The 243,793-nt window shown below is 40.1% G+C and overlaps 4 protein-coding genes and 1 non-coding gene across 7 annotated transcripts; 2 read left to right on the forward strand and 3 right to left on the reverse strand.

Moving 5' to 3' along the window:
• The first annotated feature begins 86,917 nt into the window (after positions 1-86,917).
• NDUFB4 (NADH:ubiquinone oxidoreductase subunit B4) lies at positions 86,918-93,098 on the forward strand. The gene is made up of 3 exons (XM_019987858.2): positions 86,918-87,142; positions 91,325-91,471; positions 92,955-93,098. The coding sequence occupies exons 1-3, from the start codon at positions 86,963-86,965 to the stop codon at positions 93,015-93,017; spliced, it is 390 nt and encodes a 129-aa protein (XP_019843417.1). The 5' UTR covers positions 86,918-86,962; the 3' UTR covers positions 93,018-93,098.
• Positions 93,099-106,526: 13,428 nt separating this feature from the next.
• HGD (homogentisate 1,2-dioxygenase) lies at positions 106,527-149,317 on the reverse strand. Its single transcript, XM_019987983.2, has 14 exons — positions 149,092-149,317; positions 142,741-142,812; positions 141,869-141,957; positions 137,972-138,077; positions 126,372-126,431; positions 124,651-124,742; positions 123,206-123,240; positions 122,285-122,364; positions 121,633-121,732; positions 119,269-119,393; positions 117,365-117,469; positions 114,936-115,062; positions 109,354-109,535; positions 106,527-106,876 (listed from the first exon to the last, which is right to left on the reverse strand). The coding sequence occupies exons 1-14, from the start codon at positions 149,104-149,106 to the stop codon at positions 106,727-106,729; spliced, it is 1,338 nt and encodes a 445-aa protein (XP_019843542.2). The 5' UTR covers positions 149,107-149,317; the 3' UTR covers positions 106,527-106,726.
• A 6,932-nt stretch (positions 149,318-156,249) lies between these two features.
• On the reverse strand, positions 156,250-202,671 carry RABL3 (RAB, member of RAS oncogene family like 3). The gene is made up of 8 exons (XM_019988103.2): positions 202,500-202,671; positions 196,139-196,230; positions 172,771-172,900; positions 168,450-168,564; positions 165,934-166,084; positions 161,403-161,474; positions 158,143-158,181; positions 156,250-157,544 (listed from the first exon to the last, which is right to left on the reverse strand). The coding sequence occupies exons 1-8, from the start codon at positions 202,543-202,545 to the stop codon at positions 157,479-157,481; spliced, it is 711 nt and encodes a 236-aa protein (XP_019843662.1). The 5' UTR covers positions 202,546-202,671; the 3' UTR covers positions 156,250-157,478.
• A 9-nt stretch (positions 202,672-202,680) lies between these two features.
• On the forward strand, positions 202,681-243,109 carry GTF2E1 (general transcription factor IIE subunit 1). 3 transcript variants are annotated; one of them, XM_070788600.1, is made up of 6 exons: positions 202,681-202,830; positions 207,444-207,921; positions 223,537-223,738; positions 229,721-229,962; positions 234,647-235,067; positions 242,892-243,109. In XM_070788600.1, the coding sequence occupies exons 2-6, from the start codon at positions 207,474-207,476 to the stop codon at positions 242,896-242,898; spliced, it is 1,320 nt and encodes a 439-aa protein (XP_070644701.1). In that variant the 5' UTR covers positions 202,681-202,830; positions 207,444-207,473; the 3' UTR covers positions 242,899-243,109. The 3 variants fall into 3 exon arrangements, with proteins under 3 accessions (XP_070644701.1, XP_070644721.1, XP_070644711.1); XM_070788610.1 differs by lacking the exon at positions 202,681-202,830 and adding an exon at positions 202,862-203,009; XM_070788620.1 differs by having other exon boundaries at positions 234,647-243,109.
• Positions 212,864-212,996, reverse strand: LOC139185323 (small nucleolar RNA SNORA70). The gene has a single exon (XR_011568947.1). It is a non-coding gene; the product is annotated as a small nucleolar RNA SNORA70 (small nucleolar RNA).
• Positions 243,110-243,793: the final 684 nt, after the last annotated feature.

Consider the following 243,793-nt stretch of genomic DNA (forward strand, 5'->3'; position numbering starts at 1 on the left):
GTCCCATCATATCTAGCTGACTCTCTCTCTCATGGGGCCCAGCCTGGCTCATCATCAGTGCAAAGTCCATCTTTACTGATTTCCAATCCTGTCATGTTTTCTGGGTTCTAATTCTCTAGTGATTCTGCTCTTCCTTTAGAATTCCTCTATGTCTCCTTTCAGTTCTATGTTTTCTGCAGCTCTGTTGTTTAGCACAAACATATTTAAGGCTTCCCAGGTGGCTCTGGGCTTCCCTTGTGGCTCTGCAGGTAAAGAATCCACCTGCAACGCAGAAGACCTGGGTTCAATCCCTGGGTTGGAAACATCCCCTGGAGAGGTAAAGGCTACCCACTCCAGTATTCTGGCCTAGAGAATTCCATGGACTGTATAGTCCACAGAGTCACAAGAGTCAGGCACGACTGAGCGATTTTTCACTTTCACTTTCTTTCAGGTGGCTTTACTGGTAAAGAACTTTCACCTGCCAATGCAAGAGACCTGGGTTCGATCCCTGAGTTGGGAAGATCCCCTGGAGGAGAAAGTGGTAACCCACTCCCGTATTCTTACCTGGGAAATCTCATGGACAGAGGAGCCTGGGGGGTCACCCATCATGGGGTCTCAAAAAGTTGGACACGACTTAGAGACTAAACAGTAACAGCTATCTTCCTGATGGATTGACTCATTATTATATAATATCCCTTTCTGTCTCTAGTAATTTTACTTTCTCTAATGTCTACTTTATTTGTTACTAACATTCCTTCTTTCCTTAATTAATGTTTGCATGGTATATCTTTTTCAATACTTTTACCTTCAACTTCAGGCACTCTGTCTATCATATCTAATCCCTTGAATCTATTTGTTACTTTCACTGTATAATCACAAGGGATTTGATTTAGGCCATACCTGAATGGTCTAGTGGTTTGTGACCTAAGTCAAATCCCTTACGATTATACAGTAGAAGTAACAAATAGATTAAAGCGATTAGATCTGATAGACATAGTGCCTGAAGAACTATGGACGGAGGTTCATGACATCGTACAGGAGGCATGATCAAGACCATCCCCAAGGAAAAAAAAATGCAAAAAGGCAAAATGGTTGTCTGAGGAGGCCTTACAAATAGCTGAGAAAAGAAGAGAAACAAAAGACAAAGGAGAAAAGGAAAGATAAACCTATCTGAATGCAGAGTTCCAAAGAATAGCAAGGAGAAATAAGCAAGCATTTCTAAAGTGAAATGCAAAGAAATAGAGGAAAACAATTGAATGGGAAAGACTAGCGATCTCTTCAAGAAAATTCAAGATACCAAGGGAACTTTTCATGCAAAGATGGTTACAATAAAGGACAGAAACAGTATGGACCTAACAGAAGCAGAAGATATTAAGAAGAGGTGGCAAAAATACACAGAACTGTGCAAAAAACATCTTCATGACCTAGATAACCATGATGGTGTGATCACTCACCTAGAGCCAGACATTCTGGAATGTGAAGTCAAGTGGGCCTTAGGAAGCATCACTATGACCAAAGCTAGTGGAGGTGATGGAATTCCAGTTGAGCTATTTCAAATCCTAAAAGATGATGCTCTTAAAGTGCAGCACTCAATATGCCAGAAAATCTGGAAAACTCAGCAATGATCACAGTACTGGAAAAGGTCAATTTTCATTCCAATCCCAAAGAAGGGCAATGTCAAAGAATGTTCAAACTACCATACAGTTGCATTCAACTCACATGCTAGCAAAGTAGTGCTCAAAATTCTCCAAGCCAGTTTTCAGCAATACATGAACCATGAACTTCCAGATGTTCAACATGGATTTAGAAAAGGCAGAGGAACCAGAGATCAAATTGCCAACATCTGTTGCATCATAGAAAAAGGAAGAGAATTCCAGAAAAACATCTACTTCTGTTTTATTGATTATGCCAAAGCTTTTGACTGTGTGGATCACAACAAACTGTGGAAAATTCTTTAAGAGATGGGAATACCAGACCACCTTACCTGCCTCCTGAGAAGTCTGTATGCAGGTCAAGAAGCAACAGTTAGAACCGGACATGGAATAACAGGCTGGTTCCAAATTGGGAAAGGAGTATGTCAAGGCTGTATACTGTCAACCTGCATATTAACTTATATGCAGAGTACATCATGTGAAATGCCAGGCTGGATGAAGCACAAGCTGGAATCAAGATTGCCAGGAGAAATATCAATAACCTCAGAGATGCAGATGACACCATGCTTATGGCAGAAAGTGAAGAGGAACTGAAGAGCCTCTTGATGAAAGTGAAAGAGGAGAGTGAAAAAGCTGTTTTAAAACTCAACATTCAAAAACTGAAGATCATGGCATCCAGTCCCATGACTTCATGGCAAATAGATGGGGAAACAGTGGCAACAGTGACACACTTTATTTTCTTAGGCTCTAAATCACTGCAGATGGTGATTGCAGCCATGAAATTAAAAGATGTTTGCTATTTGGAAGGAAAGTTATGACCAACCTAGACAGCATATTAAAAAGCAGAGACATTACTTTGCCAACAAAGGTCCGTCTAGTCAAAGCCATGGTTTTTCCAGTAGTCATGTATAGATGTGAGAGTTGGACTATAAAGAAAGCTGAGCACCAAAAAACTGATGCTTTTGAACTGTTGGAAGAGACTCTTGAGAGTCCCTTACGACTGCAAGGGTATCAAACCAGTCAATTCTAAAGGAAATCAGTCCTGAATATTCATTGGAAGGACTGATGCTGAAGCTGAAACTCCAATACTTTGGCCACCTGAAGTGAAGAACTGACTCATTGGAAAAGACCTTGATGCTGGGAAAGACTGAAGGCAGGAGGAGAAGGGGACAACAGAGGATGGGATGGTTGAATGGCATCACCAATGTGATGGACATGAGTTTGGCAAGCTCCATGAGTTGGTGATGGACAGGGAAGCCTGGCATGCTGCAGTCCATGGCGTTGCAAAGGGTCGGACATGACTGAGCGACTGAACTGAACTGAACCTTCAACTTGCGTATATCATCCAAATCGAAATCTCTTGTACATAGCATATACATTTTGTCATGTTCTAAAATCCAGTCTGCCTACCTCTGTCTTCTAATTGGTGTATTTAGACTGTCTGTATTTAATGTAATTATTAATATGTTAGGGCCTTAATCTTCCATTTAATTTATTTTAGTTTTTTGTTAATGAAAATAAGCTTTATTAAATAATAAATATGCACAAAGATGAAAGCAGTTTTAGTCCTTTTTTTACAGATGTTTTGATCAACTTACACAGTAAAAGCAGTACTTAAATCTACATACAGTCAGTATGAAAGTTGCTGTTGGATTGATTGCTCTTTTATCTGTATTTATAAACTGTGACTTTTAAAGCTGACTTCAAAGCACTAACAGTCATGCAAGTGCTTAAGCAAAAAAGTTCTGTTATGTAGCATTTATATTGTACAGCTGTCAGTAAAATAAAAATTTAAAAACAAAGTGATCTGTCAGGATTCATTACAAACAAAATCCTTAGGGTTGTGTTGGCTTACGAAAACGTACAAGGAAGAAGTTGGGCTACCTAACTGTTATCAAGAGAGATTAAAATGAGACACTGGTATCTGGGAGGCAAACTACAGTTTGCTGCAACAGTAGATAACTTTCATGTGCATCTTTTTAATCGATGCTTTAAAAACTAACCCAAATAGTTCCTAACTACTTAAGACGAAAATTCTAATTAAAAGCAAAATCTGTTCTTTAGGTTCAGAACCTAATGAACCGTGAGAGGGAAAAGGGGAGAAAAATTCAAACTGTTACCATTTTGGAAGCATGTTTCATTTAAACAGAAGAGAAGCTGTAATCTTCCATCTTATTTAAAAATATATATATGGAAAATCTTTCAGAACTAACAAAGTGACTAGGGTCTGGTATTGTGTTCTGTTTCAGCCAAGTACTCCTTATCCAGTCCTTTAGGGTGAATGATACCTCAGGGTAGGTGGGTCTGATCACTTTCCTCAACTCTATGACAGTCAGCAGCTCTGCATATTTGCTCCGAGGTACTTGGCTGTTCCCAGTTCCCTGGGTGTAGCTTAGGGATGGGGGCCTGCGGTCCCTCAGCAGCTGATAGTACCATGAGGACATGGCCCTGAAGATGAAAGAGGAGGGGATATTTCCAGCTTTGTTGAGCAAGACCATAAGCCTGTGCAGTCTAGTTTGGAAAACATGCTTCATCTCCCCACCCCATCAGTGATGGATGGCACTTGGTTGCAGCCAGGGGAAGGCCTGTGAGTGAGGCAGTGGTGAAGCTGGGCCTACAAGCAGGTAGTAGTGGGGGCTGAGCAACCCTGGCATTTGTGTGCTGTTCACGCACTTGTGCACCCACTGAGCTCCCGAGCACTATTTTATTATTTCCATTTTATTTTTTGTTTTCTGTTTTTTTTTTCCCTTCTGGTTTTGTTTGTTTGTTTCTTGCCCTCCTACAGATTACTCAAACATTTAAAAAAAAATTCCATTCTGATTTATCTGTGGTGTTTGTAAGTATATCTCTTTGCATAGCTTTTTAAATAGTTGCTCTAAATGTTACATCATATCTACTTAACTTATCGGTCTTTTGGTGCCATCATTTTACCAGTTTGAATAATGTCAGAGAAACCTCACCTCCTCTTTCTATGTACATTTACCCTCCTCCATCTATAATATAATTATCTTAAATAACTTACATTTAGAACCCCATCAGATAGTGTTATAATTCTTTTGCTTTGATACTCAAGCAGAATGTTGAAAACTCAAGAGGAGAAGAAAATTCTATTGTATTTACCATAATTTTGCTTATTGTGTTCATTTGCCCTGGTCTTCCAAACTTCCTTCTTTTACTGTTACCTTTCTGTGTAAGGAACTTCAGTTAGCTTTCTGACTGATACCTAGACGTTCTTTTGACATGGATCTGGTGACAAATTCTCTTAGTTTTCCTTCACTTGAGAAGGTCTTAATTTCCCCTTCTTTCCTGAAGGATATTTTCAGGACTTCTCAGGTGGTCCAGTGGTTAAGACTCTGTGCTCCCAATGCAGAGGGCATGGGTTTGATCCCTGGCTGGGGAACTAAGAGTCCACAAGATCCCACATGCCATGTGGTTGTAGGCAAAGATATTTTCACTGTGTGTAGGATTCTGGGTTAAACGTTCTTTTCTTTCAGGACTTGAAAAAATATTGTATCACTTCCCTTTGGCCTTCATGATTTCTAATGAGAAATCTGCTGACATATAAATCAGTCATCTGTAATAGATAAGGTGCCATTTTTCTCTGGCTTCTTTCAAGTTTTCCTTATCTTCAGTTTTCAGAAGATTAATTATAATGTGTCTTGGCATGAGTTTCTTAGGCTTATTCTGTTTGGGGTTTGCTCAGCTTCTTAAACCTGGAAATATACATCTCTTGACAAATTTGGGAAGTTTTCCATTATTATTTATCTCAAGAATTATTCAGCTCCCTCATCTTTCTTCTCTTCTGGGACTCTGATGAGGCAAATGTTAGATCATCTGTTATGATCCTACAGTCTGAGGTTCCACTCATTTCTTCAAGTATGTTTTTCTCTGTTGTTTAGACTGGGTAATTTTATGGTTCTATATTTTATTTCACGATTTCTTTCCTTTGTCCCCTCTATTCTGCAATTAAGCCCATCTACTGCTATTCTTATTTTGGTTTTTGTATTTTCAGTTCTCAAGTTTCTGTTTGATTCTTTTTTATATCATCTGTCCCTTTGCTGAAACTCTCTTGTTTTCACAGATCTTAAACATATTTATAATTGCTTGTTGAAGCATTTTTATCATGGCTGCTTTTAACTCATTATCAGATAACTCCAACCTCTCTGTTATATCAGTGTTGGCATCTGTTGATCGTCTCTTTTCATTCAATTTGAGATACTCCTAGCTCTTGTTATGATGAGTGATTTCTGACTGATACCTAGACATTTTCATATCAGGTTACGTGACTCTAAATCTTATTTAAACCTTCTCTTTTAGCTGGCCTTTTTCTGGACCTTGCTCTGGCAGGAGAAGGAGACTTCCACATTTTTACTGTCAGGTAAAGGTAGAAATCCAGATTCTTCACTAACTTCCACTGATACCCAAGGTGAGGAGCCACTCAGTATTGTGGGACAGGGTTGGGAGCTCTGATTCTCCTGGTGGTCTCTACTGGAACTGTGGTAGAGGTGGCCTAGTTTCCACAGGGTAATGATGAACGTTCTAACTCTTCACTAATCTTCCTCTGACAACACCCCAGCAGGAAGGCTGAAGGATGTCTCATTACTGCTGGGTGGGGACAGAATTCCAGGCTTCCTGTGTGGTCTCCCTTGCACCACTCTAGCAGAGGGGCTGGGGTGCCTCATTTCAGCCTCCCAAGGGTGGAAATCTAAGCTTCCCACCAGGGCTTTGCTGGTGTGAGAGAGGTTGAAGCATGGCTTTTCTTTGGTGTTTCACTGGAGGATAGTAGGTTTTGTTTAAAAGTTTTGTCTAGCTACAATGTTCAGTTAGAGAGAGCAGGTTTTTGTTCAAGGTTTTTCTTGCCTGCACCTGTTGGTGTTTCTGGGTTGTATGTTCTTCAGCTCCACATCTGGGATGTGTGAAGCAAAGAGAAAGCCCAGGGAATTACCATCATGTCATTCTTTGAGTTTAGAAGCCTTCCCTCCACCTTTCAGAGGCTTCTTGTGCTTGTTTTCAGTTGTGCTGAGCAGGAGCAATAGGGAAAGTATATTTCCTCCCACTTCCTGGAAGTAGAAGTCACTGAGTCCTTTTCAAGTCTTAGTAAACACTTGATGGCTATGTCAGGCACACCACCCTCCCCGCTTCCCACTCCTACTCTTTACAGAAATATAAAAGAGTAAATCATCAAGTTAGTAAAATAAGTTAATAGTATATATATAATTAATCAATAGGTGTTTATTTAAATTAAAAATTAAGCAAATAAAATAAAGATATAGATACATGTTTATCTACCCACGTAGATATTTTTATACATGTAGGTATATGAAGTTAACAGATTAAAAAATATATACATTTAGACTAATGCTGTGAACTGGAGAGTGGTGAGTATCCGCTAGAAGTCCTGAAGTTCAGGCCTCAGGGATAGAAGATGATTATTACCCTGGACACAGAACCTTGGGCAGAGTGGAGGGTAACACGCTCCCCATTCTGCCCACAAGCAGAGAACCAGGGCCCTTTTTCTTGTGGTTCCCTAATATACATATTCTCACCCATGCATCCTCAAGACAGATAGAGCAGAATAGTCGGCAGACAGACAAATATACATACACACTGTGACACACTGGACTAGGCTGATGGAAAAGTGAATAAAATGGCTTGAATACAGGAGAGTTTGTGAATAATTAATGAAAAGGCATGTTGCTCATCCACTATGTATCAGGTACTCTATAAACATTTAATTTTTAAAAGGTGATATTATTACTCAATTTTAACCAATAAGTAAATAACTGAGGCCAGGAGAGGTTCACTTGCCTAGCATCACATCTAATAATTGCAGAGTCCAAATTCAAACCCCAGTTTATCATATTTGGACACTGTCTTCTTTGCTATCTATTTCTCATGGAAGATGGGGACTGGGGGAAAGCAGGGCAGGGAGATAAGGTAATAGAGATCTTGGTAAACTCCATGAAGTGGTCATGGAGGATTGATAAATGTGACTTCACTGCCTTCCCCAGTCCCTTCTGTTCTCACAGTTGTGATGTGCATTGTCTCAGAGTCTGCAGCCTTCTTTTCCCATGATGAACTCTCATTTCAAAGAAAAGTCTGGGCTGGGTTCTACTCTCCTCCCAGTTGTGAAGGGAGTTGGCCAGCTCTCCTCTTCTGAGTGTACATGACTAAGAGAGATGGGAGGGGGCCCACAGCACAGAGACCCATTGCCAAGAACATCTCAGGGTGGAGAGACCTCTGGAACATTTTTTCCATTCTGCATCAGACAGGGTAAAATTGATTACCATTTAATTGGTTTCAGCTGTTCTTAACATGTTGCACAGAAAACGTCGATGTACTTTGCTAAACTCAATATTCCTTATGGTTAACAGATTGAAAGCCAAAAACACCCTTGAAGAAACACCAGAAATCAGTGCTTTGGATCACACTGAGTTCTTTGCTTTCGTTCATCCATTTGGAATGCTCTGGGAATGCTAAATACTTGGGATTAGGTATAAAGAAAAGAAAGAAATCTGTGTCTGGTAAGACTCTTGGGTAGATAGCTTCCTAGAAATCAAGATGTATAAACTGCAATTCCTGCCTTCCCTGTGCAACCAGGCAATTGTGATGAACCTCTTCACCTCCCTGGACTGCCATCAGGCTGCTAATGTAGAAAGCAAGGAGGCCGAGCTCAATGACCTCAATGACCTCTGAAGTTGCTTCCATCTCTCAGATCCTTTGATTTATTTTCATTATTCTGATGCTTTGGTACAATTCTGGAAAAAAAACAATGCTATAATACTCTCTAATTAAGAAGTATACAGAACAGCTATGGGAGACTGTGTCGTGGAACCCAGTGAAGAGAAAGGTTTCAAAGGACATAGTTAAAGCTTAATCAATAAGGCATTTTAATCTCCAGAGGTCAGAAGACAAATGAGGAACTGGGAAAATGTCTGATATTGTGTGTCCTTGAGCAAGAACTCTCTAGTCCTCACCCTTCATGACTCTATCTATGAAACACAAATAAGAACACCTACCTGTTAAGGCAAAAATCTTTGTTAAGACATCTGGCCAAAATGTGGGATGTAAACAGTATCAGATGCTAAGGGGGTGCAGCTACAGTAACTGCTTTTCAATCTCACCTCTGTTCTTTACTGAATTCCCTTCAATTGCTCATTCTCCAACTTCCTCTTTGCTTTATTTCTTCTCTGTCTCTGCTTCTCTCTTGCTGAATCACCCTTAGTGGGTCTTCTTTTTGTGAATGTTCATGTATGACCAAGGTGGTAGGTAGAACAGTGAAAAGCCCAGAGAAGTTCCATCCTATAACACAGCTGCTTACTAGGAACTGGGAGGGAGACTTTGAGCCCTGGTTGCCACCCATTAGAATTCATGGGGCCCCCAGGGGTTGTTGCTTCCTTGCCATCAAACTTTAGGTTATCAGTCTGTTGACTCACTTGCAGGGCTAATCCCAAGGCCTAGAGAACTCTAGAGCCATCTCCAGCAGCCACAGGGGCTTCTTCACTTACCCCCAGGATTGTAGGGCTGAATGAGGACTTACTAAGCTTGAGGAGGAAGAGATGCAAGATATAGCCACTTCCCTCATCCTCTGAAGATAAGAATTCCCCTATGCCCCCAAGATTCAGTGAATGCTTGAAACAGCTCAGACTGCTGTACCCATCCCTGGAGTTGCTGCCTGCATAGTCTAGGACCCTTTATGGTCATAGGCTTTCACAATGAGGGCAAGGCCAAGGCCAGCTGAAACATCTGGAGGCTTGCCATTAGTGGTAACCCTGAAGAGCTGTTGGCTTTGTCTGAAGTGGTTCTCCAGGATTTAATACCCCGTGTGGTAGCTCAGTGGCTCCCCAGGTGGCACTAGTGGTAAAGAACCTGCCTACCAATGCAGGAGACAAAAGAGACGTGGGTTCAATCCCTGGGTCAGGAAGATACTCTGGAAGAGGGCATGGCAACCCACTCCAGTATTCTTGCCTGGAGAATCCCAAGGACAGATGAGTCTGGCGGACTGTGGTCCATAGGGTTGCAAAGAGCTGAACACGACTGAAGTGACTTAGCATGCATGCAGGCATGGTGGCTCAGACGATAAAGAATCTGCCTGCAATGTGGGAGACTCGAGTTTGATCCCTGGGTCAGGAAGATCCCCTGGAAAAGGAAATGGCAACCCACTCCAGTATTCTTGCCTGGAAAATCCAATGGACAGAGGATCCTGGCAGGCTATAGTCCATGGGGTTGCAAAGACTAACACTTTCACTTTCATAGACAATGTAGATTTGTGTTAGCAAAACACAGAGCTATGATGCTGAAGGTAAAACTAGACACTGGAAGATGAAGCCTGCTTGTAAAACTTCATGAAGGTTATTGTGTCAATGTGGAACCTTCTTTCCCAGGGACATACCAGATTCCCATATGCAGAGAATCTGAAAAGAAAAAAAGTGAAGTTGCTCAGTTTGTCCAACTCTTTGCAACCCCATGGACTGTAGCCTATCAGGTTCCTCCATCCATGGGATTTTCCAGGCAAGAATACTGGAGTGGGTTGCCATTTCCTTCTCCAGATCTTCCTGAACCAGGGACTGAACCCAGGTCTCCCGCATTGTAGGCAGACGCTTTACCATGTGAGCCACAAGGGAAGTCCACTGAAAATCTGAAGTGCAGGAGAAAGTTCAATTTTTCTCCTGCCTCTGACTTACCCACTTGGAGATACCAGCCTCATTTGATCGGAAAGTGGATGAATAGTGTTTTCTGCCTCTGGGAATGTCATGTGACCATCTAGGAGGGAGTGAAGGCTTGTGGGCAAGATCTTCCCAGCCCCGTCTGGTATCTCTTTACCACAGTCTGAGCAGGACTGGCCTGCCCGTGCTCTTCTCCACAGTAGTTGAACATTCTATCTCTCTGAACACCCTGGAGGAGCAGAAGAAAACCGAGCCTGCTAAGTATGCCTACCAGTGCAGCCAGTCCAGAGTGCTACACGCTGTAGTATGCTGACTGCTCTGTCAGAACCTAGTTCTCTCATGCTTTTATTTGGAACATGTTACTGAATCTTTCCAACCTAGATGGCATATTCAAAAGCAGAGACATTACTTTGCCAACAAAGGTCCGTCTAGTAAGGCTACGGTTTTTCCAGTGGTCATGTATGGGTGTGAGAGTTGGACTGTGAAGAAAGCTGAGCACCGAAGAATTGATGCTTTTGAACTGTGGTGTTGGAGAAGACTCTTGAGAGTCCCTTGGACTGCAAGGAGATCCAACCAGTCCATTCTGAAGGAGATCAGCCCTGGGTGTTCTTCGGAAGGACTGATGCTGAAGCTGAAACTCCAGTACTTTGGCCACCTCATGCAAAGAGTTGACTCATTGGAAAAGTATCTGATGCTGGGAGGGATTGGGGGCAGGAGGAGAAGGGGATGACAGAGGATGAGATGGCTGGATGGCATCACTGACTCGATGGACGTGAGTCTGAGTGAACTCCGGGAGTTGGTGAGGGACAGGGAGGCCTAGCGTGCTGCGATTCATGGGGTCGCAAAGAGTTGGACACGACTGAGCGACTGAACTGAACTGAACTGAACTGAATCTTTCCCTGGTAACATGAAAATCACACACTATTTCAGGCATCATTTCTCTTAAGGGTTTACCCATTGACGGAAATGTGAGGAATAGATATGTGAAAAAGAAGGTGAAAGTGCTTTGTAAATTCTAGCGTGCTAGTGCTGTTTATTCTTATTGGTGTATGACACCCCGTGGAAACTTCCCCAGGGTTCCCTTCTCCTATGTACTGATTCAGGGAATGGGGCACTGTCACCTGGTGATGACAGATGTGCTCACACTCCTCGGGGAGAAGTCCAATCCCATCCTTGTAGCCTGACCAGCTTGGCAATAAGCCCAGGTTCATCTTACTGCATCCTGATTCTTTCTCCCCATGGTCTTAGCACATTGACCCTAAGCATTTTCGTTAACTTCCCAACTCTAATTCACCTTGGGTTATGAATGAATGATGGTAGGTCACATGGTTTCCTTCAGTTTGATTGTAAGGACAGAACATGAAGGAGTTTTTATTCTTACAGTCACTCTGTGCGCCTCACATGTTCCTCAGGTGTGGGGGTAGAGGGGTGACTGAAATCATGCCCCACTCTTGCTTTGCTGTGCAAAGCTCTCAGCACAGGCTATGTTTCTCCTCTGGTTTCCTCTCCCGGCTCTTCTGAGGCCTTGTCTCTCTCTCTCTCTCTCTCTCTCTCTCTCTCGCATCCTTTCAGCCTGAACTCATATAGACTATTAATGAGCCAAGCAGCATTACCCAATTTTTATAAACTAAAAGGATAGAGGTTTATAAGAAAACAAGGCATGATTATGGATGGTGCTGTGAACATTCAGCTCTACACTGCTGCTTTTGAACTGGCCTTTATTAAAAACTGATTATAATTCTTCTGGGGTCAGGACTGCTAAAAATATTAGGAATTAACTTGGAAATTCTATGCTTTCATTATGCCCACGTTCCCCAGTTATTTGTTTTCAGCCAGAAAATCTGACATGTCTTAAGATATGTTGCTTTTGCCATAGGCCATAAACTTAATCTTCAGCTGCTGCACTTTGGAAACCCAAGATACTCAGAATATTATTTATATTCAGAAAAAAATTTATTTTAATCTATCAGACTTAGTTTATAGTAATTAGGTCAGCTTGAAAAAACCTACATTTTCCCCTCTTTTTTTACGATGATGAAATTATGAGAACTATTGTATTCCATGATTATGTATTTAGATATCATGCTTTCAAAAAGCACCAAAAAAGGAGAAATAATCAAATGAAACAGATAAATAGGCAAAAATTCTATCCCCATTCCTCCCTCTCCTACCTTTTTGGCTATTTATAATAATAGTCATCCTAACAAGAAGTAGATTTAAACTTCCTGGACATTAGTGAAACTGTTTATGTTCAAACTCCTCCCTATGTGAAGATTTGTGTTCTGAAGTCATTGTGTTCTTAGGCTTTGTTCCAAAGTGACTTCATTTTCTGCCTGCTGGGATATAAGAGAGACTGCTAATGTAAGGGCGGCAATTTCATGAGCCAAAGATGCCTTTTTTCTGACTCATGTTAAATAGGACTGAACTGTGTGTTAAGATGCCCATTAAGTGTCTCCAAAATTTCAATTACGTTTTGCAGAATTCTATTTGGCTCAACTATGGAGTTAATTAAAATGTACATTATAGATCTGGTACACTTAACAATGAATTGGCACTGGGAAGGCATAGGAACAGCTATGAAAACTCTAAAAATAACAAATCTTAGAGAACAGTTTCCAAACTCATATTAAACACATCAAAATTAATTTCAGCTGCTTCAAAAAGTTGGCATGTGAGCTAGCTCAGGATTTTTGTTTTTTAATTGATTTGAATAGAATGGCAAAAAAAAATCTAGGGTTTCAAGATGGAAATGAAGAGTTTACTTCCCATGGACCTGTCGATTAAGAATGATGCACCATCTTACTACTAACACCAGGCCTTCTACTAACTGACACCACTGTGAACCAGAAGGTCAACACTTCTGGGACAGCCTGAGCTTGAAGAAAATTGGACTTAAAAGTAATCTCTCAAGTCACTTACTCCAGCCTTCAGGAAGGAAAAAAGATAATCCAAGATGTGCAAATACAAAACAAAACTTTGTAGAAGGTTGTTTGTTGCAACATTATTTATCATTGTGAGAAATTGGAAACAGCCAAATAGCCAAAAAGAGAATCCTCCTTTAAACAAATTACAATATATTTAGGGCTTCCCAGCTGGCACAACAGTAAAGAATCTGCCTGCAATGCAGGAGACATAGGATTGATCCCTGGGTCAGGAAGATCCCCTGGAGAAGGAAATGGCAACCTACTTCAGTATTCTTGCCTAGGAAATCCCATGGACAGAGGAGTCTAGTGGGCTACAGTCCATAGGTTTGCAAAGAGTCAGACACCACTGAGCAACTGAGCACACACATGATACAGTCACACAGTGGTATACTATACAACCATAAAATAATGTTATGTTATAATAATATTAAATTTCATAAGAAAATTTTGTGATATATTAAGCTAATTATTATATGTATTAAGAGAAAAAAAGCAGGTTAAAAAATAAGACTCCAAAAGTCAGTCGTGGCCATCACTAGGACAATGAAAGAAAAATCTGAATTTCTTCCCTCTGCCTTTTCCCATAATCAAAGAAAAGTGAAATAAATGCCACAAAGAGGCATTTCATTTGTAAAATATGCTGAGAAATGGTGTATATGTTAATCTCTTATTTTTAAATTAGAACTCTCACATTACTTGGCTTTTTAGAGGCATATGTATTTATATTTCTTATCAATAAAAAATACCTATCACTTCTTGTCATATTTGGAAGTTTTCTGCTCTTTACTTATGCGATGCTTTGGGGAAATTAAATTTGATTGTGCCAAAGTCAACAGAAATGGTCCTAATTCTATTTCTGTGAAGCCTCTTTAAAAGTTGTTAGGTGGTGTTAATAGGCCATTAAATTGGTCAAGAGGCCACCAGGCCTGAAATAAAACAGTCCTCTATTACTGCAAAAACCTCTAGGACAAACTCCACCCTCAAAGCAATATGCAAACCCTAGAAACTGAAAAGAAGGCATACATGCTAAGCCAGAATGCTCTTGCCTGCAGAAGACAAATCAAGCTGTTTGACTGAAGATGCAGAATTGACGTTTTGACCAGTAAGACTGGGCACTGGGGGAAGATCAGGCCTTAGGTCAATACACTCTTATGTGGAAGGATCCCTGTCCACGGCAATTTCACAGCACAAATGAGAATGACTCATGTTTACATGGGAAATTCCAGTAAACCCTATTATCCAAGATGGTCAGGAAACTAAAGCATTACTGTATTAGCTGCTCCTGAACTGAGACACATGTACTGTATTTAAAAACTGCAAAATCCCCAGTCTCAGTTGTCTTTGCCTCTGTCTCTCTCACACACACATGTGCACCCTCCAGTGCAAAGAGAGAGATATTTTAGGATCAGGATTTATAGCAATAGTTGGAATTCTCAGGGTTTCCTCCTGCTACATCTTTTGCTTTATGACCTGGTGTTCTTACTTTTCTCCCTGGCACTCATAATTCTTCCCTCCAATCTATGTCCTACACTAACCCAACTGCATACAAGATAATGAAGCAACCTTTCTGATGTTTCCAGGCTTAGGTTGCCCACATTGCATGCTCTAGGGAAGAAGATAGCAGAAAATCCATCAACTGATGTGTGGCTGGTTGCTTAGGCGGGCGGAGAGATGCAGGAGATGGCAGTTGCTTGGTGCCTGTACCATGGGGATAAGGAGAACCAGGGCAAAGGAGGGGGAGGGTAAACTGAGGAAGCGCAGAGAGAGACCAGAGGGAAAGGGTTAATTGTGTGTACACTATCAGGGCACCAAACATGGCAGAAACTGGGAGGAGAGTGAGGTAGGAGTGCTCTGAGGTGGAGAACTGCTGAAGAAGGGGTGGGCGAGAAGCCTGCTTGGCAAAGCAAAAGTCCTTTCAGTGGAGGTCTGTGGATTATAAATAGTTTTAGTTTTGTGTGTCTGAAAATATCTTTATTTTTCTTCATCACTCAAACTGTGGTTTGGCTGAATATAACAGTCTAAGTTGAAAGTTTTGTTCATTCAGCATTTTGAGGAATGTTTTCTCTATTGTTTTGTAGCATTTAATGTTGCTGCTGCTAAATCTGATAATCTGGGGTGTTTTTTTTAACAATCTGTATTTTTTTCTGGCACATTTAAGATTTACTTTTATTCTTTGTGTTCTAACTCTCATGACAACATTCCTAGATGGGGATTTATTTTTATTTACCCTTTAAGTGAACTTTCAGTCAGAGGATTTACGTCTTTCTTCTGCTCTGGAGAATTCTCAGCCGTTACTTTTATGTGAAACAACTTGTATTGCTTCTCTGTCATCCTTTTCATTCTCTTTTTCTGGGACTCATAGAATACGCATGTAACCACTCTTTTGTATATTCAAACTCTTTATCTCTTTGTGTTAAATTTAGGGTGAGTTCCTCAATGTGAACTTTCCAGTGACCAGCACTTTCTTCATTGATCTAGAGGTCATTCCGTCTATTAAGTAATTTAAAAATTTTGAGGGCTACTTGAAGAGTAGTTCTATTTGGTTATTTTGCATATCCATCTGTTCTTGCTTCATTTATGCCTGTTTTTGTTCAGTAATGGCTGCTTCTTTTTATGACTGTCATTCTCTTATTTATATCTTTGTGCTTCCTTGCTTTAACCATTTTGTTATACCCATTATGCATTCATTATAATAAATTTCCTTCTGGAGTGAATTCATGTTCTGATTTCATATTTTACTGACTTTATTTTTTTAGGATTAGATTTCATGGATCTTGGTATTTTGATTTGCAAGCTAATTTTGTGTTGTTTTTAATTGTTGTTTTCAGTCTGTTTTTTTTTCTTCTTTCCCTGTGTCTACTTTTCTAAATTCATTGGTTTTGTGATTGTCACTTCACTTGGCCCCCTGGAATTCCATTTCGGAACCAGATGCTATAAAGGCAGTTCAGGACTCTTGGCCATGGTGATGTCATAGGTACCACAGGTCCATTCACCAGGCCAACATGTGGCTTGGTTCCTTTCCTGCTCTCAAGGCCGGATCTGTGTCCTCCCATCTCCCTAGCTATATAGACTTTTCTAACTCACAGTTTAGGCAGCTTCTGCCTAAGGCAGTGATTCTAATCCAGGCCCCTTGTCTCAAGTGGAGCAGACTTCCAGTCACATAGCCTTCACCACCTAATTTTAGACATGGAGACTGACACGTTCATGGCTTTAGCCCAACTCACTCTTTGGCATTCTGTTGTTTTCTTTATCATCCATGGAGTCAGTCAGTCAGTTCAGTCACTCAGTCGTGTCCGACTTTTTGCGACCTCATGAACCTCAGCACGCCAGGCCTCCCTGTCCATCACCAACTCACGGAGCTCGCCCAAACCTATGTCCATTGAGTCCGTGATGCCATCCAGCCATCTCATACTCTGTCATCCCCTTCTATTCCTGCTCTCAATCTTTCCTAGCAGCAGGGCATTTTCCAATGAGTCAACTCTTCACATCAGGTGGCCAAACTATTGGAGTTTTAGCTTCAACATCAGTCCTTCCAATGAACACCCAGGACTGATCTCCTTTAGGATGGACTGGTTGGATCTCCTTGCAGTCCAAGGGACTCTCAAGAGTCTTCTCCAACACCACAGTTCAAAAGCATCAATTCTTTGGCACTCAGCTTTCTTTATAGTTTAACTCTCACATCCATACATGACCACTGGAAAAACCACAGCCTTGACTAGATGGACCTTTGCTGACAAAGTAATGTCTCTGCTTTTGAATATGCTATCTAGGTTGGTCATAACTTTCCTTCCAAGGAGTAAGCGTCTTTTAATTTCATGGCTGCAATCACCATCTGCAGTCATTTTGGAGCCCAGAAAAATAAAGTCAGCCACTGTTTCCCCATCTATTTGCCACGAAGTGATGGGACCAGATGTCATGATCTTAGTTTTCTGAATGTTGCGCTTTAAGCCAACTTTTTCACTCTCCTCTTTCACTTTCATCAAGAGGCTCTTTAGTTCTTCTTCACTTTCTGCCATAAGGGTGGTGTTATCTGCATATCTGAGCGACATCCATGAAGACAGCAATCTTTTTCCCCCCTTGAACTCTGCAACATCATTTTAATTTTCTTTTTCATAGTTTATAATCACCATGTATTTGAGGGAAGAACAGCAATGTCAGTGTGAATTTCCTGTCTCATCTTATTCAAGTCCAGCAGCTGTTTTATAAAAATCTTCCTTGGGAAGTTTTCAATTTTCTGTGACAAAGTGACCATTAATAACATACACCATGGGTTGTAATGTTTAAGGTATGAATGGGAATTTTTGTAATTAGCAAAGTTGGAATGACTTGCTGATTCTAAAAATATGTGATATTTGCTCAAGGTTACGTGGTATACTGACAGCAAAGCTAGAACTTAGTAATTGGGTTCTCTTAGATTTGTATTTCTTCAACAAAGCTGTCAGTAGCATATATCAGAAGTGATGGAACTAGGATACTTGATAAATGATTTCTATTGCAATGCATAACTATTTAAAAAGTGGAGGCATTTCACAGAACAAATCACATCCAGTTTTCATAAGGTCTCAGTTTCAATCTACTGCAAGTTTTTCAAATGCAAATATGTGTATATCAGCCTTTCTTGCTTCTGATAGAAAGCAGTTAGGAGGCTACTCCTTATTCTGTCTCTCATGTGGCCCTATTAAGTGTTTCAGTTCAGTTTAGTTCAGTTCAGTTGCTCAGTCATGTCCGACTCTTTGCAACCCCATGAATTGCAGCACGCCAGGCCTCCCTGTCCATCACCAACTCCCGGAGTTCACTCAGACTCATGTCCATCGAGTCAGTGATGCTATCCAGCCATCTCATCCTCTGTCGTCTCCTTCTCCTCCTGCCCCAATCCCTCCCAGCATCAGAGTCTTTTCCAATGAGTCAACTCTTCGCATGAGGTGGCTTAAGTACTGGAGTTTCAGCTTTAGCATCATTCCTTCCAAAGAAATCCCAGGGCTGATCTCCTTCAGAATGGACTGGTTGGATCTCTTTGCAGCCCAAGGGACTCTCAAGAGTCTTCTCCAACACCACAGTTCAAAACCATCAATTCTTCGGTGCTCAACTTTCTTTTTTTTTTTTATTTTTTATTTTTTTTTCCTAATTTTATTTTTAAACTTTACATAATTGTATTAGTTTTGCCAAATATCAAAATGAATCTGCCACAGGTATACATGTGTTCCCCATCCTGAACCCTCCTCCCTCCTCCCTCCCCATACCATCCCTCTGGGTCGTCCCAGTGCACTAGCCCCAAGCATCCAGTATCGTGCATCGAACCTGGACTGGCAACTTGTTTCTTACATGATATTTTACATGTTTCAATGCCATTCTCCCAAATCTTCCCACCCTCTCCCTCTCCCACAGAGTCCATAAGACTGTTCTATACATCAGTGTCTCTTTTGCTGTCTCGTACACCGGGTTATTGTTACCATCTTTTTAAATTCTCAACTTTCTTCACAGTCCAACTCTCACATCCATACATGACCACAGGAAAAACCATAGCCTTGACTAGATGAACCTTTGTTGGCAAAGTAATGTCTCTGCTTTTCAATATGCTATCTAGGCTGGTCATAACTTTCTTTCCAAGGAGTAAGAGTCTTTTAATTTCATGGCTGCAGTCACCATCTGCAGTGATTTAGTTTAGATAAATATGGGGCTTCCCTGGTGGCTCAGATGGTAAAGAATCTGCCTGCAATGCAGGAGACCCAGGTTCGATCCCTGGGTCAGGAAGATCCCTGGAGAAGGGACTGGCAACCCAGTATCCTTGCCTGAAGAACTCCATTGACAGAGGAGCCTAGTGGGCTACTGAGTGACTAACACTTTTACTTTAGATAAATATAAGAGAATAAAAAAATAAGAATAGAAATGCAAAGAGAAGTATTATACATTTCAGGGTCCACAGTTACAAGCATCAGAAACTGACTCTGGTTGATTGAGCAGAAAAAATTTATTACTAGGGTTTTGTGTAGCTCACCAAATTGTTGGGAAGGCTAAACAGGGCTCCAAACCTTAGAAGTAGCCTGCTGAGAAAGGCTACTGTTTCAAGCGGTGAGCACTGGATGCTATAGTAAACTAGATGCTTACAGAAACTTGGCTTTACTGAAACTATGACTGCCACTAGCATCAGTGCTATTTCTGTGTAGAACACACCTTGGTGTCAATGACATCTGCTGGAATTGTGCAGTGTGTTTGTACTTCTCTGGTTATGGGAGCTCAACTATAATCCTACTGATCCCGAAACCCAATCACCTCTCTTGCCATCCTGAGCAGCAAAACATGAAGTTTATCTTCAACCAGAATCTGCTGTGCTTTGGATATGTCTAATTGATGTACCCCGGCTCACGCCTGAAGCTTGCTGCAAATGAGGGGCTGGGGAAGCAAGTTTTTTGTTTTCTATCTTACAGAGCCAAAGCTCTGAACATGGGAACCTCCCCAACAATGATGAGGTACCAAGCAGCCAGAAAGTTTGCCAGTGTTTTATAGATTTAATAAGTTAAAATTGGTAAACAAATAAAGAAGCTGAAGTGTCCACGGTGGTACCTGGGGACCATCCCCTGTGCCAGATGTTCTCCATTTATCCTTCTAAATCCATTTTCCATTCTTCTCCTCCCTGCACTGTGCCACTCAAGGCTTACTTACATGGATTGCATTGACCAGCTCCCTTGCCCTCTGCTCCAAGTCAAGTCTGGCCAGTGGGAGAGGTGGGCAGAAGACAGGACGGTAGCAGAAGGGCAAGTTTGGGGCCTTTAGCGCCTCAGTTCCCTCCTGGCTGGGCTGCAGCTCGTTTCTCTCCTGAAGGCCCCTGTCGGGTGGCCCTCTCCTACAGCTGCAGTTCTGACCACCACTACTTTCTCCTGCCCCTCCAGGCCCAGTGGTTCCCACCATTGCTGGTGGGGGCACTTACCCATCCTTTGTGACTTCCCTTACCCCCTCGACACTTTGTAAATAGTTTCTTTAAACTCTCCCCAGTTATCCTATTCACATGTTCCATCAGTTCCCTGACAGGGTCCCAAATGACAAATATATCCATCCTTACTGTGACACATGCCTGACCTTATTTTCTCATCTCACCAATAAAATTCCCGAATATATTTCCTTTTGTTTTCTTCTCAAACCCAAATCACTGATTAACTGAATTATATGAAGACAGTATTGAAAATATGATAGGAGGAGAAACATATCACTAAGGTTTCAACATTTATTTTCTACAGCTATAGCCAAATTCATTTCATAACTGGCCATGTATCATGAAAACACTTAAAAAATCAGGAATTTGAGGCTCCATTTCAGACCAGGAGGAGGGAGCCCAGGCTATACATATCTTTTTTAAAAGTATATCAGCTGATTGTGCGGCAAACTACATATAGATGCTAGGGAAAAGGATTTACTGAAACAACACAAAGTGATAAACACAGCTCCCACTTTTCACATATTCCAATGGACTTATTTCCTCCTTCAAGAGTGTCACAACTCTGAAAAAGCTAAAATGAGTACCAAGTGGATTTTTTAACAGAAAAATCAAATGTGTCTGAATTCTCATAAAACTCTACAAAAGGCTTCCTTGCTTAAATAGCTATTTCTCCCAGTTGTTTCTGATTGATGGATAACTTGCTCTTATGTTCTTACAGATGTCTTAGCTATTTCTGTCACCAGTAACATAAAATCATCTGCATATAAAACCTTTAGCAATATGATGCAATAATGAATCCACTGCAATTTCTGCTGGACTGTGTTAAAAAAAAAAGCCTCAAGAAAACAAGGTCATATAAAGGTAACAAAACAATCAACTGACAGTATAGGTATAACCATGCCTACATCTACTCTTAGAATCATGTATGTTATTACTGATCTTCAGAATGACAGATGCAGAACTTACATTATCTTCAGTCTTTAAAAATCTTCCAGGGCACTAAGATCTCACATGCAGTGGGGCCAGGTCAAAAAGTTAAAAAAGAAAAACATAAAATCTGTTTTATTACATTCAGTATCTACTAAATGCCTCTTATATGCTCAGCTCTCCTCCAAGTTTTATGGGGAATGAAAAATACAATCTGTGGTGTGTGTTTTTAAGGTGTTTACAATGTAATGGGATCCTCTCAGTTGCTCAGTTGTGTCTGACTCTTTGTGACCTCATGGACCATATTGTAGCCCACCAGGCTACCCTATCCATGGGATTTTCCAGGAAAGAGAACTGGAGTGGGTTGCCATTTCCTTCTCCAGAGGATCTTCCCGACCCAGGGATTAACCCCGTGTTTCCTGCATTGGCAGGCAGATTCTTTATCACAGCGACACCTGGGAATCACAGGAAGAGATAATGGGAAAAACAGTGATAATTAATGAAATCATATTAAATGCTAAATGGTATGGCATTCAGTGGAGAGACGTTCAGAAAAATCTGTTATGTTCCTGAATGATACATATTTCTGTGTTTCTCATTGGTTAACAAGCTTAGACCAGTCAGTCCTGGTGGATGACCCCACCAACAACTGTGACCACATCTCTCTTCCCAAGGTTTCTCCTAATATGGCTTGAAATTGTTATATTTTTATCATCTACATCATAGAACTGCTTCTACAGTGATGATTCTAACATCTCAGTTCAGTTCAGTTCAGTCGCTCAGTCGTGTCCAACTCTTTGCGACCCCATGAATCGCAGCACGCCAGGCCTCCCTGTCCATCACCAACTCCCGGAGTTCACTCAGACTCACGTCCATCGAGTCAGTGATGCCATCCAGCCATCTCATCCTCTGTCGTCCCCTTCTCCTCTTGCCCCCAAATCCCTCCCAGCAACAGAGTCTTTTCCAATGAGTCAACTCTTAGCATGAGGTGGCCAAAGTACTGGAGTTTCAGCTTTAGCATCATTCCTTCCAAAGAAACCCCAGGGCTGATCTCCTTCGGAATGGACTGGTTGGATCTCCTTGTAGTCCAAGGGACTCTCGAGAGTCTTCTCCAACACCACAGTTCAAAAGCATCAATTCTTCGGCACTCAGCCTTCTTCACAGTCCAACTCCCACATCCATACATGACCACAGGGTTGGCAAGGTAATGTCTCTGCTTTTGAATATGCTGTCTAGGTTGGTCATAACTTTCCTTCCAAGGAGTAAGCGTCTTTTAATTTCATGGCTGCAGTCACCATCTGCAGTGATTTTGGAGCCCAAAAAAATAAAGTCTGACACTGTTTCCACTTCTAACATCTAGGTGTCTTATATCCTGCACTTACACAATTCATGTTCTGAACCTTTAAAAGTTTATACTCATCCCTAGTCCATTATTTCGGAGAAGGCAATGGCACCCCCCTCCAGTACTCTTGCCTGGAAAATCCCATGGATGGAGGAGCCTGGTGGGCTACAGTCCATTGGGTCACTAACAGTCGGACATGACTGAGCAACTTCACTTTCATTTTCACTTTCATGCATTGGAGAAGGAAATGGCAACCCACTCCAGTGTTCTTGCCTGGAGAATCCCAGGGATGGGGGAGCCTGGTGGGCTGCCGTCTATGGGGTCACACAGAGTCGGACATGACTGAAGCGACTTAGCAGCAGCAGCAGTCCATTATTCTGGTTGTGTGAGGCCTGTTGTTTCAATTCATTAGGATAATTTGGACCCTACTTCAATCAGTTAATTTATTAGCTTTCCCTTCCAACTCTGGCCACTTGAAACTGCAACATGGATATGAAATTTCAGTGCAGTGAAGTTTGTGTGAAACCTTGCTGTTTATATCTCGTTTTGTTACAGTGTTTCAAGGCAGTGCTCATTCCCTTTCTTTCAGTGGCCCTGGTACTCAGAGCAGCATGGTGACTTACTAGCAAATGCAAGGCCAGGACGAGGATACCTGTCTACAGGGTAGTGCCTTGGTGCCTTTTCTTTCTTTATTGTTTTTCAAAAGGGGTCTTTTCACTTATTTTTAATTTTACAAGTAACATGCTAAGTTTCTAACACTCAGTTCAGTTCAGTCGCTCAGTTGTGTCCGACTCTTTGTGACCCCCACGAATCGCAGTACGCCAGGCCTCCCTGTCCATCACCAACTCCCGGAGTTCACTCAGACTCACGTCCATCGAGTCAGTGATGCCATCCAGCCATCTCATTCTCTGTTGTCCCCTTTTCCTCCTGCCCCCAATCCCTCCCAGCAACAGAGTCTTTTCCAATGAGTCAACTCTTTGCATCAGGTGGCCTAAGTACTGGAGTTTCAGCTTTAGCATCATTCCTTCCAAAAAAATCCCAGGGCTGATCTCCTTCAGAATGGACTGGCTGGATCTCCTTGCAGTCCAAGGGACTCTCAAGAGTCTTCTCCAACACCACAGGTCAAAAGCATCAATTCTTTGGTGCTCAGCCTTCTTCACAGTCCAACTCTCACATCCATACATGACCACTGGAAAAACCATAGCCTTGACTAGACGAACCTTTGTTGGCAAAGTAATGTCTCTACTTTTCAAAATGCTATCTAGGTTGGTCATAACTTTCCTTCCAAGAAGTAAGAGTCTTTTAATTTCATGGCTGCAGTCACCATCTGTAGTGATTTTGGAGCCTCCCAAAAATAAAGTCTGACACTGTTTCCACTGTTTCCCCATCTATTTCCCATGAAGTGATGGGACCGGATGCCATGATCCTCGTTTTCTGAATGTTGAGCTTTAAGCCAACTTTTTCACTCTCCACTTTCACCTTCATCAAGAGGCTTTTTGGTTCCTCTTCACTTTCTGCCATAAGGGTGGTGTCATCTGCATATCTGAGGTTATTGATATTTCTCCCAGCAATCTTGATTCCAGCTTGTGCTTCTTCCAGCCCAGCGTTTCTCATGATGTACTCTGCATATAAGTTAAATAAACAGGGTGACAATATACAGCCTTGACGTACTCCTTTTCCTATTTCGAACCAGTCTGTTGTTCTATGTCCAGTTCTAACTGTTGCTTCCTGACCTGCATACAAATTTCTCAGGAGGCAGATCAGGTGGTCTGGTATTCCCATCTCTTTCAGAATTTTCCATAGCACTTTCACAGCATCATCTTTTAGGATTGGAATAGTTCAACTGGAATTCTATCACCTCCACTAGCTTTGTTCATAGTGATGCTTTCTAAGGCCCACTTGACTTCACATTCCAGGATGTCTGGCTCTAGGTCAGTGATCACACCATCATGATTATCTGGGTCATGAAGATCTTTTTTGTACAGTTCTTCTGTGTATTCTTGCCACCTCTTCTTAATATCTTCTGCTTCTGTTAGGTCCATACCATTTCTGTCCTTTATCGAGCCCATCTTTGCATGAAATTTTCCTTTGGTATCTCTGATTTTCTTGAAGAGATCTCTAGTCTTTCCCATTCTGTTGTTTTCCTCTATTTCTTTTTTTTTTTTGCATTGATCGCTGAAGAAGGCTTTCTTATCTCTTCTTGCTATTCTTTGGAACTCTGCATTCAGATGTTTATATCTTTCCTTTTCTCCTTTGCTTTTCGCTTCTCTTCTTTTCACAGCTATTTGTTAGGCCTCCCCAGACAGCCATTTTGCTTTTCTGCATTTCTTTTCCATGGGGATGGTCTTGATCCCCGTCTCCTGTACAATGTCACGAACCTCATTCCATAGCTCATCAGGCACTCTATCTATCAGATCTAGGCCCTTAAATCTATTTCTCACTTCCACTGTATAATCATAAGGGATTTGATTTAGGTCATACCTGAATGGTCTAGTGGTTTCCCCTACTTTCTTCAATTTAAGTCTGAATATCGCAATAAGGAGTTCATGGTCTGAGCCACAGTCAGCTCCTGGTCTTGTTTTTGCTGACTGTATACCCCTGACCTCCTTTTCTCCTTTAGAGAATCTGTATTTTTGCCTGCCTTAGATTTCTGGCACATGTCCTATTTTCTATTTCCCTGAGACCTATAATCTTTTGTTCAGACTGCAAATCCTGCATACCTGTTCTTTCTGACTCTCTCCTCACTTAGATTGTGTTTCAATTTATTCTTTGTGGTATCTGTTATACTCTTCTCAGTTTGAAGATCATGTTCCTTATTGGAGAAGAAAGAAGCAATTGAGTAGCTCTGCCTTTTCTCCATAATCATTTAACAGAATCTTCTCTAGTCAGTCAGTTTATGCATTCCTTCATCTTACTTCAAACTGTGTGTGTGTTTTTAAAGCCCCTTCTGTGGTCCTCGCCATTTAACACTCCTCAGCTCATTCTGAATTTTCACCTTTTGTCACTTTCTTACAGTGACACTTTCTTACACTTTTATAACTTCCTTATTCATCTTGGTGTGTCTTTTTTCATCTTTTATATGTGTCATTTCAAAATACAGACTCATTGGAGAACTCCATGTTGGGTCATATTGGCCTCTGCAGGTAATTATTATAGTACAAAGTTTAATTTTTCTGAGTTTCACCGTTAAGGAAAATGGATGTCCTTTTTACTGCCTCTGGCCCTGGGGTTATATTTATATTTCTGTGAACTTGTTGAAGTTTGTTTTCCTAAAGCCTCAATTACATGTCTATCAAGACAAAGGTTTCTTTTTTTTTTTTCCTATTACAGACTCTAGGATGACACAATTCCTTTCTTTTTCTTCAGGAAGGCAAGGACTGCATTTTATTTCATATGCTTGTTGAAAGATTTCTAGCATATAAACACCAACAAATCCTTCCTTGCTGATCAGACTGAGTCAAGTGTAGCAGTTCCCTTCATTCTTTCTTACACTTTTTGAAAGATCAAATTATTAGGAAGGCAAGCCAAGAATGTATTAAATTCTAAGATTGTTATAGAGATTTTGAACAGATGTCTAAGTAGTTGAAGTAACATAGCCATATTATATCTTGCCTCTGTGACATTTTTATCATTTGATTTAGGGAAGCATCCTCCGGTTTAGCCTGGCATTCTTAGCACGCTCCTATAAATAACAGTACTCTCTCACTCTCATCTAATCCTCTCCATATGCTGTATGCTGTACTTGTGGATTCCATACATTTGCAGTTTTGACATAGAGTGGTACTATATATCCATTTTTATCAGATCTGCTTACATTGAGAAACACATACCATTTCATTGCTTAAACCAGTTTCATTTCCCCAAGCCTGATTAAGATCTAAGAACTTGTATTGATCTGTGTGGTGGATGCTATGTTGTACCACCCATTCCCCTTTAGGAATAAAGGAAGTATCACTCAAGCTATTGGGAATGACTCTGAAGCTGATCTTCACCTGTCAGTCTCTTTGGGAACTGTCTCAGTTGAGGAGAGCTGAGTCATCTCCCAAGGCCATGCCCCTTCCAGAGTAGCCTGTAGTCATTCAGTGACTGACCGATGCGGGAATAAAGTCCACTCCCTCTTGCCTCCGTTCAGGTTAGCTCTGGAGGGTCATCCCAGCAAGGTTGGTGAGACATTCCGTTGAGGTGGCAATGAAACTCCACTTGTTCCTCTGCTCAATTCTGCTCCTTCCCTCCCAGTTCACAGGTATTAATCCTAAGAGCATTCCCTAGTCAGCATCCTGCAAGCTGAACTCCATCTCAGCATTTGTTTCCTGAGAAGTCCTATATTGTATTATCTCATACACTGAAACATGACAAAATGAGCCTTAAGTATTATTCTCAGCCCAGTTCTCTGTAATTTTCTTAGAATTACTGGGCTTCTTTTTCTCCCAGAGTGAATCTTCTTCTACACTACTCATATTTACGACCATTTCTGTAATTTAGAAGTTTCTTCTAAGTCTTTTTCTCCCTTCCCTTCAAACTTCATGTGGAGCCCTTTGGCTAGGAAGCTTTTTCCCTAATCTTCCTAACATGCATCACTTGTTTTGCCAGGAATCTGTCATTTTGGTATTATAAATCAGAGTTGAGAAGAAAAAGTATTGACACCATCTTCTGAGATACCTATTCACTTCCAGTAATCTTAACCTTTCAAAGGCACAGCTTTCAAGTGGAAGAGCTAAGACAGTTCTGGTACATTCAGCTCTCTGCCTGAAACCCTCCCCAACCAGCAGCTCGGGGTCCACTGTCTGAGGGGATTCAGAGTGAGGTGCCACCTCTCAGTGGGCTCTGTCTTCGGAGGTGTGCTTGGGGGTGATCCCAGTGTTAGTTTGGGTCCTCCAGGAAGCATGGTGGGTCAGAATCAAGAGTTCAAGAGTCAAGATAAAGGGGGTGGAAGCAAACTAGGGCAGGGAAAGACTTCACAGGTAGTTCTGACAGCTGTGAAAGGCAAGTAGAGAAGAAGCATAGTTGGGCAGAGAGAGCTGCGACTGTGCTGCAGACCTAATCACCTTGTATACACACAACAAGTAAACGGTAGCAATTCAGGCAAAGAGAGGAACAGGATTCATGCCAAATCTTACAATATCTTCCTCAGGAAGTATTCTCAGTCTTAAATTCTTCCTCATAAATAAATGATTTTATTAGTTGTAGTGGTTAATACTGATCACTGATGTTGTTCAGTAGCTAAGTAGTGTCCAACTCTTTGTGACCTCATGGGCTGCAGCACACCAGGCTCCTCTGTCCTCCACTCTCTCCCAAAGTTTGCTCAAATTCATGACAGTGATTACTATCCAGGGACTATTCTGCATATCTTAGAACCATACAAGAACCTGTTTGCTCTTCACAACAATAAACTCTATGAAGTGGGTACTATTGTTTCCTACATTTTGCAGACAGTAAAACTGAGGGAAAGAGAAAGTGTAATGACTTTTCCAAGGTCATATAACCTAGTGGTCCCCAATCTTTTTGGTGCCAGGGATCAGTTTTGTGGAAGATAAGTTTTCCATGGACCAGGGGCAGGGGAATGGTTTCAGGATGATTCAAGTGCATTACACTTATTGTGCACTTTGTTTCTATTATTATTACATTGTGATGTATCATGAAGTTCTACAACTCACCATAATGCAGAATCAGTGGGCAGCAGCTATAAATACAGAAGAAATGTCACTAGATCACCCACTGCTCACTTCCTGCTGTGAGGACCATTCCAATCAGGGTTGGGGACCCCTGATACAACCAACAAAAGGTGAGGCCAGGGTATAGATGATATCAGCTGGGTACAACCCAGCTAGGAACCTCTAGACTACAATGTCCAGTGAAAGATTCATCAAGCCTCCCTATGGTGCCTCGAGAAAACTTAAGAGTCAAGAATACATGGTTACTCGATAAAGAATACATGGTCACTTGGTATGCCACACCTTTTCACAAGGGCTGCAGACTCTGGGGCTTCTGAGAAGGCTCTTTTAAGACTGAAAACTGGTTTTCTTCTAAATTTTTACTTCCCCCTACTTTCTAAGCAGCCTTGGCCTATTAGCAAAGCAATTAACACCTGGAAAGGAGTTCACTTCCCCAGTGGCATTCTACAATAATTTATTTCTTTCCACCTGTTTGCTAAGCCTATTCAGTGAGTCTCTTGGTCTAGGTACCTGTGAGAATCCTCTTAAATTCACTTTGGTTTTTTGTAAATTGTTTTTTCAACCCTTAGGAAACAAGCAAAGCAATGAATGCTTAATAATAAATTAACATGAAAAGTGCACTAATTCATTTCAGAAAGATTTTTCTACTGGAAGCTTTTTCCAGTTAACCTTCCATCTCCCATTACAGAAAATTAAATTAACAAGAATGTCCAATTCCCCAAGCAAGATGGTCAATTCATATTTCAATGTAAAGCAAAGTTAATATTTACGGTCGTTAATCTAATTTTTCTCTAGAGAGTCTATTCATTTGATTAATGTTTCTCCTTGTAACTCTCTCACTTACCTTGTGAATCCCTCCAATCCAGTTTTTTCCTTGTCTGGGAATGATTTATGAATTTCTGCCCTGAGTATAAGAAAATGTTCATGCAAGTGGTCCATAGCATACATATCACAGAGGAGCTACTCATGGGACAAGGAAATCCACACCATTTTTCTCATCATCTAAAGCAGGGTAGTTAGACATCCATGAAATTTGGGTTTGTGTACCAGCACTGGATGGACAATACTGATTGGTCATAATATTGTATAATATATGGTATCAGTTGTTCGGTTTAACTGTGAACCCAATGCCATGTTCTTTCACCAAGTTTGTGGGTGTAATCAATTTCCTCAAAGCTTGTGGAGCATTCTCTAGGTTCCAGGGAAGCTAGGGACATGTTTCCCAAATCATAGTCCATGATGATCTTTGAGTTTAGACTGATGGGGTATAACAGCGGCAGCCTTTGGCCAAGTTCAGAGCAACTCTGCCAAACAACCCAATAATATGAGGGTGTGGTGTACACAGCACATAGCCCTCAGAGTCATCTGGACTGCATCCCCTTGATGGTTCACACTGTGGCATCACTGGGGATAAGAGACTAAAACTCATGTCTATCTGCCTGCTGCCTCTGGCTGGCCTTCCTGTGGTGCCAGACACCTGGGGATGGGGGGACTCATGAATGAGGGAGCCACGGCAGTCCTGCCCACTGCCTCAAACAAGAGCTGTCCTCTCAACTCCCGTACAAAGCAGCAGCAGCCACACCAGGGCTTGCTGCCCTCCTTGCCAACCTCCAGAAGTCAACAGTAGCTTTCTCCACAGCCATTTTCATTTGGTAAAGTGGCCCAGAGGTGAGACTGGGAAGAGGCCCAGGTGCTAAGGATTGCCTGACAAAATGGAATGAAGAGTTCAGGGAGAGGCACCGGGCTGTCTGAGTGAGAGACGGTCCCTGTGTAGGTAGGTGTGTGACTGGTGACTTGACCTCTTCTAGTCAGCACCAGCTTCTCTGAAATGGGCTGGGGAGCCTTGTGAGCCATTCACAAGACCAGGAACTGTATTACTGAGAAGCCCTGTGAGCTGTTGACAAGAAGAGGAAACAACCAATGCCTGACCTCTGCCCTCTTCTACTTACAAGGAGAAACTTGGGTGATTTTTCATTGACTGAGTTTCCACGGGCTCCCCTCCCCAGTGATCTGGTGAGTACCCTGTGAGAATCACTCATGTTGTTAGCTCTCACCTGATGGAAAGTCAGAAAACTTCCTTTTTGGCCAAAAGGGAGAAAAAGAAGACCCCTGCCTGAGACATTTGTGCCACCCTCTAATGGACCAGGTGGGTCAGGAACTAACATGGCTCAGCTGCCCTGGCCTGGAAGTAGTCCTGTCTGACTGCCTGTGGCATATTCTGACTAAGGAGGGGCTAACTGTCTCAAGCACAAGCCATTACAATTCAAGGGGGACCTCAGTTATATCAGAGTCCATGCCATCTGGACGTCTCCTCTTTTGGTCTTTAAAGGAATCCATTAATCTGGTAGTGGTTCCAAATTTCCTGAACTGGAAATCTTATCTGGGTCAAATCTTGTGCCATATCACTCCAACCACCCTCTCAGCTGTTGTTTAGTCACTAAGTCGTGTGCGACTCTTTTGTAACTCCATGGACCATAGCCTGCCAGGCTCCTCTGTCCATGGGATTTCCCATGCAAGAATATTGGAGTGGGTTGCCATTTCCTTCTCCAGGGGATCTTCCCGACCCAGGGATCGAATCCATGTCTCTGTGTCAGCTGCATTAGCAGGTGGATTTTTTTTTACCACTGAGCTTCTTGGTAAGTTCTTGCCCCCTCGGTAGTTGGAAACAAATCCAAAACAGAGCATCTAAGGTATTGGGAATCAAATGTCCACCATACCTAAGGACAACCTATTAGGGTGCATCCTGTAGAAACATTTAGTCTTCTAGGTAATACAGCCTAGACCCAAAACCAGCTGGGAGATGGGGAAAGTTGGCCCTTCCAATGGTCACAAACTAGAGTGACCTACCTAGGCTTCATTCTCACAGAAGGTCAGAGAAGTCTACCCCAGGAAAGGAAATAAGCCATTTTCAATTTTGCCCCTCCTAAACTGGAAGACAGCTTAGAGATTTCCTGGGCATGGTCAGGTTTTGCCATGTCTGAATCCCTAACTATGATCTAATAGCTTGGCCTCTATATGAAATGTTAAGAGGAAAAGACGATAATCCTTTTGAATGAAATTCAGAATGTGAAGGGGGCTTTCAAGAATTGGAAAAGCGATTATTTTAGGCCCCTGCCGTGGCCCTCCCAGATTTAGCTAAATCCTTTGACCTTCACATTCATGAGAGAAGGGGACTTGCCTTTGAGGATATTAGCTCAAAAACTGGGATGGCTTACTGAGGTGGTTGCTTATTTCTCTAAACAATTGAATCAAACTGGTAAGGGACGGCCTCTTTACCCATGGGCAATAGCAGCTACTACAACCCTGCCAAAGGGGGCTGAAAAGTTAATGTTCAGTCAGCCGATCATTATATGGACTCCACACCAGGTTCAGCTGTGGTAAGTTCTAAGGGAATGGAATGGCTATCACTCAGAAGGCCAAGTCCAGACAACCCAGTGGTTACCATAAAAACCCGACACATGCTAAATCCTGCCACCCTGCAGACTGCCATCCTACCCACAGAAATGGGGCTCCTGGAGCATAATTGTACAGAAACCCATACACACCACTCTATTCCAGTTGCCCCAACTTAGGAAGTGGTCCTCTCCCAAGTGCCGAAGAGGACTGGTTCACAGATGGAGCAGTTTTATGAGAGAGGTGAAAAGGCTAGCGGGATACGCATTAGCCTCCCTGACCCAAGTCATAGAGGCACTATCCCCAGGGACTTCAGCCCAAAAGGCCAACCTGATTTCCCTCACTCAGGCCTTAGAGCTCAGGTCAGGGGAGACCTTGAATATTTATATAGATTCTCAGCATGTGTATGCCATCCTACACACACCAGGGCTATTTGGGAAGAAAGAGGTATGCTCACTGTGGAGAATACAAAGGCAAAACAAGGCTTAAGTGTATTGATGCTCTTCAAAGCGGTAAAGCTTTCAAAAAGGTAGCAGTGATTCATTGTAGGGGTGCTAGAAGTGGGATATAGAGGTTATAAAGGGAAACACAAGGAAGATGCAACTGCCAAAAGGGGGGCCCAAGACCCAGTAACTTGGCAACTATCCCTCATACCTTGAAGGCCAGCTCCAACCAATTACTCCCCAATCTACACAAAGGAAGAATTAAGAGCCCAAAAATGGAGTTTCAGTAGAGATCTAGGAGGCCACGGGCAGCTAGTTAATGAACATGGGTGATACTTCTTTCCTCAAACTTCAGCTTGTCCAGCTGCCAGGGAGGCTTATCAAGGAACTCATTATGGGAGGGTAGCTCTATATAACTCATCAGCTGAGATAATGGTAACTCCAGGTGTGAAAAGTATAATCAGTCAGATGGTCAAGAGGTGCCCCATCTGCACAATGAACAACTCTAACACCAGACCCCACCCCCTCCCCCAGATAAGGCCCCTCAGACCAGTTAGACATATCCTGGGGAAGACTGGAAGGCTGATTTCACTGTCATGCCGAGAGCATCTGGCAGCTTCAGGTATCTCTTGGTGCTAGTGGATACATTTTCAGGGTGAGCAGAAGCATTCTCCACTAGACCTGAAACTGCAGCCAAAGTGGCTAAATAGTAAAGGAAAATAATGCCCAAGTTTTGGCTCCCAGGACCCCTACAAAGTAATAATGGTCCAGAATTTGTGTCTCAAGTGATGAAGAGATAAGGAGTCCATATAATGGACCTTGCACTCATCCTGGAGGCCCTGGTTGTTGGGGAAAGTAGAGAGATCCAATCAGAACTTGAAGCAGGCCTTTAGGCAAGTTGTGTCAAGAAACACAAGAAAATTGGGTTAAGTTGCTTCCATTTGCCCTGTTTCTTATTCAGTTAACTCCATGAGATAAAGTTAAGTGCTCACGAGAGAGGGGACATATGTATACTTATGGCTGATTCACCGGAGAAGGCAATGGCATCCCAATCTAGTGCTCTTGCCTGGAAAATCCCATGGATGGAGGACCCTGGTAGGCTGTAGTCCATGGGGTCGCTAAGAGTGGGACACGACTGAGCGACTTCACTTTCACTTTTCACTTTCATGCATTGGAGAAGGAAATGGCAACCCACTCCAGTGTTCTTGCCTGGAGAATCCCAGGGATGGGGGAGCCTGGTGGGCTGCCGTCTATGGGGTCGCACAGAGTCGGACACGACTGAAGTGACTTAGCAGCAGCAGCAGCAGAAATCAACACAACATTGTAAAGCAATTATCCTCCAATTAAAAATAAATTTTAAAAATATGAAGAAAAAAAAGTTAAGTGCATTTGAACTCATGTCCCAACTCCTGTCCCAAGCCTGAGGGAAGGGACAGAAACCTTAACTGCCTTGAAATGGAACAACTCAAGTGTGCCCTTCAGGTAGCAGAAACCATGAAAGCCCTCATGAAATTGCCTGCACCCACTGACCTGGCCCTACACTACTTCTGGCAGGAGACTGGATAACCTAAAATCTAGAAAAGTGGCAGTCTGCAAGTCCAATTCACCCCTAAGGAGAATGGACCCCATTTGGTGATCCTAACCATCCATTCCATCCTGAAGTTGCCAGAGTCACTCTGTGGTTACATCACATGAGTGAAGAGGCCCCCAAGCCCCAAACTCTGGAGAAACAACCTGGGACAATGAAACTCCTTGACTACTCATGAAAACCTCTCTGACCTGAGGCTTCTCTTGCAGAAAACAACAAAAGTGTGATAAGGGATATTCAGGCCTTGGCAGTGAGCCTCAACATTAGGGCACATGTAGCCTATAGGCAAAATACCTAGATGGGCTTCCCAGGTGGTGCTAGTGGTAAAGAACTCACCTGCCAATGCAGGAGATGTAAGAGACTCGGGTTCAGTTCCTTGGTTCGGAAAATCCCCTGCAGGAGGCATGACAACCCACTCCAGTATTCTTGCCTGAAGAATCCCCATGGGCAGAGGAGTCTGGTGGGATACAGTCTACGAGGTTGCAAAGAGTCAGACACAATTGAGTGTCCAACACAACACAAAAGACCTAAATAATGGCATTTTTAGGAGAACAATTTGAATGTGATCATATTCTCTTGTGATCACAATTTGAATGTGATCATATTCTTTTGGGCCGTGTATTTTGAATTAATTGATTAGTTAATTAATTTCTATTAACATATAGTTGATATTCAGTATTATATATTATAGGCATACAATACAGTGATTCATAATTTTTAAAGGTTGCATGTGCGCTAAGTCACTTCAATTCTGTCCAGCTCTTTGCAACCTCACCGACTGTAGCCTGCCAGGCTCCTCTGTTCATGGTTTTTTCCAGGCAAGAATACTGGAGTGGGTTACCATGCCCTCCTCCAGGGAATCTTCCTGACCCAGGGATCCAACCAGGGTCTCTTGAACTGCAGGTGAATTCTTTACAGTCTGAGCCACCAGTGATACTGCGAAAGTTGGACAAAAGATGGTGGCTCAGGCATACCAACAGTCAGGGCTGAGGTCTGGTGAGCCTCAAATGTACCTAAAGGCAGCTGAGAAGTTCTGCTCCTCTACCCAGGGGTATGATATTGCCCGAAATCAACAGAAAGCAGAAGATGGACCTGTGCCCCTCAATACCCCTCAAGAATGAGGAGCAGGACAAAAGACAGAACAGAGATTTGTCACAGGCAAAGCCCACGAACAATTCCCACCCCGTAAAAATAGAACGTGGTAGTAAAATAGAGTCTAACCTTTTTCTTTGTGCTTCATCCAGTTTCACTTGCTTAAAGGGTGCTGTGTGCAAAGGTCTTATTCCCAGCACTTCAAACCAGTTCCTAGGGTGAAATGGCTGCACCCGTACCTCAGCTCAGGGGTGTGTACAGAGACTCTGCTCATAACACTCAATTCAAGATGGCGGCAGAGTGCCGCGGTTAGAGTCGCTGCGCTCCTCATGGTGGTCTGGACCCGGAGGGGCAGAGCTGCGCATGCCTTGTGAGAACTCTGCCCCATCCCAGCTGATTAAATCCATATAAAGCAGCATCCTCCCTTCCCCCCACGGTTCGTCTTCTGGGGAGAGCAGGGGCTCGAGGAGTTGAGCTCACATCGTCATTCTTTGATCGAATAACAAAGCTTCCTTATGCTTCTGAACCAAACTGTAACTTGTTCTATCAGTGTTAGTGACACAGGAAAAGGACCTTTGTTGGGGACTGACTTGGGAGGGTTGGTTAACAAAGAAAATTTTGGAAAAAAGCAAGGTTGAAAGATCCATACTACCTGGTTTCACAACTTCCTAAAAGTCTTGTTAAATCAGCTTTGTGGTACTGATAAAAAGATAGGTTTATAGCAGTCAAAACTGCAGTATTCGTAAAAAGATAAGTAAGTAGATCAGTGAAGTAGAATAGAGAATCCAGAAATAAACCCACACAAATATGATCTACTGGGTTTTGACAAAAGGGTAAATGCAATTCAATGGAAGAACCGTCCTTTCAACAAAAGGTGCAGGAGGGGCTTACCTGGTGGTCCAGTGGCTAAAACTCCCAGCTCCCAGGGCAGGGGGCCTGGGTTCAATCCCTAGGCAGGGAACTAGATCTGGCATGCCACAGCTAAGATCCAGTGCAGTCACATAAATGAACAAATATATTCTTTAAAAAGGTGAAGGAACAACTGGATGCCCAAATGCCATGAAAGTGAATCTCCAACCATGCTCCAAACTTTATACAAAAGTTAACTCAAAATGGGTCATGGACCTAAATACAAAAGGTAAAACTATAAAACTTTGAAGAGAATACAGAGGAGAAAATCTCTGTGAGTTTGAGGTAGACATGGAGTTCTTAAAAAGGATAGCAAAAGCATGATTCCCAAAAGAAAAAAATTAATAGATGGAACTTGATAAAAATTTCAGTCAGTTTATTTCTGTTGCTCAGTCATGTCTGACTCGTTGCAACCCCATGGGCTGCAGCCCCATGTCAGGCTTCCCTGTCCATCACCAACTCTCAGAGCCTGCTCAAACTCATGTCCATTGAGTTGGTGATTCCTTCTAACCATCTCATCCTCTGTTATCCCCTTCTCCTCCTGCCTTCAATCTTTCTTCCAGTGAGTCAGTTATTCACATCAGGTGACCAAAGTATTGGAGCTTCAGCTTCAGAATCATTCCTTCCAATGTACATTCGGAACTGATTAACTTTAGGATTGACTAGTTTGATCTCATTGCAGTCTGAGGGACTCTCAAGAGTCAAAATTTAAAGCACTGCAAAGATAAGTCATAGATTGGGGGGGGGGGGGATATTTGCATATCGCAAATCTGACAAAGGACTTTTATCCAAAATATATAAGAAATTCTCTAAATTCAACACAACTGGAAAAAATGGACAAGATTTTAACAGATATCTCATTAAAGAAGTTAATACATGGGTGTCAAATAAACACATGGAAAGGTATTCAATATCATTATTTGTTACGGATATGCAGATTAACGAAAAAATTGTGGGTGTTTATGCTAAGTCACTTCAGTTGTATCTGATTCTTTGCTACCCTATGGACCGTAGCCCTCCAGGCAAGAATACTGGAGTGAGTTGCCATGCCCTCCTCGAGAGCATCTTTCCCACCCAGGGAAATCCATATCTCTTCCATCTCCTGCATTGGCAGGTGGGTTCTTTACCATTAGCACCACCTGGGAAGCCCATGGGAATGGGCTATTAGAATGTACCTGATGTGAAGAGCTGACTCATTGGAAAAGACTCTGATGCTGGGAGGGGTTGGGGGCAGGAGGAGAAGGGGACGACAGAGGATGAGATGGCTGGATGGCATCACCGACTCGATGGACATGAATTTGAGTGAACTCCAGGAGTTGGTGATGGACAGGGAGGTCTGGCGTGCTGCAATTCATGGGGTCGCAAAGAGTCGGACACGACTGAGCGACTGAACTGAACTGAACTGAAAACTAAACAAGCTGACAAGCCCTAGAGATGCTGAGGATGCAAAGCAATAGGAATCGTACATTGCTGATAAAAATACAAAGTGGTACAGCAACTTTGTGAGAAACTGCCAGTTTCTCATAAAGTTAAACAGATTTATTATACTGTGGCTGCTACTGCTAAGTCGCTTCAGTCGTGTCTGACTCTGTGCGACCCCATAGATGGCAGCCCGCCAGGCTCTCCCGTCCCTGGGATTCTCCAGGCAAGAACACTGGAGTGGGTTGCCATTTCCTTCTCCAATGCATGAAAGTGAAAAGAGAAAGTGAAGTCGCTCAGTTGTGTCTGACTCTAGCGACCCCATGGACTGCAGCCCACCAGGCTCCTCCGTCCATGGGATTTTCCAGGCAAAAGTCCTGCAGTGGGGTGCCATTGCCTTCTCCGAGATTTATCATACTACCCCACAATCCCACTTTTAGGTATTTATCCAAGAGAAATGGAAATTTATGTTCACCCCAAAGCCTCTATGCAAATATTTACAACCAGAAACAACCCAAAGGTCCTTCAACTAGTGAATGGATAAACAAACTGCAGAACATCCATATAGGGGAACAATACTCAGTAACAAAGAATGAACTATTGATAGACTCACCAAAATAGATGGCTTTCAAAAGCACTTTTCTAAGTGAAATAAGCCATATTCAAAGGCTACATTCTGTACCATTCTCTTTATATGACAATCAAAAAGGGGTAAAATTATAGGGATAGAGAATAGACTAGGGATCTCAGGAACTAAGGAAAAGGGAAGTTTTTGACTACAAACAGTAGCATGTATGATGGAGCTTTTTAAGGTTATGGAACTGTTCTATTATAATTGTGGTGGTGGTTACAGGGCTTTTCATGTTTGTCATGACTCAGAACTCTATGCCCAAAAGTATGAAGTTTACTTATGTGAATTAAAAGAATCTGATTAAAAACTGCCAACAAATTCAAACTGGTATTTATTAAGCACCTATTATAGTAGGGCCTGGACTAGTGGTATGAGGAAAACAAAGCCTTCTAGTAAGCTCCTTCTCTCCATAGGCACCAGTCCACTGCAAGACACAAACAGGTACACAAATAACTACTGTTTATTTAGAATATGTGCCTAACACAGGAACGATGACGGTGTAAATGGAGAAGTCTGGATTATTACAAGGAGAATTGTAAGCTTGGAGAACTGTAAGGCTGAATTGCAGCAGAAATAAATCAGATTGTATGCTCATCAAAAATCAGATGGGAAAAGGTTATGAAGGTGGAAAAATGTGATTATTGATCAGAGGGGGTAATGTAATAAAAGCAAACTCTAAAGGTAATGAGATTGAATCAATGCATGTAATGCTATTTTTTAAAAAGGCTAGTCAAATAATTCAGTACTGTCACCATGAAGGGAAATAAACAGATAAAGCTTGTGGTATGAAGTTGTGTTGACTTTAGATTCCACGAGCAATTCTTTATCTATTCTGCCCCCATAAAAAAGGCTCCCTACTGATAGAAGAAAAAGGCAGGTCTCCTGTAAGGGGAATATAAAGGTTATTATCAGGAGAGACCTCTGTCCCTTCTGAGTGTGAGGGAGTCATCTGGTAGCTAGATCCTAGAGAGGGTGTTGGTGACAAAGAGTTATAAAATGAAAACTCTCCCTTTATAGCATTATGTGTCTGGGATAGAGGTTCTCAAATCATGGCCCTAGGATAGCCACAAAACTTCATTTGGGAACTTGGGGATACAGGCTTTATGCCCAAACTACTGAATCAGAAACTCTGGGGTTAGGCCCAGCAATCTGTGCCTCAGCAAGCCCTCTGTGTAATTCCAGTGAATATTTGAGAATTTTGAGAGTTTGAGAAGATGTCAAAACTGAATGCTAGGGACTTTTCTGGTGGTCCAGTGGTTAAGACTTCTTCCATCACAGAGGGTGGTGGTTGGATCTCTAGTCAGGGAGATAAGATCCCATGAGCTGTCAGTCAAAAAACCAGAACAAAGAAACAAAACATAAGCAATATTGTAACAATTCAATAGACTTTAAAAATCGTCCACATCAAAAATCCTAAAAAAACAAACAAAAAAAACACCCATGGTGGATTCATGTTGATGTATGGCAAAACCAATACAATATTGTAAAGTAATTTTTTTTTTACAATACAATATTGTAAAGTAATTAGCCTCCAATTAAAATAAATAAATTTATATTGAAAAAAAAAACCTGAATGCTATACTTAACCATAGTAACTGGCTGAAGCTGAAAAAGGAACATCAAGTTCTGGTGAGCCCTCACTCAGACTCTCCAGACCAATGAACAATGGGGCTTGTTAAATCAATCACATAAGACCTAGGGTCTGGCTCCATTCTATCCAAAGAAGTAGTTTTCAATGCTTACTTGGCATAAGCACCTTGAATCTTTCTAAAGCACTTACAAAATTCTGACTTTTCCTTCTAAGTAAATAGTCACTGAATTTGTTTTTGTTTTTAACTGATTAGTGTTTTCTTGTCAAAGAAATAAACTTTGCTTTCTTCTTCTTCTTTTTACTATTTAAACTCTGGTGGTCTTTGTTTCATTTACAGAGAAAAGGCAGTCAATAGTGACTTAGCAATGTAAATTTTCTTTTTCATCCCTGAACAAGTTCTTTAGAATTGGAAGGCCTATATTCTAACCCTTGTGTCAACCCAAATTGCTGGAAGGCCTTGGGCAAACTAGTTAACATCCCTGGAAGTCAGTTTTCTCATCTGTAAAGAGCAAGGAAGTAATTATCCTACCCACCTCAACTGGCATAATGGCTGTGAAGTTGCTTAGTGATGGGAGAAGCAGATGCACATGCAATTATCATTTTGTGGGCCTTTCTCAACACTGCACTCAACACCCTCAGTTTTCCTCCCTGTCATTAGAGCAGCCCACGAGGAAAGCCTGTAGCCTGAGCATGGTCCAGTCTCCTCTAATGGTCCAGCCTGCAGGCAACCATCATTGTTTTAGAATTACACTGAGTGAATGAAACAGCAGAAAACATTTCAGCCTGAGGGATCATCGATAAAAACATTAGATGATTTTAGGAATACATTATAGACTTTGCATCAGAACTTGGAAACAACCTGGCAAGCTGCTGTGAGGTTTACAACAAAAAATATTCTTCAGATGCTTGGAATAAGCAATTGGCTCACAGCAAGTCTTCTGAGATTCACTCCACGGCGATCCAATTAAGTGTTCTCCATGCACAGTATCTCATTATCTGACACAAACGAATAGGGTACGGCTGATGCCAGTGTCCAGTGGTCCTAGGAAATAAAACTGCTGCTTCTGGTGTGGTGGTTTAGTCGCTAAGTGGTGTCTGTATCTTGTGACCCCATGGACTGTAGCCCGCCAGGCTCCTCTGTCCATGGGATTCTCCAGGCAAGAATACTGGAGTGAGTTGCTATTTCCTTCTCCAGTGGATCTTCCTGACCCAGGAATGGAACCCCCGTCTCCTGTATTACAAGCAGACTCTTTACCAACTGAGCTACGAGGGCAACATAAACTGCTGCTTTTGGTAAGTAGGTGGTAATTTATGTTGAATTATTTGCTAAAGTCCAAATTAGTCCTTGTAATTCTTTCTGAAGAATTAAATGTTTTTCTGCTTAAATAATATTTTGATCCAAAACAATTTTACTGCAATAATTTATCTGACATAGGAATGATCCTGACGCTTTCCCAGGGCCTTTATGAGTAAGAGGATCTTTCTAAAGCATGCTAATGTTGAAAAGAAAGTAGATTTCTAGGCTTGGCTTAAAAGAGGCAAGCAGAGAATAAGTTCAATGAAGAAGGGAAAATAATAGCATTTATCTAGCACTTACTGTGTGGGCAGGTACAGCACTAAATGATACACATTAACCTTATCCTGACAATAATCTGTGAGCTATTTACCTCGTTTTAAAAGACTAGGACACTATGGTTCAGAGCAGTTAAGTATCTTCCACAAAGTCACACAGCACACAGTTTATGGCAGAGTTGAGATTTAAATTCAGTAGGTGCTCTTGGGCTTCCCATGTGGCACTAGTGGTAAAGAACATGCCTACTAATGCAGGAGACACAAGAGACACGGGTTTGACCCCTTGGAGGAGGGCATGGCAATCCACTCCAGTATTCTTGCCTGGGAAATCCCATGGACAGAGGAGCCTGGCAGGTTACAGTCCGTAGGGTTGCAAAGAGTTGGACACAACCAAAGCGACTTAGCACGCACGCAGGTGGTCTCTTATCTAGACAGTTGCAACAGCCCCTGTGCCAGATGGCTTCCCTGGGCTCCTCCACATCCTCCCTATACACGTCTCCATTTTACTCTGTTCCCACAAAGGATGCACCAACTTGCTTGCTGGTTTCCAGCTGTGTTTGGCCAACTGAGATTATTGGCAGGAGGTGAGAAAGAGGGAGAGTAAGACAAAGGTTTTTATGCTCCCCTCCCCAGCTCTCTTCTGCTCCACCAACCAAAAGTCTTAGCTCCTCTCCACACAGGATGCTTCCTGCGCGTTTTGATAACCACTCACTCCTCTGAGGGCCCTACACCCTGGCCGCACCTCAACGCTCCCAGTTCGAGTGTGCCTACAGTTACAGTGAATTTTATCTCCACCGGCTTATAAGACATCAAAGCCTGGAGACGCCAGATTGTCCAGCTTGTTGTTTCGTTACTGGTTCTGCTTCAAATGAAGTCGCTGAACGATGGACACAGTCTGTGTGTCCTCCACAGTGTTCGGCCTGAATAGCTCCTGGTTCAATGTTTAAACAGTGTCTCTACTGCTGGCTCCAGCTCCCTGAGAGAAACCAAATGGTTTTATGAGCAAAAGCATCTCATTGGGCCATATGTAGTTTCTGAATTACGGCATTCTTAGTTTGGTGAAAAATAATAACAGAACCTGACATTTATATAAAGTTCTATAGCATTACATTTAGTACTTTCTATTTAAGGGTGCATTTGAAACTAGATGCATGCCCAGAAGAAAACAGCTGAATTCAAAGCTTAAGTTATTTTTTTTTAAGACAGGTAATGACTGAACTCTCATCAGGACATAATAGCTGATGAAGGTCTTTCCCCTGAACCATTTTCATGAAGCTAATGAAACTGGTCTATCTTGGCAGTGCTAACTCACTCCTGTTTTCTGAGTGAGTTCATTACCTGTAACTTCAGAAGAATAAAGAGGAAAGAGAAGCAGACTATTACATAGGACAGATGCGAAGAGTGGTTCTGCACATTAATGCTATATAGGCAGAAGTAAAATAAAATCTTTGGTGATCAGCAAATGTAATAGTCCTAACATTTTCACAGCTGTCACTCTTAAAAGTCTAATGGCATGCATGGATGAGCAATTAATTTTTTAAACTTGATTTTATCTTTTTTTTGTGCTTGAAATGACAAAGCATTTTGGAATCATCCTCTTACCTGAATACAGTTATTCTATTATTAGATAATTATAGCACTTAATGAAAGAAAGGAAGATAGAAATGAGTAATATTCTTAAATGCCTTTAATTATAAACTGTCCCCTTTAATCTCTAGCAATACTTCTAACCTCAGCATCTACTTTGTCTGATATTAATTTAACTATATCAGATTTACTTTGATTAGTATTTGAGTAGGATAGCTTTTCTTATCCTTTTATTTTTCAATCTTTATCTTTTCATCTAATGTGTGGCTCTGATTAATAATAGCATATAGCTGGTTTTTGTGTTTTTATTTGGTCTGGCAAACTGTCTTTTAATCGGCTCATAGACCACTGACATTAAAATAATTAATAGTTAATGATACAGTTTAAGTCTAATGCTTGCTATTTCTCTCCTATCTGTCCTCTTGTGTTTTTTCTTTTATTTCTCATTTTTTGCCTTCTTTTGGAGTATGGAAACATTTTTTTATTATTCCATTTTTCTTCTTTATTCCATTTTTAGTTATACATTCTTACATAGTTTTTTTTAAGTGGTTGCCCTAGAGATTTAGCAGGTAAAGAATCCACCTGCAATGCAGGAGACACAGGAGATGCAGGTTCAATCCCTGGGTCGGGAAGATCCCCTGGAAGAGGAAAACTACAACCCACTTCAGTACTCTTGCCTGAAAAATCCCACATACAGAGGAGCCTGGCGGGCTACAGTCCAAAGGGTGGCAAAGAGTCGGACACGACTGAGCGACTAAGCACACACACACAGGCTAGATATTACAATATGCCTTCTTAGTGTATTGTAGTCTACCTTAAATGAATACTTTTGATTTTACCACTTTCTAAATAAGGCAAGAAACTTTGCAACAGTTAAACTGCATTTGTCACACTCCCACAGTTTGTGCTATTGTTTCCATGTATTTTATCTCTACATATGTGATTATTATTGTTTTGATGTAAACAGTTAGCATTCTTATATTTTTAACCACACGTTTTCCCTTGTCAGTGCTCTTCCATCTGAGACCATTTTCTTTCAACCTGAAGAACTTCTTGGTGTTTCTTTTGGTTTACAGCTGCTGGCATTGAATTCTCTCAGGTTTTGTTTGTCTGGAAACAACTTTACTTAACCTTCATTTTTATTTTTACATCTGTATTGTGGCATGATTTACATGTAATAAAATTCACCCACTTTTGGATGTATAGTTTGATAAATTTTGGTAAATTTTATGTATGCATGTACAGAGTCACGCAGGCAGCCCCTCACAATCCAGTTTCAGTACACTCTGCTGCTGCTGCTGCTAAGTTGCTTCAGACGTGTCCAACTCTGTGCGACCCCATAGACGGCAGCCCACCAGGCCCCGCTGTCCCTGGGATTCTCTAGGCAAGAACACTGGAGTGGGTTGCCATTTCCTCCTCCAATGCATGAAAGTGAAAAGTGAAAGTGAAGTCGCTCAGTCGTGTCCGACTCTTAGCGACCCCATGGACTGCAGCTTACCAGGCTCCTCCGTCCATGGGATTTTCCAGGCAAGAGTACTGGAGTGGGGTGCCATTGCCTTCTCCCTCAATACACTCTATCACCCACCAAAAGCTCCCTTCTGCAGTCCATTCTTTCCCCTAGAAATGACTAATTTGCTTCAGGTTGTTATAGTTTTGCCTTTTCTAGAAGTTCATATAAATGGAATCATACAGTGTGATAATACTTTTGCAACTAGTTTCCTTCATTTAGCATGATGCTCTTGAAATTCATCCAGGCTGTTACATGTATCAGTAGTTCATTTCTCTTAATTGTTGAGTAATATTCTATTGCATGCATATGCTACATTTTGATTATTCATTCACTAGATGATGAACATTTGTATTGTTACCATTTGTGGTTATTATGAATGCTTATGCTATATTCATATACAAGTTTTGTTTAGCTTTACGTTTATTAGGTAAATATCTAGGAGTGAAAAGGCTGGACTATATGGTACTTACATGTAGTGCCAAACTGATTTTTGAAGTGACTGTGCCATTTTGCATTCTTGCTTATAATGTATGAAAACCAGTTTCTCCATATTCACCCAGGCCTAATATCATCAATCTTTTAAATTTCAGTTACCCCTCTGAGTAAACCATAGTTTTAATTTGCATTTTTCTTATGACTACAATTGGGGCATCTTCTCATGGGCTTGTGGACCATTAGCATATCTTCTTTGGTAAAATGTTTACTCAGATCTTTTGTGTTTTTGTGAAGTCTTGAGAGTTATATATTCTGAATACCAGTCCTTTATCATATACATATTTTGTTTTGCAAATATTTTCTTTATCTGCAGTTTACCTTTTCATTTTCTTAATACTGTCTTCTGATATTGGTATGGTGGGTTATACTGAATGATTTTGAAATATTGAACTAACATCACATTGCCAGGATAAGTGCTCTTGATTGTGGTATATTATTCTTTTTAAACATTACAGGATTCAATTTGCTAATATCTTGTGTGAATTTCTGTGTTTCTAAGTTATATTAGTCTCCAGTTTTCTTTCCAAGTATTGTCTTTATCTGATTTTAGTATCTGGGCAAAGCTGTCCTCATAAAGTAAGTTGGGAAGTGTTCCATCCTCTTATATTTTCTGGAAGAAATTGTGTAGAAATAATGTTATTTATTTTTTAACCATTTGGCAAATGAAACCAAGTGAAGCTGTGAAATCACGTGGGCTTGTAGCTTTCTTTTTTTGAAAGATTTTAAACCATTAATTCAATCTCTTTAATATCTATTTACTCTTTAGTACATATCATAGTAATTTTCAAGAAATTAGTCTATTTAATGAAAGTTGTTGATTTTTTGTGTGTAGAGTTGTTCTTTATAGTACCACCTTAATATTCTTTTAATGTCTGTAGGGTTTATAGTCATTTTCCTCTTTCTTTCCTGATACTGGCAGTCCCCGCCCACTGCTTCACACACGCCTCTGTCTCCCTCTCTTTCTGGCTAAAGATTTATCAGTTTTATTGAGTTTTTTGCTTTACTGATATTTTTCTACTGGGTTTCTGTTTTAAATTTCATTGCTTTTTGCTCTTCTCTTTATTTTTCCATCCTTCTGCTGTTTGGGGTTGATTTGGCTCATCTTTTTTAAAAGCTTCTCAAGGTGGAAGTTCAGATTATTGATTTGAGAACTTTCTTCTTTGCCAATATAAACATCTAATGCTATAAATCTCTCTCTAAGCAATGCTTTAACTGCATCAACAAATTTTGATGTGTTGTATTTTCGTTTTTGTTCAGTTCTAGATATTGTCTAATTTTTGCTTTAGAAAGTATTTTAAATAATTCAAAAAGAGAAGAGCATATTTACCTATGTATTTATTATTTTTGTTGCTCTCTCTTCATTTCTGATATCCCAAGTTTTCTTCTTCTGGTATTTTTTTTTTTTTTCCATTCTGAAAGGCTTCCTTTAGCAGTTATTTTGGGGCAGGTCTGTTGGCTCTTAGTTTTCTTTAACTGAGACTGTCTTTAATTCACCTTATTTCCCGAAGGCATTTTGCTGGATATAGAATTCTGATTTGACAGTGTTTTTTCTTCTTTTCACTTTAGGGATATTGTTTCACTTTCTTCTGTCCTCCATAGTATCTAATAAGAATTCCACAGTCATTTGAATTATTGTTTGCCTATAAATAATGTGTTATTTTTCTCTGGTCACTTTCCCATTAATTTATAAGTTTGTTTACAATGTGTCTGGGCATAGATTTATTTGGGTTTATCCTGTTGAGGTTTGCTGAGTTTCTTGAGCCTGGAGTCTCATGTTTTTCACAAAATTTGGGAACTGGTTAGCCATTATTTCTTCAAATATTTTTTTACACTGCACTTTCATCTTCTCTGGGACTCTGACAACATCAATGTTAGATCTTCTGGTGTCATTCCACAGATATTTGAAATTCTATTCATTAAAAACAAAAACAACTTGGGAATTCTTTGGCAGTCCAGTAGTTAGGACTCTGCACCGTCACTGCTCAAGACCTGGGTTCAATCCTTAGTCAGAGAACTAAGATCCCACAAGCTGTGCGGCATGGCACAAAAAAACCAGAGCAAAACAAACCCAACTTTCTTCTCTCTGTTGTTCACTTTGGGTAAATTCTTTTGATTGGTTTACAAGTTCATTTACAGTTTCCTCTGCTATTTCTGTTCTACTGTTGAGCCCATTCAGCTTTTTCTTTGTCTTATGCTTTTTAAATTTCCCTTTGTTTCTTCCTTATATCCTCAATTTCTTTGCTGAGACCTTCTAGTTTTTTATATTTTAAGAACATTTGCCCTTAATTATAATAGTTGCTCTTGAAAGTCTTTATCAGACAATTCTCACTTGCATGTCATCTTGGCATTGGCATCTCTTATTTGTTTCTTGCCATGCAAGGTTGAGATTTTCCTGGTTATTTGTATGCTGATTATTTTCAGATTGTATCCTGTACATTTTGAATATTATATTATGGGATTATGGGTATTTGTTTTAACAGATAATTGACCCAGTTGGGTTCAGGTACAAGTTCCGAACAACCTTCTGTGGTTTCAGTGTGATGGCTGATTTCAAAACCTGATTTCAGAACAGTGCTATTCAGATCTATCTTGCACGTGCACCACCCAGTGGCTAGTTTGAAACCTTAGTGATCTGTCCCGTAGTTCAGTTCTTAAACTTATATGCTCTTTAGGGTCAGCATGGGCATGGGCGTATGCACTTGGAAGTGAGCCCAAGAATTCATAGGCAACTTTATTGGCCTGCTTTCCCAATCCTCTCCCTGGGACAATCTCTTCAGCATTTTTTGGTTACCTGAAATTTTCCACCTAGAGAGTTGGAGCTATATTTATTCACTCTGTTGCATCTTTTTGCAGTTACACTGATGTCCAGGGTCATTCAGTAGGAGGATAGAGAGAAGACAAAAAGCAACAGGAGTCTGTCCCACACAGATGATCACAGCTCCTCTGATCAGAAAGGCAAGTTCCCCTCCCTCAGCATTTAGAATCCTGCAGGTCCAGCTGTCACTACAGACACTGCCATTGCCATCATGGGATTTCTCAGGGGCTGGGGTGTGAGAAAATGGAGAAAAGAAGAAAGAGGGCTCTCCTTGACTCTCTTGAGCATTAGGAGACCCTTCCCTGCTCTTTGAGCCAGAGCTAGAGGGTTTCTCCTGGAGATCCCTCTGTGCAGATGCCCACATTCAGGTTTTGTGCTGCTTATTGGAGGAAAAAGATGATAAACTGTCTACCAATTTGATGGTACTTCAAATTCTAGTCCTCTTCCCCAATTACCAACTACAATTTAATTTTCAGAGTCCTCAAAAATCTGCTCTGTACATTATGTTCAAGTTTTTTTTTTTTTTAATTTTTTAGCTGCATCCATTGTGGCATATGCGGAATACTCTATTGTACCTGGAATTGAAAAATCCTATCTTGTTTAAGCTACTGAATTACTACTGGGGCCCTGGTTTCAGCAGGTAGGCCTATCCTAACTTATTAAGCCAATTCCACCATTCCTTTGTTCTTACACTACACCTATTCTGTAATTCTTCAACCCTGGATCAATCCTAAAACCCACCTATCTGTTCCCTCCACCCAGAATGATGAGCTAGACTTATTCAACCATGTGGGCTGGTGGCCCTTTGCTTGTTAAATATCTCTGTACAGCTCTCTAGTTTTCACAGAAATTGCTATTTATATTTGTCTTGAACCTTTACAGCTATCCTTTCACTCTCTCAGCACATGTCTTTACCTCTTATGTTGTAGAGAAAACTAGGCAGCTTCTTACTGCTCACCTATAGATATGCTTTCCCTTCAGTTTTAAATGAAGAGACATCCCTCCTTACACCTTCTGCTGAAGGAACTAATGCTTCCTGTGCTCTGGATCCTATCTCCTTCTGCCTTCTTAATGTTATCCATAAACTATTATCCCCATTTCTTCCATCTTCCACTTATTTTCTCCACAGGATCCTATACTTCAGCATATAATATGGAAAGTCTCTATCTTTTCTTAAATATTGCCAACATCTCCTAATACTCCTCCTGTATTAGTCAGATTAGTTGGATGAGGGTAATCTAACAGTTTTAACAATATTTAGATCTCTTAGACTAAACACACACACAAATTACTTTTTTACTCATATAAAGTTCAGTGTGGGCTTCCCAGTTGGTGCTAGTTGTAAAGAACCCACCTACCAATGTAGGACCAACGTAGAACATGCCAGACGCGGGTTCAATCCCTGGGTCAGGAAAATCCCCTGGAGGAGGGCATGGCAGCCTACTCCAGTATTCTTACCTGGAGAATCCCATGGACAGAGGAGCCTGGTGGGCTATGGTTCACAGGGTCACAAAGAGCTGGACATGACTGAAGTGACTTAGCATGCAGGCAAAGTTCAGTGTTTGTGTTCTTGGTTGGGTGGCTCTCTTGGTAGCTCTCTCTTCTCTGACTCAGGGATCCAGGTTCCTTCCATCTTATGGCATAGCCATCTTCATGAGGTGTTCAGGGCTGCTATAGAAGGGAAGACAGTATGAGGTAGGTTCACTTAACTACTTTAGCTCAGAATGCCCTACACACTTTTACTCACATTCCTTTAGCCGCATGGTTCCACCTGGAGAGATCTAGGAAATGTTGACCTTTATGGACCAAATGCCTTCTAGCATCATGAATCGTCAGTAGTCAGCCAACTATTTCATCTATCTCTAGTAGCTCCTTACCTCTAGTCTTACCATATATCCATCCACATGGAATCGATCATAGTCTTCTTACCACAGATCTGATTGTACCACTTCCCCATTTAGCACCCAATTACTATCCACTGCCAAGTGAATGAAATCCAAACCCTTTATCAAGGTATTCAGTACCATTTAGGCTCTAGCCCTTCCATCCCTGTCTCATGAGGTCTTGTCTTAGGGATTGTCCCATCAAACTGCTTCCCGTTCCCAGTTACTGGTAACAAGTAACAGTTACTCTTACTTGGCTCTCTAGCACATGCTCTTCCATCTTTCTGAAACATCTCTCTTTGCTGTTATCTGGTGGGAAAATTTCTACCTCTCCTTCACAATTCATTATAAGCATCTTCCTCTGTGAACCTTGTAATCTTTTTTTATTTTTGAATTTAAGAAATTTTTATTTTATATTGGATTAAGTTGGTCAACAACATTGTGATAGTTTCAGGTGTACAGCAAAGTGGTTCAGTTATACATATACATGTTATCTACTCTTTTAAAAGTTCTTTTCTCATTTAGGCTGTTACAGAATATGAGTAGAGTTCCCTGTGCTATACAGTTGTTGATTATCCATTTTAAATATAGCACTGTGTACATATCCATCCCAAACTCCCTAACTATCCCTTCCCCCCACGCTTGGCTTCTGGTAACCATAAGTTTGTTCTCTAAACAGCACCTTTTTAAAAGTAGAGTTGATCATTTAGTCCTTTTATGCCACAACTGATCATCAGCAAACCTCCACAGTAGTACTTATTTCACTGAGTTAAAATCATGTTTTTACGTATCAGTCTCTCTTCTTTTAAACTATGAGCTCCTTGATAGCTAGGAGCATGACTTGCTATCTTAGTATCTCCAATGCCTAAAGCAGTGTCTGTCACATGATGGATATTTAATAAATGTTCACCTAATGAATAATTAAATGAATGAATAAATGATGTACACTTTAAAATATTTCTTACACTTAAATTTCAATTCAGTGTTTATTCAATATTTAAAAGTTCTTAGGGAAAGCTATGAGCTTGTGCTATATTTTCTGTATCTTCTGTTAATGAAGAAGGATGGACAATATTAAAGCCTTACAGAAATACAGTAACAGAAATTCTTGATTTGGTTAGGGGAGCTTCTTCACAAAAAAGTTAGTGAAAGTGATACAAGAATGAGCTGAAGCTACAAAGAGGTTAAAGTGACTGATTCTTACTGATGTGGAAATATTACTGAAAGATTCAACTTTCTCTTTCTTTGGGATGTCAAAGAGCACAGAGAACACTGATAAGGACTGAGAGGATTCAGGCGATTTAGATGAGAAGCTTGAGGAAACATCATTTCAGTCTGTAACGTAAAAATGAATGGTGTGGGGCTGGGGGGACAAGCATACTTCCTTGAGCTTTTCCCTTCTGACCCATGAAAAAACAACTCTACCACAATTAATATACATTTTGAATGAACTGTATTTCATTAATAATTCTTCAAAAATCATTGTTCATCTATGTTATATATACTATCTCTTAATTAACTAGACTGTTCCATTAATCAGTTCATCATTCCATCTATGACCAGTCTGTATGAGTAGAATCACTGTTATATTCAAAAACAATAAATAACAAACAAAATGTCCCCCAAACCAAATATCCTGATGCCCATGTTATCTTTTCTGATCCATAGTCAGTTATAATTTGGGTGGTCTCCTGCTTGATTTGTGCTGAAACTGCCACACAGGGCAAGTGGAAGGGAGTCACTGGGAAACTGGAGGGCGACAGGAATTTGTTGCTGTTGCTGTTTATTTGCTTAGTCATGTCTGACTCTTTGGAACTCCATGCACTGTAGCCTGCCAGGCACCTCTGTCCATGGAATTTTCCAGGCAAGAATACTGGAGTGGGTTGCCATTTCCTTCTCCAGGGGATCTTCCTGACCCAGGGATCAATCCTGTGTCTCCTGAATTGCAGGCAGATTCTTTACCACTGAGCCACCAGGGAATAGCCTCTATCAAACTGAGATAAGGATCAGGAGAACTGTGCCAACTATAGGGATTGGTGCAGAGCAGGAAAAGAGGTGGAGTCTTCATTTTGGACATCAGTTTTGGCCAGATATGGAAGCAACAGTGGGGTCTCCCTCTCCATGAATCTGGAGACCAGGGACACAAGGTCACCTTCAGAGTTGAACTATCAATAGTAAAATTCACAGACAATGGATGTGATTAGTCACCCGTGGGAGTAAATCAAGAGACTGAAATGCATGGACCTCATGAAACTCCAATCAAGGGAGGAAATTTGGATGTAATCAGAGGAAGGCAGGTCCAGAATGTGAATGCCATTGCATAGAAGATAATCAATTGAATTGCCCATCGCCTGGGGGAAGACTGGGTGAAGGTGGGTGAAGGTGCGGGCAGAATGTGGACAACAGGAAATAAAAACCCCAAGGCATCTTAACATGGCAGTGTACACCCAAGCCCTGTGCAGGGGAGAGATTCTGCCTTCTGTGGTTGCTGTGGAACAGGAGTGCCTCTTCTCATCTCCCTTCAGTACCCCGTGTGCCCTGTGCTCAGCATCTGTGTTCATTCTGATCCTGGGACTGGCTGCCCTGGGCAGTGGACATAAGCTTTCAGTCCTTGGGAAGAAATGTCTCCCATTATAAATTTCTACTTTGGCTATGAGTAACCTCTTGGATTTGAGTGATTCAAGTGACCTTGGATTCTGAAAACGTCTGGAAACCTGATGAGGATAAACACTGGAATTTGGAAAGTGGTCAGCTCCTCAAGGGGATGCTACAGCAAACCCTGGTGGGCAGCTACAGCCTCCTTCCAGGAATGCACTGACCTCATCTTCAGTCCTTTGCTGCCTTCCATAGACAGTACCACAGTATCCACTTAGGTCAAGGATTCTTAACCCCATCAGAGCCAATGACCTATTTTCAAGTGAATGTTTTGTTAGGTCCTATTTACTATCTGGAAAGAAATTCACAAATTATTAACCTCCTATACGTGCTTAGTTGCTCAGTAGTGTCTGACTCTTTGGGACACTTTGGACTATATATAGCCTGCCAGGCTCCTCGGTCTGTGGGATTTTTCAGCCAAGAATACTGGAGTGGGTTGTTACTTCCTTCCCTGGGGATCTTCCCAACCCAGAGACTGAACCCATGTCTCCCGTGACTCCTGCACAGCAGGCTGGTTCTTTATGCACTGAGCCATCAGGGAAATCTCCTACACACATCTTTCTAAAAGTCAACACAATGTCCTAATGATGAAGATAAATTATTGATAGAAGAGGAATAATTTATAACTAACTAATATGTATTGGAGTATATTAATATTTAGGGAAGACTAACTAGAAGGTAGAATGAAGCAGTTGCTTTGAAATCTGAGTGAATGTGACAGAGACAAATGTAATAGATAGAGACACATTTGCTGACAACTCAAATCACAATAGCGAAATTGCTGGCAGCCAAATGCTTTTCTGAAATTGTGAATACTGTTGGTAAATTTCTGAACAAACACAGTGCCATCTTCTCTTCCTTTAAAAAGGCTTAAGTGGCATTTACAGAAAAATCAGTGTATATAAAAATATACAAAAGTAACTTGTGTTTCCAAGTAAAATGGAATTGAATTTCACACCACATAATTACAAACAGATTTTCCCACACAAATATCCAGTGTGACTTCTGAAGTTTGCACAGGACACACGACACTTGTTGGTGCACAAGATCAAATAGGCAGCACCCTTGGTTCCACTCATTAAGTGATACTAGTGCCCCTCCTAATAACTGCGACAATCAAAAGTGCCCCCTAGAGTTTCCAATACATCTCCTAGAGGCTGGTACCTTTCTTACTGAGATACACTGGTTTATGCGAACAGAAAACAATGAAGTGAAGTTGTTAGTTGCTCAGTTGTGTCTGACTCTTTGGGACCCCATGGACTGTAACCTGCCAGGCTCCTCTGTCCACGGAATTCTGCAGGGAAGAATACAAGACTGAGCTGCCATTCCCTTCTCCAGGGGAACTTCCAGACCCAAGGATTGAACCTGGGTCTCCTGCATTTGCAGGCAGATTCTTTACCATGTGAGCTACCAGGGAAGCCCCGACTTAAGTGAACAGGAAACAATATGAGTGTCCAATAAGGCAAGTGTGCCTGTCCTATGACAGAATCATTCCGTGGCCTGGCACGGCAGGTAACTTCAGCTGGCAGAAAGAAGGGACAAGGATGGATGAAGCTGGGGAGAGTACCTAGTGCTAGAGGAAGAAGCAGAAATACAGGCAGGACAATAAGTCAGAACTTATGAGGGGAAACCAGGATAACAGTTCACCTCTGGGACTTGGACCAGCATTCACAGAAGAGTCAACACAGAAAGAACTGTGGCTCTGGAGCCACATGGGTGCCCAGGTTTGTTGTTGGTGCCAAATATTCCAGATCCGGCTGAAGGGGAAGAATTTATGTCAACAGAGGAGCCCAAAAGTAATGACTTGGTTCCTAGAATGTGGGTCTAGGAATGTGACATATGACAGCCTCATCCAGAAATGACTCAATGTAAGGCATGAGCTTTGGAGAAGGCAATGGCACCCCACTCCAGTACTCTTGCCTGGAAAATCCCATGGACGGAGGAGCCTGGAAGGCTGCAGTCCATGGGGTCGCTGAAGGTCGGACACGACTGAGTGACTTCACTTTCACTTTTCACTTTCATGCATTGGAGAAGGAAATGGCAACCCACTCCAGTGTTCTTGCCTGGAGAATCCCAGGGACGGGAGAGCCTGGTGGGCAGCTGTCTACGGGGTCGCACAGAGTTGGACACGACTGAAGTGACTTAGCAGCAGCAGCAGCAGCAGCAGCAGCAGCAGCAAGGCATCAGCTTAAGTCTTCTCAAAAGTAGCAGCTGAGGAGAAAGCAAATGTAGAAGAGACTAACAGCCGCGGTTTCTCAATGCCACTTGATTGAAGAGGGTATGCTACACAACATTTGATTTTCTTACGTAGAGTGTTTTTTTTGCCCTCACTTGATCATAAATGAATCAACTCATTCTTCAAACAAAAAATACATGTTCAAGAGAACAAGATTTGGGCATTCACAAACCATTCCTCAAACCACCCCCACACCATGTATGTGCTGCTTTCCTGTGGGTGGACATGAAACAGCTGCTTGGAACTCAGACTTGGAGCCCACTTCCAAAAGTGGGGTCATGAAGGCGTGGCCATAAATTGCAACAATGCTTATACTGAATACAAGGGTAAGTACATAACTTTGCCTGCAGCCCAGACCAAGGACAACTCTTCAACCTCTGCTTTGTGACTCAGGGGCCAAACAACACTCATACAAACCAGATATTCCCTAAAGACCATCTCAACAGGATGATGCCTTATCTCCCGTGACTGTTCCCAAAGTCCCATCCAAGATAATTATCTAATCTTTGCTCAGGATGAAAATTACCTAATGTTTTTACTTCATTGGATTGAGCAGGCTCCTTTGTACATCAGTTCCTGGAGGAAAAAAAGAAAAGATGCTTTCATTTCAATTCCCACCCTTTTAGAGGTCTTATTACTTCATCTGTCCCATGTTCATTATAGGGGATGGTCATGAGAGCAAGTTCAGCTTTACAGTCTTTGATAGAATATATTAGCAAAATTGAGTTTTAAAAAGAGAGAGAGAAATAGCATTTTGTGCATGAAAAGAATTTTCCATTTCAGCCTGTAAATTGAAGACAAAGACTGAAGAAATTATCTCCTATTATAAAATATTCAGGAAGATAGCTGGCAGTATTTTTTCTTCTTCCAGAAGCTTTGATCCAATCATGGTTAAGGTATTGCTGAATTATACACGTGTGGTCCCAGCTCATTCTGCTGACCTCTCACTTGTTCTCTGACCCAGATGCCTCCTATTTCCCTTTATACACCCTCCTCCAAGCATATCTCTGTCCCTAGCTTTTGAGCACATGCCTGGGTAGATTTGGGGGTCTCTTACCTTTTGGTTGTTCCCTTGGTGCCATCAATCATGGATTTGATTGTCTGGTAGTTCAAGATCTGAGAGGCCACCAGAAGTAACTCTGGACAACACACTCTATGAAATGGATAAGTTAATATTCATCTAAATGTATGAGTTAATATATTTCTCTGTGCTTTTTCCTATATGAATATGTCCTTAAGATTTTCTTCCTGTGTATGAAGGCGAAAGTGTTAGTGACCCAGTTGTGTCTGACTCTTTGCGATCCCATGGACTGTAGCTCACCAGGGTCCTCTGTCCATGGAATTCTCCAGGCAAGAATACTGGAGTGGGTTGCCATTCCCTTCTCCAGGGGATTTTCCTAACCCAGGGATCAAACTGGAGTCTCTTGCACTGCAGGCGGATTCTTGACCATCTGAGCCACCAGGGAAGCCCCTTCCTGTGCATATCTCAATTTAAAAACTTAAATCCAGATCCACGTCCCTATCTAGAAAGCTTTAATGGTTCCCTGCTCCCCACAAAATCAAGATCCTCTGTGTTTTTCCCCAACATACCTTTTCAACAAATCAACTCCTCTAGACATAATGAGAGCTGTACAAAGCAGTGGCTGGATATATAGCCTTTGGGCTGGAATGCCAGCTCAGTCACTTAGAGGTTGTATTCTCAGGTGAGTCACTTAAACCCCTCTATGCCCCAGTTTCCTCAACTGTAAAAATGGCTTAATAGTAGAAATAATTTGAATTGCAAGACAATATATGTTAGTTGCTGAGAAAAGAGTCTCATATGTGATAAGCATCATCTACTATTATGATTATTATTACTCACTACCCTCAGTACACTTGCGTTTTTCTATTTTTGTACTTTTTCTTACAGTTTCTGAAATGCTCATCCCTTCTCTCCAAATTCCTCTAAATTCTTCCCATCCTTTAAAGTCCTTACCAGATTGTTACTTTTCCATGAACTCCCCTGGCCTGTGTGGTTCACAGTGTTCTCTTCTCTTGTACACCAATACACAAAGTATCTCTTCCAATCATTTTGCGTATGGTCATTTGTTGCTTCATAGCACTTATATCGCTGCCTATGATATAATTCATATATAATTTCACCTAGTCACCTGAACTGGCCTGTGAGTCCTTTGAAGGTAGGGACTCAGGCTGGTTTTTGTATAGAGCTCGGCACCTGGTAGACTGCCTTCCCAATTGTAGCTCAATAAATATCTGTTTATTTGACTTGATTAATCTGCAGGTTGGACATAAGTCTGCTGGATGCTTTTGGAAGTGGGGAACTAAACGGAGTGCAGAAGAGTTGGAACCTTGGTTATTCGCCTGTAGAACATTTATGAAGTGTCTGTGCAAGGCTCTCTGCTTCCACCTTTCATCTGACAGGGTGTCACCCCCACCACCATGAGGCACCAGGACTGTCTGATTAGAGGATGAGATCAGGTGCTGTGTTTGGCCAGAAGGGGCAGCCTTGGCCACTAGAAAGGCTTTTAGAATGGCAGTTTTAGGGGGAGGCAGGGACAGGGTTCCCAGTCCTGGCTGTAACATAAGCAATCTCCTAAACTGACTGTTCTCTTGAAAAAGTGAAAGTCACTCAGTCGAGTCCGACTCTTTGCAACCCCATGGACAACCCCATGGAATTCTCCAGGCCAGAATACTGGAGTGGGTAGCCTTTCTCTTCTCCAGGGGATCTTCCCAACTCAGGGATCGAACCCAGGTCTCCTGCATTGCAGGCGAATTTTTTACCAGCTGAGCCACAAAGGAAGCCTTGAACTTTCTTGAACTCTTATGCAAAAAGACACCTGTCTTGGATCTTGTTGTGAAACTCAAAACTGATATGAATGCTGTGTATTAGGCCATCATACTGATTTTATTTACTTACTTTAATCCAAGTTACACATCTATTTAATAAAAATAGATTTCTATGGCTTGAAAGAAAAAAAAAAAAGTCTCCTAAAGAACAGGTGCTTCCACAAGGAAGTTTTGTAAATTCAGATCTTTCTTGCTTGGTTGCTCAGAGTTGCCCCTGGCTGGAGATTTTTGGCATCTCAAAGGGCCAGGGTCAGATAAGAAAGACCATCTAGGCTGGTATTGGGTCAAGACTTCCAGGTTCTAGTCCAGGCTCTTTTATTAACTTCCTGAGTGACTTGAACACTTATGTCATCACCATGCTCTTAAGTTCCCTCATCTGTAAGTGAGGGTGTTGGATGAATATGTAACCTCTAGGCTGCCTGTTATCTCTAACATTCTATCACCCTAGGAGTGTTCTCTTAGTGAAGTCCTAGGCAGCTACAAGGGGAGAGACAGAGACCTCCTTCATCTGGAGTTAAGATTCTTCTGGTGAGTGAGCTCAACTGAGTCGGTCCCTAAGGTATAGGATGATCTCATTTACTGGGAGCGGTCCTGCTTACAAATCTCAGAATCCTTCTCTTTCTCCACCAAATCTGGGAAAGTAAGGATTTGGCAAATAGGATAATGAAGAGATGTCAGGGTAATAATGAGGCAAAGGTCTTAAGTTGGGGCCATCTCTGTTTATCAAGTCAATTGTCCCCACCTCTGGATTCTCACTGAGTGTTCCCTCCTTGCAGTCCCATCACTGATGAGGGTGGACGTCTAGCGATGTGAAGCAAAATTGCACTGAGGCTTGGTGTAAAGTGTGCCCACGTGATCAGAGAACCCACACAGGCCGTGGGCTCAGCCCTACTGATTCATTCCCCTGGCCTTCCCATTCCCCTACACTGGCAGAAGGCACTCCTTCCTTTCAGCACCCAGATGTCCTTGGCAGCGTTCCTCAGATGCTCTGGCTACTTTTGCCTCATCACTCCTTTCACTCTCAGCTTTAGCTCAGAGAAGCCCCCATCCCCACCCACCCCACCCCACCGCCCAGTAATTCACCTCCATCCCCCACCTAAGGCAGCCAGTCTGCCGCTTTTACTTACATCATGTTCCTGGGGCATGAGATCACTGAGGCCGTGTCTCTGAATCTATGAGCCCATCCTGTGCCTGGAAAATCTGCTGAGGAGAAAGATATGGCTGCTGCTCTCAGGAGACACTGTTCTGTGTTACAGAACTCAAGGAATAATATGGCAATCACGACACTGTCTTGGGCAGAACTTGTATAAGGATAACAGTTCTTGTAGGACAAGTGGTCAAATGTGGAAACAGACATCTGTCCCACTTATGTATTTCATAGTCTTACTTTGCTTTCCCTCTCCTGGCAATGCAACAGCCCCTGCTAGGTGCTTGGCTCTGTGATGCTTACTGAAGGAATATAGGAGGGAAGAGAAAACACATGGCCTGAACCTCCAAGGAATATACAGTCTGGTCAGAGAAGCAAGGCATTCACACATTTGTGAGTTCATAGGGCGGTTGAGAGTAGGAGGACTTTACCTGGAGCCCATGTTGAGTTTAAGCATCTAAAAATCCCATTCATTTTTCTAGTAGATGATCCATAATTACCCGATTTTAAAAGCACATAGGACAACCCCCTCTCCCCTCCAAAAAATGAAGAATTAAGCTCAACTTGAAAGACCTGGGCTGGAGTCCTGGCTTTTCACCTACTGTTTGTGTGATAACAATTATCTAAGCTCCTTGATCCTCAGTTTCTCAGTCTCAAAAACAGGGAGAATCATTTCTGCCCTACTTATCCCATAGCATGGCTGTTAGGATCAAATGAGATAAGTATGTGAAAGTTCTTTATAAATCATAAAGCATCATACAGGTAAAAGGTATCATTAATGTTTAAAACCAAAACACAAGTCCATACGGAATGACAGAACATAGTTTATTGGAATCTTAGAGGTGCTTGCACAAATGTTTCCCTCTTGCAGATAATGAAATTGAGACCCAGAGAGGTTAAGTGGCCCAGGGACAACAGCTAATCTGGGGCAGAGCCAAGATCAGAGGACAGCCTCCTCAGGGCTCTGCCCTGGAACCGCTGGGGGAGCCAGGCAGCCAGAGTCCAGTGCTTCTCTCTGTGTCTGTGGTCCCTGGGGCCCAGTTTGCTGCAGGCTAGGGCTCTTACTTCCTTAGCTGCGTGGATGATACTATCTGGCTAACTGTGAATTTTTTTTACTTCTTTGCTCTACTCAGCTGCAACCCCTGTTTCCAACCACTACCACTCAGCCGACTCCTATGAAAATGGTTTCCAAGAGGAGTCTGTTGGAAACAGACTGAGCAGTTAACATCAGCACCAAATAACTGCCGCCTGTCTGGGAGAGACCCAGCAATAAGGTGGGGACAGCATGTGTGGAAACGTGAGAGCCCTGGTAGCCAGTCCAAACATTGCAGACAAGTTTTGTGAGCGAGGGTTCTCTGAACACCATTTGCCAAAATGGCCCACATTCTTGTAGGCACAGATCTAGGCTCAAGTTATGAAACAAATAATACAAGGGTGGCTTGCTAGAAGGGGCTCCAGGATATTGTGAGCGGGTGGGCCAGAGGGAACTGGGCCTTCTGGCTGTTCATTTCTTTCCAGCTGCTACTAACAGCCTCTAATGTTACATACATTCTTTTCTCTCCCAATCTAGAAGAGAACCTGGAGACCAGCTTCTGCAAGTCATGCCCACGTCTGTGCTAAATGTCAACCGCAGCACTGTGGGAAGCACAGGCTGCTGCTTTTGGTGAAGGCCTCCAGAGGACAGTGCCCAGACAATCTCTGTGACCCATTCTAGTTCAACCGTTGTCCAGTCTTTAGAAGTGGGCCTCACAATAACCTTAAGATACCACCTTAGCAATTTGTGTTTATTCCTTCTGGCTCCTACTGATTAGAGGTAGGGAATAGCCACTCACCAAGTTCTCCACTTAAAATCATGCTTTGAAATACTTGATAAATGCATCTCGTTAACCTATACTTATCTAGACCTAATAATTTAAAAAACATTTTATGTACTCACTTGATTATAATCTTCAACTCATGTAATCCCTGCTACCTGATCCCCAGCTCTTCAATCCAGTCCCCTAAAAAAATAAAAAAATAAACCACCCCTGCAGTGCTTTCTTCTCCTTTCTAGGCACCCACCACCCTTCCCTTCTTAAGAACCTTTCCATCTTCAATTCACTAACATCTGAACAGCTGCACAAGCACAAAGTGTTTAATTTGGGAGCAGTGTCTGTGGGAAGGAACGCTTTTTAAGTTTCCAAAGTAATGCAGAAGCTTAATTTAGAAAGTTATAGAACAGCCCTCTTGGTTCTGGAAGTCACAGAAATTACGGATTGCACTGCAGAGGCAACCTGCCTGATGATGTTAGCACTTTGCAGCACTGGGTTTTTCTGCAGCAGTTTCATTTTGATTTCTGTCCAGAAACATAGTGGGCCAGTCCAGTTGAAGCATTCACTCCCTGAGGAAGGAGCCTATGTCCTACTCAGCCTCTCTGTGTGGTTAGGGCCTACCAAGGGCAAGCAAGTGGTTAGTGCCTTTAAAAGCTGGATTGTATTGCCCGTCTGGCCCCTACTCCCTACTTCGGTCTTCAACTTGATCCAAACAGGTCTCGAACTAGGAGATAATAATGGTTACCAAATACTGAGCAGGAAGGGGGATGATTAGATCATACCACCACCACATTCCTTGGCTCCAGGAGGCTTAAAGAAAGTTAAAGTGCCAACATTAAAGAGTCTCACATCCTACCAGATCAAATGTTAGGATTTGCCTCTCAGGGACATATAAAATTAGGGTCTGAATAATAATGAGAACCTGGATAGAACAAGATAGACTTGGACATAGGATGGATCCTGGGAGATTCATCCTAATGAGGGTGTGAGCACGAAACGTAGAAATGGGGTGGACACTTTCCCACCTCCATCTCTACCAATCACAGTCACAGTATTTGGGCCTGGAACTGAGACAGTGCCTGCTGAGTGGCATTGCCCAGAGCCATCTGCATACTATACATGCTCAGGACCCTCACAGGGCCTCTGTGGAGTCCAGGCAAAGCATCCTTTTGTAAGATACTAGAGGTGCATCTTGACTGCCATGAGATGTTCTGGAAAGTTAAAACACACACTCAGTTGTATTGCTTGAGTCCCTAGGGCCCAAAAACCCAGAAAAAGAATGCACACTCTGTGTCCTAAAGAGGGTCAGATACATACAGACTGTGTGGTAAGCTTGAGGTCCCCAAGTGTCAGTCTAGAGAGAAAGACAAGAAACTCCCCAAAAGAAAGTCACTGTGAGCAAAAATACTCTGGCAGAGTAGACCAGGTCCAGGCAGAGCACCTGAAAATTAGAGGACAAAAGGTTTCAAACAGAGTACAAGCTGAGTCCTTCCCCACTTTCTCACCTGGAGTCCCTCAACTCCCAATTCTATGAGTTCCAGTGAATTCTGGGCTGGGTCTTACTTAGGAAAGAACAAACTGTGTCACTAGAGAGAAGTACAACTATTCTGGACCTGAAAGACCTTGTTAGGCTGCTCAGGGAGGGAGATGACCCCTGCAGGTCAATGGTTTGGGGCAGGTGGGTAGCAGCTTGGCAGCAGACAATGAATGACAGAGAACTGCAGGCTGGTGAGGGCAGCGGGTCTGCAGGACAGAGGCAGAATACACACAGAAGACGTGATTGAACTGTGAGTGGTGGCAGAAGTAGCCACTTTTCCTGTACAATATATTTTAATTTTTGAATACAATATATTCAAATTAATTTTTTGTGTGTGTGCCAAATATTGCAGTCTTCAGAGCTCAGTTATAATGGCTTCATCTCCATTTATTTTTTATTAACATTTACTAGGGGCTTCCCAGGCAGCACTAGTGATAAAGAATCCACCTGCAATGCAGGAGACATAAAAGATGTCGGTTCCATCCCTGGGATGGGGACAATCTCCTGGAGGAGGGCATGACAACCCACTTCAGTATTCTTGCCTGGAAAATCCCATTGACAGAGGATCCTGGCGGGCTACGATCCATAGGGTTGTGAAGAACTGGACATGGGCTGAAGGGACTTAGCACACAGGACACACAGAATTTACTAGTGGGCCTAAGATGATACAGAGAGATAAAAGGAAAGAAGCATAGGCAGAAAGATACCTTCAGAGAAAATGGAAATTGCAGAAGAAGATACACACAAAGAGATAGTGAAAGAGTTTGAGAAAAGGAATTAGAGGAAGAGAGAAAGCAAGGAGAAAAAGGGAGAGAGAGACTTTTTAAGACATCCAGGACCAGTTAGTGTTCCACTAGAAGCTAGCTGGGTCCCCTAGGATGAAAATCAGAAGGGCCCCGAATGAGCCTCCCAGGATTAAGAACCTAAGAGAAACTACAAAGGTTCATTGTTTTGTTTATCCGGAGGTTTTGGCTCCTGGCAACCCGGGAGCTGGTGTTTTGATACACTGCCCGAGCTCCCCCTACTGGCGGCTCTGCAGAATCCCACCATCTGGATCCAAAGTGGAATCAGATTACGTAAGTTTTCTCCAGCTTTACCCACCCTTTTCACTTTTTCCATTTTTTTTTTTTTAATTTCTCAAGTTCTTGATTCTCCGAAGCTAATACTAGGGCTTGAATTCCCTGACTGATTACAATCATCCTTACGCCTAATGAGGGCAGTCCTAGAAGACTCCTCCTAAGGAGTCTGCAAGCAGGAGGCTGAGCAAACATTTATTAAACACGTGCCACATACAAAGTGCTCTGCAAAGGCCTGAAGGGAACTCATTTGGCCTTGAGCCTTCTCGCTTCAAAAGTGACTGCTAGAATTAAAACTGGCCTTCTGGGGTTGGGCTGAGGGCACTCGCCTGTCCAGTTCTGTCCACCAGAACCAGCATTCCGAAGTATGTCCTAAGAAGAGCCCACCAGCGCAACAGTGATGACACCCCCTTCCTCTTTTTTTTCCTTTTCTTTCTCCCTGTCTGTCTTCTTCCCTGCATGAAGATGAGGAACTGCTATGTGCAAAGCCCCCGGGACGGGAAGGGACATGTCTCCCAGTGCCAAGCTGATCTTACTAAAAATAACCTTTATCTCTAGGAGGAAAGGCAGAAGACCTGGTTCTCTCTTTCTCTCCACCACCTCCCCCTCAGGTGGATTTTAAAGGGGCAGCACCACCCACTTATAAGAATATACTGAGCCCTGTCTTTCCTAAAGTGCTTAAGTTCTAAGTCACAACATCTGGAGAGGGGCAATGTGGGAGAAGAGAACTTGAGTTCAGAGGCCCCGGTGAGGAGGTGAGGGAGGAGGCAAGAAGGAAATGAAGGGCAAGAGAAAGAACAGGAGACAGGGATCTCTGTTACACCCCGAGCCTGGACTTCTGCAGTCCAGGGGCAGACTGACAGGGGCAGTCAGACCCTTGTGGGGAGGGTTTCCCTGGGGTGAGGAGTGGGGCCCCCACTATGGCTGTACTTGAGGATCACCTTGGAGGGTGGGACAGATTTCCAGACCGCTGGCCAGGATGTATGCTCACAATAAGGAGCCCTTGTTCCCCTCAGTCCCTCCAAACCATCTCTAAAAACTGTTAGAAATCCAAACCATCTCTAAAAATTGTTTTTCTTTCATAAAAGTGCTGCTTTTCTCTTAACGCAGAAAGTATAAATGTTCTAAAACAATAGGTCAGAAGCACAGCATTGTTTTCAAAGACTCTGGAATATCAGAAAGGATTCTCTTTGCTGACTAAAAACTGAACAGATTTTTACAGTGAACTGCACTGCAGAAAGCAGTGAACAGCCCTCAGAAAAACGGAGTCCCTTCTTTAATGCCCTGTTCTGCCCTTGCGCACTGTTTCTGTCTCTTACCCACCTCCCCTCCGCTAGCTTCTTCCTTTGCCATTATCACCAATTCAGACTTCTGCTCGCACTGTCTTGTGGTCTCTGGGCTCTGGCTTCCTTCCCTACTCACCTTTCATGTCCTCCTGCACGTGCTTGTCTGGGCCAGAGTGCCCGGGTGAAAGGAACAGGAAGAAAGGATTGCCATGTCTGCTTGGGATCCCTGATGCCCTGAAGCCTTCTAACAGGGCAAGTGGACACCCTACAGAACACGAGGAGAGTCAGTCTCTGGGTCTTTCTCTACTCACCACTCAGTCTACAAACCACCTCTGGAAAGTTACTGGACAGCTGACAGCCTGTAAATTGCAGTACCTCCTGTCTCGAACAGCTCTTGTCCACTCCTACCATAGGAAAGTATTTTAGTGACTCAGGAGTCAGTAGGAGCAGAAGGGCCTGGGCAGGCACTGCACAAATATGGTTATTTATCATAGATGAGAGTGGCTCATAAATATAACTGAAACTGGCTCAATCCTGCTACTATTGAATAAAGGAAAAAACCCACAAACATCAAAAAGTAAAAAATAAAAGAGGTATGCTCTGCAGATGTATGCTCTCCATATTGCTATAGCTAAATAAATTGTAGCAATTTCCAAAATGTTCCTGGAGAAGATATGATTTTGTAAGAAACCTGCCGAGCAGCTCTGTGGTGTGGGGCTGAGCTGCCTAAGACCAGAAGAGGGCAGACTTCAGTTATAAATGGGAACCTGCAGTGGGTGGATGGTAGGGAAAGGGCAATTTAGGATTCCAAGGTTGTAAACTGCTTATTCCATGCTACGCATACCATCAGAGATCATAGTCCAAGATCCTTGACAGGCTATGAAGGACTAGATTTCAAAGAATCAGTTATAAGCGGAGAATGACATAAGTGGAAATGTTCCTTTGTTTATAAGAAAAGGTTGTTTCTACATACCTCCTCTGGCAGCTGCAAGATGCTTTTAACTGTGAGTCACTGCAGTGACTTGTCCCAGTCCTGGTCTGCCACAGCCCTTCGGAGCCGCATATTGTTTACAGTGGAGGTGTTTGGGCTTTGTATCTGACTTGGAAAAGCAGGTGCTATTTCCAGGACTTGGTGAAGAAGGTCCTGCTGTTGGTCATTCCCTTTTGTTCAGTGAGCATGGAGAAACCTGCTCCCTGGGAAATAGATAAGAATGAAGACCATTAGAAATGTTTATTTAAGATTTGAGCCAGCCTAGCAACCCCACTTCTAGATATATCCAAGAGAATTGAAAACATATGTCCATACAAAAAATTGGGCAGGAATGTTCATAAGCAGCATTATTCATTATAGCCAAAAAAAGGAGAAACAACCCAAGTGTCCGTTGACTGATGACTGACTAAGCAAAATGTGGTTTATCCTTACAATTGATTATTCAGTCAAAAAAGGGGGGAAGCATTGACATATATTACAACATGGATAAACCTGGAAAACGTCATGCTAATTGACAGAAGCCAGTCACAAAGGACCGCACATTGTGTGAGTCCATTTGTATGAAATGTCTGAAATAGGCAAATTCATGGAAACAGAAAACAGATTAGTGGTTGCCAAGGGCTGGGGTAAGGGACGACTGGAGAACGACTGTTAATGAGTTTCTTTTGGGATAAAAATGTTCTGAAAATAGACAATGGGGATGTACAATTCTGCAAATAAACTAAAAACCACTGAACTATATACTTTAAAAGGGTGAATTATATCTCAATAAACTGTTATGTAAAAAAAGATTTTTGGGTGGACTTCCCTCATGGTACAGTGGTTAAGAAACCGCCTGTCAGTGTAGGGGACAGGGATCAAACCAGGTTTGATCCTTGGTTCGGGAATATTCCACTTGCCTCAGAGCAACTAAGCCCAAGCACCACAACTACTGAGCCCAAGCTCTAGAGCCCTCAAGCTGCAACTACTAAGCCCTTGCACCACAACTAGCCTGTGCTGAAGCCTGTGCACCTTTAGCCCATGTCCTACAAAACGAGGAACCACCGCAACGGGCTGCCTGCAAAGGTGGCCCTCTTGCCTTGAGTGAAATAGCACCCGTGACTGCATGATCAGAGAGGTGTCAGCCCTTTACACGTTAGTCAGCTGGAGAAGATGCAGGATTGGTTTACTTTGTGGATAATTCTCCTTGCTTCCTGCAGTGAGTTTGGCTACCTTTATTTTCAGTCTGCACTAAATCTCGGAGAAGGCAATGGCACCCGACTCCAGTACGCTTGCCTGGAAAATCCCATGGGCGGAGGAGCCTGGTAGGCTGCAGTCCATGGGGTCTCGAAGAGTCGGACACGACTGAGCGACTTCACTTTCACTTTTCACTTTCATGCATTGGAGAAGGAAATGGCAACCCACTCCAGTGTTCTTGCCTGGAGAATCCCAGGGACGGGGAAGCCTGGTGGGCTGCCGTCTATGGGGTCGCACAGAGTCGGACACGACTGAAGCGACTTAGCAGCAGCAGCAGCAGCACTAAATCTGCTGTTTTCATACAAAATATGTTTTAGCTTGAGGGGAAGACTGTCTTGAGGGGAAGAGAGTAGCCCCTGCTCTCCACAACTAGAGAAAGCCCATGTGCAGCAACAAAGACCCAGTGTAACTCAAATAAACAAATAACATTTTAAAATTAAAAGATGTGGGGGACTTCCCTGGTGGTCCAGTAGCTAAGACTCTGCATTCCCAATGCAGGGGGCCCAAGTTGGATCCCTGATCAGGGGACTAGAGCCCACACGCCACAGCTAAGAGTTCCCGTGACACAGTGAAGAGCAAAGATACTGCACGCCGCAACTAGGACCTGGCACAGCCAAACAAACAAATGAATTTCTTAGTTAAAAAAACTAAACAAGATTTTGAGCTGGGCAGAATTACTAGAGGGAAACTTAGAGCAGGAAATAGGGAGAATATAAAGAGAATATTTGATTTTAGGAGAGACAGTCTTCCCCTCAAGCTAAAACATATTTTGTATGAAAACAGCAGATTTAGTGCAGACTGAAAATAAAGGTAGCCAAACTCACTGCAGGAAGCAAGGAGAATTATCCACAAAGTAAACCAGTCCTGCATCTTCTCCAGCTGACTAATGTGTAAAGGGCTGACACCTCTCTGATCATGTAGTCATGGGTACTATTTCACTCAAGGCAAGAGGGCCACCTTTGTGTTGATGTCATGGTGACCCCTGTGCAGAGAGAAATAAGGGAGAATCACACTCTTCAGGCCACAGCAATAGGAAAGACTTCCCAAGCTCTCAGAAGCTGGTGAGGAAGGAAGGTGATAATAGTTAAGTCACCAGCTCAGTTTCTGGGGGCCTCACAGTCACTCCTGAGTCCTGGGTATATTATTAATAATGCCTGCAGAGTCTAGAAGCTTGTGCTCTGTTCTTCCTGTTGTCCCCACAGCACCTTGAAGAGGCTGAGCCTATAAGAATTCTTAGTAAATACTTGAAAAAAGTGGAGGAATGAAGAAATAGATGAGCACACAGGTGAAAAGCCCCAGTGAAATGCCCTGGGATGCCTGGGACCATGGTCAACAGTCTTGGTCAACACATGAGTAAGAAAGATAAAGAGAAATGACTTAATTCATCCACTCTTCATCAGAAGATAAAGATGATTCATAAATCTCTGGACCTGCCTTGTTGAGTCCTGAAAGCAAGGGCAAGTTTCCAGGCACACCTAAGCACATCCTTCTAGAACAGGATGCTTGACTTACCTTTCATTTATCACCTTTATCCAATTCCTGGACAGAAACTGTAATATGTTAATATCACTTTGTGATAGTGAGTCAAAATTTGTTTCACTTCTAAGATACACTGTGAAGAAACTCTATGAGAGTATATGCCTTTTAAAATTTGTGTTTACTAATGTAAAACAAAAACAAACAAACGAACGAAAAAGCACCTTCCTGTTCTGTAATTGGTTATGGTGACCAAGCAGAGCAATGATACTGGAATATAGCAAATATTTTCCAGCCCTGTGTTTTTCTCCAAGTCTGGTCCTCTGGGTGACTGTTAACGCATTTTAGGGAACCAGGGACTATGTCTAAGTATGTCTTATGAAACCTGCTTAATTATAGATTCAGTCAAGAGATGGGAACTCGGTAACTAATTATGTACCTAGAGCTTCAAACGGGGATTGGAACCAGAGCTCATAACACTTCCAGTTATGCAGTAAGTACGGGGTTAAAAAATCACAGGCCAAATACCGATTGTTTTTAATAAATTATGAGTTCAGAAGTAAAAAGAATTAGATTTGGGAGCTGGGCAGATCTGGATCTAACACTCGGCCATTTCCTTCTGCTGTTCCTTTAGGAATTGTGTATTGATCTCCTACTATGTACCAGGCACTGTTAGGCATTGAAGATATCAATAGAAACACAAATGAGAAAGTCAGTCTCTAACCTTGGAGAGCTTACAGTCCAATAGCTACATAAATACTTATCTTTAAAATGTTGATAAACTTCTCTGCATTCAAATCTGTAAGATGAAAAAAAAAAAGATACCTAATTTGAAAGTCTTTGGAAGGAATGACGCTAAGCTGAAACTCCAGTACTTTGGCCACCTCATGCGAAGAGTTGACTCATTGGAAAAGACTCTGATGCTGGGAGGGACTGGGGGCAGGAGGAGAAGGGGACGACAGAAGATGAGATGGCCGGATGGCATCACTGACTCAATGGATGTGAGTCTGAGTGAACTCCGGGAGTTGGTGATGGACAGGGAGGCCTGGTGTGCTGCAATTCATGGGCTCACAAAGAGTGGGACACAACTGAGTGACTGAACTGAACTGAGGAAGGACTAAGTTGAGTAACATAAAATTCCTAGAATATTGCATTTTAAAAAATGTTACTTCTTCTTTCCTTATATACACCCACTGGTAAACTTTATCATTTGCTACCACATGCTACTACTATCTTTAACTGAACATTCCTAGCTTAAAGTGACACCTAATGGGTCAGGGCTTTGGTTAGAAACCCCAAACAGTACGTGTTGTAGGGAGGAATCTTGGGGTTGACATCAGCGAGGTCTTCATTAGAAACCAACTCTGCTAGTTGCTGATTTGGGGCAAGTTATTTAACCTCTCCAAGCTTCACTTTTATCCTCTGTAAAATGAGGCTAAGAATCCTATCCTCATGGAGTTATTGGGAGGTTAAATGAGAAAGACCAGACTACATCACAAGTAACAATAATAAAGTGCTAGCTGGTGAAATCATTGTTACATGTCATATATGTGTGTTGATTTATGTATTCTGATGTCACAGTTTAAAATACACTTTTTACTGTGGGCCATGGTCCAAAAGAATTGAAAGTCACTGCTACTACTTTAAGACACTATCTAAGTTGCCTGCAATTCAAAAAAACAAACACTATTTTTCTTTTTTAATTGAGGTAAAATTGGTATATTAAAGTGAAAATTGCTCAGTCATGTCTGACTCTTTGCAACCCCATGGATTGTAAAGGCCATGGGCTTCTCCAGGCCAGAATACTAGAGTGGGTAGCTGTTCCCTTCTCCTAGGGATCTTCCCAACCCAGGGATCAAACCCAGGTCTCTTGCATTGCAGGTGGATTCTTTACCAATTGAGCCACCAGAGAAGCCCCAAATTTGGTATATAACATTATATAAATTTTAGGTGTACATTATAAATCAAAATTTGTATACATTACAAGGCAATCATTCTCATAAATCTAGTTACTATCCATCATCATACAACTGATTCACACCACCCATTTTACCCTCCCCCAATAACCCCCTTCCCCACTGGTAATCACCAGTCTGTTCTCTGTATCTATGAGTTTGTTTTTGTTTTGTTTGTTCTATTAGATTCCACATATAAGTGAAATCATATGGTATTTGTCTCTTTCTGTCTATTTCACCTAGCATAATACCTTCTAGGTCCATCCATGTTGCTGCAAATGGCAAAATTTCCTTCTTTCTAGGGCTGCATAGTATTCCATGGTGTGTGTGTATGACGGAGTCGGCTAAATGGTTATATGCAAGGTTCTAAGACACAATGTCTTTCTGAAGAGAAGCTGTGTATATACATACACACCACATCTTCTTTATCCATTCATCCATCCATAGACACAAGTTGTTTCCGTATCTTGGCAACTGTAAATAATGCTGCAATAAATATAGGGTGCAAATATCTTTTCAAAGTAGTGTTTTAATAGTCTTAATACCCAAAATTATAAGAATAACTGAATCATATGGTAGTGCCAATCTTTTTTTCTTCTTGAGGACTCTCCATACTGTTTTCTATCATGGCTGCACCAATTTCCAGTTCTACCAACAGTGTACAAGCGTTCCTTTTTCTCCACATCCTTTCCAACACTTATTGTTTCTTGTCTTTTTACTAATAGCCATTCTAACAGGTGTGATATTGCATTGTGGTTTTGATTTGCATTTCCCTGATGATTACTGATGTTGAGTATCTTCTCATATGTTTGGTGGCTATCTGTATGTCTTCTTTGGCAAAATGTATTCATGTCTTCTGCCCATTTTTAAATTGGGTTCTTTGTTTCTTGTTGATGAATTATGTGACTTCTTTAATACTTTGGATATTAACTCCTTATCAGATACATGATTTAATTTGCAAGCATCTTCTCCCATTCAGTAGGCTGACTTTTCATTTTGTTGTTGCTTTCCTTGGCCATGCCGAAGCTTTTTAGTTTGATATGGTACCGTTTGTTTATTTTCGCTTTTGTTTCCCTTGCCTTCGGAGTCAGATCTTTAAAAAACACACCTCTAAGACCAATGTCAAGGAAATTACATCCTATTTTTTTCCTCTGAGGAATTTTATGGTTTCAGTTAAGTCTTTAATCCATTTTGAGTTGATTTTTCTGAATGGTGTAAGACAGAGGTCTAGTTTCATTCTTTTGCTTGTGGCTGTCCAGTTTTTCTAACACCATTTATTGGAGAGACTGTTTTTTCCCCATTATATACTCTTGGCTCCTGTGTGGTAAATCAACTGTTCATATTTGCATGGATTTATTTCTGGGATCTCTATTTTGTTCCATTGATCTGTGTGTTTTTATATAATTTTTCAATTATACACTTATTAATTCACTCAGTAAATAGTTATTAAGCACCAAATGCCAGGCACTGTTCTAGGCACTGGAAATATAGCAGTGAACAAAATAGACAAAAATTCCTGCAGTCATCTGGTTTACCTTCTGGTTGAGGAGACACTAGTAATATATACAGATAAGGTACAAAATTTAGGAAATGCATAGGAGAAAAGAAGGAAGAAAAAACAAAAGTGGAGGGCATTCACGATCAGGCAACCCAGAAAAAAAACACTGTTAACATTTCAGTTTATGGTCTTACAGACCTTTCTTCGTCTGCGTATGCCATTTGTCTTGCCGTTTAGAGAACTTCAGGGTAATAGATATCACATAAATGTACAGGATGGATACTGACCCATATCTAGTTCCCTGAAGCATGAAAGGAGAACCTTTGCTTTCTTCCCCACCTGCTTTCCTCTTCCCTCTTTCCTTTTATCCCACAGTGGTCTCCACGTTGCTGCTTCTCTGTCTTCTATAGTAATTATACAGCCAGGTCCTCAGCCTTGAAGACAAAGATCTATATTGTATAAGAAACAGCCACGGTGCTGGCTGACGCAGAGCCCTGGGAAGTTCTAAGTCTGGGTTCTGTCGAATACTAACTTTTAGTGACTATGATGATTTAATTATTTTATGGATTAAAAAGAAATTGAGGTCCAGAGAGGTTATGACTTGTCCAAGGACTCACAAAAAGAAGAGGATCTTAAGTCTGACGTGCCTGTGCTCCCTGGTGTGAGCACCTCGATTTGGACATCTCCATCCACCCTGCATTTCAGATCCCCTTCTTATTGTGCCTATATATATATATATATATATATATATATATATATATAAATTAAAAAACACTAGGCTGTTGTAGTTGTTATTTTCTAGAAGGCACAAGTGATTATACTTATTCTGCCTTAAAAGACCATTAATTTAGAAATTCTCCTTGGATTTTGTGACCGCCATACCAAAGATCTTAAAATAAGTGTAATAAGAAATTGTACTTGGGTGCAACAGACAAGAAGATAGAGTGGAATCTCTTCCAAAGCCAGTGTTTATACTTGGATGCCTCTGACCTTCTCACTTACTTTAACAAGCTCTTTCATGAGGTAACTTTATCTTTAAAGACAACTTCTTTTTTTTTTTAAGGGGACGTGGTTTTTAGGAGAGCAAGAAATTTAAAATCAAGAGGTTTAGACTCTAGTCCCAATTCTGCTGGGTGACCTTAGATGAATCATGTCTCAGCTTTGAGCCTAAATTCCTCCTTTGTACAATATGAAGGGTGGACTAGACTAGAGATTTTCACAATGGAGTCAGTGGAGACTTAGGATTTCTAAGACATATTTCTGGGCCACACGGAGAAAGCTAAAGTGAGAGAGGCTGGGGCTCCAGAACCACACTGCCCTGTCTTCCTCCCCAGCCCTACTCAGAGGAGCAGCCCTTTTATTTGCCTTCCAAGGGGAGAGTCTGCATAAGATTTTATTTGAAGAAAAGGTTCTGTTATTTTTTTAGCATTTAAATATCACCAGAACAGCTTGATGATCTGAAAGAAACTTCCTTGTTTTATTGTTTCTACCTTCAAAGATTAGCTCTTGATTTTCCTTTTTAGAGGTTTCTCTGTTCTTATGGGGACAGTACACTCACTGATGACCACTTAAAAATGAATATTTTTCCTAGCTGACTGCCAACTGTGTATTATGCTGGCTATAAAGATGCTGGAAATGAGCTTGTCTGGTAATCCTGCCCCAACAGTGTTGCGACCAGCAGGGAAGAGCGTTTACAGCAGTGCTCATTTGCTGACTGGGATTTTATTTATTTATTTAAACTCGGAGCTGTTTGTTCCAAGCACCTTGGAAAAACAGTCCCAGCTCTGGCCGGCACAGCAGTACCCTCACCTGCACGCTGCCGCTTCTAGCAAAAGGCATCCTGTTACACTATTTCTCACAGCTCCTATGCAGAGGGGGCCTCACATCCCCTCCTGCACATTTTGTCTTTCTGGCCGTCTGTCTCACTGTGTGCTCACAAAGTCGCCTCTCAAAGCCAGTGACCTCTGGTTGCCGCTGTGTTTGGGGCTGGATCAGGCTGTGCCAGACCTGTCCTTCCTAGAGCCTCTCTACCCTTTCTGGTATGGATTTATTTCACATACAATGTCATTGTGGCTGCTTTGCTCAGAGTGAAGCAAGAGCAGTTTTCCTTTACAAAGAACTGATCTGGACTTTCATCTAAAATCTGTTGCTAAAAGCAAAGATAAATCAGCATTTTCCATTCACTGCAGGGTGGTAAGGTTCAAGAACTTGCCACTGGATATGTAAAATCAGGATGTAGGATGGGGGCAGGTGAACACTGGTTCAGGGTCTCTGATGTATCACATTGAGTGTTCTTTACCTCATTTAATCCTTAGGATAACCCTCCTAGGTAGGGACTCTGATCTCTGTTTGTTTAGAGGAAGAACCCAAGGCTCAGAGAGGCAGAATAACTTGTCTGCCACACTGTCAGGAAGTGGCAGATGCAGGAACTGGACTTGTTGTATCTGACACCAAATGCTGTGTTCTTTCCAATCTACCATGCTGCCTTCTTGATGAGCATGCTGACTCATTTGGGAAGTTATATAAGCTTGTAGATCACATTGAGATTCTCAGATAATGTGACTGCATAAAGAAGAACAAAGTATTGCCATGATAGCTTTGTTGCAGTGGCATCGGTGAAAAGAGGAACTCTGCTGCTGGGAAGAATTATAGAAAACTGTTGAGAGGTAAACAGTTACACTAGCAGAATCCAAACAAGAAGCAATCACTTGCCCCTTCCCCTCCCAACCTGTTCTGTAAATAAGTAAGGTTTAAATGATAAACATATGAATAAAGCTCTCTCTCTCTCCATTGAATTCACAACTGGACTCATTGAGATTCAAACTCCAATTGAAACCTTGTCCCCATGCAGAGGTATGCCCAAAGTGCCCAGGATCATATGGTTACGTACCACTCCAGACAGTCACCTCCATCAGGGGAAATGAACAAGGTTGTTTTTTAATATCATCCATATACCCTTTTTTATTGAATAGAGAAGTGTTAGAGTCAGATTTCGGAGAAGGCAATGGCAACCCACTCCAGTACTCTTGCCTGGAAAATCCCATGGACGGAGGAGCCTCGTAGGCTGCAGTCCATGGAGTCGAGAAGAGTTGGACACGACTGAGCGACTTCACTTTCACTTTTCACTTTCATGCATTGGAGAAGGAAATGGCAACCCACTCCAGTATTCTTGCCTGGAGAATCCCAGGGATGGGGGAGCCTAGTGGGCTGCCGTTTATGGGGTTGCACAGAGTCGGACATGACTGAAGCGACTTAGCAGCAGTAGCAGCAGAGTCAGATTTGCACTTTGGAAAGTTACCTGTGGCCTTTGTGTGGGGAGAAAGCAAGAAGGGAGGTGGATGTACTGAGCGCTGTTAGTACCCTGCCACGTCCCTCTGTAATCACCACTATGCACTGAAGGTCTGTGACCCTCTGCCTTCTGACTGGCAGCATGCTCAGCCTTTACACAATGCAGGACCTCTTGCCCCCGAGAGCAGCCATTAAGCACTGATAGGTAGAGAGGTGGTAGATAAATATCCCAGTTCCCTTGCCTGTCACTTGGGATGATTCGGAGGTGTGTTCTGTAATGTAGTGCTTGATAACACACACCGCACTGGCTTCTCTCACTTCCCTGTCTCATTCTCCTACTCGAGTCCTTGGTCTCCTGAGATTGTCTCTAGAATAAATTACCTATACTCAAATCGTTGTCACAGGCTCTGTTGTTTGGGGAACTCAAAAGAAGACCTTTCCATATCTCAGTGTAGAGATAAACAATGGGGGTTCAAAAGGAGAAGAAGTGGGATTGGAGGGAGGGGATGGATATGTGCAATATTCCCCCTGAGATTTAGGACTTCAAAACTGGTAAAATGAAGTGCCAGAGAGAGGGGAGGGGAAAAAGACGACACAAGGACTCTGGATCTTGAATTTGAGCTCCTGGATGGTGGCTGATGCCTTGAACTGAACTAGGGAATACATTCTGGGATAAGAAGATCCAATTTTGGATATGTAGGAGAAGGCAGCATCTGGTTCTGTGATGTCATTTACAAGAGTGAAAGTACCCATTTTGCCAAAAGCATCTTTCCAAACTGCTTACCCGGGTGCTTGAAATTCTATATTACTCATTCCTTTGGCTTGCTTTTTTCCAGAATCCTATTTTTAAGATGCTCCTGAGATTATTGATAATTTTGTTACATGTGATAATAGCATTGTGGTTATGTAGAGAAAAAAAAAACCTTCTTAATGGTTAGAAATATATGCTGAAGTATTTATGGGTAAAACAAAACACTGTTAAAGACTGCTTTAAAATAATCCGGCAAAAACAAAAGTGAAATGTACAAGTCAGGGGATAGATAAAATGACACTAACAAAATATTTTAAATTGTAAAATTTGGGGGATGAGTACATGGGGTTGGTTCATCGTACCATTTCTTTTCCTTTGTGTATATTTGAAGATTTCAATAATAAAAAAACCCAGAAGTTACCCTGATATTTTAATGATGGTTCTGGGAGGATATTACATCCAACTGTCTTTACCACTTGTGAAAAAACAACCACAAAAGTGTGTTTTAAAACTTTGATTTGATTTTATATTTTTAGAACATTTAGAAGAAACAGGAGGCTGGCCTTTTTAAGAAATAGACTTTTTAAGAGCTGGATCTTAAAAGAGAGAAGAAACTAGGATTCAGAGGTAGAACAGCATATATTTTGCCACCTGTTTGATCTTTCCCCCCGTTTTCCAAAGAGGAAGATGCTATCTAACCATTTTCTATCGTGGCCCCTACCACAATGGTCCTACATCAGGTGCTTTGAATGCATGATCTCATTTATCTCCAAAACTCTGTCTAGGGATCCATTTGAGAAAATGGAGGTTAGAGAGGTCAGGTCTTTTTCCTAAAGATCATGGGATGATAAATTGCAGGAGCTTAAGTAATCGTTCACAAACTAGTTCCCATTGAATTGATTTTTCAGGAATTGACTTCTTCTGCACAGAATGAGCCTAAACAAAGAAAAATGAAAAGCATACTCTTGGTTAGGGATGACAGGATGATAAGAGTTCATAGACCAGGCTGGGGAGTGTCAAGGAAGCATTGAGCTTGTTTACCCCAGAGCATCATGGGACTGACAGAGGATGCCAGGAAAGCTGGACAAGAGCCCAACATCTGGAAGAACCAACAGGGCATGAGAAGCAAAGATAAACTGAATTGAAAATCCATGAGTAAGTGTGAAATGTTTAGAAAATCAGTGTTTTTAAAGTACTTATTATACTTTCTTCTTTTTTTAGTTCAAATACAGGAGATACAGTAAGTTCCAATTATTTTCTCTTGTTGGAATTTTATATATCCTCAATATTATGGATATTATTATCCACAATAGAGACTAAAGAAAGATGCTTACATAAAATCTCAAGTGCCAAAGCAGAATACAGTATATCTATAGCATGATGACAATGTTTTCAAAATATCCTCTACATGGAAAAAGTTTGGAAAAAGATGACAAAAAATCTTGGGATTGTCCTTAGGTTGTAGAATGATGCATTTTTAAAAATCTTTTGATTCTTTATTCTATTTTTAAATTTTCCTATAATGACATGTATTACTCTTGGAATGGAAAAATGTTAAATAATAAACCAAAGAACTTCATTTTACTTTTTATTGCTGTTTAATCTAGAGTAATGAAGATGCTAATAAGAATAAGAAGCTAAAGATATTTATGGTTTCATGTTGAGAACATAAATACAATTTGGTAGGAAATTTGATTAAGTGATGGTAAGTTATATCTTAGCTACCCTCAGTGAGCCATATACACATGAAGCAATCTCATCACTGGGCCTCCACCTGTTTTGCATGATCAAGGTGACTGAAGATCACACTAATGGTAGGAGAATATAGACTGCTAGCAACAGGTCTCTCTCTAGACCTCTGGAGCTTAAATTTGTACACCAACATTTTTCTCTGGCATTTTAAAGAAGTTGTAAGAGTTAGACTCTAATTCTCTTAGGGGCTCTGATGGTCTTTCAGGGGACAGACTGGTGCTGTATTTTAGACAGCTAGAGTCAACCCAGGCAAAAACATCAGCTATATTTTCTACCTGGAGAGAGAAGTTCTCTCCAAGACTATTAAACCAAAGCTATGCTTCAGTCACTCACAGTATCTACCGAGTTCCTTTATAGCAAGGAGTTGTTTCTGCTAGCTGACTCCAACATTGAAATATTAGCTGTCATTTGGAAACAAGAAATTTAGTCTCTTTCTTGAAGAGGCTTTTCCTAAAGCGTAAGAAAAGAAACATGAACGATTTCATTACAATCTAAGCAGGACTGGAGCAGGCTGTGCACAGGGTCCTGAGCCAGTGGGATATATAGAATAAGAAACCAAACTTGCTCTTAAAGGAGAGGGATAGAAAAACAACTGTAACATTGCCTATAATAAGTAATGTAAAAGAAGTAGTACACATACTTAGGAAAGAGAAAAATCACCTCTACTTGGGCATTTTATGCAAAGGCTTTCAGAAAATTGGGCATTTGAAGCGGACCTTGATGGATATAATATTTCAGTTGGCCACAGACTGCAGGGAGAGGATAGGCTGGCATTGATGGAAAGAAGAAGATCATCAAGCAAAGGAAAAAAAAATTATAAAAGGGACTCTTATTGGAACTTTCATTAGAACTTTCTGTTTCAATTTTTTTTTTTTTTTTTTTTTTAACGCAAGAGGCCCTATAAACTGAGGACTCTAGGAGTTGTGACTTGGTCTATGGCTTGCTTTGTTTTGCTGAGTTTAGACCTGGAGGCAGGTAGAGGACAAGGTAGCTTGCTAGAAGGCCTCCCAGGGCAGACGTGGCAAGGGGGCAAAAGAAGAGGGGTGAGAAAGTTGCTGCAGAAATAAGGACCAGAGGGAAAAGCAGAGATGTTAAAGGGCATCGTTAAGGCATTTTGCTTTGTGATGTACCCCTCCTCTGTTACTACACAAAATCTTCAGTAAAAGTCTACATTCCTAGACCATTATGGGTTTTGACAGGAATTTTTAATTTGGGGCTGTGAGCAGAAGCGGGTGAGGTGATTAGCATGGAGTATGGTGTAGAAGTGAGGATGGGATGAAAGTAGAGACAGCAAGAAAAGGGTAAGCATGTTTCATTAATATGTTCTCTTTGAAGTGAAGAAAGACAGCTGATCATTTATTCATTCAGCACTGCGATGATGTGCCAGGCACTGTGCTAGTGTGGGGATACAGGCTAGCCAAGCCCAATGTGGTCCTGGACTTTGAAGAGTCTACATTCTAACACGGCGGGTGGGGAGAGACAGGGATTAACTAAGTAAAACCAAATGTAAAGTTAGAATTGTAGTTAGCATTGTAAAGCAGACATCTATAGTGCTACGAAAGCTCATAGGAGAATTTGACCTTGTTGGTTAGTTAAGGGAATACAGAATTGAGTGAGTTCTGAAGGATGAATAGGAGTGTAATGTTTATGGCAGAGGGAAAAGTATGTGGAAAAGCCCTGTGGAAGGAAAGAACTCAAGGCAGGCCAGTGTGGCTGGAGCACGGTGAAGGGGAGCATGGGCCAAGTGTAGCTGAAGAGGTAGGGAGCACACCTCCCCGGATCTTGAAGTCATGTGAGAGTTGAGATAGATAACAGATATTTTAAAAGGTTACTGTGGCTGCTAGATAGCATCACTGACTCGATACACATGAATCTGAACAAATTCTGGGAGACAGTGGAGGACAGAGGAGCCTGGTGTGCTGCAGTACTTGGGGTCCCAAAGAGTCAGACCTGACTTGGAGACTGAACAGCAACAACTGGATGCTGTGTGGGGAAAAAAAATGCAAGTGTAGCATGTGTGCGTGTGTACAAGAAAACCAACTAGGAGGCCATTGCTTTTCCCAAGCAAAAGATGATGTAGGGCAGAACTTTATCCGAAGAAGAAAGCATGACATATCCTCAGGTAAGAGGATTAACCCTCTTTTATGTTAAACTGACAACTTGCAAGAAAATGTCACCTTACACTCTGTAGGAAACTTATTGTTCCTTTCAAGTACAAATATGTGCTTATGTAAGTGACTTTAGGAATAAGAACAGATATATGACTAGGATGAAAAGATGTCTCTGAAGAAGAGGAATGCAAAATGTAATATTCATAAGCTTTTGGATCTGTCTACATGACAGATGTGTTTCTAAGTGCACTGTATATTTTAAGCAGAAATCTTTTTTTCTGTTTGGTTTGTATACAGCACAATAAATGGATGGAGTGAGCGAACCTCTTTGTCTTTATGGGAAAAACAATTCACAGATGCATGCACATAAAAATGTTTTTATATCACCTTCAATTCACCCTGTGTATTCCAATTTTGCTCAAGGAGAAATTAACAAACCACAATGGCATTGGAAGATTATAACACACCTCCATGTTAGAAACAGATCAAGCAGACAAAGATATGAGAGATGAATAAAGATATGAGAGATCCAAACCACACAATTAACAAGCTTGATCTAACCTTGCTCTCAGTGAATACAGAATACACATTCTTTTAAAGCTACACCAGAACTATTATAAAAATGACTATGTGTACACAGGGAATATAGCCAATATTTTATAATTTCTATAATAACTATAAATGGAATTTAATCTTTAAAATTGTTAATCACTGTACACCTGCAACATAATAAGGTATAGCAACTATATTTCAATTAAAAAACAACTGTGCAATTACAGGGGTGTGTTCACATTGTAATAACTCACTGACTATCATATGTACGATTTATGCATTTTCCTATATGTAGGTTGGGCTTCCTAGGTGGCACTAGTGATAAAGAACCCGCCTGCCAATGCAGGAGACAAGAGACGTGGGCTCGATCCCTGGGTCAGTATGATCCCCTGGTGGAGGGGATGGCTATCCACTCCAGTATTCTTGCCTGGAGAATCCCATGGACAGAGGAGCCTGGCAGGCTATAGTCCATAAGGTCGCAAAGAGCTGGACACAACTGAAGCAACTTAGCACTCGAATGAAAGTGAAAGTGTTAGTCACTCAGTCATGTCGGATTCTTTATGACCCCACGGACCGTAACCCACCAGGCTCCTCTGTCCATGGAATTCTCCCGACAAGAATACTGGAGTTACCATTCCCTTCTCCAGGAGATCTTCCCAACCCAGGGATCGAACCTGGGTCTCCTGCTGCTGCTGCTGTTGCTAAGTTGCGTCAGAATTCTCTACTGGCTGAGCCATAACTCTGTTATGTATATGACAGAGTTATATATACATATATATAGCATGTGCATATGTAGGTTACATTTCAAAAAAGGGTCTATCTGCTATATTTAAAATGGATAACCAACAGGGTCCTACTGTATAGCGCAGGGAACTCTGCTCAACATTATGCGGCAGCTTGGATAGGGGAGAATGGATACATGTATATACAGGGCTGAATCCCTTTGCTGTGTACCTGAAACTATCGCAACATTATTAATTGGCAACACTCCATTATAAAATAGAAAGCTTTAAAAACTGGTGTGTGAAAAAAACAAAACAAACTGAACAAAAATCTGATCACATATGAAGTCCCAAAGGGCTAATATTATACAAAGTTATCTGACAATAATGCTATTAAATTAGAAATTAACAATAAAGAGATAGACAAAGCAAAACATCCTTTGCATTTCTAAATTACAGGTTAAGGACAAAACATAATGGAAATTATGAAATATTCAGAGCTATATGATGATGAAAATGCTAATAAAACTTGTAGAGATGTTGCTAAAATGAAAATATACAGAATTACATGCATAAAAATTATAAAACACACATAAACAAAAGTAAATGAGATAAGCATTCTGTTTAAGAAGGCAGAAAAAGAACATTGGCATAATCTCAAGAAAAATAGAAGAAATAAGAGGAAAAGTTACTGATTAGAAATAATTTTAAAAATGAAAAATAAGGTCTCTGAAAAGACAAAGTAGACAGAACTCTAACAATATTGAGAAAGATAAAAAGGACCAATAAATAAATAGTAATATAAGCAAAAAGAGGATCGTAATTATAAAGACAGTAGAGACTGAAAAGATCATAAGATGAGAAACTATGGCAATAAGTTTAAAGAAAAATACCTGAGAAAATGTAAATTACAATAAATGATTCCAGAAGAAAACCTGAACAAACCAATAACAATTACTGAAATTGAATTGAAAGCCAGAAGTCTTCCTTGAAAAAATATGGAAGCCTCAAGACAATTTTATAAGATAATCTACTAAGCTTTTAAGAATTATAGTTCCTGTCTTGTACAAAATGTTTTGGAGAACTAAAAGAAAAAAAAGAAGGAAATATATCCAACTCATTTCATTTCAATATATTACCAAAAGCAGATAAAAGCAAAATAAGAAGAGCCGATTCACTTATGAACATATATATGGTAAAATTCTATTTTAAATCTCATAAATTTGATTCAACAATATATTAAAAAACACATGACCATGAAGTAGAGTTAATTCTAGAATGCAAAATCACATGACATCAGAAAAACCTACCAAGGTTTTCTGTCTTGTTCAACAAATTAACAGAAAAAACATACAGCTCAAGAAATGTGGAAACAGCACTTGATCAATTAAACAATCATTCATTATTTTAAAATACTTTTGGCAAGAAATAAAAGGGAATTTTATTTATCTGATAGAGAGATTCTACCAACTCCACAGCAAACATATTTAACAGTGAACTAACAGAAGATTCCCCGTTAGAGCTGGGAACAAGATAGGAGACTCACTGCTTTTACTATTGTACAATATTGTCCTGGAGGTCCAAGCTAATTCAATAAGAGAGAAAAAAGGAAGTATAAAATTTGGAACAGAAAAGGCAAGACTGCTATTTTCATAAGATAATGACTGACTATACAGAACAACTAAAAAGAATGTATAGAAAAGCTAATAGGACTGGTTCAGCAAGCATACTGGTTCCAAGATCAGCATACTAACATCAGTAATATTACTCTATACCGCAATAATCCTTCAGAACATATAATAGGAAAAATAAACAATTAACAACGGCAATGAAATCTATAATGCAGCAGGAATCAGTCTGAAAGAAGAGGCCAGAATTCTTTATGGATAAAGTTATGAAACACGATTGAAGGAAATAAAAGACCTAACTAATGAATACATATGGGAAGATATAATATTATAAGGATGTTTGTTCTCAAGTAAAGCTACAACTTTAGTGCAATTCCAACACAAATCCTAATGTATTTTTTTTTTCATGGAACTTGACAGTTTAATACTAAAATTCTTCTGAAAGAGAAAAGAAAATAAGTAGCTAAGACAATTTTGAACTATAATAAAATGGAGAGATTTGCTCCATAATAGCAAGACTTATTATAAAGCTATGATAGAAATATGTAGAAAGTGATGTATATTTGTAAGAGGCTGTGTAGTCTAAAATCATCTTCTGGATACAATCTACTTCTGAAGAGAGTAGTACTATGTGAGTCTTTTCCAAATATGGTAAGCTTCTTTGACTTCGGTGTATCTGTTAGGGTAAAATATTTGTGTAATCTTATTCACAACCAATTAGGACAGTGCCCAAGTCAAAGAACCACAGATGGGTTGGATACAATGAAAGCCAATCCCATGCTTTGGGGTAACCCAGATTGAATAGTGTCAAACTGACTCAATAATACCCTCTTTTAAAGGAAGAGTAAATGCTAAGTAAACAAAGGGAAAGTGGGTTACATGAGCTTAGGTGGGATGCTGAAAACTCTGGAGTATTTTTCTTATTCTCTCTTTGAACTGCTGTTCATTTCAGTTTTGGAAAACAAGTTTCCAGGATGCTATGCAGCTCTTGAAGAGATGACTTTCCTTGCTACCTCCATGTTCCTTGATTTCTATGCAATTAAATTAATTCATGTAGCATTATGAGTCTCTTCCTTGTAGCCTTAAACAAGACTGACAAACAGGAAGATCCATCAAGAAACTTGATGGGACTTGAAGTTTATACAGTCTGGGGGGAAAGGAGCTGTGCTGGGAGGCACCTTCTTCCCAGCAAAAATGATTCATTAATGACTAGAAGAATTTTCTACCCAAATCAGCTTCTGGTTCTGTTTATTTCAAACCTTGTTCTCTTCCTCTACCCTCATTATTTCCAGGGCCAGGCTTCACAGGACAAGTTTATATCACAATACAAACTCTAATTCTGCACCTTCATGGCACACTAGGTGATGACAGTATTCCTGGAAGACACCTTGTACCCGGATGGCTAGTAATAACTCCACTTGGCATAGCTGCGAATCAAATAAATATACTTTACTAAATTCCACTTTTTGTGGGCAAGATCCCCCAAATATCTAAGGTCACTGCAATACTACCCAACAGGTGAAAAATGTTACAGAAGGGGGAAGTCACAGAGGAGAGAGATGGCAGTCTTAGAAGACTGTGATTCAAATAGCTTTCCTTTTCTAATTTTACAAAACCAATGACCATTTGAACACATTTTGAGGGTCCTTCCCAGGGTAGTAGAGAGGGCTCTTGTGAAGAGGGTACCTTTCATTAACTTGTCAGTATATCCTTTGTTAACACTCAATGTAGGACAAGATTTTAAAAAATAAAAATAGAGAATATCACTAAATTTCAACTGCTATTAATCACTGATCAACTAAATCTCTGGGCATTGGGTTTACTTTCAACCCAAAGTGAAGAGTTTATTCACAAATTTACATAATATCCTACCCAGTTAAGAGAAGAAACATTCTTCATACTGTTGCAAGCTGAAACTTAATATGCTTCTTACAGTTTCTGTGTTCATCGGTCCACCTTCTGTTCCCTGAAACCCTGCCCCATTTGTATAGCTTACCTACCCCTGCACACATGTACCTCTCTCCTTCTACACGTTACCACTTCATCCACTCTCTTCTGACCAAGTACAGACACATGTACTTAGTCCCTGTAATCCACGTTGTAATAAATTCTGATAAATTCTATTAGGAGATTTCTTAGAGAAGTAAAAATTTTCAAAACATAAAATTTTCATTGATGATATGACCACCTGTGAAATTGTTACTCACTGAAATTATTCCATTTGCTAACCCTAGTGCCTACATCTACCCTGTCAAAGTCTTGGTCATCCATTTGAAAATATCCAGTCCTCAAATGCAAGAGGAATCTATTGCAAATCTTGCGAAAGCTGTGGAATTTTATGAAACTGATGAAAGTGATGTTGATGAACTGCTAGATCCACATGCAAAGTCACTAATACAGGAGGATCTTAGAGCTGAATCAGGTAACAAACAAATACAATAAAAATCAATAAGAATGATGATGACATCAGTGCTTCAAAAGGAAATAATTTGGTTTCAAAGAATGAAGACAGAGCATTGGGAAAACTAGACAAGCCCTCCAACACTTTTGCAAATATGACCCTACTACAAAAAAATCAAATGCAGTGAAGAATAATGAGGTACATGAAAATAACGTCCCCACAAATTAACACTTCATTTATCAGAATTAGCACACAGTTGGAAAATAAAACGTGATAAATATAAGATAAATTCAGTTTCATAATTTACTGGTTGCATTGCTTCAAGATAAAATCCCAATCAAGTCTTCTTCTTTCACTATAGAATCTATGTCTCCAATGTAAATAGATTCATTCTAAGATGGCCATTTCTGGGAAAAGGAAGGCCTCTTGTATTCATCTTTGTGTTCCTCAAACACACAATATTGTATGAATCTCCTCAGGAAGTTGTAAAAATTACAACTGCCAGATCAATTCTAAGTGTACAAGAGCAGAAGAAAACCTAGGACTTCATATTTTTAACAATCATCTAACAGTCCATGGGGTCGCTGAGGGTCGGACACGACTGAGCGACTTCACTTTCACTTTTCACTTTCATGCATTGGAGAAGGAAATGGCAACCCACTCCAGTGTTCTTGCCTGGAGAATCCCAGGGACGGGGGAGCCTGGTGGGCTGCTGTCTATGGGGTCGAACAGAGTCGGACACGACTGAAGTGACTTAGCAGTAGCAGTAGCAAAGAGATCCTTATGGGAATCAAGCAAATGTAGAGATAACCCCCTTAACTCATCCAAATGAAATGATAAAATTTATTCTGTCTCTCTCTCCTCCTCTCTTAACCTTAAAAAGTCTTTTTTAAAAACTTTATCAGTTAGTTTGTACTCACTGTACTTCTTTCTTCTTTCTTTTTTCTACATGCCCTTCTTTCTTCAGGGTCTAATCTATTAACAAAGGTTTTTGAAGCTATCAACACAGTCTTTAGAATTTTCAATCTGTTCCTTCTTTTCATTTTGCTTTTATTTTCTTAATCTGTTTAAACAGTTTAGAAAAACGGAACTTTCCCCCTGCTCCTTTAAAATCGAGTATGAGTGATTTGTCTCAAGCTTCTTTTTTTCTATATTCCCTCAGCCTGCATTCTCCTGAGCCCATTTTGCTCCATATTCATTTGGACATTAAACTACTTAGCAAATATTATCATATTCCGTCTGTTCTTTCTGTACCGACTGATTGTCAGCTCCTCAGAGACAAACATCTCATCCTTCACTTCTTCTGTGTTTCCTTCGCTGAGCCCAGAAGATTGACTAAGACTGACTAGTGTGCAGTGTGCTTCATGCAATGACTGTTTAATAAATATTTTAAAACAGTATTAAAATGTTGAATAAATTTGACAGCAGTGCTGCTCCTCATCACTTAAAGTGCCAGCATTTTTTAGATCCCTTCTCTGCTTAGCAACCATTCTTAACATACCTACATGTCCCCAGATGTTTCACCCAAGCTGATCAGCTTTCCCTGCCTGAGTTATGGAAATATTGTTCACCTGTTTTCCCCAAAGGAGTATCTCATTAGTACCCAAAGACCCTGTCATACAACTTGAAGTTGCCCTTTTTTTGGGGGGGCGACTGTGACAGTGGGAGAAAGAGAAGGACAGTAGGGATGGAGAACTTTTCCTTTTAGGTTACTCTTTTTTCCCCAAATCATCTTTCACAGCAAGATACAACGCCCCGATGCTTATTTTCATACCTCTGTGAAACGTTTTTTATTCTTAGCCCCTGAAGAGTGCTAGGAATTTTACCTAAGAGGCTTTAGTAATTTTTTTTTGAGGCTTTAATATTTTAACTAAGATATTGTGTCTTCCAGAGGTCTATTCAATAACCTGCCCCCCTCTTTTCTGACCTATAGTCAGAAAGGGAATATTTTTAACATCATTCTATTAGACATCATTCTACACCAATGAAAAACACTCTTCTGCTTATGTTGTATGGATCTAACGTGGCAACGTACAGCAAAGATTATTTTCTTTTTCTTGGATAAGAAATTGAGTTTTGCAGAGTATGTTGGCATTCTATTCATTGTTTTATTTTAATCCTCACAACAATTTTGCTAGGTAGAAAGAAGGGTCATTATCTCCAGGATAAGCAAGAGGAAAACTCCGAGAACTTAAGTGACTTGTCCCAGGTCACAGAGATGAACCCACACTGAACCAGAATCGCAGTCAATCCCATGTTCCGTCTCTGCTAGCTCAACTTCACATAATAAGCTCTGTTTGTCAGTAGAGATAAGGCTGCTGCTGCTGCTGCTAAGTCGCTTCAGTCGTGTCCGACTCTGTGCGACCCCATAGACGGCAGCCTACCAGGCTCCTCCGTCCCTGGGATTCTCCAGGCAAGAATACTGGAGTGGGTTGCCATTTCCCTCTCCAATGCATGCATGCATGCTAAGTCGCTGCAGTCGTGTCCGACTCTGTGCGACCTCATGGACAGCAGCCCAGCAGGCTCCTCTGTCCATAGGCTTCTCCAGGCAAAAATAGTGGAGTGAGTTGCCATGTCCTTTTCCAGATAAGGCTGCTAGGAATGAGCAAAAAAGCGACAGATCTGGAGGCGGGTAGGGGAGGAAAAGTGAACTCCAGGAGTTGGTGATGGACAGGAAGGCCTGGCGTGCTGCAAATCATGGGATCGCAAAGAATCGGACACGACTGAGCGACTGAACTGAACTGAACTAAGGGGAGGGAAATAGGGGTGGGGGAAGGCGAGGAAAGTACCTTGCGCAAGCGCAGATCGCCACTAGAGGGGCGGGACAGTGAGGAAGCAAGGTAGAGGAAAGAAGCTAGCTGAACTCCTTTAACTCCATCTTCAACCTCGGGCTATCGCGCAGGCGCACTTCCTCGGGACGAAGGTCAGACTGAAGAGGGCGGGCCTTGGAGTCGCGCAAGCGCGGTTTTGCGCCGGGTCGTCAAGATGTCGTTCCCCAAGTACGAGGCATCGCGCTTGTCCAGCCTACCTACTACCCTCGACCCAGCTGAATACGACATATCTTCTGAAACCCGGAAAGCACAAGCCGAGCGGTTGGCCATAAGATCCCGGCTTAAACGGGAATACCAGCTTCAGTACTACGACCCTAGTCGCCGAGGGGTTATCGTGAGTGAGGGGCCAGTGGGTGGGAATCGAGGGGCCAGAGTCAGGACGGTCCGGTCTGACCGCTCAGCCCAGACCTGCAGGGGGACCAGGCAGCGGGTTGGTCACCATTGCCGAACAATATTTTAGACATAGGTCCTCTTCCAGGCCCAGAGAGCAGACCGGTTCATTAGTCCTTTGACCTTGGGCAGAATGTTTGGTGGTAAAGAGGACGGGTTCTGGATTCACACCTGGCTGGGTTTGAGTCTCGGGTTGATCACTTCCCGCCTGAGTGATCTTGAAAAAGTTGTTGAACTCTGCTGCTTAGCCTCGGTTTTCCTGTCAGAAAAATGGGGATAATATGGTACTTCCTATCTTATGAGGCTCTTAGGAGGATTAAACGAAATAAGGCAAGTGACCGGCCGGCACAGTGCCTGGCTTGTGATGAGTGTTCAGAAAATGTCGGGAGGAGAGGGGTGTGTTTTTTGTTTTGTTTGTTTTTTTAAGCTGTTTTCCACTTTTCAGTTCACAGTTGAGGCAATACTGCTCTCTCCTGATGGGAATATAGTGATTTTTCAGTTTGTTTCTTTTAAAGACCCAAACAGGCTACAACTTACTGAAGCTCTGCGCTTTGGAGTCAAACGCCAAGGCTCTAAGTACTGGCAAACTACGTGACTCTGTACATATGTGTATATATATATATCCCTGACCCTTCTGAAACTTAGTTTTCTAATTTTCATTTATGGAAATGTTAGTACATTCTTTATAGATCCTTGTGACGTTAAATGACATAGTCTGTATAACACTCTTGGCACATAATACATGCTCAGTAAACTGAAAAGTATTATTATTTAAGAAGCATGCTTTTAGATAATTTTTGTACAAGAGCTATTTAAATATGTCAGATATGATATTAAAAAAAAAGACTTTTCCCAACAATTAATTGGTATTCTGTAGGAATTTTAGGAAGTTAAGAGGATTGAAGGGAATTTACAGTGCGCCAGGCACTATTGAAACTCTTCCTGAATGATATTCAGATATCACAGCTATTCAAAGAGTTGTGCTCTATTACTGTCCCCATTTTACAGATGGGAAGGACAAGTATGTCATAGAGTGATATCAACTAGCAAGTGATAGAGCAGAATTTGAACTGTAGTCTGTGTAACCCAAAGCATCTTCTTACGTTTGGCTATATTGTCTCCAGCCAGAACCTCCTTCGCTTGGAAGAAGGTGCGGAGAGAGACATTCATTATGTACATACTCACGTGCTTGGGTTCGGTATGCTAGATAGTAAGATGTAGTTTTTAAAAAAAGAGTCAGTCTTTCGCAAAGTCTTTCTCAAAGAGACGGTCTTTGAGTCAGACAGAGTTGAGATTTAAATTGCAGATTTTCACTTTTCCAGTTCTGTGACCCAGAGCAGTTGTAGTTTTGCCTCGTTGGTTGTTAAGTAAATGCATGCGTGCTCAGTCATATCCCACTCTGCGACCCTGTGGACTCTAGCCCCCCCTGGGAAGCTCCTCTGTCCATGGAATTCTCCAGGCAAAAATATTGGAGTTGGTTGCCCTTTTTTACTCTAGGGAATCTTCTCAACTTGGGGATCGAACCCGCGTCTCTTGTGTCTCCTACCTTCGCAGGCAGATTCTTTACCATTGTGCCATCTGTGAAGCCCCTGGATAGATGAATGCCTGACTATTATATATTGAGCAGTACATGGAAGTTCTTTGCCTAATCTTTTAAGAATGATTTATTTAGTGAATAAGTCATTGCTTAGAGTCTGTTACATGCCAGGCCCTCTTACAGATACTGTAGTGACAGTGGAGAACAAACAGGCAGAGACTCCTGTCCTCATAAAGCTTTGTTTCCAGAGGGAAGACAAGTAATAAGTTAAAAAATTAAATTGTTTAGCGTGTTAGGTAGTGGTAAATGATGAGAAGAAAAATAAAACAAGGAAGAGGGGATTAGGGGTGTGTGTATGTAGAAGGGACAGAGAGCAGCTATAATTTTAGAAAGGCTCAGGAAAGGCCTCGCTTAGAAGGTGACATTGAAGATTTCAGAAAACTGAGATGAGGGAGCTAGCCACTCAGCTCTCTGGGAAGGTAGCATTCTAGTAGACGGGACAGCAAGTACAAGGGTCCTGCGACAGGAGTGTCCCTCATTAATCTCCCAAATACTGAAGAGACTGTTGTGATTAACATAGAGAAAGGTGAGGGCAGAGTAGGAAGAGATGAGATGGGAAAGGTGCCTGGAACTAGATCACACCAGGTCTCATAGGTCACTGAAAGGACTTTTCTGAGTCGGATGTCCCATAATCAGAACTTATATTTTAACAACCTCTCTGGCTGCTTAGTTGAAGAGACTATGGGAGAGCAAAAATAGGAGCAGGGAGACTAGGACCTCAGTATTCTAATTTCTTAATTGATGGTGGCTGCAAGGGTGGTGGCAGTGAAGTTGGTAAGACATGATCTCTTCTGCTTATGTATTGAAAGTAGAGCCATCCAGGTTAGCTGGTAGATTGGATATGTGGTGTTAGAGAAGGAGAGGACTCAAGGATAACGCTCAGGTTTTTGACTGAAGTGAAGAATGAAGTTACAGTTTGCCAGGATAGAGAAGAGTGTGAAAGGATCAGGGATGGAGGTGGAATGCATGTTGGGAGATCGGTTTGGGATACATCCCGTTTGGCATTACATTTGCCGGTTAAACTTCCCTGGTGGTGCAGATGGTAAAGCATCTGCCTACAATGTGGGACACCCGGGTTCGATCCCTGGGTTGGGAAGATCCCCTGGAGAAGGAAATGGCACCACACTCCAGTACTCTTGCCTGGAAAATCCCATGGACAGAGGAGTGTGGTAGGCTACAGTCCGTGGGGTCGCAAAGAATCGGACATGACTGAGCGACTTCACTTTCTGTTACTTTTCTTTTGCCGGTTAAACAACATGTCAACCTTGAGCAGGGAGTGTGATATTATGTCTCCTGTTTAGGCTAGAGGTCTAGGGCTGGAGTCATACTTTTGGGGAGTCATCTGCCTATAGGACAGGGAAGCCTGGCGTGCTGCAGTCCATGGGGTCGCAAAGAGTCGGACACGACTGAGCAACTGAACTGAATTGCCTACAGGTGGATATTTAAAGCCATGTGACTAGAGATTATCAAGGGAGTGAATGTAGATAGGAAAGACCCATGGGTCTGAGGTCCACCCTTAAGAGATTGGAGAGAGAAGTAGAAAGGGAGTGAAAGAGACTAAGAGAATAGCCAGAGAGTTAGGAGAAAAGCCAAGCTGGTGTGTGCCCTGGAAGGGATACATATAAGAATAGACAGATGTTTTGTCCTTTCAGGTATAGAGCTCACACGTCCCATTGAACCAGTATTGAACCAGTATCTTCAGTAAAGAACCTTCTTTACTATCTCTGCAAACAGTTTCATTTAAAATGTTACCGTGGGAGATTTCCCTTGTGGTACAGTGGTAAAGAATCCACCTTCCAACGCAGGGCACCTGGGTTTGATCCCTGGTTGGGAAACTGAGAACCCACATGCTGCCAGTTAACTAAGCCCTCACATCACAACTACTTTTTTTTAACCGAGACGATCTGATTATTTTTCTTTAACAGCTTTATCCTTTCCAACAACTATTTTAATAGTGTGAAATGTAATAATTTTGCTCTTAAAAATACCAGCCAAGGCAGCTCAAAAAACTTTTAAGTTCAGAGTTAGCCTACCTCAGTCTTCATCCTTCCTACAGTTTATTTGTAGCCTGGAGAGACTGGCATGGGTGTAGCATTAGAAAGGGTCCTGGAAACAAAGTTGACAGTATGATAGAGCATATGAAATCTGTTTGTCTTCATTGGAAATACTGTGTGGTTCTGTTGGTCATACTTCCAGAAAGGCAGTGAAGCCAAAAACAATCCGGAAAAAAAAGGATTAAAAAAAAAATGCCTTCTCTGACTGCTTGGAATGATTAGGATTCTTAAATCAATAGAAAGCTGAAGGATAATATGAGTGTTTTAAATTCTGAACAGGATCATCAGGAAATTAGTCAACAAATGCTAGAAAATGTATGATCTTCTCTGAAGCTATGTAGGAATATTTGGGATATACCCTTAACTGTAGGAGAGAAGAAGAGGTGTCTCCTATGCTCCAGAACAAAAGTCCTGATGAGATTGCTTCTCAATGTGGAACTTCATTCCCTGTATCTTTTGTTTTCATTCATTTTAGGAAGATCCTGCCTTGGTTCGTTGGACCTACGCAAGATCAGCAAATATCTATCCCAATTTCAGACCCAATACCAAGACCTCCCTCTTAGGGGCTCTGTTTGGAATTGGGCCCCTCGTCTTCTGGTATTATGTTTTCAAAACTGACAGAGTAAGTACTTGAACTTTGTGTTTGGTGACTGTGCGATAGGTTCCCCCTGTGCTGCAGCTGTCTCTCACTCGATAATTCCCTTCTTGGCTTTCTACTCCTCTTCCTTACCTTTCCTTTATCCTCTCCTACCTTTATCCCTTTCCAGCTGAATTAAAAACTGGAAGTTTCATTTACATGTTTAGTTTTATTGCTCTATCCTTTCAACTCATGTAGAAATATTCCCTCTTAAAAAGCATAGTTGTTTCTTGGTCTTCCAAATTTAATATTAGTGGCTGCTCTAGAATTTAAAATAATGAATTGGTCCCTTTAAATATGTAAGACTTGAACTTAGCTCATGGAAGAGTTTTCCTGGTGTATTCTACATGAGGTAAGGAAGTTGTGTGTGTGTGTGTGTGTGCGTGTGCACTCAGTTGTGTCCAACTCTTTGCAACTCCATGGACTGTAGCCCACAAGCTCCTCTGTTCATGGAAATTTCCAGGCAGGAATACTGGAGTGGGTTGCTAGTTCCTTCTCCAGGGGCTCTTCCTGACCCAGGGAATGAACCTATGTCTCTTGTGTCTCTGGGCATTGGTAGGCGGATTCTTTACCACTGCACCACCTGTGTATATTAAGCAAGAGGATACAGAAATAACTTAAAAAGTTAATTGCTTTTTTCTCATTAGATGTGCAGAAGTTAAGATTTTCCATTCTGATTAACCTTTAGGTGTTGTTTTTAAAGAGATATTTATTGGGTTACATATTAGCAGAACACATGTATCACTTTGTATGTTCCCTGTCTGCTCTGCATGAATTTCAGTTACATTGGTCACGTTGTACGAGTTAATGTTAAAACATTGATATTCCAATAGAGTAGCAGAAGCAGCCTATGGTGGGGATCACTGCCATCAGAGGCCTGGGTATGTGACTGCATAGAAAGCCAAGCTTGTCTTTGACACTAGACCAGTGTGATACTAGATCCCCAACCCGAGCCCGCAGGCCTCATGTTGCCATCTACACTGGAGCCCACCAATGTGTTAATAGTTCTGCCTTAAACCTGTCAATCCACTCTCCTGTTAGAGTGTATATATTTTCATTATCTGATAATTTATTGCTTAACAGAAAGGTAGGCCACACTTACCACCAATGTGTTAATAGCTCTGCCTTAAACCAGTCAATCCACTGTCCTGTTAGAGTGTATATATTTTCATTATCTGATAATTTATTGCTTAACAGAAAGGTAGGCCACACTTACCAGAAGGTATATGCCTTTTGCTTTCAGTGTATGCTATTTGGTGGGGTAATATAGATATTTTTCAATAGGAGTGTTTTCTTACTATCCCTTTATTTCTTCAGATTATTGCTTCCTCAGTCATACTGTGCAGACTTTAGACAATGAGAGATTGGAATTAGGTTGGGAGTGTTTCTTCTTGTTTTTCAGAGTTATACCATGAATTGTGCCAGAATGCACTGTTTTTAATGTACTTTTTTTTTTCTGTTTGTACAGGATAGGAAAGAAAAACTTATCCAGGAAGGAAAATTGGATCGAACATTTAACATCTCCTATTAAGTCTGACAGTGATGTCTGTATGTCCTATTGTTTAAATAAATCAATTAATCATTAAATAAAGTTTTTTCTTTCTTAATATTACTTGGATTCAGCAAACATTTGCTGAACATTATAGAATCCCACTTTGTAAGAATTCACAGTTTAATGAAGAAACAGATTCATGTTCATTCATTCAGTCATTTAGCAAATGAGTGTCTGCTGTAAGCCAGGCATTGTGCTACGTGCTGAGAATAGAGCAGTCAGTAGGACAAACTTAGGCCCTGTGCTTTAGGAGTACACACTCTGACAAGTGTTTATTCAACAGTTATTATATGAGTGCTTATTATGTATCTAGTACTATTTAAGACCTAAGCTCTTGTCTGGCTCCAGCCCCAGTCATAAATGCAGCAGAACAGTTACAGCCTTGTGGTTTAAAAAAAAAAAAAGTGATTCAGGAAAGTGATATAGGCAAGCTGATGAAGAAGCAGTTCTGTCTAGGAAGATGGCATTCGATCTCAGCTCTGAAGATCACAGGGGCTGACAGAGCAAAACAGGAGCACAAAAGGGTGAGGTGTGTTGGGTATGGCTACATTGGGGACCACTGTTAGGGAGAACACAGGGAGGGTGGAGGACATGCTGAAGAACAGAAGTAAAAGGATACAGAGCATGGTCTTTGGAAGTCAGATCTGGGCTAGAATCTTAGCTTGAGCTTAGCAGTTGGAATACCAGGCCTCCACATCCTCATCCATGGCATGGAGATAGTAATGCCTACTACCTCATAAGATGAAAATGAAGCAACAGAGTATTGCTCAGTAAAAGTTGCCCCATGCTTTGTAGTTCAGTCTTGAAACAGTGGAAGACAATTACATCTATGAGAACAAAGTAAAATCAAATGTTTAGGTGGAACAGCATGCTCTATGGGGCTGGTTTACATGAGTATATTGGTTTTAGCTTTCAAAGCATATTTACAACTGTTCTTTCATTTGATCCTTATATGAACCTGGAATACCCCCATAATGCAGAGCCCAAGAGAAAAGCTTGTACAGATTTTTTACGTTAGGAAATTATCTGAAAGAACAAGGGGCAGACTGCTAAGAGTGAAACGGATTGAAGGAAAACCCATCAACTGTGTGCTCTTGGCCTGAGGGTAACGGGCTTAATTCCTATAGGGGCTTTCTGAGGAGCACTGTGGAATGGACACAGAACTTTTCTTCAGACATGAAAAAGTGAATATATACCACTCATTCCTCTCCCTCTTGGTCCAGAGTTGTCTCATGCAGTTAATTCTCTTGTACTGCCAGATGTGAGCAAGCCTCAGACGGGCTGACTGGATTCTTATAGGCATCTCATGGAGGATGAAGGAAGGTTAGGACAGAAGGCAGGTGACATGCTGTGCAGCTGAGGTGAAGTCACACCTGCAGGCAGCTGAGAGCTGCAGCAGCAATTGGAGTAAAAAGATGGGCCAAGCAGAATTGAAGCAGGCAAAAGAGGCATAGGATTTCCTCATCCACTCTTTGAACAGCTTGGCTCTGTGAACAGACTGAATCTGTCATTCAGAGAGGTGGTTAGGTACCACCTGACCTAAGTGTCAGGAGGGCTAGTGGAGCAAGCTGCTGTCCACAGTTGAGACTGATTGAGGCCCTAGCTGATAATCATTTCCCCTCACCACGCTCTCGAGATTTCCCTTCTCTTGGCCATCACTTTAGCAGATCTAGGTTGCTTGCCCAAGTCACCAGGATTTTCATTCCAAAGGCCAGAACCTTAGTTACTCTAGCATCATCAGGCCTTTGATGCAGCAGCTGCCTATTTACACTTCTCACAGAGCATGGAAGCATGAAGATGAGCCAGTGAATCCCTTGGGAGCCAGGGGTATCCCTTTCTGCCCCCATTGTGTAACGGCAACCCTAGTTCCTTGTAATCAAGGTCATTTAGTGCTGCCAGTATAAATAGCCTTTTTTTTTTTTCTTTTATCTACTACTTCCGAAGTACGAGAAACTCCAGGTGGCCAGGAGTTAGTAATGACTTCAAATTAAAGTGAAATCCTGTTAACATTAGTTGTATGATTTATAATAAGTATATATTCAGTCTTTGTTTCTGGCACAGAACTCCTAAAACCCTTAGGATTTCCTAAGTGAGATAACAGAAAAAAGTGTCTTATGTTAATAAGGTGACTTTTGAACCACACCTAAGGATGGAGGCTGGCTGTTGGAACTTTCAGTCGCACCCCTGACCTCCTTAGCTTTATATCCCTGCTCTGCCACTTACTGGTTAAGTGACCTGGAATATATTTAAATTCTGTTTTCTTATCTTTAAAATGGATAAACTAGTAAAACATTTTTATTAAACTCATTGTATGAGTTATTATAAAATATTTAGAACAGTGGCAAACATTCAGGTCTTGGTGAGTGTTAACTATTATTACAACTATTAAACTCTGAGTTTAAAACTATATTTTAAGCCTAATAATGAAAATGTTTTAATTTGCATTTCATTTATTAAGTATAACTTCATATCTCTGTCCATGGAATTCTCCAGGCAAGAATACTGGAGTGTATTGCCATTTCCTTCTCTAGGGGGTCTTCCTGATGTGATCAAACCTGGGTCTCCCATGTTCCAGGCAGTCTTTTACCATCTGAGTCACCAGAGAAGCCCATAGTATTGCAGTATAATATAACTTCATATATTTTTGTCCATTTATGTTTATTTTGTTTGCTTGCTCAGATCCACTGCCAAATTTTTCTGTAAAATGTCTTCTTAGTGATTTAAGATTTAGACAGGTGAAGATATTAATCCTCAATTACACCAGTCTTTTTTTCCTCTGAGAGTTATTCTAATACACCTTAGTTACAGGAAAAACATTTACAGTAGGACTTCCCTGGTGGTACAGTGGATAAGAATCTGCCTGCCAATGTGGGGGATACAGGTTCAATCCCTGGTCCAGGAAGATTTCCACGTGCTGCGGAGCAACTAAACTCACATGCCACAATCACTGAGCCTTTGTGTCTAGAACCTGTATTCTGCCACAAGAGAAGCCACTGCAATGCACTGCAATGAAGAGTAGCCCCCGATCACCACACCTAAAGCCTGCATGCACAGCAAGGAAGACCTAGCACCAATAATGAATAAGAAGGCAGTATCCAGAAAGACATAGGCAGAATTTTTTAAACAATTGTTTAACATTGAGAATTACTCAACAATGTGTTCTTATCATTATAAACTGCCCCAAATCACACTCAGCAGCTGTCACCTTATGTGAGCATTCAGTGCTGCCATGTATGTGACTGATGCCACTAGCCCTGGGCACTGGGCATAGATGCCCACACTGGTAAGCTGCCTCAGCCCAAGAACTCAAATGTGTAACAAATACAGCCACTGGAAAGAGTTCCTCAAGGCCACTGTATTTTCCCATCACTTGCTCCTGAATCCAGGGCATGGGAGTGGCTGAGCTTAGGTTATATGGGTGAGTTCGAGCTACAAGGGAGACTGAAAAAGCAAACATGTAGCAAGTTCAGCTCTAAAGCAGTTCTAAAGCAGTGGAAGCCTTTGAAAGTGTTAAGCAGGAGTAAGCTTATTGAATTTGCACTCCTGAAAGATCATTCTGGATCCTGGAGGAACTCATCTTGGGGTAACAGAGGCTGGAGGATGACCAGTACCAGGCTGTTATAAGACTTTAGGCCAGAAATTGTTTTCATTGTTTGAGATGGTTCTCAGTGCAGAATAAAGCAGCTCATTCCCAATCCCAGGATGACTCACTTAGATGTGAACCTGTCGAAAGCTTTATGAGATTCTAAAGATATTATCTCTATTAGTTCCCCTTTATGGTCATGCATGAGGAGCCAGTTTTCTTAATAACTCCTTATCCTTGTATGACATCCCTTCTCTCTGGAACAATATTGCTTCTCTATCAGCCTGGTTTGTTTAAGTACTATGTTTTTTTTTTACCCTTTATTATGCATCCTTCCTAAAGAAAAAGATTATTTGTGCTCTGATCAAAATCCCATTGGGTTCAGCCTTTGATTTATTTTTCTTCTTTCTCATTCCTGGCACACAGTCTTCTCATAACTTTGGGGAAAATACAGGGTATTGATTATCTCTACATTCTTCAGGATCATTAATGGGGTATTTGAAGAGATTAGAGTTCTGAACAAGAATCTGTCTTTCTGATTTACTTCACTTTATATAATATGCAAAATAGATAGCCAGTGGAAATTTGCTGTACAACACAGGGAACTCAAAGCTGGTGCCCTGTGATGACTTAGAGGGGTGGAATGGAGAGGGAGGTGGGAAGAAGGTTTAAGAGGGAGGGGACATATGGATACCTATGGCTGATTCTTGCTGATGTATGGCAGAAACCATCACAATATTGTAAAATTAAAAAAATAAAAAAGAATCTGTCTTAATCAAATGTGATGTAAAATTTTAGCAGCATTTTTAAAATTAGTAAAAATATAATCCTACAAATACATTCAATGATTCTGAATTTCCAAAGCTTTCATTGCCACTTTCTACCTTTGTGTGGACAAATAAGGTTTTATGATGTTTCTGATATAGGACCCATTTGTCCCTATCACTAGGATTGTAATAGAGCCAACAATTCCCTCTTTGGCTGCCTTGTTTACTGCCATTTCTCTAGCTGAGCTAGAGATGACCCCTTCTGCTGATACCCACTGTGGCCTGGAGGGACACCGAGCAGTTTCATTCACCTGGACACCATCATCCCTAGAAGACTCAGCGATCTTATGGCCAAGTTTCAGGATTTATGAGATTAAAGTCAAGCTGAAAGTCTGACGTTTGATCTCTGGATACCCCTGGAGACAGATGGCTGGTGCAACATGAGATTTCTTGAGCAAACTTGCACAAGAGTTCAAATCTATTTCTCCTAAAATCACAAGGAGTTATCACCTTCTCATTGTAGGGTCAATTTCTTTACCACCAATCACATTTAAATCATTCCTCTTATTTAATAATTAGGCTCTGGAAAAATCTTAGGGGTAGGGGAAGAGGCAACTTGGCTAAGGCTGCTCCAGAAATCAACACAGGAGGGACTCAAGGACTGCAATCTGATAGACAATTGTAGGTAGGAGGAAAAGGTGGGAGATGGGACTTCTTATGAAACTACATTTGCACCGTTAAACACTTTTTTCTACTTATATGTTTCACATGAATCAAAGTTTTCTAAAGAGGGTTTTATTCTTTATGTGAGGTGGCTGCTGCTGCTACTAAGTCACTTCAGTCGTGTCCGACTCTGTGTGACCCCATAGATGGCAGCTCACCAGGCTCCCCCGTCCCTGGGATTCTCCAAGCAAGAACACTGGAGTGGAGTGCCATTGCCTTCTCCAATGCATGAAAGTGAAAAGTGAAAGTGAAGTCGCTCAGTCGTGTCCAACTCTTAGCAACCCCATGGACTGTAGCCCACCAGGCTCCTCCATCCATGGGATTTTCCAGGCAAGACTACTGGAGTGGGGTGCCATTGCCTTGGAGACAGTATCAAAAAGTGGTATTTTATACGGAGTAGCTTGGATGAAGGTAGATGGAGATGGAGTGTTTCAGTAACCTCAGTGCCATGTCTAGAAGCTGTATGGGCAGCTTCTGCTCCAAAATCATGCTCCGCAGGGGTGGTCCAGAAGCAGCTTGGTCCCATCAGGGACTTTAGGAGGAGAGACAAATGCCAGAACACAAGGAGAAGGAGCTGCTGTTGGTCTTCAGGTTCTAGAGATGGTTGGTTTCCTGGAGGTATGGATGGAGGAGCCTGTGTCCTGTTAAATTCTAGTAGGACACTCACCATCAAGTCCCCTCTGCATTGATCATATATCAATACTTATTGAGCCGCAGTCATTTACTAAGCACTGAGGATACTAGTATAAAGATACAGCTTCTTCTTGGAGGAACTCACCATGGAGAACAATTATAGCAGCCAACATTAAACTTTTACTTGTGTTCCAGGCACTAAGATAAAGTAAGGGCTTTACATATCTCCCAACATACCTTAAAAATAATTACTAAAACAATACCTTAAATCTCATCATCATGAGATTTTGAGAGGTTAAACAATTTACACAAGTCCTTTAGCTAATAAGGACTAAGATAGAACTGAAATCTGGGCAACCTGACTTCAGAGGGCAATTTTCAACCATTGTTTGAAAGGGATAAAGATAGATGTTATGAGAAGCCCAATACTGAGCAAGGACACCCAGTCCAACCTGGAGGGATTAATAGATGGTGCCTTCAAGAGCAGGGACCTTCATGTGTACTTTCTTAGGGTTTCTAGTACATAAACAGGTAGAATGTTAGAGCTGGAAGGACTGTTAAAGATCTGCTAGTCTCACAGCCTAACTCTATAGGAAAGGTTTGGATAGGAACAACAACTTGTCCAATTCTTCAAGAACCCTGCTTAAAAAACTGTTGTTCATTACTGATGGGAATGCGAAATGATAGAGTCACTTCCGCAGTTCATCAGTTTGTTAGTTTCCTACAAAATTAAACATACTTTTACCATGTGATCCAGCAACCATACTCCTTGTCATTAGCACAAAGAGTTGAAAACTTAGGCCTACTCAGAAACCTGCATATGGATGTTTATAGACGCTTAATTCGTAATGGTCATAATCTGGAAGCAACTAAGGGAAGGAAGAATAGGCAAAGCATTTAAGGCAGTGAAACTACTCTGTAGGACACTATAAAGATGGATATATGTCATTATGCGTTGTTCAAACCCACAGACTGTACAATGCCAAGAGTAAACCCTAAAGTAAACTATGGGCTTTTGGTGATGGTGTGTCAATGTAGGTTCATCAGTTATAACAACCATACCACTCTGGTGGAGAATGTTGATAATGGGGTGGGCTATGCATAACTGAAGGTAGAGGGTATTGGGAAATCTCTGTACCTTTAATAAGGATGTATTTGGAGAGAAATTAGGCAGATATTTGGAGCATTTTCTGTGTAAAGCAAGTATTAGAAGATTTATCTCTTCTTGGAGCTTGAACATGAAAGTATCTGATTCAAAACCAATACCTCTCATGTTATTCTTGCTGAATTCCCATAAAAAGGTATCCATGGCAGGCATCAGCTCTTACTCGTCAACACTCACTCTCCTTCCTTTTCTTCTAATAGAACCCTGGTTTATTTACGAGGCTGGTTCTCAGAGAAAGTGGGCATGATCCCACTCCAGGGAATGAACCTGGATTGGTCTAAGGTAGATGTGTAACCCAGTTCTGAACCTAAGAGAAATCTACTAGGGAGGGCTTTCTTTCCTCAATAAAAGACATTTCCCAAAAAGAAATCCTTCTGTTCCTTTACCCTTTTGCTTTCCTCCCTTCCTCTGACCTAGAACATGGAAGTGAGGTGAAGATAAGACATATCCAAGAATCAGTTCAATTTAGTTCAGTTCAATCTCTCAGTTGTGTCTGACTCTATGTGACCCCATGGACTGCAGCACACCAGGCGTCCCTCTCCATCACCAGCTCCTGGAGCTTGTTGCCTCATGTCCATTGAGTTGGTGATGCCTTCCAACCATCTCATCCTCTGTTGTTTCCTTCTCTTCCTGCCTTCAATCTTTCCCAGCATCAGGGTCTTTTCCAATGACCCAGTTCTTTGCATCAGGTGGCCAAAGTATTCGAGCTTGAGCATTAGTCCTTCCAATAAATATGCAGGACTTATTTCCTTTAGAATTGACTGGTTTGATCTCCTTGCAGTCCAAGGGACTCTCAGGAGTCTTCTCCAGCACCACTATTCGATTTGGAACCAGCCTGTTGTTCCATGTCCAGTTCTAACTGTTGCTTCTTGACCTGCATACAGATATCTCAGGAGGCGGGTAAGGTGGTCTGGTAATCCCATCTCTTTAAGAGTTTTCCACAGTTTGTTGTGATCCACACAGTCAAAGTCTTAACATAGTCAATAAAACAGAAGTAGATGTTTTTCTGGAACTCTCTTGCCTTCTCGATGATCTGGTGGATGTTGGCAATTTGATCTCTGGTTCATCTGCCTTTTCTAAATCCAGCTTGAACATCTGGAAGTTCACGGTTCACATACTGTTGAAGCCTGGCTTGGAGAATTTTGAGCATTACTTTGCTAGCGTGTGAGATGAGTGCAATTGTGCTATATTTTGAACATTCTTTGGCATTGCCTTTCTTTGGGGATGAAATGAAATATTCAGGAATAGCAGAGCAGAAAACTAGAATGAACTTGGCTCCCAGCTAACTTCGTATTATGATTGTTATGATTGTCCTTGTCCTGACCTGCCAACCCCAGACTTCTTTTATGAGATAAAGTCTTAGTTGTTAAACTAATGTTAGATTTTCATTTACAATTGAATGCACTCTTAATTGATACCATGTCCTTTTATTTATTATAAAATATAATTGTTCAGATTTTAATTTTATTTATAAAATCCAAAATAAGGACACTAAATGCTCATGAATGAGCAAAACTGCCCCATTTGCTAAATTTCTCTTCCAGCGACTATATAGAATTTAGAATTGCACACACTTGGTTATTTTGTGAGGTATCACTGTTATAGTGCTATAGTGGGTTGTGTCAAAGCTTCTGATATAATTTTAGATTTTAAAAAAACCTAGAGTAGGCTAATTACAGTCCAAAGGCCCACATGGTTAGGCAAGACTCCTCCAGGAAAAGCTCTATAGTTAGTCATAGGCGAACTACTTATATCAAAGGCACTTTAGATTCTGTCTTAGCTTTCACTTTAATTGAGCTATTAATATGCACTGTTGAGATCTTAAATTGAAACTCAATATGGTTTTCTTCAGACCTAAAAGATGATGGAAAAAGGCAATATGTACTTCTAAATTTTCTGCACTTTGGGCTTCTGTTACTTATTGCATTAGAAGAGTGCATGCCTTCCTCCTTAGCTAAAAGCTAGTTATTTACGGACAAGGACCTTGGCTTACTCTTTCCAGTATATCCTATAGTAGGCCCCACAATAGCCTCTCTGAGGCAGAAACTAATAAGTATTCACTGAATCACAATAACAACAATAATATCTATATCTGCCCGTGTTCACTAGAGGCCAAAAGCAGTTTGAGTGCTTTCAACGCACGGTCTCATTTTGTGTTGTTTTAGTCAGAGTCGTGTCCAGTTCTTTTGAGACCCCGTAGACTGTAGCCCACCAGGCTTCTCTATACATGGTATTTCCCAGGCAAGATTTCTGGAGTGGGTTGCCATTTCCTTCTCCAGGGGATCTTACTGACCCAGGGATAGAACTCTCAACTCCTGCATTGGCAGGCAGATTCTTTACTACTGAGCCCCCAGGGAAGCCCATGGTCTCATTTAAACCCCTACCAAATTCTTGTGAAACAAATCATTTCCTTGTTTCAGAGGAAGAAAGTGAGGCACAGGTTAAGTCACTTGCTCATTCAGCTATAAGTACCATCTGGATTCCAGAGTCAGAATTCCTCATGAAGTAAGTATTATCTTTATCCACATTTTACAGCTGAGGAAACAGAAGCTCAGAAAGGTTAATAACTCATTCAGGGTCACATAGCTAACAAGTGGTTGTGCCCGGATTTGAGTCCAGGCAGTCTGGTTTCAGCATCTGCCCTCTTAATTAGGTACCACACTGACTCACAAAAGGATAAATTTTAGATATACTTCAGATTGTCACACAGTTATATAAAGTTGATTCTATCAAATTGAAGCCTAGCTGTTTACTAAATGTAACAAAGAAATTTAAATGTCAGCTCTCAAGCCTTTTTTTTTTTTTTTTTTCCATTTTAGCAGTAAAATATCTTTCTGGAAGGGCAGAACTTCCTTCAAACTCAGAAGTGATAACTCTTGCATCACTCTAGAAAATTACAACACAGAAACTGCACATTAATTTTTAACTTACAGTTTACATCTAGGCCTTAGGTTTCCTACCTTCCCTCTCCTCCTCCATCTCTCTCTGTGCCCTATCTGGTCAACAAAGGGTGTGCTTTCTGGAGGCAGGCAGTGGCCCTTCCCACCACTGCCTGATTGCGGCTTCTCCTCCTGGGTAGTTGCTCGTTACACACCCAATCCTATCCCATTTCAATGTATGTTTACTGAAGCATTGGGAGCTTTTCTCACCTCCTTTCTGTAGACCCAAGAGGCCCAGATTTGGACCAGAATTCAAAGATTGCAAACAGAATGTTTTGGATACTGATTTTAAGGTAGTTTTTATTAATAGAACAGTGGCCCTCTGCCTTGCCAGCGCATTGGAATTACCTGAGGGATTTCAAGAAAATTCCCATTTGGATTCCACCTCCAGCATTTCTAATTTAATTGATCTGAGATACACCCTGGGCACCTGGAGTCTCTGAAGCTACCAGGAGCTCCAGTGTACAGGCAAAGATGAAAACCACCGGAAGGCTTTTCATCCTTGACACTACTGACATTCAGTACCAGATAATTCTCTGTCCTGTGCATTGTAGAAGGTTTGCCAACTTCTCTAACCTTTACATAACAGATGCCAATAACACCCTCCCCTGTTGTGACAAAAAAAATGTCTCTAGGCTTTGACAGATGTCTTGGGTGAGGGATACAAAATCACCCTTATTGTGAACCATTGTCTAGAGCCACTGCCAATAGCCTGGGCTGTGAGAAGTCTCCCAAAAAGAAAAAAAAAGGCGGGGGGCGGGGAGACTTCTGTGGCATTCTAACAGGAAAATATATAAAGATGTCAAGGATACCTAGCAGAAAACTCCAGTCATTGGAGGAAACCTAATCAGGGTGCCTTTTTTTTTTTTTTTTCTTTTTAAAAAGAGTTTTAAATTTCTAAGCAAACAGATGGCTTATTTCTTGGGAGAATAATAGAGAAACGTATCTTTAAGAGTAGAGAATTAAGGAAATGATACAGACCTTTCTAGCTGATCTGAAGCACAACAGAAGGAAGCTATATCTTTTTTTTAATTAGCGTGAACAGCCTGGCCTGGGTGAAATATTGTCTCCTGCTGACAAGTTGCTGCCAGCAACAGGGAGATAAAGTACACGGGCTTGGATGCTAAATGGATGTAAACCCAGAATGTTTCTTTTGCTCTAGGAAGGTTTTGCCAGCACACTGATAACAGAGTGAACCAAAATCAGTGAGATTCTAGGTTTGTGGATAAGAGGAGGGTTGTTGTTGGGTTGCTAAGTCGTGTCTGACTTGTGATCCCATGACTGTATCCTGCCAGGCTCCTCTGTCGGTGGAATTCTTCAGGCAAGAACACTGAATGGGTTGCCATTTCCTTCTCCAGGGGATCTTCCCAATTCAGGGATCTAATCCGAGTCTCCTTCATCTCCTGCATTGCAGGCGGATTATTTACTCCTGAGGACTTCCCTGGTGGCTCAGATGGTAAAGCGTCTGCTTGCAATGAGGAAGACCCAGGTTTGATCCCCTGGAGGAAATGGCAACCTACTCCAGTACTCTTGTCTGGAAAATCCCATGGCCGGAGGAGCACGGTAGGCTACAGTCCATGGGGTCGCAAAGAGTCGGATACAACTGAGCGACCTCACTTTCACTTTCACTTTATTTATTGCTGAGCCACTGCTAGAGTGAGCTCATTATATAAATGCTGGAATTTGGGAACATTTAGTGGTTGTCTGGTTTGGGGTTATTTGAGAGAAGATTCCAGCAAGCACTACAGGGGAGTGGGTAGATAAGAGGGAAGGAAGCTACTAATGGATATGTTTTCAGAAGTTGCCACTTTGGGCAGTGAAGCTTAATCATTCTGAAAGTTGCCAGGAACCCCAGCTGAACACAAGCCTCAGAGGTATGGAACAAGAGAACTAGCGAATTTATCCACTAATTTCCACTCTGGTGGTTGAGGACTGTGTCCAGGGCCATTCACTCCTCAGAACTTTTGTTCTGCTTTGGGCCTCAGGCAATATTGTGAGTGTGTTGCTGGCAACTGGAAGCAGCTGGCCAACACAAGATGGTGATCATTGATGGGGTCTAGGTGAGTCACTGGCAACCTGCTGTAGTGGTCAATTTAGAAATTTATCTGGGGACTTCCCTGGTGGTCCAGTGGTTAAGACTTCACACTTCCAGTGCAGGGGGCATGGGTTCAATCTCTGGCCAGAGAACTAAGATCCCATATGCTGGGCAAATAAATAAAAATTTTAAAAATTTTTATTTAAAAATATTAACTGTCTTACTAGTTTACAATGTTTAATTTTTAATAAAGATGTCTTAGTATGGTATGGAACATTGGGAAGGCACATCAGCTACTAAGATAGCTCACCATTTGAGACCAAGAAATGCCACTGCCAGAAACCCACAGTAGTCCCACCCCATCTGCAACTCCTCTTTCCCACACCCCTTACATCCAGTCCACTAACGAGTTCTTTCAGGTCTAGTCCAAAGCTTTCACGGATTTATCCACTAGGTCCCTGCCGCCACTTCGTTAGTCCAGGACAATGGTGTCTTTTGCCCGGACTATTGCAATGGCCTGGTCCTGGGCTCCCCACACTCACTCTCCTTTTAGTTCCTTAAATTCACAAGGCTTCTTCTTGGAATGCTCCTTTTCCCCACCCCACCCCAGAGCAACCCTACTTTTCCTATGACTTGCTCCTTCCTATCCTTTCCCAGTTCCCAAAGCACCTGTATATCATGCTTAGTTGCTAAGTCCTGTCCGACTCTTTGCAACATGGGATTCTCCAGGGAAGAATACTGAAGTGGGTAGCCATTCCCTTCTCCAGGGGATCTTCCTGACCCAGGGATCAAACCCAGGTCTCCCACATTGCAGGTGGATTCTTTACTGTCTGAGCCACCAGGGAAGCCCTAGGTGTCCTATCCTTTAGGTCTGGCTAAATGTCACTTCATCAAAGACCTAAAGAAAGATGTGCCCATCCCACCCGTCATTCCCATCTCAGTTCCTATTTGTTTTCTTCTTTGCATGTTTCTCAACTCGCAATTATTTTGTTTGTGTATTTTGTCTCCCTGTCTATAATCTCTGTAAGGGCAATGACCATGCTTATCTCTTGACCTCCATATCCTCATAGGATTGACAAATTTAGTAAATAAAAACACAGGTGTGGGACTTCCTTAGGGGTCCAGTGGTTAAGACTCTGTCTTTCTAGTGCAGGAGGCGAGGGTTCGATCCCTGGTCAGGGAACTGAGATCCCATGCTGTGCAGCGAGGCAAAAAAAAAAAAGAGGCATATCAGTTAAACTCGAATTTCAGATAAACTACAAATAATTTTTAGTATAGGTATATCCAAGTAATGCACAGGATGTATACTAAAAATTATTCGTGATTTATCTGAAATTCACATTTAACTGGATATCTTATTTTATCTGGCAACCCTAGTTCTTAGGCCCCGATACATAGCTGACTCTCGTTTCACAGTGTTAAATAAAAATTTGGTAGGATATCAAAACTGCTACTATGGCAACAAAGTGAGGGAAATGTGTCCAAACTACAAAGTAGTGACAAATACCACTTCCCATTCCTTTCTGTTCTTTTGCCTGTCCTCTCACTCCAGGAGAACCTAATCACTTGGTCCAATGCGTGGACTCCCATTCCCCATCACCCCAGCTCTGCCTCGTCAATGCCTGATTATTATCAATTGTCAATTTCACAGAACACCAGCAAGTATTTATTGAGTAATTAGGCTGACAGAACTTAATACATTTCTAAAAATGTTTAAGTTCCTTGACTATGAGAAACTGAGTTCCCATTTAAACCAACCCCCTCCCCGAATACCACCAAAGGGCATGAGATTCTGAAGGAAATCACACAAATCCATTCTCAACTATGGCATCATGCTCCGATATTAGTTAGTTTCTGCAGGGTTCCTGGAATTGGGGGTGAAGCGGCTCTTGAGAGGTTCCCAGCATTTGTAGTAGTTCTCATCCAGACAATTAGAGGTCTTCAGCCCCCACTTGGTGACGGCGATATTTAGAGAAGACTCAAACATAAATGCCTGTAGGGAATGCGGATGGAGACAAGAAAGAGGAAGTGAGGCAGATAATAAAACACATTTTACTAGATGTGAAGAGAGACGATATGGGTAGGTAGACTCTTTGAGTAATAAATCACATGTGCTTGCATGGTAAGGAGAAAATACTCAAGCCTTGGGTTCTGACTCTGGTCCTACTATTTACAAGTGGGTAATAGCTTGTGTGAAACCCTCAGCTTCTCTGACACTCAAGTTTTATTCTTACTAAACTGGAGTTGGGCACATAAGCATCACATTGTTCTTGTAGCACCATGGAGCTAAATTTGCTAGATCCAAGGGCAGAGGTGGGAGAGTCCTGGGATTATTCTTTTCAGGGGCCATTACGGTGGCTATGTCCATGTGAGGGAGAACATAATTCCCATTTAACAGATGAGGAAACTGGGGTTCAGAGCTGGGAAGTGACTGTCTAAGGTGGTAGTAATGAGAAGTTGCAGATTTGGGATTTGAGCCTTTCTTTTGCAGGACTCTGAAAAAAAATAGGCTAGGGAAGGGAAAAGAAGGAAAAGAGTGACTGAGGAGGCAGGAAGAAGGGAGCGGGAATGGCTGTCGCACTTTTAAAAGCCCTGTCCAAGAAGGTTCTGAATGGTGGGTATCCTTCTATGTTCAGGCAGGTTTTGTCTGCAACAGAAAGAATATGCAAGTGCCCTGTGCATCCTTGACATTCCAGCTTCACCTACTGCTGATTTTCTGACCAATTATGGCTTTAAAAAAAACAAAAACCTGTAATTCTTAGGTACTCATATTGTTGGAAATTCTAAAAATATAGATGGACAAAAGGAAGATAAAAATTCTCTTTGTGCCACAACTCAGAGAACCCCTGTTAATGTCTGGCATACATTCTAATATGTATTAACTTCTTTTTGTCTACAATGATACAGATGATGGACCCTGCTTGACTTCACATGACAAGCTTGATGTGAGGTGTTGGGCATGTTATAAAGCACTATTCAGATATAAAGATCATTATTATGGACATAATTATTGTTGTCTCTTTGCTAACGGCTTCTTAGGAGACTTCCTGTCTGACTGGACTAACAAAGCCCCATCCCAGCTGAGCTATGAAGGCAGTATTATGAAGTTAATTTATTCCAAAGTAGTATAAGGATAAGGCATATGGATGAGCCTGGATCCAAATTACATAATGGGAAATGGGGAGGGAGACCCAAAGTCTTGTTCCTCATAAAAACAGCCCTGTCCTGTGCTTCACTGTTGCAGAACACTGCTCCCTGGTAACATTATCCAAAGCCAGGTTGTGCACTCAAGGTTGCTAAGTGGTGACTATCGGATAGCCTGTGTACCCCCAGGAACTTTTGGAGGTAGTAGCTTAAGATGATGAGTATCTCATAGAGCTCTCGCACAGAGATCAAAGTGTTCTACAGAAACTGCAGAGGCCCTTGCAAGGGGAAACGGAGCTGAGGTCTGGCAGATGGGACTCACACCCTGCCCCTGAAGATAAGCTTCATGGACTCTGGTCCTTGAGTTGGGACTGAAAGCAATCTGCGTTGCGTTGGGTAGAGGGGCAGATAAGCTCTCTGCTTAGGTAGTTTGCAAGCTGGGCATGGAGTCAGGCCGGTCTGTGCTATAGATTTTAAAGTCAGGTAACATTGAAGGCATTGGTTTAAAAATGTAAAGCAAGTTTGCATATGATTTCGCATAAAATTACTCCTTGTGGTTCATAAACTCTATCTCCAAGAATGCAAAAATAAAATGAAATCAAGTACCGCAGCCAACTGCAACTGTGTTCAGTTTCAATGTTTACAGCGTGACACAGGAGGAATACAAAATAGCTTTTAAATCCCATCAGTTTCATCCCTTTACAAAGGAGAGCAAAAGAAAATGAGAGAACTGCTGCTCACAAGCCCTGACTATAGTCAGGCAAAGGCTTCCTGACCCTCCTGGGCTTGAGAAACCAGCTATAAGTGACATCCTGCAAACCCTGCTGCTGTGGTCCTGGAGGATGACTTCAAAAAGCAGGAGGTGACTCTGAGACAGAACATATATATGTATATAATATATATTACAGGGCCACATACAGATAAGGGAAGACTCCTGACACAGTATTAACAATGTCCCCCTTTGGTCTGAACAGTGTGGCGCAGTCAGCAGGGTTAGATCACACCAGCTGCACTGGATGCCCTACCTTTTCTACAGATGGAGAAAACGAATCACAGGGAAGTTACGTAAATTCCTCAAGGTCACACAGGAAACAAGAGCTAGAATTCAAACCTAGACCTGACTCCAAGTACAAAGCTCTTTTTACCCTAACACACCAGGGATCTAGTATACACAAAAGGGTGTGTGCATACACAAGTAGGAACATACAGACAGACACTCTCCTCTCCAGACTTCTCTGTAACTTTGGAGAAATAAAAAATAGCCATTCCTCGCAACAAGGTTGGGGATCCCAGAGGCCAGCAGAGCCTCATATCTAACTTGCTTACCATGGTGCCATCAGCAATCCTCTCAGGTGCCAGCTTGGCTTTGCTGGCCTTCTCAAAGCAGTTGGCATCAGGCCCATGGGGAGTCATTGGGCTGTGCAGGCTGCCTCCCCCTGGCAGAAATCCACCTTGCTTTGCCTCATAGTGACCTTTGATGAGTCCCATGAATTCACTCATGCAGTTCCCTGGGAAGATTGAAACAGTATTTTTATTATCCAAGGCAAGGACCCGAAACACCTAGACTTCTCAAACATTATTTCCACAGAATGTCAAGAAGAGAGGAGAATCATAAAATTTCATAGAAATAATAAAGAACATAGATAGACAGGAAAACAACCACAAAACATTCATTAGTGTGGAATTCTTGGTATGCAAAGCTCTACTCCATGGCTATGTAGATTAACAGAGGTCTTAGGTTCCACTGCCTGAACGAAATTATGCTAGATCTAAAGAAAAGTAGGGCCCAAACAAGAATATTAATAATAAGTAACATGCAAATCGTGATAAAGAGTGAATGTACTCCATCATCTAGGCTTACAAGCCCCATATAAAAATTATCCACTTTCCCAGATCTGAATTCCTTCCCAAATAGCCTCACAGTAGTACAGGGCATCACCATATTTCTGGTTACAAATTAGAAAATTAAAGCTGGGTGTGTGTGTGTGTGTGTATGTGTTGATGGAAATGTGATATAAGGAAAGAACCCTGGACCTGGAGTCCATTATCAAATAATAATTTGTGTGAAAAAAATCTTATTATCTATACATCTAATCCATAAATATTATATATTCTAACAAATATCTTCTGTATCTGAATATAACATCATCTTATTCTTTCATTTTCCAAAATGCTTCCTTAGATTAATTCTTTTTCCATTGACATTCTCTTCATAGAACCTGAAAATCTTAATACTGCAAAGGATCCCTGAAAAAAAAGTGAAAGTGTTAGTCGCTCATTCATATTCAACTCTTTGTGACCGCATGGACTGTAGCCTGCCAGGCTCCTCTGTCCATGGAATTCTCCAGGCAAGAATACTGGAGTGAGTAGCCATTCCCTTCTCCAGGGGATCTTCCCAACCCAGGGATCAAACTCAGTCTCCTGCATTGCACCCAGATTCTTTACCATCTGAGCCACCAGGGAAGCCCAAGGGGTTCCCTACTTCTACTCAATACAGAAATAACCTGTATATCCTTCCTGACAAATTACCTGTATGCCTCCTGTGAATTGAAGTGCTCTATTCAACAAAGGAACCTATCATATTACTGAAGACTCAGGGTATTAGAAAGTTCTCCCAAGTCAATTGGAAATTTGCTTTCATGTAAGTTGAGTATTTTGGTCCTAGTTGTGCCTCCTGGAATCAACAAAATTTGACAAAAATCACCATGTTCCCACTCTTTCTATCTCACATTTCTGTTTAAACAAAGCTTTTTATTTAGAGCAAGAATTCAAGAAATACAACACCTTGAAAACATCTACCCATCTATACATCCATCCATTCATCTGTCCATTCCCCTCCCTATTCATCTGCCTATCCATCTAACCAGCATATATGGACACTGTGCTAAGTACTGTGATAGAAATGAGTAAGAAGCAGCCTCTTTAATGTTCCTCATAATCATAGTCAGTCCTGTGAGAGTGCTGACACTGCAAATCATAGACAGAGTAGAGAGATATGGATGGCACTGGCAAACCTTGCAAAGCTAAACATTGACATGATAAATACTCCACTCTTCTTTCCTACGTGTGAATATAGCCAAGTGCCAAAATACTTGTCAGTCAGTTCAGTCGTTCAGTCATGTCTGACTCTTTGCGACCCCATGGACTGCAGCACACCAGGCTTCCCTGTCTATCACCAACTCTTGGAGCTTGCTCAAACTCATGTCCATCGAGTCGGTGATGCCATCCAACCATCTCATCCTCTGTTGTCCCCATCTCTTCTTTGTGGAGCTGCCCAAACAGTCATACCCATTTTGCCCAGAACCCAAAATGTTGCTGCAGGCCCCTGCAGAAGATGCAAGACCCAGATTATAGCTCTATTTGTTTCTCCATGAAGCAGAAATAGAGGGGGGAAAGTTAACTGTAAGCATATAGTCTACATTTTAAAAGCAGTTCTGCTCATGACTTAAATATTCTGGCATACTCCTCCATCTAGTATGTGTCCTCAGGGTCACCTTCAAGGCTTAATTTTAAGAAGAGAGCAAGACTGAATTCAGCTTTGATCTGAATATGAATTTAGGTAGCAGTGAGTTGGTGATGACATTTCTACATCATTTTCTATATTTCAAAGGACAGTGGGAAGGTAGACCTTGCCTTTTTGATTAATGCTGAATCCAGTTGACTAAGGTGCATTAAGATGACTGGAGGCAATATTTCTACAGAAATCATTCTCCACTTCTGTAAAGTCACATCAAAGTAGCAAAGATTTTGATTATTGCTAAAGCATTATTTTTAATGTCTCTGGTAAAAAATAATTTCTAACTCAGGGTTCTGTGGCTTTTCCAACTAACTCAGGGCAATCAAGCCTTTCTGAGATCTGTCTCTCCCGAGCCAAATTTATTTCAGAGTTCTTTATAAAAGAGAAGTTATAAGAGGTATTTCATGAGGTCACTTGTTTCAGGAAGCCTGAATTACAAACTGAAGTCACTCAGTGGGTTGAGTGCTGTAGCAGAGTAGGGAACCTGGATGGGGAAGACAAGCCCCAGGCCACGTGCATATTTCAGCGTGTGGTCTGTAGAGCTCCGGCATCAGAACCCCTGACTCGCTAGTTCAAATTGCAGATTCTTAGGTTCCACCTCAACACCAACTAATTCAACTCTCTGATAGTGAGAAATTTTTTAAAAAAGCATTCTACTAATAAGTGATTTTTATATCCCCTTATGCTCTTAAGTGTCAGACTTTATTTTATGGGGCTCCAAAATCACTGCAGATGGTGATTGCAGCCATGAAATTAAAAGACGCTTACTCCTTGGAAGGAAAGTTATGACCAACCTAGATAGCATATTCAAAAGCAGAGACATTACTTTGCCAACAAAGGTCCGTCTAGTCAAGGCTATGGTTTTTCCAGTGGTCATGTATGGATGTGAGAGTTGGACTGTGAAGAAAGCTGAGCGCCGAAGAATTGATGCTTTCGAACTGTGGTGTTGGAGAAGACTCTTGAGAGTCTCTTGGACTGCAAGGAGATCCAACCAGTCCATTCTAAAGGAGATCAGTCCTGAATATTCACTGGAAGGACGGATGCTGAAGCTGAAACTCCAAAACTTGGGCCGCCTCATGCGAAGAGTTGACTCATTGGAAAAGACTCTGATGCTGGGAGGGATTGGGGGCAGGAGGAGAAGGGGACGACAGAGGATGAGATGGCTGGATGGCATCACTGACTCAATGGACGTGAGTCTGAGTGATCTCCGGGAGTTGGTGATGGACAGGGAGGCCTGGCGTGCTGTGATTCATGGGGTCTCAAAGAGTCGGACACGACTGAGCGACTGAACTGAACTGAACTGAATGCTCTCAAAGTGTGGTTCCTGGAACAGCTGCATTAACATCACTCAGGAATTTGTTACAAATGCAAATTCTCATGGAGGGAGGTCCAAGAGGGAGAGGATAGATGGATACATCTAGCTGATTCACTTCATTGTACAGCAGAAACTAACACAACATGGGAAAGCAATTATACTCCAATTAGGAAAAAAAAAAAAAAACAACCCACAGATTCTCAGGCCCTACACTGGGTATTCTGAGGGTGGGTCCAAGGAATCTATATTGTAACTCTCCAGGTGACACTGACATATGTTAAAATTTGAAAACCAGTGCCTCTGGCACATACAGCCCCCTCCATACAGAACTATGTGAAATAGGGAAGTACCAAGGATTAGTATGTGAGAGTCAGACTATAATCCAGACCAAGCCTCTCGCCTTGACAACAGGTCCTCTAGGGGACTAACTTCTAGGAGGAGAACAGTTAGGACATGTGATGGGCTTTGATGGCTGTGATATTTCTCAGAAAGGACAAAATTTGTTATATCTCTATTCACAAAGTATCTGGTGTCTTTGAAGCGTTAAACCAATTGCATCCTTTTCAGCTGATGTCACCTGAAAAAGGCGATGCTGACATTTGACCATGAAGTAAACTTCTTCCATTCTGAAGGCCTTTGTCCTCCACCCTCTGCAAACACCTACAATGCTCATTTTAGTCAAAGCCCTGGCACCTGGGCACATATAGAGAAAAGCCTCAGAGAGACAGAAAGTGCTGAGGTTAACTAAAGAAAGGGGCTTTTTTTTTTTTTTTTAAAGAATGTTACAGCTGAAATGCACCTCAGAGTCTTTCCAGAACTCTGTGTACAAAAGTGCAATCTCCAGAAAGGAGAATTGTGCATTGACATTTAGGTTGAATTTATAGCTAGCTACTGCACAATTAAAAATGCCACCTTCATTAAGTACACCATGAGTTAACTTTATTCATTCTTGGTGATGCATTCACTTGCTAAATAAATATTTATTGGATGCATATCATGCACTGGGCACTGTGCTGGGGACATCCATTAATGCCCATGACTGTCTGCTCTGGCATCGGACTGTCTTCATGTCCAGTACTTCACCTGTACTTCACTGACTCCACCACTTAACTAGCTGTGAGGCCTTGATCCTTCACAGCTCAGTTGCATCTTCTTAAAAAAAAAAAAAAAAGGATAATGATACCTATCTCTCACAACAGTTATGAGAATTAAATGTGTTAATATTTTTGAAGAACTTATTACAGAGTCATAAAGAAAGGGTCAATAATTTTTAACTTCCCTGGTGGCTCAGCCAGTAAAGAATCTGCCTGTAATGCAGGAGACCTGGGTTCAATCCCTGGGTCAGGAAGATCCCCTGAAGAACGGAATGGCTACCCATTCCAGTATTCTTACCTGGAGAATTCCGTGGACAGAAAAGCCTGGTTGGCTACAGTCCACAGGGTTGCAAAGAGTCAGACATGACTGAGCAACTAACACTTTCACTTTTCACCAAATAAAAATAATATTAATAAAATTAAAATAATAGATTTGATAAGTTCTGTTCTAGACAACAACTGCTTTGCAGAAACTGCTTCTAGAATAGGATCCATCCCCTGGTGTGGACTGCAATCTGCTTTTCCCTTTCAAAACCATTGGAGAAGGCACACTTTATTGGCCCTTGAGTCAGACTTAGATAATGAACTTTCCCCAAACAACTAACTAAGCAACAACAGCCCACAGATCCTCCTCCCTTTACATCTGAAATGTAAAGAAATGTCTTGCTTCAAGCTTTACCAGCCTTTATGCCTCTCTTAGGGGCCAGAGGAACTGGGCTCTAGGCATTACACAGGGTTTTCTCCTTAGAGTCAACATGCCACTGCCAACTTGATGCCAAACATCACAAGTTGTGATGTTTAAGAAGCTAACAGTCTAGGGAGCAGCACTGGGCCTTGGGAGGCAGGATTCTGAACTGCAGCCAGAGCAGGACATCCTGCCTCTAGAAATACCTCTAGGAGTGTTCCCCAGGGGTCATGTTGACCACTCGGCTGTCTCTCTCTCTTTCTTTTTTTCCCAAATGTAACTTGGCAAATGACTTACTGTGGTAATAAGGAGGCCTGAAGGTCTTATCAGCAACCCCCCATCGAGGTGGGAAGATGACAAAATCAGCGATGGCCACTCCAGGGCGTACAGACTTAGCAGTCAATACCGTGAAAATGGATGGGTCCTGGGAAAGGAAGGACAAGGAGAGCCTGAAGACACGATGAAGGGGGAGGTGACCAACAATGACACACATCCCCCATGCTGAAGGGGTTTTCAAGTGACACTGTAATTTCTGATCAAACTGCAGGCCAGGCTATGAAGTCTGGGCTTGTCATCGAGGTGCAGTAATCACTCATCTGACTTTCCCCTCCTGCTGTGCTTGAAGCAAAAGGAATTAACAGCAGCTAAGGGGATTCTGAGCAGCTTTTTCACCCTGCTGAGCCCTCATTTCATGTAAGTACTACCCTGTGGGTCTGAGAACCGGCAGTGCCTGCCTCCCAACCTCAGGTCAGAGTGACTGGAGCTGGCATGTGCTGCAGGGAGCTCTTGGCAGAAGGGATGCTCAGAGTGAGGTGGAAATAGAAATAATATCTGAGTGTTGGGATAGATGTAGGATGCACATCTCTTTGGAGCAATCACTGAGATTCCAGACGGTATCCTCATGGCTTTTTTACCCTTGTTTGACTCTCAGGCCTAAAATATTAATATGTCACTCATCTGGGAGGTGGTAGTGTAGAAGGGAATAGGTTGGGGGACAATATTATGATTTGTAAAGAACGTTAGACTCTTTCGGTGGAAAGATTGAGATTCAAATTTAATGGCAATCAGTGTGATCAGGTCTGCTTTCTGATGTCATGTGAGGGTTGGGGATTCAAAGATGATTGAACTCTATTCCTGGCCCTTCAGCACCACTGGTGGCGGCGGCAAGTGTGTGTGATGGGGACAGAAGGAGTAACGAAACAAGTGTCTGAAGAATCACAGCAAGGTGCCAAGAGCGATCTATCTTTGTAAATAGAGAGCCAAAGGGGTACAGAGTGCGTATCTCTTCCTGAGAAGATCAGGGAAGGCTTCACAAAGGAGGTGATATTTGAGGTGGGTCCTGAAGAATGAATGCAGAAAGAAAGAAAAAGAGAGGGAATAAGGAAGGGAGGGAAGGAAGAAGGTAGGAAAAAAGAAAGGGAAGGGAAGGAAAGGAAGGAAAAGGCAAAAAGGCATTTTAAGCATAGAAAACAGGAAAGACGTCAAAATGCACAGAGATTTTGTTAAGAAGCAAGAAAGCTAAAGCTCAGAGTGCATTAGCAGGAGGGAGAGGAGCAGAGGTGGTCCTGGGAAATAAGTCCAGGGCCAGATGGTGAAGAGCATAGGACACCACGCTTCAAAGCTCAGACTTAATCCTAAACCACAGGGAACCTGCAAAGGTTTCTAATGTAGTGTTAGAAAGATCAGGTCTGAATTTTGGGAAAATGACTATAGCTGCAGTACAAAGGAAACTGTCTGTGTAAATGCAAGCCAAGAAACCCTTAATGCTGCAAGAATGAATACTTCTTCATCTGTCATGAGAAATGATCTGAAACTGTTAAAAGGCAGTGAGGCTCAAAAAAAGCTCTTTCAGTGTCTCAGGATCCTTTTTTTGCTGCTTTGGGCATGATGCCTCATTTTCTTGTCTCTTGATTTTATCGAGTTGCTGCTCTTCAGAAAGGTAGTTTTGAGTCCCAAGAGGTAAGCTGAACTGGCTTAGAGTAATCGTTTTGTCTTTGATTCTTTGACTTCTGCTCTAATTGCCCCTCTAGGTTGTGGGCTAAGTTAATCTATTATGCAAAGTGAACTTTCCCCCAGGATCTCAGAACTAGCACTTTATCATGGAAGTGGGTCCTTGGGAGCCTGCACTGTAGACTGGGGACCTATTTGCAGTCCCTGATTGAGTGAAAAATATGACCGAGTTCATACTCTAGAATTTCTTTGGTTTAAATTCAAGCACTGAATGTTACGAGTAACTTCAGAAGAGAGCTGTCAATCCCATCTCAGCTAAAAAGAGCCAGGAGTGGAAGCTCTGAAGTGGGCAGGCAGACCTTTGGTATTTATGAGCAGGACAGAGAAATTTCCAAATTTAGGAATTTTCCTTTATCAAATACTCCATCACTGACATTAGCAGTTGGTTTTCTTACTGGGATACATTGTCTAGGAAGAAATCGTATTCTTAGCCAGGAAGGAAAGTTACTGTGAGTACCCTGTAGAGAACTGAGCTGTGTGGCAGGGTGAATGTTGAGTGTCTAGTCTGGATCTCCCTCTGGTAGGTTATTTACTCCTTCACTGAAGCCTTGCAGCAGATGATTCAAATTCCTGTCAACACAATGACAAATGACTTAAGTCTCAAGCTTCCAAGGCAACACTGGAAAAGTTGAGTCTGTGAACACCAGGTATCTACTGTGGACCTCTCCAACCTAAAGGTACCCTCTCCCCAGGGTTCCTCCATGGGCCAGACTTACTGCGTGGTCAAAGGCCACTGAATTGATGACCATAAAGTTCTCCAAGTTGTACTTGTAGGGGGTGTAATTCCCATGCCAAGCCACAACATTGAATGGGGAGACATCCTGATCAACAAAAAGAAAAAGCAGGAAAGGGTGATTTTAGCACATAATACTTTTATAGCTATGATTCTTCAGTTTGTACTTGACATTACTGTCTCTTTCTTGATTTGATTCTGTTTGCATAACTTAATAATACCATCCTTTGGGAGAAATATCACCCTGAATCATCCTATGGTTGCTTTACTTTCTCTCAAACTGTCCTCCCTAAGCCACTGACCCTATTCTTCCAGTTCCTAAGCTACAGCTGCCTCTGATCACATGTGCAGCAGAAGCACAGCCAGGTAGTGCCTTTTCAACAATATTAATGCAATGGTGAGAATCTGTGGCTGCCAGCAATTCTCTGACAATCTGGGCCACTGTCTGGGTTTCCAGTGCTGAGGGCAGGCACTGGCTGTGACTGCTCTCCAGGTAACTACCTCTCAGAGGAGCATCTGGTAGATTTAGTTCCTGGGTTGATGAGTGAGGATGGTGAGGAGTTCTCTAAGAGTTCCAGCCCCAAGAACTTGAGATTTCAGAGCAATCCTAAGGTGATGCTTCTTGGGTCTGCCCTAAGAGAGGATCGCTGTTCTGTTATAGGAAGGTAGTTAGGCTAGCGAGTCCAGGTGATACAGTCCATGGAGGTCAGTCTCCCAGGGCACAGATCATGGCACACAAGGGAGAACGACTTTCATAGAGTTCACTTAGAAAGTGGAAATCCATGGAGCTGCTGGCCGCCTCTAGAATGGTGCTTCTCTGTCAAATGTATATCATATACAATACAGGGAATATGCTTTAAATGAATGTGATTTCCACACTGAATTTCCAGAGGTTATCATTTATGCCAGGCTGGAGTAGTATCTAAGCATGTGCATTTTAAACAAGCCACCCTGAGAATTTCTGATGCAAATAGTCTCTGAATTGCATTTTAAGAAATCCAATCCAGAGAATACGAGGGTGACTATGAATCAATGAGGACGGCAATTAACCCTCAGAAGTTAATTTTAAATGCAAAACTGATTGGCCTCTGCTGGTTAGCATACCTTCTAGTTGCTGTCCAAAGAAAATAACATGCCTTAGCAACATATAAGCAATAAGTTAAATGGGCAAAAATAAATCAAATGAATAATGGTAAATAGAATAGATCTTTGGATTATTTTTATTACATGGTTACTTTATTCTACTACATTATATATCCAGTAAGTTAGGTAATAATGTATATTACATATTATATTATTATTTTAAAATTATTATTATCTATGCCTTTGTTTATCAATTGAAATTGGTCATGTTCCGGGTGGTATGGCTATAGATAATGCCTTTGCTTATCTCCTGAGTTTACCAGTCTGGTGCTATCAACCAAGTCAAACTAATTAACTGAGTTTTGCTTGTTTTCTATCAGTCATTGCTTGTATTTGAAATATGGTGACTATTGATAAATATAAGTCTTAGATGAACTGCTATAAATTAATTTTCCTTTTCAGGCCGTACCTCCCTGCCTGTTTATTATGTTCCCCCACCAGTTATAGAGACCTAGGTATTGTGGGGTTTTTTATTGCTTGATGAATAGAAACAGCATGACCTTTGGAGTCAGAAAGATATGGGTTTGAATGCTGATTCTGTCATTTACTGTGACATTTGGTAAGTTATCACTACCTGGACTGTTTTCCTGACTACAAACAGGGCGAATAGTACCTTATTGTAATATCTTAGTGATGTAGTAAAGATGAAATAATGTATATAAATACTTAGCACAAGCCCTGGCAATCAGAATGTGCTTAATAATTATTCATTCCTTCCCCTGCCTGTCAAGCCACTTACTTTACCTGTTTGGCAGCAAATAGCTTGCCCTGGTATTTATTAATCACAGTGTAACCACCTGGCACTTGGCGATCTTCATACCAGGCAACAGGTATCAGGAAATCACGAGGATTGGCCAAGCCATTGGCTCCTAGAATATAATGATCCAAAAGTCTTTTAGATACTTCTGAAATCACACAGGAATGATGCCACTGTTGCACAAAGAGAAAGGGCTTTCTTCCACGTCAAAAGCCACTCCACAATTTGCTATCCTTGTTGAAAGACTCATTGGAATCCCAGTCTGGTACCTTTCAAGGAGGACCCAAGAAATTTGCTCAGAAAAAGAAATCCTGAAAATATCTTCACCAGCATTACCTCCTAAAGTTGTAGAGTGAATATGGTTTATAAACATTTTCCATGCATTACCTTACCACTATAGGGGACGGGAGGGGAAGAGAGGAAGAGAGTAGAAAAGAGGAAAAGGGAAGATATGATAGAATACTAGAGCTTTTTTCCTAATAAAACTCTGACAACTCTAGAACTCATCGACAGTCCTTGAGAAGGAGAAGGTTACACACTGTAGCCTCAGGCACGCCTCTGCTCCTTAGACAGGACTCAGAATCAGTCCACGTCTGCAACATTGCTCTGCAGCCTGACAAATCTGTCTGCCACTGAGGGAGACCTGCCTGCTCACCTTTGCTTTGTGAGTGTTCCCTCCAGAGAAAGAAAATAAATCAGAAGATCAGAAATGAAAAATCTAAGTGCAAAAACATAATTTAACTCTGAGAGGAGAGACCTAGGGAGTGTTTTATCATTTCTAGTTCCTGGGGTTAAAAAAAAATAGGCCCCCAGCTGGTTAGTCAATTATATATTTTTTCCAGAGGGTACATGTGGCATGGCACCTGGAGGCTCTGCTGGCTGTGGAGCAGCAGGAAACCAGACCAAAGTGGGAAGAGCGGATGGAGAGCAGGATGACAGACGGCCCACCGTGGCTCCAGCTGCCTCTCGGCTGCCTCCCACCTTCCTCTGACTATCTGGATCCCCCAGGGGACTGACCAGAAGGCACATGCTGGCCTGTCCCTGTTTTGCTCTTAAAAAATCTGTTGACAAGGAAAGGGAAGAGCTGGGAGGTGTGGCCACCACCTTCAGCAAACACGCCAAAGATGAAACCAAGGGCCGATTTCCCCAACCACTCCTGTCACTCGAGAGATGGTTTGAGAACATCCCCTCCTACCACCTCCACTTCTCAGATCCTGCTCTCTTTGCCTCCAGCTTGCCAGAATAATTGTGGGTGGGGGACCTTGGTTCACTTTGGAAGGTTTTCATTTGCCTCATGGAGGCTGTGATTTCTAGCTCCTTCACAGCACTGAGTGAGGCACACTTTTGGACTCTTAAGTATGTAGATTTTGTAGAAGATGCTCAGTAGGAATGTGACATCCATAGACTGACTTTTTTTCAGTCCATTTCCCCTTTCCATAGCCACATAGCCCCTGCCATTATTATGGTTTTTCCCACTTTATTGTCTACACACAAGCCACTGACAAGAAAATGATCTTTCTTCTATCTACAAAATCCACTCCCACTTGTACACTTTTTCTTAAACTGGTCCCTTTCCTCTTTCAGTTCAGTTCAGTCGCTTAGTCATGTCTGACTCTTTGCAACCCCATGAATCGCAGCACGCCAGGCCTCCCTGTCCATCACCAACTCCCAGAGTCCACCCAAACCCATGTCCATTGAGTCAGTGATGCCATCTAACCATCTCATCCTCTGTCATCCCCTTCTCCTCCTCGCCTCTTTATTTCTCCTCAACTTTCCATCAACTTATGATTGTTAAGAAGCTGTTCCTGGAAACTTGGCTCACAGCAACCCAGACTTTATATCCTCTAGGGTTGACACTGTATAACCTGAAATCTATTACAGATTGTCTTGCTCTCCAATGGTCTGTATACTATTCTAGAGAAAGATTTATTGTGGGTTGGGCTGGGTTGTTCTCTGTTATGCATGTATGTGATGGGAAGAGGCTTTTGCCATCCTTGATGTGGTTCTGGTCATTACCCTCATCACAACATGGGAACTGGGACAAACTGATGGACTGGTGCACTGACCAGCTAATTAATGAAGCTATCATCTCATATCATCTCATCAAATGGGTCAACTATACCACCTGGAGCCCCTGAACTTAGAGGCCTGAAATAAGACGTCTGTGATTGTTCAGGGGACTCTAATATGTTCTGAAATTCCCAATGACACTTGGTCTGGAGAAGAAGTTGTCTAGAGAGGAAAGTTGTAGTTTGAGTGAGATAAGGAGGAGAGATGGATGTTTAACTTTCATGCAATTATTCATGTCCTATATCTCAAGTCAGGCTTAGAAGCTTGCATTGAAGATTTACCAATTGGTCCCAGGTCAGGCAACTCGAAGTGGACTCCATAAACCTCCAGGATGTAGCCTCTAGTCTCCTCGAAGACATCGATGCTGAACCGCATTCCTCTCTGGAACAGAAAGTAGACACTGGTGTGCTCTCACCAGTCATACCTATAGTTATAAAGAAGCTGCCCAAGAGCTACAGCCAACCTCACATGCACAAATAATTCTATAGTCTGCTGAGCTATGTTGGAGAGGTGACCAGCTGAAAGATGAGTTAAAAAAAGTTAACCTCCAATCACATATGTGACCCAAACCAATTCTAGCCTACACTCTCACTGGGTTCAGAGATAACAGTGCCCTGATTTCACCAAAATTTAAAGAAATCCATCTTCACTGCCTTCTGTCCCCTCCAGAGTATCATCCAGAGTGTGCAGAAATATTAAGGAAAGTAAATTGACAATGCTCTTTGCTTTGTGATTGTGTGCTATTTTAAAACAAAGTAGGCACAGAAGGCTGCTTAATCCTTCTACACAGGGAGCCTTCTGTATAACTCAAACTCCCTCCCCATTGCCCAGACATGATAGAGAAATTTCAGAGTTAGAAATAGCAGCAGCTGCAACATCTGATTGCTCCCAAATTAGGGAGAAGCTGGGAGGAGAGGGGGACACATCACCAACCTGAATGACGCAGATCTCGTTGGGCTGAACAAGCATCTTGCCAAACTCAGTGTAAATGAGAAGTTTCCCTTTCTGGGGAACTAACATAAAAGACAAGGCAGCAGTGAGTAACTCCTTTCATGTAAGAACCACTTCATGAAGAGTGAAAGGCTTAAGGGCGGCATTTGCTTTTTCATTCCAAATGAAAAGTTCTTCATTGAGTTTTATGGGGGAAAATGTCAGAATTGACAACTTAAGTTGGCTATTTCTAGAAAAGCATGAATGAAAAAATTGACTCTGCTTTTTTCTTATGTTTGGTTGCCAGATAAGGAGCTTGTATTTGCACAGTTCTGTGGCTTGACCAGAAAGGGCAGCAGAAATAGGATGGAAAAAGACCCATCTCTGATAGTTCCAGCAGGAAGCTGGCATTTGCATGTCTAAGGTTTACATCAAAATGTTCATTCCAAAATATCAGTACTAAGATCATCAAAAAAGAATCAAGAAAAAAAAAAAAAGAATCAGGAGACCAGAGAAATCCCTACTAGACTTTCCATCTTGATGGTTTCATGAAAATTTGTATTTATACAAATTTGCAGATATCAATGACAGATGATCTTTACTTGGGTAAGTTTGAAGGTAAATAGAGTTATCTCAATAAGTTAATCACATGTTGATTTTACCCTCTATTTCTTTTAAGTTGCCCAGAGCTTGCATATCAGAAAGGCCCAGAAGAAATGAGTAAAGACAGGGAGACCAGGAAATAGGGTATGGGCTTGAAGGTACAAGGAATCTTTTCCAGACCACCAATTGCCATTACACCTCAGTCTGTAGACTACATTAAATAAGACAGATTGAAAGGACAGTAATATGTATACAATTAAAAAGCAGCTTATAACTAGGGATCAATTACTAATGAAAGGATCTAAAGTCTTTAAAACTCACCAATCAAGAGGTCTCCATCTGAATTGTAAAAACATCTGAAACATATAGAATAATTCCTATGATTTTCTATTTTAACAATGTCCAGACAAATTAATTCACTGCACAAATTATTGCTCAGTAGATAGGCTGTGCCAGGCTTAGTGCTAGGCATAAAATGATGAGCAAAATGACCTCATCTTTGCCTTCATGGAGCCTTAGAGTCTAGTAGCAAGTCAGACTGCAATCCAACAATTACAGAACCATCTCATAAACTGTAATGGCACCATGAAAGTCAAGTTCAGGAAACTGAGAGAATAATGGACCTGATCTAGTCTGAGGCGGCAGCCAAGGTTTTCCTGAAGAGGGGATGTTTGACTTGAGATCTGAAGAAATCATCTAGGCAAGGACTTGGGGATGGGAGTGATGTAGGAGAACATTCCAGGCAGAAGGCTGCTCTGAGGCAGGAGGGTGGATGGAAAGTAAAAGGAACCGAACAAAGGCTAATGCATTTAATAGCTCAAATAGAGAGGGAGAGGAGGGGCCTCATATCACATCGAACATCTCTAGTGTCTTGTCATGGGGCCATGATCTTGGCCCTGATTCATGGCTCAGAGAAGTTAAATGACTAGTCCAGGGTCGCTCAGTCAGGAAGAAAGGACTGGGCTTTGAACACAGTGGTCTGGTTCCAGAGGTAGTGGGCAAAACTGTTATGATACTCTGCTTTCCAAAGAAACAGGAAAAATACCTTTTATATATAAGTTTTTCTGATTGAAAAAAAAATCTAACATGTAAGTTCTCCTATTCAGGATCTTTAAGCTTACACAGTTATTAGTCTGTCAGTTTGACCTGCCACCAACAGGTAGTCCTAATGACTGCTCAGGTAGTATGACTTTGGACTCAAGAACAGCCCTGGGGAACCTTAGAAGTTAAGGACATTCTGACTCAAACCTGGTTAAGGTCTAAATGCTTCTTGGACTACTCCAGCTTCCAGTGCCCCATTTTTCCTTTTCTGCTTGCATTGTTATGTGACATTCTTGCTTCCCACGTGGTGCTAGTGGTACAGAACCCACCAGCCCACACCCCCACCGCCTTCCAGTCAAAGAGACACAGTTTCGATCCCTGGGTTGGGAAGATCCCCTGGAGGAGGAAATGGCAACCCACTCCAATATTCTTGCCTGGAAGAATCCCATGGACAGAGGAGCCTGGCGGCCTACAGTCCATGGAGTTGCAAAGAGTCAGACACGACTGAAGCAACTTAGCACACACACACAGGACATTCCTATTTATGTCACAGGAGTCAGTCAAGATAGAAATGCTCATTTATTGTCATTATTCTTAAATGTGTATTAAGATTGCTTTGGGGTTAAAAGAAAAAAGCAGTAACAAAAACAACCACCCAGCCTTCACCCTCTGGGCAGCAGCTCTTAGGGAAGGGGGCTGACCTGCTGTAGGTCGGAGCCACTTACCTATTCCCCATGGAGGTGTTACAGAGGAAAATGTGGATAGCAAGCCCATTGTTGGACCTGATGTCTCCAGCTCCACACAAGGTGTGCAGGCCCTGGGAGAGACCCGCACAAGAGGGAAAGGTGAATGCAGCCAGCCTAGGTCCCTGAGAATCAGAGGCAAGTTCTACTAGGGTCTTCACTTTGGGACCAGGCTTCCTATGGGGAGCCTGGAATTGACTGACTTATGTTTTGTAGATGGCGGCCCACCCTCATTGCTAGGCATGGCCCTAGATCTGGATTGACTTAATGGCTCCATCAGAATTGACCTTAGAGAACATCAGTTCATTACTTGACATTTTATCAGTGTAGTGCTTAAGATCACCCTGAAGAAGAGTTTCCTTTGGAGGTAAAATCAGGCATCTAGGAAGCTTGGGGAGGAAGGTTGCAGCATTAGGGCCCAGTGAATGATCCTCAGATAACACATCACTACCTGGGCAGCTGTCTGCTTACAAATAGGGTCAGCCCTAATCTTTCCAGAACAGGATAGAGGAAAGTATTCTGACCAACTGTAATCCTCTCTGCTAATAACCCACAGTCCCAAAGACCTTAACACACGGGCCTTTCTGAAAGGAGGGAGCTCTGCTCTCCAGATATCCATAATTCAACCAGGGTGAGGAATTTCTTTTGGTATTTTAACTCATTTTGCAAGTTTGGGGCCTATTTTGATGAGCCTTGCACATGGCTTGGAGCATTTAATATGGATAAAGAATTTGATAGGATACAAACAGTTTGGCCTAAGGCTGGGTACCTGGACTCTTCCCTAAGTAAGCCATGGACTGAGGTTGGTCTGCAGAACCCTCCCCCGGCTTCTTTGAGCCCCACCTTCTTATAGCTCCTGGCCTTTCCCCTACATATGCTTTCTCTGAGCAGAGATGTTCCAATAATCCCAGCACCTGTAACTACCAATCAGAACTTCTAATCATCATTGCGCTAACCGAAGTTGCCACCCTGAGTTGATGCTGTTCTAAACTAGGGATCCATTTTGGAGAGTTCATGACCTTGGATGAGAAAAAAAAATGATATATGTATTTCTCTAACTTTTGACTGAAATTTATCATTTCCTTGAATTAATGTGAATGAATGTAAGTAACAAACCCTAGTGGTTTTAGAAGTGCCTGTAACAGTATAGTCGTTTCAGATATCTCAAAATATCATTTATGCTCATACATTTAATAACCATAGTTATTAGATCTTTTCATAGATCTTGTGATTTAGTGCATTAAAAAGGCAGCATATATATTACTCTAAAGCAAGCCAAATTTGTTATTTGAATATTTTATCATTATATTTCAATATAATTGGCTACTTTGTAATTTTATGTAATTTAAATTATGCATTTAAAAACATAGGCTTCCAGACTATCAAAGGAGTCCCTGGAACAAAAAGGCTTAGAACCCCTGTTCTAGCCAAGAACAAAGAAACCTGAAGTCAGTAAATGCTCGATTTCCACTGGCTGTTTGGAGATGTTGTAAATAGCTCACGAGTGCCCTTTGGTGTCAGGGGCCATATGGTGCTGGTAAGTAAGACATCCCTTGGCCAGCCTGGAAGGCAGAGGCAGGTGGTGCTCTGTCTGCTGCCTGCCTCCAAGGCTGCTTCTGCTTGGCATCCAGCCTGAAAGTGGCTGTATCGCCCACCATGGGAGAGAAGAGAGTGGCGGGCAGGCATGGATAGTATTGACTTACATTCACGAAGTCCACTTTCTTCTGAGAAGCTTTTGGAATCTCAAATGGTTTCCATCGCAGCTAGAAAAACAACAACAACAACAACACACACACATACAGGAAAATTATTTCAAAAGGGGAAACCACAGACTTTCTAAATAAATCACATAAAAAGGACAGCTGCTCCCTCTGTGAGGCTCTGACAACTTGTGATTTTGCTATTTTCAATTTAATAATTATCCATCATTTCCTTAAAGGGGCTCAGTTGGGTTCTGTGTGGGTATGCAGGGTGTGTGTGTGTGTGTGTGTGTGTGTGTAAGAGTGTGTGTGTGTGTGAGAACGTTTAACCTATATGTATATGTACTGTCTTCATTCCTTAGCATTTTAAATTACAAAAATATAAGAAAATCATTGCTTCCTGTTTCAGAAGCTATTTCTTTTAACATTTTGCTCAGGCACATCAGTGAGTTTTGACTGATGCTGCTCTTTGTGCTATTTATAATCAGCTCCCTTTCCTGGTGTGGCAGCCTCACTATGTGGGCTCCTGACACAGCAGGGGAAGGTTCTAGTTCTTAATTCCAGCCCTTGGAGTTTTGAATTATTTCTTTGAGAGAAAGAAAAAATTGAGATTGCCTTTAGTAAGTGCAGTACCAGGTTCAGTTTCTTTACCAAACCCTGTGCTCGTCCCCAGGCTGCCTGACAGTTCAGTTTAAATCACAACCACCTTTAATTTAATAATGAAATGATCTAAGCAAGTGGGAAATAAAATCAGCAGGTCTGAGCTCTACTAGAAGTATCAGCCCAGCACTTATTAATCAACTTGGCAGCAGGCCTGACCCAGACAGGTTGGCAGCTGATAGCCCCAGCAGCCTCAGGACATCTCAGGGAGGGACCTGCCCCCCAAGGGCCGGCTCCACTGGCTGCAGTGCCTGGTCAAGGCAAGCCAGGCTGGGCTGCCAGGAGGTCACGGGATTCAGCTCTTTCAGTAGTCCAGAGAGGCAGCTCGGTGGGGGAGGAAACAGAGTGGAAAAGGCGGCTCTGGGATGATCCTGCCTCTCCGATGCACACAGTCAGACAGCAGCCTTTATTTCTTAAAGGCAAAGCAGGATTGTCACATTCTGCTGCTGCTAAGTTGCTTCAGTCATGTCTGACTCTGTGCGACCCCATAGATGGCAGCCTTAAAAGAATGTAAGACGTTGATTTGAAAAACATTGAAATCATGCTTCAGAAAGAAGGAAAAGGCTTAATTCCCCTAAAGATGATATTTCATGGAGGAGTTGCAGGACCTTAGAGCAAGAATCTAGGAAAGGGTTTCTCCTCTCAGGCACTATTGGCATTATGTGTCAGATAATTCTTTGTTGTGGGGGCTGTCCTGTGCACTGTAGGATGTCTGCCAGCATCCCTGACCTCTGCTCACTGGATGCCAATAGCATTCCCACAGTTGTAACAGCCCCAGATGTCTCCAGACATCGTCAGATGTCACTGGGGGACAAACTTTCCCTGGTTGAGCACCATGGACATAGGAGGATATTCCCCTGATATCAGCCAGGGCCAAAGCTAAGCGCCGCTGGCTTCTTGAGGGAGGTTTTGGTCTACCACGAACCGTTATGTGCCGCTCCCTCTTCAGTAGCAGCATGGAGTTTGTAACCCAGGAAGATTGTCTGGAAGATCATACAATCTAGAATCCTGACTCTAAGACAAGTCATTCTTGTCTTAAGAATGACTCTAAGACAAATCATTCTAGATTTCCCAATGGAAAGGATTTACTATACTTGGCATATCACAAACAATAATAAAGACCCCAAGGTGGTTCTAATAAACCCAAAACCCAGAAGAAGAAGCCAGCTTTGGGTCTTCTCCAGGCAAGAGTTTTGGTGCAATATCATGTTGAATGTGGGGAGGTAAATTTGAGGAGAGGATAAACAGGAAGAGGCCCTGGAGTAGAGAGTGGGAACATCTCCTGCTAAACGCAGATGTTCAGACTAACAGCATGCTGTGGAGCAGAAACTCTCAATCCAAGGCCAGCCCAAGGGCCCTGTGCACTGGGCTGACCCAGGAGACAGGGGTTCTGTTGCTCCCTCTGTTCCTATTTATTCTGTGACTTCTGGAAAGTCATTTCATTCTTACTAATTTAAGTCTATAAATTTTTAACAGTTTATTTTATTCATACTATATATTATTGCTAAAGAGCTCCCCCACCATGGAATGCAATTATTAACATTTCAAAGACAATGAAATCCATTGAAGCATCCAATACAATATCTTGACTATCGCGGATATTAATATATTTGTACTGAATGATAGAATGAATGAGTAAATATAAGACACTGAGAACATTGCTAATATCTCAAAGAACAAGACTAAAGCAAATTTGTGAGACTTTTGGAAGTCCAATAATATTCAGGCAATAGCTAGTAAATTGAAAATTATTTTTAAAAGTCCTAAGATTGTTTCTAAAATATAAGTCAATTCTTTATACATGTGAAACCCCATAGTTTTTCTATATCCTTTCTGATTTTCTGTTCAGTTGTTCTATCAACTCTTGAGAGAGAAGTGTTGATGTTTCCCACTAAAATCATGGATTTAATCTATTTTTCCTTTTTCTGCTATCAATACTTTATATATTTTGCAACTGTGTTCTGCAAATTCTACTGGAAAATAAAGCTCTGCTTAGTTTAAGTGAAGTGGTCAAAATAACTTGAAAAGCATCTTCAACAGAGACTAAAGTTAGAAGTAAAAATTCTTTCAATTTATCAAAGGAGAAAGAGAATCTGTGGTAACATTTAATAATCAGGATTTGAAGTTTGTGCTCAGGGATGTAAATGAAACTAGAGAATTGGCCTCAGTATTTCTAAAGTCAGAAGATTGGGAGGTGTACTGGATGATCTGAGTATCACCTTCCACAGTTGGTTTCTTTGCTTCATTGAGAGTCCCTCCAAAGTTGCGCTGGACTCAACTAAATTGTATGAGTTGGATACTCTCAACAACATTGGTGGATTAGAGGCAAACATATTGTTAGAAGTTGGTAATATCTATCCAAGAATTTGGAAGTAACTTGTAGATGCAGTTGTGATCACAATGGACAAACAATTGTTAGCAACAGCTATGGCTAGGTGAGGCTCAGGGTAATTCACTACAGAGAGTTTCAGCCCAGACTAGGAAAGATGGAGGAGAGAGATAAAATAAAACAGTGGCTCATTAAATTCTTCAGAAAACCTAAAATTTGAGGGAAATGGCAGCATAATTTATGTGGTGAAAAATCAGGCTTTGAGTGACTCGTTGGAGTTCTTAGAGGTAATAAGTAAGATCATGGGTAAAGAGGATTCAAATCACTCAAATCACTTTGTTTAGACTTCTTTTTTTTTAAATTAATTGTTTAGACTTTTAAAAGTCTTTTATGAGAAGACAAAAAAGATGAGCTAGCATCGGATTTAGATGACATTTTTTCATGTCCAGGACAGAAACCTGGATACTTGACCTTGCCCTTGAGTGTAAAGCTAAGGGCTTTATATCCCTTACTCAGCACCCAGCATAGAGCAAGGAACATAGTAGTCACTCAACAAATAGTTGTCAGATGACATTTAATTCTCACAACAACCTTCTAGGGCTCCCGTATTTATCTCTACTTTATAGTGACAAAACTAATGGTTTAGAGCAGTTAAATCTTCTTTACTAAAAACTGATGCTAAAAATCTCTCAGCCTCCTTTAGTAATCTAAACCCTGAGCCCTTTAATCTCAGTCTGTCTTGGTCTGCTTCCAATACCATTCATGATCTCCATGGCCCCCGAACCCAGGTTTTGGCTCCTTTTAATGGCCTTGTACTTAGTCTTCTAATCTGGGCCCTTATCTACTGCTCCTCCAGGGCTGAGTTGCCTTGACCTAATCTAACTGCTGGGACCCAAATCCTGCTAAGGTCCTTCAAGGTCAGCATTCCTGTCCAATCCCTATATATTCACTTATTCAAATGATTTATTGTCCCTCTCCACATGCCAGGTTTTATGCTAGGTACCATGACAGTCTCTGCCCTTGGGCAAAGAGAAGACCCTGCAATATGGCACGTTATGATAGAAAAACAAGGAAATGGGTAACTGGAATGATTTTGGAAGAGAAATATAAACAGGAATGTTCCCTCAGGAATAATTCCTGGTGCAGGGCATATTTAACATTCTTACACATGAACAATAAAAGACACACACAACAGAATAGTCTGGTTTGCAGATAGCTCCAACATCTTTTCCAAGGAATTAAGTGCAGGTTGATGGAGATGTACTGTAAAAAGAGCCAGCATGCTGTCTAAAAGGGTTGAACAGGGCAATGTGCACTGCGGTGTTGGCAAACATCAGTGAATGCATTTAGAGAAATGCCATCTAGTCTATTTATAGGAGGATGGGATTGGAGCTATCAGGGAGTTTCTTCAACAAATACTTGTGATTCTACTGTCTGGAAGAGGGCATATGCTGGGTCCTGCAGGTTGTAAGAAAATGAGGGAGACATAGCTCCTACTCTCAAATACTCTGAGAAAAATATTGGAAGAGTTCAGTGAAGAAAGTAGTATTTAAGATGAAAGTGAAAGTGAAAGTTGCTCAGTCATGTCCAACTGTTTGCGACCCCATAGACTATACCGTCCATGGACTTTTCCAGGCCAGAATACTGGAGTGGGTAGCCTTTCCCTTCTCCAGGGGATCTTCCCAACCCAGGGATTGAACCCAGGTCTCCTGCATTGCAGGCAGGTTTTTTACCAGCTGTACCACAAGGGAATTTTAAATTATGGGTGAGATTTGGATGGGTGGATACTTGTGAGGGAAGTAGAGAAAATTCTAGGTAGATGAAAGAGCATAAAGCATCCAGGCAGGAAAATTTAGACTATTGTCCTAGTTTGGTGACGGTTCCAGGTTGGCTGATAGGTAGAGGACATGGAAGAGTGAAGTGTTTGAAAGGTATAATAGTGAACCACTTGTCTTGGGAGTCTGCATTTGATTGGCTGGGCAGTGAGAGAGAGGTAACAGCAGGATTTAAAGATTTCTGAGTAATAATTTAGTAAGCTAAGTCTGGCAGTAAGGTGTAGGAAAGGATGGGATGGGAAGACACATGGATCAGTTAGAAGGCCCTTATAACAGCCAGGTAAGAGGAAGTGAAGTCCAAATCAGGTGGTGTTAAGAAAAGAAAGGAGAGTATAGATACCAAAGACATCTTGGGAGCAAATTCTATGGCAATGTTTCTTAAAGTGTGGTCTAGAGCCAATCTGAATGGAAATCATCTGGATAGAATCCTGTGTATCATCCCAGACCTACTGAATTAGAATCTCTGGGGTGGGGGAGTCTGGGGCATCTATGTCTTCAACAAGTCACCTTGGTAACTTTTATGTAGATGGGAATCATCATCTTATAGACATGGCACACAATTCAATGCAACGGAGGAAAGAAATTTTCATGATGACTCCAAGGACTTGCTGTGCAGTGGGTGGTGGTGGTGTAATTGCAGGTTGAGTGTGAAAGAGTGGTTGTGTCATTAACAGATCTAGAAAGCCTGAGAGAAAGGCAAGTCTGGCTGGGACTATGATGTCTTCAGTATGGATCCTATTGAGGCAGGACATACCCATGGCAATTCCCATATGGGATTTGGAGTTGGGGGAGAGATTTGTAAAACATATTGTAGAGAAGTAATAGTTAATGTCATAGGAATGAATGATATTTGTTAGATTTTAAAAAGTAAAATATGGGAGATGTGGAAGATAGTGAGAGGAAGATAAAGTAGATAATTGAGTGTAAATGAGGTTCCACAGTGAAGGCAGAATGGCTTCCAAATATGACTGTTGGGACGGACTTCCTGAAATATGGCCTACAAGTTACACCAAGTTTGGGGCTGGAATTATGTTGGGTGAAGTTAGATTTCTGCCTGCAGAGATGTATATTTGTGGGGAATTTGGGTGATAGGTGGGAAATGAAGTGGGCTAGAAAAACCCTCTGCTGCTCAAGGAATTCCTCTTCTTAGTTCACCAAAGCTGGGTATTTCTTATCAATAGCAAGTAACCATTTGCCTCTAAGGCAAAGAAAGTCCAATAAAGTGGGAATCACTAACTGATAATTGGAAAGAAAATGGAGGAAGCACAGGCTGAATTGGGTTGAACTGTCTTCTCAAAATTCCTATGTGTGAGTCCAAATCCCTACTACCTTAGAATATAACCACATTTGGAAATAGGGTCTTTACGCAAGTGATTAAGTTAAAATGAGGTTGTTGGGGTGGCCCCTGACCAAACTACTGTGTCCTTATAAGAAGAGGAAGTTCAAACACAGAGACGTTCAGAAGGAAGACAACATGAAGACAGAGGGAGAAGGTAGCCAACTACAAGCCAATCGAGAGGCCTCAGAAGAAACCCAGCTGCCGACACCTTGATCTCAGACATCTTGCCTCCTCAGCTGTGAGAAAACAAATCTTTATTGGTTAAGCCACCCAGTCGGTGGTACTTTGTAAAGGCAGCCCTAGCAAATGAATAAAGAGGGGAGGGGCCGATGTGGGCGATAAGAAAGAGAAGAAAAGATAAGAAAGACAAGAAGGAAGAAGAAAGGAGCAGCAGGAGAGTAAGTAATTCTCTCTCTCCCAAGAGGGTGATGGAGACAAGGCAGAGACAAGAAAGTATTTCAGGACGTTGGAGATGGCCTGTGTTGCAGGTTTACATGATGTCATAGAACACAGGAAAGGACAGAGATCCAGGAAGAAAAGAGGCAAGTCAACTACTCCAGGTTTGGGGATATTGAGGAGAAAAGGGTTGTGTTTAGCCAGGGATGATTCATAATAATAACAATGGAAACAATCTAAATACCGGAAAATAAAGGAATTATCTTGTAAACATGTACTGGGTAATTATGCCACATGAAAAACCATCTACACTCAAAGAGTTTGAAAAGACATGGGACAAAGCATAAAATATGATGTTTCCATTAAAAAACAGAACGTAAAATTGTATTAGAGCATGACTGCGTGTGCGTGCTAAGTTACTAAGTCCTGTCCGACTATGAGACCCCATGGACTGTAGCCTGCCAGGCTCCTCTGTCCATGGGATTCTCCAGGCAAGAATACTGGAGTGGGTTGCCATACTCTCCTCCAGAAGATCTTCCCAACCCAGAAATTGAACCTATGTCCCTTGCATTGCAGGCAGATTCTTTACCACTGAGCCACCAGGGAAGCCCTTCTGTGCTCTACAGTATGGCCTTATTATTTATGTATTTTATATATAGTAATTTGTATCTGTTAATCTCAAATTCCTAACTTATTCCCCATCCTGCTTGTTTGCTAAGTCTGTGAGTCTGTTTTTTGGCCATGATCATGTTTTCCGGGATCTTAGTTCCTCGACCAGGGATCAAACCTGAACCTTGGCAGTGAAAGCATGGAGTCCTAACCACTGGACCACCAGAGAATTCCCTGTTTCTGTTTTGTAAATAAGTTCATTTGTATTACAGTTTAGATTACACATTTAATTAGTATAATAATCTCTACTAAGTTAGACAGAGAAAGACAACATCATATACTTTTTTAAAAACATCATTAATTTAAGAGTATTTATAGCCTCTTTTCCATCCCTTATCTGCTCCCTACAGAAAATTCTGCTTTGCTCATTCCCACTCCCTCAATCCTTGAACTTCAGTCTTACCATGTAAATCAATGTTTTGTGCGTGCGTGTGTGTGCATGTGCTGTGAAAAGTGGATGAGGACCTACTCTCTGACATTTTCTAGTGGCACAAGGTAGGGGGAGGCAGAGGCAAGCCACAAGGTACTTGTGATCCAGGCCTGAGTTGCTTGGGAAAGATAAGAGCTCGGGGAAGTGGTGTGAGAGGGTTGGAGTCCAGGGAAAATTGGGGAAAGAGGATTTTAAAAAGTGTTGCTGTGGGTCATATACTGGATGCTCTTTAGTGTTTTCAGGAGAAGCAAATGAAGATTAGGATTATTTTTTATTACTTTTGGTCTCTGGCTGCATGAGACCCCAGATCCTATTTATTTACATACATGCGCAAATAAGAAGACTGGAAAGAAAGAAACCAACACATTGGAAGTAGTTAACTCTGCATTAATACGATTATTAGGCACTGACACTTTTATGTAAGTTTTGAATAGAACATGACATAATAGTAAGGGGCGATTATTGTTGTTTAAAGAAAGTACTTTCAATAGAGTGATCTGGGCAGGTTGTATCGCAAAGGGTTAGGAGTGAATCAAGGGGATAAAGTGGGCTTAGATTACTTTCTCAGGGAGTCACTATGAATAGGAATGATGGGCAAAAGCTTGAAGAGGCAGGAAATCCAAGACATTTTTGGTGGGAGGGGGTTTTTAGAATAGTGAAACCTAAAGAATGACAACTTAGACATCAAACACTCTGTAAGGATGTACTGTTTTGAAACAGTTAGGATAATTTGTGTGTCCTGGAGGCAGAAGGAGTTTTATGATGTGATCTTTTACTAGCTTCGAAGTATTTCTCACTTGGTCCAAATAATACTGGTTGAGATCTAACAGGTGATTTCCTCAGCTGAGGCTTAACTGGGTCAATAGTCTGATTTTCCAACAGTCAACACAGTAGGGTTAGGGCTATAGTAACAAAGATAAACTTTAAAGGACTCTGACTGGTAAAGAGGAATGCTGATTCAGGAATGCTAATTGAAATCTGTAAACTCACAGTTAAATTGGATGTATATTTGTTTGTTAAATTCTGGGATTCCAGAAGTTAGAGGAATGTGCATGATGCACAAAATTAGGTATATTTCTTATGTGAGATATTAATAGTTTGGACTTATGTCCACAGTTGAATCTAAATATAATCAAAGTTTGCATTAATTCTTAGGTGATTAATTAAATATACACTAAAAGAAAATGAAGGCTTGGAGGACATCATTTCCAATCTTCCTGGGAGGAAATCACAGATGACGGTGATGATAGCTTATCCCAAAATGCTCCCTTGGAGGAAACATTAAGTAACTGTCATGTCTTCAAATACTCAGAGATGACTAACACAGGGAGTTGGTGAAGCTGATGAAGCATTGGATTGGGTCTGTGACAGGTGAAGACATACCTATTGTACAGGTTTCAGCTGAGAAGACTGTCAGATGGATACCTAAAAATAATTTTCTCAGACTTTCTCCATGAGAGTCTGGAGTACATATTTGGAAGAGGTTGTGGGGGGTAGGAGGAGTGATGAATGCAGATTGGTGTGGTTAATTAATGAAGCATAAAATTGGAAAGAGATATTAACTTGTCAAGAAGGTGTAAACAAAAAGACAAAAGGATGAATTTTTCAAGAACAGCCAGGGTGTGTATCAGGGTGTAGGATTACAGAGTCGGAGGAGGATAAAACACCACGTTGATGGAACTGGTGTCCAACCTGAAGTACGATTGAGTTCTGGGGCACATCTGTCCCCATTTGTGTGAGCACAGAGTCAAAAATGAGCAGGAGAAATATTGGAGAAGAAATGTATTTGGAGAAATGCACTATGGAGAAAGTGTTTGAAGGAATTCAGAACAGGAGGAAGGTAACAAGTTCGAGGAGAAATGCAAAGCAAGGAAATGGGGAAGGGGAAGAACAAACAAGTGTGTACTGAGGATCTACTAGAAACAAGCAGAAACTTTCAATGCATCTATTTGGATGCCCCTGGATTAACTCAGGCTTTTAAATGCAGCTTCCTCATTAGCAGATACACACCACTGCATATAAAATAGATAAACAGCAAGGCTCCACTGTATAGTACAGAGACTATACTCAATATCCTATAAGAAACATAATGGAAAAGAATATGAAAAAGATTCTATATCTATAAATAAATCACTTTGCTGTACAATAGAAATTAAGACATTATAAATCAACTGTACTTCAATTAAATTTTTAAAACTGCAGTTTCCTCAAACTTCTCTCTCAGAATGTGTGTGTGCCAACTACTTATGAAATAATGAATTAACATGCACAACTGATGTACTTGACTCTCACCTATGGTGGGAGACTTCCATTTTCTACTTTGCTAATTTCTATATCATTTAAGTTTTTATACATACATATTACTCTTAAAATAAGACAAAATCAGAAAAATTCTATCAGAATGAGGTTAGCTTCCATAGAAAAGCCACTTGTACCTCCAAATAATCATTATGAAGGGTTGCACTCATGTCAAATAAAATGTATCATAGTAGTCATAGAGATAAAAATACGATATAATAAAAGGATATTACTGAGCATATTACACATCACACTCACATTTTCCTTAAAGATTAGGTTTAAAACTTCACTCTCCACCCCCAAAAAATGACATAAGCATGGCTCCACTGTTGCCCACACAACCACATCTAAGATTATCAAGTCTTAGATAACTGTGTGAATGATATTAGCAGCAGGCACAGTGGAACTCCCTTCTTCACCCCATATACCAGGCTGATAGTTATCTTAAGGGTCCCATGATTTAATTCCCAAATATCTGCCTACAGATTTTGCCTGCAATCCTTCTTTTAATTAATGCTCAATGGTTTTCAAATTTAGCTCAATGGTTCTCAAATTTAATGTACATAAGAATTACCATACAGAGTAGCACACACAAAACCACGTATCTTATACTTTATGGGGAGTTAAGGGATTTTTCAGAGATGATTTGGTTTGAACTTGTTTAACTTGCTGATTTAGCAGCCACCTTGTTCCTTTGTATAATATGAGATTTGGCTCCACTTGAGAGAACTATCAGAAACTTAATTGAGGATTCTCTTTGCTGAATAAGAAAAGAATTAGAAAACTTACTGTGGTTCAATTACCTTCTCAACTTTCCAAAACAAATATCCAATAAATGCTTAATTTCTGTCCTGACCATGAATCCTTTAGAAGTATAGGTATCCATCCTTTGTTTTTGTTTTTTTCTAATATAATGGGGTCCTGTTATTAAGCCATTGGGTCTATTTATTAATCTAAAACAAATGAGTATGAGCATTGTAACTCTAAAGGAGAAATTGGAGAATTTGAGATATAATCCGTTGAGGAATCAGGCAGATTCTCAGAGAATGAACAGTGACTTGACTGCTCAAAGACAGCGGGTTAAGTAGAAGGCCAGGGAGGCAAACCTAGGTCTGTTTTCCTTTCTGCCTTATCCTTTTGTTATTGGTGACATGTACCTCAACTCAGGGGCAAAGAGAATACACTCGGGTGCTCAGAAGGTAAAAAAAAGAGCTCAGTCTATTATAGCCCTGCGTGTCTCTCGTTACTGAAAGCACAGTACATAAACAATATGCAGAGGGAAAGCCCATTTGTCACTAGACCAAAAGAAGGAAACTTTCAGGCAAGGAACTGAGGTTTGCAGGTGACAGTTTAGGTGAAAATCAACCAGTCTACAGATGTGTAGATGTATTTTCACCAACCTATATAATTTCCATTCATTCACTGGGCACTCCTGCAGCTAGAAAAATGAAAGCTTATACCCACACATGTGCACAGGCACAGCCAGTCACTTCCAAAATTCCTACCCAAGTTTGGGCAAAGGAACAGATACACTGTAGCACTTATTTAAAAAATCTATCTAATTTCTCAAAGACCCAGGTTAGGCTTAAATGTTTATATTTAAGGCTTTGGATACATGCTGCTCTCCAACTCATAGGACTAGGTTACCTGGTTAGGATCAGGATCAACTTCATCCCAGTTGTGAGTGATGTGGCCTTGGTCAATGAACTCAAAAGGCTTGTGAGAAACTGAAGGTAGAATCCTATACAGCCAGCTGTGGGGAGGAAACAAGGACACACAAAACTTAGGGTGAAGTTATGGGTGATGCCCAGACTGTCTCAGGAAGTACCATCAGGAAGACACTCAAGTCCACAACGATCTGTGGGCTTTAATGTGAGATGCAATGACACAGCATCACTTCTTAATAGCCACTGTTGCGCATAGCCCTGCCTCTTCTCACCTTTCAACCCTACCCATCAAATGGAGAGTTGGAGGCTCTAGCCCTCGGTTATTTCCATGCTGGCAAAGAAAGAATTGTCTTTCCCAATGACAGCTATAAAGGAAGGGAAAGTACCTTGAGGGATATCTGTGCAGGCAGACCCACAGGAAAACATTAGCTTATATATGTCATTGGATCCTAATCTTTGTTCTGGCTCTAGTAAGTGAGGAAAATGAAGCCCACACAGTTTGAGACAATACAGGTGGTTTCTTTGTGATTTTTGAAATATTAATCAATTTTCTTACTTAAAATTGTAAAATTAATTCATGCCAGTGCTAAAAATAATTCAAGCAATTTAAAAAGTCCCAAAAGGTAAAAGACTTTCTCCTTTAATTTCTCCAGCGCCAGTTCTCAGAGGCTAATTAGAACTGTTTAACAATTTTCTTGTATATTCTTTCTGATGTTTCCAATGCATAATAAGCAAAATTGCCAAATTGCTGTACCATTTTAGTCTCACAACAATAATGTATGAAAGTGGCTGATTACCCACATCTTTACAAATATGCAGTATTATGAATAATTTTGACCTTAGGTGAAAAATGCTATCTAATTTTTATTTTGAATTACCTTTATTTATGAGTAAGGTTGAGAATCTATATGTTTATGGGCGCCTTGTAATTTTTCTGTGAATTACTTGCCCAAGTTCTTTACCATTTTTCTATTGGTTGTCTTTTTTATGCTAATTTGTAAGAGATTTAGGAAATTAACACAACTATACTCTAAAATTATAAAACTATCCATATTTTCCTATAGCACATTTGTAACTTTGTTTCAAGTTACAAAGCTCTTGAAACTTTGTAGAAGCTTCTCTGGTGACTCAGAGAGTAAGGAATCCATCTATAATTTGGGAGACTGGGTTTGATCCCTGGGTTGGGAAGATCTCCTAGAGAAGGGAATGGCAACTCACTCCAGTATTCTTGCCTGGATAATTCATTCTATGGACAGAGGAGACTGGCAAGCAGATTGTGAGCAGACAGAGGAGACTGTGACCATGGGGTCGCAAAGAGTCGGATACGACTGAGCGACCAACACACATACATAGCCTTGTTTCAGTAAGAGGTGATCTTAATGAAGGAGCCCTGAAGGACACCAGGAGGAGAACGATCCAGAAGTCGAGAGGGACACTGAAACTCACTAAGAGGGACCCAAGTCCTCTCAGAGGCTGTTACCCTGACAGAGTACAGCAGGAAGAGGAACACCACCTGGGGCAATGGAAGATTAGACCTGCTTGAACAGGTTCTGGCCCTTTAAGCCCCAGGACAGTCTACTTCAGGAGCTGGAGTTGGCCTGGCCTGAAACTGAGTCATTCGGGAGATCAAGCTAGATTTGTTCAGTTTTCTTCTGTTTCCTCGAACTCTAGGTGAAGTGATCTCAGACATTGGACTTCAGACCATAAATTATTAATAACTATGCCTCGCTAGCATCTAGTAGTATACAAAATTGAGAACACGTATGTGTGTCTTAGAACCAACTGTGAGATCCTGGGCAAGTTTTTTGAGTCTATGTTCCTCATCCTTATCTCCTAGGATTGTTGTCAGGATTGAGTTTATGTACCAAGAATGCCTGGTAGAGTAGGTGCTCACTTATTAGACGTGTGTTGAGTTGTTTATCTGTCTACCCCTATCATCTACATTGTTATGACGGTCCAGATTTTCCACATTCTCTGTCCTGGCTTTGACCTTCTCAGGACCGAAAGGATCAGCTAACTAATCATAAAAACCAACCCCTGATAGATATACTCTCTGACAGTTTTTGGGTGGGGGTGAGGGGTCCTGAACTCTGTGGTTGACTAAATGTAGGAATACCAGGCTTTCTCACTTATGGATGGGGTTGGCTCCATCTTCCCCCTGGGGACTTTGAGCATTTTCAGAAAACTTGTGGATACCTTTGAAGAGTTCTAGACAGATGGGTGAACCATGCCTAGTGTCCTTTGTTTTTCAGCCGAGTTTGCAAAACTCCCCAGGCAGCACTACATTGCCCTGGACAGAGATTTAATTCTGATTCAGGGAATGGTGCCAGCATCTTAATGAAATGCCGACAGCTCCTTTTCAGCCTCCTGGAATAGAGCTCTACTCCCGCTGGCTGAAGAGATTGCTGAATAATGGGGGCAGGCAGTAGAATTCGGAGTCCAGGTGTCCCGTTAGTGAATGGGTCATAAAGTCAAGAACATAGCCACGGAGGCCAGGCTGTTATAAATTAGAATGGACAAGAATTGTCTGTGTGCTTACCTTACCTTGGCTATCTGGGCTTGCAGAGAGAGAGAGATGATTAAATAGTGATAGAATTAATCCTGATTTGACAAGTATGGGAAACTATCTCTTCCCTTCTTCATGTGCAGATCTAGTGAGAGAGAAGCAATATTGATATTGATGTGATAACAGCACCTGCCACTCAATTTTCTGACAGGCGTTTAGGGATACCATGTATTAAAGGCAGACACTCTACTATTGTGGCAATAGTGATGATTATGGTAATTAATGTTAATTGAGCACTCACCAGGTACCTGGCAATGTGCTAAGGACTTTGCATACATTCTTTCCTTTAATCCTCTTCAAGACTATGAAATAAATACTATTATTATGTTTTCTACAAATGAAAAACCAGAAGGCTCTAAGAGGGTAGATGACATGCCCGAGGTCACACAGCTGGAAAGAGAAGGAGCCAGGATTTAAACTCAGGAGGCCTGACTGCAGTGTGGGCATGATGAACCGGTAAGGGGAACAATCTATCATTTGTGTGGTCCATGATGCTCTTGTACGCACTGTCTCATTGACTTCTCAGGAAGACTCTCTGGAGATAAACCCAATCATCTTCCACTAAGTAGTACAAGACTGCCTACCCTCCACCCCCAACCTCCAATGTAAGTAGCAGCCCTCTTTGTGGATACCTTCATCTGGTCTGAAATTCTTGCAATTGGATGCTGCTTGTTTAAGTCACAACACTTAACTGCCTCCCCAAATCACAACATCTACTGCATCTTATCTGCACCATAGGAGTTAACCAAGGGAGTGTGTTCACTGACCTGGCTTGTAGGACATGGGAACATGACACATTGTGCTAATGAATGTGCTGGTTTCCAGCAAAGGCAAATTCCAAGGAGAAAAAACCTTATTAATTCAGACCACAAGGGGCCATAATACATGACCTTTCATCTAACCCATGCTTGGATTATCCAATATTTTCATCCAAAGAACATAATACTTCTAGTCAGCTGAGGAAGATATTGCACTGAATCTTCTGTAACTTTGAGTTAATCAGTATTAAAAAAAAAAAAGTAAAACAAAATTGGACAATTCCTAGGGGAAGGCCAGACTATCAGGAACATTTTTTTTCTGAGTACAAGCAACAGTTTGCAAATGTAACTAGACATATCTGTTTTCTAGGCTCTATGCAGCTGTTCTCTCTACTTCTTCCAACAGTCACTTGATTCTGGCTGAAGATGAGATGCATCTTTCCCTGACAATGATCCAAGGCACAGCCTATAAGAAGCAGGATTTTGGGCAGCCCTGGGAGGTTGTGGCCTAGGTATAGGAGGCAGAATTAAATACTAGTTATAGTTCCCATACCTTCTTTTATTGGTGCTCCGTGGACAAGTGAAAGCTGATCCTGAGAGCTGCTCAGCATACAGATTGTAGGGGCAAACTTGAGGATTATTCTAAAACAAAGGAGGCAATAAATGACATCACTCGATCAGAAAGGTATCCCACCTTCCCATGAAACCACTCAGTGGGGGGAATTCTGGCTTGGATGGGGATGCTCTGGGTCACTTACTGCCCATGACCATCTTCAACCTATATATCTTTCTTGTAATAAAGTTTTAGGTAAGTTATTGTATAATTATAAATTATAACCTATCTCACCCTTCAGGAATATCCCAATGCTGATATATGAGTATATTTCTTTCTATTCTTACCCTCCAAAATGGGGATCCTATGATATGTGTAGTCTTATTAATAATTAGCATATTAAAAAAGAGGAAACAGTATATCATGAGCATTTTTTATGCCATGAAATAGTCAAATTTTTTTGAAAAATTTTTGTTTGCCATAGTTTTTATTGTAACCAATACTAGTGTGAACATCTTTGTGCACACATTTTAAAACAAGGGCTGATTATTTTCTCCTCATTGTCATATCTTATGTGGTTCAAAGAAGTATAAGAAAGTCCCCTAACCCTGAACCTGGGGGATCCTCCTGAAAGCCCTACAGTTAGTCTTACTTATCTTGGGGGTAAGTGTTTTGCCATAGGTAACCATTATCCAACTTTAACTTTTGCATTATTGCTGTTCAGTATCCCAATTGTCTTAACAATCTGTAACACTTTTAGACAGTTCACAGGCTAATACAATAGCCATGGTGGGAAGAGGCACTTGACCTGAAGGCTGGTCATACTTTCCTTTAATTCAGAGTTCTCTAATTAATATTTTATTTACTCATACCTGTCCTTCTGGCAGGGCACCTGGGCAACGAGGGTCCTCTGAGGCACACTCATTGCCGAATCCAGAAATGTACTGCATGTGACAAGACACAAAGGCCACCATTAATGGGACTTAAAGAGTATTCTGCTATTTGACAGTCTACGAAGGTAAGAAATTTCTATATGGACATGTGTTTATCATGTTCTATACATCATATCTTTACTATGTCTTGGCATGTGACCCATTTAGGACAGATAATTTCCCTGCGTGAATTTCAAAGACCCACAATTGATTGGGAGAAGAGTGCTGGATATTGCATAGACTCACCACCCCTAGCTGTACTTACTTAATTGATTTATGGGCTTGTTCTTAATTGTCCCAGATCATGGCATCCAGTCCCATCACTTCGTGGGAAATAGATGGGGAAACAGTGGAAACAGTGTCAGACTTTATTTTTGGGGGCTCCAAAATCACTGCAGATGGTGACTGCAGCCATGAAATTAAAAGATGCTTACTCCTTGGAAGGAAAGTTATGACCAACCTAGATAGCATATTCAAAAGCAGAGACATTACTTTGCCAACAAAGGTCCATCTAGTCAAGGCTATGGTTTTTCCTGTGGTCATGTATGGATGTGAGAGTTGGACTGTGAAGAAAGCTGAGCGCCGAAGAATTGATGCTTTCGAACTGTGGTGTTGGAGAAGACTCTTGAGAGTCCCTTGGACTGCAAGGAGATCCAACCAGTCCATTCTGAAGGAGATCAGCCCTGGGATTTCTTTGGAAGGAATGATGCTAAAGCTGAAAGTCCAGTACTTTGGCCACCTCATGCGAAGAGTTGACTCATTGGAAAAGACTCTGATGCTGGGAGGGATTGGGGGCAAGAGGAGAAGGGGACGACGGAGGATGAGATGGCTGGATGGCATCACTGACTCGATGGACATGAGTCTGGGTGAACTCCGGGAGTTGGTGAGGGACACGGAGGCCTGGCGTGCTGTGATTCATGGGGTTGCAAAGAGCCGGACACGACTGAGCGACTAAACTGAACTGAACTGAACTGAAGAACAGGTTCTTTAATTCTGGGTCCATCAGGGAGTTCCTGAGAGGGAGATGGCTCAGGCTCAACTCCAGGTTAGTAAGATCTTGCTTGCCTAGATAGAAACCTCCCTGAGGTTGGTGCTCCACTCCCCCTCCGTACACTGAAACAAGCAGCTACAAGGAGATGTGTGGATCCAATCTGACAGCAAAACCCTTGAGAAAAAGCTGTCCAATCAACCTGGCTGCAGGCAAAAGCCTATATCATCTGGCTCACATATGGAGCACTTGTATATATGTTTGCATCTATGTGGACACAAGAAAACAAAATAGGAAGATATGGGTGGCCTTCAGGAGAAGGGTCAGACCAGAATCTGTCCTCAGTGGCACAAAGGAGTGCATTCTGACTGCCATCTGTTTACTTTATGTTCAGAGAGAGGAAAAGAGAGTTTCTCAACAAAGTGTGTAGGTCCCCTGAAACTGATTCTGACAACACTTAACACACCTGTGAGTTCTTGTTCACTCTCTGTTTTTTCTGCTAGTTTATAAGCTCCATAAAGGCTGGAACTATGGCATCTTGTTTACCTCTGTATATGCTTTGTGCCTTGTTTATAGAAGGTACTCAATAGATACCTATTGTTTTAGTTTTCCTTTGAAGCCTATGCCAACGCAAAAGTATGTATCCTGCTCTAAGTAGGGCTGTGTGTGTGTGTGTGTGTGTGTGTGTGTGTGTGTGTGCGCATGCGTGTGCTAAGTTGCTTCAGTCGAGCCCAACTCTTTGTGACCCCATGGACGGCAGCCTGCCAGGCTTCCCTGTTCATGGAATTCTCCAGGCAAGGATACTGGAATGCGTAGCCATGCCGTCCTCCAGGGGATCTTCCCGACCCAGGGATTGAACCCACATCTCTTGCGTATCCTGCATTTGCAGGCAGGTTCTTTACCAGTAGGGCCACCTGGGAAGCCCAAGTAGGGTTAGGACCAACCCCCCAAACCCTTTTCTCTAACTTAAACATCAAAAATGGCTGTTTTCTTCCCATAGTTTTTTCTTAAATGTACTTAGTTTTAGCTCATGAAAATGAAAGTGCAGCCTCACTCAGTGAGTGAAATACCACCATCTGAGCACAGTCTCTAAGATATATAAGAAGGATGTAAGTGGGTGGAGGATAAGCCCTCCAGAGTTCTCAGCAGCATGCAGAAGGAGCTTGATGGAATTCACCTGCAAGTGTGAGCACCGAGCAGGGCAACAGCTGCCCGTACTTGGAAGGAATAGCAAATGTGAAATGTTAGAACCTAGAAAGCAATGGAACTGAAATTATTCCTTTTTGCCTCCAGACACAGTATTTTTTTATATTTGAAAATCTATCAGCACTAAAAACAGCGAGTTATATTACACACAGATTGGTTAACAGCAGTGGCATGTAGTTTGGAATGATTTCTTTGGGGAAATGGCAGAGACCATCCAACATTATGACTCTCCACTGAATACAATTTTCTTCTCTCTAAATGAACCTCGTGCTCACCATCAAGAGGATTGAATCTGAGCTGCTGAGAAATGGTAATGACCCCAGATTATCTTCAGGTCTGTGGGATGGAATTTTAGACCGGTCTTGACTGAAGCCACAGGGTGCCACAGTGCCTTCACTGTGCTCCACTGCTGCGCTGTTTCTGCAAAGGGAGGCAGGCAGGTCTGAGTGCAACAGCCGAGGTCTCTGGCAGGAGTGCGTAGGTTTACTCATTAACTTGCTGCATTCTTTGCAACTGCTGGCCTCAGAGCAGAGTCCAGGGTTATTTGTACATTGGAAACAGAGGAAGAGAGACTTACTATGTGTAGTTTTAAAGCATTTGCTTCAGATTCCTTTAAAAAATAGAAAAGAAAGTAGAAAGAACAGCTGGTGGTTTGGAAGGGAGCCACCCAGCTTGGAGAGAGGTGTGAGTTCTGAATTGGTTTCCCACTCTTAGCTGCGGTGCATTGGCTGAAGAGGAGGGTGGAAACTGCTGAGTCATTCTCAGACCAGTTGGTTTTCCTAATCTCCTGAGAGAAAAATTACAGATGAGTTTGTTAGAGCTTTAAATATCTTGTGCCTCACTGCTGAATGTATCAGAATGGAGGAAGCAGTGTTCTGTAGCTGCTTCCCCAAGGCTTTGAGATCAAGGACAGAATCTGAACTCTGCTCCTATCAGCTGTGAAAATTCAAGCTTTCAACTCCAGCTGATTCAGTGACTATACAAATACATCTTATACAAATAAATACATAATTAAATCTGACGTCAAGTGTGTGTATTTATATGCTTTCTTCAATCTGGATTCTGAATAATTTTATCCAACATAAAAATATGATTTTGTTTCCTTCCAAGAGAATTATACACATCCTTTCCACATCCTTTCTAAAGAACAAATGACTGAACTCATGTAATTTCAGTAGCGTCAGTTCTTTGGCAGTTCCCTAGTGTACAGATTTCTAATTCTCACTTGGTCCCCAGGATATGATTTACTTGTCAGAGTAGTTTTATGAGGTGCTTTCGCCTGACTCTGATTCTGGATAACACCCTGATGGGATGAGCAGATGGTGTACTTCATCTCCTTTTACAGGGCATGAGGAAAAGTGAGAGAAGTCAGGGCAGAGATGGAACTATAGCTACCTTTTTCTCCTTTGTAAAGGGTCCAGTATTTTTAGTTAACCTTGTTGGGAACATAGGTTATAGATTGCTAGGTGAACTTGCCGATTATTTCAAGTGGATTAAACTGAAGAGTTTAATTATTTCAAGTGGATTAGGCTGAAGAGTGAGTGGCTCCCCAAATATATCTATGTCTTAATCCCTTGAATTTGTGAGTGTTGCCTTATATAGCAAAAGAGACTTGGCAAATGTGATTAAGAATCTTGAAATGGGGAAATGTCCTGGATTATTTGGGTGTGCCCTAAATGCAATCAGGGCTTCCCTAATAGCTCAGTTGGTAAAGAATCCACCTGCAATGCAGAAGACCCTGATTTCATTCCTGGGTAAGGAAGACCTGCTGGATAAGGGATAGGTTACTCTCTCCAGTATTCTTGGGCTTTCCTGTGGCTCAGCTGGTAAAGAATCTGCCTGCAATACGGGAGGCCTAGGTTCGATCCCTGGGTTTGGAAGATGCCCTGGAGAAAGGAAAGGCTACCCACTCCAGTATTCTGGCCTAGAGAATTCCATGGATTGTATAGTCCATAGGGTCGAAAAGAGTCGGACATGACTGAGCAACTTTTCACTTCACTTAAATGTAATCATATATCTTCATAAAAGAGGGTGGTAGAGGAGGATTTGACGACAGAAGAGGAAAAGGTGATATGATGGAAGCAGAAATCAGAATGATGCACTTTGAAGGTGAAGAAAGGGACCATGAATCAAGAAATTTCTAGAAGCTGGAAATGCAGGGAAAGGGATTCTTCCCCTGAGTCATCAAAAGGAACCAGCCAACACTTTGACTTTAATCCATGGAAACGGATTTTAGACTTCTGACCTCCAGAATTTATTTTCCAGAAGAAAATAAATTTAGTCATTTTAAGCCATTAAATTTGTGGGAATTTATTACAACAGAAACAGGAAAGTGATACAATAATTATGTAGAGCAGGGGTCCCATCTTCAATTAACCATTAGAATCACCCCCAAAGCTTGTTAAATACAGACCCAAACCTAGTAAATCAAAATATTTAGTCCTGGGGCCCAAAGTCTGCTTGTTAAACATCTCTTCTTATAGAAATGAGGAAATCAAGACTTGTAGAAGTGAAACAACTTTAAAGCATAGCAAAGTTCATTTAAAATTAAATTTTATTATTATATCCTTTGAATTTTCTTCCCCCAATTGTGCTGTTTTTATGTAAATGTGATTTCATTTGAGGCTTTGGGTTGGCATATCCATTACAAGGAATAAATAAAAGCAGGAATTTTTTTTAACTTAAAATGTGTATTGATTAGAATGATGCAATCTGGCTTTCTGTGTTTGGATCTGTGATCTCTAGAGCTAACCTTTCCTTGCAGAGATTAGACAGCAGGCTGGGAAGAATGTCTTTGAAACTGAGAACAAAGACCAGCATGCAATTTACGTTGGTGTACTGGTGCTGTGCATATTAAATTTCTTAAAAATTTCGGCAGGATAAGATTTTATATATAATTTATTTATAAATGGTAAGGATGTTTTCACCCTGCTGAACTTCCTATAGGATTTTCATCAGGAAATAAAGTTTTTATGTACTCCCCCTCTTCTAAGGCTTCAACTACCATCATTGATATGATGACCTACTGTATCTTGTCTCCTGGGCTTCCCTGGTAGCTCAGAGGGTAAAGAATTTGACTGCAATGCAGGAGACAAGAGTTCAATCCCTGGGTTGGGAAGATCCCCTGGAGAAGGAAATGGAAACCCACTCCAGTATTCTTGCTTGGAAAATTCTATGGACAGAAGAGCCTGGCGGGCTGCAGCCCATGGGGTCGCAAATAGTTAGACATGACTGAGTGACTAACACACACACACATACACATATCTAGTCTCCTAGCTCTCCCCTCTCCCCTAAGTTCCAAACACATACAACTGACCACATCCTGGTATCTCATCTTTGGTTGTCTCTGGAGCAACTCAAATTTGACTCTTGGATCTCAGAACATGCAGGGCTGTGTGTGCTGTGCCTTTGCACTCACTATTTCTTCTAGCCCCCACCCCTTCTAAGTTAGTCAGTTTCAACTCTCTTAAGACTGAGCTCAGGAAGAGTTTCCCTGCTGACTTAGATGCTAAAGAACCTGCTTGCAGTGTGGGAGACCTGGGTTTGATCCCTGGGTTGGGAAAATTCTCTGGAAAAGGAAATGGCTACCCTTGCCAGTATTCTTGCCTGGAGAATCCCATACATATTTTTCAATTGCAGATTAAATAATAAGGAATTATTTCCTAGAGGAGGTGCTAGGACTTCCGCTGGTCAAGGGCTGATTGTGAGCCTCAAAATAACTGAATAGATTAAACATATCTAACTGGTGGGCTGGAGGCTGTCCAGGAAACTGCAGCGACAGGAAGGAGTAGAGTAGGGACTGGCAAACAGTCACAGGGAGAAAAGTGTCTGTCTACAGTGGAGGAGAGCCCTTATAAGGTCTACAGATTCCCAAGACAATCTATGAACTGAACAAGACAAGAGATAGACAATTAGACTGTCATCCATTTTCTTTGTCATCCCCCAGCCCCAGCCATGCTTACGGCAAAGCCTTGAACACAGTAGCTTGGACCAGGGTCTCTCTAAGTTAGTGCTAACTCTGACTCTCTGGAATTTTCAGAAGCTTCCATGAATTGTGGCTGAAGAAACCACAGCAAACTGGCCAGATAGTTTCTTACCTTCAACTCAGTCATTTTCCTTCTGCTGCAGGTGTGATGATTTCAGGAAACCCAGGCCCAGATGCTTCTGCTTCTCCTGCAAACCACCCACTGGATGTTATTCCACTTCTTCACTGTGCTCACTGGTCAGCAGGTCACTCAAATCAATCACAGGCATTTCCTAACTGGGCTATGCTAGGGAGAAAGTCCAGCATGCTTGTTCCCAAACTGCTTTCATAACTGCCTTTGGTTTTTATTAAACCTGGGCTGTTTCTAAAGAGTTTGCAGAGGCCTGTCTCCTCTTCACCCGAGATAAAGGTTGACCAATTATTTGTTTCAGGTAAAGGAAGGAGGGTCATCACTAAAGGCAGAGAATTTAAAGCTATGAGAGGAAGTGTGGCAGTTAGTGCTTGGTGTGTGAGGCAAAGGCTTCTCCACTCAGTCTTGACGCAGGCCAGGAAGGAACACGGCGGAGAGTTCGCTCTCTGAGAGCAGTGAGGAAACGAGCTGTGCCCTGACACAGGTGTTTTCACACAGCTGCCCGAAACTTGGACCGGGTCTGGACAGCTCTCCACAGTTGCCTCCCAGGGATGAGCTGGGTGAACAGCTCAGAATGAAGCACTCGGGTTAAAGCCAATTTAGATGTTTACTGTTGTTCCACTTAATTTCTCAAATATATTTAGTGTTCTTATAAATTCCTTAAGAATATTATTTCCTTATGCTTGTATCCCTCTAACAAGAGACCCAAGGGTTATTTTCCAGCCACTTTTCCATGACTCCCTTGTCCTTCATCTTGGCTACTCTCCTTAGCCATGGTCAGGTATCAACTTCATGGCTAATGGCATTCAGGAAGGAAGAAACCATATATTGAGTGCTTGTCATGCCAGATTTTCCCACAGACATTACCTCATTTAATTGCACAAAAACAATCTCGTAAACTAGGCTTTATTATTGTAAACTCAAGTGCAGCAGACCAGGCAGAACATGTAAATGGGTAAGGTAGGCTAAGTAAGTTTTAAAGATATATAAATGAAGTTCCAATTTTTAAACACTGGCAACTTACATAAGTGAATGGATGAATGAATGAATGAAGTCACTGTAACAGATTGTAAAAAAGGCCCACAATTTCCTTTCATCCTTGCATACATGCTCCTTTGCAATGTGACTTTGCTGCTCCTCCCAACATGAAATGGAGTCTTTAACTTATCTCCTTGAATCTTACTTTGGCTAATAGCAAACACAACACAAGCAGAGGTTTGAAAAATGCTTGTGCTTTAGGATTTTCCCATTTCTTGCTACTTGAGACCACCATGCAGGCTAGCCTCCTTGAGAGTGAGATACCATCTGGACAAAGAGAATGAGATACCATCTGGACAAAGAGAATGAGATATCTGGATAAAATAACCTTTGGGTCTCTTATTAGAGAGATACAGGCATAAGGAAATAAGATTCTTAAAGAATTTATACCATGTTGCCTTTGTTGAGTTGTCCAGGCACTCACCAACCAGCACTAGTTGCCAGATGTGTGAATGAAGCAATGTGGCTGCCAGATGACTGCAGACACATATGTGATCCTAAATGAGACCAGCAGGAGAACCACCAGCTAAACCCAGCCCAAATTGTGGACACACAGAATTGTGAGCAAATAGATTGACATATTTTATGCCAGTAAAGTTTTGGGGTGTTTTGTTAAGCAGTGATAGGTAACTGATACAATTATGTTAAAAAAAAAGCATGCATATAGGTGTGAGTGACTATGGGCTGCCAGTTTGACACCTTCTGCTTTAGATAAATGGGTCTAAGCATCTTCCAGAGGTCCCCAGGCTCCAGCGTACTGCAGTAGCAGCAGAATGATTTGCTTGTGTCTGAGGTGTTAGTGCAGAAAGACCAGCCCAAAGGTGCCATGTTGATAGAAACAAGTGACAGGTTGGAAGCACACTGTGTGGACTGATGCCTGCAGACCAGGGAACTTATAGCACATCTCAGCGTATGTCAGCACAGACAGCTAACATTGTGGTATTACATAAGCTTCCCTGGAATGTATACGCAAACCTGGGAGAAAGGGGGAAGGTGTAAACCCCAGCTTTACTGAGGCTAGGTTTTTATTATTCCTGCAGTATGCAGACTCAAAATCAAAAGTGAATTCAGGAAAAATATTTCTTGCATATCTGAGTTTATGAGTACATTGGCTCTTGAACTGCTATTGATCCTGGAAGCCAGAGTTTGGTGATTAGGGGGAAAAATGGATGAGAACCAATAAGAGACAAAGGAAAAGCTTTACTGCTTTGATTTTCCATAAACTTCATGTGCTCTTTCTGAATCAGCTTTAAAGGCAGATTTAAGAGGTGTTTCAGTTCTTTCCTAAGATGTGAGAGATTTCTGAAAGAGTAAGAAAGTGGTAAGAGATCCTCAACAGAATGAAAATTATTTTAGGGGCCTGAAAATATTTAAAATCGAATAAACCTGTCAATTTCCTATTTAGAGGTTTTTCCCAAGTGGGTTTACTTTATTTCCTGTCTTCGGTTTTTGTAACAACTTAATAAGACAAGTATTTGCTTTGCACCACCATGCGCCAGGTATTGTGCCATATACACACAGGAGAAATGAGAACACATAAAACACAGAAGCACGTAGCTTTGATTCTATGTCTGATGGCTTTCTATTTTAATCTAATCACATATTTATTTCACAACTATTGGGGACCTGCTAAATGCCAGGCCCTGTGAGGTGTGGGGGATACAGAGATGAGTCTGGTCCTCTAGGAGGGTGCACACTGGAGAAGATTGACCAATAAATGGGCCATTACAATGGGGTGCCTGGACTCTTCCTGTGACAAGGAAGAAGAGTCCATGGTGTTATGGGAGGGATTAGGGACTGCAGAGCTCCGACTAGCAGGGCAGGGAAGGCTTCCTGAGGTGATAGCTGAGCCAAATCACATACAGTAAGGGATGAATCAAGGGAGGATTGTGTACAAAGAGAAGTGCAGCACATTCAAAGACCTATTTTTAGTGCACTGATGGCATAGAGTGGAGTCTAGTGAGGGAAGTCTTTCAGAAAGGGGAGTTTGGGCAGATATTTAAAGCAAGGGAAAGAGGCAGAGGGATTAACATTCAAAGAGGGCCAGTGGAAGAAGCAGGTTGTGTGTAAGGCACACACTATACTGGGTAAGGCAGTCATATACTGGACCAGAGAAGAATCACAGTATCCAAGTGGCGAGCCATAAGAAAGATGCTAAAAACCAGGCAGAGGGAGAGGGATCCAGTGAATGGATGTGGGGAACAGGTGAAGTGAAGAATTTGAAAAGGATCAGGAATTGGAGACATCAGATATAGGCCACCTCTGGATTCTGGCACAAGATAGGTTTACTCTCCGAAGAGGCTCTGGACTCACACACACCAGGGAGTGGGGAGAAGAACCAAAACCAAGTGTAGTGATGATGAAATCTCCACTTTCCTTCTCTGACTGCACTTCCAGAACACTACCAGCAAGCATCTTACCCTCCAGACAGGACCCTGGAGGATTCTTCTCTAGGACAGTGTTACATAAATACTATACATTTTGATAAATACTTATTAAATAAAAGTCATTCTAGAAATGCTTCTTTTAATGAGGTGACTGGCTCCCTCCTACCTTTATATATTCATGAATTAATAATTCTTATTTCTAGGAAGACACAGGATTCCCCATCTTTTAATCCTAGTTCTTGCCTTTACAGACATAAATGTTGAGAAAATTTGTTCACATAAATAAGTGGTTATGAATGGAAGGGATTTTTTTATATCACTGAAATTCCTTCTAAATTAAACACCAAAAATCACACACTGATCTACTGTTAAATATTATTTTAATGACTTATCAGTTAACAACTCAGCTAGGTTAATTTTACTGCACTCAAATAACTGGGAACCTGATTTGGATCAGCTTTGTTACCAGCTACTGGAATCATTGCTGTAACTGTCACCTTTGCACTTGGAGGTGCTTTATTCAACTCATTTACTCAGAAAGGGTTAGGAAAATAAAAATGTTAATTATACACACTTTGCCTGTATAATTATTTTTGATAAAAATGTTACTTCCATACTTTGATAGATTTCTTTCATGGTAAGAAGCCTTGACATGAAAGAAGTGCCATATAGCCATGAATGTTTCTTAGGAAAGCTCTTTGCTTTGTCCTCAGGAGCTATTCCTTAAGAGCGCTGCATTTTTTTTTTCTTTCTTTGTAATTGTGAAGAGTGGAACAGGCAAAATCCTTAAATAAAACTAGTATTTAGAAATGCCCTTTTGTTGGGGCAATAAGCCGGATTTCTATCGCACTACTAGGGAGATGCTCCTTTTCTGCAGTGGGAAAAGGGCAATTGTGAATGTAGAGGTGAGAAGTAAGAACCATTATTGAGCTGCTTCACAAACACTGTTAATAAAGAAACATTCACGTGGGAATTAATGATCTGGAAAATGATTCCCTTAAACGATCTGTGCCCTTGTACCTTTTGGAAGAGATACATGCACACATCCCAGTTGGAAGACCATGATCCACACCAAGTAGGTGGAAAACATTGCATCCAGGAAGCTGGGGATTGTCACAGGGTAACGAGAAGGATGAGTGGCATGCCTAGAGAAGAGTCACTCCAGAATGCAGTTACAGCAGTGGTCCCCAGTGGGACACAGTTTTTCCACGAATGAGGCAGGGGGATGGCTTTGGGATGATCCAAGAGCATTACATTTATTGTGCACTTTATTTCTATTATTACATCAGCTCCACTTCAGACAATCGGGCCTCAGATCCCAGAGGCTGGGGACCCCTGAATTAGAGGACGGAGGACATCAGAACTGATGTCTCCAAGAAGAAAATGAAACTGATAGATTAGCTGATCTATTTGATGTAACTGAGCAAGATTTTAGATCTTTGTTGAAGTTTAGGGGTTTCATTCTTCACCATGACTTATTGATGACCTTGGTAAAGCTTAGTGGTTAGCCAGCTGAGAAAACAAATATGGTATAAGAGAGGGGCTATGTATAAGATGACATGGCATTTTATTAGAAATAGATATACCCAGAGGGTAGAAAGTGCTAGTAATAAAAATGGGTAGCAGTATATCAAAGATAAATATCTCCTGTTTTGTGAATAGAGGATGTGACAATCAGGTTACGATTGCTGCAGTGTGGATAGTCTTGAGAGGGAGGCATAGCTCAGTTCATTACGGGGTGATTGTGCACAGGAACCCAAACATGAACTTTGGTGAACTCTGCAAAACTGGTGCCATTAGAGTCTACAATCCATGTATTTCTTACTTTTTTAGATATGAATTTTTTTTAAAAGGCTGGATTCTGAACTACCTGCATTAAAATCACCTAGTTTGCCTGTTAAAAATACAGAATCCCGGCCTATGTCATATAATAGGGTTGGCCAAAAAGTTCATTCTGTTTTTTCCATAGACTTGCGTGAAGGGGGCAGAAGAAATTTCAGAGTCTTTGCATTTTAAATAAACACTTCAGAGCCCTTTCATGCATTTTTGAGTTTGAAAGTCATTTCTTTGAGTTCTTAAATGAAGGTGCTAACTGTAACTCAAAGTTGGATCTCTTTCTTACTCTATGGAGCAGCCCCGGCAGGCTCCAATTCCCAATTCTGCATCAGGCCAACATACTGGGGAATATGTGAGGTTCAGGGTTCTCCCAGGACTAGGCTTCCTACAACCCTTCCTCTCCTACCACAGTAATTTAACTCAGTTTTGGGATTAGGGAGAAATGAATTTTTTATTTCCTTCTCCTCCTTTCCCCAAAGGGTATCCTCCTTTGAATTTTAATAGATATTAAATCAATGCAGACATCCTGTTAGACCTTCAAAGTTCTTAAAACAGTTGCTACCTGTGCTTTAAACCAGCATTTAGATATCCATACAAGGCCCTACCTGGGCTGGGTGCTAAAGCACACACTATTGAAATGAAGATTCAAAACCTCTGATCATAGAGGCGGGTTAGGAGCTCTTTACCTCAGTCTGATGGCCCAGCCCAGCACATCAGTTCTATTAAGTCCATTTTCAGAATGGACAGAAAAACAGCAGTGTCAAAGCACCTGGATTATATCAAAGATGCCTCAAGTGCAGGGACTTCTGAGAACCTGAATAAAGCTGATATGGATCAACCCCTTTGGGAGCAGCTCTTTCCTTAGAGCACTAAAGTGGAAAGACCAACCCATATCCTTAGCTGGGTTGCAAATCAAGCAACCTGAGGGACAGATGAGTGGACAAATATTTTCATATCTAGTTGCCTCCACAGTGAGTAAGAACACTGGCTAGACATCTGAATCACAACAGGGGAAAACAAAAAACTTTCTCTATTGCTAGCAATTTGTTCCATCAAGAAAGCAAGAAAACTGAAGATTTAATTAACACTTCTAAGGAAGTATTTGGTATTTACACTTGTTTATTACCTAAAAGCAATTTTTATGACCAGGTCTCAGGAAGTCTTGGCAAAAATTATGCTTCAAAAGATTCTTTTAGAAGAACTCTGGCTAATAACATTCATTTTGGCAAACAACCTTATTTTGCTGCTACTAATACTACAACAAACTTACTGTAGACTATTAAAAATTATTTTTCCTTAGAAAACTATAATTCAGGAGTCAAGCCTGAGAGCAAGAAGAAATGGAGTGGAGTACTGTTAATTTTTCAAAGTTGATCCTGAAGCCATCAAGGGATGGGTTATTTTTCAATAAGGGAGAAAATACAGAAATTGGAATAGATCTTTTTCTTAATTAAGGGAAAGAAAGAGGAAGAAAGGGCTATTGATTTGTTTTTTAAAAAAGGAACACAGAGAACTTCAGTTGGTCTCGGTCCTTGTGTATGCACTTGGTTTCCACTTCCTAACTGCACAGCCTCTGTCACAATACGCTTGTGCCCGATTCCACGTGCAGATCCTGATTTACATAGCTCTCCTCTACGTTGAAAAAGAAATCAGGGCTAACTCTTGTGGGGGAGGATGTGCAAAAAGACTGGGGAATATTCTAGCTGATGAAAAGTGCTTTAAAATCCTTTCTCAAATCCCCAAAACTGCCTTACTAAAAGCACTAACATTGTGATTTTGATATCCATTTTCAGCATACCTTGACTTCCAGAGTACCGAACAGAAAGAGAATTTAGTGTTTTTTTCCCCTAGTTTTGAAATGAGAAGCTGAAACTGTGTATTTACTATTATTATACTTTAATATGGAGCAAAATCAGGAGTGTGGAGTCTTACAGCAAAGCTAGAAAGAGAATATGTGTGAAAAGGTGTTGTTGAATAAGGCAGCAAATTACAGTTTCTGTAAAACAGGTTTATATATTAATAAAGAACTGGGGCAAAGGGAATTATACAAGCAAAAAAGATGGGTAAAAAAAGTAACGATGAACAGTTATGCATATACACACACACACACCACCCCAAAAAACTTTAGATTATGAAATCCAAGAATCCTAGTCCATAATTCATGTAAATGTGTTGCTGTGGAACTTATTTTTACTTCTCTCCATAAATGCATTGTTAACACAAAGAATAATATTCATAGTTTATGGACTGTAGTTAAGGGACATTTTAGGAGTTGACTTTTCCTTCAAAAATAAAAATAAAAACTGAAGAGGGTATAAATCCCTCTTCCTGCCCTTGTGCAGGTCTTAGAGTTCACCTTGCCTATTTTCAAACAGAAAACAGTAATAGGGTGCAGAGCTGGAACCTAAGGAGTGAAGGGTTTAGTGAGCTGTCAATTTCTTGCAGAATTCTTCTTTACTGGTACTGCTGTTCTCTATGTATTATTAATCTATTTATATTTAACTCCAGCTATTAGTCTGCCTCTTCCAGCCACTGAGCCATTTGCAAAGGAGAAGAGAGAGAGACAATTGCTATTATTAGGCATCCTTGTGTGTGTGATGAAGGTGGAGACAATTAAATAACACCATTTTGCTTCTTTGAAAATGACAGAGATTGTTTGGGGTGGACAACTCAGGCTGGTTAACATAACCTTTCCCCTCAGAAGGTAAAACAATGGAGATACATTTCTGAAGTACTTAATTAAGCCTTCAGCAATGAGTGTGGGAAAATTACAGACCCATAAAAATCCTCCAGTTCTAGGCAAGAGTAAATTTTCTCTGCAGCATTCTGTCACTGCTCATTTACTGCATCATTTTGACATCTCATATTTCCACAAGGTTTTTATATAATCTATAAACAGGGACAGAAAGGTGAAAAATAGAATGAGGACCAAGTCTGGAGCTCCCACGCTGTTACTTCCTTTCAGTTTTCCACTAAAGGGTGAGGCTGAAAGGTGGCATTTTAAAGATGATTTCATTAAAAGGCTGAGACATTAATAATCGACACAGCAAGAAGAAAGCTGTGAAAAACTGCCACCGCTTGCTCACTCTTCCAAAGGATGAGTGTAATTCAGTCATAATGTAAGCTCTTTAATGTTCCTCCCCCAAACCTTTTTCGATCAGGAAAGCCTGGAATCTGTAGGCAAGAAAGATAATCATGTTAGGACTCAAAATAGGCAGAGTTCAAATGCTAACAGCCTTTAAAATGTTTTCCTTATTTTTTGTTTCTGTATGTTATGCTGTTGTTCTTTAAAGAAATATCTTTTTGAGGTTTTACTCAGAAAACCACAGCAGATTAAATAATAAAAATAAATTCTACTAAAATGAAAAACATTTGCCGAGTAATTGGTGATAGTGTCATCTAAATCAGACAGGATGAAGGTGAAACTCACAATATTCACCTGCTGGACTTTCATATGAATTATCTGCATTGTGATAGACTATGGATATGTACCTTTGCAGTCCCAAGCAAATTGTTTCCTATTATTTTATAATGTAACTTTATCTCTGGATTTTTCTTGTTTCTAAGACCCTTATTTTCCGTTGATCTGAGTTTTTCTTCTGTATTTAAGAAGACAGAAGAAAGTCATTTGGTTGGGCCTGCAAAGTACTCCCCCGTCACCCCAACTTCTTAAAAAAAAAACCTCAAAAAGGAATTTGGAAGTTAATTTCAGATCAATCAAACCTTTCCACAAATTAAAGAAATCATTTTATCAAAAAAGATAGATACAGACCTGATTACCATCTCTTAAAAAGTATCTCTTCTCTATGACCTGTTAGAAACAAAGATATTAAGGGCTTAGCATGTATACCTTGAAAAAGCAGTAAGTGCACTGACCACTGATGGCACTAAAAGGTGTACACCCAAGAGTCGTTTCAGTAGCAACAGACATCTACTACACTGAGTTAAACCTGGTGCTGATGGGATCAGGACTGTGGAAGTATTTTTATAAAAGCCTGTCTCTAGTTCCAAAAAGCGTTAACGATAAGTCAAAAAATAAATGAACAAACAAAAATGACTAAATAACGAGAGAAAATGACCTTTGATCCCATGCAGTTCCCAGTGTAAATCTGGAAATTTGGCTGCAAATTTGGTTCAAAACTCTGTTGCAGTCAGCCCCAAAAGGTACCAGACCGAATCCATAAGATAATTCACTCTGCTGTATTGCAGAAACCAACACAAGAGTCTAAAAGCAATATCCTCCAATTAAAAAAAAAAAAAAAAAAGCAAAGCATTTTTGCTACTGCAATAGCACAACTATTCTTTAAAGAGGTCTCTGTCTGTATAACATAGTCAACTGCCATATCCCTCCAGTAACCACAGTTGTAAATTCTGTAGGTCCTTAATGGTGACAGATGACACAATATCAAAATCGGTCAATTAACTTCTTATAGACTTAATTTGCACCCTTAATTCAGCAGTTTCAGAACTGTTTTTATTTGGTCAGTGGGAGAAATAAGGCAAAATCCATCACTATTACTGAAAAGAAGTCTTCAAAACATACACCTTAATATAATGAATTTAAGAGTACCACATGTCTACATGATGAACACTTGAGAAACTGCAATGTCAACAGAGGCAGTATTATTTTCTTTACACAGAGCTGTTGTGATTAAGAAAAGTTCAGCAGATTAGAATACAGATTATTTGGAGATTAAGAGATTAGAGTCTAGAATTATGAAGCTAGGAATTTCTTCTGAATAAAGCAGAGTATCTTCTTCCAGGCCTGTACCAGCTTGTTCCCACTGGCCTGACAGTCATCTCACCTGGATTCTTTTTATCTTCAAGACTATGGCTCAGTTACTTTTAGCCACAAGAGACTCAGGGTAAGGTTGCATTCACTGGCCTCAAAGGCAGAAAAGCTGGTTCGTGATTAGTATACATCTAAAATACTTGACCCCACAAAAACTATGACAGAACTGATTCTCTTTCTTCTCTCCAGGGTAGGACAGGAAACTTCTATTACTGTAGAGTGGAGAGGAGTTACTATTAGTGAAGGGAGTGTGGAAGAGGATTAGATACCCTCTTGGAAAAGAAATCCTGTGAATTCTGGAAGATAAGATGCAGGTCCCTTGCTTTCAGGCAACCACTGCAATCTGGAGGTCTGGCCAACCTCTTAATCCACCTACCTTTTGTTGTGATTTAAGAAACCAAAAGAGGAGTTACTTTTCCCTTTTGCTCATAATTCCCTGCCCTCAACTTGTGTTATTATTCTATCAAATCTTGCTCTCCTCTTAAAACCAACCAAATTCCCTCTAATATCTTTCTTTTAAGTAAAGCTTTGCCTGACAACTTGAATCACACTGGCCTATAATCCATTGTTTCTCTGGGATATAACTTATCACATTTTATTTTTTTAATTTTAAAATTAATAAATGATTTAAGTGACTTCCCTGGAGGCTCAGAGGTTAAGACTCTGTGCTTCCACTGCAGGGGGCATGGGTTCGATCCCTGGTGGGGGAACTAAGATCCCACATTCCATGAGGTATGGCCAGAAAGTAGGAAAAAAATTTTTTTAAGTAAAAAATAAAATTATTAAATTATTTAAATTTAAGACAATATATTGTGGGATCTTTCCATGTCAGATACAGATCTATTAATATAAGATGTTGTTCCTAGGGGACACAGATGGTATATGTTGGTCACTCAGTTGTGTCTGACTCTTGATTCCATGGACTCTAGCCTACCAGGCTCCTTTGTCCACAGAATTCTCTAGGCAAGAATACTGGAGCGGGTAGCCATTCCCTTCTCCAGGGGTTCTTCCCAACCCAGGGATTGGGCCTGGGTCTCCCGCATTGGCAGGTGGATTCTTTACTGTCTGAGTCACCAAGGTGGTCATGGATCTAAACCAAACAGGAGCTCATATGTTTTAACTGTGAAAGCAATGTGGAAAGAAAATTTGGTTCCTTGCAGTGCTTCCTACCATTTTTTCTCAGTCACGGCACATTTAGAGAATACTAATATTTGTGTGTGACATGGGGTAAATGGTAGAGCCAGCCCAGGGGCCTTGGCTGCTCTGAGAACTGAGGGGATCACCATCTCAGTACACCTGTACCTTTTCTGCCACACACCAGTTGGGAGTTTATGCAATGAAGCAAAAATTTCCCAGTGGTCTAATTTTAAACAGGGACGGGCTGTGGGGCCTATCTTATGTTGACCTATTAGACAAAAGAGCCAAATATTTAGATCTCTAAATAGCTAAAAGAAAAATGACTCATAAGACAGAGCTATGAGGAGGGAAATTTTTTTCTTGGGAGATTTACTTATAAAAGGAAATATAATACAGAAATTAATCTTTATTCAATAATAATACAGGAATACATCCTATTTCACTTTACTGCACAATGTCAACATTGGGTGAACAATTTAACTTGGTCAATATTATACACAATGCAGACATATGGCCTTGTAAAGGAAAGACAAACAGTCCTCTAATTTTACCAGTATGCTGAATCATTCTACATTTTCGTTCCAGTTCAGGACAATAAGATGATGCTGGTAAGAGTCAATAACTGGAATGCAAAGGTTTCTGATAGGGAAAAGTAGGGAATCAAGAAGATGACAGAGCCTTAAAAGTAATAGTAACATTTATGTGGGAGAATATTAGTAGCTGGGTGAGCAAAATGACTCAGGACTTTAAGCAGAATCTCCTCAGTTTAGTGCATTTTATGGGGGCTTGAGGGTAGTGCATGAGTACAAAAAGAGCTAGGAAATATGGAAACATAAATTGTTTTAAGGAGGGAATTAGGTATCTTAAAAAAAAACTATTTGAATCTCGTAGGTTTCATCCTTCACTTAGAGAACACTGGTGATAGAATAAACACGTCAGCAGGTCTTGAGCAATTATACAAACAGATAAGAGAGATCAAAACAAGTATTATTCAAGCTGTGAAGTTCAGGATGAAGGAATAAAAAGACAAAGCATTCTGCAAAGAATTTAAACTCTCATGGTACATAAATTAAGTTTAAAAATAACTTAATTGAAGCCATTACCTTATCAAAAAACCTACTGAGCTTGACAGCATTGGAAGAACCTGCAGCTAAATACCGTGGATTTGTGCAATCCTAGGAGATAAAACGTAAGATCCACAATTAAACGTTAGGAAACATAAGCTTTTTGTTAGTCATTACTATTCCTCTTGCACATTTCTATAATAAAATATTAGCCATCATACTCTCAAGTAATTTTTCAAATTATGATACACAGAACAAAAAGGAAAGTGCTAAAGGAAGATAAGGCCACTTACTCTTTGTTATTTAGGCAATTTTAGAGGACACTGAACCAATGTATTCATCATCAAATAACTTCATAAAGGAAGACAGGATTGGTAATGTCTTACTAACAACAAAACCAAGATACTACTTACGTGACTTACCTATATTTACCTTGAAAAGCAGAAACAGAGCTATCAAAAATAAATAACACTTCACTATTTAATACAAGTTATTTACCAGTACTCAACTAACTTAAGTACTGTGAAGATCTTAGGAAAAGTAGGAAGCATGAAAATTAGGAGTAAAGGAGTAACAGTTGCGAGGGGTTTCTCACTCACTCAATGCAAGGCACTACATCCTTGGTGGGCCATAAAGATAATCATAAACAATAGATATACTTGTGATAATAATAAACAACAGATAATAAGTTTATTTTAAAATATCATTATTATTTTTAATAGTAATTAAATAAGAAACAACAGATATTACTAGAATAAAAAGAGGAGAAAATGGGGCTCTGAAAAGATAAAATAATCTGAAATAGTATAATGATAGTACATTGCAATGATTAGTAAAGACCTTAAATGGTTCACTATCCTTTTTCTGGAAATCCAATGTTGAATTGCTTTCACTTGTCAGTACTGACTTGCCACCTCAATAGACTGACTACTTCGATTTTTACCTCAAATGCCACTTAAGACCCAACCATGGGGATATGATACAGGCTTCTTTGCAAGGACAGTATTTAATTTTTCGGTTATAAATCATCTGTGTTCCTTGGGACCTAATTATTGTTGGATTTATTCTGACTGTAATTTATTCTGATAAATAACCACATGATTCCTTTCCAATATATTTTATAACAATCATCTATTTTACCAATATACAACATTTAAAGGCTCACATTTTAAATTTTGGCTAGAAGCTAAAATACATTTTCCAAAACCACAAAAGAAAAAAGAGACTACAATAACTTTTCAAAGATTGTAGAGTAAAAGAAAAATCAGAAGTCTTGGAAGCTAGCAGGCTCTGAACCTGAGTATCTATCTCAATATCTCTAGATTGTGTGACATTGGTTAGGTTACAAAACCTTTAAAGTTAAGCTTACCAATCTGTGAAATGGGGATAGCAATACTCATCTTGTAGGATTTTTGTGAAAATTAAAGGAGATAATGCATGTCCAGGACTTCCCTGGTGGCTCAGATGGTAAAGCGTCTGCCTACAATGCGAGAGACCCAGGTTTGACCCCTGGGTTAGGAAGATCCTCTGGAGAAGGAAATGGCAACCCACTCCACTACTCTTGCCTGGAAAATCCCATGGACGGAGGAGCGTGGTAGGCTATAGTCTATGGGGTCGCAAAGAGTTGGACACGACTGAGCAACTTCACTTTCTTTCACTTTCTTATTGCATGTCCAGCACATAGCAGGTACTGAAATATTAGTTTCCTTCTTTCTTCATCCCAAGAAAATGCCATCAGATTGAATTTTTAGACACAAAAGCACTTAACATAATAAAAGGTAATTCTATATACGGATTAAATAGACTGAAATATTGTGTAATCCGTTGTATTTGAAATAATGTTTGAACATTTATATAGTAGCTGGGGCATATAAAAGACAAACCTTAAGTAGATATGTTTTACAAAATGGATATTGATTACATAATCATCAGACTGTTAAGACTTCAGAGATGATACCACATAGAGCTAAAGTACTAAATACAAAAACTAAATCAAATATCAAGCAAAAAACAAAACCCCTCCAAAACTTAATTCAACAATTTCAAGGTGACCAGATTAGAGAAATCCTATAATTTTAGGATGAGAATTTTAGATCTCAAAGAACTATAAACTATCTGCTACTGATCATGACTGAGGTCAAAGCCTGAAAACTAATAGCTCTAAATCCTTCCCTAAGCTTGAGAAAGAAATCTTAACTAGGGAAGATGCTTCAGAATGATCACTTTGAAGTAAACACGGAACAGAGAAAAATTTGTGCTAGACATGATAAGCCTGGTGGTGATTTAGTTGCTAAGTCGTGTCCAACTCTTGCAACCATGGACTGTATCCTGCCAGGCTCCTCTGTCCATGGGATTCTCTAGGCAAGAATACTGGAGTGGGTTGCCATTTCCTTCTCTAGGGGATCTTCCCAACCCAGGAATCAAACCTCGGTCTCCTGCATTGCAGGCAGATTCTTTTCCGACTGAGCTATGAGGGAAGCCCACAACAAGCCTGCTGCTGCTGCTGCTAAGTTGCTTCAGTCGTGTCCAACTCTGTGTGACCCCATAGACGGCAGCCCACCAGGCTCCCCCGTCCCTGGGATTCTCTGAAGCCTAGCAGGATTTAAAACAATAAGTAATCGCCTGCCTGCTTATAATTTAAACAATTTGCCTTTTCTCCCCCAAACACAAGATAGCTTTGATTCTATCTTTGAGGTATACAATTATGTTAATTCTTACTGTTTAATAATGTTAAGTAAATTCATATAGGAACCAAAGATGTTAGCGTTAATACTGTTAAATCAGTTTTTACTTGAGACTTTATATATACTTGCTGAGTCTTTTTGACTACTATCTCTTTTTGAAAAGCTTATCTAATTTTCCTCCTCATTTTTTTCTTCTCTGCATCCTCAAGACCCTCTTGTTTCTTCTGCGCTCTTGAAAGTGTACACTGATCGAAGGCTTTAAGTACATTGTATGTGAACACTGTGGAGGCCACGTGTGCCGAAGTACCACTGTTTGAGTACCTTTACATCTTGTTAACAATTAAAGATGGCCCTGCCTTTGCACGTACAATAGGAAAAGCACATAGCTAGGTGATTGTCATAGAAACTCACAGGTACAGAAACAGACACATTCTAAAATACATTAAAAGTAATTGTTGGAACAAATTAAGCATATTCAATGGCAAATTTCTCTTTGGAAACCATATTCAAAAAAAGTAACCTCAGTGCTTCTTCAAGAAGGACATTATATATTCTATGTAATAGGAATTCTCTGGACTATGATGGTCCAGTCCTCACTACCTGGGACATAATGCTGGCAGCTGAGGAAAAAAAGGGACCTCCACTGCAAAGCAGATTATAAAAAAACAACAACAGCGGAATGTCAGGCAGAAGCTACTCACTTATGGGGGTAGAGGTGGGGTTGAACCTAGCAGCATTCACCAATGTTGAATCACAGAAAAGGGCTCAGAATAACCTGAGTCGTTTGTTAAAATTACAGAATCCAGGTCCTTCTGTCACACGTTATGAATAAAAAGCTCCAGTTGTAGGGCACTTTTTCAAAAATATTTTCAAATACTGTTGGTAATATGAATATGAAGTTAGGTTTGGGTACTTGGTGATCTAGATGATTTCTAACAATTCTTTCAGATCCAAGATTCTAAATGTTAGTTGAAGGATAATTAAGTGGAAAATAGGTTTAATTGTAGAGCACAGGCTCTGGAGTTAGAGCACCTGGTTCCACCTGGGTAACCTTGGTTTAGCTACTCCTCTCTGCTTCTAGTCTTCATTTTAAAAATGGAGGTATTTATAGTACCTATCTTCTAGGATTGATGTGACGACGATGCATGTGAGACAATGTACATAAAGTACTAAAACAGTGTGCTTGGCACTAATAAGTGCTTAATAAACGTGAGCCCTTAGTTGTATAAAACCAGCACCACCATGGCTGAAATACCAGTACACTGATATGTTGTAGAAATCCTACTTGTGAACAATGACATATAAACCATGACTGAAACTGCTGGCCAGGATCATTCCCTCAGCAACACTAACTGGCTTATATGAGAACTTTCCTAGCCTTTTTAAAGTCTAGTTTTAATTGAGCTAAATATCTCAAGAAGGGGCTCAATGGTATATATATAAATATACATAAACTAATGGTTATGAAGCACTCCTAGTTTACAGTTTGCAATTTTCTCATTTATATGTCTGTTTCCCTTTAAGGTAAACTCTCTAGTTTAAGAAGCTAAGAGGCTTTTCTAAAGCAAGAATAAACAACGCACAGTATCAGTGACCACGCTTTGTCTTCTTAATTATTTTGATTTTGGTGTGATTTTTTAAGATATTTTCAAGAAAAAGCCTGTGACTTACATTAGAACAAAGTCTGAACATTGCAACAGATCAGCACACAAGGAGGCTGTGCCCATCTCATAATCTGTATGGCTCCAGTCTTCACTACTGTTTGGACTAAAACCCAAACGCCTGATTCAAATATAAAGCTTCTTCTCTGAGTATGTAATTTGTGAAATCTTTGATTTTGCCTTTTCCTGATAATAAAACAAGCATGCATTAGTGAAAATACACACCAAATTGATCTCTTCTGCATTGAAATCCTCAGCCAGGAAAGCAGTCCTAGTTAAAACTTCATGACGCTTGTTTTCATGAATCTGATCCAGTTTAGTCCCTATGACCAACAGTGGGATTTGGTTATCAGCAAACTGTTCCCGGTCATAATCCCTGTGATAAATAATAATGAAGAGGTGAACAGAATTTATATTTTCTGATGTAGATGTGTAATATTTAAATGTAACTAGCTTATACTATTTTACATATACTTCACTAACTCTTGCTCACCCATCACCTGAAAACCTACTTTTCTCCCAATTTCTTACACATGCCTCTTCATTTTTCAATCAGTCTTCACCATCCTTCAAGTTCCAACTATTAATTCAACTACTCAAAATTTGTCCCTGGGTCTTTAAGGACTACTTGAATAAACTGAGAGCCCACCAGGTATATGAAAATAGGTTGACTGACTTCTAAAAAGTCTTCTCTGTCTTCTAAGGCTAATAGCTGAGGAATTTTTCTGAGGAGATATACAGAGTGGATTCAAGCCTCAGTGGACAGAAAATCCAGGAACCTAGCACACAGTCAAGCCTTTTGGCAGAGGGGAATGCCAAGCTTCTGGGTACCTTCTGGAGTACACATAAGCTTTACATCCACCATACTTATTTCTGTCTGTGAATAGCAAAGAAAAATAGATCATATCAGGAAAATAAGAAATAGAAATGCTGAGGCCAGAATAAATCAACCATAGCTGATGCTATCCTGGGGAAAGATGGATTCAACCAATGGAAAGGGAAAGAAACAGGAAACAGCTTAAATGTGAAATGAATAGTAAAAGTAAAGAATTAAGCAACAAATAGTTGTCTGTCCTGACATGAGAGCCATGGAGTCACAGGACAGGCAGTAAGAATCACTTGGGGTCGGTGGCCTTGGGTCACTCTATTACTGAAAGGAACATAGAGCTCAATATTATTCAGTTAATATAAATTCTACTCACGTATGAAAAATAAAACAGATTTGGATTTCTGACATATTATAAGCTCAGTTTATAACAGTCAGCAAAATCTGGTTGCAACACCTTATGTTAGTAAATCAACATTGCATAACCCAACCAATACAAACCAGGTGAGCACAGCTTTTTCCTTCTTTTGGTATTACTTTTCTTTCTCTTTAAATAATCTAAATCTTGTGTGTATGTGTGTGCAAAATTACCAAATCATTTTGCCCTTCACGATAACCTTACAGAGCCTCAATTACTGTTCAGCCTTGGAGCACAATTGTTTTGAACTATTTTACCTCCCATTTCATAAAAATATTATCATTCTAATTACTGCATCAAAACCAATAACAGTTTGAGTTCAAGGCTTTTGTTTCTTCTTACCAACATCAATGCTGACTTAAGAGACATGGTCCAAAACTGAAAATTGCTTTATTAGAGAATAAAGTTCTTTAAAAAAAAAGTGCATGTTTATTTATTGGGTTGTACCAAGTCTTAGTTGCAGTGTGCGAATTCTTATTTGAGGCATGTGGGATCTAGTTCCCTGACCAGGGATTGAACCTTGGGTTCCCTGCATTGGGAGTGTGGTGTCTTAGCTACTAGACTGACAGGGAAGTCCCAAGAATAAAGCTTTGAAAGTGTCTTCCTTTAGGACTTTTCTGCCCCATACTCTAACTTTGGCTTACATACAAATTTTTGTATGTATTTTAACAAACATCATCTTTGACACATATATTTCTGTCACTTGCAGTCTTTCATAATCCCTTGCAAGTTAACACACATATGTTTATTGTATATATGTAACATAACATATATGTTACATGAAATATATATATAAATATATACACACACAATCTGTTCTCTCATTTCTTTTTTTAGCTTTCCTTTTCGCTCATTTTCTTTCATTAAATCTTATATCCAATTTGAAATTTGGTAATGAAATCCTTTTTTTCTTTTTAAATCATTAGGTAAAAAACAAATCAGGAATTTTATCATGAATGGATAAGGCTGATAACACCTTAACATCAAAAGAGACAGATAACCAGGTTTTCGTATTATACGTACAATACCACTTTGGTAAAAACAAAAAACCTTGCATCTTTCAGACTACTGTATTTATCTACCATTTTGGAGAAGATAAGAATTCAGAAAAACAAATAATTTGGAACGAGACACTCAGATACAAAAGTCATCCTCAACTAAACCCTCACAACGTTATAACTAATTCAAAGTGAATCACAGATCTAGAAGGAAACCAAAAACTATAAAACTTCTAAAAGAAACACAGATTAGGCAAACAGTTGTTATACATGATTCTCAAAACACAATACATAAAGGAAAAAAAACAGAGAAACCAGACTTCATCAAAATGAAAAATTACTGTTTTGTGACAGATACTGCTAAGAGAATGAAAAGACAAACTACAGACTGGGAGAAAATATTTGCAAATCAAACATCTTACAAAACGGTTATTTTGGAAGGTACATTCTTGTGACTGCTATAGCATTTCAAACCAATTGTGAAGTAATTTGGACTTACCCATTTGTTACCAAGACTCCAGTTGGCACCAAATCCCTATTTAGAGCTTCCAATGACCAACGGTACAAGTTTTGGGATGACTTCTTATTTGTTAAGTCATGCACTAAAATAATGCCTAAAATAATCAGAGAAAATAGTGTCAATATTTTAACATTTCCTCTTCATTTTGCAAGTGACAAAGCATTAGATTCCTTAATGAATGCATTCTGGTATGACTAACAAACTCAGACATGATTATTTAAAAATTTCCTCTGTAAGTTCTTGCAAATAATTAACTAAATTTTTTTCTTTGTCAGTTATATAACTAAAAAAAAATTCTACAAGGGCTGACAAAAATTTCATTAAGCTTTTAGAATGTCTTTTTTCCCTTCATTAAACACTTAATGAGTGCCTACTCTGCCTGGTCCTAATTATACAACTACTTCATCAATGAAAAGAATCAAAACTACTTTAAGTATATAGGAAATTATATTCATTCAAAAAGATTATTTTTCTACACTATGCATCTGTCATAGACATCATACATACACCTATTATTTACACTTATTAAAATATTTAATAATAAAAATTTATTTAAACGGTATTGATTTAATTTGATACAAATTCCTATTCTTTAGCTGACAAGATGTTTTCTTGTAGGTTACCTGGACCTAATCAACTTAAAAGTCTAATCATTTAGTTCTTTGAATTAATGCCTAGCTATGTAAGCTTGCTCAATCTGTAAGAGATTTCGTTAAAACACAGCAAAAGAAATATGCCATAAGGAGATAGGAAAAGACAGTTAAGAAGTATGAATAGTAGAAAATAGATGGACTTTCTAGAGATTGAGCAAAACTGTAAAATATAATGAGGTTGAGAAGTACAATTAAATAGAATCAGCTAAGATCCTAGACAGAAAGGCAAAGCAGGTAATTATGATACAATATATACAATAGAGGAAATGTTTTAATGCCTAGAGAAATTTAGAGTATCATTTTGTGGTCAAGAGACTATATGTTTTTAAACAAACCCCAACTCTTTCCTATATTACCCAGATTCTACTGTGAAGAAAGAATGTGAAACTGACGATTCTCCCATCTTCAAGATGTAAGATATATAGATATGAAAAAAGAAGGGCATGAGAGTTAGAATGATTTGGCTCCTCTAGGTTTTATAGACACTACAACTAAGGTGCTTGTGCAAGTGATAGCTGACTAGTTCCAGGTGGCTCAAGTTAAATCTGCATTTCTCCTGGCATCTAGAACAAACAGAGATCTGACACTGGCTCCCCGGTCCAACTGCATTCACTCTACCTTCTCAATGAGGGGCTTCAATACGCATTAAGGAAACAAGGGTAGACTGAAAAAGGAATAAAGAGCTACTATCAAAAATTATAGCTAATATTTATTCAGTATTTATGTACTACATATTGTGCTTTCCGTGTGTCATCTAATTTGATTTTCAGAACAGTTCTATGAAATAAGAATTATTATCTTTATTTTATACATGTGGAAACAGGCTCAGAGAGGTTGGTAAGTGGGGCAGCCAGGATTTGAAATCAAGTAATCTGACAGTAAAAGACTGGAGGAAAGCAGAATAAAGTCACTTTAGGGCAAAGGAATGGCAGATACTTTCTCCTCTCCTTATTTCCTAGGTATAAATACAAACATATGAGTGGGTTTGGCTGAGACAGTGAAAAAATTACAAAGGCCTAAATGAGTTATTAGATGTTTTGAGGATCTCTATTTATGGCTTTTGAGCTTTTAAGGGCACTAAGCACCCTTTTCCTTATGTTCCTTCTTTCATTTGGGCTGAGAGTCCATGCTTTGTAGACTATGAACTAGAAGGGACACAGTGAGGCCCAAAGGAAAGAAGTCAGGGTGACAGCTGATCAGAATAGGTGCTAAATCTTTAAAAACTGAAAGCGAGAGACACTTTACAGGTCTCCTTTAGGGATTATCAGCCTCAGTCATCACAGTGGGAAGAGGCAGGATACTGAGGGAAGAAAGTTATTGCTAAGAACAGATTGTATATTTGAACGGAATGATCCTTATGCTCTGTTTCTTAGAAAACTAAGGATGGTAGATTGAGTAAAGAACCTTGAATGCCTCTAATAAGAGAAATGTTCCAGAGGCAGGCTCAAAGAACTCAGAAACTGATCTTTCTCTTTTTTTAAAAAATTAAAGTATCATTGATTTACAATACTGTGTTAGTTTCAAATGTACAGCAAAGTGATTCAGATATATTTATACACATATACATATATATATGAGATTCTTTTCCATTGTAGGGTTATTACAAGGTCTTGAATATAGTTTTCTGTGCTATACAGTAGGACCTTATTATCTATTTTATACATAGTATTTGTATCTGCTAATCCCAAACTCCTAATTTATCCCTCCCTACCTTTCTCTTTGGTAATCATAATTTTCTTTTCTGTGTCTGTGAATCCCTATTAAGATTGTTCTTAACAGGGGTTATTATTTTTTTATATTTTTTAATATAAATTTATTTATTTTAATTGAAGGCTAATTACTTTACAATATTGTATTGGTTTTGCCATACATCAACTTGACAGAAAAAACTGAAGTGTCCAAATCCTTCATAATAGAAACAAAGATTGCAGTTCTTGAGTATAGTTCATGGAAGAAGATGGAGGAAGATTGTGCTATTATATAAACTAATATTACCAATGATTACAATAAAAGTACTTTCTAGAATCACTTTCACTTTCTTTCACTTTCAATGGGTTAGCTCCAAAAGTAGCACTAAATTCTGAAAAAATAGGTATACATCAAGTAACAGGGATTATTTTTTAAGAAGCAGGACTGTATCTCAGTCTTACCTGTAAAACTAACACAGGGTGTATGAAATTACTTCAATAATATTCAAGGAAGACACAAATCACTAATGGATAGTAGGTATAAAAAAGATAACCAAATAAATATGGATGTAGATGGACTTCTTAAGTATTTACTAAGTTTACAACTCAGAATTCCATGAAGTTTCTAGGATTTGAACAGTCCTTAACTTTATTATTTATTTATAATTTTTATCCTAATTCTTTCTAAAAAAGATCAAACAGCAAAAGTGTCATTTATCCAAACTTCTCTTTGCCAAATCAGATTGATACCAATGTTGACAAGTCATTTGACCAACATAATAAATCAGGCCTCATTTCTTTCTCTCCTGCTCTTTAACATTAGTCACCTAACACTATACCAGTCTTAGCTGTTTTTTCACTTATATACATTATATTAATACATGATATTATCATGTACTTTATCATGTATTATGATATCATATATTAGTCACCATGTTTAACTATTTTGTTTCATTTATGAATATTTTGTTTCTTCAGTTAGATTGTGACACTTTCAGATAGAATTCTGAGTTAAATGCAAAACAGTTCTGATACAACTAACACAACTCATCCTGTATTCTATAGTATGTATCCAGTGACAAGAGCCTTCTCTACTTTTTATAGTATCTACAAAACCTTATGATATGGGAGATAAGATATTGAAAAAAGAATATAAGTAATGAAGATGGTACTGAATAATTACAATGCTTACCTATTATTGAATGAGATCTAAGTATAGTATAAATGAAGCCCAATTAATAACTAAGCATCTATCAGAAAGGAAGGGTAAGATGCTAAATCTGTTGGTATATCAATCAAAGAGAAGCTGAAATTATATTTCACAGTAAAAAAAAAAAAGGTAAAAACTGAATTTAAAAAATATTAAAAAAAAAAAAACAACTAGAGGTAAATCATAGGTGCCAACAGTTTAGTTCCTTGACACACAGTAGGCACTCTATGAACTGCAATCATGTCCTATTACACACTTCTATCTGGAAGTCTGCTCCAGGTGTTTGTACATAACTGGATGAAATTTCTGCACCCCTGAAAACATCCTTAGGTAGCTTTTATAATTACATAGGCCTCTCTCTAAGGAGCAGATGAAAGAAATCTCAGTATCTCTGTGACATCTGGCTTAGACCATGAGACTCCTAATGGTACACACTCAGTTGACTAAAGCAACAGCAAGCACTCCCAGGGGACAGTGTTTTGAAAGTTCTATGTTTTATGTCGAGTACCAAGAATACAATTTTATGTCTCAATATTTAGTTTATGACAATAATGTAAACAGAGGCACTTAGACAAAGCAAATATCTAATGTTCTGAAATACATAGTCAGAATCTAGAAAACATAAACTGGAATGTGTTATGCAGATTTAAGAGCTGTGACTATACTATATCTTTCTTAAACTGAGTCCAGCATTCCACATCAGATGATCTGAGACCACTAAAATATGGTAAAAATAAAAAAAGCTTTACCATTTACAGAGTTGTAGAATACTGCTCTTGTGCTTTTCACACTGCTGGCACTGCCCACAGAGCCTCCAACATCCCATAATTCTATATAGTAGGTCTTCTCTTCTGGAGTTCCTTCTTTGTAGTCATGAACCTAACAAATCAATCCATCAGAATAATTATTATAGCCACTAAGAAAACTGGTAAGCCTCCTCATTCCAGCTTAAAGCACTGGGCCTTTCCATATCAGCAGCTTACCCTCTGACTCTGATTACCACCTCCCGTCTTTTCAGCTTCTCTCTACTACTCCAACTCTAAAAATAATTTCTGACCCCAAAGGTTCCTAAGGTTCATTGTTCCTAACATCTTCCAAAGTTCTCCCTTCCACTTCCAAATCTTCACTTCCTTCCTAACAAAGCAAAAGTTCCACTATTTGTCATTTTTGTCACTCCTTCCCCACCCCCCAACATAGTATTCACCAAACATTTCAACCTTGATTATATCCACCTTTTCCTGTATTCCATGTCTGCAACTGAATAGAATGTTCAGAAAAATATAAATTCAAGCTAACTGGATTCACTTCAAATTCCAGTCTACCTTTGAAGCTGTCCCTTAGTCAGTTCCATAGTCGATTTCTACTTTTCCTCTCCTAGATAGCTATTTCACACTTACTCCTCTTTTTCAAATTTCCAATAACTCTCTCCTATCCTCAAGCACAGCTAATAAGCTTGCTTCCCAAGACAGAAGCAAACAGAAAAGAATGTCTACAACCTGCTCTTCCCTTATCTATCTACTCTCTGCATCTGTACCCATATAATCTACTTTCCTTGCAGCTCTTATAGATAACTGATTGTGTCCCTAAGGCCAAATCCCCTTCTTAAGCATGAAATCCCATTTCTTCTTTCTTATCAAAGAGGTAGCTCTATCAATTCTCTTTTTCATCATCAAATTTTTCCTCTCTGTTGGTTAATTCCCACCATCAAACACTGCCATAATTTTTCCCATCTTAAAACTTGACCTCATGTCTTCCCTTAGCTACCATACCACTTCTCTATTCCTTTTTATAACAACAGCCCTCCAAAGAGTTGTCTCTTCTCAACTGTCTCTGGTTCTTTTCTTTACATTCTCTTTTGAACCCATTCCTTGTCATACCTTTTGTCTCAATCACCCCACGGAAATATTCCTTATCAAGGTCACTAATAGTCTCCATATTGCTAAATCCAATGATCAATGAACAGTTTTCATCTTACTCTACTGTCTGATAAAACTAATCACTCCTCTTTTAGTACTTTTTTCACTTAACTTAGAGGATATCATACTGTTCTGCTTTTCTTTCCACCTCACCATCTAATCCGTTTCTGTCTCTATTTGGGTTGTCCTCATCTCTCTACCTTCTAATTGTTAGAGTGTTCCAAGGTTTAGTTCTTGAGTCTCTATTAACACCTGCTTTTTTGACAATATCATCTAACCTTATGATTTAAAATGTCATAAATATGTCGATGAGCTTCCCTGGTGGCTCAAATGGTAAAGAATCCGTCTGCAATTTACATCCATGCTGGATCCATTCCACCTCAGACTTATCAGTCCATATCACCAGACTACAATTGGGATGTCTAAAAGGCACCTCAAATTTTACATATCTAAAAATAATATCTCAGTCTTCCTCCCAAACCCATTCTTCTCCCATTTTCTCTGCTTCAGTAAGAGGCAATTCTAGCCTTCTAGTTACTTGAAGGGCCAAAAACTTAAGATTGAATTCTTAACTTAAAACTTAACTCCTCTCACACTACATATCTGATTTGTCAGCAAATCCTGTTGCTTTTGTCTTAAAAATATACCCAAGACCCATTCATTTCTCACCATCTCTACTATTAATACCCTCAAAGCCTCTATCCATCTCTTTGCCTGTATTAAGGTAATCATCTAACTGCTTTCCCCACTAGAGCCTCAGTGACTCACTTTCCCACCACTCTCCATTTCTTCTGCATGTAGTGCTACGGTGATCATTTCAAAATGCAACTTAGATCATATTCCCCTTCAATTCAAAACTCTCCAATGACTTTTATTCAGAGTAAACTCTGAAATCTCTCGTGGTCTAGACTTTATAAGCATTTATTGCTTGTACCATATTATTACTCAGAAATGAAATCTGATATACTCCAACCTTATCTATTAGAATACAGACAAGAACTAGATTATAACATGATGGTTCAGGGGTGTACACCAGAGTCTTTCAAGAATTTGTCTGTTTTAGAAATATGCATGCCAACAAACGCAAAAAAAGAAACAAGTGGCACTGCATCAAGTAAAAGAGCTTCTATACAGCAAAGGAAACAAGCAACAAAGTGAAAAAGCATCCTATGGAATGGGATAAAATATTTGCAAATCATATATCTGATAAAGGGTTAATATCCAAAATATATAAAGAAATCATATAATTCAATAGCAAAAACACCCCCAAACAACCCAATTTAAAAACTGGGCAGAGTTTTTCAAAGAAGACAAATGGTCAACAAATACCTGAAAAGTTGCTCAATATCACTAATCAGAAGGGAAATGCAAATTAAAGGTATGAGACAGCACCTCCTACCTCTTAATATGGCTGTTACCAAAAAGACAAGAGATAACGAGTGTAGGCGAGGACGTGGAGAAAAGGGAACCCTTGTGCACTGTTGATGGCAAAGTAAACTGGTTCAGCCATTATGGAAACAGAATAAACGTCCCTCAAAAAGTTAAAAATAGAACTACCAAATAACCCAGCAGTTCCACTCCTGGGTATATATCCAAAGGAAATGAAAACAGGATGCTAAAGAGATTATCTGCACTCTCACGTTCTACTGCACAACAGCCAAGACACGGCAACAATTCAAGTGTCTGTTAATGGATGATGAATGAACAGAGAAGATAGGATATAAAACTGTGGGAAGGGAATATTCTTCCATTATTCAGCCACGAGAAAAAAGGAAATCCTGCCATTTGCAACAACATGGTTGGATCTTGAGGGAGTTATGCTAAGTGAAATAAGCCACATGGAACAACAGACTGGTTCCAAATAGGAAAAGGAGTTTTGTCAAGGCTGTATATTGTCACCCTGTTTATTTTAACTTATATGCAGAGTACATCATGAGAAACGCTGGACTGGAAGAAACACAAGCTGAAATCAAGATTGCCAGGAGAAATATCAATAACCTCAGATATGCAGATGACACCACCCTTACGGCAGAAAGTGAAGAGGAACTCAAAAGCCTCTTGATGAAAGTGAAAGTGGAGAGTGAAAAAGTTGGCTTAAAGCTCAACATTCAGAAAACAAGATCATGGCATCCGGTCCCACCACTTCATGGGAAATAGATGGGAAAACAGTGGAAACAGTGTCAGACTTTATTTTGGGGGGCTCCAAAATCACTACAGATGGTGACTGCAGCCATTAAATTAAAAGATGCTTACTCCTTGGAAGGAAAGTTATGACCAACCTAGACAGCATATTCAAAAGCAGAGACATTACTTTGCCAACAAAGGTTCGTCTAGTCAAGGCTATGGTTTTTCCTGTGGTCATGTATGGATGTGAGAGTTGGACTGTGAAGAAGGCTGAGGGCCGAAGAATTGATGCTTTTGAACTGTGGTGTGGGAGAAGACTCTTGAGAGTCCCTTGGACTGCAAGGAGATCCAACCAGTCCATTCTAAAGGAGATCAGCCCTGGGATTTCTTTGGAAGGAATGATGCTCAAGCTGAAACTCCAGTACTTTGGCCACCTCACACGAAGAGTTGACTCATTGGGAAAGACTCTGATGCTGGGAGGGATTCGGGGCGGGAGGAGAACGGGACGACGGAGGATGAGATGGCTGGATGGCATCACTGACTCGATGGATGTGAGTCTCAGTGAACTCTGGGGGTTGGTGATGGACAGGGAAGCCTGGCGTGCTGCGATTCACGGGGTCGCAAAGAGTCGGACATGACTGAGCGACTGATCTGATCTGATCTGATCACTTATATGTGGAATCTGAATAAAAGGCTAAACTCATAGAAACAGAAAACAGAAAAGTGTTTGCCAGGGGTTGCAGAGGTGGGGGAAATAGGGAGAATTTGGTAAGAAGGTGCAAATTTTCAGCTTTAAAATAATAAGGTCTGAGGATATACAATGTGGTGAGTGTAGTTGGGAACACTCGGCTGTATAACTGAAATATGCTAAGAGAGTAGAATGTAAATGTTCTCACCAAATAAACACGTGAGGTGATGGATGTGCTAATTAACTGGATGGGAGGAATCCTTTCACAATGTATAAGAATATCATCACAATATACATTTATCTTATAATTTTATTAATCATATCTAAACAAAGCTGAAAAAAGTCCTTAAAAAAAAAAAAAAGAAATATACATGCCAGACTTACTGAATCAGTTACTTTTGGGTCCAGTGTTTGGCATGCATAATTTGAAAATTCTTCAAATGACTTTGCTATAACCCCTAGGAATTAAGAATCACTGATTTTATAGAAAGTTGAAACTATTTTGGTATCAGGAGGCCTGACCATACTCCTTGACTGTTACTGATAATCCCTGATATCTTTGAGTCTCAGCTTACTTGCTTATAAAATGAAAATGAAGAAGTTATATTATGTGTATCAAATGGCTCTGAATTAAAAAGTAAGACAGCTGAGTAGAATGAACTGGGACATTCGTATTGACATATATACACTACTGATACTAAGTTTAAAATAGATGAGAATCTACTGTATAGCACAGGGAACTCTACTCAATGTTCTGTGGTGACCCAAATGGGAAGGAAATCCAAAAAGAGATACATGTATACATATAGCTGATTAACTCTGCTGTAGAGTAGAAATTGGGCTTCTCTGGTAGCCCAGCTGGTAAAGAATTCACCTGCAATGCAGGAGACTCCTGTTCAATTCCTGGGTTGGGAAGATTCCCTGGAAAAGGGATAGGCTACACACTCCAGTATTCTTGGGCTTCCCTGGAGGCTCAGATGGAAGACCTGAGTTCGATCCCTGGGTCAGGAAGATCACTTGGAGGAGAGCATGGCAACTCACTTCAGTATTCTTGCCTGGAGAATCCCACAGATAGAGTAACCTGGTGTGCTGCAGTCCATGGGGTCGCAAAGGGTCGAAGACAACTGAGCAACTAAGCAGAGCATAGCACAGAGTAGAAACTAACAACGTTGTAAGGCAGCTATACTCCAATAAAAATTAATTTTAAAAAGATAGCTGAGTAGTTAAAATATATATCATAAAATACATGTACTATATTTAACAGAATGCTTCATACTTTTTACTTAATGACATTCTTTTTTTTAGATCCAAATCATTATGTCCAAGGAAAATTTTAAATAAATAAGATATTCTACAGATAGCCACAATGACATTAAGAGAAGACAATGATTAGAATGGCAACAAAGAGGACAGGAAACACAAATGACAATACCAAATCACAGTAGTTGTGGACCACTGTGGTAACAGAAAGTAATTCTGTAGAATGTGATACAAGTTATCACTATTTTGCAATTATATGGCATAAATAACATAATAAAGGATCATGCTAAATCATCAATAAAAAGATTAAACTACATGAATTCTGTTTTTAAAACAAGAAAATGTTTAATACATTTGATCAAGATTTCTAAGCACAACCACTGAAATGAACAATATGAGATATTATAAGGCATTAGTTATCTGGTATCAAAAAGCTCAGCCATTTTGATGAAGCTCTCTTGATCCTGCCACCTTCCCTGGCTTCAAAACCAACCAGGACTGGTTAGGTAGTCCTCCTATTTGCTCCATAATACGCTGCACAGTTCTATCATTTCACTAACCACACTGTCATTTATCTGCCAGTATCTCTTCTATTAGATTCCTGAGCTTAAAAGCAGGAACTATATTATTCAACTTTGTAAGCCTAGAACATAGCATAATACCTAGCACATATTAGATATTTGGATATGCTTGGTTAAATCAAAGAAAAGATTCAGGGTGTCTCATCCTCTAAGGTTTTATTATATTCTGTTTATTATTTTACTGAATTCCAGCGCTTCTCAAGTACAGTTCTGAGAACAAACTAAATTAGAACCAATAGGAAGGCTTATTTAAAAAAAATATTCTTGGACAACTCCTGATGCCTCCGGAGTAGGGCTCAAAAATCTGAATTTTGAAAGATAGCTCCCTAGGTGATTCTGATACATAATTAACTTGGACAACCATTTAAGTACATCACTTTTGTCTCTACTGGTATTTCAAATGTCTAATGTTGCCTCCCCTAAATGACTGTAACTCATTCCATAACAGCCACCATGTAACACAATTTGCAGGTAGCATGCCCTCCTAGCCTTGCAATGTACCAAGTCTGTTAGGCAGTTCCCTTCTGGCAGTACGTACTTCAAAACTGGACTGACCTACTCATCTATACTCTTCACCACAAAATACTTTCCTTAATCAAATCTTTTCATGTTTCTTTCCAGAATTAGAAGAGAAGATGCCCTTCTTCCTTTCCAAACTGCTGAATTAAACTAAGTTTAACTTACTTCAAATGTAACGAGTCCTACGAACTTTAAACCACAGCTTGCAGCTATGACATTGTATCTTTTATATGGGTAAGTGATCTCCAAGGGAAAGCATGACATTATAACAAGTATTGCTCTTGACACATTAAGTGGTACCTTGCTGCTACACTAAGAGTTCAACATGATGGAGGGTAATGCCAAACTCTAAGAAATGTGTTTTATATTTAAATCAGGTCATCAGGGATCCAATACTTAGTCATGACAGACTTTACAGCTCAGAAGGAATGGTTTTTCTCAACAGGCAGCAACAGTATGTGCTGATCATCAAATGGGAAAAGGAACCATACTGTAACTTTGGTCCTTCTCATTTACTCACCTCTTTACTTTTTATTGGAAACCAAGTCAAGATCAAGTATAACAGGTTTTGTCTCATTTGAAGAGTTTATTCATTGTTTGTAATTTATAAAAAGAAGAAACAAATTTAGTAAAGAAAATGACACACACCAGGAAAGAGCAGTGTATGTTTTAAATGTTCTTTAATAAGTTTGGTTTGATATGTGTGCCTGTAAACTATTGTTAAAGACAGGCAGGAAGGTAGGAGTCTTAGGAGACAGTTGGGAGAAAAGACAGGACAGAAAAAAGTCAACAATGTGAGTGTATCAGGGGAACAGGAATTGAATTTGTCTCATTCTTCACAGTGTCTGATACCCAGGAGGTATGCAATATATATACTGAATGAACAAATGAATGAATGAATGAATAATATCATGAAGGTTTCTGCTAACTGTTTTGCCTTCAGCCAAGTTCATTTCCTCTATTAAAAAAAAAAAACCCTTCACTTTCCCCTTCTATTCTGTACTCACTTACTCTTTTACTTAACTTCTAAACTTTGTGAAAGATTGATTTAAACCTCTGTCTATATTTTCTCTCTGCCTACTCACATCATTTGGTTTCTATTAACATTCCATTGCATTTTAAAAGGTCAGCACTGTGTCATTACCAAATGCAGTTTTTCCTCTCAGTCATTATCTCTCTATACTATTTCACACTAAAAATCAATCCCTCCTTCATGAGAGTCTTGTCTCTTTTTTGCTCTTGTGGTTTTTCATCACCTTGGCTATCCCTCCTCTCTCTTCCTTTTTCTGACCCTGCTTTTCACCATCAACTCCCTAAATATACCTCAAGGCTCTCCCTCAGCTCTTCTCTTTCTAAATTTTCCTTTCTGAAAACCTCATTAGCTCTCATGGTTCAAGATTATCCCCACAGAGATGATTCCGTCTCAGAATTTTCTCTTAAGCTTCAGCACGTCAAATGCTTTCTCAGCAGCTTCAGGTGGATAGCTCATAGATCCCTCCATTCATCATGTCCAGAGTAGAATTTCCATTTCCTTCTCTTTCACCTGTAATATATATCCCCCTTCTTAAGGAACAGTCCAGCTGTCTGTTGCCCAGGCTACCCATTTAATCATTAACACTCAGTATAATTTTGTTCCTCACAAGCACTTCACTTTTTCTCATCAACTGCTGTAACACTTATATTCTATACAAGAGCTATTCCACAGAACTTTCTGTGATGATGGAAATGTCAAATATAATAATTATCAGCAATATGTGAGTTCTGAGCACTTGAAATGTGGTTAGTTAACTAGACAACTAAATTTTTAATTTTAGTTCATTTAAATTTAAATCTTCACATGAATCTAGTCATTACTATATTTAACAACACCAGAATACCTTTTTCTTAACACCATTCTGGAACAAAAGGTAATACAAAATAGTGATCAAAAGCACAGGCTCTTGAACCAGACTGTCTGCGTTGGAATTCCATTTCCATTACTTTCTGGCAGTGTGAACATGAACAAAGCAGTTAAGACTTCTGGGCTGCAGCTACTTCATGTGTCAGATAGGGAAGCTAACAGTATCTACCTTGACAGACTGTGAGCATTAAGGGTCATGGATTAATATATTAAATAGGTGCCTAGTCAAAGTAAGCACTAAAAAAAACGTTAGCCATCATTCAATAATACTATTATTTTAAAGATCATTTATATAAACCCTTGGCCCACCTACTTGTTCCCAGCTCATATTCTTAGTGTTAACAAGACTGCCTCTAAAAAATTTTTTTCTCCCTACTGCTTGCATATTGTTATGCTGCCCAAAAGGAATTCAGTAAATATTGATTGTATGCAATGTGTAAATTAGAGTTAAAAATCCCATTAAAGTAAACTAGAAATGACAAATCAATTTCCTTATTTATAGTTTGTGAAAATATTAAATTCTGTAAGTCTTATTTTCATAATTAAGCACAGCCATGCATTATATTGGTCCCATTAGACTTTGGGCAACAAAATAAGAACACAGTAATGAATGAAGGATACCACAAAATAAAACTTTTCTCCTTTTTTCCTTCAATTCAGTTATGAACACTTCTGCAGTGCATACTAAATCCAAAATGTTAATAATTACTGAATACATACTTTCTATCCCTGGGTTGGGAAGATCCCCTGGAGAAGGGAACAGCTACCCACTCCAGTATTCTGGCCTGGAGAATTCCAGGGACTGCATAGTCCATGGGGTCACAAAGAGTCAGATATGACTGAGCGACTTTGACTTTCACTCACAGACTTCAACATCATTAGCTTCACCCAGCACTTGAAATTAAACAATTATATTATCACCTTTACCATCTCTGTTTTTAGCTGGCTCTTAACAGATGTGTGAAATGAGCTAAATGGGGCAACTGTTTTTAAGAGTTCTGAAGAGTGTATATTTATGGATCTTTACTGATTCTGGATATCCTCATCATAGGTTTCAATAAGAGAGAGGCTGTAATTGCAATATAAAAGCTGCTAGAGAAGAATGTGTTCTTCCAAGTTATCTGGATAGAAGTCTTATTAGATTTAATCATTCTTGCTAGAGGGAAGAACTGTTCACTTTGTTATAACAACAGTCAAAATAAGTTATATGTCTATCAGAACTTTCCTTAAAAGTATTGTTTAAAAATGCCTTTTACTTATGCTGTCACTCAAGAAATGCATTTTTCTCAAACAAGACACATCAACCAGCCCAATTCAACGAAGAGTAATAAAAGCAAGGTCATTTTCATCCCCACATGCTCCACTTTTCCATAGTAATACAATTCAGGCCAGCCTGGCTTTAAAGGAGTCAGTAACACACTCATTCCTGGAGAAGGAAATGGCAACCCACTCTAGTGTTCTTGCCTGGAGAATCCCAGGGACAGAGGAGCCTGGTGGGCTGCCATCTATGGGGTCGCACAGAGTTAGACACGACTGAAGTGACTTAGCAGCAGCAGCAACACATTCATTGCAGTAAAATCTGTCGCATTATTACATGACACCATCTTCATCTACTATGGCCTTTATTCCAGACTCTCTTTGGGTAGTTTTACATCTTCTCCAGTGTTTCCTGGAACTATGGAGGGAGCTCAAAACTCGGCAGTCTTTCATAAGCTAACTCAAGGAAACTTTAATTTCACTTTCTTCAAAAGCAGAGGTTTCTGAAGGAAACCTAACTGTATCCTATTTACAAGAAATACATTATAAATATAAGGGTATAGGAAACATAAGAGATAGAAGTAAGATATACCACAAAACATTAACTAAAAATAAATTGGTTTATATAATATAGTACTATTAGCTATAGTCACCATGTTGTATCTTATATCCCCAGAGCTTATTTATCTTATTATGGGAAGTTTGTACCTTTTGACTACCTTTACCTGTAATAACCCTCCCCTTTCTCCACCCCTGACTCTGGCAACCACCAATCTATTCTCTGTTCCCATGAGTTTGTTTTTTTCCAGATTCCACAACTAAGTGTGCTAATACAAAGACTGTCTTTCTCTAACTTATTTCACTTCGCATAAAGCCCTCAAGGTCTATTCTTGTTATTTCAAAAGGCAGAATTTGCTTCTTTTTTATGGCTGAATAATATTTCATTGCATATACATTTTATCCATTCATTCTTTAATGACACTTAGATCTTAAAAATTCTCATGAAAACAAGAAAAAAACCTTACACGTTAATAAAGATATTGTAATAATTTCTCAATATAGACATGTATCAAGTCATTATGTTCTACACCTTAAACTAATGCAAAGTCACATGTCAATTATATCTCAATAAAACTGGGGGAAAAAGTGGATTTAGCTGTTTTATTACCAGACAAAATAGATTTCAAGGTACAACGTATTACTGGATACAGAGAGGATATATCACAATAATAAAATGTTAAATCCTTCAGGAAGTTTAAACAATCTTAAATTAGTACACATCTAGTAAAAAACCTCAAAATATATAAACAAAAAATTGGCACAACTAAAATGAGGAATAGACAAATCCACACTTAAAGTTGGAGATTATAATACTCATTCCTTAGCAACTGATGAAACAAGCAGACAAAGAAAATCAGTTGGGATAGACAAGATTTGAACAAAAAGATGAACAAACTTGACCTAATTGATATAGTTAAAACAATGCGTGCCAGCAGTTACAAAACTGCATTCTTTTCAAGTGCAAATTAAATATTTACCAAAATGAATTTGCTTTGGAATAAAGCAAATGTCATCAAATTTCAGAAAATGAAATCATATATCATATGTTCTAAACACAATGAAAGTAAGCTAGAAATCAATAATTTAAAGGTAAAAAAAATTCTCAAAGCTGGGAAATTAAGTGGTACATTTCTAAACAACCTATGAGTCAAAGAAGAAATCATAATGGAATTTAGACGGTATTCTAAACTGAATGATAATGAACAAAATTTCAGAGAGGCAACTAAAGCTGTGCCTAGATAGAAAGAAATTTAGAGCCTTAGAGCTCTAAAAGGAAGCCTGAAACAAACCCAGCAAAACAACCACCTAGTGCAAGAAGTTAGAAAAAAACACAGCTAATTAAACCCAAAGAAAGTATAGACATCATAGAGTAAAGAGCAGAAATTAATGAAATAGAAAATAAACATGTAGTAGATAAAATCAACAAAGCCAAAAACTGGTCCTTGATAGACTCTGGAAAGCCTGACCAAGAAAATAAGAGAAAAGCCACAAATTACCCCTATCAGAAATTAAAAAAAAGAAATATTATTACAGATCCTACAGATAATGAAAGATGACAGAGGATATAAAAATAAATTTTTTGACAATTTACACAAAATAGATACATTATTTAAAAAACATGTTACCAAAATTGATTTGGAAGAAATATATAGTCATTTTCATATTTTCTTTAATGTTATTTAAAAACTTCCCACAAAGAAAACTTTAGGCCTGGAGGTTTTTAATTGTGAATTCTTCCAAATACCTAGGGAAGAAACAAAACCAAACTTAAATAAAGTCTTCCAGAGAACAGACACAGAAATAAAACTTGCCAACTCATTTTACAAGACTAGCATAATCCTGATACTAAAATCCCAAAAGGAGATTATAAGAAAGAACGGTGATAGGCCAATGTTTCTCATGAGTTTAGATGTAAATATTAGAAAAAAAAAGAGGGCTTCCCTGGTGGCTCAGAGAGTAAAGAATCTGCCTGCAGTGTAGGAGATCCAGGTTTGATCCCTGGGTCGGGAAGATCCCCAGAAGGAAATGGCAATTCACTCCAGTATTCTTGCCTGGGAAATCCCAGAGACAGAGGAGCCTGGCGGGTTATAGTCCATGGAGTCGCCAAAAGCTAGACACGACTGAGTGACTAACACACTAAACACACTACATTTGAAAGAGTATTAGCAAACTGAATCCAGTAATATTATGAAAAGAATACATCAAGACCAAGTTGGATTTACTCCAAGAATGCAAAGTTGGTTTCACATTTAAAGATCAATCAACAAACTTACCATAGTTAAAAAATAAAGAAAGGAAATTATGATCACCATGCAAAAGCACCTGATAAAATCCAACACCAGTTTGTGATACAAACTCTCATCAAAATAGAAAGAGAAGGTAACTTTAATCTGATAAAGTATATCTACAATAAGTCCTATAGCAAATACCATATTTAACGGTATTACATTAAAAATTTCCTGAGACTGGGAATGAGACAAGGATGCCTGTTAGCACTGCTTCTAACTAACACTCTTCTGAATGGAAATTTAGCCGATTCAATAAGAAAAGGGGAAAAACCCCCAAATAAGACAAAACATAAATTACATGAGCAGACTGGGCTCTGTATGGATAAGAGGGGCAAGTGGAAGCAGGGCAGAAGATTGAATTTTATGTTCAATTTCAATTTCAAATTGTAAAGCACTAGACCGTAACTTCACACGTTTTAAGCTTCTCTGATCTTCCCTACAAACCTGTAGGCTAGATAAAACAGGTATTATTTACCTTTAGTTTGGAAATGACACACAAGGCTCAGAGAAGTAAACTGATTAGTCTGTCTCTCTTTAAAAAGCAAAGGCAATATGGGGACTGACCAAGGAAGTGGGAGTTCAATTTTAAGTTTCTTTTCAGTACGTCATGCTTTCTCAAGGAAAAGGAGCTAGAAAAAGTCCAAAGGGAAATCATGCCCAGAACTTATTACTGGGTGTACCAAACTTAAAGTTGCCACTGAACTCATTATCTACAATTTCTTTTTCTTCCCATAGCTAAGAATCTGGGAACACAGTAGGCTGAAATGACACAGACAAGTTCCTTCTGACTCCAACTCATAGAAATGCCACACACAAAAAATATATTTTTAAAATAAAAAAGACAAGCTCAAGAGAGAAAGAGTGAGAGGGAGAGAGAGAGAGAAAAAAAAGGAAATTTCCCAGATGCTAGAAATGAAGAAAAAAAGTTTAGAATGTAAAGTGGGAACTGACCCAGACTCAGATATAGTTTCAAGGGTTGGTCCCCAGAGTTACAGTGCCCAGACAAGAATAGGGATCCATTTTCCAGCTTTCAAAGCGAGAGTATATGTGGATGAGTGACAAAGAACAGATTCGCTTCTTGAAATGTGGACCCTTCATGAGCAGCCCAGTCAGTGAAAAAGAGTAGGAAAAACAGTTCACTGGATCAGGAAAGCAGGAAAAACTTTCTGTCAGGGATCTTGTAGAGAGCAGATGAAAGATCCACAAAAAATACACACCACAATTGGATACTGGGGGACTTTACATTATTAAGATGGCATGGACATTCCAACCCAAGAAATTACAGGGACCACTGAAATCTCTGGAGCTCTGCAGCAACAGGAACAAAAAGGCACTGTACTCTCAAAACATAAAATATAAGACTTCAAAAGGGAAGTGGGAAAAAAAATTCTGTTTGAAGATGTGGTCATCTTCAAAGAGTTACAAACCATACAGGAGGTACATTTCCATGAGGCTGAGTCAGCATATACAGCAAGTAGGAGATCTGCTATCCACCCAGAAAAAAGAATAGAATAATCCAAAGAAACCACGAAATATTATGTTGAAAATGATTAAAATAAAAAAAGATAATTAAAAATCAGAATATTTTGAAAAATTTTGACGTTTGAGAAAGAACCAAAGGAACAACTAGAAATTAAAAATTACAGTTACTGAAATTAAAAAACTGAGTGGATTTATTAAAAAATGGATTAGACACAGTTGAAGAGATTCTTAGTTAACCAGAAAGTGAATGTGAGTACATTATCCAGAATGCACCACAGAGAAATAAACAATAGAAAACATGAGAAGATGGCGAAGGAGTAGGACAGGGAGAACACTTTCTCCCCCACAAATTCATCAAAAGAACATTTAAGCGCCGAGTAAATTCCACAGAACTTCTGAATGCTGGCAGAGGACATCAGGCACCCAGAAAAGCAACCCAAGTCTTCGAAAGGAGGCAGGAAAAAATATAAAAGACCAAAAAAGAGACAAAAGAGGGAGGGACGGAGTTCCGTCCGGGGAAGGGAGTCTTAAAAAGAGAGAAGTTTCCAAACACCAGGAAACCTTCTCACTGCCAAATCTGTGCAGAGCCTTGGAAGCACAGAGGGCAACATAACAGGGAGGAAAAATAAATAAACAGTTAAAACCCACAGATTATGAACCCTACAGTAACTCCCCCAGCGGAGAAGCAGCGCAGCCTGCACACGCCATTAGCAAGCGGGGGCTGGGCAGGGAGGCTGCAGCGCGGACTGCATCGCTTAGAGTAAGGATCTGGCCTGAATACCCCGAGCGCTATCTGAGCGAAATAATTTGGGCTAGCAAACCGGACTGTGGGATATCTACCACGCGAAAAGCCAGCCCTAACCTAAGACACCGCCAGGCCCGAGCACGGAACAAAGGACTGAACAGAGATAGCCGGCTGCAGACCATCCCCCTCCGGTGACAGGCAGCCAGAGCCGGAAGGGGGCAATTGCAGCCCTAGAGAGACATTATCTATAAAACTATAACCAGGCTTCTTTGCTAACTAAGATTTCTTGGGGGTCTGGGCGGTCAACATCCGCCTGAGAAGGTGCGCCGGTTGTACACTTAGATAACTGAGCGGCGGGGAGGCGATAAGTCACAGCAATCGCGCTCGCCAAACACCTCATCAGCAGAGCTGCTCCGACCTGGGAAGGGCACAAAACGCAGGCCCAACTGAGTCTAGGCCTCTGAGGACTACCCGAGTGCCTGAACCTGAGCGGTTTGGACCTGAGAGGTGCAGGCAGCCCAGGGCCAGCCACAGATGGTTCCCGGGCCACGGAGGAGCAACCTAGAGCCTGAGCAGTGTGCGCCGTGAGTGGGGGCAGACCCAGTGTGGCTGAGGCACTGCGAGCACACGCCAGTGTTATTTGTTTGCAGCGTCCCTCCCTCCCCACAGCGTGACTGAACAAGTGAGTCTAAAAAAGAAAAAAAAAAAAAAAAGTGTCCTTCACCGTCCCCTTTGTGTCAGGGTGGAAACCAGACACTGAAGAGACCAGCAAACAGAAGAAGCTATAACAGAGGGAACTGCCTTGGAAGCTACAAGCAATAGATTAAAACCCTGTGGTTAGTACCGTCTACATAGGAAGGGGCCTATAGATCTTGAGAAATATAAGTCAGACCAAGGAACTAGCCGAAAATGAACTGAACTCACAATACTGACAACAAAACCAGAGAAAGTCCTAGATATATTTTTACTATTTTTATGATCATTCCTTCTTTTTTTAAATTAAAAAAAAAAATTAAGTCCTATATTATTCCTTTAATTTTCACTTTTATAACCTACTATTACTTTGCAAACAAAAAAAAAGACCTTATTTTTTTAAAGCAAACTTCATATATATATTTTTTATAATTTTTTTGACCTTTTTTTTTTCTTCTTTTCTTTAACATTGTATTTTTGAAATTCCAAACTCTACTCTAGATTTTTAATTTTAGCTTTTTGGTATTTGTTATCAATTTTGTACCTATATTTTTTTTCTTTTTATAATTTTTGTGACTTTTTTTTTCTCTCTTTCTTTCTCTTCTTCTTTTATATAACATTGTATACCTGAAATTCCAAACTCAACTCTAGATTTTTAATTTATGCTTTTTGGTATTTGTTATCAATTTTGTACCTATATTTTCTTTATAATTTTTGCGACTTTGTTTTTGTTTGTTTTTTTTCTCTCTTTTTCTTCTTTTTTTTTTAACACTGTATTTTTGAAATTCCAAACTCTACTCTAGATTTTTAACTTTTGCTTTCTGGTATTTGTTATCAATTTTATACCTATGTTTTCTTTATAATTTTTGCGACTTTTTGTTTTTTTGTTTTTTTTTCTCTTTCTTTTCCTTCTTCTTTTCTTTAACATTGTATTTTTGAAATTCCAAACTCTACTCTAGATTTTTAATTTTTGCGTTTATGTATTTGTTACCAATTTTGTACCTTTAAGAACCCAATCTTCAGTACCCATTTTTCACTAGGGAGAGAGATTACTGGCTTGACTGCTCTCTCTCCTTTTGGACTCTTCTTTTTCTCCACCAGGTCGCCTGTGTCTCCTCCCTAACCCCTCTCTACTCTACCCAACTCTGTGAATTTCTGTGTGTTGCAGACTGTGGAGAACACTCAGGGAACTGATTACTGGCTGGATCTGTCTCCCTCCTTTTCATTCCCCACTTTTATCCTCCTGGCCACCTCTGCCTCCTTCCTCCTTCTCTTCTCTGTATAACTCCGTGAACATCTCTGAGCGGTCCAGTTGTGGAGTGCACATAAGGAAGTGATTACTAGCTAGCCCACTCTCTCCTCTATTGATTCCACCTCATCTCATCCGGGTCACCTCTAACTCCCTCCTCCCTCTTCCCTTCTCCATGTAATGCTGTGAACCTCTCTGGGTGACCCTTATGGCGGAGAAACTTTTCATCTTTAACGTAGATGTTTTATCAATGGTGCTGTATAGAAGGAGAAGTTTTGAAACTACTGTAAAAATAAGACCGATAACTGGAAGCAGGAGGCTTAAGTCCAAACCCTGACTCCAGGGAACTCCTGACTCCAGGGAACATTAATTGACAGGAGCTCATCAAATGCCTCCATACCTACACCGAAAGCAAGCACCACACAAGGGCCAACAAGTTCCAGGGCAAGACATACCAAACAAATTCTCCAGCAACAAAGGAACACAGCCCTGAGCTCCAAGATACAGGCTACCCAAAGTCACCCCAAAACCATAGACATCTGATAACTCATTACTGGACACTTCACTGCACTCCAGAGAGAAGAAATACAGCTCCACCACCAGAATACTGACACAAGCTTCCCTAACCAAGAAACCTTGACAAGCCACCTGTACAAACCCACACACAGTGAGGAAACGCCACAATAAAGAGAACTCCACAAACTGCCAGAATACAGAAAGGACACCCCAAACTCAGCAATTTAAACAAGATGAAGAGACAGAGGAATACCCAGCAGATAAAGGAACAGGATAAATGCCCACCAAACCAAACAAAAGAGGAAGAGATAGGGAATCTACCTGATAAAGAATTCCGAATAATGATAGTGAAATTGATCGAAAATCTTGAAATCAAAATGGAATCACAGACAAATAGCTTGGAGACAAGGATTGAGAAGATGCAAGAAAGGTTTAACAAGGACCTAGAAGAAATAAAAAAGAGTCAATATATAATGAATAATGCAATAAATGAAATTAAAAACACTCTGGAGGCAACAAATAGTAGAATAACAGAGGCAGAAGATAGGATTAGTGAATTAGAAGATAGAATGGTCGAAATAAATGAATCAGAGAGGAAAAAAGAAAAACAAATTAAAAGAAATGAGGACAATCTCAGAGACCTCCAGGACAATATTAAACGCTACAACATTCGAATCATAGGGGTCCCAGAAGAAGAAGACAAAAAGAAAGACCATGAGAAAATACTTGAGGAGATAATAGTTGAAAACTTCTCTAAAATGGGGAAGGAAAGCAAAACATCCCAAGACATATATTAATCAAATTAACAAAGATCAAACACAAAGAACAAATATTAAAAGCAGCAAGGGAAAAACAACAAATAACACACAAGGGAATTCCCATAAGGATAACAGTTGATCTTTCAATAGAAACCCTTCAAGCCAGGAGGGAATGGCAAGACATACTTAAAGTGATGAAAGAAAATAACCTACAGCCCAGATTATTGTACCCAGCAAGGATCTCATTCCAATATGAAGGAGAAATCAAATGCTTTACAGACAAGCAAAAGCTGAGAGAATTCAGCACCACCAAACCAGCTCTCCAACAAATACTAAAGGATCTTCTCTAGACAGGAAACACAAAAACGGTGTATAAATTCGAACCCAAAACAGCAAAGTAAATGGCAACGGGATCATACTTATCAGTAATTACCTTAAATGTAAATGAGTTGAATGCCCCAACCAAAAGACAAAGACTGGCTGAATGGATACAAAAACAAGACCCCTACATATGTTGTCTACAAGAGACCCACCTAAAAACAGGGGACACATACAGACTGAAAGTGAAGGGCTGGAAGAAGATTTTCCATGCAAATAGGGACCAAAAGAAAGCAGGAGTAGCAATACTCATATCAGATAAAATAGACTTTAAAACAAAGGCTGTGAAAAGAGACAAAGAAGGTCACTACATAATGATCAAAGGATCAATCGAAGAAGAAGATATAACAATTATAAATATATATGCACCCAACACGGGAGCACCACAATATGTAAGGCAAATGCTAACAAGTATGAAAAAAGAAATTAACAATAACACAATAATAGTGGGAGACTTTAATACCCCACTCACACCTATGGATAGATCAACTAAACAGAAAATTAACATGGAAACACAAACTTTAAACGATACAATAGACCAGTTAGACCTAATTGATATCTATAGGACATTTCATCCCAAAACAATGAATTTCACCTTTTTCTCAAGCGCACATAGAACCTTCTCCAGGATAGATCACATCCTGGGCCATAAATCTAGCCTTGGTAAATTCAAAAAAATAGAAATCATTCCAAGCATCTTTTCTGACCACAATGCAGTAAGATTAGATGTCAATTACAGAAGAAAAACTATTAAAAATTCCAACATATGGAGGCTGAACAACACGCTGCTGAATAATCAACAAATCACAGAAGAAATCAAAAAAGAAATCAAAATTTGCATAGAAACGAATGAAAATGAAAACACAACAACCCAAAACCTGTGGGACACTGTAAAAGCCGTCCTAAGGGGAAAGTTCATAGCAATACAGGCATACCTCAAGAAACAAGAAAAAAGTCAAATAAATAACCTAACTCTACACCTAAAGCAACTAGAAAAGGAAGAAATGAAGAACCCCAGGGTTAGTAGAAGGAAAGAGATCTTAAAAATTAGGGCAGAAATAAATGCAAAAGAAACAAAAGAGACCATAGCAAAAATCAACAAAGCCAAAAGCTGGTTCTTTGAAAGGATAAATAAAATTGACAAACCATTAGCCAGACTCATCAAGAAACAAAGGGAGAAAGATCAAATCAATAAAATTAGAAATGAAAATGGAGAGATCACAACAGACAACACAGAAATACAAAGGATCATAAGAGACTACTATTAACAATTATATGCCAATAAAATGGACAACGTGGAAGAAATGGACAAATTCTTAGAAAAGTACAACTTTCCAAAACTGGACCAGGAAGAAATACAAACTCTTAACAGACCCATCACAAGCATGGAAATTGAAACTGTAATCAAAAATCTTCCAGCAAACAAAAGCCCAGGTCCAGACGGCTTCACAGCTGAATTCTACCAAAAATTTAGAGAAGAGCTGACACCTATCCTACTCAAACTCTTCCAGAAAATTGCAGAGGAAGGTAAACTTCCAAACCCATTCTATGAGGCCACCATCACCCTAATACCAAAACTAGACAAAGATCCCACAAAAAAAGAAAACTACAGGCCAATATCACTGATGAACATAGATGCAAAAATCCTTAACAAAATTCTAGCAATCAGAACCCAACAACACATTAAAAAGATCATACACCATGACCAAGTGGGCTTTATCCCAGGGATGCAAGGATTCTTCAATATCCGCAAATCAATCAATGTAATACACCACATTAACAAATTGAAAAATAAAAACCATATGATTATCTCAATAGATGCAGAGAAAGCCGTTGACAAAATTCGACATCCATTTATGATAAAAACTCTCCAGAAAGCAGGAATAGAAGGAACATACCTCAACATAATAAAAGCTATATATGACAAACCCACAGCAAACATTATCCTCAATGGTGAAAAATTGAAAGCATTTCCTCTAAAGTCAGGAATAAGACAAGGGTGCCCACTTTCACCATTACTATTCAACATAGTTTTGGAAGTTTTGGCCACAGCAATCAGAGCAGAAAAAGAAATAAAAGAAATCCAAATTGGAAAAGAAGAAGTAAAACTCTCACTGTTTGCAGACGACATGATCCTCTACATAGAAAACCCTAAAGACTCCACCAGAAAATTACTAGAACTAATCAATGATTATAGTAAAGTTGCAGGATATAAAATCAACACACAGAAATCCCTTGCATTCCTATACACTAGTAATGAGAAAACAGAAAGAGAAATTAAGAAAACAATCCCATTCACCATTGCAACGGAAAGAATAAAATACTTAGGAATATATATACCTAAAGAAACTAAAGACCTATATATAGAAAACTATAAAACACTGGTGAAAGAAATCAAAGAGGACACTAATAGATGGAGAAATATACCATGTTCATGGATTGGAAGAATCAATATAGTGAAAATGAGTATACTACCCAAAGCAATCTATAGATTCAATGCAATCCCTATCAAGCTACCAACAGTATTCTTCACAGAGCTAGAACAAATAATTTCACAATTTGTATGGAAATACAAAAAACCTCGAATAGCCAAAGCAATCTTGAGAAAGAAGAATGGAAAGGAGGAATCAACCTGCCTGACTTCAGGCTCTACTACAAAGCCACAGTCATCAAGACAGTATGGTACTGGCACAAAGACAGAAATATAGATCAACGGAACAAAATAGAAAGCCCAGAGATAAATCCACGCACATATGGACACCTTATCTTTGACAAAGGAGGCAAGAATATACAATGGATTAAAGACAATCTCTTTAACAAGTGGTGCTGGGAAAATTGGTCAACCACTTGTAAAAGAATGAAACTAGAACACTTTCTAACACCATACACAAAAATAAACTCCAAATGGATTAAAGATCTAAACTTAAGACCAGAAACTATAAAACTCCTAGAGGAGAACATAGGCAAAACACTCTCCGACATACATCACAGCAGGATCCTCTATGACCCACCTCCCAAAATATTGGAAATAAAAGCAAAAATAAACAAATGGGACCTAATTAAACTTAAAAGCTTCTGCACAACAAAGGAAACTATAAGCAAGGTAAAAAGACAGCCTTCAGAATGGGAGAAAATAATAGCAAATGAAGCAACTGACAAACAATTAATCTCAAAAATATACAAGCAACTCCTACAGCTCAATTCCAGAAAAATAAGTGACCCAATCAAAAAATGGGCCAAAGAACTAAATAGACATTTCTCCAAAGAAGACATACAGATGGCTAACAAACACATGAAAAGATGCTCAACATCACTCATTATCAGAGAAATGCAAATCAAAACCACTATGAGGTACCATTTTCACGCCAGTCAGAATGGCTGCGATCCAAAAGTCTACAAGCAATAAATGCTGGAGAGGGTGTGGAGAAAAGGGAACCCTCTTACACTGTTGGTGGGAATGCAAACTAGTACAGCCACTATGGAGAACAGTGTGGAGATTCCTTAAAAGACTGGAAATAGAACTGCCTTATGATCCAGCAATCCCACTGCTGGGCATACACACTGAGGAAACCAGAAGGGAAAGAGACACGTGTACCCCAATGTTCATCGCAGCACTGTTTATAATAGCCAGGACATGGAAGCAACCTAGATGTCCATCAGCAGATGAATGGATAAGAAAGCTATGGTACATATACACAATGGAGTATTACTCAGCCATTAAAAAGAATTCATTTGAATCAGTTCTAATGAGATGGATGAAACTGGAGCCTATTATACAGAGTGAAGTAAGCCAGAAAGAAAAACACCAATACAGTACACTAATACATACATATGGAATTTAGAAAGATGGTAACAATAACCCTGTATACGAGACAGCAAAAGAGACATTGATGTATAGAACAGTCTTATCGACTCTGTGGGAGAGGGAGAGGGTGGGAAGATTTGGGAGAATGGCATTGAAACATGTATACTATCATGTATGAAATGAGTTGACAGTCCAGGTTCGATGCACGATACTGGATGCTTGGGGCTGGTGCACTGGGATGACCCAGAGGGATGGTATGGGGAGGGAGGAGGGAGGAGGGTTCAGGATGGGGAACACACGTATACCTGTGGCGGATTCATTTTGATATTTGGCAAAACTAATACAATTATGTAAAGTTTAAAAATAAAATAAAATTAAAAAAAATTAAAAGCTAAAAAAAAAATAAAATAAATAAGAATCAAAAAAAAAAAAAAAGAAAACATGAAAGTGCAATTAAAATATGTGAGGACGAACATCCAACAGAAGTTCTAAAGGAGAAGATAGAGGGAACAAGGCAAGGCAAACAGACAACAGCTAAAAATTTTGAAAAATGAAGACAGACATGAGGTGTACAACTTCTGATCAAGACGACTAAAAACTAACCTACCCCCAAATATAGGTCAGCAAAACTACAGAACATCAAAGATTAAAAAAAAAAAATTTTTCTAAAGAAACTAGAGAGAAGAAATTATCTTTAAAAGGAATACTTAGGCTGAAAGATTTCTAATCTTCAGCAATATATATCACAGACTATGGAACAACAGGTGCAATGAACTGAAGGAAAATATAATAGCTGTCAATCGAGCTAATGATTATTTCTTAACTCAATGGAGAAAGGTATGCCAGTATAATAGGGGCTTGGACAGGACTAGCTGGAATTAGCAAGACCAAAATATCTGGAAGGCAGTTAATGCAGTGGAAACAGCACTTGTGTTTCCTAAATGTGAGGTGGAACAGATGACCTAGAAGATTTTGCCTTTACACTGTATTTCTAGCCAAAGTTGACTATCTTAGTGGTAAAGGCTTAAGCAGAATTATTTATGGAGCACATTAAGTGAACTCTAGATATATAGCACAGTAATTAAAAGTGAAGTCTCTGGAATCAGACTAATGAGAATCAAATCTTGACTCTGCTTCTTATGAACTGAATGAATTTGATCAAGTTACTTTACCTCTCTGTGCCTTGATTTTGGTAGCTATATCTCACAGTTTAAAAAAGACTAAATAAGCAAAGACATCTAAAACATTGGGCATAGTATCCAGCACACAGTAGGTATTTAATAAAGACTAGTTATTCTTATTATTTAGTCCTGACTACAGCGCCATAATCTGACCACAAGTTTGAAGAGGTTATCTTTAATAAGACACTGAAAAACTAAAATATAAGAGACACATACTCTGACATCTACTGAGCAGCCCACAGTCCACGATGGATTTCCCAGCACTTGATTCTGGCACAGAAGATGAACTAAGGAAGATTTCCCAACACCTGTAAAAGATACAAGCACTCTAGTCATATAAAAGACATGCTGAAAAGACTAAGCAGGAATAATGTTATGCAAAGCATGGTTGTTTAAAGGGTGTTCATACCATATCGATGATTTAATAAGCTTCACTGATAGAGAAGATGGTTAACGACACTGGTTCTCTCAAATTTAGTATCAGAATCCTCTGAAGGAATTGCTAAACAACATAGAATTCTGGGTCCTGTCCCCAGAGCTTCCAATTCAGCAGGTGTGTCATGGAAGCCAAAGATTTGCACTTCTAACAAATTCCCAGGTAATGTTGATGCTACTGATCCAGGGAACTCACTTTGAGAACTATTCATCCAGGGCAATTTCAAATTAACTAATCCTTTTCCTCTGGAATGATTACATCTATTCAGCTTATTTTAGAATTGTAGACTCTTACACTTTAGAGGTAATCTCCTCTATACTGACCACCAATGCAGAGGTCCCTTTCACAGATCCTGTTAGTTGTTCTTCTGGATTGGGCTTGAATACTGTCAGTGACAGGGATTCACCATTTCACAAATTCATATTTAGATACTTCAGTTCTCCCATACGGTGATCATTGGAAAGCAGTCAATCACTTGGCCTAGACTTATCTTTTGGAAAAGGAGAACAACTTTTCTCCATCTACATGATGGCCCTTTTTCTTTACAGGCAGCAGTTTTCTTTTTATTGAAGTATAGTTGATGTACAATATTATGTTGGTTTCAGGTATACAACATTTAAATACATTATAAAATGATCACCACAGTAAGTCTGGTAATCATCTGTCCCTATACAAAGCTATTACAGTACCATTTGTGATATGCCCTATGCTATACATCCCTGTGACTTATTTATAACCAGAAGTTTGTAACTCAATTCCCTGTACCTATTTTACCCCTTTCCCCACAGCTCCTTTCTAGCAAACACCAGTTTGTTCTCAGTATTTGAGCCTGTTTTCATTTTGTTTTGTTTTTAGATTCTATTATACGTATAAGTGAGATCATGCAGTTTGTCTTTCTCTGTTTGACTTATTTCACTGAGTATAAAACCTTCCAGATCCATTCATGTTGTCATAAACGGCAAGATCTTAGCTACTGTCATTAATGCTGCAATGAACATAGGGGTGGATACCTCTTTTCAAATTAGTGTTTTGTTTTCTTCAGGTAAATATCCAGAAGTAGTTGCTGGATCATATGGCAACTATTTTTAATTTCATGAGGAGCTTCCATAGTTTTCCTCTGTGGCTACACCAATTTACAATTACACCACGAGTACATGAGGTTCTCTTCTATCCACATCCTGGACAACACTGGTCATTTGTTGCCTTTTTGATGACAGTCATTCTGGCAGGTGTGATACAATATTTTGTGGTTTTGATTTGCATTTCCCTGATGATGAGAGACGCTGAGCATATTTTCATGTGTATGTTTTCTTTGGAAAAACGTGTTTTAAGATACTCTGCATATTTTTAAAAATTAGATTGTTTTTTGATATTGAGTTGTATAAGTTCTTTATATATTTTGGATATCCCCTATGGGATATGTCATTTGCAAATACCTTCTTCCATTCAAAGGACAGTATTTTCTTTTATTATAGATCTCCTGGGTTTAGGATAATATAGTTACTAATGTTAGGGCTAGTGTTTAGAGATCCGTAGGAAGAGGAAAGGAAATGAACTATCCCATGTACGTTTGTGTGCAGGGTTACTCATTCAATTAACACATTTCAGGATGCTATTATAACAAGCACATTTGGCGAGTCTTCGTGCATCACTAGTTGTTATAAAAGATAAAATACCTCTTTGTGTGCCTTATTGCGTATGGACCTATCACTTTTTATTATAAGTTTTATTTTCAGACTATGTAGAAAGTATAGAAAAAAGAAGAAAAAAATCACTTGAAGAGCACTACTGTCAGCATGCAGATTTAATATTATAAGCAGAGGTTTTCTATAAGCAGGTTATTATTATGAACATATACATGTGCATGTGTGCTCAGTCCCTCAGTTATGTCTGACTCTTTATGACCCCATGGACTGTAGCCCGCCAGGCTTCTCTGTCCCTAGGATTTTTCAGGCAAGAATACTGGAGTGGGCTGCCATTCCCTTCTCCTGGTGATCTTCCCAACCCAGGGATGGAACCCAAGTCTATTGCATCTCCTGCACTGTCAGGCAGATTCTTTTACCACTAGCGCCACCTCGGAAGTGCCCTGGTAGCTCAGACAGTAAAGAATCCGCCCGCAGTGCTGGAGACCCAGGACAGATCCCCTGGAGAAGGGAATGGCTACCTACTCCAGTATTCTTGCCTGGAGAATCCCATAGACAGAGGAGCCTGGCGGGCTACAGCCCATGGGCTTGCAAAGAGTCAGACTGAGTGATGCAATGCAGGTACTTAAAAAAAAAGAAACATAAGCCTTTGTTTACACAGCTGGTTTTGTCTGAAATATTCTACCCAGCCTCTCCATTTCCCCTCTCCCATTGGCCTGATGAATTAATCTTTCAAGACTCAGCATCATTCTATATAAAAAGTCTTTTCATATTCTATACAGGCAGAACTAAGCACATCATTCATCATCCTCTGCAGCTCCACTGTTCACTCTCCCATAGAGCACTTAAAATACACTATGATATTTGCTTGTTTAGATTTTATTCTTGCTGCTTAATTTTAAGTTCTTTGAGGCCTGGGACTGGGTTTTACTTATTTTTTATTTCTAGTACAAAGAATAGGGTCTCAATTAGTACTTATTTATTGGCTAAAAATTTCCATGTTCTTACAGAATCTTCAGAAATATTTTTAATGTCTCCAAGTTCAGAGAGTAGACATAATGATTTAAACATTTTCTCATTATTAGATATTAGGGTGCTTTGAACTTTTCACTATACTAAGAAAAGGTTTGTTTAAACTTTTGTTTAAAATTATTTTGTTAGTATACCTTCCAAGAAATGAAATTAATATGTAAAAGGAAATGAACATTTAAAGTTCTTGATTTACACTGACGACTTGTATCTCGTTACTCTGCCACCAGCCATATACACAAGACTGCAGGTCTTACTGCACCTCAACAGTGTGCGGTTGCTTTTTCATCTTTGTTAGTTTATAAGAGGAAAAAAAGTGACATTTTTGTTTTAGTCTGCATTTGCTTACCTTCTGGTAAAGATACACATGCTCATCTTTGCAAGCCAGTTGCTTTTCCTCTCTTATTAATTATCTATTGACACGCTCTACCCATTTATCTACTGGGTTTTAGTGACCTTTTCATATAATAGATGCTCACGTAATTGAACCAAACATATTCTCAGATTTCCCTTTCATTTATTACTTTTATATACAAGCAAGGAAGAATTTTGAATACTCAAACTGAGCTTTGTCTTTATTCATCGCATTGCATCTGCTATCTATTACCTTTAGGGAATATTGTTGATTTTTGTGTTTGCAAGTAGGCTTGTTTATGTTGGAGGCACATAGCTAGGCATTTAGTTATCAGCTTTATACAAGGCTTGAATTTCAAGTTAAATTTAACTCTGTCAAAGTAAAAATTTCTATGCAATAATATTTTATAGCTCTCCATGAATTACCTTTTGGGTGTTTTGGGTGACAAGAGTTAGCTAACACGGGATGAACTTTACACAGTAAGAACAACTTAAGTGCTAAGAATAGTGGCTAACTTTAAGAATTTAAGGAGGTTCTAATTCTATGTTTTCATCAATAGAACTAACTTAGATCAAAAGAAAGCACTTGACTTGCTGGGTAAAAAAGTTCAAAATAATCAAATAAATGCCAGGGCCAAACAGAGTTGGTAATGTGTTAAGATCATTCCTTATACCAAAGGAACAAAGAGAAAAGAGTATGCGCGTGTTAGATTTTCAGAATTCCTTACTCAATTATCAAGTAACTCTATGGCATACAAACAGATTTCTAAATCCAAAGTCATTCCTTTATATATTTGTGAAACCCTCAAAATTTCACAGGGAAAAATAAGCCTTTATTCAAAAGTAAACTCTGAAGTTTAAATACAAAGGCAGATGAAGTGTAAAAAGTCTATTCTAATCTGTCAGATAGCAAATCACTGTTAAAAGGGAATTATAAAAAGACAAGAACTGACTGCAAATAAAGCCTAACTTCAGTGAATGTGTGACAGGATCAATCACTTTCCTGGTGGGTATGGCTATGTCTTCTGTTTTACAACTAAACTATAAGAATAATTTAAAAAAGTTTTCTATTGATAATTGCTGGATCACTTTTCCACATTTAATAGAGCAGCCAATTCAACCCTGTTGCATAATGCCTTGATTCCACAGATATATCCCTACCACTTAACTCAGTGTTATGTGTAATAGGTATTTAAAAATTGGGGTGGGGGAATGGACAGTTTCCACAAGATGTCAACATGAAGGGGTTGCTACATGCAGTAGAAAGGGAATTAAAAAATGACAGAGAGCACCCAGTTTTACCTGTCATGAAAAACTGTGTTAGCTCTGTGCTGTGCTGTGCTAAGTTGCTTCAGTCCTGTCTGACTCTTTGAGATCCCACTGACTGTGGCCCACCAGGCTCCTCTGTCTCGGGAACTCTCCAGGTAAGAATACTGGAGTGGGTTGCCATTTCCTCCTCCAGGGGATCTTCCTGACCCAGGGATGGAAGCCAGGTCTCTTATGTCTCCTGGATTGGCATGTGTGTTCTTCATCACAAGCGCCAACTGGGAAGTGTTAACTCTGGATTCTTCTAAAACCTACTTGGTGATACTCTTGTGAGGTCCATTTAGACCACCACTGCTTTCTTTATCTGTGAAACTGAATGCTTTTATTAAATTAACTTCAGTATCACTTAAAGCTAAAAAACTAAAGTTGACATAAACTGGATTATGTTCACAGGGTTTCATTATGCAACTTTCTGAAGGGAATATTAAATAATGCTCTCTGTAAAATATTTTGTAATGCAAAATAATCTTCAGGTAATCTGAAAAGGTACTCAAACTCCTCCTCACAGCAATTTTACTCCATTTGGTAAGGCTAATTTTCAAGCTCTTTGGAGTACGTCCTCTCCACCTTCAAGCATCTGACACAATGTTTTTGCTCGTAGCAAATATCCAAAGGTCAATTTAGAAAAGTACATCTATGAAATGCACCAGGCTGCCCTGGTGGCTCAGAGGTAAAGAATCTGTCTGCAATGCAGGAGATGCAAGAGACGCCGGTTTGATCCCTGGGTCGGGAAGATGCCGTGGGGTAGGGAATGGCAACCCACTCCAGTATGCTTGCCTGGGAAATCCCCCGGACAGAGGAGCCTGGCGGGCCACATACAGTCCACGGGGGTAGTAAGGGTCGGACACAACTTATCGACTAAACCACCACCACCACCACCACACGAAAAGCAAGGATGTCATCTATTCCAGGTTCTTATGAAGATTAGGAATGGAGGCTAGGAGAAACAGAAAGATAGTGAAGGGGATAGAGAAACACAGATTTCAATTCCAGTTCTCAAGTGTCCAAGGTAAGAATTTTAACACTAGGATTAAGCTGGGCTCAGCATGGTTCCAGCTGTTTCACAATATGGCCTCTATCTTAAAATTTCTATTTCTTACAGCCTAGCACATAATAGGTTTTCAATTAAGATTAAAGAGAACAAAGAAAAGAGAAATGCAGCTGAAAGTAAAACAGGACTACCACCTGTTATTTCATGAAATAGTATGGGTTGGTGTTTTGGATACGTGGACTTGCAGCTCAAACCAGTTCCGTCATTTACAATGTAAATATCATAAGCCATACATCTCTCCGCCTCACTTTATCATTTGTAAGATGGTATAATAGGACTGATCTCAGGGTTAAATGAGTTAATACCTGCAAAGTTTGGAACAGTGTCAATAATACTTGGAACAGTGTCATTCTTCCTAGTGCATGTTTGATTTCCTTAATTAAAATCTCCCAAAGGCAAGGTCCGCGCTTGTCTCAGCCCGGCGCTCAATTCAGCACTCAGTATCTGCACATCTTTTAAAACAAAGAATCTCTGGGCTTCTGTCACCCTGGAAACCGACGCAGAAACCTGCGAAAGCAGAGAAAACGCCCCGGCTCCGCGCCCCCCACCCGGACGACGCTGCCGCTCCGTTAAATTGAGCAAAGTCCTCTGGGAAGTGTAGTCTTTAAGACTTAAGAAGGAATTCAGCCACGAGCCGGAATCAGTTAGTCGGTGGGTCAATGGAGGGAGAGTGAAAGGGTAGGATTTTCGGATAACTCAAAAGTGTCGGGAGCCCCAGGGTTGTGTTAAGGTGCTCACCTGAGTCTCCCAAAACCAGTACCTTCACTCGATCCAGGGACGCCATCTTGTCATTGCCTTCCTGAGGTTAACGCCTATTCCGGGATTATAGGCCAATCAGAGCTGGGTTTGAAAGGTAGCGCCTTCAATGTTATTGGCCAATAGGAGCGTGACTCTTGATTGAAGGCCTCACTGTGGTGATTGGCCCGCCTGGTTGAAAGTAGCGGGTGGTTTCTAAAGCTGGTCGCAGGAATAAATCGTTTTCTTTGACGCACAAGTGGCGTGGCTCGGATAAGCCGGTAGTTGAGGCGCTGAGGGAAGCTGTAGTGGGAGTGTTCGAGGATTCGCTTTGGTAAACCTTGTTCCCTGTTGTTCTCGGTTCCCTGGCCAGGCGCCACCTCTTAGGGTGCCTTCTCTTTTCGCTCCTTCCTTCTTAGCTATCCTCCTCCCCCTTAGCTACTTTCTTGATTCGGTTCTCTTCTTGGTCTTCCAAAGAACCATTACCCCGGAGCGGCCCATGTGCGACCTCGGGTAGGACGGGCTTGACTGCGCCGAGTGTGTCCTCAGCTGGTAGAGTCCTAGGGAATTTAGGGTGTCGGGGTGTCACAGTGGGGAGGAGGAGAACGTTACCGGGCGCGTGGAGGCCAGCTGGTCCGGAGGTTTCGCGGTATTGTGCCACTTTATGTACGAAGGCATGGAGAGTACCGTGAAGTGTGGCAACAGAGAAAGCCAGATGGCTGTGTAAATCCAGGTTCTTCTGGAAGTGGAATAGAAGTAAACTGAAATAATCTGACAGGACTCCCCACATCCACTCCTTCCATTTTTTCTTTTACACGCTGCAGTCCGCATAAGCCCTTAAAAACACGAATTTGATGCTATCACCTCCTGCTTAAAACCATTTGAAGTTTAAGAAGAGGATTTCCAATACCCTGTCTTTTTCTACTCTGGAAGCCGCAGTAAAGGAAGTGAATTGAGGGGAAGCTGGGTGGGCATATTTGAAGAACAGGTGCTTAGCGGATCTATTGAAAGTTTTGTGGGGCACTTGACCAGCTGTGGCATATGCTGGAAAGTCAGTGGTGAACAAGATTAAGCCCCTGGTCTCCGAGGTAGACATGGAGAAAGTATGTTCACTGTATTCTGTTCACTGTAAAAAATAAGGGGAGACTGCTGTGGGAACTTGTGAAAGGGGGCTCATTTAATCTACTAAGGGGAACCTGAGACTGTGTCTCTGAGGAAATGTCATTCGACATGTGAAGGATTGTTCGGAGAAGGGACTTTGGGCTTAGTTGTGGGGACAGGCAGAGAGAACAGCATGTGCACAGGCCTGAAAGTGGGGAACGCATGTGTGGCTGGTGGAATTGGAGAATGCCTGGAAAGGAGACTGAGGAGGATAGACAAAGTGCAGAGTGCATTCATTTCATCTTTGTTTCTCCACCTCTGTGCCCAGTGTTTGTATGATTGTAATACATATGGTTCAAAAACAAAACCGACTTGCCTTTGGGGCTCTGGGCTGGGTAGGGTCATAGGTGAGGCTGAGAGGTAACCTGTGAACTCTGAGGCTAAAAAAAGAGAAACATGGGCTGGTCCCCAGAGGTCACACACTCAGAAGCAACTCCTTCTGAGTTGGCAATCCAACTCCTTCCCTGTTTAGAAGTGTCAACTGCTCTTTAGTTAATTGTTTCTATGTGGGAACATGGTCACATTTTTCCCTCAGATATTTCCAATTTTCAAGACTGTCTGAAAATTGAAATGTGAAATCTCATGATTTTTAATTGTTGACCAGTAATACAGAAATTTTCAAAACATTCTTTGAATCAAGTGATATGGTAGATGTTGCCATACTGAGACCTCTAACCTCAGTATTATGAAATCCAGAGATTCAGGAGATTCAGCATAATTAGGGGAGTAGAGGTGACTTAGCAGCAGCAGAGGCAGTTAGGAGAGAACACATAGTCAGGAAGGAGGATTTTAGAATGTAGAGATTTTGAACAAGGTGATTCTTTGCTGAGCTCCAGTTTCATTTGTTCAGCTACCTCCTGGGTATCTTCACAGTAATATCCTGTGGTATTTCCTCAAAGACAAGCAACTAACACTGATTGCTTCATTTTTTCCAAATCTGTTTCTTTCAGGTGTTAATGTACTTCTCATAGTAGTACTTTTTTCTTCCAGTTACAGTCCCTTAAAACAAATAGCTATATGTTATTGTTTAATAGGTATAATGTTTCAGTTTTACAGAATGAAAAGAGTTTGGAAGTGGTTGGTGATGATAGGTGCATAACATCAAGAATGTATTTAACATTACTGAACTATTACTTAAAAATGGTTAACTGGTAAATTTTGTTATGTATATTTTATCGCTATTAAAAAACGGGGGGGGGAACCCCCCAAATAGCTATTTAAAATTTTAAAAATACTTGATTTCCAGTATATTATTGGAATTATTATTGGGGCCTTTTGATTTTGTTTCTCTAATAAATTTTATTCATCCTGTCCTCTGGTAATTTCTTCTTTTTCATAGTATAAGTCTGTTTACTATAGCTCTTAATATCAATACTTCCATATGAATTCTCATTTAATCTCACACATCAATGCTATGAGGAAGGCACTGTTAATCTGGTAAAATGGAGGCTGAGAATTTTCCAGGGTCATAGGCTAAGAAATGGTGGAACTGGGATTCAAAGCCTAAACCTATTGGAGTCCTCATGTCACTCCCTTTTTCAAATCTTTAGTGCCCCTGTGATGTTTCAGGCAAAAGTAACAGGCTGAATGATAAGTAGTACAGGGCTCTCCCTGTATGGAATGTGCTTTGGTGGGGGTATGTAATAGCCAGGTACCCAGTTTGTTGGTAGCAGTAGTCAGTATATTTGTCACCTAAGGAGCTTTAAAAAAAAATCAGTGTGATGCCTAATCTGGCCCTCCCAGACCAGCTAAAACAGAATCTCTGGGAACGGGTCCAGGGTGGGTATTTTTAAATGTTCCCTGGGTGATTTGGCTTTACAGCCAGGGTTGAGAGTTGTTGGCCTGGAAAATGGAGTATATGGGGTAGAAGGTCAGGGAGGGGAATACAATAGTAGGAAATAATGCTAGAAAAGTAGGTTATCTTCACATTTGTCTGCCATCCTTTGGTTTGTTTCTGAAACCACATACTGTGTTCTGCCAATTGTTGAGCATGTAAAACATAACCTCCAAAAGTAGGTTCAAGTATGACATATAGACCAAGTTGGAAAGGAGAACAAAATACGTCTGTTAGTGTATTATGATACTGCTTTGGTGTTGAGCCCAGACACTTGCTTGGCATCCTTAAGCCTTGGGATGACAGAAAGCCTCAAGGACCACAAGTTTGGATCTAGGTGCTACTTTGTTATCTCTTATATTTATTCATGCCTGAGTATTTATAATCCAAAATATATATTTTATTATAACTATTTCCTTTTATTTTTCCTTTATTACAGGTCAGGTATTATATCCCTACCCCTGTATGTGTATGTTACTGGCTATTTAGAAATACCTTTATAGTACTATGGATGTAAATATATTTCTTACAAAAGAGGTATTAAATCTAATAGGGTTAATAACTACTGATTTTAAATAAAAGGATCAGGAGAAATTAGTATTAATAACAGTATGGTTCCCTATTGAAACAGTTCAATAGGATGTCTGTTAGAAATTTCCTTGTAGTGTAGGGACATACTAAGTTGATATTTAAGCACTTTATTAACAAGTGCTTTCTAAGCACGTTGGACTTTCCTGGTGGCTCAGACGATAAAGCATCTGCCTACAATGCGGGAGACCCGGGTTCAATCCCTGGGTCGGGAAGATCCCCTGGAGAAGGAAATGGCAACCCACTCCAGTACTCTTGCCTGGAAAATCCCATGGATGGAGGAGCGTGGTAGGCTACAGTCCATGGGGTCACAGAGTTGGACATGACTGAGTGACTTCACTTTTTTCACTCTAAGCACAGTACATTCTCATTAATGCACCACAACCTCATTGAGGCAGTTGATACTATCCTTGTTTCTCAGAGAGTAAAGTGTGCCTTGAAGTTGTTAAGGAATTCACTTAGAATCACACAGCCACAAGTTCAAATCCCAGGCTCTTTAACAAGCACATGGAAGTCTAGCTCATGCTGGTTTAGGCTTCTAGAAGACCGTTCTCTGGGTACATTTAGCTTCTGCTTGTCCTGCAGGGGATCCAGTATTTAAGGGTATCTTGGTCTTTGTTGTTGTTTTTGAGAACTGAATAGCATTTGCTTATTTGGTCATTTATCTTTTCAAGGTTGGTAAACCGGTATGTAGTTGTTCATTTCTTTCAGATTTATAACAGTAATTTTGCCAAACACCCCAACTGGTCATTATTTAGGTGTTTATTGGTTTCTTATGAATTTATTATGAGAGCATGACTGTGTAGAACATCCTACAATCTATCTTGGTAGAAAAATTTTACTCAAGAAAAGAAATAAAAACACTTAAAAGAATATGCTAACTGCTAACTAAGTTTCTCAGGGTTTTTTTCCCCCAGCATTCCCAAAGATCTGTAGCATTAAGAATAATGAATGAGACTTTGTTTAGCCTTTTTGAGTTTCTCTTTCTGAAATAAAGTGGGCTTGATACAATATATCATTGTATCATTGGTGTAAATAATGTTGCTTTTTGGAATTAAACACTCTGTGCTGTTGCTGTTGCTGTTAAGTCGCTTTAGTCCTGTGGGACTCTGTGCGACCCATGAAAAAAACCATTTAAGAAATATGTCAAGCTTTTTAGGTGTAATCTTTTGTGTACTCTAGAGGAATATCTTGTACTCTGTTACATGCTTGGGCATTATAAGTCTTTTAAAAACAACATTTTGAGTACTTTTGTGGTACTCCAAGAATACTGGTTATCAGCTACTTAATGGGTTGATTATTTTGGATTTAAAATGATTGCTTTGTCTGTATTCTAGCTAATTTTCTCTTTTTTTTTCTGACAGTACATTTAAAGTTGAACTTTGCTGCTAAAGATGGCAGATCCAGATGTCCTCACTGAGGTTCCTGCAGCATTGAAGCGGCTAGCCAAGTATGTGATCCGGGGATTTTATGGCATTGAGCATGCTTTGGCCTTGGACATCTTGATCCGAAACCCCTGTGTGAAAGAGGAGGACATGCTGGAGCTTCTCAAATTTGATCGGAAGCAACTTCGATCAGTCTTGAATAATTTAAAGGGAGACAAGTTCATCAAATGCAGAATGAGGGTAGAGACTGCTGCAGATGGGAAAACCACTCGCCACAACTACTACTTTATCAATTATCGTACTCTTGTTAATGTGGTAAAATATAAATTGGACCACATGAGAAGGAGGATTGAAACTGATGAGAGAGATTCCACCAACCGGGCTTCCTTCAAATGTCCTGTCTGTAGTAGTACTTTTACAGACTTAGAAGCTAATCAGCTCTTTGATCCCATGACAGGTGAGATTTTTCCAGTTAATGAATCTTTCTTTTAAGTAACTTTTTAGGATAAAGTGTATATCCTTTATCTTAAATTGATTTACATAGTTTTTAAACTGATTATGTATATCATTGTGTGCTCAGTTGTGTCCAGCTCTCTGTGGCCTCATGGACTTGTAGCCTGTCAGGCTCCTCTGTCCATGGGATTTCCCAGGCAAGCATACTGGAGTGGGTTGCCATTCCCTACTTCAGAGGATCTTCCTGACCCAGAGATCAAACTCTCATCTTTTGCATCTCCTGCATTGACAGGTGAATTCTTTACTACTAGCGCCACCTGGGAAGCTCTATAGTACAGTATAGTATAGTGAAGTCGCTCAGTTGTGTCCGACTCTTTGCGACCCCTACCAGGCTTCTCCGTCCGTGGGATTCTCCAGGCAAGATTACTGGAGTGGGTTACCATTTCCTTCTCCAGGGGATCTTCCCGACCCAGGGATCGAACCCAGGTCTCCTGCATTGGAGGCAGACGCTGTAACCTCTGAGCCACCAGGGAAGCTATATCATTATTAAAGGGAATATATTGGTGTAAGTAAGCATATAGTCATTTTTAGTCTTAATGTCCTATTTGTCATACTACTTTTAGGAGCTATTGCAAAGCATTTCTCCTTTACAAGGGAATTTACTCATCCATGGACTATTCTTTCACCCATGGCCCTTCCACCTCTTCTTCCACTCCCATCCCTTATTTACAACTGCAGCCTAATCTAAAGGGTTTACTTTCCCTACCACTTTGAGGCTATTCTGACTTACTGAGTTTACTTTTGACCTCTTCATTCAACAAATATTTGAGCACCTTCTTGTGCCAATCACTGCCAGACAGTTATAATAAATGCTTATTATTAGTACTTACATACTTGGTTAGTAGAAGTGCAAAGTGCTCTCTGGAGGACATAACTAGGGCAGCTAATCTGGTTTTGGGAAGGCCTCTGAAAGAAGTTAAATAGCAGGGACCTAAAAGATAAGTAAAAGTTAACCAGATGAAATAAGAGGAAGCACCCTTTCCCCTTAGGTTAACAATATATATTTAGTTTCTTAACCAGTCGTTGATGGAAGAGAATTAACATGAGTTATAAATTGCTTCATTTGATTAAATACTTAGTTTTAAGGATTTTTCTGATCAATACAAAATTTAAAAAATGTGTTTTCTTAAAATACATCTAACATTAACATGAGAAACTTTAAATTGCTGACTTGTATAGTTGTGTTGCTATTTGTAAATTGGAAAATAGACTATGGTTTTACTAATTACTCAGTAGATCAATTTTGTATTAAAAATCTGTAAAAACCTATAGAAAGAATCACTGCTATTATGTTAGATCGTCCCTTTGTTATGACTGAATTCAGAAATACAGGTGACTTTTTCATTCATAGATATGACTTTAAAATAACTGTCTAAAAATATAATCTAAATTTTTCACATATGAAATGTTTTATTGTAAAAAAACTACAGGTTTGTGTACATGTTTAGTTGTGTATATATTATATATTGTACATGGTAAAGAATTTTTAAAGATTTTTAATGGGAAATAATACCAATATCAATTAAGATTATTAGCAAAAAGAGCATGATGGCCTATGACTTTTTTCCTTATCTATTGTGAAGCAGTCATTTTGGATGAAAAATCATTTAAAGAATTCACATTTGTGTTAAATATTTAATTTGTTTAAACCTAACTATTTACTTTGAAAGGGCTTGACTAGGAGAGGTCTTAGTTATAAGAAAATCTTAACCATCCTGAGTACTGCTGAGTGTACTATAGAGGAAGATTGTAGATTATATCTGGAGCTCTTTAAAATAGACTAGAAAGTCTGATGATTTTTTTTGCTGTTTACTCTAACAGATTTCTTAAAGGAGCTCTGGGTTTTGGTTTTGTGATTTTCTGCAGATGTTGGTGTTACAGTGGGCGTCTTCGTCACTCTTGACTGCAGTGGAAGGTGTTATCCAGTCCCTCAGAGAGGGTAATTTAAAGTAATATGCTTCTATTACATTTACTCAACCTGATTCTTATTTAATTTCATGAAAGTTTCTAAAAGGAAGTTATCCCACTGCTTATATATCAGTATTCAGGAGTTTGATTCATGGTGCTCTTCAAATTTTACCTAGGGTTTATGTCTGAAAGAAATTATTTGGAATTAACAGGTGGCTTGTAGAAGAAGTGACCTAACCAAATACAGTCAAGAGATTATTTGTGTGAAGGAGTTGAGATAGAGTAGAGAGCATGAATGGAGAAGGCAATGGCACCCCACTCCAGTACTCTTGCCTGGAAAATCCCGTAGATGGAGGAGCCTGGTAGGCTGCAGTCCATGGGGCCGCTAAGAGTCGGATACGACTGAGCGACTTCACTTTCACTTTTCACTTTCATGCATTGGAGAAGGAAACGGCAACCCACTCCAGTGTTCTTGCCTCGAGAATCCCAGGGACGGGGGAGCCTGGTGGGCTGCCGTCTATGGGGTCGCACAGAGTCGGACACGACTGAAGTGACTTAGCAGCAGCAGAGAGCATGAAAACATTTTATAAAAGAGAGCTAAAACCGAAACTGTTGTTTGTGGCCAGTGTGAACAGAGGCCTGTTCTGTTCACTGTATTCTTAATACAGGGGTTATGGTCAACATGAAGCTGGAAAGAAGGGGTTCAGCAGAGCAAGAGTAAGTCCCTTTACATTGGTGTCACTCATGGGAGAGTGCCCTGATCAGCCAACACTAATAGTCAACTTAATTGGCAGTTATGTCCCTTTAGTGAAGCCTGTAACACCATGATTGAAAATTCTTAATCATTGGGGATCCCCATTCTGAGAGAGTACTTGCCTTTTGATTATGATTCGGTTTTTCATTTGGCCTTTTCCTTTATGGAAAGAATACGCTGATTGGTGATATTAGACTTCTCAACCTGCTTATCAGTTAGGTTTGGTTTTGTTTTTCCACTATTAATACCTGGACACCCTCCTTTGTTCTTCTGTATATTCCCTTTAGAAATCTTGGTCTTTTCCAGTCTGTTTCCTTCCTGTTTTGCTCAGTATTCATTTCTCTCCCCCTCATTTTGAAGAAGACAGGAAATAAATGTTTGGTATGTGTATCAGAGGAGAAGGAGGGGAGTTTTTCTGCTGTTAATATACTCTATTTGAATTGGTACAGTTTTCATTCTAAGCTAGAGCTGTACAATGCTATTTTATTTCTTGGTTGCTGTTAGAGATTGATGGTATTTCTGACAGTACTATCTAATGGGCTTTTATTTCCCTTCCCATTTCAACAGTTCTTAGGTTTATACACTGTGATTTATGTTAGTAAATAGATGGTACTCAGAAATAAGATGAGGCCCTCTAGGTTTTACTTCTTCCCTGATAAAAAGTTCTTAACTGTGTATGGGCAACTCTGCCACTGGACAGAGAGTAGTGACTCCTAGATGAGTATCCAGAAATTCTGGGCTCAGGAAATTGGGTCCAGCAAAAATTGTTTTACCAGTGTTAATTCACATATAAGCCAGTGATTTCTCACTTTAGTTTATAGCTTTTCCCTCCCCCATTTCTTTTTCCTAAAGAGTGTAGACTCTTTCCATACTTTCTGCTTAGATCCTGCCTTTGGTGTTCTGGGGTTGAACTCCAAATTTTTGATGCTTGATATGTATAAAGTGAAAGTGAAGTCGCTCAGTCGTGTCCGACTCTTTGCGACCCCATGGACTGTAGCCTACCAGGCTCCTCCGTCCATAGAATTTTCCAGGCAAGAGTATTGGAGTGGGTTGCCATTTCCTTCTCCAATAGCTAATTTTATTGAAGTGGAATAGTCTAGCTTTTGCCCAGTAGTCCCTGGTTTCAGAAACTTAATCAGACAAAACCAGTTGTTTTATTTCCTGAAATATGGGAGTCTTCTGTAATGAAAACAAATGTAGCATGGCATTAAACCCCATCAATCAGCAAAATAGCGTTTTGTGGTTCATAAGTGCATATTTTAGATTTAGCAAGCCTCTGACCATGAAGATAGACTTAGCATTTCTACTTTGCAGTCTCAACCACCATGATATTGTTAATGATGCTTGTAAGTTAAATTCAGCAACATGTTTCCTAGAAGGGAGGGGGAGATTATATTTTCTTTTTAGATGTTAAAAGTTAGATGATATGGAAATATTTTTCATTTCTAATTTAAAAATTACATAGCCATAGTGCCAGAAAAAGTTCTGAAGAGAAAAAGATTACCTCAAAACCACCAGCCTTTTGTGTATTATCTCTTATTGCAGTCATAGCAAAGAATAGTTTGTGATCTCTTGGTTTCTTAATGCAGCAACTCTCCTGTTTCTCTCTAGTGTTCTAAATGTGTTTTTAGGTGTGATTTTTCTCCCATATTTTCCTTTCCACCCCTTTGGGGCACTTTTATTGTTCTTGTTTTTGGCTGATATAGATATGACACTTTAAATATTTTTGTGCATATAGCCTTTTATTCTTGTTTTTTAAGTTTTTCCTTAAGAGGAATTCTTAGCAATGGGAATACTATTATTCCCATTAAATATATATATATATAAATGTTTAAAAAAGTTGAAAAAATAAGTTAAAAATTATAGTTAAATAATTAAAGTTTAAAAAGTTAAAAGTTAATAAGTTAAAAAATATAGTTTTATAACATGTAAAGGCATATAAATGTAGTTTTATTATAGGGTTGGATAAAATTGCTAGGTGTTTGGGTTAGAAATAGTTAGGGAAGCCCCTATTACTGAATTTAACTAGAGAAGGGGGGAGTCCCATTTTAAATAAACCTTGAAATAAGTTAATTGTTTAAAGAAGAATCTTATAAATGAGTGTTTAATACAATCTTATAAATAGGAGCTTAGAGATTATCTAGTTCAACTCATCAAATGTGTGTGTGGGTACATATACGTCTATGTTGTATTCTAGAGTATATTTCAAATGTCCACCGGAAAAGGCTGTCTCTAGGGTCCCTTAGGGCAACCCATATATGCAGCACACTATATACACTACCAGAGAGGGTGCTGTTTGCAGACATTGCACATCAGACCTCAATGGGGAAAGTGATATTTAATGAAATATTTTGTTATTGTAACAGTTGTGGTTATTAATGCTTGACCAACTTAGGTTCATATTGTAAGGGTATTGCAGAGCACTTACTATTAATGCATTGAGTCTTTTTGCATTATCAGTGTGTTCAGTGGCTATGTCATTTTCAGAGGGTGTTTTTGTTTCATTTTGTTTTTTAAGCAGTGCCTTTGAGACAGCAAAGTGACCCTGTATTTGGGTTCCAGAGCCATGCTGGCTCCCAGTCTTGTACTATATTAGTAACTATTCCTTGGGAAAATCCTATAATCATTGTAGGTCTTTTTTTAAGGATATGTAAAATGATCAGATCACTCTATTCTGTACCATGTATGATTTCTCTCAACTCTTAATTTCAAAGCACCCTTTTATTTGGAGAATAGTTGACATTTTAAAAGTATAGAGAAGCTTGGGGATGTTTTATCACTGCTTTTAGAGGGTAATGTTAGTCACTTTTGGTTAATTTGAAAGCCTTGGTTAGGAACTGAAATTCCTATAGTAGCATTCATATAGAAAATATGCTCTGTTTAATTAGGCTGTCTTCAGAAACACATTGTTGCATAATGGAAAGTAGTATTTAGAATTCTGGGCGATATTATTTTCCCAAGCTCCTCAGTTTATTTCCTTTCTTCATATATACATAATCCATAAAATAGTCATTGGGAGGGAAACCCATGTCCAAATTTGATTTCTACAATATGTAATATATAGTGGTTGAATTTTTAAAGAATGGTAAAATTAATCCCATATGTTAGTACTGTATCTTGGAGTTTTATAGTTTCCTCTTTATTTCACTGAAATATTTTTAGTTCAGTTACTTGGTTTTAACATGAAGTGAATTGTCTTCTGTTTTGTTTTTCCTGGAAACTTTTTGAGTGAGGGTAAGTAAAAACTTTTTATTCAAATTTTTTTTCATAGAATTGTCGAGAAACATTAAGCCATTACCTCTTGGTTAGGTTTTGCACTACTCTTTTAACTGGTCTCCTTGCTTTCACTCTTGCTTTGCTTGTGAGCTGTCTCAGCAGCCACTGACCCTTTTAAAAAACACATCAGTGAAGTGTATGGTATGTGGGTTACATCTGAATAAAGCTGTAGAAAATAGAAAAAAAAAAAATCACGTTAGGTTATGTCATTCTTCTATTCAGAGCCCTTAAAAGGTTTCTCTTCTTAGAAAGGCAAAGTTCTTAACAGAACTTAGAACACGGTTTATCTGTTCTCTTTTTCCCTTCTCCTCCATCCCCTTCTACTCCACCCTACCCCCCATTTCAGAGACTGTTTTTACCACTCTCCCTAGCTCACGCTACAGCAACCACATTGTACCTTGTGCTCATCAGACATCCCTTTATTGTTCCTTGCCTTTTTATATGCTGTTTTCTCTTGCTGAATTATCTTATCTGTGTCTTGCTACTTTATGTCTTTTTAGTCTCTGCTTACACATCGATGTATCAGAGAAGCCTTCCCTAAGTTTCCTGTATAATAAACAATAACCCCTTTCTACCACCCTCCTTTTTCTTTATCCTCTTTCCCTGTTTAGCTTTTCTTTATTATACTTCTCAACACCTGATATTTTTTTGTCTTGACTATGGCTTGTGCTTAGTTGCTCAGTCATGTCTGACTGTGACCCCATGGGAAGTGGTGGGGGTTTAGTCACTAACTCCTAATGAACTCTTGCAACCCTATGGACTATAGCCCAGTAGGCTCCTCTGTCCATACAGATTCTCCAGGCAAGGATACTGGAGTGGGTTGCCATGCCCTTCTCTAGGGGATCTTCCCAATGCAGGGATTGAACCCGGGTCTCCTGTATTGCAGGCAAATTCTTTACTGTCTGAGTCACCACGGAAGCCCATGAATACTAGAGTGGATTGACTATGGCTTAGTGGTAAAGAATCCACCTGTCAATGCACGAGGTATGGATTCAAGCCCTGGGTCAGGAAGATCCCCTGGAGGAGGAAATGGCAACCGACTCCAGTATTCTTGCCTGGGAAATCCCATGGACCGAGGAGCCTTGTGGGCTACAGTCCATGGGGTCACAAGAGTTGGTTAGGACTTAGTGACTAAACCACCACCACTCCCCAGTAGAATATGAGCTCCAGAAAAGCAGCTCAGAAGATGACCGGCAAGATTTAGGGAAGCAGAATGTGGCAAATCCTTGGGACATTAGTTTCACTGTGTTGGAGTGAGGGCTCCGCAGCAGCAAACATTTGATCCTACCTCTTTCTTTGGCCAACCTTGAGAACTTGGGCTGCAGCATAACTTCTGCTTCAGCACTGCAGCTCCTGTAGCATATCAAAACAGTTGAGCTTATTTTATTTTGATTGATGGCTTGATTTTTTGGGGGGGGGGGTAGGAAAATGGCTGAGTAATAGTCCAGTTTCTCATGATGTATTCTGCATATAAGTTAAATAAGCAGGGTGACAATATACAGCCTTGACGTACTCCTTTTCCTATTTGGAACCAGTCTGTTGTTCCATGTCCAGTTCTAACTGTTGCTTCCTGACTTGCATACAGATTTCTCAAGAGGCAGGTCAGGTGGTCTGGTATTCCCATCTTTTTCAGAATTTTCCACAGTTTATTGTGATCCACACAGTCAAAGGCTTTGCCATAGTCAATAAAGCAGAAATAGATGTTTTTCTGGAACTCTCTTGCTTTTTCCATGATCCAACAGATGTTGGCAATTTGATCTCTGGTTTCTCTCTGCCTTTTCTAAAACCAGCTTGAACATCAGGAAGTTTACAGTTCACATACTGCTAAAGCCTGGCTTGGAGAATTTTGAGCATTACTTTACTAGCATGTGAGATGAGTGAAATTGTGTGGTAGTTTTAGCATTCTTTGGAATTGTCTGTCTTTGGGATTGGAATGAAAACTGACCTTTTCCAGTCCTGTGGCCACTGCTGAGTTTTCCAAATTTGCTGGCATATTGAGTGCAGCACTTTCACAGCATCATCTTTCAGGATTTGAAATAGCTCAACTGGAATTCCATCACCTCCACTAGCTTTGTTCATAGTGATGCTTTCTAAGGCCCACTTGACTTCACATTCCAGGATGTCTGGCTCTAGGTGAGTGATCACACCATCATGATTATCTGGGTCATGAAGATCTTTTTTGTACAGTTCTTCTGTGTATTCTTGCCACCTGGAATCAAGATTGCCTGGAGAAATATCAATAACCTCAGATATGCAGATGACACCACCCTTATGGCAGAAAGTGGAGAGGAACTAAAAAGCCTTTTGATGAAAGTGAAACTGGAGAGTGAAAAAGTTGGCTTAAAGCTCAATATTCAGAAAACGAAGATCATGGCATCCGGTCCCATCACTTCATGGGAAATAGATGGGGAAAGAGTGGAAACAGTGTCAGACTTTATTTTTTTGGGAGCTCCAAAATCACTGTAGATGGTGATTGCAGCCATGAAATTAAAAGACACTTACTCTTTGGAAGGAAAGTTATGACCAACCTAGACAGCATATTCAAAAGCAGAGACATTGCTTTGCCAACAAAGGTCCATCTAGTCAAGGCTATGGTTTTTCCTGTGGTCATGTATGGATGTGAGGGTTGGACTGTGAAGAAGGCTGAGTGCTGAAGAATTGATGCTTTTGAACTGTGGTGTTGGAAAAGACTCTTGGGAGTCCCTTGGACTGCAAGGAGATCCAACCAGTCCATTCTGAAGGAGATCAGCCCTGGGATTTCTTTGGAAGGAATGATGCTAAAGCTGAAACTCCAGTACTTTGGCCACCTCATGCGAAGAGTTGACTCGTTGGAAAAGACTCTGATGCTGGGAGGGATTGGGGGCAAGAGGAGAAGGGGACGACAGAGGATGAGATAGCTGGATGGCATCACTGACTCGATGGACATGAGTCTGAGTGAACTCTGGGAGTTGGTGATAGACAGGGAGGCCTGGCATGCTGCGATTCATGGGGTCGCAATGAGTCGGACATGACTGGGCGACTGAACTGAATAGTCCAGTTGCAATTAATATGTTTGGCAGATCTTTGACAGTGAACTCTAGCATTAGCCAATGACTTACTCATTGTGTGTTTGTGTGAAGAAGGGAAAAACACAATCCAAGTAATGTCTAATTATTTGGGGATTTGACTCATAACGTCCTCATCCCTTTTCCTCAATTATGATAAATTTTCAAAGCATTGTCTTCTTGTTAAACTAAGGAGGATAAACAATTTTTTTCACTTTGGTTTTACTTGTACTTAATCATTGTTCCTTTGATTAAATACTTGCATAATTAAAATGAGTCCCATGTATGTTAATGAGTAAACAGTTAAGTCGAAGACCTTGGCCAGCATAATAGACGTCATTTAAATTTTCTGTGTTTAGCAAAGGAAAGTGTTAAGTTTGAATTTTGTTGAACATGACTTTTTTTTTCCCTTTTGTTCCCAGTCCTTTTTCTCCCCTCCTCCCATGCCCCAGATTCATTTTGGTTGTTACATTTATTATTTTGGGAGAAAGTTAAAATTGTATAAAACTCTTTCACTCTCCCTCTTCTTTTCTTCTCATCCCAACAAGTAGGTCTCCATTTATTTTCTTATTTTGGAGTAATAACTTACCTTCAGTAGAAAAGTCCTGAGTCATAGAATTCGACTTTCACATACTACTGAATGGACAACCCTAAATTATAGTTTTGAAATATCTGTTTTTAAAAAATCTTTTTCTATTTTCAATACCTGTTAATTATCTACATCTGGATATATTTTAATCATGCTGCCAATCCCAGCACATTAAAACTCAGCAGAGTAAATGCCAGGCATGTGATACACATTTAATGTTTGTTAAATACATTTTTTTTTGTTACAAATCTTCTCCCCTGCTCCATATTTTTAAAAATTGGAGCCTTTCCTACACATGGGAAAAGTTTGCTAAATTGTGGCTGGCAGGGATGATAGATTAGGAAAGGGATGTGTAATTCAGAGTGGTACAGTGAATTTAGGCTTTTGAGTCAGAAAGATTTGTATTTGAATCTAGGCTTTGTGATTTTCGTTTTTAAGCTCTGACTTGATAAAGGTTAACTCCTCTGAGTCTTTGTTCCCGCATATGTTAGATTTGAATAATACTGTTGCACAGATTGACTGTGATGAATACATGGGATTATTTGTAAAGTAGCTTTCTTAGATTTGTGTGTGTGTGTGTGTGTGTAGTTTATGGGTGTGTATGATCAAACATAAGTGTTTTTGAACTCATCTTTTCCTCCTCATCTCATCATTTGTCAAACTTGGCCTAAAGAATCTTTGTAGCCTTCATTTTCTCTCTGCTGGCACATTCTTTGATCTAGATTGCATGTTCTCCCTTATGTGCCTTTTTGGTCCTGTTTGAGGTGAGTGAAAGATGGTAAAGAAACTGAGGCAGCCTGGAGCAGTTAGAGAAGACCCTAAGATAGGGTCTTCCCAGGTGGTGCTAGTGGTAAGGAACCTGCCTCCCAGTGAAGGAGATGTAAAAGATCCATGTTTGATCCCTGGATTGGAAAGATCCCCTGGGGAGGGCATGGCAACCTACTCCAGTATTCTTCCCTGGAGAATCCCATGGACAGAGGAACCTAGTGGACTACAGTCCATGGGGTTGCAGAGTCGGACGCAACCGAAGCGTCTTAGCATGCACACACCCTAAGATAGCGTATAAACTAAAACCTCTCTAACCAAGGTCTCTATTTAGCTTTTGTTAACGAAATATAAAGCTTCCCTGGTGGCTCAGATAGTAAAGTATTTGCCTGCAATGTGGGAGAACCGGATTAGATCCCTGGATTGGGAAGATCCCCTGGAGAAGGAAATGGCAACCCACTCTAGTACCCTTGCCTGGAAAATCCCATGGATGGAGTAGCTTGGTAGGCTACAGTTCATGAGGTTGCAAAGAGTCGGACATGACTGAGCGACTTCACTTTTCACTTTTACTTTGACTTTACGAAATATAAAAGTTAGCTTTCAATTCTTGTTGACCTTGAAAATTGGCACCATACCATTTTCTCCTTGAAACACCATCCTATCCCTCTGATTGTACCAAATTCTCTCTCTCAAGGATTTCTCTTTCCTTGGGTTTATACCTTGACTGTTTGTGCTTCTCACTCTCCTTAATCTCTGGATACTCTGATTTACTTTATGACTTCAGTTACCATCTATATGTTGTTGATTGTCACATCAAAATTTCTAATCTTAAATTGCACTGTTGGGCTCTCAGAAGTTATAATGCTGCTGCCACTAAGTCGCTTCAGTCGTGTCTGACTCTGTGCGACCCCATACATGGAAGCCCACCAGGCTCCCCTGTTCCTGGGATTCTCCAGGCAAGAACACTGGAGTGGGTTGCCATTTCCTTCTCCAATGCATGAAAGTGAAAAGTGAAAGTGAAGTTGCTTAGTTGTGTCTGACTCTTAGTGACCCCACGGACTGCAGCCCATCAGGCTCCTCCGTCCATGGGATTTTCCAGGCAAGAGTACTGGAGTGGGGTGCCATTGCCTTCTCCGAGAAGTTATAAGTTGACTTCTAATAAATCCATTTTGAAGGGCAGTGGATTCAGATATCTAAAGCAACTTGTTATCTTTCTCCCACAAAGGAAAACAAACTTGTTCTTCCTCTTTGTTTTGGTAAATAGTATCCTTGTTCAGTTAAGTCAGATCTTTGGGTTGATGTCCATTAGTCAAAGACCATCAGATATATGCTCACAGTAAACAAAATCGGGTTTGTTGATGTTTTCTGCAGCAAGAAAGCCACACACCATAGGGAGCCATGTGGTGACTCAGCATGACTTTGCTAAACAAACTTAGAGAATATGGGCTTTTGTTAGATAATTTTGGGGAGGATTCAGGTAATTGGAGATTTGCTGTGGCTTAGGTACTGTCAAGAAGGGAGGCTAAGGGACTTCCCTGGTGGTTCAGAGGTTGGGACTTTGCCTTCCAATGCTGGGGGTGTGGGTTCAGGCCCTGGCTGGGGATCTGGGATCCCACATGCCTTGTGGCTAAAAAACCAAGGCATAAAATAGAAACAATATTTAACAAATTCAATACAGGCTTTAAAAAAAAAAAAGAAGTGAGACTAATTCTTTAATTGGATATCTTAATAAATCTTATCCCAGAAATGAGATGACCAGGCTGAGGCTAAAACTATAATTGGTAAAGAAGCAGCAGTCACTTGTGTTAGCTAGAATTTTTTTTTTTTGGTGGTTGTGCAGACCTTAGTTTTATCTGTATTCAGACAGACTCAGATTGACTTGGTTTTGCCTCACTTCCATCGTGGACTCAGAGAACCTTTTATCTGATGTTGGTGATCTGTGGATTCCATTTGTCAGAAAAGCGCCACAGCCTAACATATGAGTGCTGGGCTACTTCTTAGCTATGAGAGGCTGTTTTCTCTTTTTTACTTATTTGGAATAGATGTAGACGATGAGATAGCATATGGATAGCAGGAAGATGGATTAAGAGTATTTAAACAGGGTTTATGAGCAAAGAATTTACATGTGATTGGATATTTTATGTGTGAGAGGCAGTAGAGAAACTTATTCTGCTTGAAATATATCAGTAGAGCCTAGTGTTAATGTTGAAGCAGAGATGTCTAGATTGTTTATTCTTTACTAGGGGAAGTGGGGTTGAGGGTGGGGTTATATATCAATCATATATTAAGGTTTTTAAAATGAAATGTTTAGGTATTTACTGTGTGCCAGACACTTGAGTGCTTGTGTGATCTCTCTTAATCTCTTGGGTTGATTGGGTTAGAAAGAAAGGATGGCTATCCCTGGCATTTGAGAGTCAGAACCAAACTGGAGGTCTGAGTCAGGCCAGTGGTATTAAGTAATGTTTAAGAGTATGAGTTTCATCATAATAGGTTGGATTTGAATCTTGCCATCACCTCCCAATTAGTAGTGATAAGATTTTTCACAAGTTTCCTAACCCCTTAGAATCTCTGTATTGTACAGATTTAAATGAGCACTAATAATAATACCATCTTCAGATGATTGGCCATACTTGGCACTTAGTAAATACTGGGTATACAGTAGCTCCTGTTACTGCATTTCTCTTGTTGGCTGTGTGCCTTTGGACAAATCATAAAACTCACATCCTCAGTTCTGACATCATTTTACAGGGTTGGTATAGGGATCAAAAAGTGTACATGGAAGTAGTTTAGAAAGAAAGGACTTATATACAATAAAATAGATGTAATGTATATTGTCTCTCAAGTGTTTGAATTTACTTGCCAAGTAAAGGACTGTGATTGGGTTTTGATGTTTCTGGATCAAGTTATATAGGATCTTGAATGTTAGGATGAGAGATTTCAATTTGATGCTGTGGACTTTAGAGGTTCAGCTATCAGACAGACTTCAGAGCAGGAGGATGAGATAAAGAAAACAGTGGCCTAGGAACTTGGAATTGGAAAGACAGAGCCTAAAGGTTCAAAGACCAGATCTAGGAAGCTAAATTTCAGGCTAAGTAGATAATGGTGCCCCAGATAGGTGAAATGATAGTAGAAGTGAAAAATCTGAGGTATTTCTAAAGAATTACAATTTAATTACAAGTTGAAGTTATAATTTAGCTGAAGTTGAAGCTATAGAAATAAAAACAACACAAGCTTCTTAAACTTTAATTTTGAAAATGGATTGGTCTCATCTATTCAGTTGAGCTATTTCAAATCCTAAAAGATGATGCTGTGAAAGTGCTGCACTCAATATGCCAGCAAATTTGGAAAACTCAGCAGTGGCCACAGGACTGGAAAAAGTCAGTTTTCATTCCAATCCCAAAGAAAGGCAATGCCAAAGAATGCTCAAACTATAGCACAGTTGCAGTCATCTCACACGCTAGTAAAGTAATGCTCAAAATTCTCCAAGCCAGGCTTCAGCAATATGTGAACCATGAACTTCCAGATTTTCAAGCTGGATTTAGAAAAGGCAGAGAGAAACCAGAGATCAAATTGCCAGCATCTGTTGGATCATGGAAAAAGCAAGAGAGTTCCAGAAAAACATCTATTTCTGCTTTATTGACTATGCCAAAGCCTTTGACTGTGTGGATCACAATAAACTGTGGAAATTCTGAAAAAGATGGGAATACCAGACCACCTGACCTGCCTCTTGAGAAATCTGTATGCAGGTCAGGAAACAACAGTTAGAACTGGACATGGAACAACAGACTGGTTCCAAATAGGAAAAGGAGTACGTCAAGGCTGTATATTGTCACCCTGCTTATTTAACTTATATGCAGAGTGCATCATGAGAAACGCTGGGCTGGAAGAAGCACAAGCTGTAATCAAGATTGCCTGGAGAAATATCAATAACCTCAAATATGCAGATGGCACTACCCTTATGGCAGAAAGTGAAGAAGAACTAAAGAGCCTCTTGATGAAAGTGAAAGTGGAGAGTGAAAAAGTGGGCTTAATGCTCAACATTCAGAAAACGAAGATCATGGCATCCAGTTCCATCACTTCATGGCAAATAGATGGGGAAACAATGGAAACAGTGTCAGACTTTATTTTTGGGAACTCCAAAATCACTGCAGATGGTGACTGCAGCCATGAAATTAAAAGATGCTTAATCCTTAGAAGGAAAGTTATGACCAACCTAGACAGCATGTTCAAAAGCAGAGACATTGCTTTGCCCACAAAGATCTGTCTAGTCAAGGCTATGGTTTTTCCAGTAGTCATGTATGGATGTGAGAGTTGGACTGTGAAGAAGGCTGAGCACCGAAGAATTGATGCTTTTGAACTGTGGTGTTGGAGAAGACTCATGAGAGTCCCTTGGACTTGCAAGGAGATCCAACCAGTCCATTCTAAAGGAGATCAGTCCTGGGTGTTCATTGGAAGGACTGATGTTGAAGCTGAAGCTCCAATACTTTGTCCACCTGATACAAAGAGCTGAGTCATTTGAAAAGATCCTGATGCTGGGAAAGACTGAAGGCTGGAGGAGAAGGGGACTACAGCACATGAGATGGTTGGATGGCATCACCTACTCAATGGACATGAGTTTGGGCAAACTCCGGGACTTGGTGATGGGCAGGGAGGCCTGGCCTGCTGCAATCCATGGGTTTGCAAAGAGTCAGACACAACTGAGCGACTGAACTGAACTGATTTAGATGAAGAAGTAAGTTTGAAGAAATAGCCTTACGGCAATGTACAGAATTACTGGAGACTTTCGGTTTTAGGTATTTATTTGGCTTTCCCCATAATGTAGACTCAAGTGTATACAGTGCAAAAAGAAAAGTGTTGATATCAGGGGACAGGTCTCAGTGGAGCTGTAAAGAATTTGATTTTAAGTTAAAATAAGTATAAATGTGTTAGAAATGTTATGATTAAAATCTGTTTGCTCTGCTGTAGTTAGGGGTGAAATTACTTGAAATGCCTCAAAAAAATGATAGATGAATAGATATATGATAAACCAACAATAGAAAAATGTTAATTTTAAAATCTCAGTGGTGGGCACAGAGATGTTCATTGTAAAATTCTTTAATCTTTTGAATATTTTTCAAAGTTTTAATAATAAAAGATTGGAGGAAGAGTGGAGATATATACTGTTTGCTAAAGACTAGTCTTAAGAATTTGTGTGCCCTGACTTAAGACTTGTTTTCTCTGTAGGAACTTTCCGCTGTACCTTTTGCCAGACAGAGGTAGAAGAAGATGAATCAGCAATGCCCAAAAAAGATGCACGCACACTTTTGGCAAGGTTTAATGAACAAATTGAGCCCATTTATGCCTTGCTTCGAGAGACAGAGGATGTAAACTTGGCCTATGAAATACTTGAACCAGAACCTACAGAAATTCCAGCCCTGAAACAGAGGTGAGTATAGGCTCTGTACTCTTACCAAGAATACCTTTAAGCTCGCCGTTTTTTTAACCGCCTGTACTTTGGAGAACAGGATTAGGTAAGTAATTTACTAGGAGACTAAAAACTATAAGATTATGTGGATTCTAAGCTCTGCCACACTTGTTGTATTAACTTGTGCCTTTGATGAAATTTGTTTGTACTGAATGCAGAACAGTGTGGGCCTTAGGCAAAAATCTTTAAATAGTCAAGTTTGATTTTAAGTACTCAATCAGCTTGGGCCTGCTGCAACTTTGCTAATTGTTGGTTAGTCCCAGATTGGTTCTGCCTCTTGGGAATATCTGAATTTTTTTTTTTTTTTTCCTAATCAAGTTCTGAAGCCTGAAGTTCTTTAAGAAATACATCAATCACTTTTTAAATTCGTATTTGAACCATTCTAACCACACTTTTGTTGCCTTCCTTAGCTTTCAGTGGAACTTTCTTGAGAGTGAAGTGTAAGTGGGTGTTACCTATGGGTTAATACTTCTTTCTATGGCTCTCTGTTTTTATCAGTGTATCCTAATGTTTGAATTGTGGAGGCAGCCTTCATTTTGTCATGCCATAAAAAGCAGTTTATCTTCTTTGAAAAGCATAAATAAGAATTGAGATCAGGGAGTGCTCTCCTATTCTACCCTTTTTCTTTCATCTTTCCAGTTTCAAGCTGATGGCTTAAAGTTTATACCCATCTACTCCCTTCCATAGAACCCAATAGTCCAAATTGTAACTGTATAGATTTTGGGAGCACTCTTAGTATTTTATGTTCTCTGGTACAGATGTTGCTGAAAAGCCAGTTCTGGGCAGTTCTGAGCAAACTGAATTTCATTTTGGTGGTTAAAAACAATCTAATTATATAGAAGGTTTTGTATCTATACAAATCAATGTGAATTTTCTTTCCTAGCATATGTGTCAGTTAGAATGCCTCTATCTGTAATAATAGAACACCAACTAGAAGTAGCTTGAACAGTAAGAAAAACATTCTAGCATGACCAAAAGTCCTTAGGTAGCACAGCTCAGAATTAATTTCACAGCTCAATTACATCTTCAAGGATCTAGATTTGTTCCATATTTACTCTGCTGAACTCAGCCTGTTGGTTGTCCTCTTGGGACCACCAGGGGAGCTAGCTAAGATGGCCATGTCTTTCTAGGTATCACATATAGATGAAAATGTTCAAGTGCATAAAATGGGACCATCCCTTCCTTGTGTCCTGTTTTAAGATGGAAGAAAGCTTTCTCAGAGGGCCACCTTCATCCTGCTGTATCCACCAATGTCGCACTGGCCAGGATTGTGTATTTGCTTATTTCTAAACCAGCGTCCCACAAAGAAAATGAGATCACATGACTGGTGCTTAGACTGGTTAAGGTTTACCTCCTAAGACTAAGTAAGGTCCCAGAGTCCTTTGAAGCAAATAGCCATCAGTACTTGAATAAAATCGATAAATAAAGGAGAGGAGCCATAATTGATAGGCAGCCAGTATCATACACATTACAGATAGCTGAAAATTTTTCTTACTGGTTGTTGGTCTCTTATCAAGAATTTATTTGTTATATCTTTTTCTGTGCATTTAAATAATACTGCAACCCTGTCAGAATAGCCTGTGAGGGAAATTTGTTTTACAAAAATACATACATTTTAAGCTTATGGGTTATTTCATATTGAAGTGTGCTTTAGACATTTTCTCTGATTGCTTTCTGTACAGTGTATAATATTAATACTATTTGTGAATTATACTTGTGTTTCCTCCTCTAAATGTAGTTTATCTTCTTGTTTATTAAGATCCTTCCCCACTGTAGAATATTCATTCACCACCACCATTGGCATTCAACCTCTGTTGTTCCACACTTACCACAGTCCACCTCCCATTCCAGGACCTTTACTTAGGTATCCCTCAGTCCATGCTGGAGATAAGTCTGAGCAACGTGAGAGGCCCAACAGCAGCTCAGTATATCAGAATACCTGCTTCTCATTAGGAGTGATGGAAATACTGATCAAAAAAGAGGCCACTCAACAGCTTGGTCAATAAGAAGAGGGAAATGAAGGCAGGCAAGAAAGATAGAATGGGGTACTTGACTTCCAGCCAGAATAAAATTCGATTGCTTCTACATAGTTAGGAACAAGACTGTTAAGAGCTAGGTTAGAAGCTGTTACTCTGGCTAAGGTGGCCTCACCAGCATTTGACAAGCTCCACTGCTTGTATCCAACATCCTGGAAGTGGTGTTTATTTAGGTTTTCTGTACTATAGGCTTTGTTTCAGAGTACAGCAGTTTTGAAGTAGCCACCCTTCCCCAGCACAAGAAAAGGAAAACATCAATAGAGTGGTGTGGGAGTACACAGACAATAGTAATGCATTATTTTGTTTAAAAAATTGGTGGCATGATTGTTTGGCTCCTGTAACCAATTAATTCTAGTTAATCCCTAGAACAGGAACCAGAGGCTGCCTCTGCAAAACTGTCAGTAGATTTAACCCAAGAACTGATGAACAGTTCCAGCCTTTCAGCAAGTCGACCCACTGGTGATATTTAAAGTTTTCCTATCCTTCCTAAATGGAATTCCTTGCCAGTAACCTCTCCTTTTCCATCATCTCTTATTTAACACTCACCTTAAAAATCTTTAAAAATTTAGTTTTGAAATAATATTCTTCGCTCACCCCTGAGTAAGTGGTGAGTAAGAGTTATATCTTTTAAAAATTCTACAATTGTTTAAGTAATGTAAAAGGATTCAAAACTAAATTGTCACCTTGGTCATCTTTAAGTGAAATGTGTACTTTCTGTCCATAGGAGAAATTTAAGCATGCAGAAGAAATAAATTCTGATATCTCTCACCTGGATTTCCTTTAGTGTCACATTTGCTGATGATTTGACTGTATATTTGGTGAAAATATAAATAAAATCTGTGTAGTCAATTATCCATGTTTAAAAATATCCTTTAAAAAATTCTTCCAAATTTAATAATTTGTTTAACTTGTGGCCAAATCTTTCCTGCCTCAAACCAAAATAAAACCAATCTTGAGTTTCTGTAATGGAGTAATGAAAACAAAAGACTTTTTAAAAGTAGTCTTATATTCACATGTATTTGAATTGTCCTATCCAAAGTACTGAACACTTACTAACCTTCAGAAGATAGTCTTCAGAGTTAATGCTAAGGATACAGCATAGATGACAACTATGTGTTCAAGATGATATGGAGAAATGGTAGCTTCAGAAAGATTGAGTGAATCATTTAAGATTCTGAGTGAAGGAGCAAAAGGACAGGATGGAGTTGGCCAAGTCAGAACTAGGGAAACATTGAGTGGGTGGAGAGACAGAAAAGGCATCTGGCCCACTCAGGGAGACGCGTGTGGGTGCAGACAGGCATATAGGACAGGCTCAGCACAACAAGGTAAGAATATTAGCTGAAGATGGAAAAGACATTGAAAGGAGTTAAGGAGACAACTGGGTGAGAGAGGAGAGACTCAGAATGTAGAGTAAGCACAGAAACATGAAAACACAAATCAGGCTAAGAGAGAAGGGAAGACTGAATGGTTAAGAGAGACCAGCGTTTAAAAAGACAACTTACACCAGACTAAGTAGAGTCATATTATACTGAAAGCAATAACACAACCTTTTAGAAGACAACACGGAAGAGAGAAAAGGAATGAAGAAGAACAGATATGGATTAAATTGAGATCAACATTGTAAATAATGCAAAAAGTAACATTAGAATGAATTCAGAAAGGAATAAAAGCTAGAAGGAAACCAGTTATTTGCAACTGTAACATAAGACTTTAAACTATAGCAAGACAGGTAGATGGATTGGATACAGAGGGATGCCTCGTAGGCCTAAACTCAGAGTGGATGAGGAGATAACTAATAAGTCTGTGGGAAAGAATGATGTACAAAGCAGCCCTGGTACAGCTAAGGGCAGTAGTTAGAAGGCATGGATTAAGTGACAAGATCAGCATGGTTCGTACAGCTAGAGAGGGTACATTTTTTTTTTTTTTCTTTTGAGGGAAAAAATGGCAGTGAGTCTGTAGATATCCAGAGGCAAGGAGGTATGAGATGAAACCAAGATTACCTCCAGAGAAACATAGTGTTCTCAGGAAGAGATGTAATGAGCCAATCAGATACACGGACCACAGTGTATAACAGTTGCTCAGTCGTGTCCAGCTCTTTGCAACCCCCATATATATCAGACAAGTCTTAATTAAACATGAGACAAAAAAGTTAAGTAGATGTAAGTGGGCCAAGGAAGAAATGAGGAGCAATGGAGTAAGCAGACATGAAGTAGGATCAAAGACAAGGAAAAATAGTGAGTGGCTTCTGAGAGAAGTGGTACAGAACTTAAAGACAAATGAAGTATTGCTTAGGCTCAGAATGAGAAAGGGTACTGCACAGGAGACAGTTCAGGATCCATGGGAAAATTTTAGGGAAAAAATTTCAAAATAAAACAAAAACCCAAAACAAAACACATGTTATATTTTTAAAAGCATCTTTTCAGCTGAATGCAGAAAAATTCAAAGTAGTTCTATGGGCTTTTCCCTGTCTTTCGTTAGAGAAATATGGAGCAAGGGAATCAGTAGACATGGAAAAGAACACAGCAAAAGATATGGAGAAAGATATAGGGGAGGTACTAAGTAAGCAGGTAGTTCATGAAACATGAGATAATTTATGGAATAAAACAGTTGTCTAAACAGAAAGGGAGGGAGAGTCATGCATAGATGTTGATACAGAAAGCATCAGTAGCAGGCAAAGAAAGATAAGGTGTGAGCTTAGACACAGAAAACCAGGTATATTCACAAGAGTATGCAGCAGATTGAAAGTAAAACAAGCAGAAGGAGCAGCAGAAAGACTAAAACTTAACAGAGGTGAGAAAACATTAAGTGACTAGAGAAAAATAAGGAGTGATCTGGCCTGAAGCATGGGTCTTCCCTGATGGCTCAGTGGTGAAGAATCTGCCTGCCAATGCAGGAGACACAGGTTTGATCCCTGGTCTGGAAAGATCCCACATGCCACGGAGCAGCTGAGCCCGTGGGCCACAGCTGTGGAACCTGCACGCTGTAACTACTGAGCCCACATGCTGCAACTATTGAAGCCCTCAAGCCCTGAAGCCTGTGCTTCGCGACAGGATAAACCACTGCAATGAGAAGCCCTTGCACTGCAGTGAAGAGTAGTCCTTGCTCGCTGCGACCAGAGAAAAGCCCATGCAGCAGTGAAGAACCACCACAGCCAAAAATAAATAAATTATTTTTAAAAAAATCATGGCTAGTAGAGGTAAAAAGCTAAACAAAATAGACTCAGAAATAGATTGTTTGCCATGGAGTAGAAATAATGGTTGGAGCTGGATATGGAGAGTCAGTGTAGGTGCAGAGATGGAAAGTTACAACTTGACAGAAAAGAGGCTAATCTCTCCATGAAGATTTGCCTTATTTGGTGAGTTGCAGAAGAACATTGATTCTGAGTTGAAGTCTGGCTTTGTAGAATACTTTTTTAGTTTCTCAGCACACGAAAGACAGGGAAAAGCCCATAGAACTACTTTGAATTCTTCTGGATTCAGCTGAAAAGATGCTTTTAAAAATATCATGTGTTTTGTTTTGGGTTTTTGTTTTGAAACAAAATTCTCATCAAAGATTTTACTGGCATCGAGTTTTGCCAGACTAGTGTCTTTAAGTGGTCTATGTCACTATATCTTTATCTCCTCACACTAAGTATATTTATTGAAACATGTTAATCTATCCAACCTCAAGCATTTGTACACACCAAAGGATTCAGAGTTTAAGGAACTTAAATATAAATATGATGTGTTCTTCTAACCAATGTAAACTTCACCCAGAGGTATAAGAGCAAATTCTCAGAATTATTAAAGCATGTGTGCATGATTATATTTATATGTAATACTTCAGTAACCACTTCCCCAGCTGCCCTTCTTTTCTTGCACTAAGACTTCAAGTTTTCTTTCTTTCCTCCTCTGATCTTTTTATGTAGCAAGGACCGTGCAGCAACTGCTGCTGGAGCTGCTGGCCTGGCAGGTGGGCACCACCGGGAAGCGTGGACCACCAAGGGTCCCTCCTATGAGGATTTATACACTCAGAATGTTGTCATTAACATGGATGACCAAGAAGATCTTCATCGAGCCTCACTGGAGGGGAAATCTGCCAAAGAGAGACCTATTTGGTTAAGAGAGAGCACTGTCCAAGGAGCATATAATTCTGAAGAGATGAAAGAAGGTAAGAGTAGAGGTTAGTAAGATGAATATGTCTTGAGTTCAGTAGAAAATAAACTTGACTTGGTAAGAAATTTTGCCTGGGCAATTCTTAGTTTTATTGAAAACCATCCCCCATCTGTTTTATAAAACAGTTGCCTTATAGCAGAAAGTAAATTGAGCAATAAGCAGTAAAACCAACCAGTATTCTTGTATTATCCTTCAACTTAGTTGAAATAACAGACAACTTTTTAAATCTCTGTTTTTAGATTTTAGAAATTGTCATTGTTTTGTCTTAATTTCTTGCAAAAGTGCTCTTGTATGCAAAGTGGCCAGATTCATCTCTTCTTTAATCTTCTGTTGCCTTTTTACATGCATTTTTATTTCTTTGAATTGGGAGCCTTAACTATACACTAGCCCAAACTTTTTATGTTGCCTCCTCATAAGTAAAAAGGAGTTGTGCTGCTTGAAATACGTAAAAAGATATCACATGAATAAAGAACAAGTATCTCACCATCCAAGAAGATTGACAGAACTTTATACCAGAAGGTTTTAGAAATCTCTGTAAGCCCTGAAGTGTTAACAGTTGCATAATAATCAGGAGTTTGAGAGCTGCACCATTTTACTTTATAAATTTTAGTCTCAAATTACTGGATTTAGAGACTTTGGATGATGATGGTTTAGGAGTAGGTAGGAAATGAGAGGCTAAAACTGAATAAATGTTACTCAGAAACTGGGAAACAGATGAAATAGGGAGTCTGTACCTCTAATCAGATTTCATTAGTATTATAACTTACCTGCCCCTATTCCTAGGTTATGTATCATTACCAATGTATCACTGAGTCTGGTTCTTTAATGCTTAAGAATCATCAGTAACTAAAAACCACTTGTTTACTTTTTTCCTAAGTGCTTTCTCCTTCATAATTAGCATTTCTTTTACTAAGAAATGTATGCTAAGAATTGTAAAAGTAGTGTGGAGTTGGGTAGTGATGGTAAAGCAGGTAATACCTCTAGTGTGATTCTCGTTAGTTTTTTAATTGCAACTGGAAAAAAATTTTCCTTGGTAGTTATACTTCAGTCTCCCTTCTTCCCTTTGATTACCTTGGCTGTGATGTTTAGTTATTTTGATGCAAGTTATTTTAGATTACATCGTAGTTAGTCTGTCAACTATTTAATGGTTGGTTTTCCCCAGCTTGGCGTCTTGCCTATTCTTGAAGCACAAACCTTTTTTTTCTGTGAACTTAGTAACAAAATCGAAGGAAATAAAACTATTATTAGCCAGTGTTATATACAATTAGGCTCATAAGTTTAACATTCCATGTTTATAATTCCTAGAGTGGTGGAATTTAAATCATAAGGACTTTAAATAAGTCATCTAGCCTTGGTTCCCTCTTGTGAATATTTCCTTCTGTGTATAAAATAGTATATGCTGTTAGGTCTAAATTTGCTCTCATTAGGTTTTATGATAGTTGAATAGACTCTATCCAGTGAACTGTAAAGTGAGTCTTATTTGTCCTACACTTTATTTTCCTCAGAGTTCAATTTACTTTAATATCTTTAATAATTTCATAGACTTCAATCATGTCCTCATTACTTTAGTGATAATTCTGATTCTTTTTTACTCTCCTTACAAATCATTCTCTTCCCCCAAGTCATCTCCACCTACATTTTTTGTCTTATTTTAATTGTCTTTTTCTGGACTATCTCCAATTGTAATATACTTTACTTGAGACCTAGTAATCAGAACAATACATATTATTTATGAATGATTTTATTATTAATTATTTGAGTTTTATTTCAAATATCCTTCAGGTTTTACATGACTCTTTATTGCTTTGGTTCTGGAAGCATATTAAGACAACTTGAGAATTATTTGCAGGAATTTTTTTCAGATCCTCTCCTTCCCTTTTTGTGGTAGCTTAGATCAGGTTGTTTAGTATATTTTAGATTATTTTTTGCTAGGCAGATTTTCTTATACTATGCTAGTACTAACATAGATCTAGGGACTTCCCTAGTGGCCCGGGGTTAAGACTATGCAATCCCAGTGCAGGGGGCATGGGTTCGATCCCTGATTAGGGAACCAAGATCCCTCTTGCTGCACAGCAGAGCCAAAAAAAATTTTTTTAACTAAAAAAAAATCCCTGAAACTCAGCAGGTTTGAAAAACAAACTAGATCTAACACTCTTATGCCCACTTATTCAACCTTCAGCTCTTCCTATATTTTTTTGGTGTTAGTTTGGGCTTTAAGTACCCAGAATTGCTTAGCCCATCAGTGAACTTGACAGTTTCCCAGTACACATCTTTTTTGTAATTTATAACTCTGTTAAATAAGACAGTTCCTAGAACTAGTTTTTCTGCTTTACCATTTAGAGATTTCATTTATCCTTATATTTTGTCTTCTGTCTATAACAAGACAATTCCTTTTTTGCCTAAGTCTCTCAGGAACCTTGTCAGAAATCTTTTAGACATGACTTCATTTAGTTTTGACTTGCATACATTACTTGTCCTTTTTTCCCCTTGAAACACTACATTGGCAATAAGGACCCTAAGGAGGAGGTTCAGCTTCCGGCGCCATTTTTAAATAAACCGTGAAGTGTGATTTCAGTTCTCACGTCTACATCCATGTTATCAAAAACTTGTTATCTCTGATCTAAACTTTTTAAGTTCTCAATTCCTATTTCCTTTTCTCTTTCCTATATGTCTCATCTTAGGAGTTCTATCTAAACATTGTAAAAATGTCCAAGATTACAACTAATTCATTCTCATATGTTAGTGAGAAGATGCTTTCACTTTTTCTGTGGCCAGGATTGGGCATGGCAACCAACCCACCCCAGTATGCTTGCCTGGAGAATCCCACAAATAGAGGAGCCTAGTGGGTTACACTCCATAGGGTTTCACAGAGTCGGCCACAAGGAGTGAAGCAACTTAGCCCACACGGGTCTTCTCTTGATAATGATAATAGATAACACTAATCTAAGTACCAGACCTTTGCAAATATTCACTTAATCACCCTGGTAATCCAGTGAGATAAATACTATTTTCCACCCTTTTTGTACATCAGAAAACTGAAGCAGAAAAAGATGAAGTAGCTTGGCCAAAATAACACATCCAATAAATGTTAGTCAGGATTTAAATAAAGGAGTCAGGTTTCAATCAACATTTTAATTTCTTTTGTGTGTTTTAAATGGCATTATATTTGGTATTATTTTCAGAATACAGGATGCAAATGTTTTTCTTAAATTCTTCATTTGTAACGTGTACACAAAATGATAGGAAGTGTGTGATGTGTGTTTTCCTTTCTGATACTAGATTCCTAGATAGAGTCCAAAGTACACTTAATTTGCTTCAGGAAAATAAGCTGCCATTTATTTACTCATTCATCAAATATTTATTCAGTACCTAACAAGCAGTAGTCACTATTCTGGGTGCATGGGATATATCACTGCGTAAAAAAGGTAAGTATCTGTTGTGGAGAACTGACATTTGTGGAAAGTAGGTCACAGAGACATTAGGCATGAAGTACTATGTTAGAAAATAAATGCTATATGGAAAAAATAGAGCATTAAGAATATAGAGGTAGGGGTGAATTGAAAGAATGTAAAATTTGAGTAAAGACATGAAAGATGCAAGAGAGTATAGGTACCTAGAGGAAAAATATCCCAGGCAAAGGAAATGGGCAGTGGAGAGGGCCTGAGGTAGGAATGTGTGTGTGGTGTGCACGGGGAACACTATGGAGGCCACTGTGACTGGACCAGAATGAGCAAGGGGTAAGAGAAGGGATAAGTAGTGGGGCAGGAGGAATTCAGATGATGTGGGACTTTATAGGTTATCGTAAGACCTTTGGCTTTTGCCCCAGGCAGGATGAGGAACTTTATTTTGATGTCCTGTTATGCCAGCTACAAACTTGGTCCTTCACAGACATTACTTCATGTTCTTAACCAGAGCCCTAGAAGCCAAATACTTTTATCATCCCGTCTTATAGAAAAAGGTACCGAAGTTTAGAGACTAAATAACTTGCCCAAAGTGTTACAGCTTGCATGTTGGATGAACCAGGGTTCAGATCCAAGCTATATGTCTCTTAAAACCCATGTGCAGGGACTTCCCTGATGGTCCAGTGGTTAAGAATCCACCTTGCAATGTAGGGAACATGCATTTGATCCCTGGTTGGGAAACTAAGATCCCACATGCCACAGGGCAACTAACCCTGTGTGCCCAGTAAAGATCCCATTGTGCCCCAACTAAGAACCGATGCAGCCCAATCAGTAAGTAGATATTAAAAAACAAAACAAATCAAAACAGACCCAGGTACAGTTGACCTTTGAACACAGGGATTAATCTGAGTATAACTTACATTCATAATTCCTCCATGTCCATGGATTCAACCAACCATGGATCATATATTATTGTAGTATTTACTATTAGAAAAAATATAAAAATAAAAATAAATCCATGTGTAAGTGGGCCTGCACAGTTCAAACCCACATTGTTCAAGGGTCAGCTATACTTAAAGGTTTATGTTACTTAAGCTCTAGTTTGTGAGAAACATTTTGAATATCTTTTGGGCAGTAGCTCAAAAAAATGGAACCAGCGAAATCTGTATTATCCTATATTATCCTATATTTAAATATATTAAGCTTTTATATTTTATTAGCTGTAAAGGAGTCCCTTTTTTATTTAAGAATATTGACTTTCTGGTTTTCTCTTTCCAGGCGGCATAGATATAGACTCATTTCAGGAGCATGAAGAAGGCCATGCAGGGCCAGATGATAATGAGGAGGTCATGCGAGCATTGCTCATTCACGAGAAGAAGACCCCGTCTGCCCCTGCAGGTTCAGTGGGGGCGGCTGCTCCCGTGACCGCTGCCAACGGCAGTGACTCTGAGAGTGAGACCAGCGAGTCAGATGATGACTCTCCACCCCGTGTGGCCACTGTGGCTGCACATCATGGAGAAGAGGATGAGGAAGACGATGAATTTGAGGAAGTAGCAGATGACCCTGTTGTCATGGTGGCTGGCCGTCCATTCTCCTATAGTGAAGTGAGCCAGAAGCCAGAGCTGGTGGCCCAAATGACACCAGAGGAAAAGGAAGCATACATAGCAATGGGACAACGCATGTTTGAGGACCTCTTTGAGTGAGCTTTCCCTACCTTTTCCTCCTTTCTCTAATGCTCATTTCAAAAAGAGATTTCTTACCTTTGAAGAAATGTGTTTAATGGCTTTCTGCCCCTCTTGATGTAAAGCAACTGTTAATCTTGTGCAAACAATAATGGGAGAGAAAGTTTGATTATTTTATGCCAGAAACTTCCCCACAAGGTAGGTTAGCTATAAGCATTCCCTTACCTATTACTACAGTATTAATATTTTACTGTATTCCCTTATCTAATCGTTTTCCTTTCCTTTTTAAGACACATTTTTCTCCCTTCTGAAATGAGTGTGACGAGTCTATAAGGTAAATTCTTCCGGTCTGCCTGTAAGAAGCCCATTATGATAGGTTACAGTACTTCACTGATCACATCCTTTTTATCTGTTCTGACCAAGCATTCCTAACAGCCCCTGATATTGCTGCCAACCAAGCAGCTTCACAACAGGCAAGTCATTGATGTAGGAAAAAAAAATCTTAAAGCTTCACATTACCTCACGGTTGAAGATGAAGTCATTTTGTAAGGCTCGAGATGAGAGTATGTGTGGAAGGAGGATGATTATGCCTGTATCTCATGACTAATATCTAAACCAAAATTGGTGTCTTTAGAACTGACTTGACTGACAGATGTTACTGTTTTGCTTACTGCCTTATGGTTTGTATATTGGATAATAGAAAACAGAAAGTGTGTTTGGAAAATCCTTAGGAATAAATTAGAGGAAAAAATGTGGGCTTAGGATAAGGAGTCCATGTAAAGTATTGAAGAATCGAGAGCATTGGAAACAGTACCCTTACAATTGTCTGAATTTGTGCTGATTTAGAAAGCTGAGACTGGTACCCTTCTTTTTCAGTTCTTCCACAGTGCTATAAATTGTTAAAGAGGTCATCGCAGCAGAAATCAGCATATAACAATTGATTGCTCCTTTGTTTTTTTCTCTCAACCTTTTTGAAGCCTTCTTTTTCTCTTTTGATTCTTGTCAAGCATGGTAATTTAGAGTGCATCCAGTATATTGTTGAGCATTGTAACCTCAAGGAAAATAGTTTATTTTTGGTTCTGATATGTAGCATGGTATTATTCCCAAAGGCAGAACTTTAAAGAACTTTCATACAAGGGTCTACAGTTGTATTTTTTGTAATATTTTCCCTTGCATTGTCATTTTTAGGTATTTATCATTTTCTAGTACATGTGTAAAGTTAAGACAGATTTTAGAGCATCTGAGCCTTGTGTGAAGTAATGTTTCATTAACTTGGGTTGTATTAATGACTAAATATTGACAATAAATCAATTTTGTACTGACTTAAATTTGTTAATTTCTAGCTCTGTAACATCTTGGAGCATAATTAAAATGAATACTTTTCCCAATGAAGAAAAGTGTTTCAGAAGTTTTTCTCTTATTGGCATTGTTTCACATAGTAGATGCAATTGTATGTGATCTAAACTTTTTTCTGGCCATAAGTTGCCTGAAGAATGACTTTAGGTATGTACCTTGTGCAAATAGGGCTATTCAACTTTAAACGTTGTTTTCTAAACATTGATAGTTTAGAAAGAAGTTCAGTAGTAATCAGATGTTAAGTTTTGAAATGTAGTTCTAGGTGAACTGTCAGCTCTTCGTTTCAGCGAATACTCATTTCTTGCTGTTTTTTTCTTGATCTCACTTGCATGTTCTTTTTCCTAAAGCTACTGTTCTGTTTTTCTTATCTGTTATCTATTCTTTCATCTCCCTCTTGGAGTCAGTGTTATAATCTATGACTGTGCTGAAATTGTTCAGTTTTTTTTTTTTTTAATGTCATTTCTTATTTTCTTTATTTCTCAATTTCTTTGGCTGCTCTTTGGCTGTTCAACCCATGTTTTCCTTGAAACATTTTTTGTTTGGTATCCTAGCCATTACATTGGCCAGGTTTCTTCTTACTTCAGGAAGCCTCCATGCTTCCCTGGCTTCTTTACCTTGCCTCTGCACCATCTGTACTGACTCACAGTAACCATGGACACAAGTCTGTGTGGCAGATTTTCACTGAAGTCTTGATTATAGTAGTAGGGATGGTCAGTGGGAGGGATTCAGCATTGAATAGTCAAGGATTATGATACACACCTTGTTCTTAAAGAGTGTCTTTGCCATTCTCACAGGTTTCATCCCAAGTAGAGTGCTGTAATATTTCAGCTTTCTTTTTCCTTCTCATCATCACCTTTTTCTTTCCAAAGGCCTTGGAAAGTTATAAATGTATTAGAAAAAAATAACTTAGTTCTTTATTTTATTCCTGTTCCAAGTATGACCTTGAAAGATCCTATCATATCCAAAGTGGTCTATCAGAATGTTTCCCTAACTAAGAAACCATTTTTCCACCCACTTTTTCCCCCTTCCCCCACTTTGCCACTTTTTTTTCCTCTCACTGCACTAAATAACTATTCCTCATACACTTGACCAAAGTCAGGTGATGAGTAAACAACTTTGCCCTAGGTAATCGATCCACAGCTTTGTATCTGCTGGAAGATTGCTTCCAATCTATCTACCCTTGTAGTTGAAGCCTTTTTCTCATTTAGATACAACTTTTTTTCCAGAACACCTTAAGGAGCATTAACTTTAAATGATTAAAAGAAAATATCCAATTTGGCATAGCCTGGAAGTCAGGAGACTAGGTTCTAGTCCCAGTTAACTAGACACTTGCAGTGTGACTCTATTACCTGATGTCATCTTCCTGGGCTAGTTTCTCAGTTGTCAATAATGAGAGGATTATGGTAGGATCACCAATATTCCTTTCTGCTCTAATATTTTGTGAAGTGGTAGCTAATGTGTTTTAAAGTGAGGCTGAATAATAATAACAAGACAACAAGAAGAAGTCTTTTGATGTGCTACAGCAATTCAAGCCAGTTGAAGGATATTTTAATGGAAGGGCTGGTGTAGATAGCAGCTTTAGGATTTAGAATGTAGAAAACCAGAGCATAAGCAATTACTAACTCGGTTTTTGTCTTCTGGTCCGGCCAAGGTAGTTCATTTCTGACCTCAATAACTGAGGAAGAAATAATTGAATATTTCATAACTCTTTTTGGTGTCATTTTGAGATAATTAGGCAGTGAATGGGAATGAGTTTGGGAAGAGCAGTTCCTCTTCTTTCTACCAGTTGGCTGTTTGGCTAGATTCCCAGCCATTACTACAGTAGAAAAACTTACATGTATAGTTTCTTGTTCTCCTTATTCCTGGGTTTAAAAAAAAAAAAAAAAAAAGTAACTAGGAGATGACAATCAAAAAACAAATACGAAAATCTTTAGAATTTAGAAATTTGTATAATTCCATCTTCTATTTGTTCAGCATTTTGTTTCCATGAAAGCTGTTTCACATTGTTATCTCTAGGAGAGCTATGCTACTATCACTTAAAAATTTTTCTTTTTTAAATCTCTTGGGGAAATGAGGAAGATTTTCAGAAAGGAACTAGAACTATGGCACTAAACTTACTGTCCTTTCTATTGACTTTTTATATTATAAAAGCAAAATAAACTGTGAATAAGATAAGTACAGGTATTCTTGAAACATGTAAAGCCGAATGGGTTGAAATGGGAAATGCCTTGAAATTTTGCTTCTTCCTTTGAAGAGCTAAAAGGAATGAACTAATTCTAGTGGTCCTCAAGGAAAGAAACAAGCACCTTAACCTCTCTTCAGAAAGATCTTGCTGTCCTTCTGAGTACTAGAGGCTGCCATTCCTATTCCAGTTGCAAAGCAAATAGGTCTCTAACATGACCCAATTTCAGCAATCAACCCACATTTCCCATCACATGAAAGTACATTATCACTTACCTGATGTAAATAAGTCTGAGAAATTTATGTGGAAACAAAGGCTAGTGCCAGGTGCTAAAGTGCCTTTAATCACATGAAGGCATGTAGAATAGTTGTACAATTTGTTGTTGTTACATAAATATATTATTTAAAAATTCATCCAATAAGATATGTATATATATATATATATCTCCATATCCTTTGTTGACAGTATGTATCATCCCAGACCTTTTCTAGACCTTTAGAAACAACGTACTCACACTCATACCCACAAATACACTGCGATGCTTTTTAAGTGAATACAATCATGTACACATTGCCCATACATACATTGCTATTTGTTTTTAAAATATCTTGAAGATCTTTCTATATCTGTATATTTAAATCTGATTCATTTTTAAAATAAGGACTAGGTTGAATTGTATAATTATATGGTGGTTTGTATAACACTTCCCTTCTCGAATGGCATTTAGGTAGTGTCCAGTTTTTCACTATTAAAGTGCTATAGTGAATTACCCTTATATATCCTTATTCTATATTTCTATAGGATAGAACCATAAAAGAGAAGTAGCAAATCAAAGGACATGTCCATCTTAAACTGATCAGTTCAGTCGGTCAGTCATGTCCAACTCTTTGTGACCCCATGAATCGCAGCACGCCAGGCCTCCCTGTCCATCACCAACTCCTGGAGTTTACCCAAACTCATGTCCATCAAGTCGGTGATGCCATCCAGCCATCTCATCCTCTGTTGTCCCCTTCTCCTCCTGCCCCCAATCCCTCCCAGCATCAGAGTCTTTTCCAATGAGTCAACTCTTCTCATGAGGTAGCCAAAGTACTGGAGTTTCAGCTTCAGCATCATTCCTTCCAATGAACACCCAGGACTGATCTCCTTTAGGATGGACTGGTTGGATCTCCTTGCAGTCCAAGGGACTCTTAAGAGTCTTCTCCAATACCACAGTTCAAAAGCATCAATTCTTCGGAACTCAGCCTTCTTCACAGTCCAACTCTCACATCCATACATGACCACTGGAAAAACCATAGCCTTGACTAGGACCTTTGTTGGCAAAGTAATGTCTCTGCTTTTGAATATGCTATCTAGGTTGGTCATAACTTTCCTTCCAAGGAGTAAGTGTCTTTTAATTTCATGGCTGCAATCACCATCTGCAGTGATTTTGGAGCCCCCAAAAATAAAGTCTGACACTGTTTCCATGAAGTGATGGGACCAGATGCCATGATCTTAGTTTTCTGAATGTTGAGCTTTAAACCAACTTTTTCACACTCTTTCACTTTCATCAAGAGGCTTTTTAGTTCCTCTTCACTTTCTGCCATAAGGGTGGTGTCATCCAAATCACTTTTCAAAAAAACTGTTGGAGAATTTTAAGCAGGGAAGCAATTTGTAGCATTGCCGTTGGGTTGGAATTGAAACCTGGAGATTATTAAGGTGATTTCAATAGTCTTAGTAATAGAGGGCTTCCCTCATAGCTCAGATAGTAAAGAATCTTCCTGCAATGCAAGAGACCCAGGTTCAATCCCTGGGTCCGGAAGATCCCCTGGAGAAGGGAATGGCAACCCACTCTAGTATTCTTGCCTGGAGAATTCCATGGACAGAGGAGCCTGGCAGGCTACAGTCCATGGGGTCACAAAGAGTCATGACTAAGTGACTAAAACACACACACACACACACAAGTCTGTGGGGATGGAAAGAGGGAACAGGTTTAAGAAACTTTGGAGAGGTGGCATTAATGGACCTGGTGACTGTTTGAATGTGGCACTACCCTGGATGAAGCTGTCTTCTGACTGAATGGTTGTTCCATTTATCAAGATTGGAAATACAGGAGGGAGAGCAGAGTTTATTCTTTTTTCAGCTCGCATCTCGTAAATGGCACCATCATTTCACCTACATCCTCACACCAAAAGTCTAGTAGTTGGTCATCACATCCTGTTCATCAGCAAGTCCTGTCAGACTCAAAATATAATCTAATTTATATAACCTAAGTTTGAAGGTAGAGCTGATAAGACTTGCTAATAAATTGAAAATATATTTGAAATCTCACCTCATACTTCACCACTACCAGCCTACCCCAGGCCATATTAATACCTCCCCCTACCTGCACTTAAAACACTTTATTGACTGTTTCTTAGAATAACATCTAGACCAAACTCCTGACCCTTTTCCATAGGTCCTAAGAGATCTGGCCCCTGACTACTTTTATGAGCACATCTACTATTCTTCCTGTTAACTGCTCTCTAACAACATTGACGTTCTCTGCTTTGCAAATGTGCCAAGGTTTTTCCTGCCTTAGGTCTTTGCCCTAACTATATTCTCTGCATAGAACTTTCTTCTCCATTCCTGTCACTTTTATTTCATTCTCAGCTTAAATGGCACTTTCTCAGAAAAGCCTTCTCTTCTCTTAAAGTAATCTCTTCTCCCATTCATGGTGATATTTTCCTACTTTATTTTCTTCATAATAACATTGATGTTTACAATGAACTTGTTTATTTTTTTATGTCTCTAAACTACCCGCCCCCGCCATCACCACCCTCAAAAGACTAAGGACAGAATACTAGCATTGTGGAATTAATTCTGGCACATGATAGGCTCTCAACAAATGTTGAATGGATGAATGGACAGATGAATTGGCACTAGGAGAGCATACTCTTTTTCTCCACCAAGGCATATCATTTTGTTCCTGCCTGAATTTTATTTATATATATATTTCTTAATCAATTAGTTATGTTTACTTGTGGCTCATGGTACCTAGGACTGTGTCCCCAGGGTAGCAGAATATAGCTTCTTTAGTGCAACCAATGAGACGCCTAGAAGCTTTAGTTCTGGGGAGCCATTTGCTTCATTGTTCATGGAAAAGAGAACCTAGTGAGTATTTTGTCTAGAACCGCCCTGTCAAATAAGGTAGCCACTAGCCACTTGTGACAGTTGAGTATTTGAACTGTATCTAGTCCAAATTGAAATGTGCTGTAAATATGAAACACATACCAAATTTTGAAGACTCTGTGGGATTAAAGAATGTAAAATATCTTATTAATAACTTTTATATTGATTATTTGTTGAAAAGATAGTACTGTAGATATGCTAGGTTAGAGGAAATGTGCTATTAAAGTTAATTTTACTTGTTTGTTTTTATTTCTTTTATATGGCTATTAGAAAATTTTAAATTGCCTATATTGCTAACATTTGTAGCTTGCATTGTATTTCTGTTGAACAGCACTAGTCTAGGACATTCTCTTCAGGTGCTAGAATTATGTATTGTACTTAGTGACTATATACATTTTTCCTCGTGTACAAGTTTTTGACCTGAATGCTGTGCTCATGCTGCACTCCTCCCTATCCTCTACTAGAAAGGTAGGCTTTGTTTTGTTGGTAGACTCTTTCTCTTGGGAACAATAATGAATTTTGCTTCTGGTTTAATTTTTCCCCTTTCATGGGTGAAAATGGTTGGGGTGAGGAGTTTTTTGTTTTGTTTTGTGTGTTTCCTGAAGTAGGATGAAATATTGGGGATGACATCAGCAGTAGAGATAAGGAACTGAGAATTGTTGACTACCTAAACCAATTTTGTGATGTTGAAAGTGCTGCTGACTCCTGGGTAAGTGAGGAACCTGAGCATCCTGTGAAGCCAAGCCAGAGACGGAGGAGCTCAGAGCCAGTCCTAAGTCAGAGGAGTTGGAAGCCCAAAGTGGTGCTCTGTATGTGTAATCTTAACAGTCAGTGTATGTGAGATTGCTCATGTGTTTATTTCTGTCTCTCCCCTTGCTAGAATGTAAGCTCCATGAGGGCAAAGGCTTTATCTTTCTTGCTTACTGCAGTGTTCTGGCTCATATCCCTGACTCAATATGCCTGGCACATAGTAGGTACTCATCAATAAATACTGAATGAAAAAACAATTACGTTTTTTCGTAATTACTTACTCCAGGCCAGGAGTAAGCCATGGCCTTTATACAAAAGACTAGTTTCCGTTTGTATACCTAATTGTATACCTAACGTTTGTGATGCTATTTTGTATTAATTATCTTCCTGTTTGGAATGCTTACAGATGGTGAGTGCTGATCTACACAGCAAAGTGCATTTTCCCCAGCAACTGGTGAAGCCACCTAACCAAAATACATCTCACAGATGCATCTAACTAAAGGGAATTTGTTCACTTAGTCTGTGTTAAAGTCATTCTTTACAGAAGAAATTGTGAGGAGCAAAGACTGTGCTATTTCTTCAACTGGAGATTTTATTTATCTCTTAATAAATTAAAATTGATGATTCCGTGGTTTCCTTCATGATATCAAAGACCCAGCTTCCTTTTATCTTTATACTTAGTCTTTCTTTTTTGAGACAAGTGTTTGTTGCTTTGTGGTTCCATAATGGCCAATACTTCATCTTTCTACATACATCTTCAGGTAGAAGTGAGGGAGTAAGGCGATAAAGGTATATAACAGTATCAGTATCAGTCAGTATCCCCCTCCCTTTTTAAAAAAATTGTGGTGAAATTCGTATGACATAAAATTAATCATTTTAAATTGAACAATTCAGTGGCATTTAGTTTATTCACTATCCAGTTCCAAAACATTTTCATCACTGCAAAACAAACTCTGTCCCCATTAAGCAGTTGTTTTCCTTTCTCCTGGGGAAACCACAGCCCTTGGCAACTACCATTCTTCTTTCTGTCTGTGGATTTACGTATTCTGGTTATTTTGGATAAATGGAATCATTCAGTATGTGACCTTTGTATCTGGCCTCCTTCACTTAGCATAATGTTTTAGAGGTTCATCCATGTTGCAGCATGTGTCCGTCCTTCACTCCTTTTTATGACTGAGTAGTATTCTGTTGTGTGTATATGCCACAATCTGTTTATTTATTCAGTTGTTGATGGGCATTTGAATTGTTTCAGCATTTTGGCTATTGTGAATAATGCTGCTGTGAATATTCATATACATGTATTTGAGT

This window comes from Bos indicus, chromosome 1, assembly GCF_029378745.1.
Source record: "Bos indicus isolate NIAB-ARS_2022 breed Sahiwal x Tharparkar chromosome 1, NIAB-ARS_B.indTharparkar_mat_pri_1.0, whole genome shotgun sequence".
Taxonomy (NCBI): Eukaryota; Metazoa; Chordata; class Mammalia; order Artiodactyla; family Bovidae; genus Bos; species Bos indicus.

What these genes read in the sequence shown, in the direction of transcription:
- NDUFB4 (XM_019987858.2), top strand. Translation starts at nt 86,963, where the DNA reads ATGTCGTTCCCCAAGTACGAGGCATCGCGCTTGTCCAGCCTACCTACT. An exon ending in CTAGTCGCCGAGGGGTTATC is followed by an intron (nt 87,143 to 91,324) that starts GTGAGTGAGGGG and finishes CATTCATTTTAG; the next exon opens with GAAGATCCTGCCTTGGTTCG. An exon ending in ATGTTTTCAAAACTGACAGA is followed by an intron (nt 91,472 to 92,954) that starts GTAAGTACTTGA and finishes CTGTTTGTACAG; the next exon opens with GATAGGAAAGAAAAACTTAT.
- HGD (XM_019987983.2), bottom strand. An exon ending in CAGTGGCCTTTGACCACGCA is followed by an intron (nt 115,063 to 117,364) that starts GTAAGTCTGGCC and finishes TTCCTTTCCCAG; the next exon opens with GACCCATCCATTTTCACGGT. An exon ending in CAGGCCTCCTTATTACCACA is followed by an intron (nt 109,536 to 114,935) that starts GTAAGTCATTTG and finishes CAATCTTCCCAG; the next exon opens with GGAACTGCATGAGTGAATTC.
- RABL3 (XM_019988103.2), bottom strand. Translation starts at nt 202,545, where the DNA reads ATGGCGTCCCTGGATCGAGTGAAGGTACTGGTTTTGGGAGACTCAG. An exon ending in ACTGGTTTTGGGAGACTCAG is followed by an intron (nt 196,231 to 202,499) that starts GTGAGCACCTTA and finishes TATCTTTTACAG; the next exon opens with GTGTTGGGAAATCTTCCTTA. An exon ending in TCAGTAGGTTTTTTGATAAG is followed by an intron (nt 158,182 to 161,402) that starts GTAATGGCTTCA and finishes TGTTTCTAACAG; the next exon opens with GTCATAGAGAAGAGATACTT.
- GTF2E1 (XM_070788600.1), top strand. Translation starts at nt 207,474, where the DNA reads ATGGCAGATCCAGATGTCCTCACTGAGGTTCCTGCAGCATTGAAGCGG. An exon ending in GCTCTTTGATCCCATGACAG is followed by an intron (nt 207,922 to 223,536) that starts GTGAGATTTTTC and finishes TTTTCTCTGTAG; the next exon opens with GAACTTTCCGCTGTACCTTT. An exon ending in ATTCCAGCCCTGAAACAGAG is followed by an intron (nt 223,739 to 229,720) that starts GTGAGTATAGGC and finishes CTTTTTATGTAG; the next exon opens with CAAGGACCGTGCAGCAACTG.